Source organism: Cynocephalus volans, chromosome 1 (assembly GCF_027409185.1).
Source record: "Cynocephalus volans isolate mCynVol1 chromosome 1, mCynVol1.pri, whole genome shotgun sequence".
Lineage (NCBI taxonomy): Eukaryota > Metazoa > Chordata > Mammalia > Dermoptera > Cynocephalidae > Cynocephalus > Cynocephalus volans.
Window position 1 is genome coordinate 262,671,175 of NC_084460.1, and position 288,358 is coordinate 262,959,532.

The 288,358-nt window shown below is 39.2% G+C and overlaps 1 protein-coding gene and 1 non-coding gene across 2 annotated transcripts; one reads left to right on the forward strand and one right to left on the reverse strand.

Moving 5' to 3' along the window:
• Positions 1-21,017: 21,017 nt before the first annotated feature.
• ANKRD44 (ankyrin repeat domain 44) lies at positions 21,018-209,140 on the reverse strand. The gene is made up of 28 exons (XM_063086180.1): positions 208,904-209,140; positions 197,730-197,813; positions 160,794-160,872; positions 151,245-151,315; positions 139,217-139,417; positions 138,758-138,845; positions 136,249-136,391; positions 134,996-135,208; positions 126,171-126,249; positions 110,483-110,597; positions 101,995-102,077; positions 100,771-100,888; positions 98,667-98,735; positions 95,854-95,994; positions 94,153-94,233; positions 91,219-91,330; positions 50,771-50,842; positions 39,569-39,770; positions 35,795-35,882; positions 34,675-34,792; positions 33,161-33,377; positions 29,747-29,834; positions 28,681-28,764; positions 27,484-27,629; positions 26,929-27,011; positions 24,818-24,900; positions 23,632-23,723; positions 21,018-21,265 (listed from the first exon to the last, which is right to left on the reverse strand). The coding sequence occupies exons 1-28, from the start codon at positions 209,138-209,140 to the stop codon at positions 21,018-21,020; spliced, it is 3,435 nt and encodes a 1,144-aa protein (XP_062942250.1).
• A 52,469-nt stretch (positions 209,141-261,609) lies between these two features.
• On the forward strand, positions 261,610-261,687 carry LOC134365686 (small nucleolar RNA SNORD55/SNORD39). Its single transcript, XR_010022147.1, has one exon. It is a non-coding gene; the product is annotated as a small nucleolar RNA SNORD55/SNORD39 (small nucleolar RNA).
• The last annotated feature ends 26,671 nt before the right edge of the window (positions 261,688-288,358 follow it).

Genomic DNA, 288,358 nt, shown 5'->3' on the forward strand with positions numbered 1-288,358 from the left:
TTGGCTTTCAATAAACCTTTATAACATTTCTGCCTCTACAGCCTGGATTTCAGTCCACATCTTGCCTCATACTGTCATTTTCTTTTAGTTCCTCTTTACTTTTCATAACTGCCATTTAGTCCTAAGGGAGGAAAAAAGAAATGCTTGTTTGGTTTTCAGGATGTTCCTCAAAGATACAGGTTATGAACACCTATCTTACAAGTACCTAACCTTACAAATAAACTGCTCATTTAGATGTAAATGTTTATCCCTTCCTGTTCCTGGAGACAGGAAGATGCTCTCTTTCAGATCCTAGAGATGGAAAAATACATTTCCCATGTCTCCTTATGACTATTCATTGACCCATCATTCATGTATTATGAATCTGTACATTGGTTTATGCTTGCATTCATGAATTCACCCAATATTTACCCTGTCAGATAAGTTCTGGGTACCATACTAATCATTGTGGCTATAGAGATGAAATACAGTCTTTGACTTCAAGAAGATCACAGTCTAGCTAAGTGGAAAGGATGGAAAAGGAAACCAACAGTTACAATTTGGTGAGAAGGTTCTGCTTTCACTTGGTACATGGTTCTCCAGGAGTGATGGGGTGGGGTGAATACATGCCTAAGAGTGAGTGCTGCAGACAAGACCAAGAATCTGGTTCTGGGAGGGACCAGGATACTATTATCAAACCCAGTCAGAGAGGAATTGAGTAAAAGTCCTCAGGACTGGCTACCCTGAAGGGTAATCTTTGGCTAGAAGTTATGTTAGCAGCAGAAAGTTACATTTTATAAGTATTGTTTTATTTTACTTAGTTTTTAAATGAAAATTCTTAAGTGAAGAAAATCTCAAACATGTCTTTGCTGAACAGAGGGCAAATGGAAGAGATAAGATTTTTACCCACTTATTAAATCTGGCAGAAGACTCAGTGCCTCCATACCTGTGGGTTGGCAGCTGAAGTGTTTCACCTTGTTGATTAGATGAGCCCTATGGAGATGGGGCAATCATAGAAGCTATAAGAAGCCAAGAGGGTAAGAGACAAAGTCACCTCTAGAATTAACAGAAATCCCAATTCTTGGTATTTATCCTAAGCATGAAATTTATCTTCAGTCAGAGGTGTGGACCAATATTTGTCCACAAAGACGTTTACTGATAGTTTACAAGGGTCAAACTTGAAAACAACCTAAATGTCTGCCCAGAGAAGGTAAATTAAATACATCATGGTAAGTCCATGAAATGGAATACTATATAGTCATTAAAATCGTATTTCCAAAAACTATATGGTGAGGTGGCAAATTTTTATAATAAAATATTAAGTCAAAAAAGGATGATATAGCATGAGCCCACCTTCATAGTAATGATGAATTTTATGCATTTGTGTATAGTGTTCTCTCTGTATCACACACACACACACACACACACACACACACACGCACACACATGCACACACACAGACAGATGCATTTACATACACATACTCATGGATATCTATTTATCTTTTCTGTCATTCAGGATGAGTTAACTATGTTGCTGTAATGACCTGAAATTTATACTGTTTACAACAACAGTTTATTCCACACTCATACTGCCCATTCATCTGAGTCACCAGGGTTGCCGTATTCTTCATAGACAATGTGAGGACCCACAAACTCCATCTCAAGACAAGTTTCCATGATTATAGAAACAGAAAAAGGAGAGCATGGGAACCCATAAGCAGGCTCTTAAAGCTTGCAGAAGTAACACACATCAATTCTTCTCGTGATACATTGGCCATAGGAGGTCACATGGCCTCATCTGAGTTCAATAGGACAGGGAAGGCCACCAAGTATTTGTGAACAACATTACAGCCTACCACATCTATATCTCTAAGTATTAAGGGAGAGAGGGAAAGGATAGGAAAGAAATACACTAAAGGAAGTGGCTATCACAGGGTGGTGAGAATATAAATTATTGAAAATTTTTTCCATATGCTTTTCAATATTTCCCAATTTGATAAACAAGCATGTATTACATTTACTTTTTGTTTTCTTTATTTACCTAAGTAATCCATTAACATATTCTGTAAATAATTGAAATATTATAGAAGTATAAAGTGAAGTGAAACGTCCCCTTCATATCACTCTAATCTCAACCCCTCCACTCCCATCCCCAGAAGTAATCACTGAGTACAGTTTTGTGTATATCCTTCCCAATTGTCTTTGTATGTGCATTCACAAATATAAGTGTGAATATACATGAATTTCTCTTATCAGAGAAAAAAATTTAAAATAGCATGCAAATTAATCAATATGCATACTATTTTAATAAACTATTTTCTGACAGAGAATGCATAATTCATCCATACCAGTTCAGTGTTCTCAACTGCTCCCTGCCAACTCATGAACTTATCTGCAGGCAATCCATGCTGTCTACTTCTCTGCATTCCTTTCCTTCTGTGAGTTTTTCCAGTTTTCAGCCTTGTCTTACCTTTCCTCCATTGCTGACTTTTCACTCTGGAGTTTCACTCCACATTTTTACTACCCTGGCTCTCTAACCCAGGCTGGTGGCAAGGGCCTCAATAGCCCCATTTTCTTGTGGCCCTATAGCTTCTACCCAGCACCGCCTGTTCACAATCCTAGAGCCAATGTTATCAGTTCAGCTGCTCACCTACCTGGAAAAGGTGTGCGTAGAGGGATTGTAGGACTTAAGTGATAAGAGAACAAGGTAATTATTTGGGGCCTCAGCTCACAATACTCGGGGAAAGCCTGGAATAATGACTCTCCTGATGGAGTGTTGGAGTGTGTGTGGTTTGAAAAATTATATTCAATATTATTATTTTAATTTGGAAAATAATAAACAAACCTATTGTTTTTATATTAGAAACTTTAAAAGTAGAGCTTGCAGACAAATCATAGCAATGTTAACAATAGGGATAACAGTGTGTGGTAGACAGGAACTCTCCGTGACTCTTACAATTTTTCTATAAGATGAAAACTATTCTAAAACTAAAAGTTTACTTTAAAAAACTGAAGCTTGAAAAATCTTACTGACTGGTGGGGATACTAAGAAGTCACAGAGATTCCCAAACAAAGGTACAGTCTCTGAGACTCTGTATAGGAAACCTAAATATATAAACTGATGGCCAATGTTACATAGACTAAAAATTCAAATATAATCAGAAAAGTAATCTGAGCTGGAATATACATTGATAGAGGGAAATTCCATTTGTGAACTAGCAGAGAAATGAAATTTAGATTTAGATGATAGGTTTCTACAATTTTAAAATAATTTATATCCATTTACTTCCAAAAGAGGTAAAAAAAAAATTGCTTTTTTGTACCTCATATTCAATGGAATAGTTAAAATATTGAGAAAAGGCAGAACAGCATTTTTCAAACTATGTTTCTTAGAGTGAGAATAGGTGTTATGTGAAAAATAAAGTTCTATGTTCAAATAAGCTTGAAAAATGCTTCAACGAAATGGAACATTATTTCCTCCTTTGAGAACTTTGCAGAAACTTCGGCTGCTAATGAACACAGTGAATCAACAAGAGGAGGAGGTGTACGCAAGCCTTACTGACTGCAACATCCTTTCTGCCATGAGGAAAATGTTCTATTATCTGTTAGCCACACTTGGCTATTGAGCACTTGAAATATGGCCAGTGCAACCACATGCAACTAAACTTTTTATTTTATTTAATGTAAATTTAAATAATCATATGTGGCTACTGACTACCTTACTGGACAACACAGAGTTAGACCATCCCAAGGGCCAAATTTCCAAAAAACACATTTTGGGAAACATTTATACAGAACAGCTGTTCTCAAACTTTTAGTTCTCAGGATCCCTTGTCAATCTTCAAAAAATTACTGAAGACCCCAAAGAGCTTTTGTTTACGTGGGTTATATCTACTGATATTTGTGATATTAGGAATTAACACTGAGAGATTTTTAAAATATTTTTTCATTAATTCATTTAAAAATACTGTCAGTTTTCCTTGAAGTAACAGGCTCACATCTTTTATTTTCAAGAAAATGCCTGCTAAATACCCAAGTCTGTGTAACCATAGTTCATCTCACTGGTTGTATTTTCAAGGAAAAATGGTGTCATATGAAAAAGCAGCTACTTCAGCTAGCAGCTCCCATAATCACAGTATGCTCAAACCGTCATATTTCTTAACAAATGCTGGCAGGGATGTGGAAGAAGGAGAACATTTCTACACTGTTGATAGGACTGCGAATTAGTACAGTCATGAAAAATAGTATGGAGCTTTCTCAAACAGCTACAGATAGAACTGCCATATGATCCAGCAATCCCACTACCGGGTATATAACCAATGGAAAGGAAATCATCATGTCAAAGGGATACCTGCACTCCTGTGTTTATTGCAGCTCTATTCACAATAGCTAAGAGTTGGAACCAACCTAAATGTCCATCAATGGATGACTATATATCAAAGGAAGATGTGATATATATACACAATGGAATACTACTCAGCCATAAAAAGGAATGAAGTTCTGCCATTTGCAGCAACATGGATGAGCTTGGAGAAAATTATGTTAAGTGAAATAAGCCAGGCATAGAAAGAGAAACACTGCATGTCCTCATTCATAAGTGGGAGCTAAAAATAATTAAATAAATAAAAGAAACAAACCATCACATTTCAGTATGCAGCACAAGTGCTTTATATGTACTTTCATTTCTTCAAAGTACAAAATTGATAATTTTTACTGCAGGATTTTTACTGCATGATTTTTTATTTTTTTTACTGCAAGTGTGTGACTGTGCAGAATACAGTGACAGCCAATACAGTTCTAGGACACTGACATTTGTACTAAGGCACCAGCTGTTTTATCCACTATAAAACTTGCTTTGGAGTGAACTTGCTTTCACCATCAGTGAAAAAAAGGCAGGTAGTCTTAGAATTATTGTGAAAATAGTTTTTGACTTTGTGAACCCTTTGAAAGGGTCTCTGGGACACAAAGGGTCTGTGGACCGTATTTTGAGAAAAGCTGACATAGAAAGAGTGTAGGGAGTGGGAGGAAGGGAATGGGAGGGGATAAAATCCAGGAACCTGGGCCTTTAACTGAGATTGATAAGAAAACTGGTGAGAGTTCAAACTATTTATTACACACACTCAGGTTGGAGGGACATGGAGAAGTCTAAATAGAATCCATCTTCGGGAGTGAGTAGTTGCAGCAAATAAAATGGGAGTGTCGATCATTGTATCCCTGGAAATTGGCTGTCATTAGTTACTCACGTAAGAACAACTTAATAGTATAAATGAGCTAACATGGGGTTGCCAGAGCTAATTATTTACAGATGAAATAAACTGGAAAATCAAACTAGAGAAAGAACACCATTTTCTATAAGATTGGTCTGCACAGTGTGGTACTTTAATTTTGTACAGCCCACACTCATTCTCAAGTTCTCACTTCCTGACTTCCTTCCTGTCTTCTAACTCAGGACAGGATTTCTTTTTCCTTTCCGCATTACTGGATTTTAATTCTGTCAGGCACATTTCTTTGTCTCCATACCAGACCTGGCTTCTCCCCGCTCTTTCAATGTGAACTTTGAAGCTTATATTTGGAATGATTTCTCCTACCTTTCTATCCACATTTCCCCCTTTCACTTTTGTCCAGCGGCAGTTTATCACAGTAGCTCATGGAAAATGGGGAGGAAAGGTCATTTAATCAGAGACCGGTTTAGCATGCCTTCGACTCCACCCTCATCACATGGCAAAGTTCTCGTTACTTACTGATTTACAGCATCAGAGAGTTTTAATTTTAAAAAAAGCCTTCACTTGGAGAGTTATTGATGATAGGGACACAATTTAACAATAAAAGAAAGCATTTGTGTTCTTATAACACTCTAAAACAATTCCAAAGTGTTCTAGAAATATTACCCAGTTCTTTTTAATTCCCACAGCAAACACCCTCGTCTTCTATTTTCTAAGTTGAAGGGACATTTCCAGTACCTTGCTCCCAGTAGGAAGATAAAGGGTGAGTGCTCCCAAGCACCCACCCGCAAGGAAAATTCTATCACTCCCTCTCCCCTTCCCCAGGGCAGCCCCTGCAGAGTGTAACCATTTGCATTCTGTGGCAGGGATAAAGCACATCTGATTCATAACCAGTCCCTCTGGGATCCTGTTATGCAACTGACCTATGTTCTTGGATCCTGAAGTGTTAACAGCCTGGGTTGCTGTTAAAAAAAAAAAAAAAAAAGAAAAGAAAAGTGTGTGATTATGTTAATTTTCTCAAAATGGAGGGTGGGGACTGCTCAAGTAAGGAAAATATTTGCAGAAACAAATCTCAGTGCCTGATTTAAATCGATACAAACCAGATCTTTAAAAAACTAACTACACAAATAATTGTATGCAATAAACGATATAGGACTCAGTTTCAAACAGTGGTAACAAAAACTGATCCTACATTAGAATTATCTGTATTAGAAAAGAAACTCGATAGATAGAAGTGCTAAAATTAAGAATCTGAAAAATAATTCTTAAAGTTTAATGTTGTTTCACATATCAAATCAATAGCAATTTAAAAGATTCATTCCAAGAGGAGAAGAAACTATTGAAAATCGGAAAAGACCAAATGTGGAAATGGAGTTGTTTGACTGAGAACACTGGATTTCCTTAAGGATCCTACTGAAATTGGCTCCAGGAACTGGTTGCACAAAGGGCAATTGGCAGGCAAAGTCTACCATGGAGTTTATGTATTACTTCAGAGATAACTTTAACTGCATCATCATTTTTCTTTTTTAAACCGCAAGTGTGTGACAGTGTAAAATATAGTGACTTACCAGTATGGTACCAGTATACTAACATGATTTGTGCCAAGGCACCAGCAGTTTTGTCCACTGTGAAACTCGCCTTGGACACTCTGGACTGCCTTGCCCAGTGGGGGAGGAGGGGAATGAAGGAGGATGATATACAGCCCAATCCAGTGTCAGTCCAGAGGTCTGAACATATCTCACTCATTGGCACCTTGGACTTGGACATTGTCCTTGGGACTCTCCTGGCCACTGATCTCACAGCTCGTTCTACTCTGAAGTCTTCGCCTCTGTCATATTAATAGCTATCCTCTTGACTCCTGCCACAATTTCATCACTTTGATGGATGGATTGTACTTCCATCTTCAGCTTCCATTCACACAGGCCTGCCTGGTTATGTTCAACCTGTAGGCCGCCCATTCATCTGCTGCTCTGGCCTCAAGGACCACTAGTACTCGAGCATTCAGCAAAGCACACCATCTGGAAATGTTCATCAATGCTGATTTTGAAACCTGGGGCATTTTCTTAGAAGAGGCCAGATACAACATACTCATAACATGTGTCACTCATACATCCAAGTTATTAAGTCATTCGGGGACTGTGTAAAATATATTTTAATATTTATTTATGCTTCTCAAAGAATATTAAAGGGGTCCCAATTCAATTGGCCATATTTAGAGACTTCGATTACCCAGAAGCTCTCATATGCTAATCCCCTCGAACTCTTTCCAGCCCTGGTGACAACACTCCCTTTCTCTGAGTTCTTCATTTGTTGACAGATTTAGCTGCTTTCACTAGGTCCTTGCATTTTTCTTCTCCCTTTTCATGCCTGTTTTTATACCACTCCTGTTCTTCCAGTCCAGAAAAGTTCCAGAATTTGACCAACCAAAACTTTCCTTTGGCACATAGCAGTGGGGAGATAGGGAGTGAGAAGCATTGACATAGAATATGTCATCTCCATCACACATATAATCAGGTGACTACAACAGGAAGTGACATACCATGCATACCTCTAGTGGCATATACAAGGTGCCTTGGACACACAAAGGAAGGAACAATTATTTCGGTCATTTGATTTTAGGTGAAAGTTTAGGAAACACTTGTGAAGAGGTGAAATTTGACCTGGGTCTGAAACGCTGAGTTCAACAGGCATAAAAGGGGAGCAGGAATATCACAGGTAAAAGGACTAACCCATATAAACAGGAATATATGAATGAGGAAGACTTCAATCCTTCTATAAATGGTGTAGCTGACAGGAAATGAAGATGAAGAGGTGATTGATACTTTTTCAGGCTAAAGAACTTGAACTTTTAAAATATATAGTTTGGGGCAGCAATTTTGAAAAAGGATTGGAGACGAGCAAGATTGCAGACAAGTAGATCAGTTAGGATGCTATTGCAGTAATCTAGATATCCTATGATAAGGGCCCAAAACAGGAGGAGTGGATAAGAAAATGCTGTACTTAGTTCAGAAGACATCTAGGAGGCACAAAAGAAACAGGACTCCATAACCAACTGGATAAGGATGGGAAAGGAGAGGGACATCTGTCTGGTTTGCAGCTTGGGGACACAGGACAAATTCTGGTGCTATTGAGTATAATAGGGACTGTAGGTTGCTTGTGGGAGAGAGGAAATATGTTTGAGTGCCTACGGAACAACACACTGATGAAGATGGTTGTGTATATGGTGCTTAAAAGAGTTCTGAGCTATGGAGCTCATTGGCTGACATCTCTCTAACGCCATCCTGAAGTGATAAGTGAAATCCTTAATTCTAAAAATCTCCAGTGACGGGGACTTTACAATCAGTCTTGTATTAATAACCACCTCTACATTTACTACATATTTTTCAGTTACATTTCACAATTCTTAATTTGTTGTGCTGCAGTTAAAGCCCATTTATTTTCTTGCTCAGAAAAGGAAGGGGACATCTCCTTAATCTCTTCTGTCTGGAAGAAATTCTTCTTATGATAAAAAGACGAAGGATGCCACAGCCTTCAATTGTGGTTATTCGTAGGCATCTGCATATGCCTAGTTCACTGCTTCAGATGCTGTAGGTGGTTGGCAGTTACCCTGTTGACTAACTGATCTAGTCTAAGAGTAAAAAAATGTCAAGGCTGGGAGGATATGAGAAATTACTGACTCAAATCTTCATATTTTGCAGTTGAAGAAACCTTTAAGTTGCTTAAGTTTAGTTCCTTTGACTCTTCCTAAAAGGATGCATTATTCAGTTCCTAACGTTATCTGTGGTTTTACTGGAGTATCTCCAAGTTTTCGCCATTCTTCTTTGGGTATGGAGCATGGAGCAATTCTACTGAACAGTATTAGCTTAGCGGTAAGTAAAATGACTGATTTACCTCTTAATTCCTATTTATGCATTCCAGTCTCTATTCTTTTTAAAAGCTTTATTGCAAAAACAACAAAAATTCAGAGCAAAAAAGCACACAATTCTGTCACGTGATTAAATCAATAATTTGTCCATGTTATATTCTAGTCTTTGTCCACAGACATATTCAATTTTCACCTATGTTTTGTGATATAAACAATTTTAATTCTACATTTTATGTTTTCAGTTAACATTATGCCATGTACATTTTCCCATTTACCTACAACTTTACCAATCCTTATACCTTCCTCCTTTAACATTATAGAATAAGTCCTGCCATATCTTTGCCCATGATCATACAAATATAGACACCTACAAACATATATGAGTATGTGGATTTTTGTTGATGTCATTTGGGATCATAAACATAAACATTTCACTGAAACTTGCTTTTTTACACCATACTTGATATTTCTTAACCACATTAATAATTTTTAAAGGCTGCATATTTTTCCATAGTAGGGATACAATGAATGGCATTCAAATTTTCTCTAGTTTTTTTTCTTACTACCAAAAGTGCAGTAAACATTTTGGCATACATATCTCTACTTTTCTGAAGGAACAATATTTAACTTGTAGGTAACAGAAAAGTGTACTGACTAGCAGTAATACACTTAAGACTGGGCTCCGTACAAGAAGACACTTGCCCTGGCCCTTCTCCAAAACAGGTAAATTCATTGAGACAGAAAGTGATTAGGGGCTGCTAGGGGATGGGTAAGGGAGGGGAGTTGACAGTGACTGCTAATGGATACTGGGGTTCTTTTGCAGGTGGTGAATATATTCTGAAATTAGATAGTGGTGATAGTTACATAACTTTTTAACATCACTGAAAACTATTGAATTTTATACTTTATTTATTTATTAATTTGGGCAGCTGGCCAGTACAGGGATCAAACCCCGGACCTTTGTGTTGTCAGCACCACACTGTAACCAACTGAGCTAACCGGCCAGTCCTATTTGTACACTTTAAAAGCATGAATTTTATGGTATATTAATTATATCTAAATAAAGCTATTGTTTTTAAATGGCTGCTGGTTTTGACCCATGGGCTGTAGTTTGCCAACCCCTGTTGCAGACAAATATTTACTGACCCTGAAGAAAGTCCACGCAATAATGTTTTGAGTTTTTCTAAATCTACAAAAAAGAAAAAAATTAACATCAAGCAGTTTGTTTTCCTTCCAAAATATGTATAGCATAGTAGTAAAAATTATGAATTCTGGAGCCACTCGACTAAGTTTAAATCCCAGATCTGCCATTAATTAGCTGTGCGTTCTTGGGGAAAATAACACAGAAGTGCCCCCTTATCTGCGGGGCATCCACTCCAAGACCCCCAGTGAGCGCCTGAAACTGCAGATAGTACTGAACCCTGTGTATACTGTGTTTTTTCCTATACTTTCTAGAGCTGATGTAAGGATGAATAGTAACTACTTTCTAGGGTTGTCATAAGGATGTAAAGTACTCGTAACAGCGCCTGGCACATCATAAACACTTAGTGTCAGCTATTTTTATTATTCACTCCAATTGGAAAGCAGCCTGAGTAATTTAAGGGATTTTAATTTGGGGTTCAAAAGTTCTGGTCACAACCAACATCTTAACAAGAACATCCTTTGCTCTGCACCATCCAGGTCACTCTCTGATCATGAGGTTGGTGACAAGGAAAGTGAGGATGGATTATTAATATACACTAGAAAATACGTTCTTATCTCTAGGAGCTGTTGTTAGCACCCTGAAAGACTTTTCATTTTCAATATATGAAATACGTGGGAAATTAATTGGTTTTCTCAATATAATTTCTAGTGTCAGCTGTGACATCACAAAGTAAGCTCCCAGATGACATCAAGTGAGCCCTTTATCAGCATTTTTAGCATTGATGCCAAAAGGAAATGAGCCCAGCAGCCAAATCAAAATTTACATGCTAATGGGTAGACCCTTGTGAATGAAATTAAGCAGAAAACCAATAAATTATCAGGTAGCATTCCTCTAACAAAATTTTTACAGATTTTAAGTAATAAAATAGCAAGTAGTAAATCTCAGGCCTGAGGAAGCACATAAAATTAAAACATGATATGGACTTACGAATGGAGAAATCATTTCTGAAAAGAGAAATTCAAAAGGAAATTATAAACCCAAGTTAGATTTCTTTTTTTTTTAAGTTAAAAATTGAGATTTTTTAGGAAAAGTTCATATTTTAAAGCAAGTCTAGTTTTCATTTAAAGAGCAATACAGTGTTCCAACGATTTTAGTCTTTTGTCCTTTGCGGAAGGCCCACTGGGAAGTATTCAATTTTTCATTGTTATTACTAAGATGTTTGTCTGATCCACACTCTCCTTTTGTTCATTCTGCAGCTCTTAGCCATCTGTCATGTTTTCTGGAGAGCCTCATAAACACATTTAGGTTAAACCATATGGTCATAAAACCTGTCATTTTGTCATAGTCAAGGTCCGGTTGTTTTTTTTAAAACAGAAATGAACTTGACTGTTTTTATTTCTTTAAAACCATCATCCTAATCCTGGAACCAGACTTTGGTCTGACGATAAATCAGTTCTGAGTATGCTTTTAATTAAGGTAAAATACCTAAATAACAGATGTTTTGAAGTGGCCAAATTTTCTCATCAATTTTGCTCAAATAGTATGATAAATGGCTTTTAAGCCATTCATATTAGCTTCTTAGCTTTTGACTTCTTTACTTTCAATGCTTTTCCCTTCAGTTGTCCTCAGTCACCCTCTCCTATGGTTATATCCTTGGCTTATCATCATCAAAACTATACCACCTCTGCAGTCTTTCCTTCAAGCACCCCCATGCAGCTCACCAACTCTGGTACTTCAGCTCAACAATTCTCTCTTACCAAGGCCTTCCATCCATTGACTGTATCACTTTTTCACTATCCATCGCCTCCCTCATGTCTTGACTTTCCTCCTTATCCAGTTTAGAATCCATGATCTATATAATCACATCATTGAAAGCACCACAGTTCCATAGCTATATTAGTCGGGGTTCTCCAGAGAGACACAATCAATAGGATTTGTTATAAATATATGAGAGGGGATTTAGGGGAATTACTAGCTCATGTGATTGTGAAGAAAAGTCCCACAATAGGACATCTGCAAACTGGATGCTGGTAGTGTGACTCAGTCCAAGTTTGAAGGCCTCAAGACCAGGGAAGCTGATGGTGTCCTTGCTATAAGTCCTGGAACCCCAAAGCTGAAGAGTCTCGAGCTCTAATGTCCATGAACAGGAGAGAATAGTGTACACCAGCACGAGTGGATAGAGAGAGAGAGATTCACCTTTTTTCTTTGTTTTTTGTTCTCTCCAGGCCCCCAGCAGATTGGATGGTTCCCACCCACAGTGAGGGAGGGTCTTTTCCACCCAGTGCGCTCAGGCTCAGACTGATCTCTCATGGACACACCTAAAAAGATAGCTTTTCCAGGTTTCTTGGCATTCCTTAATCTAATCAAGCTGTCACCTAGACCTTAGAATTAACCTTCACAATAGCCCTTCCTCCCTTTGGACTCACCTGGCAAGGCTCTATCCATGGTTAAACTCCACTATCTACTTACTCCATGCCTGCACCCAAACATCTGATGAAAAAACCTGCCAGGATAACTGGTATCATTTTAAATTCATGGTCATAAGTCTCAAGGGTACTGAACCACACTCAGTGATCCTCCTCTGCTGTTATAAAATGCTCTAACACTGCTCTCCCATTCCTTCTCAAAACTTCTACTGCTTTCTCCAAGACCTCCCCCTCAGCATCAATATGCTGCAATACCTCCTATCTTAAAAAACAATTACCCTCTCTGGTCTGCACATCCTCCTCCAGCTACTGCCTCGTTTTTCTTCTTCCTTTGCCTCTCCTTGCCCTTCCTCCCCTCAACCCGCCGTCTTTGGATTGTTGCCTCCACCCTTCTGATGCAACTGTTCTTGCAAAGGTCACTAATAAACTTTGTGTTGCCAAATCAACTGGTCAGCTTTTTTGTCATACTCTATTTGACCTCCCAGAAGCAACTGAGACAGCAGATACAACTGACCCTCCTTCCATGACACTCTTTCTTTCCCAGGTTTTAGGGACATCTCAGTCTCTTGGATTTTCTCTTGCCCGAGTACTCTGTCTCTGTCTTCTCTGCTAGGTCCTTCTCCTCTTGCTGACTTCTAAATGTCGGATTCTTTCTACATTCACTCCCAAGGCAATGTCCTCTCACCATCTATAATTTCATATGACCCCAGCTCCAGTCTGTCCCCCAAACTCTAGACAGTTTACTTGACATCAAACCACTAGTAAGTTCAGTTGACTCTACCTTCAGAACCTATCCAAAATGTGTCACATTCTCTCCATTTCACTTGTTGCCAGACCCCTCCGAGCCACTATATTTACTCGTCCAGACCATTGCACTGGCCACCTAACTGGTCACTAGGGTTTCTCTCTTGCCCTCAGCAGTAGCCAGAGTGATCTTTTACAAATGAAATAGCACCACAACCATTTTTCTGCTTATATTTCTCCACTGGCTTTTGTCACGTTCAGAATAAAATAGAAACTCCTCTCAGCTCACAAAACTTTACATCTGGCCTTGGATTACTCTCGACCTCATCTCCTACCACCTTCCCTTACCCCTTGAATTCCCAGCTACACTGGCCCTATTTCTGTCCCTGGAACATGCCAAGCTCATCCTGCCTTTGGGTGTGGGGCTCTGCTGTTACCTCACCCTAGAGTGTTCTCTCCTCTGATCTTCATACAGCTGGCAACTTCTTGTGGTTAAGATCTGAGCTTAAATGTTTGTAATTCTTAGGAAACCCAACTATAAGAAATATGAGTAATTATGGTTCTCAAATTTGCTGGGTGTTTTAGCAACTGAATATAAACACAGGTAAGCTTTTTGTGCTCTAAGCACTGCCTCAACATTTACTTTTGAAAATTATAAAATTCTTCCAGAATTTAAATATGTATATATATATATATATATATATATATATACATACACACACACTCCATTAAATTGTCTTAAAGATAGAAAATGGTATCCTAGAAATTATGCCCACCGGTAACCAGACAACCATGAGAGGCCATGGCGCTGTGTTGCCAGACCTTACTATATGACTGTGGGCTAAGTGCCCCCTATCTTCATGAGCAGGAGTTCCCCCACCTGGAAAGTAGATACAATCACCCCTTGCTTAACACAAGGAATATATGTACGTGTGTGTGCATTTGTGTTTCTGATAACACAGGAATGAAATATTTGTCTTGAACCTGTGTAGCACTTTTCTCCCCTGGAAAAATACATAACCAAGGCACATGTGCTCAGCATTGCCTTCTGAACTTCTTAGGCTTGAAAGTTCTCTTTATGAGGGGATGCATATGAGAGCACGTTTATGCAATTTCTTGTGAAAATATATAAAGAAATATGGCTGGCTTCACAAGTAGTAAGTTGATGAAGAGATGATTCAGAAATAAGAGGATAGTGAGATGAGCATGGGTAGGTGAGCAATGGCACCTCCCACCTCTGCTGGGTGGCAGGAGGGAGCTGTTCAATGGGCTGGGTGGCACATTTGGTATCCCTGGCCCTTAGTAGTGACCCCTCCAGCCCCACAATCATTGTGCCAACCACAAATGCCCACACAGTTCCAATCACTCCCTAGAATGCTTCAGAATTAATGAATGGCACAACCATTATCTTTGGCTTTATATTTTACAGCAAATGTATCTTCAGTATGAAATTTGCTAAAGAGACAATTCGTACAGCACTTTTACCCACAATGTTTTTTATGTTATGTTAATAGCCTTTTAACTTAATGCTTTTGTGCCTTTCAAGCTAATTCTGGAACACTTTATGTGTGTTAAGTGTGGGATAGCTGTACAGGATCTAAACCTACAGAATGGAATTTGAGAGAGCGATCCTTTGACAAATGGTTTGAAGACAAAGTGCCACATCAGTGTTCAAAAATATAATTAATAGGGCCGAGCCCGTGGCGCACTTGGTAGAGTGCTGCGCTGGAAGCGCGGCGACGCTCCCGCCACGGGTTCGGATCCTATATAGGACTGACCGGTGCACTCACTGGCTGAGTGCCGATCACGAAAAAACGACAAAAAAAAAAAAATATATATATATATATATATATATATAATTAATACAGTGGAGGCCATTATTCCTTTTCTATTTGCTTATGAGAGCACAAGCAAAATTAGGTGTTTGTTTGTTTTTTGAAAGGGTGAATTTAGGAAGTCAAGTAAATAATTTCCTTAGCAGTTCCTGGTTAGAAGGTATCCTAGTATAATATTAAACCCACAAAGAACACTGTGACAGACCAGTGTGATAAGTGGCTTCCAATTATAGCTCCCAGTGATTCCTGCCTCCAGGTATTCATATCCTTGGAGATCCCCCTTACCCTGGGTGTAGACTGGATCTAGTGATCGCTTCTAATGAATAGATGGAAAAATAATGAAATATCCCTTCTAAGATTCAGTTACAAAGAAACGTGACTTCTATCTTGCTCTTTCTCTCTCTCTGGCTTTTCACAGCTTGCTCCCTCTCATGAGGCAAGCTGCCATATTGCGAGCTTCCCTGTGGAAAGGCCCATTTGGCAAGAAACTGAGGGCATCTGACAGCCATCAAGAAACCGAGCCTTTAATCCAACAGCCCAGGAAGAATCCCGCCAGCAACCATGTGAGTGAGCTCAGAAATGGATCATTGCCTGGCCAGCTCCATGATAATGACCTGTGAGAGACCCTGCAGCCGAGGACCCAGCTAAACCAAGCCCAACTCACAGTAACTGTGAGATAGCAAACCTTTGTTATTTTAGGCAACTAAGTTTTGGGGTAATTTGTTACACAGCAATAGATAACTAATAGATACCAACTGTGGAAAAAGACAAGGACTACTCGCTTACGGTATGACTCATGCTTTACAGTCTTTAAGACTGAAAAGCACCCAGATTTGTATATTTGAATAAGGAGTGAGGCAGGGCTGAGTACAAAACCTTCCTAAACATCTCTGGCAGAAAAAAAAAGAAACCATATGGCAGGATGGCATGGAAGAGAGAACATCTAGAGGCACAAGTTCTGTAGTCAGATCACTAGCTCTGCACATTTGAACAAGTCGTATAACTTCTCTGCAATTCAGTTTCTTTATGAAAAAGTTGTTGATGACATTGGGCTGGACTGTAAGAACTGCTAACATTCTATGCTACTGTAATTTGAGAAACTCAAGCAGACCCCACCCCAAAACTTCTTTCTCATTAGCTGGAAATGCTGTCATTAGGAATTTGTTCCTTACTGCTTCCGGGGACTGTTCCTGAAGTTCCTACTCCAGGGGAGAAATTGTGGACGGTGGGACAGATGGAGAAGGAAATTCTATGGATCCCTTTAAGGATAGTGCAGGGAGGTAAGTTCTGGTGTTGCTGTGAGCAGATGAAGGGTAGTGGTGACACCAAAGATAAGCACGGTAGATTTCACTGTTTTGAGGACCTAGTAGCCTTCCTCCTTTCTGGCATTTGTTAACCATATAACTGATCACATTTACCCCCTTACTTTGGCAAGGAAGCTTAGAGCAAACTCAAGTTCAGTCATAGTCACTGTGTTAAATTTTATGATTCCTATATTTGTTTGTATTCTTTTCCTTGTCTTAATTTTTCTATTTCTAGTTTATCACATGTGTTTTGTTGCAAGCCAGCTCAATTTCTTTATGGTAAAAGTTGGAGGTATAAATACATATAATAAACACAAACATATATGTTTGATTTTTTTCTCTTATTGTGATAATACAAACAGAAATAGCAAATCTGGAGATACACTTCTATCCTGATTATTTATTTTCAAAATTTAAAGTGAATTTATTTTGAGGGAGAGACAAAGATTTAAATTAGTATAATTTGGAAAAAGTATAAATTGGAAAAATTAAAGAAAACACAAATTACGACAATGTTTGTACCGTTTTTATTTGTAAAAATAACCATCTGAATGCATTTCCATAGTATATTACAGTTAAGTACTTCAATACATTATTAGAGCATTCAGTAGTTGCAAAAGTATTAAACTGTGCTTAAGAAGATTCAGATTGGTTCAAAGTCATTCACTGAACTAAAAGTCATTTTCCTCATTTTTACAGTCATGACATTTACCAGAGTCATTCAACTCCAATTTACATAAGAAAACATTACAGACAAAATCTCACTGAAATCATCAAACAATATTTTATGCTGTTACAAATATGTTATGCAAATATAACACTGGCACCAGATTTGAATCATCGTGCTTTGTAAAGATCTATTGCACATGCTAAAGCATAAAATATGTAGACAAAACTACCAAACAAAAGATATTTGCATTGAATTTTTAGATCACTGCATAAGAAACGCATAGAATTACATTTTATACACACACTCAGATTGTCACTGTCTTAAAACGCTTTTCCCCTATAATACTGACCTATGGTTTACAGTTTTGTAAGAAGAAAGCATTTTAGCACTGCAAAATCAATCATAATTCCTATAGAAAACTTTAGCAATTTCATTTTCATTTCAAAGCAGGTAAAAGGGGAAATAGGAAAAAAGACACTTTATACATTCAAAGAAAGGTTGAAATGAAAATTCACTGGTATCATATTGCTCTGATAACACTCAAATGAAAAAAATACGAAACACTTCACAGAACGTTTTCAGAATATACAAATATAAAAAGGCACTCTAACTTCATATTACAAGACAAAAAAGGGAAGAGTTCTTCAACCAACACAACAGATAAGCACACCAAGTTGCTCAACAGTACAAAGAATAACTAGTGCAGCAAATCCATTTGATGTTCTTGTTCTACTTTAATAATAAAATACTAAATCAAGCAGCTGTTTACTGCCTAAAGTACCAAAACATACAATGGTGCCCTTTTAGTAGTGATAAATAGAAATCCCCTGAGCTATTTACTGTAGAATCATAGCAGATTTTAGGCAATTTGAGACAGTAATGTATTTACCAAAAATAGGCAGACACTGGTGAACAGGTAAGTGCAGTGAAACATGATCTCTTTGACTGTGGTTAAACTACAGTCTAAAAATAACACATGTAGGCAAAAGCACTAAGCAACTAAGACTCAATTAAAAACCTAATGTTTTCTGTTATTTTTCCTTAGAAAGCTATGTTGCAAACATAATTTTATTTCTAAGAGATGTAGTCAAAACAGAGAAATTATAGTTATTTCTTAAAGAAAAAAATTGGTCTGGTGGGAGGGAGACACACAAAGAGAGAAAGGGGTGGGGGAGAGAGACTGACTGATTCAACGAACAGTTCATCGGGAGCATGATTTCATTTTTTTCCTTTATCTCCCTTCTATCAGTAAGAGAATGGGGAAAAGTCAAATGGCAGCTCCAGGGAGACTGTGTCTCACGGTTGTTACTGCTTTGTTGAAATGATCCTGTACTCTCTGCTACTCTACAGGAAAAATGTTAATGCTGCTTTACCATTAAAGCAGGAATTTCATTTCCTTCTTTAAATGCCAACTGAGCAAGATTTCCATTCACTTCTAGGAAAAGACACCGCAGTATATTGTGCTTCTTCAACATTGGATCCTCCTTGTTTTCAGTGTTTTGGTAAAGATAAGGTCATTATTGCTCACTGGCAATTTATCTACTTTTTAAAAATTCAACTTCTCTAAGCAAACAAAAAAGGCAGAAGAAGGTGGAGAACACACACCAAGAATTCAAGAAACAATGTTGGTGGTGTTCAAAGATTTCAATACCGGTTCTCTAAGTCCTTTGAACAAGTTCTCATTTGTTAAGAACCCAGCATGAGTTTAAATCCAGGATACTGAAAGAGTAAGATTAGTCTTTTATAGCTAGATGAGAAATATAGTACAGTATCTGTATTTGATCCAGATATGATAGAATACTGGTTTAAAAAATATCTTACATACAACCAAAAAATAGAAATTTTGAGGGTGAAAATTGAACCTATCATAAAATGTCAGAGACCTCTGTCCTAATGCGACATACTTCTTTCCTGTCTCTTCTTCAAGTTTCAATAGCACTTGAGCTGGTGATTTTTATTTCTCTTGCTGGCACATGTACCCACACACAGACATCATTTCCCATTAGGTTATTGGGACCATGTGAGATTTTCAGTGTATTTAGGGTAATTTCTGGATCTCTCTTTGGGTCACCTTTGTGTATATGATCCACTACACACTTCAGTTTTCATCTTGCAGAAGAGGAGTCACAATGCAATGTCCTCTAAGCTCTAAGCTGGCTACAGACTGGGCCTGAGCGACGGACGTTGTAACCTTCTTCGACCAACGTGGAAGAACCTGAGGGTCAGCTGAAAACCTTAGCAGTTGAAATGCTGGGTTTGGCCCCAGAGCTAGCCCAGGGTTGAGTGTGTTTTTACATTTCTTTGTTATTCCAAATAAGATACATAGCAATTAAACAGAGAACAAACAATGGACGTTTCCTCGGCATTTGTTTCATTTCAAATAAATATAAACACATTTACATCAAAGGTATCCAGACATTTTTTTTTTAGTTTGGCAAAAAAATAAACCATGGTCAACACATCATCAGTTACAAATGTTAAGGTGTCAACTAGAAATCTGTGTCATAGAAATATAAAATACAACAAAAACTGGTACGCAAAAAGATTACGTTTTAACTCTATAGAAAAGCTACTTCAGTTCTCACTTGCAGTTTGAAGGAAAAAAAATTAAATCTTCCATTTTAGACTGAAGCCTTTTGGTCCTCATGTTTAGCTGGCTGATGAACTACATACATCTATATACACACCATATACATGGGCATGTGTATGTGCATAATTTTTAAAGAGTCTCATTCTTCTTTTTGTACAGCTGTTCCAGTTGTGGAACGGGGTCCATTTGACCTAGAAGCTTTGGCAGAGGGAGCAGACACAGTATTCACTATGTCGATTTCATCATCAAACAACTGGCAATTGGCTTTAATTTCTACATCACCCATTTCTAATTTCTATGTTCACAATCTTTGTTCCCTTTTGCAGTCACACTTCCACTCACTTGGCATGACCTTGACTGAGAAACTCATTTAACATTTTACTATTGATGAACAATGCTCATGATTCCGATGTTTTTAAAAAGTATTTTGATTTAAGAACGAATTAACAAAGGGTAGTTTCATATTAAATTTGCATATTTGTCTCAAAGTTTTGGTGCAATATAATTTTCACCTGAAATGCTATTAGACAGATTTGGGTTCCATCACTTGGGTGAAAATTAGTCACAGGCTTGTTAGGGGGAGTACTGGGTGCCATATTTGTGTTAAACAAAAAAAGCAAGTTAATTTTTCAATTCATCTGGCAACGTTGAGAAAGATCCTCAGAAAGAAGTTCTGGATATTTAAGTGTTTACTATATGAATAGTTGGGTTCCCTTAAAAAGATTATTACAGGCATTATTTCTGAAGACAAACACCTTTACCTTTGGCTTCTACTGAGGAAGTAAACATCAAAGTGAGAAGTTTGGAGGCATTTTCTATCCACCTCTTCCCTCCCCTCCCAGGGGACATGGATGTCACATTGATATACTTCTGAGAACTCACTGCTGAGTACATGAAAAAAATTCTTTATCGTGAACAGTTGCCTCTGTGTTGCATTATCCCCAAAGAAAAAGAATTAAATACATTTTTTATTCCTTACTTAAAATGAGAGGTAGACTTTCACGGAAGTACCTTAGATCTAAGGAAAACATGAAACGAAACAAAACAGGGGCCCACCCGTGTAAGTGTTTCACCCTACAGCCTCGCTGCCCTCCCTCTGTTTCCTTCCCTCCTTCTCTACCAGCTTCTGGAAGCTTGGGCCCCAAATAATACTTGAACACAACATAAACCTGGAATTCAAACTGCTTTCCCTTCTTCCAACCCAGGTGATCAAGGAAAAGTTTCTACAGTCCAAAGTCAAAACGTTTCCGAATCAGAATCATTTTCATTGTACCCATCCTCCGAGCCTACGTTGTTACTGCACAGGCTAACCATGCTACCCAGGTTGGAGAGGGTCGTCCTGCTCAAATTGTCTTTTTTAAAACAAACGAAGTTGACAGCCGTCATTGTACTGGAAGGAGAAAAAGGCATCATGGTAGCCAAAATGAGGGCCAGGCAGTCAGCCACGTCTTTGTTAGGAGCACAAGCCAGGGCCGGGGTATGACCTGGGCGTAAACGCAGACAAGGCAGTGGTTAGTCCCGGGAGTCCAGAGGAGGCGCCAGCACTCCACAGTACATCTCGTGTGATCTCACAAGCGGAGATGTATGTTGAGTTAGAATCATGCCAGGTAAAAGGAGGAGTGACTTCTCACAAGTCATGCTAGGGGTGAGGCTAGAGGGGAGGGTGAGGGGGAGACACTTTACAGCTGGCTTTTAGCTTTTGTTTTTTTTCAGCTCATGTGACTACAGCAAGCATGATATCATCCAAAGTTAGGCAGAGTTCCAGCTGTCATCCAGTGAACAGAAACACGAGGGGGTGGGAGTGGGACACAATTCCACAGAAAACAGCAACAGGACAACCAGGAAGATGTTTCCACGGGAGACCACACGCACACCATGAGCCTCAGGCCTGGGCCCGAGTAGAACTCTCATTCTGAGAACAATGACTTTCCATTGTAGGTAATCGTGTGTCAGATTAGAAAAGATATTGAAAATTAGATGACTGTAAAATTGAGTAATGCATTTTGTCACTTTATATATACTTTACAGAAAGTATATACCAATTAACTAGTTTTAGGAATATGGAATCATTTGAGTAGATCAGGCACAGGAAGGCACTGGTTGTTTCTGATTAAAAATTTACTGTCACTTCAGAGAAATTTAACGGATTTTTTAAAAATAGCCACTCCACGAACCAAAGTCCCCAATCTGAAATGTAATAGATGTGGGAAAATCTCTACGCTTGCCATAATGAGTCGTGCCATTCTCTACAATTTAGATTTGATGGGTCCAGTCCAGATGAGTAAACTACCTCAATACACAAAATGGGTGCCTTGGGACGGTAGATTAATTCTCTGATTTAATGACCACCATTATCCAACCATTATTCTGCTGGTCTGAAATGGCTGGTCACCCTCTCTGTTGACCACAGTCCTACTGCACAGTGAGTAGTGCACTCACTCAGTCATTCAGAGGAACTTGGTGTGTAACATTTACTTATAGTCACTTGACTGTATGCCCTGTCCCTCCCCCCCGCAAGACATTATTCCTCTTTCTGATGATGAAAACAAACAAGAATGGACAGGCATCTTAATATTCCATTCCACAAAGGTCAATGGTGAGTAAAGGAATTATGATTTTAGTGCTGTACAAAATTGCCCCCAAATGTTCCCAGACTTTGGGATGCAGCTAAGCTCTGAGACACGCCAAAATCCCACTGACCCAGGGCTCTTGTTCCTAGGTTGCTATCAGCCAAACAAACCTCAGCTGCAGCAGATTTTATACAGGAGAAAGGCAAAATTAATTTAGTCTGGTGTCTTTAGTCATTTTGGAGAAAAATTATGGCCCTCTGCATGCCATCCCTAAGATGTATAGCAGTGATAAGGAGGTCAGGAAAGGTGAGGTGGAAAAACCAAGGAAATGGAGTAATGGAGAACTTTCTGCACTTCCTAAATGAGTCAGGTTGGGGACAGAGCAGGGTACATGCCAGGATCAATGGGGCTGCAAAACCAAAACTAAGAGGAGTTAGCTAATGATGTCAATATGGCTGCTTACTTCTGAGAAATAGGCATGAGCTGCTAATTCCAATACCTGTAATAAGCAGTTGAGTTACATTAATACATTATAATACTTTAATTAAATGCCACAATAAATGCCACATTTAAAAAATTACTTAATTCATAAATATCCAGAAGTTCCTCTTTTGCTCCCCAAGGTTAATAGGCATTGTGCTTAAAATGGTAGTTTAGTACAATTTTAGTATTTATTAGCTTTCAAAATTTCTTAGGAAGCAGAGTAGAAAGCTTCTGTTAAGAATTAGTTCATTTTAAAAAGGTACGTTATATAGATCAGGAGAAGCTTTTAAGCCTAGATATTAATTTTAAAAATTTTACTCATGTTCCCCAAATTTCCATATTGGGAATATGAGTTCCGATCTGTACTTTAAAACAAAAAATGGTTTGATCTCAGAATGAACTGAAATACAATCGAGGACTTAAGTTTTTATTTGAGTCCTTGAGCATGCACTAATGACATGTGTAATCCCTAACTCTTCAGCGTAAGCAGAATTTTGAATGCCAAGTTGAAAGAATTTTAGTGTGTCTAAATATCTTAACCACCACGCTGAGGAATTAGAGACCAGCTGCTGACATTACATGCAAAATGGACAGCACCAGTGGGCTACAGGTAGACTATGCATTTTACAAAAAGACAGACAGGACAAATTATCCTTGTTTAGTTTCATTCACATGGAACTTCCAAGGGGAGAGAATCCTTACTGCCTTTTTAACTAGCTCCTATCTTTCTTATTTTCCTCTGGCTTCAACCAGCATATGGAAGGTACCTGCAGTAATTGTTTACATTTTCCACTTACCATTTTCATCTACAGCAAGTACACAGGCTCCTTTGGCCAGCAACTCCTCAACTACCACCTTCAAGCCATTGCGTGCAGCAACGTGGAGGGGTCTAAAAAGAACATCACCGAGCATCAATTGAGGTACGTATTTGTGTGAGAATGTGGCATTTTGGTTAGCCTGTATCACTAAAAGGAAAAAGTGTCTACAAATAGTACATGGATATTTTTTACTTCTTAAAAAAGATATTTGTTGACCAGACCTTTCCCAGGTGCTAATGATCCAACTGTTCTTACATGTTGGGCCCAAATTTATTTGCAGATATTACAAATACTCTACATCTAAACCAATTTCAATGACAGTAAATAGGAAGAAAGAGGAAGAACTCAAGCACTGGTGTGTTTTGTAGAAGGTTCTTTACCATGTGATTTCTACAATGGCATTTCAATCACTATTTCACACAGTTCATTAATATGACTGGCATTGATGCCACCCATATATATATATATATGTACATATATATTATATGTACATATACAATCTCAAATCTCCTTATTACTAAATGCACATGGATGTTTTATTGAATTTATAATACCTTAAATAATAATGTCAAACTCAGTATATTGTGCTTATGAATATTAAATGAAAAAAAATTCATAATATTCTTTTGCCTTTACAACAAATGCCTAAGTAATTTCCTAAAATGGAAAATAAAGTAGCATTTAGATCTTTTACACCAAGGGTTATGCTGAATTATATTAAAATATAATTAAGACAAATAGCTTAGAAACTCTTCAAATGTATTCTGGGAACCTGATTTATAAAACAGTCATTTTCCAGTCAGAATACATAATGCTAATACATAATACAAATAGCTTCCCCAACTATGAGTACATCAGTTCCTAAAGCCCATAAGATTTTTCTAACAGCCCACTAAATTTATACTACCATAGAAATGTCAGCAAAGAAAAACACAGACCTCTATGCAGACATATCAAAATAAGGATTCTAACTATTCTAACTAAAACCGTGTGCTTGGTCAGCAATTGCAGGCACATGACTGTCAGCTTCATGAAGGGGAAACTATCTCTGCGACTCTCATCACTGTGTTCCCCAGCACTAGCCTGGCACACAGCAGCCTCTTATTATTTGTTCTATAAATGACCATGATTTGGGTCCCAGTCAAACTTTAGTAATTACACTTACGTCTGCAGTGAATTATTTTTTGCATTAATAAGGCTCTCGTCTTGTATCTTGTCAAGTATTAACAAGGCACATTTTTCATGACCCTAATAAAGAAAAAAAATGATAAGAAACACAGGACACTGACACACAAAAGTTGCTGAAAAATTACTTCATTACGCTTTAAATTGAAAGTGAATTTTCTTTGCCTAAAACATTCTATAAGGCTATTTTCTGAGTAATTTTTTTTCTTCTAAAAAAGAAAATGGGCCCCAGGTACTCTAAGATTCTGAAGAAGGTCTATTAGGTCTTGGTTAACATAAGTCTGATCTAAAATACTAATATTTCTAAGATAATTTTTAGAATTAATGTCCAGAGAGCTAAAGCAGATGCTAGTTTAGCTAGATGGGCTGGTAAACAGAGAGTAGAATTAGGAGTATCCTTTAAATCCTTCAACATTACTTTTTAATCAGACGTTAAGTCCCACCTCCTTCCTCAAGCCTTCAATGATCACTTCAGTGGGAAGGATAGAAATAGACATGGATCCATTTGTCCTTGGAATTCCCATTATACCTACTGCTGTTATCTGTACCACTCATCAGCATTGTGCAGAGACCCTATTTCAGGAAAGCTCATTCTTTTCTTCCTACCAGGAGAAGATACCTCTGTGTCTTATGATAATTGATAACTTTTAAAAATCAATTGATAAGTCAGAGACCCTTTCACGATTTCAGGCCTGGTGTCCTTTTAAGGGATCATGGCTTCCTAAGCACTTGCTAATCCACATGTGGCCCACAGACCAGCAGCATCAGCATCACCTGGGGGTTAGGAATGTTGATTCTGAGGCCCCACCCCAGACCTAATAAATCAGAATCTGTATTTTAACAAAATCCTCAGGTGATTGGTTTGCACAATAAAATTTGAAAAGCACTGCACTTATATTCACTAAAATACTATACCTTAAAATAAACGTTACGAAATTGAGCATTTTTTATGGTTTCTAGAGGCTTCCCAGAGCATGAAGTAAGAAGGAATGGATGAGTCTGCTGTTACAATATTATAGGTAACACCTTTAATATTGTAACTACGTCGGAATAAATTACCATCACTGGTGTCAACTGGCATCACAGTATAATGCCTTATATGGGAGACCCTTAAATATAATTTTAGAAATGTCCACGGAGGTTGCACTGCTGGTGGAATGCAAACTGTTGTGACCTTATGAGAGAGACTTGGTCTTAAAAATGTTCATATCCTTAGACTCAATTATTCCACATTTGGGAATTTATCTTAAAGGAATGAGTAACGATTCCTAAAAAAGATTTCTGTACAATAAACATTATTTATAGTAGTATACATGTGAAAATAAACTATGTGTCTAATAAGAGGAGTTGTGTTGAATTAAAAGATGTCATGTTCCTCAATGGAATACCACAATATAATACACAAGGTCTAAAAGAAAGAAATCCATAGTATATGCTCCAGTAACAAAAACAGGTTATAAAACAGAATGATCCCACTTCTGTAAAATCATATATTTACATGTATATCATTTATCTTTTATGGAAAGAGGAACCTTGAGCAACATGTGAATAAAATGCTATTTGAGAAAACAAACATATTCTCTGCATTGAGCTCTGCATCAGAAAAAGGGGGGAAGGGTAGAAATGCACATGGATACATTTATTTGCTTCAAAGTAGGTATCTTTTGACTGTTATTACAATGCTTCAAATGGAACAAACTGAAAACAAGTGGAACTGCTTATATTTTAGAAGCCGTATAATTAAGGTCCTAACCTGTAATGTGGTCCCACAATTTGGTACCACAATCAGGGAGACAGATACAGTGGCAGCATCAAGACAGACACACTGTGGCAAGAATGCAAGTGGCATATGGCATGAAAAGCATGTCCTCATCGTGCATGCTGATGAAGCATATCCTCAGCAACCTGGTGGGGCTGCCCTTTCCTTCTCCCACTTCCATTCCACTTATAGTTGACGACGTCCTGGGAAAATGTATATCTTAAATGCCATGCTCACACTTCTGAGATAGACAGCATTTCAGTGGTATTATCACTACTACTATGATTACTATTACAACACTAAGTAACAATGTTTTAAATTCATTTACATACTTTACTACTAGCCAAATGTAAGGGTGTATTCAAGTCTTTGTCCTTTATAGTCAGATCAGCCTGGGCACTGTTCACCAAAATATCTATGGAAAAAGGCAAAAGAAGGTTAATTAGACTAGACGCTGATCACATGTATTTTGAAAAAGTTGCTACAAAAACAATAACATTTAAATTAGCATAGCTCACGTAATCATATTTAATGTTTTTAAAGAAAAAAAGAGCAATTTATTGCCAGTTTTGGTCTATCCAAATCCAAGGTTGACAGGCATTAATCATATCTGTCTTTACAGTCATTATTCTCAGGTATAATGATTCTGTTATTATATTTGGTTTCTAAATGTTGAGAAATTTCAGGTTGACTCCTGTGGATAAGGTTGCCAGTAATGAAGTTACAGAAACTGAAAATAATTGAGCAAATAGAGCTGGGTGGCTCAAGTAAAACTGTTAGTGGCCCTTTTCCACACGTGTATGCTAAGAGAACAGCTGAGTTCTCGATTTTATGTCATTTTGGGTTTCACATGGGTGTAAGTGTTAAGTCCGCACAAGAGCACATACCCACAGCGCCTGCCTGCCCATTCTCAGCAGCCATCATCAGAGCTGTCTTCCCTGAATTGTCTACTGCATTCACTTGAGCGTTGTGTCTCAGGAGCAGCTGTAAGCACTCCACGTGGTCAGCAAATGCTGCCGCATGAAGGGGTGTCCTAAAGATTTAAAACAAATACTATTTTAGTTTCCTTAAACTTACACTCTCTTTAGTAAGTGCCCAAGAAACATGTGCGTGGTGTTGTTGTAAGGATTGAAAACTTCTCAGTTTACAGAGATAATGATCAGTCCCCCTCTAAAGGCCATTCAGGGTAGACACTAAAGTGTCACCTATGTGAATGGCACCTTCTAGATTTGGGGGGGTGTATGCGATGGCCCTGATAATGAAATTAGCATCTTCACTAGACCCGTCAATCTTGAGTTCCAGTGACTTCACTCTCACCTTTGAGATAGATACTTTCAAAATTAAGCCTTAAATTTATAGGTAATTTGCTGATTAAATAAAAATTTTAAAACCCTACATCTCCTAATGTGAACAGGTGATTTCTTTGGGAGGACAATTTGGCATTATTTATGAAAATTAAAAGCTACCTTTTAACCAAGTAATTCTACTTCTAGGACTTTATCTGCCAGATATACATGGTCATGTGCACAGACACATATATCAGAATGTTCACTACACCACTATTTGAAATAGCAAAATATTGGAAATAACCTAAATGTTCTTCAACTGAGGGAAGACTGAGTAAAATATGGTATACCTATTCAATGAAATAATATACAACTTTGAAAAGAATATGGTACATCTGTATTTTCTGGTATGGAAAGACCTCCAAGTTATACTAAAAGCAGAGCATTGTTATAGAATGTTCCCATTTACATAAAAAGATTATATGCATAATACATATGTATACACACATATACATATATATGTTGGTAGATATGTATAGAAAATATTTAGGAGAATATAAAAATTTGGAAAGAACAGTTTACAGTAATCAGTAGCTTTCTCTGTGGAAGAGTCTGGGCACTCTTGGCCAAGACAGACATTTCTTTTACTTATATACCCTTTGTAATATTTAATTCTTAGAAACCATGCTTATATATTATTCTTTCAATTAAAAAAATAGATGTTTGGCTACTCTGCAACCACAAAGCAGAGACTAAGACTCATTAACACAAAAGGCATGCCATGTTAGGATCACTCACCTGCCTTTGTCATCTCTACAACTGACAATACTGGAATCTATGGCCCCAAGTAGCAATGATGCACAATTCTCATGATCATTTATTCTAAAATAAAAACGAATTTTAATGTAAAAATCTCACTCTTTTAAAATTTATATAACCCCTCCAACCCCATCTTCCTAAGCATTATATATTTAACAATGCATTTTAAAAAATCTAAAGCAGAGGGAGGGAAAAAAATAAAAATGTGATGCATATATTTGTGGTATATGTTTCAATGGCATACACTCTGTAACCAGCCCCTGGCATTTCTTCAGAACCTCTATATCCAGGTAGGAGTTTGTCACATATCACTTACACAGGGCATCATGTTAGGTGTTTTAGAGATAACAAAGTAGAAAAGACATGGTTCCTTCAGATTTAAAAATCACTCTGACTCTATCACTTATACTTTCTTTATTGATTTATTTTATGCCTCCAATATCGTTCCAGTCAAATGACCCAACTTCATGTGAAGCCCAGAGACAATGTAACGACAAAGCATCCTCAGGTCCTGGGTCCCCAGACCGACCATGGAAATCTGACTACGTCACTGTATCTGCTGAATAATGGCTCATACTATGAGACTAGAGCAAAAATTACACTTAACAAAAAAAGGCTTACGAAGTATGAAGAATAGGAAATTACAATATATAAAAAGTCTTTATACAAATGTCTTTCCAACCATCCACAGGCATATTGTTGTTAACCCCAACTTATTTTTAGAATTAGGTAGACAAATGTGTTACACCTGAAAATTTCTTCATGTCATGTGTAACATGCCCCTCAACCCACCTCTTCATGCACTTTACCTAAGGTGGTATGTGTGGCATCACCTTGGAACTATGGCACTCCACAAAAAAATCCTGGAAAATCATTAAAATTAGGAGCCACACTTTGCTATCAGAACTATTTGTCTTTTGCAGCAAATGGAATATTTTAGTCTTATCCGTAATCTAAAAGCTTTCTCCTTCCCTAACAGGCAATTTCTCTACATGAAATTAAAGCAACTAAAGCAACTCAATTCACTTCCAGCATTTCTACTTACATTGCACAGTGCAGTGGAGTGAAGGGATTACCGATAAATTTGCGAAAACATTTTTGCTCCAAAAGTACCTCTATACAGTTTTCATTACCTGCAAGGAATTGAAAGAATTTAGGAAGTTTCCAAGAAGGAAACTTTGTTCAACACAAGCTGTTTTTTTTTCATTAAGTATTGAATTCTGGTTTATGAATTTTCCTGAATTGGCTGACTGCTCATTCTCCATGGGATAAAATTAACAAAATGCCAAAATGTTATTAACTATGCTCACAGGTGTTCTAAGACATAATGAACAAATAAAACAATGAAGACCATATGGTCTGGTGAAGAGAGAGAAAAGACACCTCATTTATAAGTAGAATAGATTCCCTGTTACTCTCAGCTCTTGATTGATGCTTAAGATATGAATGCCTCAGTTTGCCCATTTTATAACAGGAAATTTACCTTTCACCTACATGAATAGGCTCACTTACAATTATGCACCCTAGTGAAGGGGAGAAGATGTGAATAGTAGAAAGCAGTATTTGAGATAACACATGTGAAAAGGTTTTGACTGTAAAATACTGCATAAGTGTTTTAAATGGCACCGAAAACAGTTCCTGGCACTGAGTAGACACCCGATAAGTATTTTTTAAGTAAGTATGTGAAAGAATGTGAGAAATTATTTTTTTCAACAAAATAACAGGTAGTTTCCAAATCAACTGATTTTGAGTTAAGTAAGGTTCCAGCTCTGTCCACTTAACTTGTCATGTGATCCAGGGCAATTTACTTGGGATCTCTCAGCCTCAGTTTCCATATATAGAAAATCAGACTAGGAATAGCTGCCCCACCTATGTCACAGAATGATGGGAGCTTTACTCAATAAAGGACCTGAAGGTGATTTGTGAAGCACCGTACACTTGTAGGCAGGAAGGCGTTGCTAGTTGGCTTTGGAATACAGATTGTTGTCCTGGAACTTCTTGGCTGAACTCAGTGCTAAATTAAGTGAAAGTTCTCTTGTGATCTACCTCAGAATGATGTAGGCTGGACAGTTTGAAGTATTAAAGTACAAATCAAACCTTTATTATACCTAAACAGAGAAAAGGTGATACTGCTTTTAGGAGTATTAAAAAGCTTATGAAATAATGAATATAAAAAGTCCCTAGATTTAGGCAAGTTATACTGTTTCGCTTTTCAACCACATCCAACCCACACTCAAATAGTTCCACATACCTCAAGCCCTCTATTAGTATGAATGTCCCAAAGAACCTAGCTTAGGGAAGAATCTACATATACCATTCCTTAGGTGGGGACTGTATGAATCCCAACCTAAGAGTCTGTGTGGGTAGGACTGGAGATTAGATTATTGAACTACTTTCAATATTTCAAAATGCCCAGTGAAGAGGATTCTGGGAAGATGGTGGCTTGAATCTCAGACCTGGAAGAAGGCTGAACTGAAAAGGTAAATGGCTTAGGAGAGGATTGCTCTCCCTTCTCTGCTAGGACCCGGAGAGGCCTGAGAATGGAGAGACCTCCCACACCCACCTCTGGGGAGAGGATGTGGTCTGTGGCAGGTTTGCTGCCTGCCACTGTAATCAATACTCTTACTGCATCTTTCCCGTCCTGTAGGTCCTCCAATGCCAGAGAGATCTCACAGCTTGACCCAAATGCGGGTTAGGGAGCCTTTATCCATTGGTAGATTTTTAAAAATCAAAATCCTCCAATGGCAGGGAAGGAGAAAATCTAGTTGAAAAACTAGAAACTTTGGCTCTTATTGAGGCAGAACCAATTCAAAAAAAGATGACTGTAATGAAACCATAATGAGAGGTCTTAAATCAATATAATTAGAGCCCCCCAAAAAACCTTCCTGAAACTACAGTTTCTAAATTAAAATTTTAATAGAATAATTAAAAATGTAAAAATAAAATTATAGAAGCAAAGTAAGAAATATATTTTCAAAAAATGTGCATATAATGGTTAGGGGTAGAAGACCTTTTTAAGCAAGACTGGAAACCTAGATACCATAAAAGAAAGATCTGATGGATTCAACTACATAAAAGCTCAAAATCTCTGTTGGAAAAACAAGGAACAAAAACATTTGCAACACACATCACACACAGAGGAGTCCTATCACTAAGACAAAGTGCTTCTACAAGTGTATGAGAAAAGATAAATAACTCAATAGAAAAAAAGAGAGCAAAGAATGAAAAAGATATTTTCCAGAAGAAGAAACACAAACAGCCAATAAATATACTATTAGAGAGGGAAATGCAAATAAAAACAATGAGATGCTTTTTTTTGCCCTTCAAATTGACAAAAGTAAAAAAGGTAATATCATCCTGGGCTGACAAGGGTGATTTATACACGTTTGGTTGGAGTAATAAATTACAATACCCTTTTTGTAAAGAAATATGGTATAATTTATAAAAAAATTAAAAAATATACATGCCCCCTTACTCAGTAATTTCACTTCTGGAAACTTATCTGTCAGAATTTATGGTACCATAATATGAACAAAAACACTGCCACATTGTTCGTAACAGGAAGAGTCCTGAAAACAATCTGAATGTCCATCACAGGGATCTGGTTGAATAAATAATAAATTCTGATGTATATATAGCTATGAAATAATATACAACTATTAAAAAGATCAATCTACATTGATACATATTTACTTGTAAAGATATCTGCAATCGAATTTTAAATAAACACCAAAAAAAAGAAAGTTATAGAATGATATTTGTTATATGATTCCAGTTTAAAAAACAGATGCACATTCATTTGAACTTATTTATGTTCTCAAAGGAAAAATGAAAAATACATACCGAATTACATCAAAAAGTGGATTTGGAAATGAAAACTTAATTTCACTTTAGACATTTCAGTATTTTTGAATTGGTACAATTAGCATTCATTTCTTTTCTATTCAAACAAGTAAAATGAAAAATTTTAAATCACTCAAATAATAAGTACAACAAATTAAATGGGGAATATAAAACATAAAAAAGAAATGCCAAAAAATGAGTCACGCAACTACTAGTAATCAATTGTGACGTGTTATTACATCATTAAAAAAAAATGTTTAGCTATGTTATTTTAATTCCTTGTGGAATCCCTGGTTATCTTATATACATCAGAAACCTTGATTAAAACTAGTTATTTAAGTTCTTAGGAAGTGCTGATTAGGAGTTATATGTTACTGATTAACAAAAAGGGGAAAATAGGACTTTACTCAATTAAGGCATGATGACAGCCATGGGCAGGAGGTCTATTAAAAAAAAAAACAAAGAAATAAACAAAAACAACAAAAAAGGTATCTTGGGTGCAGAAATATTGGAAACCATGGTTTACAGCATTATGCTATATTCTCACCTCTGTTAAGATCACAGTGGTGCTGGGGTAGGAAGTCTGGTGGAATCAGTCAAATGACAAGGAACTCACCATTGTAACAAGCCCAGTGCAGCGGTGTGTAGCCTTGGTTGTCTTTGAAGCAACAGTCCTCCTTGGAAAGAGCCATCTGGAGCAGCTCACTCAGCCACGTGGCATGGCCCCGGGCGGCTGCATAGTGCAAGGGCGTCCTCCCTCTGGAATCTTTACAGAGAATCGACACTTCTTGTTCCAGGAGCATTTGCACACATTCCTCGTGTCCTGTCATAATCTGGTGCATTGCAATTAAAAACACAAAACAAACCTCAGAAGAGCAGAAGACTCAGGAAGTAAAGCAGTTGGCTCAGTGAGGCTGGGCTCAGAGTAACTGGACATACACTGGGGGCTTTAAGGAAAGCAGACTCTGCCCTCCTTCAGCAATGAGAGGAAGAACAACCTCAGCAAAATTCATAACAGAAACGTCGGTGAAAACCAGCATTTTGGAAACATCTCTTGACCTTCCAACATAACCATGAAAGGCACCATGATAGAGTGGAAAACTCAGATTTAGAATCAGGAAGATATGAGTTAAATCCTGGCTCCCCTTGTAAAACTTAGGTCAGTTTGCCTCTCTGTGACTTACTTTATTCACCTGTAAATAGGAATAGTAATAACGATCTCACAGGTTGCTGTGAGGACTAATGAGATAATATATGTAAAGGCTCCCGGCCTGTTGAACAGTCCACAGAAGAGCCCAAGAAATAAGAACTATGATTATGACAATGACTAAGTAGAGTTCCTCTTATTTTAATTTAGCAGGAGGTTTGGCACCATTCCCAAATAGCAATTTTATAATTTCTGCTTTTGTTCATTTTGTTTATTTGATATGCTTTAAAAAACAGTTCAGCAGATGTGTACAAAGAATTGTCCACAGGATACATACTCATATTTCAACATAATTTGTAATAAAGAACAATTAGATACAGCACAACAACTGAAAACCAGGCATCATTGAAAAAAATTATGGCACTGCACACATGGGAGCATTAAAGATGGTGGTGCAGAAAAATACTTAGTGACATGGATAATAGGTACTTGATAGAGAAAAAAGCAGACTCTAAATAGTACCTTCAGTATTCCTTCTTTTTAAAACTTAAAACAAATTTATACAGGAAAAAAAAGACTGGAGACACACACACACACACACACACACCCCAAAAAGTGGTTATTTCCAGGAGGTATGATTACTGGTGATTGTGATTTTCTTCTCTGTGTTACATAAAAAAGGATTTTGCAAATTTTCTATGATATACATGTTTTTTATGATCAGAGAGCAGAATCAATTCCACCAACAGTAGGTGTTCATGTAATTATTATCATAATCTTACATGAAATCTTAAGAGTAGGACCTAAGAGTATATTTTATTATTTTGCCTTTGCAAAATATGTTGTAATTTCTTTTTGACTGACTGAGGTTAATTGGTTATATCAGGAAACAACCTTTTTAACTAAAAATTCATATAGGGAAAAAAGAGAAAACAAGCTCATTAAAAAATTGCTTGACTAAAAGCTGAGAAAGATGTACATACCCCTCTGTGTAAAGCTGTGCATCCCATGATGTCAACAGCATCTACGTTTGCTTCCTTTTCAAGTAACAATGAAACAGCATCAATATGTCCATATGCTACAGCAAGCATCAGTGGAGTTCTAGGGAGAGAGATAGATTAGGCTTTTAAAAAGGAGATTAAAAAAATACTTATCACTTCCAGGGGGAGGATATCTCTCTCTCTTTCTCTTTACTGTTAACAATTGTTTATATTTTCTGAGCGTCCCCAATTTGCTACATGCTATGTGGACAAGCTCTCTGCCTCTGCTGTAATGGCCACATGGAATGGTGTCATTGGAAGGATGCACAGGTGTGAGGCAGGGAAAGGTTCTTTCTCAAAATATTCATGTTAATCCCATCATTTTCAGAACTATGTAGCATTTACTAAATATCATTTGGGTAGGGAGTGTGTGTATGTAGAAGACCATCTTGCCCTTATCAGGGTAGCTCTACCTCTACAGTATTCTTTGTTGGACTTCTGGTCAAGATTCCATTTGAATAAAGCTTCATTGCCTTAAAGAAAAGTCTGACAAGTCTAGGGGAAAGAATAGAGTGCTGGGTCCAGAAGATGAGGTTCTAGTTTTGACTATGACACTAACTCATACTCCTGGGGCTAGTCACTAGTGCTTTTTTGCTCTGCGTTTCCTATTTGTAAGAGAAGATTGGGTGGGGAATAGGACAACAGATGGAAAATACTTTGAAAAAGCAAACTGGAGTAAGGATAAAAATCTGAAGGATTTTAATGATGGAGATAACCTCTTGTGGCCTACTGTCATTATTAATTTAAAAATGGGAATGCAGCGGCTTCAGAAAAGGGTAAAACTGAGTAGACAGGGAACAAAGCAGGGAATATAAAAAAGAGCCAGGAAACAGCCACAACTATAAAAAGGTGACCTTTTTCCTCAAGATATGCACACACCCACCCCTGTATGCTTTTCTTGAATATAAACTCTAGCACAAAGCCACCTCATTATTCTAGGGCCCTCACCCATGAATTTCACCCAAGTATATACCCACAACCTGCAATCCAGCTGTTGAACAAACCAACCAACTACCTATTGTGAAAGAAATGTCAACCCAAGGCCAAGTGTGAGAACACTTACTGTCCTTTGGCATCTTTCACGTCAACCACTTCTGGGTTGTCTGCAACTTCTAGTAACAGCCGCAAACACAGTGTGTGACCATTAATTACTGAAAAAGAAAATAATGGACGTGCTTTAAAAAGACCAACACTACACATATCCCTCCAAAGTGAAATTTATTTGGATTTCACATCAGTGCTTTTGAATGGCTACTGACAGATATCCCTGGGTTTCCAGGTCACGATCACTTCCATGCATAGAGTGCTCCAATGTTAACCTGTCTTTTCCTTTCTTTTCTTCCTATCAGGGCACTTTGGTCCTCACCTTCCTTTTCTTTTTCTTTTTTCTTTCTTTTTTTTTCAGGTGGCTGGTCAGTACAGTGATCTGAACCCTTGACCTTGGTGTTGTAACACTGCACTCTAACCAGCTGAGCTCACTAGCCGGCCCCCTCGCCTTCCTTTTCTGATCCTCGAGTTGAGGGAGTTTTTATTAACTGGATGTCCTTTCTTAACTCCTTGCATGGGGTTGATAATCTCTCCCCACTATTCAGTTCCCCTTTTTTGTCCCTCTAAGAGTCACCCGATTCTGTATAATCATCCTGTGTCTACCCTGCCTTCAGCTCTTCCTAAAAGGAAGGAAGAAGGGGGAGGCGAAGGGAGAGGAGGGCGAGAGGGGAGCAGGAGTAGGATGGAGGGGGGAGAGGAGAAGAGAGCAGAGAACAGGGCCTGCCTCTTCTTCTGGGTCACTTTACATTCCCAGGCGGACATTCCAGCAACAGCTCTGATTGAGTAGCGGTGGCCAACAGCGAAACCTCAGGCCGGAGAGGTGTACACAATCCACCCGTTCACTGCTCATTGAGGATCGATCAGCACCCTCCGGAGACTCGCGGGTGGCCCCCATGCGGCTGGGGACACCTCTGTCGCGGATTCCTCAAACCACTGCCTCCCAGTGTCCCAAGCACGCTGCAGCAGCTCTCCTGCCTCCCTTCCCTTCTTCCCCTCCGAGCCCCCTCCTGGGCAGCTGTCGGGCCCTCATCCTTCCCCTCCTCACCCAGCAGACCAAGTGGGGCCGGGCAGAGGGCAGGAGATGCTGTCCCAACGTTGTGCCGGCCTGGAGGAGCAGGGGACGCGCTCTCACACCCTTGGCTTCTTTTAGGAGGGGAGCAAACCTGCTGTGATATAATCCCCTGGGGTGAGGTGCTTCCCTCCAGCTGGCTGAATGGAAACCAAAGCCTTACAATCGACAGAGCTTTCAACTCAGGGAATAAGATGAGAACAAATATGGTTGAAGTTCCCAGTGTGATCTTTTCTCCCCTCTGAACAAGCAGAACACCGTACAGCACATTGCATTTACCACCTTATGGACGTGGAGAGAGAAGGGAATAGGTGCAGCTATGTCAGGTTAATAAAAGCTCTTCTAAGAGCTGAGTTCCTTTTACCGTCCTTTTTATTGCTTGCCAGTGTTGAGAGAATGTTAATTCAACAAGGACACATTTCTCAGGGACAATACACATTAGAATTAGCTCACATTCATCAACACCACTCAAATGAACTAATAATGCCGAAATTTGTAGACCAGTGCATTCAGCTCATTCTCAGTAACATTCCATTTATTTATCTCAGGAGGAAGTTTTGTGGGTTGGAGTACGGGTAATATATTGTTGAGGTTGTCATTTTGATTTTTTGTTTCTAAAATTACACTAAATCTGCTAACACTCATGAAATATGCAAGGAGTTTAATGTATGTCTACAGGAAAATGATTAGCAAGGAATTGACAGGTGATGGACTCATGAAAGTGAAGGAACAGCATATTTTGACTTGTTCCTCTTTTGTATCACTGTGATATTCTATAAATAGTAAATCATAATAGTTCCAAGAATATTTGGTTTTTGGCTAAACATAAGGAGAAAAAAAAATCATCTAAGTTCATATCACTCACCTAGTGTGTTAGACAGCAAAACAAAGACAATTTCTACAGTGTGCTTTTTTTCTTTCTTTCTTTTTTTTTTTTTAGCTGTAGCCTTATGAACTTAGCTAACAGCCCTCAGGTTAATTTAAATCCCCCTTAGAGTAAAAGTGTTGCCAAACCTAAATTCTCATGGGATTCCCACACATGACATTTTTTCTCACTCGCCTTCTAGCAAAAAGATGCAAAATCTTCAGCTGTGCCTGCCAAGTCCAGTTTTGTCTCAGACTAGCTCAGCCTCCCCCTGGCTATGAGTGACAGCCATTTTTCATGCTGCTCCAAGACAACTGTCACTGAAACTACCTGTGCCAAACGCTCTAATACTCATCCTGGCTCCTGGTCCTCAAAGTACTCTGAGGATTTGAAGCAAAAAAAAGAAAAACAAATGGCCTTTCAAGTGAGCCGAAAAAGATTCTGGGTAAGCACATCCTCAAAGCACAGGCTGAAGCTTCTGCACAGCAGACATTTTGTGGAGACCCCTCAAATGACAGCCTGTGTCTTTTTAATGAATGACACGGGGGAAATCCAAACAGAGTGAGTTCTTGACCACTAGGGGGCTCCATTGGCCCATAACCTATATCAATCACAGTGGCAAATGAGTAACAATGATCTCCATTGTTTACCTGTTTACAAAGGCGATTTTCCACAATCAAAATAGGCTCTTTGTAATGGTCAAGAATTACATGATTGCTAAAGTAGGATGCTTGCCTTAATAGTAGGCAACTAATTTTTAAAAAGGAGAACAAAATTTGAAATTTATAATAATACCAAATATGCGTAAAGAGCAAAGGGACTACATGTGACGAGAAATAAAAATTTATCATTCAACCACACCAATCATCACTGACCTCACAGCTAAAGTGTTTTCCAACAACAACCATTTGCAAGTAATTGGGAAAGAACCAAGTTTTTAAAATCTCCGTATCGTTTTTCTCTAGTGGCTTGGAAGTTCAGGGATGTGGATGGAAATATTTCTACACGGTTTATCATTCTGAGAAAAATTTCCCAAGTAACAAGAATCATAAAGTCTCTTGAAAAACTGTCTTCACTTCTTTGCTTCCTCAATACACCCATTATTTAACCATGTAAGACAGTTATTTCTCTTTATAAGACAATATCTACTACCCTGATCAAAGGCTGATATCACTGGATTTGCTGAGCCCAAAGGTATTTATTACTTAGCTGAGCTACAGACTATCTATACTGCCTTTACGTTTGTGTATAAATCTAGAAGAGTCTTGACACAGTTTTTCAGGAGCATTGGAGAAAAATCCCAAAAAAGGAAAATTACTTACTCTTTGATATATACATGTACTTTTTAAGAATCTCTATTTTTACTTCTGATGCATCAAGAATCAAAGCTAAGAAGCATAATTTAGGCTGGCAGAATGATGTACTGATTAGATTGCAGTCTAATGACCCCCATGAAGTAGCCCTGAAATATCATTAATTTTTTAAAAAAGATTTTAAGTAGCTTTTTAAAAGTAGCTTTAAAATGCTGTGTGATTTTGATGTGGTTTGTTCTGCATAACTTATTCTGAAGATTGCATTACACCTTGCCCTTTGTTCAGAAAGTTTGCAGTAGCCTTTGGCCAGAGGTTTTGAACTCTTTTTTGAGTTAAGAAGGCCAGAGGCAGTCTGGCCAGAGAACACCAATCATCTCCAAGGGGACAGCAGGCCAAAAGCATTTTGGAAGCGTGTAGGTATATCTGATGCAGACAGAAAACTGATATTTTAAAAACTGGGATGAAAGAAGACGCTGCCATGCTTTTACTCGAACTTAGGAAAAGGCCACAAAACTAGGGTGAGAGACCCTTGAAAAGACCTACCTGAGGCATGAAGTGGGGTTCTTTTGGTTACATTGTCTTTCACAAAGATGGACGCGCCCTGATTGATCAGTGCTTCCACACATTCTGTGTGTCCCTTAAAGGCAGCCAGATCCAGAGGAGTGCGGCCTTTCTCATCCCTGATGTCCAGGTCCACCAGCGACTGCAAAAGGACTTCCAAGGCTTGATGGTGCCCATTGTAGGCCTAGAAAGAAGAAACCAGTGACTCACATGACTGCTCACCTCAAATCCCACAGCAATCCACACGAGGAGCTGAGATTCCAAGGTCACAGACAGAGACCACTCCAAAGAGCACATCAGAAAGATGCTTGGGATAATAATTGAAACACAGGCAAACTGGAAATTTAGATTGAAAAACTATAGTTACATATGAACTTCTTCATATGTTCTTTCTCTTTTGTCTTATAATTTGCTCCAAACATTAAATGCATTAATGTATTCTTACATTTATATCTATTGATCTAATAATCTAATACAGACTAATAGCTGAATGAATTGATATATTCTTATATCTGTCAGTTGCATCCTAAGCATATAGACAGAATCAGAATTTTTTTTTCAGGATTCTTTTCTGTTAGCAAACCTGGAGAAAAAAAATTACTAAAAACATTGTGGACTTTGGAATTCAACAGGGGCATATAGACTTTTCATTACAGTCCAACACTTCACTAATTTCTAACCACGTGACCTTGTGAATTTCTTAATTTCACTTGGAGTTTGTTTCTCCACTAAATTGCTGTGGAGATTAAAAGAGATAACATTGCGAAGGCTTTATATTTTGTATATAGCTGATGCTTCCTCTTTATTTCTTCCATTGGTTATAATGAGAACATAAAAACAATTATGGAAATATATTCCATGTACCAGCACCAACTTCAGACCTATTTCAAGGCTTTAAGCTGTGTCAAGATTAAGAGGATTCATACTACTAAAATCCAAAACTAAAAGACTGCATGATAATTTTTACTAGGTCTATAAGGTAAAAAAATGTATATATGATATATACACACACAGAGGCAAAGAACATTGAAAATAAAAAAGAAAGGGGGTGAGGTTATCTGGAGGAAAATGGGTGGGGGAGGGAGGTAAAGAAAAGAAAGAAAGAGGAAAACTTGTCCCCAGTCTTCAGCAGCCAAAGTCCCCTCTTATGTCACCCGCACTTTTTATTTTTCTACTGCAGCTGTTACTCAAGGCTCATCTTATTAGAAAAAGGCTTAGCATGCTAATTTCCTTACTATACAAAGAGCTCTTTGAAATCATTTTAAAAACTAGGAAAATAGCAAAAGTCATGAAAAGGTAGTTTATAGAAAAGAGACAGGCCAATAAACATGAAAAAAATATGTAAATTTTTAAAGTACTAATTTTCAACTCCCAGATTGGCAATAATTAAAAAGTTTGGTCATGCCTAGTAATGGTTAAGACACCGTGCAAAAAGAAATCTTATACTGTTGGTGGGAGTATAAATTGGAGTTATGTTTGTGGAGAGTTGTTTAACAAAATCAATCAAAATTATTTTGAAAAGAAACTAAGTTGCAGACAATACCTATAGCATGACCTCACTTATATAAAAAGCAAATATATCCATATATACATACCTATATGTATATACTTCTATATACATAGAAAAATTTTAGAAGGACACAAAAGAAACTATTAATAGCGGTTACCTCTAGTACCAGGAGGTAATGACGGGGCTCAGAAAATGATATACTGAAATATGGCGCTATGACATGCTGAACTAAAGATACAGCTTCAAGGTCTCCTAACCTCTCCCCCACCCCAGCACCTCCAGTCTCTCAGTCTTCTGTAGTTCCCTTATCTACCTAGAAACTAGACCTCCAAAGAGGAACACAATTGCCTTCAATCCTTTCTCTGAAATTTCATTTACCAGAGAAGATTAAAACTGATATCACAGAGGAAGAGACTGGATATTAAACACCACACCTGGAGCCCAGAAGAAGTTTCTCCCAAGTCATTGTTTTTCTCCAGTCCCTTTTGATTTCCAAAGAGAACCATTCACAAGATAATGTCTGCCTCCCAGGTTCATTCATTGCCCCTAAAAATCATTTACTACCCCTCAAAATTGCCACATTTCTCCCATCTCCCCTTCCCCATGAAGAAGGGTATATAAGCATATGAACTGCATTGGGTTACTGGGTAATCATTCTCCTGCGATTCCCCTGTGCTTATGCACATTAAATAAATCTGTATGGCTTTTCTCCGATTAATCTGCCTATTGTCAGTTCATTCTCAGCAAATCTTTAGAGGGCAGAGGGGAAGCATTCCCTTGGCCCCTACAGTAATAGCATATGGATTTATTTTACCTTATCATAAAAATGGTTTGAATGCTTTTTCCTGAGTATATGTTAACAATAATAACACAAACTAGATTTGAAAGGATGCATAGAAACTAACCGTACTGACAGATAAATTTTTAAAACCTTTCTCATTGCATTATTCTTGTGAATAGTTATTATGTTACATATTAAACATATATATTATAAACAACACATAGTATAATAACTCATATGCTGATGAATCCCAACTTCTCTCTTTACTTCTAGATTTGTATATCCAACTGCCTATTGATATTTACACTTGAATGTCTCAAAGTGGCATCTCAAAGTGAATTCTTAATTTCCCTCCTGAAACTTGCCCCATCTGCAGCCTTTCCCATCTCAGTAAATGGCAACTCTATGGTTCTGGTTGCTCAGGCCCCTAACCTTGGAGTTATCTTTGTCTTTGCTCCTCTTAAACCCAAGTCTGTAGCTCTGAACGGGAGCTCTGTGACAATAGGGCAACTGGGTGCTGTGCCCTGGTACAGGAATGTGTCTGCTGAAAGGAAGAGACACCTTTGCTAACACACACAGAGGTGTCATCAGGTTCTCCAGCATCGGGCAGGAAAACAGCTCCCACATCCCTGATCTAATCCTCACAAAGATGCTGCCCTCAATGCCACTTCCAAGGCATCATCATCTCTACTCTTTCCTTAGAATATATCCAGCCTCTATCCACTTCTTACTCTACCACCATCTTGTTTAGCCAGGACCACAGCAAAAGCTTCCCTTCCCACCCTTCTCCACCTGCAATCTATTATTCATATAACCACCAGATGAAATCTTCTCTATCTCAAGTTGGATCATGTCTTGCATGAAACTACCCTATGGCTTCCTCCCTCATTGATAGCAAAATTCAAAACTTCCCATGGCCAATCAGACCCTCGAGATCTGGCCTCCCACTACCCTCATCTTCAGCACAGCCCCTCACTCACTCTCTTCTAGCCACACCAGCCCTCTGTACAGTTAGATACATGCATTTCCTCCTCTGGGCCACTGCACCTGCTCTTACTGTTTCCTCTATCTGGGAAGGTCTCCCCCAGACAGCCACAGGGCCTCCTAGTACTTCTGCTCAAATATCACCTTGTCAGAGAAGGTTCCCAGAGCAGCCTCCTCCCCCACCTCACCCCAAATCCCAGACACCCTCCACCCCGCTTATTCTGCTTTATTGTGTCTTCATAGCACTTGTTACCACCTGATATCTGTGATGCATCTATTGACTTGTTTATTGTCTACTAGTGAAGGGACTGGATGTAGGTTGTTCACTGCTGTATCCTAGAATCATACCTGGCACACAGTGGACACTGAGCAATTGTTTGATGAATACACAAATAGATCTAATGACTTATTATCATTTATTAGCATCAATGGTAGAAGTATATTTTTTAAATAGCAATTATTTATTGAGGGCTTTTTATGTGCTGAGCACTATTCCAGGCACATTACCATCTCATTTAATCTTTGCAAACATCCTTTTTATAGATGAAAAACCAAAATAAGCAATGTTAATTAACTCATCAAAGATCATCTAGTTAGTAAGTGACAAAGTCAGGATTTGGACCCAGAACCTGTGACCATGGGTCCTAAAGCATGGGTTTTATGCTTTTAGGCACCATCTTATAGTTTTTTCCAATAATTCCATGTAATTGATTTTCAAACAAAATATTTTTTTCTCTATGTGGAATAGAGATGAAACAATGGAAGAGAGAGTTGAATAACAAATATTGAGTCAGAAATCTAAATCCCTCCTATAGGAGGCTTAATGCAGAGGTGACATGACTTGGACAGAGCTATGAAGCAAGAAGGTACATTTCTGGGACTAACCTTTAGACTACTGCTCTTTTTACTACACACACTGCCTTTCTTGAGACAGGGAAATAAATTCCTGCATTTCTGACTTTCTGATCTATACTTGCATGCAAACCATAACCACATAGGATAGGAACCCTTTACTCTAACCTAAATTCTGAAGCAATAGCTAACTTTTATTGAGCACTTGCTCAGGCAATAGCAGACATGCATCGCCTCATTTAATTCTCACAACAACCCATGGTTTGGATGCCTCCATTATCCCTATTTTACCAATGAGGACACAGAAGGACAGAGATAGTAGCCAGCTCTCCCACAGTCATGCACGGAGGAGCTGGGTTTCAAAGGTGGACCAGGTGACCCCACAGCCTGAGCTGTGGTCTTTTCATGAGCAAATATGGAAAGGGTGCAATATAGCTGTAAGGTGTATGTTTCCTTAACTTTTTATTATAGGAAATTTCAAACACACACAAAGAAAAGAGGACAGTATAACGAATTCCCAGAACCCTTCACCCAGTTTCATCCATTATCAACTCAGGTTATAGGTGATTTCAAGACAAATAGGGAGGACCTATCCTCATGTAAAAGGCTGTGGTTATGGGAGCAGCTACATCAGGGTGTAAATCAGTCTGTCACACATTACTCTGGGCTTGTGTCTGTCGTTTATTTGAAAATTGACTTTCTATAGCACTTCTTCCCATTTCAAATTGTTATAGTAGTCACCGATTCAGCTTATGCAGAAATTGTGACTTCACACCAAAGGGAAATGAGACTATGTAGAAAACAGCAGGTTCTAGATGCTATCTGCAAGTGCTGGATTCTTCAGTGCCAGTTATATTATGACAAGGATAGCAAACATGTTAATTTCTTCAACTTGGCTGAGCCTAAGAAAATGGAATTGACAACTTAAAATGCACACATATATACAAAGCATGATGGCTGACATGTTTAGATTTAATAAAGAGAAGACACACATGGGAAAGGAGCAAGAAACATAGGCAGGAAGGAAGCTGGTGGGAAGGGGTCAGCACTGTCCAGGACAGCAGAGTGACATCACAGGGCACTTTTGTTAGGTGCTGACTTAAGAACTGTGCCCCTGCAAAAGGTCCCTGCACTTTTTCATTTAACCCTCACAACAAAAAATAAACCCACTAACACATGTTAAAGAGACTTAACATGAAAAGAAAATGGAGTGAACCTGCTGGTCATTAGGAAAGCTTTAGAATTCCAGCCCATACCCTCTTCTACACCAGGTACTTGAAAACTCTCTTAAAGACAGAATAATTGAAAGGATCGATTTACTTATAGGGCTGACTGGTTAGCTCACTTGGTAGAGCATGGGACTGACAACACCAAGGTCAAGGGTTTGGATCCCCTTACTGGCCAGAAGCCACACACACACAAAAAAAGACTCCAGATTTACCTATAGAATTCCTCTTGTTTCTTCCTGTAGTCTAGCTTGTGGCTCTTGGATTTTACTACAAATAAAGTAAAGCCTTCACTGGAGGTTTCAATCAAACATTTAAAAATTATTTTAAGAAATACCTTTTAAAAAATCTCATTGAGTAACTCACATATTTCTTAACTATGATTAATTTCTCTGACCCTTTCTAGATAGGAATGAAAGGCAATGAGGGGAAAGAATTGGGATCCCAACAGAATCCATGAAAACAATGGATCCATCTGGAAATCTTGACAGCTGGAGCCTTTCATTTGCATAACATTGTTTCTTAATTTAATTTTTTCAAGTGGATGAAATGCTTATGAAATTCACTGGGCCGATAACCCTGGAGACTTGATTCATTCAGCCAGGAAACAGTAACTCAAGGCAGGTCAGGTTTCTTGTGGCAGTCAAGATTTGGGAGCATCTGGTTCCATTTCAGTGCTAGAATGCTTCCCCCTAAGATGTTATGTGACTTGAGTTTTATCAAGTTAATTGCTATAGAGATCCCCAGAGAGGGTGATGGGCATACTTGTGGGGTTTTTGAAACAAATAATTTTTTTTTTAAGTGGTAGCATTTAGAGGGAAAGAATAAAATAATTTTGGAACGAATCCATTACAATTACCCTGCTCAAGGTCATCATCATCATCATCCTCTCTTGCCTGGTTGCCTTGCTTCTGCTTCTGCTCCCTTGCAATTTAAACTCAACACAGAAGCTAAAGAGATCCTTTAAAAAAAAAAGTCTTATCATGTCATTTGCCTCTTCAAAACCCTCCAAACGGTTTCCTCTTTTGCTCAGAGTTCTTACAGTGGACCAGGAAGCCCTGTGAGATCTGTGGCAGCCCTCTCCCCAGTGCCCCACTCATTCCACAACATGTCAGACCCCATCCCCACCTCTCTACCCCAGCCCCAGGGTCCCCTTTGCTGTTCTGTGGACATGCCAAGCATGCTCTCAACCCAGAGACTTTGCAATTATGCCCAGAACACTCTCTGTCAGTTATAAACTTGGGTAACTCTTAAGGTCTGTTCAAATGTGCGACTCTATGCTACACTGTCTGCCACCTCAGTACTCTGTATCTCACTGATCCCATTTCATTTTCTCCTTCGCACCTGCAGCACATATTACCATCTGTCATGCTAGATATTTATTATTTTCCTTATGTTAATTGCACATATTCTAAGTCCAATGTTTCTGTTTATTTACTCTATTATGTTCGTAAACATAAATATCTGTATAAAAAGACAAGTACTTTAGCATGCTCTCCTTCCCCCATGCTCATCATGTTGGTATTATCTAGGACTTTAGTTTTGTGTTAATATGAATATGTTTTTCTTTTCTTTGGTTAATAAATTAATAAGCTTATGAAGTTATTTGGTTTCTTTAATTCCCATATCTCTTGCAATATCCTTCTGGATTTTTTTATCTTCCCATTTGAGTATATCTTGCAAGAGTATTTCCAAAATGCATGTTCTGAGGATTTCTCTGCTTGAAAATGTGGTTCTAACATTTAAATGGCAGTGGGCTGCATATAACATTCTCGGTACAAAGTTTTTTCTTCAATATTTTGAAAATATTCCTCTACTTTCCTTTGTGTCCAGTGTTACTTTTAAGAGATCTCATATCAGTCTAATTAATTTTTTATAGGTGGTTGTATTCAATCTTATTTTTACTAGATATTATTGTCTTTAACATAATGTGTCTAGGTAAGGATTTTTCCTCACCAGTCCTTTTTGAGATGACATGATCACTTCATTCACTTATTTTATTTTTAATTTATTTTTTAAAATTCAAACATAATTGTACATATCTGTGGGGTACAGTGTTGAATATCAATACCTGTGTGCAATACATGATCCTCAAATCAGGATAATTACTATGTTTATCATTACACAATGTAATCATTTTTTGTGGCCCTTTACCAATTTCTCGCTAACTTCCCTCTCCTCCTTCCCCACTTCTGGTGGCCTCAATTTCATTCTCACCTTTTGAAAGTTCAACAAATTATTGTGACTGTTGGATTAGCCTTTCTTTCTTTTTTTGTTTATTTGTTTATTTTTTTTTTTAGCTCCCACTAAAGTGAGTGAGGACATGTGGTTTTTCTCTTTCTGTGCCTGGATTATTTCACTTAACATAATGCTAGATATTTACTTGCCTATTGTCTCTCCTAGACTGGAAACTCTACAAGGACGGAGGCTGGGTTTTGTTTCCTGCAACATCTCCAGCTCCTGGAGTAGTGCTTGGCCCTATTCACAGTCAGTGTGTGTCAAATGAAAGAATGATATGGATGGTAATAATGATAAGCTAGCTGATTGCACACACGTGCCAGGCATTGTTCTAATTGCTTCACATGCATTAACTCATGCAACCCTCACAATGGCCCTATGAGGAGGTACTGCTATTCTCCCATAGTATGGGTGGGCAAACTGAGATGTAGGAGGTTAGGTGCATGGGCCAATTGCACAACAAACAATTAAATAAACTAACAAATTGGGAAGGGTCTTTGAGATCACTGACTAACTCACTCCCTTTAATTTAAGGTGGGAAAACCATGTCCAGGAGAGTTGCTCATGAAAAGAGTGGCAGCTGGGACCTCCTCTCTGTGTGTTCTTCCTAGGCCTCTGCCAGCTGCAGAACGACCAAAGCCCAACTCCTTCTAGTAATATCACCACCCTGTCTCCATACAACTGGAAACCCACAGTGCTTAGCAGAACACCTGGCACACAGTAAGCACTCAACAAGTAATTTTGGGGAAAAAATGAATGAGAAAGGGTAGAATTTTTGGAAGCCAAGAATTCTCAGCAGGCTTGGCAGTGCAATCAAGCCCACTTTGAAAGTTCATGGGGATTCCCATCTGAGCTCACTCTCCACAGAGGCCTCTCTCGGGGCAGCGAGTGCTATATTTGTGAACACTCAGCTTTGCGCTAACCTCCCCAGGCACAGCAGATGGTTGGGCAGGGATTCTAGAGAGCAACCTTTAAAGCAACCTGTGCTAAGAGCCAACTGGGATGTGCAGCTTTATGCATATAAATATCCCACTGTCCATCCATCTTTTCTACTCTGACCCATCTCTGGAAACCGAGGTCGATGCACATTTTAGCCTGATTTCACTGGACTCAAAGTGTGTGTGTGTGTGTGTGTGTGTGTGTGTGTGTGTGTGTGTGTGTGTGTGTAGTCGACGTGCTGGTGGGTGTGTCAGAGTGTGTGTGTGTGTGTGTGTGTGTAGTCGACGTGCTGGTGGGTGTGTCAGAGGATGTGTGAGTGGGTGTCAGCAGGTGTGCTGGGGGGCATGAGAGGAGAAGGGCAGTAAGGAAGGGCTCCAGGAGTGTGATCAATTCTGGATACTTCCAACCCTCATGCTATGTCCCCTGTCACCTTGTCTGAATGCCTCTGTATGCCTGTTAATAAAACACTCCTCTCTTCTCTCCAAACTCTCCATCTCCATTTTTCCTCAGAATGACACTGAAGAAGTGCTTTATGCATGCATGGTTTTAAGTGAAATGCCACAACAACAGTTAACCAGAGACCCAGCCCCTTCGCAGTCTTCTCAGCACCGTGCCCCGGGCTTTTACCAAACAAAGAGGCATCCGAACACCATCTCTCCGGACGTGACCCAAGTGCTCACTGTCTAGCACCACTTTGGCCGGGTGAGCTGGCCACTGCTGGGTGTGGCTGCCAGTCTGTGAGTTTCCTAGGAAACAGTGGCTGATGGCCAGCTGTTAGTAGGATACAATCGGAGGCACAGTGGTGGGTGCACTTTCCAGCTGGGTCACCCTCATGAAAAGTTTGGGGATCATCACTCTGAGATGTTGCATTTCCCTTCAACTACTGGGATGTGAAGAGGAAGCTTTGCTGGTGATGAAATACCAGACGTCTTCCCCTCCCAGTATAAGTATCAGAGACAAAGACCTCCTCCAAGACCCTGATTTCGAGTCCAGGCAGAAAGAGCACAGTTGCAGTTCTGCATGTGCTCATCTTGCTCTCACAATTTGTGCTTAAAAACCCTGACAGGTAGAAAATATTTGCAAACCATTTATCTGACAAGGGATTAATATCCAGAATATACAAGGAACTTAAACAACTCAACAGTAAATAACAAATAACTCTCTAATTTAAAAATGGGAAAATGACCTGAATAGACATTTCTCAAAAGAAGACATACAAATGGCCAACAGGTATATAAAAAAATGTTCAGCATCACTAATCATTAAGGAAATACAAGTCAAAACCACAATGAGATATCATGTCACTCTAGTTAGAATGGCTCCTATCATAAAGACAAAAATTAACAAATGCTGACAAGGATATGGAGAAAAGGAAACTCTTATAAACTGTTGGCGGGAATGTAAATTAGTACAGCCATATGGAAAAGAAAACGGAGGTTCCTTAAAAAACTAAAAATAGAACTACCACATGATCAAGCAATTCCACTACTAGGTATTTATCCAAAGGAAAGGAAATTTTTATACTGAAGAGATACCTTTATCCCCCATGTTTATTGCAGCACTACCCACAATAGCCCAAATATGGAATCAATGCAAGTGTCCATCAGCAGATGAATAGATAAGGAAAATATGGTGCATATACACAATGGAATACTACTCAGCCATAAAGAAAATGAAATCCTGTCGTTCATGGCAACATGGATGAGCCTGGAAGACAATATGTTAAGTGAAATGTCAGGCACTAAAATATAAATACTATATGTTCTCTCTCATGTAGGAGCTAAAACAACTGAGCTCATAGAAGCAGACAGTAGAATTAAAGTTACGAGAGAGGGGAAGGAATAGGGAGAAATTGTCTAATGAATACAAAATTACAGCTAGATAGGAAAAGTAAATTCAAGTGTTCTATAGTAGTGCTAGGTGTCTATAATTAGCAATAATTTATCATAGATTTTTGAATGGCTAGAGGAGAGGAGTTCAATATTCTCAACACAAAGAAATGGTAAATGTTTGCAGTGATGGATATGCTAATTACCCTGATTTGATCATAACTCATAGTATACATATATTGAAACATCACTCTGTACCCCATAAATATGTACAATTATTACATGCCAATTTAAAAAAGCACTTTTAAAGTCTAAAAAAAAAATCAATTCCAATGGAGTTAATTGGAATAAATTGGCTGGATAAATAAATATCTTTAGAATTTAAAAAATCTGACAATTTTTAATTGTGGTATTCAAAAGTATGATATTTGATTATCCATGGGTTTAGCACTGTACACTGTTGTCTTATATAATCAAATCTTTTAACCTGAAATGTTTTCTCTGAATTTTAAAGATTGTTAACATTTATAACAATAATTTATTAAGTACACTGTTGTATATTACCTCTTTTTATTTGCTCTCATTTTACCAATGGGGACACCAAGGCTCAAAGCAGCATAAGTAACATGTGTAAGGCCACCAGTGGGTGAAGCCGGGATTGGAAGGCAGGCAGTCTTCCTCTCTGCAGCCTGTGCCTTAACCATGTGCTACCCTCATTATCATTAATCACTGTATTACTGTGCTTACATCTTAAGAAAAGCCCAGCTTTGGGAATGCTTAAGTTCTTTTTGCAACAAGCAAAGCTGCCCATAATATCTCACTTACAGCTAAGTGGAGTGGACTCTTGGTAGCACCAGAATCTGATTCTTCAAAACCACTGTTGGTTCTTTCTAAAAGCTGTGAAGACAAAAAGAAAACAACAGTATATGAGTCTAATTTTGCAAAAGGAATGGTACTTTCTGAATACTAATGTTGGCATAAATGAAAAAGGACACTTCAAAAATTTAAGAAATTATGCAGCTTATCAGCAGTATAAGAAATCTGATATAGCATATCTAAAACAAGTATGCTAACTGAATATTTAAGCTTCTATATCATCTCAGCATTTGCTATCCAAAAGAAGGCTTTCCTATTCGACAAGATGTTCAGCCTCACCAATTCAGAAAAGTAATCATGTTAAATCCATTTTCACCTAGCAAATTGGTAACAATGAAAATATCATATCCAGTGTTTATTCCATTATCAAACACACATTTACTGGAGATGGTATTGAAAAAGACAAACAGGCTCCTGCTGTTATGACGTTTACATTTTAGAAAAAGTATAGACAAACGAATAAATGTACAAACGAGAAAATATCTGAAAATGACAAAAATAAAATAGGGTGCTGTGATACGGAGTGACTGGGAGGTTACTTTATAGCAGATGGTCAGGAAAGGCTTCTCTAAGGAAGTGACATTTGAAGTGAATCCTGAATACTAAGAAGAATTAAATCAGACAAAAGTATGACAGGAGAGTATTCGGGAGGAGAGAGTAGTCAATGAAATGCATTGAGTGGGGATGACCATGGTGAGTTCAAGGAAAAGAAAGGCCACTATGACCAGGGCATGGTGTTGGCAAAGGTGTCAGGAAAATGACATTCTCATGGACTTTTGGTGCAAGAACAAATTGTTAAAACCTTTCTGAGCAATGTGTGCATACCTTTGACCCTAAGAATTAATTCCCAATAGACAATTAGACAAGTGCACAAGGATGCATGTGTAAAGAAATTAATTCATTCCACAAATACTTAATGAACAATTACCATATGCCCAGACAGGGTTCCATGCACTGAGGAATCAATAATAAACAAAGTATTAAAAAAATCTATTTTCTCATTTATGGGGGAACATCCAATAAAAGAAAGAATTTATGTAGTCTATTAGAAAGTGTAAGGTGCTCTGGAGAGAAGTAAAGCAAAGAAGTAGGGTCTGGAGGGCCTGAGGGGAGGTCAGTTTGCAACTGTAAGTAGGGTGATCAGGGACAGCCTGGCTGAGGAGTGATGGCCGAACAGTCTTGAGGGAGATGAGAGAGCTTTGTGATCTGGGGGAAGAGCATTCCAAGCACAGGGCTGGCAATTGCCAAGACCCTCAGGGGTAGGTGTGCTTAAGAGCATCAAGGAGGCTGGAGCAAAGGAAGTGAGGATGAGAACGGCAGGAAAGGGAGCCAGGGAGGTGGTGGCAGTGGTGGTGGGTGTGTCAGAAAGAGCCTTGCAGGTGGTTGTAAGGATTTGGACTTTTATCCCTCGTGAGACAGTAATACACTGGAGCGTTCTGAGCAGAAGAGTAACAGGATCTAACTTTGAGACTCTAGGGAGGTGAACATGGAAGCATGGAGACCACTGAGGAGCTGAGGCAATAGTGTAAGGGAGAAATAACAGTGGTTTAGAGCAGCAGGAAGCAGTGGGAATGGAGCGAAATAGTTGGATTGTGGATATTTGGGGAGGTAGAATCAACAGGATTTGCTGATGGATTAAACATGAACGTAAGAGAAAGGGAGAAGTCAAGGATGACTCCTGGGTTTTTGTCCTAAGCCAGTGGAAGGATGGAGGTGCCATGAACTACAGTGGAGAAGACTGTGAGTGGAGTCTGTGTACTGGGAAAGAGAGGAAGTCCATTTTGGAATTCTTAAGTTTGAGATGTTTATAAGGCATCTAAAAGTACATCTTAACCAGGCAACAGTTGTACGCATGGGTTTGGAGCTCAGGGTGTTTTTAGCCAGAGGATCGGAAGAGATGAGCAAGGGGGTAAAGTAAACAAAGAAGAGATGGGGTCCCAGGACTGAGTGCCGGCGCACCCAGTTTAAGAGTCGGAGGGATGAGGAGGAACCAGTAAGAAGACTTAGACTGAGCGGGTGAGCTAGACGGAACACCAGGAGAGCGTGAGGTTCTGGAAATCAAGTGAAGGAGTTTCAAGGAGAGAATGAGCGGTCGTGTCAAATGTCCTGATAGGTCAAGTAAAACGAGGCCTGAGAACTGACCACTGAGTTTAGCAAAATGGAGGAGGCTATTAGTGGCTCTGATAAGAGCAATCGATCAAAATGCTGTTTATATGAAAAATGGAAAAAAGTAAATAACTAGCAATAGAGAGAGCTTAAATAGATTGTAGTGACATATATTAGCCCTTTAGATAAATTGTCCCTTTTTATCTTGCCTTTATGTTCTTCTTTGTACAGTAATGCATCCAAAAGGAACGCAAACCCAACATCCAAAGCCTTGATGTGTGGTGAACATGGTGGTGGTCAGCGTCCACTCCAGCCTCCTCACTGGTGGGCTTGTGCTGCCCTCTAGTGCAGAGACTGGACACCTAAAAATTGTCTTTCCTAGAATCTGTTGAGTGAGGGTTACAGATGTGATTTAAGTTCTGCCAATCAGATGCACTAACATGAACTTCTGAAGACAGAGTGAGGCAGAGGAAATCTATGTGATGTCTGAGAGTGGGCACAGTCATGGAGACTTTTGTTTGTTTACCTTTTAGCTTCCAGTGCCACTAGCTTAATGAGGGTGGAGAAGCAAGAAGAAGGGTAGGATGCAAGGGTCCATCTTTTGGCAGCATGGATCAAGCAGAAGCTGTGTGGCTCTAGGGGCTATAGCAGTGGTGGTGACAAAACTGTCCCCATATGTCAGCTAGGATGATGTGTCTATGGAGTCAGTCACTCCAGCAGCTGCTTTCTGCAGCTCTCTCTCTCTCTGATCATGGGGAAGGGGCAGCCCCCTGGCAGTCCAGTTCATCAGTTCAGGCTTATTTCTGGAGGACCAGCCTATAGTCCACTTTTCTAGGCCTTCCAATAATCTTGTAAACACCTATTTTTAATAATCAAATCTTTTCCTGCTTAAAATAGCTAGCATGATTTCTGATTCCTACAAATGAGCCCTGAATTATTCAAAGAGTAATATAGGTTTTTATAGAAGTTTACTTAATGGGGGTGGTGAAGGGGAAATTATAGCACCCCAAACACTGGAAATCGAAACTTCTACTTTACCCATTTTTCTCCCTGAAAGCCCTAAACTTTTGAGGTGGAAAACACATTTTAAAGCCATGTGTGGAATGACACTATTTTCATTTTATAAAAAATTTGTATTGACATGACTATATACGTAGATAAAAAGCCTAGAAATACATGCCTTAAACTGTTTAACACAAAAACCTAAAAGTAGGATTATAGATTATTTTTATTTTCTTCTTTATATTTCCTGATTTTTTTGCAGTTAATGTATATTGTTATGGTAATCAGAAAACCAATATTTCTGATTTGGAAAAAAGCTATTAGCTTTCCATTTAATTTAATAGAATGATGTCCACAGATCGTCACATAGATGCAGAACTCCTTTCTAGTCAGTGCATGTGGAACAAATGCTGTGATGTTAGGATTCTTTGGTTAAACCAAATAACAGTATAAAAATTACCATCTGAAAGCACAAAATTTCAAGTTTGCAAATAATGCAATACAAATGGTTCTACTGGATGTATGTGAGACTTTGTGTTTGTTTCTTATTAGTGTGAGAATAGAATTTGGAACTTAAACAATCTAGGATATGTCAGAATTATGAGAGTAAGTTTAATTTTAACTTCAAAGCAAATAATTTTAAAGCCAGTCTCTCTTACATAGTTGAATTAAAAGTAGCCCTAACTGCTTGATAAGTCTGGAAAACAGCTGTTCGTTTTGTTTTGCAACATTATCACCTGCAAGACTTCCTGGAATTGATGGTGTGTACCAACTCGAAATCCTGTCCTAGAATTAACTTTTAATCAAAGGAACACAGAATCATTTCCTTTGCTATCATAAACATGATGAACAGGGACGAGAAGACAATATACTGTTTATAGCTATAAATTAGGCATGTTCCCAGAAGATTTATAATGGAAGAGGATTTTTCCGCATACATACTTTGATCATTCTAACAGCATGTGATGCTTTACTTCACTCATTCACCAAATATTTGCTGAGTGTCATTATGTGCAGGACCCTGGGGTAGACATCAAAATTCGACTGTGCAGTGAGCAGATGTGACCGCTGACCTGATAGAGCTTACAGGCTCTATCAGTAGGGAACCCACAGAAATTAACAGGTAATTCAAACAAGGAGGCCAGAGCTAGAATGGAGAAGTGCAAGATTCTATGAGAACACAAAGAGGTACCTTTGTGTTAAACTTGTGATAAACTTGGTGTTAAAGAAGACTTCCCTGTAAAGCAGCATCTAGCCTGAGACTTGGACAGTAGGAGTTTGCCAGGCAGAGAGAAGGGAAGAAGAGCATGCAAGAACTGTGAGTACAACAAATCTGGAAAATTTTAAGAAGCTCAATGAGACTAGAGTAGAATGTAGGGGCAAGGAAGGAATGAAGACCAAGGAGGATGGAAATGTAAGCAGAAGATAGGTTAGGTATAGGGTGATCATAAAATCATTGTCCAATCCAGGGCATTTTTGAGAATGTCCCAGGACAATGGTTGTAAACCAGGACACAAATCAGAAGAGGCATAAGCATGATCAGATTTTTGGGATTTATGGAAACCATTTTGGCCACAGAATGGAAAATGAACTGCAGTGTTGCTGGTGGCAGGGACTGCAACCCTAGAAGCAGGGAGACCAGGTAGGATATTTCAATTATGGGATTTCTAAATTATAAATTAATACGCCCAGTGAGAAATGATGGTGACCTGAACTACAGAAAAGGCAATGGAAATGTAGGAAATTGAGTGTATTCAAGAGTTTCATTCACTTCCTTAGTCATTCATTCAATAATTATTTATTGAGCACTGTGCTAGGCACTGAGATTACAGCTTAATAGGGTCCCCACCTACATAGAGCTTTAGACTAGAAGGTGTAATGGACACAATTCATTGACTGAACATTAGAGGAAGGGAAAAGAGTAGGGTCGGGGATATCACCCAGTTTCCTAGCTTTGGTAACAGAGTGGATTGTGATCCCTTTTTTCTTCCTTTAAGATAAGAAACAAAGGGAAGAAGCAAGATCAGGGGAGAGAAAGACGTGTTGAGTCTCGGTTTGAAGTGCTGCAGGGACATTCAGGGCAGATGTCTAGTGGACAGCTGGATGTAAGGTGTTGAGGCTCAGAAGAGAGATCTGGGCTAGTCATGGATTTGGGAATCATCAGCAATGGCCGACCCCTGAAGCCCCACCGTGGACGAGGCTGCCCAGGGAGACTGTGTAATGAGAGGAGGGAAAAGGGCCTAGGACAAAACCCTCAGGAACTCCACCATTTCAGGGTTTGGAAGAAGAAAAGAGTCTGCAAAGGGAATTGAGGAGTGGACAGAGAGGCAGAAGGAAAACCAGGAGAGTGAAACGATGATGATAATGATGGTGGTGGTGGCAGTGATTACCATGATGATGCAGTTGGTGGTGGTAAACGATGACAAGGAAGATTCTCACTGACAGCAGCCAAAGGTTATTAAACATTTATTATGAGCCAAGCACTCTCCTAAGGAGAGTGGATCAACTCAATCAATCCCTGAGTAATCCATTAAGAAACTTGCTCAGGTTCACACAGCTCAGGACAGATCAGGGAATTGGATGCAGGATGAACTCAAAACCCATGTTCTTTACCGCACACAACAAACAATGCCTTCCATACGACTGATAAGCTGAAACTTCCTCCTGATATTTCACAAAAATCACGCAGAGATGGGCTCAGGTAACAAAGAGAATTGTGGTTTGTTGTTTTTTCTTTTAAGTATGTGGGGGGTTTTTTGTCTCCAACTTTAACAATTCCCTTTAATCTTTGAGATTTTCCTTTTCATTTCCTAAGAAGCAGTAAGAACTTAGCCACAAAACTATCACTGGAGATGTTAATTGGAATCTAGCTCCTCTAAGTATTCCCTTTCCTTTAGTGATTCTTCTTCATTAATTAAGAAGACAATGTGGAAAATTGGGGGGGAAGCAATTTGCAAGTCATTCACAACTGGCATTTACAATTTGAATGAACTTTTCTTTCTAATTGAAGATTTGGTCCTAAACATATGGAGTCCAAGGGAGGGGGCAGATATTCAGCTCTGCTCAGATACTCTATTCTGCACAAACGTCTCAGGGGAGGCATATGGGGGCCAGAGAGAGTCAGAGAGCTCATACCATGACTTATTATATGAACTCATAATTCAGCTTGTGGTCTGTAATATTACTGGACAATAACATGGCTCTACAGAGATCAACTTCAACCCACCTTGTCAAAATCAGAAATGAAATGACTCTGTTGAAACACAGCTATAGCTAAGAATACATGCCAAAGAGGCAGTGTCATAAAAAGCAATGAGTTCTGCACACACAGCTTGTAATTCTAAATCAGAGAATACAATCTCACGTTGAGTATAAAACACTGGTTACAACTTTCTCTTAAGAATACTTCCAATTCATATATCCTCACACTCATCATCAACATTTACACAACCCATGCATTCACACGCTAGTTTTCACAATGAACTACTCTCATAAATCCCAGGTCCACATCCAGTGTCACTATAAACTTCTTTTACACTCATTCCTAAGATTGACTTGGTCCTCTACTTAAACAATCTATTACAATGGATGCCTTAACAAAACCTTTATCTGAACCACTTAATCTTATTCCTTATCATGTCCAATATCCCCAAATTGCTTATTTTCTCAATCAATCATTTACGAAGCTTCCATCTAAAATCTAGCTTGACCCCACCTTTTCCCCCATAGTCTCCTCCTACCATCATGCATTTGCAAGATTTTCCTTGGGTAAAAAAAAAAAAAAAAAGAGAAGAATTGGGATTAAAGCTACTTCTACCTCCCACCACCAAGTGAAGATGGGTGCCTGAAGTGGGAATGGAAAGAAAGGAGATAACAAGAGAACAAGGTGACTTTTCTTTTTTTTTTTTTTTTGTCTTTTTCGTGACCGGCACTCAGCCAGTGAGCGCACCAGCCATTCCTATATAGGATCCGAACCCGCGGCGGGAGCGTCGCTGCGCTCCCAGCGCCACACTCTCCCGAGTGTGCCACGGGGTCGGCCCAACAAGCTGACTTTTCAACCATCTTATTTGTAAAACATGTACTCTCTTGGTCACCTGGGGGGTTGGCTGGGATGTTCGATAGATTTTTTGGCCTGCGAAAATTATTGTATTTGAGATTACAATAATTCTTATGGCATTTTCTAAACCTGGAGGCATTTCCACAGGACTGAAGGGCTCACACAAAGAGCATCCCAATGTCTTGGATTTAAAAGCAGCAAAGGTAATATAAGGCTAAGTTTAAGCTGCTTCTTCTACAAAGTGAATCTGTGATAAAATCAGGAACAAATATGAACTCTTTGGTGAGCCAACTGACCACTAGGTTAACAAAATAGTAATCTTATCATCCACATTTGTGAGGGAATATGTAAATATTACACTTGAGCTGGAAACCCAAGGTTTATAAATAATGTAGATTATGACTGGCTACTTGAAAACATGGCAGGAAAAAATTCAGGGTTCCCAAGAGACCTTAAGCTCATCTAAACCAGTTTTTAAATGTGTTATTTAAGAAAACAGAACATAAGTATGGCTTGGACTGTAAAAACAGTACAGTGTGGTGGGTGGGTCTGTGAGGTCACCCTCTCTCCTGTTGCTTCTGGTTAGACTGTGACTACACAACGAGGTTCCACAAATTAGGAGAACAGGAGGAGCTAGAAAACCAATCAGAAAATATCCATGGAGACCATGTAAAGGAGATGCTTTGAAGAGAGGTTGAAAATGGGTTTCTTGGGGCTGGCCAGTTAGCTCAGTTGGTTAGAGCATGGAGTTGTAACACTAAGATCAAGGGTTCAGATTCCCATAATGGCCAGCTGCCAAAAAAAAAAGAAAGAAAGAAAAATGGATTTCTTTATCTTTTAGCAGTGAGGACTGAGTGGTGTCTTTTTTTTTTTTTTTTTTTTGTCTTTTTCGTGACCGGCACTTAGCCAGTGAGCGCACCAGCCATTCCTATATAGGATCCGAACCCGCGGCGGGAGCGTCGCTGCGCTCCCAGCGCCGCACTCTCACGAGTGCGCCACGGGCTCGGCCCGTGAGTGGCGTCTTTGAGGGTATGAAAGGCTGGAAGCAGGCCAAGGCCTCTGGAAAGTCAGCACCTCTGTCAGAGATTCTATTTCACATTCCTCTTGTCTGCGCTTACACTGTTCAGGTGACCTCATGGCCGCTCCTAAGTCAGCTGTGCAGCCAGCACTGGTCAGGCTGCCACCCGGCCCTGGCTCAGTCCAAAGTGGGGCTGGGTCTGCAGAAGTTTCAGACCACCCAGCTGTGTCAACACCCTCTGTTCAGGGGGGCCTGGTTAGAGCTCAGAAGACCCCACAGGCCTTTCAGTCTCAGAACTGACAGGATAAACTAGGCCAAGTTGGACCTCAGTGGGCTCCAGGCCTTTCTGCATATCCACAAATACTCCCAGGTCCAGCCCAAAGCAAACCATCTTCCCCACGATGGCACATCAGTAACAGCAGTGATTCTCTCTCATGATTCTGCTCACATCCCTTCACAGCTATTAGAAGAAGCCGAGTTGCCTGCAATTGTTATTAACAACAATTACAAGAAACTCAGTGGTTTCTAGAAATGTATGAATCTAAAGTAATTTAATTTCTGTCTCTTCCCCACCCCAATGCCATGAGTAGGAACCACTACCTTTCTATACTTGTGTAAGTCAAGGTCTGTGCTACTTTAAAAGGGCAATAACACACATGAAGGAGGGTGCTCCTGGAAGCTTAGCTAGATTAAGTTTCCATTTCTTCTTGCGGGCTGATTTTGATGACTCTGCTTATCTCCTCCCTCCAGTGTGTGTTTAGTTCCTGGTGATTTCCTTGCCAATTAAAAGGCAGATGAGCCTGTAGCGTGTATAAGGAAAAGCTAATGAAATCCCCTGTGAAGATAAAGCCAAATGCAAGATGCAAAATGCATCGTGTTTAACTGTCTTGCAAGAGCCTTAAAAATGTGTTTATACTTTCACCCTATAAACCTACTTCAGACACTCTATCCTTAGAAAGTTTTGAGCCCAAAGCCACTCAATAGTGAAACAGTATGAACAACCTAAATTGTAGAAGAACAGCTAAGTTATGATTGATCCAATAATTAAATATTATTTAGCCAATAAAAAATGTTTACCATGAGTTTTTAATAGCATTGGGAAAGGATTATATTGTGATATTTTACAGAAAGAAAACAGTGTGCAAAATTGTATTTTCAACATTACCTCATATATGTAAAAAATAAAATTCATGGATGAGGAGACTTGAAGGAAATGTACCAAAAGGTTAATAAGGATTGTTTGGGGGTGGTGGTGTTTTAATTTTCTGTTTCCACTTTTATACCTATCCCAAACTTCCAACAACAAATACATATTACTTTAATAAAGAATAAGATAAATTTCTATTTAAAACTGAGATAGTTGAACCAGATGGTTTCTAAGGTCTCTTTAGCTAGGTTCTGTACCACATCCAGTCAAAATTTAAGAGGTCAATGTTTTTATGACTAGCATATTTTTATTAAAGCAATAACACGGGCTGGCCTGTGGCTCACTCGGGAGAGTGTGGTGCTGATAAAGCAATAACACATTCCTTCATGGCCATTAAATTGCAAATTCCTTAGGGACGGGGACTACCCATACCACACAGTAGGCTTTCACTAAATGTTTATTGAATTGAGTTTGATAAGTGAATGAGAAAGCATTAGCAGAATTAATTTTAGGGTGATAATATATTTGCTTGCTGACTTTGACATTGCAGATTATCAAAAATATTACTGGTTATCTTATATTTTGGATGGATTTTTCCTTTATAAAAACAATTTAAAATATATAGTCATTTCTACATTTAAAAAACCGGGGGCTGGGGGCTGGCTGGTTAGCTCAGTTGGTTAGAGCACAGTGTTTTAACACCAAGGTCAAGGATTTGGATCCCCTTAAAGGCCAGTTGCCCCTACTCCCCATAAAAGGGGGGGTGCTGGAGGATGAGGAGAGGGGTGAATTGGCAGAGCACAGAGGATTTTTAAGGCAGTAAAAATACTCTGTATGATACTATAATGATGGATACATGTCATTATACTTAGTCCAAACCCATAGAATGTACAATACTGATGGAGTTTGGATGTGTTGCCCCCTCCAAAACTCATGTGGAAATTTGGAGACTGATTGAGTCATGGGGGTGGATCCCTCATGAATGGATTAATGCTCTCCCTGGGGGAAGGGGGAATAATGAGTGAGTTCTCGCTCTATTAGTGCCCACGAGAGCTTGTTGTTTATAGGACTCTGGCACCTTCTCTTGCTTCCTCTCACCATGTGATCTGCTTGTACCCGCCAGCTGCTGCCACTTTCTGCCATGAGTAGAAGCAGCCTGAGGCCTGTGCCAGATGCAGCTGTCCCAGAATCGTAAGCCAAATAAACCTCTGTTCTTTATAAATTACCCAGTCTCAGGTATTTCTGTTATAGCAACACAAAATGGACTAAAACAAATACCAAGAGTGAACCCTCAGGTAAACTATGGACTTTGGGTGATTATGGTGTGTGAATGCAGGTCAATCACTAGTAACTAACATACCCTCTGGTGGGGATATTGATAAGGGGGCAGACTATGCATGTATGGGGCAGGGAGTATATGGGAATTCTGCACCTTCCTCTCAAATTTGTTGTGAGCCTAAAACTGCTCTTAAAAAATAAAGTCTTATCAAAAAACAAAAACAAAAAACCAATCAATCAACCAATCAGCCAAACAAGCAAATAAATGAACAAACCTGACCTTTCACAGAATGTGGTCTTGTAACTGAGAAATGTTCTAGGATGAGCATGCCTTTCTGAACAACCATGTCAGTTGACTGCTACTTGGTGATGGTGTAACATACCTTGAGGTAACCCTCTGGTTTTCTAAATTTCAAGAGTCATAAGAAAGTAAAGAAGACTAGTCCAATTAAATTTTGATATGATTGATGGACCAATACTATGAAGAAGGTGAGATACCAGTAAAAGAATTCCAAATACTTTTTCTGGTGGTAAATATCTACATCAGTCCAGAAAAACTCAGATAACATGTTTTTGAGATAAAAAGACAATGTTATTCTTTTCATGAAGCCATTCGTGTTCTAGATGAGAAAGAGCATTAGGATTAACTCATAAGAAATAAATCACTATCCTTAGGAATAAGGCATCAGGGTTACTAAAAACATGGGAGTGATCCAAAGCTGAAAGAAGCCAAAAGTGATCACGGAAGGGACAAAGGTTTTAACTAAATTGAAGGAGTTGCAAAGAATCACTGCAGAAGCTATCCCAAATGGGAAAAAAAATAATCTAAGTGTCCCCTTATTAATTTGGAGGTCCCACAGCAGCTTGGAGTTTAAGTGGTTTAATTAGTGCAAGAATTCCCAAATTCAATTTTTCCAAGCAATTTAAAAATATGAAATGACTATATCTGGGTTAAACAGAGTCAAAAGGCATAATTGACCTTAATAAAGAAATATTCTCTTTGGTACCATAGTTTCCTATAGCTGAATAGGGTTTCATTCTTCTGTGGGGATGTTGAGCCAGAAGAGGGAATGAATGTTTATGTCTTAGAGGTAGGATAGAAAAGAGCTGAAAAACAGTGCCAGAAAAGATCTCAGAAGGAACACAAATAAGCCCCAGCCACCAGCAAATTCCAGAAGCACTAACCTTAGATACAAAGTGAATGCCTTGTTTGCCTACACCAGCAAAGTATGCCTGGGGATATCCTTAATACATCTGCTTAGGAAATGATTATGAGTGCTCAAGTCCTTGTGGATCTGGCGACAGTAGTTGCAAGGAAATTTCAGTACAACAAAAAACTTTGGCTATTCCTTTGACATTCATAGTAAGGGAACTAGTCTAGACCATACCTACTGACCTCTTGAATTTTGCAGAGTATTTCAAAGATTAAGTTCACCCTTCTACATCAGTAGTAAGTTCAACATATTGTTGTATTCTATCAGTGGAAGAGGCACTTGGTTTTCTTTTACTCTCTTTTTTCTCTTTGGATTGATTCAAGCACTATGTGTGTGTTGGTGATGGTGAGGTGTGTGTGTGTGTGTGTGTGTGTGTGTGTGTGTGTGTGTGTGTAAAGAGGCAGGGGAGAGGCAGACAAAAGCAAAAAAAGTCTATGCTAATCAACCTTAATCATACATGTTTACAGTAAGAGGGGTAAATATCAAGAAGTACTTGATAGATTCCCTGTTGTTAAGAAAAATGATCCCAAACTTGTAAATAAGGCAAAGAAGATAATCTCATGTCCTTTCAAAAGCATTGTTTAAAAGGCCCACCCAATGATTAATTTTTTAGTATAATGTTAATTAAGGGTGATTTCACTGCAAGGTTACATTTTAACCTATAGATTGCTTTCCAGCAGAGATACAAATTATTTCTGTGTGGTAGAAAAGAAAACTTCAGAGGTTATAGCTTATCGCCCTTTAGGACATTAACCAGTTTTGTGTCATGTAACCTAGAAATCTTATTCTACTATTACGTATTAAAGTGCCCATAAATGCTCTGTTCCTCAAATGCTCCTTGAATAAGCTTTAGCATCCATTATATACATAATTTTACATCTAGCTATCTCACATGTTTCTCTTTTTGTATGAGAGTCATGTTTTTAATTTAATTTTTGGGAAAGTATACCTTGATACTACCCATCAGCTCCAATCCTAATACAAGCCCTCAAAAGTGCTAATGTCCTTTGAAAATGCCTACAACAGTCTCTTCCCCTCAATATTTTTCCACAATTAACTTTTTTCATGGGAACATTGAGAGAACTTAAAAAGGTGCCTTTCTCTCCTTCCAAAGGAACTTGTTGGTCAAGAGACAGAACAGACAGAGCTATGCTGTCCCAGAATTAGAAAATCAATCCCACTGGATTTCCAAGAAATTCTCTTTAACTCTGAGACTGAGAAATCATGGGCTCCTCTCACCTCTTCAAGAGTCTACTTTATCCAGAGGATCACGATAATGGCCAAGAATTCCTGGGTCCTACTGGCTTGTTTCTGCTGCAGCCCAGGCTACCTCCTGCTGGGCACACCCTACAGGTCTAGGCTCCAGCATCTACCTCCTGGGTCTTCAAGCCACCTGAAGGCCTTATGGAGAGCATTTGCTCATTTATCTTCCTAGAACTTACAGGAGTTGCTGTATACCAACACTGCCCCTCTTCTCTCCCCGTTCTAAGACAGGAGGTCTGCCTTAGAGAGCTAAGTTCATCCAGCACTTCAGTGGGAACTCACAATGCATCATCCTCTCTCTTTTTCTGGCCTCCTTCCTACTTAGAATCCTGAGCAGAACGGCAGGGAACCGTACCCCTGCCAGATGCCTGCAGTACTTAAATCTTAGATTACTTACAGCCCAGCAGGCAGACCCCTCTCTTCCCCTCCATCTTACCTCTCTTCAAACATAAATCTCACTGCAGAAGAAAATGGAATATGAAAAAAGAAAAAAAAAAACAAAACAGGTCATTTGCAACAGAAAGCAAGAGCACACTATTCTAATCTAAGCTAAACAAAATAATTCAAAAAATTTTTTCTCTCAAAGCTTATAAAATTTCATTTCATTAAATCATGTTTTCATTTGTGTGAGATGACTATTGGGCTATAGCTATTTTATGGGTACAAAGATTAGGAAAATATAAGAACAATATGTTTTTAGATTTTTAAAAGATAAAACATATACAAAAATCATAATATAGTTCCATCTTCTTTTAATGTAATAAAACTATGATGCTCCAAAACCTGGGCTTTTTGTGTGTCACTTTAAAAAATGGTTTCTTCTATGGGTCTGTCCACTGTGGGTCTACCTTAGCTGCACAATTTATCCCTGATAATTATGCCTCTCCTTAATTCGAGGGGTTGCTGGAAACCAGCTTGCAGGCCTGCAATTTGGCAAATCTATCTTTCTGGATTTCCTTTCTATGAGGTGTTAGACCATACCCCAACCCAGTCTGACCCTGTTATGTCGTCTTTCGGCGCTACTGTCGAACAGGAAAGATCTACCCCTCCTTATGGAGTGGCCAGTGTTCTTGGGAGAGAAGGAAGGACACTGCCTTCCAGTTCCTATGCCTTCCAGTTTTTCATCCTCCCATTCCACACCTCCCCACTCCACTACCAAAAAAACAGAACAAACAACCCCCCGAATCCTTTCCAGCTTCCAGGGCACGTATGTAAATAACTACCAGTCTCTTGGGGAAATACACATCCTGCTTCCTACCATCCATGATGCAAAATATAATGTGCTGTCACAAACCCAGGAAGCCCCTGGACAACCTGTGATTTTTAATGAGATTTAAAATCAGGTCCTAAATTATTTAATTTTTTTTAGTTTCACAGACTCAGCTAAGAACTACCTAAAACTTTTCAGGCATCTGAAAGTCAGTCGTGTTCATCTAATGACAAGAATGAAGCATCTCCAGTAACTAGTACCCACCATATGAAACACACCACAGTTTATGAATTTGGGCCACCAGGATGCAAATGGAGCCATTTCACTCACGGTATTCAGAGGCCCCTGCACCAGTTTGGGGTGTCCATGCCTGCTCTCCCATCTGCTGTCTGTCTCTTGTTTCTAGCTGTTAATTAGCTCTTTGAACAGAAGGTACAAGAGGGGGGAATATTTCGCTTAGTGAAGTGTATCACAAAAGTTCCACGATTCTCATACTAACCAATCTCACTGCTTGCTGATGGCTTCAATAAATGGTTTAAGCAGAGAGGTGAAACTATTGACTGAAATGAAGTTTTTGTATTACCCATGGACTTATGCTACTCCCTCATCCCTGTCAATCAAAGAAAACCTAAAATGTAGTGTAACTCTATGGCATTCAGAAGAGCAATTTAACAGAAATCTATAGTCCTATAGTTTTTTCCTTGTTGTTCCCAATTATCTATCAGAATGGCTTTGCTCTGGTCTTTATTTAAAAAGTCTTTATTTAAAGGCTTTATGTAAAAAGTCATGTCAGAATACTTGATACATACCCTGAAAACCATGAAGAAATTGAATTTGGACATAGTTCTGTTGTTTTTAATTTTTTAAAATGCGGAACTTCAAATGTATTAGGGTGCAGCTGAAAGGCAGCTGAAAAAATTCAAATTTTTATTTAAAAAATAGGTAGTGAAGCTGTTAGCTTGCCATGGTGGAAACTAAGCTACCTTCATTTGCTATATGATAGCACAGTAGTCAAAATTGGACCCTGTCATTTTCCTCTGAGGACACACACTGTACCATAGATTCTTTAATTTAGTGTATGAATTAGTTAGGGACACACTTGAAACTAAAAGCACTAATTTCACTTCTGATTACCAAATTCATAAAGTAAATTGCTTAAAAGTTAGATAGTAACGATTTATTTACAAAATCAAGTGCCAAAAAGTAAATTGTAATAGAAGTGTGATTTCAGTTTTTTATTGTTTCAAGATCAAAAGATCAAAATGAAAAAAGCATATCTTAAAAGGACAAAATCACAAATTGTAGGATATTTTCATTTTTGTTTACTCACTATATCCTTTGGAATTTTATTTATTAAGTAATAAATATGGCAAAGAACATATGTGCATAAAAAAGGTTGGGACACTTCTCTATATGTTATCACAGTAGAAAGATGTTTTTCAGAATTTCTTTTATAATACTAAATTATTCTAAAATTGCCTGAATGGTTGATAAACACTGTGCTCAATTGGACACCAACTCCTGTAGCTTGCAATTGTATCTTCCAGTTTTAAAGTCTGGACCATAATGAATGTTTTCCTCAGGGGGGGTCTGTGCATTTATTTATGATGATCAATTTTTAAGTATATGCCTGAACAGTTACATGATCCTGATAAATACCCTTCTACTTCTAACAACATACTAAATCACAAAATGAGATTTCACCTGGTCCTAAAATACTAAAGCAAGCCGTAAATCCTTAAATAGTTTATACACACAAATTCCCAGCTATGCCAGAAAAGAGCTATAAAATGAAGTTTCATGCCTAAGCCAAAACAATTTAAATATAGCTTAATTTCTGCATTTATTTACTGTAACAGCTTTGAAAAAAAGTTTCCAAGTTTGTGCTCAGGGAGGATGCTGGATTTGGAAGACTCACTTAAAATTATTAGAATTAAATATGAATGGTAGATTTTATTAAAATGCCAAAAGAATCAACAAAGGTTCTAATGATTTCATAGTTGCACAGCTTGAACCATAACCTGAATTCCCTCCCTCTCTCCCTTCTTTCTCTCTCTCCCTCTCTCCCACCCCCCACCCCCCTTCTCTCTCCTTTTTGCTTCTCCACTTAGGCAACAGGGAGGCAGTTGGGCTATACGAGCTTGTCCTATAATACTTTCACAGTCATCTTCTCTGTACTCTGCTGTATGGGAGCTCTTCTTTTTATTCTTTCTACGTGAGTTAATAGTTCGGCTTTGTTTTACTTCTCTTCCTCAATTGCAGTAAGTTGTACTGTTGTGCTTTCTCCCCAACAATAATGAGACCATGTTACCACAATCTAAACTGCTCTGAGGGCATTTTATTTTTAATAGGACCAGCAATTAACAACAGAAACTTAAAATCCTCTACCTTAACTCTGAGATATAATCCTACCTGTAGTGTAGCATTTATTTCTACTCCCAGTATTCATTTTCCCTGGTAGGTAGCCTAAAAGCACCTCAGTAGCAGGAAGGGTCTGGAAGCTCAGGTCTCTGCTATTCCTCCTCTGCCTAAGGACAGGCTTGAAAGCTTACTCTTCTAAACAACACCATGTTCATTCTGATAAGCTTAATTTTACTCTAAAATGAGTGTTTGTTTTGACAAATGTTTTCTTGCCCACTGACCTTTTAAATATAACTTTTAAATAAGATAGACTCAAGAATGCATGCATTATTTAACATGGTCCCTGACTAGAACGGTATCTGGCCCAGAGAAGATACTCAATAAGCTTGTTTTAATAAATGAATTTTTTAAGAAATGAAAGAATTATAAACTAATTTTTAAAATACAGACAAGAAAAAAAAAAAAGAAAAAGAAAATACCATGAACCATAACGCATACTGGCAGCAACCAGAGATACCAGTTAACATTTTAGTATGTGCCCTACTAGTTATATAACAGCCCATTAATACCTAATTCATGATGTGTGCATTATTTTATAATTTTCATCTTGTGCTTGATAATGTAGTGAATATTTTTTCAGACATTAAATATTCTTTTGCAATGTAATTTTAATGGCTACATACATTCCAATAAATCAGTGTACTAATGTTATCAATAATTTAACTTTCTCCCTTATTGTTGAACTTTTAGGTTGTAATAATACCCTTTCTTGGTGTTAACAGCTATAAACATTGTGTGGCTGAATCTTTATGAATATTCACGATGATTTCCTGATGATAGACTGCAAGAAGCAGAATATTAAAGCTTTTGATATGTAATTGGCAAAATTATTCTTGTAATTTAAATCAAATTTTAGAGTAGCTTGAGGTATGGGGCCTACAGATATGCTTTGCTAGGTCTTAGTTCATCATTTCCAACATTATTCACCACTATCTCTGAATTTATATTTTCAAGGCTCATCAAAGCAGTCATTCTCCAAGGAGTCCGTTACTGAACCTTCAAAGAGAGCAGGAAACTCTCTCCTTCATTAAAAATAGCTCTATGGTTATTTCCAGCTGTTCTTTCATGCCCAGTTGGAGTAGTGTACATGTCTTTCAATTCTTTTTCTAGTAGCAAACATTTTCTAAAATGAATCTTGTTGTGGTACAACTTTTCAAATCCTTCCCGTGTTCATCCTTAAGTGAAATAAAACATGAGTTGAGTCATGTTTCAACTACAACAAAGTCTCATCTTTCTCACTAGTTCAATAAAACTGGATTTCAACTTGTGAGAAAGAAACAAATAAAAAATTAGCTTAAAAAAGTATCTATAGTTATCTATGAATACTCTAGAAGACTATTAAGATTTTCTTTAAACATTTATCTCCATTTGGTAAATAAAGTAACCAGAATTGTTATTTTAAGATGACCACCAAAAGGCCATCCTCTACAAATGTGAGTGGACACAAAATATGATGGCACTAGTCTACATGGATTTTAAAATTTAGCTTAACTATTCTTAGAAAATACCAAGATTATGTTTAGAACGGTCACTTGAGTAATTAAATGATTTGATCATTTTACTTGAAAACCACCGTAAATTAATGAAGAAGTAGTTTCTCATCTTAAAGGACTAGTGCCACAATATTTTTCCTAATTCTAGAGATCCTCAACATGCTTTAAGGGAACTTAGGGAAGGATTTGCAACCTTTTCCAAGAGTCCCTGACAGTGCAGTAAGAGGGAAATTTTAAGAGTGATTTCAGTGAATTGTTTGAATGCCTATAACATATGTCCTCTGGAACTAAAAGTATCTCATTCTAAGAGGAAAAAAAAAAAAAAACACCACACATCAACAATTTTTGCTGAAATACTTTTTGCTATGCCTTTAAGAACTCATGGAACTGAAAGATTCACTCAACAAAATAAAAAACACAATCAGTAGCTTAAGTAGCAAGTTAGAACAAATAGATGAAAGAATTTCTGATCTTGAAGATAGTCTTTTCAAAATAACCCAGGCAGATCAAAAAAAGGGGGTGGGGAGGGGAAGAATATTAAAAGATGAAGAAAATCTAAGAGAGCTACCAGACAATCTTATGTGCACAAACATTTGAATTATGGGTATTCCAGAAGCAGAGGAGAAAGGAAAAGGCATGGAAAAATGTATTCAACAAAAAAATAATGGAAAAATTCCTAGGTATAGGGAGACACATGGACCTTCAGATCCAGGAGGCTCAAAAATCCCCAAACAGATTCAACCCAAAAAGATTTTCTCCAAGGCACGTTATAGTCAAACCAGCAAAGCTCAGAGACAAAGAGAGAATCTTAAAAGAAGCAAGAGAAAAGTGTCAAGTCACTTATAAAGGAGCCCTTATCAGATTAACAGCAGACTTCTCAACAGAAACTCTACAGGCAAGAAGAAAATGGGATGATATACTCAAAATATTAAAAGAAAAAAACCTGCCAGCCAAGAATACTGTACCCAGCAAGGCTATCCTTCAGAAATGAAGGAAAAATAGTGTATTTACCAGACATTATTTACTACCAGACAAACAAAAACTGTGGGAGTTCACCACTACACAACCAGCCCTCCATGAAATCCTCAAGGAAGTCCTGCATCTAGAATCCAAAGAATAATAATCACTACCACGAATACACAAAAAAAGAACAAAACCCACTGGTAGAACAAAAATGCAAACCAGAAAGAGAAAGAAACTAAATCTTACTAACATGAAAAGCCACAGTGACAATGTAATAATGCCCCTACTTTATTTCTGATTTTAGTAATTTCAGTATTCTCTCTTTTTTCTTAGTCAGTCTAGATAAAGATTGGCAAATTTTGTTGATCTTTTTAAAGGATCAACTTTTGGTTCTATTAATTTTCTCTACTTTTTTTTATCCCCTATTTCATATATATATTTCTGTTGTAATCTTTGTTATTTCCTACTTATTTCTGCTTTTGGTTTAGTTTGATCTACTTTTTCTATTTTCTTAAGGTAGAAGTTTACATTACTGATTTGAGATTTTTCTTATTTTTAACATAGGTGTTAACAAGCATAAATTTTCCTCTAAGCACTGCATGAGCCCTGTATCCTATAAATTTTGATATTTTGCGCTTTGCCCTTTATCTCAAAGTACTCTCTGATTTCCCTATGATTTTTCTTTTCCCCCATTGTTTGTTTATGAGTGTTTAATTTCCACACATTTGTGAGTTTTCTAAATTTCCTTCTGTTATTGTAGTCAAAGAACATATCTTCTATGATCTTAGTTGTCTTTTTTTTTTAAAAAAAAAAAGGAAAAATTTAAACAGACAAATGTTCATGGAAAGATTTCCATTATCTTTCAATTCTAATTTTCCACAAACTGAAGTGCCCTTGTATTTATATTGTCTTATTGACTTTTTATGCAATTTATGTTGCTAAACTTAGATATTTAATTTCTGTTCTTGATCGCTTTTTTATTAAGTAGACTTGTTCATTTGCTTAGAAATTAATTTACCTTTGAAAATGTTATTCATCTTCCTCTGTTGAAATTAATTTGATATTTGTATGCTTTTGAAAGACTTTAGAGAGCCATTTCAGATCATTGTAGAGATTATAAAATGAAATATGTAAATGTTATTAAGTTTTACATTTCCAGTTTTTGTGAAAATTCGAAGCCCTACTTTCTACAGAGTAGTATATTTGTCTGTTATTCAGTTACGTATTTCTTATTTGAACAAATAAATGTGCATATCCTTGTTATAAAAATAGCCCGTGGCGCACTTGGTAGAGTGCGGCACTGGGAGCGCTGCGACGCTCCCGCCGCGGGTTCGGATCCTATATAGGACTGGCCGGTGCACTCACTGGCTGAGTGCCGGTCACGAAAAGGACAAAAAAATAAATAAATAAATAATTAAATTAAATTAAATTAAAAACAGGAAAAAAAAACTAATCCAGTGGTCTCTCTCTTTAATCTTGGCCAGGACACCCCTTGACCACCAATAACAAAACATTTCTACTTCTCCCTCATTCCAAATCCACAATATTCTTTGTTGCAATTAATCCCGCCCCCCATAGTTACACTTACTTTGGGCCAATTAAATTATATCAGAGCTTCCTTCTGTTGGTGAGCCATCAGGTTATCTTTTGAAAGTTCTTAACAGCCTTGGTTATTCTCAGCTGTGCCTGGGCTCTATGAGGGCACAGCACTCTTAGAAGCAGAGCTGGACCCCCTGGGACAAACACTTCCACATGTGAAATTATTCATATGCCTCCCTTTCTTATCTTTAAAGTGCTGATGACTCACAAAAAGTAGAACCATAAGCCTCTACCAAATCCAGTTACTAGGAAGTAGTAGCTTGGTCAAATCAGAATATGTATTCAATCAACTGCTCTCCAATGTGCCTTCTGAATTATTTGATAGTAACTTTGTTGAAGAGATGGATGAACAGTACTACCTTGAAATTCCAGCTACATCTCACCAATAAATGCAGGTCTACTTTATCTGTCACCACTGAGATGTGAATACTATTCTCTAGGGCAGAGATTCCCAGCCAAGGCATTGTGACCACTAGGGGACAGTTGGCAATATCTGGAGGCATTTTCAATCATAAAAACTTGGGGGTGAGGGATCACTTGCTACTGGTACCTAGAGGGTAGAGGCCAGGGATGTTACTAAGCATCCTATAATGCACAGGATAGCCCCCCACCATAAAGAATTGTCCTGTTCAAGGCGTTAATAATGCCAAGGTTGAGAAACAGCTTTAAGAAAATGAAATAAGAGTAGACTTAAACAATTGTTGCCTTTAAATCTTTGGAAAGGGTTACCACCTAGGCAGTACAGAGCTCTGACTCAGAGCTTCATAACAGGAAGACAAGTTACCAAACAGAAGCCCTAGGATGGGTATGTCCCAATATATTCTCATAAGGGAGTTTAGTGAAAATGGACCCATTGGTATATAGACCAGGTTCCAGAGAAAAGTGTAATCATCAACTTGGTAGTGTTCACAGCTAGTGAGAAACCCATCCTTCACATTTAATTTGACTGCATAGAAAATTTATGAGTTGAATGAAGAATAAAATAGACAACAGATGTTAACCAAACCATCTAAATGACTTTAGGTATAGCCTTTTTTTTTGATCCATTTTAAATCTTTTCTTGTTTTGGGAAGTGCTAGGCTCAGGGGATGGGGTGCAATAAATATCTTCAGTGTTGTGACACATGAGAAAACCTCCAGCCATTCTCAGATTTGAATCATCTTACCCACATTACAGTTGCAGGCCGTTTGGCAGATGCTCAGAGGAAAGAGCCTTATCTGTCCTCAGCACCTAATTACTTATCTTAGAGAAAATTAGGCGGGATTCCAAGTCTACAGAAGACTCACGTTCTGTTGGGAGTTATTAATTACAAGCAGTCTTAAGAAGCATTAATTTGTTTTGGTAACCATGCCAGGGTGTATGTAGCTCTGCCAGAGTATGGGAAGTGGAGACTGGGGAGAAGGTGAGCTGCTTGGCTCAGCTGGTAAAGGGAGGAGCAAAACTAGATGGCCCCAATTTGCCTCTTTTAGCCAAGTTCCAAATAAAATATTCCTTTGCTGAAGTTCAAATTGATGCCTGACTGCCCCACCCCAAATTAATAATCTAAACTAGTTCCTTCTTTTTTTAAATGATTTGTTTTGCTGCTGTTGTTTTTTAAGAACTTGAGATAGTTAAAACACAGTCTGACACACAAATACACACCAACACACATTTGCATACACATGAGAAAAAGGACTGGAAGAAAATAAACCAAATGTAAACAGTGGTTATCTCTGGATGGTGGGATTATAGGAAATTTCAGTTTTCTTTTTATATTTCTATGATGTTTCCAAAATTTCTACAATTAAGCACATGTTTTTATAAGCAGAAAACAATCTGAAATAGGGCAATTATTTATACCTCTTCGGTCTTTCTATTTCATTCTCTAAGTATGATCCAGCTCTACCTATACTGCTATTCTTTATATATTGACATGGCTATTTACATTGAAAAAGGGTAATTAACTAGTCATAGATACAAATCAGATCAAAATCTCACCCACTATTACCTACTTATTACAGCTAGCTGTATAACATATAGCTAATGGGTAACATGTTAACATGTTACTCAAGAACTAGTTTATCAAAGGACTTCTCATATTCTCCTTCCACAGATGAGTAAACATATCCTAATATTTGGGCAATGTACAGTTCAAAGGCAAGGACACTGGAGGAGAGTAGCTACTAGGTCACAAGCAGGCCTGTTATAGGACATACTGAAGATATAAAGCTCAACCATAAAGGGATGTGAAATATAATTATGTTTAAGCTCAATGTCTAAATTATACGCAATGTATACATTCAATGAAATTCTTAGACAGATTGATAATATAACATACCAAAGGTTGGCCTAAGTGAAGCAAAAATTATTTCTACAATATGTGAAATAACAAAGGTTTGCTTAAATTTTATGATCAAAGAATGGAGAGAAAGCGTTTGTCTTGCTATGATACTAAGAAAACTCAAACAACTGAACTTATATTAAGGCAAGAGTTGACAAGTCCACCTCAAACAACAACAAAAAAAAGTCAGCAAACCATTTCACATTCAAAGGCAGAACCACACCAAACATTTATAGATATCACCATTGGAAAGGAACATGAATCTTAAAATTAGTGTCTATACAGTTAAGCAAAAGACAATGAAATGACGTATAAGTACATACATAATAAAGAAAATCCCTGTGCCTACCTCTCAGCTAGTGAAGCTGTCCTGACATAAGCCAGTAAGTGAGAAATAAATTATATCTGTAGTAATCCTGGAAGCAGTGATCTTGCTCACTAGCTATTTCCAGTTCCAAGTTGTTAACCACTGGGGAATTCCTGTTTGATTCATGACACTTTCCTGGTGAGCACAGGGCCATATGGATATTCCCAGAGCTCTTTTAAAATAATAATGCTAGTAACTCTTTGGTTAAAGAACCACTTACAGAACAACTTCTATATGGATGCTATGGTGGTGGATGATTAGAGGCTACATGGGAGAGATATGGTCCTAGATAAACTGAGGAAAGAGGCAGTTCTTCGGACTAATAGACCCTTCATCATCCATTCCATGCTCTTATCTGTCCATCAGTTGCTCAAGACTCCCTCACAGCAACACTTACCCATCCTCTTCTCATTCTCTCAAGTCCTTTCTGTCTCTGAGACCTGTGTTAGATTTCTAACCTATGGAACAGTAAGATAATAAGTCTGTGTCCTTCTAATGCACTAAATTTGTGGCAATTTATTACGGCAGCAATAGAACACTAATACACACTCTGTGGTTCTAACTGGTGTTTCCTTGACGACTAGAGTATTAAAGTTGAGTACCTTTTCATTTGCTTATGAATAATACTTGGATATTCTCTTTTGGGAAGTGCCTTTTCAAGTCTTTTGCCCATCTTTCTAATGGGTTGTCTTTCTTTTTCTTACTAATTTTTAAGTTTTCCTTATATATTCTGTTAAGAGTTCGTTATATACTCTGGATACAAGACTTTTTTTCACATGTACTTATTGCACTCTGAAGCTTGCCTTGGCACTAAATGGCATCTTTTAATGAACAAAATTTTTAATGTTAATATAATCCAACATACAAATTTTTCCTTTTTGTTTATTATTTTTGCTTCTTATTTAAAAAATCTTTTCCTCTGAGTCATGAAGATGTTCTTCCATGCTTTCTTCTAAAACTTTATTGTTGTACCTTTAACATGTAGATCTGCAATCCATCTTGAATTGAGTTTTGTGTATGGCAAAAGAAGATTTATTTTTCCCTATTTGCATATTCAATTAACCTAGCACCATTTAGAGAAAAGACCCTCTTGTCCCTCACTGAACTGCTGTGCCACTTCATCATTAATCAGGATACCATATATGTATGAATCTATTTTTCAATCCTCTGCTCTGTTCTTTTGGTTAGTTTATTTATTTTTGCTCTATTCCCACGCTGTTTTTATTACTATAGCTTTATAACAGATTTTTTGTTTCTGGAAGTATAACTCCCCATGTTTTCCTTTTTCAAGATTGCCTTGTATATTCTTTGCCCTTTGCATTTCTGTGTCAATCAGCTTTTCAATGTACACACAAAAAACACTACTGGGATTCTGATGCATCCATAAATGAACATGAGTAGAGTTACTATCTTTACAATGCTCAACCTTTCAATCTATGGAAATAATACGTTTTTCCATTTATTAAAGCACAGTTAATTTTTCTCCAAAATGTATTGTAGTTTTATGGTAAGGGCATTTAATATTTTTCATGCTATTGAAAATTATAATTTTTTTAAGTGGTATCTTTTTAAATTTTCATTTTCTATTTGTTGTTACTGGGATATAGAAAAGCAATTGATTTTTTAAACATTAATCTTGTATATGATGAGAGTAAAAGCATTTATTTAGGTCATCTTTAATTTTTCTCAATAACGTTTTATAGTTTTTATGGAAAAAACATGTTATATAAAACTTTAAATGATAACACAAATAATATGGTTTTGCTAATTGTATCTTTCAAGAATTTTATTCTATTTGTTTTTGTTGCTGATAGGTGGAAATATAGTTGCTTTTTGTAAAACGACCTTATACTCTTATCAATCCATCTTGAATTGAGTTTTGTGTATGGTGTGAGGTAGAAGAAAAGACTCATTTCTCACTATATGCATATTCAATTTATCTACCACCTATCTTAATGTCTGTAACTTCATTACATTTCCAAAGTCTCTTTTGCCATTTAAGATAACATATTCACATGTTCTGGGGGTGGAGGGACATTCTGCCTACCACACTTTTTTTTGTTTTTCTTCCCTTATTACACCAGCTAGGACTTCCAGTCCAATGTGGAAGAGAAGGAGTGATAGCAGGCATATTTGGCTTGTGCACAACCAATATTTTGCCATTAAGTATGATGTTTGTCATCAGTATTTTGCAGATATTCTTTACCAGATTAATGAGTTCCCTTCTATTCCTAGTTTGCTAAAAAAAAAAAAAAAAAAAAAAAAAAATTATCATAAATGGGCATTGAGCTTTACTAAATACTTTTACTGTTGATTGAGATACTTATCTGATGTTTTTCTCCTTTTTCTGCTTTTTTTTTTTTTTTTGTCTTTTTTGTGACCAGCCGCACCGCGCTCAGCCAGTGAGCGCACCGGCCATTCCTATTTAGGATCCGAATCCGAACCCGTGGCAGGGGCACTGCTGCGCTCCCAGCGCCGCACTCTCCCCAGTGCGCTACGGGGTCGGCCCTCCTTTTTCTGTTAATGTGGTATAATTACCTTGATTAATTCTCTAATGCCAAACTATTCTTGCATTCCTGAAATACTCTCACTTGGTTGTGATGTATTATCTTTTTCAATATATTTTTGCATTTAATTTGCCAATATTTTGTTTAGGATTGTCAATATTTTTTGATGGAAAATTTCAGTCTATAAAATACTCTCTTTTGCCTATACCTTGGACAATATAAAAACTATTGGTAATATTTTTTTAAAAAGGAGATCTTTATCCTCAAGCACTTTATAATCTTCTAAAACTTGTCTACATCGATACAACCATGTAACAGTTCCTTTTGCGTCTATCTAAATTTAAAAAATTTATTTTCCATTTAAATAAAATGGAAAGATATCTAGGAGTTGGGATAAGACAGAAGAGTCTTATGGAAACCACACATTTCCAACAAAGTAGTCCACTCATTTATTTCCTGCATTTCTGTCAGTGAGCTTATATGTCACTATAAACATATAATGTATATAATGAGCAAACACCTGGTACCTTATATGTTCTTTTTTTTTTTTTTTTTGGTTTTTTGTTTGTTTGTTTGTTTTTAGTTGCTGGCTATCAGAGATCTGAACCCTTGACTATGGTGTTACTACACCATGTTCTAATCAACTGAGTGAGCTAACTGGCCAGCCCCTACAAATTTTAAGCTCATATTTCTATTTCTGTGAAGAATGCCATTGGTATTTTGATAGGTATTGCAGTGAATCTGTAGATTAGAGTAATACAGACATTTGGATGATATTAATTCTTCTAATCCGTGAACAAGGAATATCTTTCCATTTATTTGTGTCTTCTTCAATTCCTGTCACCACCATTTTATAGTTTTTGTTGCAGATGCCTTTTACCTCCTTGGTTAAACTTATTCCTAGATACTTCATTTTTTGGTTGCTATTGTGAATGGATTGTTTTCTTGATTTTGTATTCAGATATTTAATTATTGGCTTATAGGAATGTTGATTTTTGTATGATGATTTTGTATCCTGCCACTTTCCTGAATTTGTTTATTAGTTCTAACAATTTTTTGGTGGCATCTTTAGGGTTTCCTATGTAAATGATCATGTCATCTGCAAAGAGTGATAGTTTGACTTCCTTCTTTCCAGTTTCGATACACTTTATTTCTTTAACTTGCCTTGTTGCACTGGCTAGAACTTTCAGTAATATGTTGAATAAGAGTGGGGAATGTGGAAACTGGATTTCATATTTTTAAAATGAATTTACTTCCCTGTCCATTATCCACATGTCTATCAACAAAAGTACTCATCTGACAGCTAATTCAGTTGAAGTTCTGCACTGCAAAATATTTGATTGCATTAAGTGACAGACATATTGAAGCAGTGTCAAGTAGTCAACCCTGTAAAATATCCAGGGTCATGGGTATTTGATCAATTCTACTTGCTGAGCATATACAGTTGTGTATTACCAGGAAAAACTATAATACTGGGCTCGTGTTTCTCAGGTGACTTCTGAGAGCAATTCTTAAGTTAAGAACTACCTCTTTTAATCAATAATAGTTTCCATCTAGGTGATATTCCCAGGTCACCCAGAATGATACTATCTTTGTGTAAATTTACTTTTCTGCCTCATGTCAATGTGAAATTTATTTGCCTAGGCCAAAGTAGACTTTATCTGGGGGGTAACAGTGGGTTGGAGAGAGGTGTAAAAGCTCACAGTCATGGTAATATGATAAGAAATGCAGAAAATGAGAACAAAGGAGATAGATTTAAGTTAAAAAAATTATTAATTTTTTAATAATTTAAAAAAATATTCAATGGAAAAACTACCTGCTTCAGCAAGGCATTTTGCTTACCTGCTTAGTCCCTACAAAAGCTGTACAAACCAACATAAACGTCCTTTTAAAAAAAAAAATCATTACATACAAAAGTATAAACATTTTCTGTGGCCCTTTACCAGTTTCTCCCTAGCCCTCACCTCCTTCCCACCTCTGGTGTCCTCAGCTCCATTCTCTCCTTGTGAGATACAACAATTATTGTGATTGTTGTATCTTCCCTTCTTTTTTTTTTTCAGCTCCCACTCATGAGTGAGGACACGTGGTACATAAATGTCCCTTGGACACCATTTTTATTGTTAAATTACAGTACAAATTTTCCACTGAAGGCATCAATTAACATTTTAGTGATTCTAGCCCAGTCAATAAAATATACATGTAGCTTTAAAGAAAATTTCTACTGATCCGATTAAAGCTAATCTTGTTGGGATTCTGAAACACTAGCTAAAGACCACAAAGACTACTCCTGGTAAATGAACATTCAAAAAATCTGCACAGATTCAAGTAAGTGGGTAAAGAAAGCTGTTATTATCTTAAGCAAAATTAAAATAGATGGGTGAGACCAACACCCACGTATTTAGATATCTGCCTGCCTCACGTTCAATCTTTTCTGAATGGCTGATCCCAGACGGGAGCACAATGTTAATACAGCATCCACTCTCTTTTTACTCCAATATACTATGTCAGTTACAACTCTTCCATGTAGTGGGTGAAGCAAACATCATCAAAAGGTAAGAAACCATCATGAAAACAGGTTCTCTGATATTTTGAAAATGAAGTGCTCGTCCACTTATCAAACCAAGTCCAGACATGTCCGCACACTCTCCATCATCCAATTCTTTTCCTGTTTGGTGCTACAGTTCCACATTCACACAAATGGTGAGGTGATGAAACTAGAAGAAATCTAAAGAGACAAATGTAACAAACACATCATGCAGACAAGTGTCAGTGAATCTCTTACCAACCACTGAACCCAGAATGGGACATGCCCTCCCCAAACTCTCACGGCATGTCACCCGTACCTCTTCTTGGTACAGAATATACAGAAATACAGAATTCTAACAGAGCAAATACTGTACTTTATCATAGTGATTTACATGCTGATTCCCATTCCTGGATAGCAAGCTCCCAGATACAGCAGCTTCTTTATTCTTTTAGACCTGGCATACGGCACAGTGTATAGCAAATACAGAGAAGTGATTAAGATGCATGAAATGAATACATTATGATAGCTGCTACTTGTGCCCATCGTATGCCAAGTGCTGCGCTAGACACTTTGCTTACACTCTTTTAACCTCCAGCTTTATAGAGGTATAATTGACAAATAAAAATTGTATATGTGTAAGGTGTACAATGTGGATGTTTTCATATACGTACATAGTGTGAAATGATTACCACAATCAAACTCATTAAAATATCCATCACCTCGCAGAGTTACAATTTGTGTGTGTGGGGGGGTGTGTATGTGGTGAGAACATTTAAGATCTACTCTCTTAGCAAATTTCAAGTATACAACACAGTATTTTTAACTATAGTCACCATACTATACATTAGATCCTCAGAATTATTCATTCTGCATAACCGAAACTTTGTACCTTTTGACCAGCATCTTCCCATTTCCCTCACCCCCTAGTCCCTGGCAACCACCATTCTATTCTTTGTTTTTATGAGTTCAATTTTTTAGATTCCATATATAAGCAAGATCATGCAATATTTGCCTTTCTATGTCTGGCTTATTTCACTTAGCATAATGTTGTCCAGGTTCACCCGTGTTGTTACAAATGGCAGGATTTCCTTCTTTTTTTTAAGCTGAATAATATTCCATCTTATGTACATATATACATATATATATATATATCACATTTTCTTTATTTATTCCTCAGCCAACAGACACTTTGGTTGTTTCTGTAGCTTGGCTGTCGTGAATAATGCTGCAGTGAACATGAGAATGCAGATACATCTTTGAGATATTGATTTCATTTCCTTTGGATATATACCCAGAAGTGGGGTTGTGGACTACACGTAGTTCAATTTTTAATTTTTTGAGGATTTACTTACATTCTTCCATCTAATGCTCAGAACAACTTGACTCCCATTTGACAGATTAGACAAGATAGGGAGGATTACGGAGATGAAATAAAATGCGGCAGACCTTGCAGCTAGGTAATGGCAGGGCTGGTATTCCAGCCCTGGCCTATGTAATGTGGAAGTCCTTGAACTTTCAACCATCCACATGGGCCTCCTCTGGCCAAGCTCCCCTAGACTCAGGCCTGAGTGGTTGGGTGGGAGGTGTAAGGAGCTGGTCAATGGCATGGCAGGGGGTGGTTACATGCAGACTCCACACTGGGCACAGACACTAGCAGCCTCTGCACTGCCGGGGGAGGGGGGCAGTGCTGGGAGCAGCGTCTCTGCTGGACATCTGTGACCAAACAGCCTTTTGGGTGCCAACAGTGATGGGAGATACCACCACAGAAAGCAAGACCAGGAGAGGAGGAAAACAGTAGATATCCTGCACTCACCAGGAGAAGTGCACAGAGCACCTGGGAACATGCCAGAAGCTCTTCAGAAGGAACTGGTGCACAGCCAGAGCTCCTGCAGAACAGGAGAGGCAGGGCCAGATAAATAATCTGGGGATAGTTATTATAATTCTATTATTACCCTATGGAGAACTAGGAAATGTGGGTGATATTTTGAGCCAATATCTATGTAGTACACATTTTACCTCCCATAGTAGATTATAATCTCCTTAAGTAATATCCATGCCTAATATACTTCTGTGTCAGTCATGGTTCCTAGCACACTCCTCTATAACCTACTACATATCTCCAGAGAGTAGCCATCCTAAAGGTAGCTAATGCAAGAGATGTCACAGTTTAGAAGTTGTCCTAATGGTCTACCAGGTCAGTTTCCATGGAGTCTAGGAAAAATAAGTGGTAAGGGTTTCTCTAGCCCTGTCTAGAGGACAGAACTCCCGGACAGGTCATCAACGACATTCTGATTGGTAAGGCACCGGGTCATGAAATGGAGAAGATGTATGAGGCCACCAGAGCTGGAACTCATTGACTTTTACTCGATTCCTTTAATTTTAATTCTATACTCAGGAAGAAAACTTCTGATCTTTATTCAGCTTGTAAAATCGGATCACCTACTTAGAAGGGAACATAGCTGTAGTAGATGACATAAGTCCCCTAGTCCCCTTAGCAGGTGGATTTTTTACTGTAAATTCATGAACGGTATTCTTGCTTACCAGACTTGCAAGACACAAGGAGGACTAATAAAATTTATGAACTTGTAAAAGTTGAAATGTAGACCTTGATCTCCAACTTCACTAACCGAGAGTACCCAGTACTGCCTTGAAAAGATCAGTACACAGAAATACTAATCAAATATCATCCTAAGTGTAATATTCCCTCCATTTAAAAAAAATATATCTTAAAGGAGAAGGACACCAAAAACATACTATTTGTCTAAAATGATTGCTTTGGGTTATTTCTTACTACAGTTTGTCCCATATCAATGTAAGGAATTGGAGACCAGAAGAAGATTGCTATAAACTAAAAAAATGTTTATGGAATTTAAACAATAATTGTTTGTTTGAAAAAAAATCATGTACATGGAAAACTATAAATTGTTTCCTAGAAAAAAAATGCTATGAGTTTGTGACTCTAAAATATACTAAATTGCCTTTCCAATGACCAAGTGAATTTTATCATTTAATATCAGTAAAACTCCTTTACTGATATGGCCCACAAAATTTAAATCCAGTGATGTTACCATTTAGGTTGTAAGGATCGGCTCATATGAGAAAATAAATCTCAGTTATTGCTGAGGGATTTGGTTTTTCCAAATATTCCTTCAGCTGTTCCAGATGGCCAGGCCTCTACCCTCCTTTGGAATCTTAGAAACCCTTTTTGTTCTTTGCAAGCATCATGACCCCATGGCCTGGAAGCACAAGTGTGTGTGTCAGTTCTTATTCTGACCAAAAAGTGCCCAGGCCTCTACATTTTCTGTAACTGAATGAGGATCAAGAAGAGAAGTGATTAGTACAGGGACCAGGTCTAGACGCCACAAGTGAAGAGTCCTCAGCAGCTGCCAAGGTAAGGCATCTTTGGAGAAAAAATCTTGCTGGGGAGTCACTTTCCCCCCCTCTAGCTGGCAGAGGTCACCCCTGGCAGCTGTTACCATAAGGAGAGTGATACCAAGCTGACAGCAGCTGTTACCAAAGATGCTGAACAGAGATTCCAGGAGTGGGGCTGGGCCCAAGTAAGAGTGCTTTTATGAAAATATGTGCAGACGTCCAGGGGTTAGCACCACAGATTTCAAACAGTGGGCTGCACTTGAGAGCTGTAGTTAGGATTGTTCTACCCCTTATTAGGAAGGTAATGCCATAGGGTGGTTCTGCTCTCCTGATAGAAAAAGAAAATGCAGACTGTTAATCATATAAAGCTGTCAAAAGAACGAATGACACAAACACAACCATTGCTGGTATCGTCCGAATTCTTCTGCTTCCCTTTGACAAAACGTAAAGATGACTCGCTTCAGTGATACCTTGGTGGGATCTCACTGTCTTGGTGAATGTGGAATTCAGATGCACAGTTTTGTCTTTCGAAAGTCTGGAGTTTGCCAGTCCTCCAGACAGGACAGCACAATTGTTAAAAGCTTGGAAATTAGAGTCAGAGAGACATGGGTTTGATCCTGGTCTACATCACACCAGCTGTATGATCAAGGGAAGGTTATTTAATTTCTTTGGACCTTAGGATACCCGTCTGTGAAATATGGATAATAACAGGAGCTACATCACAGTGATAATGTGAGAATTAAATGAGATGATGCAGAAACAGGAACCAGCCCAACATGCTTGCAGTAATTGTCCATTATTATGACTTTATTAAAAATAGTAAGCATGGTTGTTAAACTTGTCCCCCATGAGAGAAAGCTTTGAAAGAGAAGTTGAGTTTTGTTTTGAGGGATTGATTCTTTTAAGGAATGAGGGTTTAATGACCTTATTTTGTTGATCAAAATTCCATGAGCTTTGGAACCTACTCTGATTCCAGCAAGTCCTCTGGAGAGGGACATCCATGAGGCAATTTTATAGATGAGCCTGAATCGTGCAGGAGACTGAGGTTAGAGATACAGATTTGGAAGTTTCCTCCCAGAGGAGAGTTAAAGACCACCTGCCAGATTCCATTCTGGAGGAGACACCTGAGTGGGCCATGCTGTGCAGTGGAGCTTCATGCACAGATTTTTGGCTAAGGTGGTTTTTCTAAGAGCTAGAGTAGTTTCAATGTTGAACAATTTGGTATTCAAGGTGGTAGCAGAGGTTAAAGATAACTCTTAGGAGACACACATAAGGCTGGCTATCCTAATGTTTCTTTCCATTGCTACTATATGTTTAGGAATGCAAATCGATTTTGACATCAAAAACATAAAATAAGCAAAAGCTAAATTTTCTGCAGAAAAAAATGTTATATATTCTAAGCTACATAGTTGTGTCTTTATATTAACCCACTTTCAGTAAACACTTAACATAGCACCCACTGAAAGCCAGACACTCTGATTTAGGTGTTAGAGATGCAAAGACATTAAGTAAATGGCTTACTGTGTGCTAGGCGTTGTTCTAGGCACTTTTAATTCATTGACTTACTGAATCCTCACAACACCCTGGTGAGGGAGGTACTGCACATTTTATAGATGGGGCAACTGAAGCATGGAGTGGTCAACCAAGGTCCCAATGTTAGTAAAAGGCAGAATCTGAATTTGACGTGGCTCTAGGTCCTGCATACAGCACCACTCTGCTAGAGTGCAGAGTGAGAGGGAATGTCTCTTTCCTCAAAGAGCACACGGTCTAATGACAGGGGTAAACATTTTGAGCTAACAATTCTGTTTCCCAGCTGGATTTCCATGCCAGATCTTCATTAAAGTAATATAGCTGAGGGCTAATCAACTTCATTTACCAAGATATCCATTTTCTTCTAAAGTGGTTTTCTTTAGATACATATATTTTTTAAATTAAACTTCATTTTGAGATCATTGTAGATACACATGCAATTATAAGAAATTATATAGATATCATTTTATATCTATATCATGATATGAGTATAGAGAGATGTCAGTAATTAATATGTCTATTCCAGTATGATAATCACAAACTCTAAATGCCATTATTAAAGTTTCTCCCCAACTTCCCCCAAAGGCTAAGGTGGGTAAGAGGACAAGGCTGACTTCTCTGTTCCCCAGCCTAGGGCTTCTCCTGTCCCTCGTCAGCTGCCTCTGCCTCCTCCAGGACTGAAGGTGATAGGGAAAGGAGGACAGAGAGTAGAAATGATGGTCTTACTGACTGGCACCCTTCTGGCAGTGATATCCTCTGACCAGATCAGGTGTCTAAAATCGTCTCTCTCTCGGATGCTGAGTTAGGTTCCCCAGCAACCCCCATCACTGGGCCCTCTCGCCTACAGTTCCCTCAATCTGGGTGAATGCATATCTCTGCTGGTAGCTTACATTGCCCCCTCCACTGTAGGAATCCTGCATCTCCCCACTCTTCCAGCAGGATCCAGGAGGACCCCAGGCCAGCTTTGGCCCTGGGCTCACATTTGTGCATTGGGAAACATACGGTGACCCACTGTTGCTGAGGGTGCAGTGATTTCTCCAACATAGCCTTCTTTTTATTTAACTGCCTGGCAAGCATGTTCCAGTCAGAGCCATTCATTCTTTAGATTTATCACATGCCAGTTCACCATATCCCCTAAATTGCATGGGACATAAATCAGATATCCAAGCAATCTCCTCAATGCTTCCATCATCCAATGAAATCTTCTCTCTGATATCCAACTTCTTGTCCTTTTCAACTCTGACTTTAGAGATGGGTAAGGAGGCCATAGGTTGAAACACTAGTATCTCACTTTGAAATGTGGGGGCAATGGTCCAATTGTCCTGGGCCCTCAACTGAAGGTGAAATTGAAATTGTTTATTTTAATACATCCTGTTGAATGATTCTTTCATCAATTGCCAAATTGATTCATGGTAAAGCCATATCACAAAGAAATAAATGGAATGTTTTGTCTTAAACTAATGTCTATTCCACTGTTCTGAATATAGATTCACGCCCAAGTTCTGATCAAAATTTGTGAAATTTTGTTTATATTCACAGCAGTGAAAAGGCCATCAGCAACATCAAAATATCTATCTCCACCTCCCTTAGAGACAGGTCTCATAAGATTTTATGTTTCTCGTCAACTAAATTAAAAACAAGAGCAGCATTGTGGAGGTTTCCAGAGAACACCACCCATTGGAAGGCTGCCTGTGAAGGTTATGTTTACCCCCAAGTCCATCTCCTAGCAGCACCTCTGGGGATGGAAAAAAGTCATCAGAGACCTGTCTAGAGCTGGGGTTCAAGTTTGCTGGTTTTTCATCTTTTTGTCCTCAAATGACCACTTAGTAGCTCTCCTTTTCTTAACTCCTTTTCTTTATCTTGCTTTCTTAGTCTTGAGAAGCTTTTAATTAGACATTGCCAATGTAAAGACATCTTCATACGGACACACATATTTATTCAGAGCCAGGTGGTAATGGTTTCTTAAAGTCCAGTGATAAACACAAGAAACAATCCAAAACAATAAGTAGTTTATTTGAAAACAGCATAATGTTAGTGTTTCGTTGCCCAAGACATGGTTGTTTTCAGTCCGTCTTCAGAGAATCCCAGGGACTCCTAGATTATATAGACAGGAGCATTTCCCCCCCACCCCCCTACTTAACTCTCATAGTTGAAGTTCAAGTTAGGTGAAAAGGGGAGAAGGTCCAGGGGACACAGCCAAATTCCACGTGATTTGGCAGGGCAAAATCCTGGACTGAATTTAATCAGAGGCCTAGAGTTTTCAATCTCTAAATTTCTCTAGGCAATTTATGTGATTAGATTGCCACACACATTTTTCCATTTCAATAACAAAGCCACAAAGATCTTTATATTCACAGACAAATCTTTAATATTGTGAAAGAAAAATAGTATGCCATTTCCAAACAGGGGAATGATTCCCTGATTTTCCTCTTCCGAGTCAGTAAGAATGCATTCCAGATAGAGGAAAGGAGAGAGGTATGGAGCTCTCCTTTGCCAACTCCCTTTCTCCACTCAAACATCCATTTTATTCAGACATAAGATGCTTTATTAGCCAAGTCTCCCCTGCTCTGCTTTGATATTTTGAGCCCAGTGGAGTATGACTGATCACCACTCCCAGCATACATCTGTGGGCAGATTTTCACTTGCACACACAGTACATACATCTTTGATCAAGACCAGCTGAGAACACTGGCTTACGTTGGTAGACTTTGCATAATTCTGAACCTTGGCTATTCTAGCAAGGCTAAGGGGCTTATACTACTTTCTAGATGTTTTTTGCTCATGGAACTAATTCAATATAAATTTGCATAAGGGAAATAGAATTAAAACAACTAAAATAATTTCTGTCCCTTTTTGATTATAGCAAAACAGACTGAACATCAAGTATGGTTTGTAAATTCTAAGCTTATGATCACAGACAGGAGCCATGAACCATGAATGCCAAGCAAACACAGACCAAGTTAAATGTCAGAGTCAAATAAAATATACATCAAATTTAATTATACATATTTAATGATATGCATAATCACAGTAATTGCCCAACTAGATGAGAGGAGGGGCCAAAGACAAATTTCACCAGCTTCACAAATCAGCTGGGCCTGATGGCCACCCATCCTCTTTAATCCTACTCCAACTCCCAAAGGACAAAGCCCCTGGTCTGGTATGGGTCTACCCCCAGGAAGGCCAGACCAGGAGGCCACAAATACTCATTTACTCTCTGTATTCCTTCCACAGGCCAGAAGAAAGGGCTGGACATGTGAAGTCAAGAAAGGTCTCCATGCAAGATTCCTGCTCAGACTCTCAAATAAGCTATTCAGAGCTACCGGAAGCGTGCCTGTTCACCAGCATAACTGCAGCACCAAGCACAGAGTTAGTACCAATGTGTTAAAAGGATGATCCCCAAGAAGATTGGGTGCTTGTGTCATGAGATGAGGAAGAAGATTGGCATGGCAATGTGAAAGAGTCTTGGAAATTCATCCCTCGTGCATATTGGCTAGTTGGTTTGCTTTCCTAACATCTAGTAACCAAGGAAATGGGAGCTTTAAGGAATATGAAGGTATTGGGTTTCTATAGAAAGAGGGAGAGCAAACAAGAAAAGGGGCTGCCCACAAATTCCCAATTCCTCACAATACTTGTGTCAAGGACAGGCCCTATTCCTTCCTCCTCCTTCCAGAACCTTTTCATCCTGTCCCATCGCCTGCCCAAATCCATTCAGTGTTGAGCAAACCAGCAGTGGGAATAAGTAAGATACCTGTAAAGGTCTGGCCTTAGGATTCCAGTCCTAGCGAAGAGCCTGGGATTGTTCTCAGGATTGTGTTTTGTTTTGACTGGGAGGGGGCGGGGTATAAGACTGTTTATAACTTGCTTAGAATCTTTGCTTGCTGTAAACTACACCCAAGAGAAATTTTAGGATGCATTCCAAAATGGGAATACATAAAACTTTCCATCCAACTGTAATCATTCAGGAAAATGAGAGAATTTCTATCCCATCTGTGTTATAAATAACCCACTGAGGTTCTTTTCTAAAAGCAAACAATAGTGTCATTTCTGCCAATTTATATTGAAAATTTGGTCCTGTTCAACTGTCGGTGCAAATTAAGATCAATTAATACTGCTCTCCTATCTGCTTTTGAATGTCTTATAATTGCCACAAATAATCATGTCTTTATATATTACACAGGGCAAGTGTTGATCTAATCAAAGGGGTAATTTCATTATCAGAAATTTGTGAAGTCTTCTTGTGGACAGAAAATCTTTTTGTTGGATAACAGAAATAATGGCCCTGACATGGCTTTCCTGGAAAATGAAAATAATGTATGCAGTATATTACTTACATAGAAAGAAGGTTTTAGGATGATTATTCTCAGAGTTACCCTACTATGAAGGATTAATGATAACTCATAAAAATACTGTAAAACACCACACATTATTAAGACTATAATAAAAAAACTTTGTAATAAAAGTTCGTATCTCCAATTATGACATGGTTTTCATAGAGAAAACCCATTAAAGACAGCTGTGTCTTAAGTACATTTTGAAAGACAGGCTCATAATGGGTAGTTATGGTAGTAAGCCTTTACTCTGCCACTGATTACTACACACACACACACACACACACACACACAGACACTCTCTCTCTCTCTCTCTCTTTGTGAAGAGCCTTCTTATGTGGGATCTAAACACAGTCATACTTGCTAATAGGTCTACATCAACTTCCATGGCAATGCTGCTGTTAGGAGGCAGAAGTGATACAGCCTTAGATCTTAACCAATTCCTACCACACCTTCGCTTGGTGTTTAACAGCCTTGCGGTGGTGGGGCTTTAACATGTAATCGATGGCAGCATGGTGTGGTAGAATAAACACTTCCTTTGAAATCAGGATTCATGAAATCTTGCTTCGTGGTCTCACTTCTTATGCTGTCCAGAGCTATGATTCTGGACAAACCAGTTAATACCTCTGTGGTTTGGTTCACTCATCTATAAGATAAGGGTTGCTCCTTGGCCACTTGAGATTCTACATCAAAATCCATATGATAGAGGAAGCCATGACTTCCTAACTCATCCTATTGAACTGCGTAGTTTAAAAATATGTCCACAAATTCTTTGACACTCCTCCCTTTAAAAGGTGGCATCTACTTTGCCCCTTTGTATTTTGTGACTGCCTCCATGAATTGATGTCTCCTAAGGATAGATCAAGAAAAGCGACATGGTCTCTCTGTCTCTGTCTCTCTCTTTTCCACTCTCTTCCAGGGCAGATGCCTTTGGATACCTGAACCACCATGTAAGATAGCCAGCTACCACACACAAAAAAAACAACACAGAGACAGAGAGAGGCCCAAGGAACGTCAGCTGTTTGTCTTCCAGCCCAGAAGACAGAAGAAGCCCAGAAGAAGTGACTGATGTATGAGTGAAGACTCCTTGACTGCAACCTCATAGGATACCTTTTACTAGAACTACTCAGCTGAATCTCTCCTGAATTCCTATCCACATAACCAGCGAGAGATAATAAATTATTATCGTTATTTTAAGCTACTAACTTTTGGGGTGATTTGTTATGCAACCACAATAACTGAAAGAGGAACTACGATGGAATCAGAACAAAAGGACAAAAAAAAAATGACACCTAACCCCAAAGTCAAACAATGAAATCTTTAGCATTCACAACTACCTCAGGAAAGAAGACAGATGTCTTCAAAAAAGATGATAGGAGGTACAGTTCACCAATAAATGCAATGAAAAACGCTAGAATAATCAACTTGTTATTTCCAAACTGGGTGAACTTCATGAGAATTTTCCACATTCATAGTTAAAAGAAGTATAGTAAGACTGGCCCTAAGAACCATTTAAAACAGCAACAAAGTACAGGAAAGAGCCAGGGCACCCTTCAGTCATTTCTAGGTGGGCGCCAACACCGTTGCTCGTTGCTCGCTACTTTTCTACATCATGTCTTAGTGGACTGTGCAGTTGATACACTGCAAATGTTTCCCCAAACACATTTCTGAATAACTGAAAAGTAGGACTTCTCCTTTTAAAGGGACAAGGAAAAGAGTAGGAGTCCAACCAGGAATGGTGATGTCTATCATTGGACGAGAGACAGTGGGTTTGCGGTACCCATGCACCTGGTGAAGATGAGCAAATGGTGGCCTGCAGGCAGGATGCAGCCACAAACCCATATCCCGTCACCCCATCCCCTGGCCCATCCAGTGTTTTCAAAACAGGAAATTTCAAGTAAATAGTTTAGATCTTTAGCTTCTCTTGAAATCCCAGAGATCTAGCAACCCTGGGTAAGCATTTCCACCTGGTCTCAATCAGCTGGTGCTGACTAGCTGTTTCTCCCTTTGCACAGTACGTGTGCTGTCTATTTGCCACAATCCCCGTCACTCTCTATTGTTTCATACCTAAGCTCACTCACTTGTTAACTTTGGGCAGTTGAGTTTGTGTTATGACCTAGACCAACAGAGGAATTTCAGACTCCAAACCCCCAAGTGTCTCTTGATCACTATAGGTTTGAAATTTTTGGTGGTTTGGAAATTACAATAAATGCTGCAGTTGTGCCCTTGCCAATGTCTTTCCCTAAACTACAAATGTGGGATCATGACAAATCCATATACCTCATGGTTATGATAGTCATCTTACAACACTGATATTGAATACTGGAGTGCTAAATTTGTCTCCAGAAATATATACTGAGATTATTTGACACATCCTAATTATCTTTAAAATACAGACTGTGTCCATACACAGATCTAACATTCCCAGACCAAATAAGTGCAGAAAAGAGACAACTGTCATTCAGCTCTGAGATTAGGATGAACAGAAGTGGAATAAAGAGATCTACATATCATGAAGTATAACAATTTAATCACTTACCACAGAATATCTTCAAAGCTATTTCTAGTGATGACTTAAGTAGGCAATGAAGGCATTTCTTGAGAGTTTAAGACCAGCATTTTCAAGTATGGGGCAGGAGAGGCATTAGAGAAAACAAGACGAGACAACTCACCAATTCCAGACATTGTCTGTGGCCATAGGCAGCAGCATAATGTATGCTGTTGTAACCCTCCTTGTCCCGGATGGATGGATTTGCATCATTCTGAAGCAGAAACTCTAGACATCTGTAAATACAAAGATCAGGTGTTATTTTAGAAAACATCTCTGAACCAAAAGGGATAATTAATGTAAGTTCTCCTACTATGAATGTTCCACAAAGCACTTTATGAATTTAAGTGTTTCTTTAAATATTCTATAGCAATGAACTTTTCATGTGCTGAAAGTTTGTGTTTTGTGTTCTAGAGCTATCTTGATTTCACCTTATACTAGCCATTCTAGAATTCAGGAAAAGCTTTAGAAACAAGAGAATAAGTTTTTTTTTTTTTCTTCTCATCTTAAGGTATAGAACATGTCTGTCATCAAGATTACTGAATTATAAGTTCTAGAGCTCCGTGTTCAAAAGGCAAAGTCTCAAACATAATGAAGTGGTCAGACCATCGCAACAGGGAAAACCCCAATTTTTAACCTTGCTATTGGAGACTCTAAGATCAAAAGGTTAGAAAATTGAAGTGAGAAAGGTTTTTTTTAAAAAAGCTAAGAATAGCCTAAATAATAAGATTAAAAGGATGGATAAACATTAAAAATAAAGAATTAATTCAGTCACTACATACAAAGAAAGAAGCTTAAATTGTACCATTAGGAATACAGACTATAACAAAATAAATTTTAAAAGCCCTTTCGGACAGAGCTGTAATTTTTCTGAAAAGGCCACAGTCTTTGGAATAGGTTAGAGGAAAGAGTGTGGCTCCACCTTTGTTGAAGAGCCCAAAACTCCAGGACACTTGGGAATGTAATGAATTCTGTTCAGTGCCTGTTGCAAATGATCCAATCCTTCTGGTAAAACAGAGAATTACCAGGCAGGTAGCCATGCTCCATAATTTCAGTATTATTTCTGTGACAATGGGACAGGCATGTCTTTTACAAGGCCAAGCTCATTCGATTTCATGCACAAATCAAAATTTTAAGATTCTAAATATAAATCTGCACATTAAATGATACCTTCCAATGGAAAATTTCTATAGTTTACCAAAAAAGTTTTAAACGGCATTTACCTATTTTGGGGGTATAAGGCACAAGGAATAAATAAATCACACATAGAGACAATTAGGACAGATACTTCAATTTCTGGAACAACTGATGAAAAACATAAAATTTTTAAACCGAATACCTATGTGTCACATGATTTATCCATAAAATGCTCCATTATAAATCAAACTATTATTAGAGTCCTACTATCATGTTGTCTCTGGTCATTTACACCTTGTAAGGAAGTCCTTCTTATTTTGGTAATTTAATGTCCATGGACAGAATCCCAGGTGTGACTCATTTTAAACTGAATTTGGTTCTTTAAATAAAATTATTCAATAGGAATAGCATTCCAGTGGACACACAATCCCCAACTTCTGAATGAATTGTATTTTAAAAATCAGTTGATAAATTGAATTTTTAATTGGGAAAACACTTGGAATTGCTCCCAAAGAGTTATTTAACCCAGAATATAGCTGAACTATACCAATAGTACTATTATAACAACAGTGCAGTAGAATTTGGATACTCTCCACATTGTTTCTAAGGAAAACATGAATTTCACATTTTAACTGTGAGTGCTTATCTTTTCTTGTCCCAGGATCCTGACTAGCAATTTGGGCACTTAAGATGCAAAATGAACAAATGCACATTAGGTCAGGGGTGTATTTGGACAAAGGAGCGGCATCCCTTTGCACAAAAGAGTTCTCGGGCAGGCTGGATCCCTGCCCTTCCCCACCTCACATGTTTGCTTCCTCTCTACCAGCTGTAAAGGGGCTGGTCCAGCCCAGTGAAGCTGGCAGTTCACGGGAACAGGTGGCATTTTCCGAGGTGTCTTAAAATTCCAGTCTTTTAATATCAGTATTTAAAATTTTGGAGTATTAGGGCAAAATTTGGTGATTCTGCTTCATAAACAGCTGTTTCCTGCCCCTACAAAGTTATGTCCTACACCCTGCACCAGGGCCACACTCTCTAACTATACTCTTTCATAACAGTCTGGACTGGGGGGGTGTCCAGTGGGAGGTGGGAAGACCCCAGAGTGGACCCCAGCATTCAGATCACAGAGAAACTAGTTCCTGTGGCAACTGGGTATCTGCAGACTTGCAGAGCACTACACTCACTGGCTCCCACGGGATGGCGCACACAGTGTGGGCACCAGTTTGTTCATTTATTAGACAAATAGTTATTGCACACTAACTACATGCCAGGCACTGCCCTGGGCAGGGTAAGCTTCCCACTGACACTCAGGTGCAGAAAGGACTCTCCAAGGACGAGGCATTAGCTCTTCCCATGTGTCAGCACCTTTGGGTGGTGGCAGGACTCCAGCCCCTTTCACAGCACAGCCAAGTCTCTGTCAGAAATCACAGAGAGGCAGGTAGGGGAGGTGGGCCCAGAGCAGCTGTTTGCAGGGAGCAGGGGCTCTTTGTAAGTTGATGGGTGTGTGGCAGGGGATGAGGGGAAGGTACAACTAATGTATTTCACACCAAATCTCAAGACCTTTATCTATAGAATCTGCTAAATAGTTATCCTCAGGCCATAAAGTTAGAACCTAAAGCCTTGAGAGGAGGCTTAATATGCCCCCAAGGTGCATGATACATGGCAGTCAGAAATGATATTTAGAACACCCGGTCCAGTGATGGTCTAAGCAAAACTTAAAATTTTAAAAAGAGTTCCCTGTGTGAAAAGAGGAAGAATGAAGGAGGTATTAAGTGAACAGTTTCTTTTCCATTAAAGGCAAGCCCACATCACTTCCTCAAGATCCCAAGTGAAGTCCCAGATAGTAAGGCAAGCACACGAGGTGACCCAGAGAAGCAGACAGAACAGCAGAATACACCTGCTCCTCTGCCAAGAAGAAACTTACAGAGCCGCTTCCTTTTCTTTCAGCTCCCTGGCTCTGTCGAATTCTTCGGAATTTTCATGGGTATTTCCTAGGATAGTCTTACTTCTCCACATAAGGGACAGAAAAAAAAATTACAATGAATATTTTTGATGACTTTAATTGTTTTGGTGCAATTTATATCTCAACGATCTTACTGCAACTCAAAAGAAACAGGCACCACTGGTCTTCACTGAGGACATACATGGTTCTTTCCAAGGGCATTCTGTAAATCTATTCTCTTCCAAGGAGCCCAAGTGAGAACATGACTTTCCTAGCACATCCACCTAGGTACTGGTGATTAAGGCATCTTAAACTACCATAGTAGGAAGGAGGCAACTTAGCTCAAACTTCTCTGACTCCTCTGACAGTCTGTGTTCCCTCCTTGCCAGTTCAGCATCTCTTTTACCCAGGAAAGGGTCCTAATCACCCATCATCTGCCAGAACAATCCTTCATCATCCAGGATTCCTCTTCTAGCTCTTAACAGATGCAGCATACTTGTCCCCCCACCCCTTCCACCACCTCTATTCTATTCCAGGTGAACAGCATTGAGCCTGGCACATAGTAGATGTTCAATAAATATCTGTTGAATTAATAACCTGCATGGCTATGGAATCCTGAGTGCTCCAACTGATATTATTACTATATAATAAAAATAATATTTACATAATGAAACACATAATAAAATTTTTATACAAATAAATTTAAATATGAAGAGAAAAATAAGAAATGTTTTTCAGGCTATGTATCTTAACCCATTACTAAATAGTGAAATCAATTTAGTGGGTTGTAGTCAGCAATTTCTTTTAATAAAACAGTAGAGAAAATATCAGAATGCATCATACATAGTAAAAGTAAATACGGTTTATGAAATTTTATTTGTTTTACATACATATATATAAAATATATATATGTGAATGTGTTTACTGGGTCATGACATAAGATGTATCTCTTACTGTGGATCTAAAATGTTTGAAAGCCATTGCTCTATGCAAGAAGCAGTTAGCACTGACCCAGAATCAATACCACAGCACGGGGCAGCAAATAACTCAATAGTTCTCCAAACAGTGTCACCAAAAAATATTCCTATGAAGGAGGTCCTGCCTTAAGCCTTTGCAAACAATTTCATAAACTGGCTCACTTATTTCTGCTCTCCATTTGTAGCCAACTAGAATCCAAACACATCCAGGGCAACCAACTTCCTCTCCTCCAGCTCTTGATGTAGCATTCGTGCCCTGGTTTGGAACAATGCTGCCTATTTTACACATGTGGGTGCTGCATTTGAAGGCTGTTGGGATTATGCATAGGTTGCTGTTTTTGACATATGGCATATATATTGGCAAATGTAAGTTTTGCAGCAAATGAAGCATTTAAGTGGTGATGATGAAAATTACAATTTATGTCAAAATAAGTTACAACAGTTGAATAACTGAAAACCTGGGCTTGACAGCTCCACTTGACATTCAACCCAAAGAATAGAGAAGAGGAGTAATTGTGCAGTGACATGTCATAATCAAACATGAGTGGGAAAACCCAGTTAGGGCTGAAGCAATTCTAACTCCTTTGGGTCTGGATGAGAGAGATTCCTCCTTTGCTGTTTCCATGAACCAGCGTAAAACTTAGCAGAACAACCCTCCCCCCACCAGCCCTACCCCCAGAGAAAGCATGAGCAAGGCTGTTTTTACTTTCTATCCATGTCTGATGCCGCAGCATAGTGCAAAGCTGTCCGTCCCCAGTCATCTGTTTCATTAACGTTGGCTCCCGTGGCCACTAATGTCTCAATACAGTGGAAATGACAATTCGCAGCTGCATAGTGCAAAGGGGTCCTGAAAAACAAACAGTGGTTTATTACTATGTATTACTTCATTCAGTCCGGAACACAGATCCGTCATTGGCACTAGCTCTGACGGCAGTATTCCCAGGGGTCTGGAAAGCTCTTTGGCTTTGTGGAAGCCATGGGCTGTGTCTTCCTTTGACCACATGTATTGGAACTGAGGCTACAAAGACAGTGGCTTCAGACAAGGCCACCCATTGCAGAACTATCCTTTCTTTCCATTCCTAGTGCCTGTCCTGGTTTAGGTCTACATTATTGCTTGTTTGGACTATTGCAAGACCCTCCATCCCCATTAAGACCACCCTTAGCTCTACCTTTAAATGGTATGAATGAAGAACTGGGTTTTCCAAGGTACAACAGCTGCATATGATAATTCTGTTCTAAAACCTTCTGTCCTCCCCAATGAACAAATGCTTGATTTTTTAGCCTAGAATTGAAGACCTTCCCAAGCTGGTCCCAATCTCCTTTTACAGAGTATCTCTCTCCCCTGGATGTACCCATTATTGAATGATTTGAAGTTTTTCCAATCATGTCCACACTCCCCTCCACATTTGCCCATTTCTTTCTCTCCAGGAGTACCGTTTCCTGAACCACTTCCACCCATCGAAATCCCACTCATCCTTCATGTTTCAGAAGTTATTTCTTTTTTTTTTTTTTTGCTTTTATTATTATTTTTAATTGACACATAATAATTGTACATATTTATGAGGTACTGTGTGATATTTCAATTCATGTATTCAATGCTTAATGACCAAATTAGGGTAATTAGCATATCCATCACCTCAAACATTTATCATTTCTTTGTATTGGAAACATTCAAATACCTCTCTTCTATTAGAAAATATACAATAAATTGTTGTTATTTATAGGCACCCCGCAGTGCTATAGAACATTAGAACTCATTCCTCCTATGTAGCTGTAATTTTGTAGCCATTAGTCAACTTCACACCACCACCCCCGTCCCCCTACCCTTCTCAGCCTCCAGTAACCACTACTCTACTCTCTACTTCTATGAGATCAACTTTCTTAGCTTCCACACATGAGTGAGAACATGGGATATTTCTCTTTTTGTGCCTGGCTTATGTCACTTGACATAATTACCTTTCTTTTGTCTAAGATTGCTTAGCTACTGTCTGGGTCTCTCTTGAGCTCTTATCACATATTGCCTTGGTTTTAGCTATTGGTGTACTGTCTCATCTTCTCCACTGAACTGGTAAGTTCCTTGAGAGTAAGGATATAGGTTAACAGGAAGAACAACACATACAAAATCAAAAGCCCAGGTTCTTGTCTTGGCAGATCTGCAAGCAGGGCCAAATCACGCCCTCTCTCTGGGCCTGGGCTTCTTCATACTTATTTCAATACAGACCTTTGAGCAACTGTCCCTTAAGGTCCTTTCAAGATCTAAAATTCTGGGTACCTGTGTAAATCATTTAGATTCTCTAGGCTCAGCTTTTCCATTTATTAAAAACAATGGTATGCACCCTCATATGCCTCATAGAGTTACTATGAGAAATCAAGAACCTTGTAAAGGGCAAGATTGCAGAAATGCGAAGCCATTTGTTTTACATTACTTATTTTTAGTTCTCAATTATTTAACAGTTTTTCTGGTGTGACTAGCTAATATTCAGACAATAATAATCAAATAGAATACTAGAAATAAACTAACTTTATTTCAATAATTATTTATCAGTCTTCAAGTACAACTATTTTATATTTTGAAGTCAATTTATGGGCTCTTTTTCTAGTTGATTTTCTCTTTAGTTCAAAAGAAAGAAACTATTTTACATATTGGATTGCTCATGTTTTAACTAATTAGACTGAAAACTATTAGATATCAACCACATGACAGGGCCCAAATATAAAGAGAAAGTGACACCCAGTCCTTGTCCTCAGGAGATCCACAGTCAGGTGGGAGAGAGACAAGGAAACAGAGTCCATGAGAACATTGTGATGCGTGCGGCTGTTGTGGAACGTGTAGGGTGCTAGGGGGGCAGAGAGAGGTGCACTCCCATCAGAGAGCAAGGAGGTGTCACTTGATGGGAACCTGGAAGGATGAATAGGAGTTGTCTTAGGTAGGTCGGTGAGAGAAGAAATTTGTAGCAACCCCAAAAAGCCAGGGTGCACGTGGAGAGGAGGGGTGGAGAGATGCTATAGGGAAAAAAAATATATATATATTTATATACATATACACACATAAAAATATATATACAAAGGATCATTAAGGTAAGAAAAGTTCTACGACCCATGGGTAGGTTGTGTGTGTGCACATGTGTCTGTTTTTGATATTTTAAACATGTATACAAATTTATAACATCATAATAAAATGCTCTAGATCTTATGACCAGATTCTGGGTTAGGAGGGCTAAAGTGTTCTACTCTGCTACAAACAGAATTTTCTAAACTATGCCCATGTAAGAGATTTTTCAAATTTAAAGGAGAAGAGAGACCAGTGGCACTTCTATACAGAAGCTGTGAGAGAAGATACTTTGCTCGTGGCTTGTGCTTGCTTTGTTGGCATTTCCCTCCAAGAAGGGATTTCCTTCTGAAGATGGAATCCACCCCGCTAGCTTCCCTGTTTACCATTTCAGCATAACATGATTACTAGACTATTCCCCACTACTCCTTTTATTTAGGCACTTGAAGCAGAGCTCCCTGATTACATACCTCCCACACTTGTCCTTTTTATGGAAATCCGCTCCACTGCTCTGCAAGAGTTTAATACATTCCACATTACTAGAAAGACAGGGAAAACATCATTAAGATGGTAGAAATCAATTCCTGAGCTACCTTCAGAAAGAGCTGTTTTCTGCAGAGTGCAGGACAAAATGAAATGGTAGCTCCAGGTTTAAATCCTTTTATCAAAAAATAATCTGAACATATTGGAGCAATGCTATATTGTAAGGACCTAAAGTTCCCAAAGTTCCTTTTTTTACAGCAAATAGAGCAATAAATAAAAGAGCTCGGTGGAACATTTTCAATTCCATGACTTAGGAATTTAATGATTATTACGTGATTAAACCTCCAGTGATGGTTTCATCGTTTATCCTAAAGTTCTTCAAAATCATCAAGAGTTTATAAAACCACCACTTCAAACTATTATAATTTCATGTCACCTTTAAACAATGAGCCAGAATGGATGAGCATTACCTTTTATCACAGCAGAATGAATTCACCATGATAACCACTTTCAACCTAGATACTCCTTAATGGAAAATGAAACAGCTGCATTTCCCTGTCTTTGTAATCTAGGTAAATAAATGTGCAGAACCAAGGCCGAAAATGATGTAATGGAGCACAGTGATCTTCCAAAGCTTCTTTGTCATTTGCAGAAGCAATAATTCATGTTTAGTAGAGAGAAAAGGACCCACTGAAGTGAATTTTCCTATTGAAGGGCATATAGCTAAATATTAATTTTAATAGGATTCTCAGACATGAATCCAGAATGGTGTGTTGCCACTTTCTGAACAGGTCTGATATTTTTTAAAACGTGGGCATAAAAAGAGACAATCATTCATTGTTCTAAACTTGGGTTGCTATGAAGTGGCCCAGAATTTATTGTTTTATTATAATTTAAATAAGAAAAATGATCTCATTAATGACCAACCTGAGCAGGGCTCTCCCCACCCCACATTCACCCTTTATAGTCACCTTTCTCAGAGGACTAGCTATTGCAGTCATAAAATATAAGAACTTTTAAAGATAAGTATGTGTTGGTGTAGCATGCCAGTTGATATAAAGCGCCTGTCTCTTAATGAACGTTGCCAAAGGATCAAAGGCAGATCCAAGTTGTGTGGCTTGTGAGGCTCATACAATTTGGGGGCTGGGATGGGGGAAAGGGGATTCTTTTAAAATAATACAAAATTATAAATACGAAATTAGATATAAGACCTCAGGGACCCATGTAAATAGGGGCCTCAAAAGCTTTACATTTAATCCACCTCTGATAAATAGGTAATGCCTTTGGTAATATGCATGTGACAAATGGAGAAGCATTGCTGTTCCTCAAGGACCAGGAAATTGATTAAGAACTAACACCTTACCCAAAGAGGTGCCATATTTAGTCAATGTGTGGTCATATATCAACATTGTATTGATCAGAGCTTTAATCTAATCACTGATATGAAAAAAGAGTAGGTGATGAAAAACTCTCTTTTCAACTAAAAAAAGGCAATGTGATTTAAAAAAATAATCACTTTAATAAAGGTAATACATTAACAAATTTATAAATAAATTTAATAGATTTAATAAAGTGATTTAATAATCACTTCTTGCCTATCCTTAGGGTTTTCTTGAACTTTGTTCACATTTAATCATTATAAAGGCTTAAAAACTAGTTTTGAAATAAGGACAAAATATCTATAAATGAACATGGATTAATTCAATCTTGGATTCTCTTGATCATCACCCATCTACAGCAACAAAAGAGGAAAAACTTAGGAACAAATTTCAAATTGTTTTCTTTTCGTGGAGGGGGTACCAAGTAGAAACACATGCTATAGCCTGAAAATCTACAGTTAAAAAAAAAAAAAAAAAAAAGGAAAGAGAGAGAAGAAAACAAAAGAAAAACTATATGAGAAGAGCTAATAATTTTTCTTTGGAAGGCCAAAATTCAAGTAATCTAGAAATGCAACACAGTGATATTTGATATATAGGAGAAATGACTCTTACCCATTTTACTAAGGAAATTGCCTTTGATTCACAATCAACTTGAGTCAATTAAGATGAATTAGTAATTAAGTCATGATAACTAAAATTGCTAACTACTCACCCTCCTGCAGCAGCAGCATGAAGGCACGTTCTTCCAAATTTATCTGGGGTGTCTATTTCAAAGCCTGCAGACAGCACGTGCTCATTACTAAACAAGGATACTATGCTATACTTTTGTCCTAGTTAAACCACAAGAAACATTGCAGAGACAGAAAAATCAGTTAGTAGAAAAACCAGAACGCAAGCAATTGTAGTCAGAAAGAGGTTGTCATGGAAACGAATGGTAACTGCTCAAGCTTAGCAATTTTATAGGAAGAACCGTGAAGTCGAGAAGGATTTATTTTCACATTCAGCCCTGGGTGAACGACAGACCCATTTTTCAAACCCGGAATAGAAATTTATGAAACCAATTTGAGATAAGTAGGGCAACAGACAGGCAGACAGACACATGGAGAAAACATGGACGGCAAAAGAGTAATCCTAACATGCTGGAATAGGTATTTTCTTAAGTGTATTCCAACCTTTTGGTTGGTTCAAGATTTGGGAAACATACTTTCATGCAGGGATTATTTTTAAATGTTTCAAAAACAGTGGAAGCAGAATCAACCATAGGTAAAGTACTTAAAAAAAATGCCTCTGGGATATCTGATGAATTAATTCATAAACAATCTTTGTCTTGCAGACCTCTACCACTTTTGAAAGCCTGGAACTTCTTAATATATGGAGACTGCCGGAAGCAGTGATAAGATAGATTAGCAAAGCTCCAAACCAGGGAGAATTTCTTGGTTCCAAATAGGCCCACATTAAAAAAATAAAAATTAAACTTAGTTGGAGGGGATCAGCTGTGGTGAGTTTTCAATGCCCAGAGAGTGGGAAGGGAACACGACATTTTCTACTGCTAAAATGTAGAGGATGTGGCCTTTTTCTTTTGTTGAAAAATATGAAAGGCTAAGCCACCACTTTAAGCCTGCAGATGTTTTCTTCTTCTAAGACTTAAACTTTCTATAAGCTCTGGCTATCCCTGCCTCTCCCTCACCCTGGATGACCCAAGCTTTAACTTGAAAAATAGACAAGACATGTTCTGGGGCAGATATTCAGACATTCAAACAGCTTCCACACCAAGCTGGGAACTGTCACATGCAGTTAGCTGTGGGACACACTCCTCCTGTCAAGTCAGGTAATGACATGAAGCCCAGTCAGCCATTCACTCTGCCCAGACACCGGAAGCCACGTGACTCACGTACAGGACACACTAATCCTCATCTCTGGTAGTGGATTTACTTACCCGATGATAACAACTTTCTGCAGCAGTCAGAGTGAGCATTTAGGGCAGCTAAATGTAAGGGGAACATGCTATGGATTCCACACCTAAGGAGGAAAAAACCAGATTAGCTCATGGTAACAGATCTCAAGATAATGCAGAAGGACGATTACCTTCCCAGAAGTTCTCTGACGAAAATTAACACCTCGTGTAGGGATGCTTGGCTGAAATAATTTTGTAATTCTTCCATTCAATAAATAATTATGCAATCATGTTTTACCTTAAAATAATAAAATCTTGGATCTAAACCAGAATTAAAGCCTTTAACCATAGGAATGTATATTTTAAAGAAAATCTGTTTCACATAAACAGTGACTCTTTAAATTTAAAATTAATTTTCTTTCAGCTTAGTGATCCTATGTCTCATGTATGCTTACATCTATCATTTATTTAACACTTTCTAAGCATCAGATACTATGCTAAGTGCCAGAGATAACAACGTTGAACAAGACACTCTCAACTTTGAAAAGCAGTCTGTTTCATTCTTTGATTTAATAAATACTCATTATTGACCTATTATGTGCCAAGCACTTTGCTAAAAGTTAATAGCGGCTGTATTATTGAAAGTAAAATTTTCAATGAGAATAAAAACTAATGTTTACCTTTTAAAGGTGAAACTTCATCTTCCTAATAAACTTTAATGTTGCACAATAACCCACATCACAATACCAGTCACGAAAACACAGTTAGGAATAATAAACATTACCCTGCACCTATTTCAGAGACCTAGCACTATTAAAGAAAGAATCTACAAAAGGATTTATTAGACTGACCCCACCATAACACAATCCCCAGGATGATCCCTTAAGGGACAGGCAGCCTTCTGCTGGTGGCAATTTTTGCCTTCAGAATTAAATCCTCCTCCTCCCACCACCTCTCCTCAAACAAGGACCCACGATAGTGTGGTGAGTTGTAGTTATAACAGCATCATTGGGTGGCACCTGTGTACTAATAAGCATTTACAATGTTAGTGATCATTTCTCAAAACATCTCATTTTAATCAAATAATACATTTCAGATTTTTAAAATCCTCTGCTTAACACAAGGAAGTATGGGACTATATCTATTTACACCTTGCAGCCTTAATTACATTAAGTTTCTTCTCTGGGACAAAGTGGCCCATTTTCAAATTCCACACTTCATAAAGAAACACATGATTCATCAAGTTTTGGACACATGAATCTCATCTGCCATCTCAAAAGTCGTTATTATTATACGTGTCTGAAGTGTGAAAGTATATACTTATTCACAGATATTTCATGGTATTCAGTGTTTTGCAAAATCCTAGTGTGCCAGCAATTAATCACTGTTCTCTCTTTCCATGATAACTCCTTTCTATTTACTGGTGTTTTTGTTCAGTCTTCCCTCTGTTCACTTCTCTTTCCCTATATGGAGATTTCCAACCCGGTGTATATAATAGCTGGCATCCATCAAGAGATGCAATTTGCCCGTCTTCCGGGCAGTTTCATGTGGAGGAGAACTGCTTGTAATTGCCTCCCTCATCATTTACACAAAAAATTCTGAAAAGCAATTCCATCAGTGACGACCTTGGCGCTCATGACAAGGAAGAAGGAGTCGGGGGATGGGAGAGAAGCTTTTCTCTTTATGCTATTATTTATATTCTTCCCTACTGATGCGAGAGAAACACCATTTTTAAAAAATATATAACATTTTTAAAAGCTCCTTACTAAATGGAAATATAAACTAAAGTTATTTTACCTAAGCATTTTATTTGTTTGGGGGAGTTAAGGCAAAAATATATGATTAAATATCTCTGGCCATTTGGAAGAGGAAAATGGATAGAATATTTTCTAGGATGGTTTTAAGTTACTGAAAGAACATGCCTAAAATCAAGGACTAGATTTCTCAAGATTTCTTTGAGTCTTCCTCATCCTTTTATATATGTATAAAAATATATTTATTTTATATATCCTTTTATATCTGTAAATATATGTTTATACTTATATATTTATAATATTTATATATTATAAATAAATATTAAAAATATATTTATTACATAATTTTATATATATATAAAGAAAGAAAGAATGTATACACACATTCATACGTATATTTACACTCACACACATATATATACACACTATCTTTATACAATATAATATAAGCAAATGAATTAGAGAAAATAGCATTAAACTCTGTAAGAAACCAATTTGGAAAGACAAAAAAGTATAATAGATAGTATAACAGCAACAATATTGTAATATTTTCCATAAAATTTACTATCAATACTTCTAATCAACATTGTCTAACCAACCTTCTAATCAACTTCACACCCCTGTCTTTAGAAAATTCATCATACTTTATATTAGGTAATTATTTCATTTTTTCACTGCTACTTATAAACCTGAGAAGAGAAATAGAAGTACTCCAACTTAAAAGGTTTAGTAAAAATCCTGCTTGACATGTATTTTTTATTCCACAGTTAATAAAAAGTCACCACTTGAGTGTATGTTTTGAAAACATATTAGTGTAGACTCAAGAACTATTGGCATTTGAACTTAAATATGATATTATAGTTCAAAGAGTAAAATATCAAGTCAAGATTGGAGAGAAAAAAGTAGAATTCAGAATCTCTGAATCACTTCAGAAATAATTCATGCATTTCAAAATAAAATGATCCTTTACTATTATAAAATAAGACTGCTTATTAAAAAAGAAGGCATATAAAACCTTTAGCAGGAACATTAGGACTTGGCTGTTTTAGCCAGATAAGAAGCATCACTCTTACTTCATCAGGTTTACATCAAGGAAAATCAAGAATAAAGATGTCAAATAACACTGAAGTTAACAATGCATAAGTTACAGGAAAGAGGAGACCAATTCCAGTTAAATTGCTACATTTATTTGACTAGGAATTAAATTAATGGGACACATTTGTATTAGCTTTTTCTAATTTAGGTGTTTGCTGGCATCTCCTACCCAGTTATTTCAGAATGAATGGGAGCTGAAAGACCGTCCATCATAGAGAGCTATCAGAGGTGAAAAAGGGCTTTTGCACCATTAAGAATATCAGTTCTTCTAAGCTTTCCCCTTGGCATCAACGAGACATGGCTGTCCCTCCTACATCCAATCTTTTCTAGAGCCTCTCCTTTAGGCTGTGTGATGAACAACACTGTAATTAAGGTGAGTGGGTCAGACATTTGGGGTTTGAGTCTAAGTTTTGCCACTTGCTATCTATTTGTTCTTCAGCAAGTACATAATGATTTCCTCTTCAGGAAAATAAAGGTAATTAGTGTTCATATCATAGAGCAATTATAAGGACTCATTGAAATAATGCATACAAAGTGCTAAATAGTACATGTAATAGTAATGCACACGGCAAGCCTTTACCATATGTGTTAGTATTATTATTGTTCCGGTAATTATTATTAGCTTAATTGGTAATCAACAGTCTGTAAGTTTTGAAGCTGTAATCGGGTTGTGTTCTTTAAAATCAGGTATGTGATTCCTTAAAAGACAAGAATGAATTGTGATCAGCAAGCTGTTATCTTTCTATGCTTCTAAATCCTTTACAACACTTATCTCACAACTCTCCTAGGGAAGTGGGATTGGTTTCATTTCGCACACTGAGTGTGTGAGACAAAAACATTTCCTAAATTTAGAATGGGATAATTTTATGATTCTTATCTGAATGACCAGTCCAAGTCAAAAAATCAATTTATTATGAATTTTATCTATGCCATCCCAAGTATTTATTATGCACCCCTATGCTACAGGCCTTTGGGTATAAATGACAACCATGAGACTGTCCTTGTTATTTGCAACCTACAGACATTTTCAGTGGTTCCTTTTGGATCAAGTCCAAACACTAACATGGCTTCTGAATTTGGCCATTGCGTAAGCTATGTGTCTTCTAGAAGCTAAATGAATTTCTCTCCATTCCTCCCAAGGGCCAGGCTCTGTCCTGTTCCCAGGCTTTTGCACATGCTGGTCCCTCCAACTGAAACTCTCTAATCTTTCTCCCCTGCCTCTCATACTGCATCCCCAGAGGTCACTGGAAATACCTCTGAGCTTTCAAGAGATCTCTCTGAGAATTTTTAAATTGTCTTTTCCTTTTGATGATAATCTAAAACAACTGGCATAAAAGCATATCTCTGCTCATCTGAATGACCACTTCATTACCCCATCTCTCTGCCAAATTTCCGCGTCTGTGTTTGTATTTAGGATCACAATGGTGCTTCTCTAGTATTAGCATGGACCAATGAGGAAAGAATAACGATGGACTTAATGGGCAAATGATCAAATGATATGCCTGAACTTAGGGAGGGCCAGTGATAATGCAGAACACTGAGCCTTTTGTATGAACAAGATCTGGCAGAATTTGAATAAGGACCTCAGTACTATGTGAAGAGTCCATAGTCCCAATATCTGGTTTAAACCACTGCAAAACCTCCATTCTTACAGTGTATATTGAAGTCTAAAGAGTCCACACCTTAGCCATGAGGACCATAATCCTATGCAAATGATAACTTAACTTTGTCAAAATGTGAACTATCACATCATCTGATATGTGGAGAGGGAGAAAGCCATGTGCTCAGGAACTAAGGATCTAGATCCAGATGGCTGAGGATGGAGTCCCATTTCCACCCCTCACTAGCTCTGTGACCTGGGGCAGGTAACTGAACCCCTCTGTGCCTCATTTACTTTACCTGTAAAATGGGGATAATTGCAGCACTTACCCCATGGGGTTGCTGTTACAATTAAACGTAATCGCTCAGAGCGGTGCCTAGCATAGGAAACTCATGAGTATTTGCTAGTATTGTTAAGCTGAGCAGTTAACCTGAATACTGTTGGTTTCTAGCTGCATGTATTTTGTAATTTCTTTAATTTATCAATATATTAGTGTCAAATGCCTAAGGAGTTTATATCTAGTCTTATGTTTATACATACTGAAGTAATGTTATAATTAAAAAAAAAAAGTCTATACTGAGAATCTAAAAGACTCTCAACATCATGACCAAACTAATCACTACTCATTCTCCAGTTTTAGTTAACCATTGCTTCTCCCTGGAAGCCCTCCTGATCCCAACCTTGCCAGACAGGGTTCGACATCCCAGATATGTGTTCCCATATCCCACCAGCACCTGGCAATTGCTACAGCATCACACTTAGCTTGCATGATTGGAATTGCTTGTTTAACTCTTTCCCCAATGGATTATAAATTCTTTGAGGGCAGGGGCCTCTATAACCCCACAACCTGGCACAGTGGGTGACACTTAACAGGCCCTCAACAAATATTTAATAAATGAATGAACATCAGAGCTAGTTATCTGCATAACCACAATCTCCCTAATTCTGCTGCAATTGAAGCAGAAGAGAACTGAGAGTATAATTGATAAGGTGGAAGGCAAAAGTAAAAGCCTAGAAACAAGTGCCCCAAACCTAAAAAAGGTAAGAAAAACCAAAGGGATTTGACACCACAGAAATTTGCATGAGCACTGAGGCAAGTTGCAGAACATGCTCTGACTTAAAGTTCGGAGAAGCAAAAAGAACAACAAAGAACATTCTCATCAAGGGCTGATAATAAGAGTCAGATAAATTTATTAGAAAGTAATGATGATAAAATTTGTCATATAGAAATCTTTTCAAATACATTTAGCCATACTGTTTATGAATGAAGATGGGTTATTTTCATAAATGCTATTTGTTTTTTACTCATTTATAGAAGGAAAGGATTATTTTCCCCCTCTTTAATAAGTTTATCCTACATAAATCTACAAGGAACCCAGAAAACAGTGATTTTCTAAGGGGCTTTTAGATTTAATCTCCAATTCCTCTCCCCTTCATTGCGCTATTTTCCCCTGAGGTGGTTTCCCTTCCCCCATACACACACACACACACACACACACACACACACACACACACACACACACACACACACTCACTCACTGCCTTAATGAACCACTGTTATTGAGGTACTGTGTTTTATCTCCAGATACCGTGGTGACAAAAGAAAGCAGATGTGGCTCTTTGAGGTTGGGACAACGTTTCCCTCATCTATGTCCCTAGGACACAGCACAGCCAATGGCAGGAGAAGCTACTTGAACAACAATGCCATTTCTAGGGTACTTTTGCCACAAGGTGTGTGTTTGCATAAACTGAAAGCAAAATAATTACAAGGAAACAAACTTCATGCTTATCAAAGTAAATGGGGTTTTTTTGTGGGGGGCATAATTTTAAGTACGTATTGGGCCCATTTTATTTTTATCCCTTAAAACTGACTCAAGTCCAGAAGAAAATCAGAAATTCATGGTCGTTTGGCTAAACTCCCCAATTAACCTAGAGTTCAAAGAAAAATACAACTGAAAATATTAACATATCACAGGTAAAGCTGGTTTGTGCCTAGATACCTTACTTCTGCTTAATTATGATCTCTGGCTTTGGGCAGCCACGATCTGGATGGGAACTCCAACCTGATAAGAGCCTCCTGAATCCCAGCTTTAGCGCTCTTTCCACAAAACTGAGCTGCTTCTTTTAACTTGCAACATTCCAATCAAAAAGTTCCTTTGGCTTGAAGCAAATTCCTTTCTCTTCTGAAAAGAGACACCCTATGGCTAACACTATCTGTCAACGTTCCCCTCCCCCGTCAGCCCTCAGTCTCAGTCCTGTTCTTAGCCTCAGTCCTGTTCTCATTTTTTCTTCCCCGGACGTTTGCAAGAGACTGCCAAGTGCTCTAGTCTGGACTGCTTCCAATACTTCTGGACAGCTATCAGAGCAATCTTTCCTACTCACAAATGGGATCATTGGACACAACCTACTCTACAGCCACTTGTAATTCTTTAACAGTTTCCGAATGCCTCAGAAAGGAATCCAATTCCTTAGCAGGGCATGCAGGGTCTTTGAGATGTGGCTCCTCCTGCCTTCCCCTGGTTTCTTTCCACTCTCCCCACCATCAGATGACTTGGCTTCGGGAACCTGCTTCCAACACGTGCAGATGTCTGCATCTTTACAAATGCTGTTTCCTCCTCATGGAATGGTCTTCCTTGCTTCCCCCTCTCTTTCTACCCTGCACAATTTTGTCCACCTGGCAAACTCCTACCCATCCTGCCTTTTGCTGAACTGTCACCTCTTCCAGAGGACTCGGAGAGTCAGGGTTTCTCACTAGACTGGGAGCCCAAGAAGCCACTGGAACCCATGATGTCGAACTGCTGAAGGTAAACCATAATATACCACAAATCTGCCAGTGTCCCATATAAGTCACTTCAAGCCTAGAACACCTGGCCACTGGGAATCTGATTTAAAACATGATTCCACCACAGCTTCCTCAGACCATTTAAATTTTGGCTCCTTCTCAGGCAAGATTTTCAATTCTGTTGCACAACATTTGACAAATAAAACAGAATTCCTAAGATACACTGCCCTCATATTGTTCTTCTACTAAAAATTCAGTTATTGTTACCCAGTCTCTGTGATCAAGGCTAAACTCTTTATTCAGGCATTTAAAGCCCTCTTTAATTTGATTCTACCATATCTTATTAAAGTAATAAAATAGTAATTAACATTAATTGATACTTCACTAAGTCGGGCACAGTTCAAAGAGCCTATAACAGGTATTATCTTTGTAATAACCTTAGCACATGTATTTATACAACTCACACTCATACGGATCTTTCCATATATCAGAGAGCTTTACTAGCACTCATGTCACTTCATCCTCATAACAAATCCGTAGATAGGTTCTATTATTACTCCCATTCTCCTTGAAGTCTTTCCAGAAAACTTTCACTGCCTTTGAGCTCTCTCCTTCCCGAATACATTCTATGGCATACATTGTCTACACCAAACATTTTGCCACTTAAGTCCTATTTCAGTTAGAACTTCATGATATACTATTTTGCATTGTTCTTTGTCCTAAGTGGGCCTTGGGCCCCCAACAAAATTATGAGCTCCCTGAAGATAACCAGTTACCTCACTTCTTCAAAAATCCCCCAGAGCACCCAGCATTGCAACAGACCCATATAGATCCTCTATATAGTTCTGTTGAATCAAAGTGCAAAAAGGAACTTGGATTCCCCTCTCTCTGATACAGATTTCCTCCATTGTACCCTGTAACCATATCATCAAAACTCAGTAAGCACTCTGAATAAACTCTGTATTTGCCCACTTACGTTTTATGTGTTCTGTTTAACTAACATTGAACATTGAGAAGAACAGCATATTAGAAAGCAGAGTTAGGAATAAAGATCAAGTCTCCTTAATTAAAGCCACCGGAATAGGCCTCATTCTAAAGTAGCTAAAAAATAAAACCAGTTCTTCCTTGCATCTGTCATTAAAAGACCTTTAATTTATTTCAAATTTAATTGGTGTTTAGTATAATCGTACAGATCCACCTTAATCTGGATAAATGGGCACTGTCTACTGCATGGCAAAATCCCTTTGGCAGCATTCCCACACGAGGCAATCATTGTGCCATATTTTTGCAGTAACCTACTTGGCTGTGTCAGCTCCGCTGGTTATTAAGGTGTTAATCAAAAGCTCATGACCGTATCTTGCAGCCACATGGAGAGGAGTGTTGCCATCTTTATCCACACAGTCAATTTCGCCTCCTGAAAGAGATATTTTAATACAGGATAATGCAAGGGTTCGAGTTGATTCAGATACCACATTCCATGCCAGTCATGCATGTTGACAAAATGTTGAATTTTTTTCTACTCCAGTGGGCATCTCTGCTCTGAATTGCAAGAATGTTTCTTAATGGGACAGGTCACCATCTGAAATCATTGTAATAATATATCTGCATCGAGGAAAGTCTATTAGAAATACTTTTGAAAAATCTTTCCATATTGTCTTATTTGAGGATCTAAAATCTTACAACTAGATTCTTGCTCTGAACGAATGATGTAATCAAACTCCACAAAATGTAATTTGGAAGACATATTTAATTTTAATTTTACCGGCTGAATTAAAGACCTATGTAAACCTCATGCTAATGCATATGAACCAAAAAAACGGGATAGTGAGTTCAGGAAAAAATTATATGTAGTTTCATTATCCAGCTTAAAATATGATGAGTAAAATGAGTAAAAGCATAAATTATAAACTGAAAATGCCTACCTATACTTATAAAAATTATCACATTAATCATCTACAATTATTTTAATATTACAGTATTTTCATTTTCTTTATTTTGCCTTCTTTTTTCCCAACTTTTTATTTTACATTTCTTTCTTTCTCTCTCTTTTTCACACGTGTGTGTACATAAATATAATTGGTCTAGTTATTCATTTACTTGAGACATCATTTTTTCTCTGTTTATTTTGGTGGCTGGCCAACACAGGGATATGAACCCTCGGCCTCGGTGTTATAAGTCTGCTCTCTAACCAGCTGAGCTAAGGGGCCAGTCCCCTATCTGAGGAACCATTTAAAAATAAGCATGTTTCTCCTAAGAACAAAGACATTCTCACACATTACCACAATTCCATCATCATACCCAAGAAATTTAACATTGATATAATAATTTTATGTAATATATAGTGCCTTTTCCAATTTCTCCAATTATCCCCAAAATATGTTTTATAGCTCTTTTGCTGCATTTTTTAAAAATCTGGAATCCAAAGATTCTGATAGCATTTGGTTGTCGTGTCTCTTTTTTTTTTTTTTTTTGTCGTGTCTCTTTAGTTTCCATTAATGTAAAACAATTCTCCTGCCTTTTATTTATTTATTTTTTTTAAGTCTTTTTTGTCATTGACATTTTTGGAGGCCAAGCCAGGAGTTGTGTAGGATGTCCTGTATTTTGGAGCTATCTATGATTTCCTCATTATTAGATTCAGGCTAAGCATTTTGGCAAGAATAACCCAGAGCTGATGTGTGCTTGCCACTGCATCTCCTCAGTACCCACATGGGTTGAGTTATTCCACTGCTGGGTGATGCAAAGTATGACAACTTGCAATGGGCACGGAGTTCCAGTTTAGGAAGATGAAAATGTTCTGGAAATGGATGGCAGCGATGGTCGAACAGCAATGTGAATGTACTTAACGCCCCTGAACTGTACACTCAAAAATGGCTAAAATGGTAAATTTTACGTTATTTATATTTTCCCATAATAAAAAAAACTGATTACTTGATGAATGGGATGCCTGCCAGCTTATTCTAGTGCAAATATATCTTCTCCCCTTTGTGATTGACAAGCAGTTTATGCAGTGATGCTTTGAGACTGTGCAAATATCCTATTTCCCAACAAACTTTTCTGCAACAATTTTAGCATGTATGGGGTGTAGTTTGTTCAAAAGTGACCTGAATTATTTATTCTGAGTGCCTATATTATTAATTTGATAAACAGGTTTATTTGATTCTGTTTGTTTTCAAATTTTTTTACTGGGTTTTGATTTAATTTTATTTTATTTACATGTAAAACATTGACATGTTTTGAAAGTCAAAATTATATTTTTTAAAAGCCTCACTCTCATTCCTATTCCTTCCACTTCATCCTCACCCACGTCCTATAGTCATCATTTACATTAGATTTAGTTTGTTTCTTGTGTTTCTCTTTGCAAAAAACATTTTTTTTTCACTTAACAATATATCCTGGAACTCATTCCTAGAGATCGCTTCTTGGATATCATCTCATTTTTGTGCAGCTTTATTGTTTTGCATTGTGTGGATATATTAGTTTAGTAGGTCTGTCTCCTACGGATGAGGATTTAGGCTGTAAATAACATTTTGCTACTACCAGGAATGCTGCACCGAATAACCTCAGGCATATGTTGTTTCATAATTGCCAGATGTATCTTCAGAGTAAATTCCTAAAAGTGAGATTTCTGGGTCAAAGGGCAAATGAATATTTGGTTTTGTTAGATTTTTCCAAGTTTCCCTCTTTAGGCACGGTGCAATTCTGCACTCCACTCAGCATGTATGAGAGTGCCTTTTCCCCACACCCTGGTCAAGCTTTTGAATATCTGCCATCTGATGGGTGAGAACTGTATCTCGGTGTGGTTTTTATCTGCATTTCTGTTATCACAAGGGAAGTTGAGCGTCTTTTCATATATTAAAGAACCATTTGTTTATCTTTCTTTGTGAACAATTTTTCAGGACTTTACCCATTTTTCTAAATTTTGTGCATGTGCGTGTGTGATTTTCATTAGCTCTTAAAATATTTGGGAGATTATTCATTTATCAGTAATACATGTTACAAATATTTTTCTCCCTGGTTTTCATTTGTCTTTTGATTTATGTATGTTATTTTTATCCTACAAAAGATTTTTCTCTATTTTTTGGTAATTTTCAGTCTTTTGTTGTATTTGGGTTTTGAGTTGTAGTTAGAAAGGCTTTCCCTGCATCCTGGTAACAAAGAAGTTAACACATGTTTTCTACCCTGGAAAGGTTTCATTTTTTAGATTTAGACATATGATCCATTTAGAGTTTATTTTAGTAATGGTGTGTTTGTTGGCTGATTAAATATGTGTTCCCTGAATACCTGAAAGAATCAAAATTCAAGAAAAGGGCCTGAACAAATTAATAGAGACACATTAGTGGCTCCCAGGGGGTAGAGAAGGGAGAAATGTTGAGTAACTACTAATGGGTATAAAGTTTCTTCTGGAGATGATGAAAATGTTCTGGAATCACATAGCGGTGATGGTTATACAACCTTGTGAAAATACTAAAATCCACTGAATGTGCTTCAAAATGGTGACTCTTATGGTATGTGAATTATACTTCAATTAAAGAGGAAAGGCCTGAAGGAAGCTATAGGAAAAGATAAGGAAATAAAGGAGAGGAAAGCACACCAAGGAGAAAAAAATACATAGTGTGTACCTATCCAAAAAGCTAATACACACTTTTGCTTTAGTAAAAGAAAACACCTGCGCATCAAAGCACAGACTGTTAGTTATTCTAAGGTTTTATTTTCTATCTACCTGTTTGGAAACAAATCTCTGAATCATTATGGGAAGCTGTAAGTTATTGAGTTATCAAATCACGGTCTTAGATATCAGGTATGTTAGAGTAGATTCTCATTAGAAAATTGCATTTCACAAAACAGTTTATAAATTTCCCTCAAATTTGACCTTATTCTCATTATCAATTATATTGAGCTAAAATAAACTATATTTAAAATAAAATATACCATTATAAGTTGTACTAATACTATAATGTTCAGCATATATATCTAAATTACACACACATCTATATATGCCAGAATAAGAAACACAAAATCTTGAGACATGTAAATCTTATATGAATGGCTTTGATCAATCTAGAAAGATACATTTGTTTTAAATAACTTATTTCTGACTGAGAGAGTAATTTTCTCATCGTAGAAAATGTAGAGGGATCCAGTAAAATACAAAGAAGAAAATGGAATTCATCTATAAATTCATTGATTATCCAAGATAGTCAGTTTTAATATTCTGGAATATATCCTTCAGTGTTGTGTGTGTGTGTACATGTGTGTATATGGACATGTGTGTAGAATTTTCCTGTGGTTGAGATCATAGTGTAGCAAGAGTTTATTATCCTGCTTTCTCCTAATATTACATTACAAACACTTCCCATGCCATTATTTTTTTTCATTAATGTAACTATAAATGACTACATAATATCAGTATCTGGAGAATTTACTTAAGTCCCCAATTAGTAGGCCCTGAAAAAAGAGGAATGAACATATTTACAAATAATCTTTACATTTCAGATTACTTCCTTCAGCAATATCTTTAGAAGTGGAAATACTGAATCAAAAGCATGAACATTTTTAAGGCTCTTGATAGATACTGGCAAATAGCTTTTGAGAAAGGCTGTGCCCATCTGCACTCCTCTTAGCAGTCTACTTGAGCATACACCAAAAAGAAGCCATTGAGAGTCTTCTCAGATCTGGGAAAAGAGCATTAACTTCCAGGCCAGGTTACTGTTTCTTGTAATAAGAGCATTACAAAATTTTCATAATAATAACTGTACAGTCCTTCATTCTGATGACTTTTACTATTGGTCATTATGACCAACACCACCCCAAGATTTGTTTTCAGCAAGCAATTTTTTTTTTCTAGCTGGGTGTATTGGTAAAACTTAGAGTTAGTTAATAAGAATCTTTGCTACAAAGTGAAATAATTACCAAAAATGTGTGAGCTGGTGGAGGGGGCAAATGCTTCAAAAACCGTAATCAGCACAGACAAGATTTAAGATGCTTCATTCTACCAGCGAGACCTCTGTGTGTAGAGTTTAACTTGAAAATCAATTTGCTGCCAGGAAGTTTGCACATTTGGGGCTTACAACTTAACAGCTGATTATAAAAAGTTAAACACCTTTTGGCTTTGTGACAAAGAAATATAAATGGCAATTTGAATACAAAAACCAATCCTTTCCTTAAATCTTTGTATTTGTGGAACAGTGGTTATTTTAAAAATGAATTGTTCAACTACATAGACTATGATCATTCCTGTAAAAGGAAAAGCAACAATTACATATCATTACATATACGTTCTTTTTTTTTTTTTCTTAATTTTATTTTGTCGATATACAATGTGGTTGATTATTGTGGCCCTTTACCGAAACTCCCCTCCCTCCTCCCTCTCCCCCCTCCCACCCAACAATGTCCTTTCTGTTTGCTTGTTGTTTCAACTTCAAGGAATTGTAGTTGTTATGTCTTCTTCCCCCCCCCCCGATTTTTTAGTGTGTGTGTGTGTGAATTTATATATTTAGTTTTAGCTCCCACCAATAAGTGAGAACATGTGGTATTTCTCTTTCTGTGCCTGACTTGTTTCACTTAATATAATTCTCTCAAGGTCCACCCATGTTGTTGCAAATGGCAGTATTTCATTCGTTTTTATAGCTGAGTAGTATTCCATTGTGTAGATATACCACATTTTCCGGATCCACTCATCTGATGATGGACATTTGGGCTGGTTCCAACTCTTGGCTATTGTAAAGAGTGCTGCAATGAACATTGGGGAACAGGTATACCTTTGACTTGATGATTTCCATTCCTCTGGGTATATTCCCAGCAGTGGGATAGCTGGGTCATATGGCAGATCTATCTGCAATTGTTTGAGGAACCTCCATACCATTTTCCATAGAGGCTGCACCATTTTGCAGTCCCACCAACAATGTATGAGAGTTCCTTTTTCTCTGCAACCTCGCCAGCATTTATCGTTCAGAGTCTTTTGGATTTTGGCCATCCTAACTGGGGTGAGATGGTATCTCAGTGTAGTTTTGATTTGCATTTCCCGGATGCTGAGTGATGTTGAGCATTTTTTCATATGTCTGTTGGCCATTTGTATATCTTCCTTAGAGAAATGCCTACTTAGCTCTTTTGCCCATTTTTTAATTGGGTTGCTTGTTTTTTTCTTGTAAAGTTGTTTGAGTTCCTTGTATGTTCTGGATATTAATCCTTTGTCAGATGTATATTTTGCAAATATTTTCTCTCACTCTGTTGGTTGTCTTTTAACTCTGTTAATTGTTTCTTTTGCTGTGCAGAAGCTTTTTAGTTTGATATAATCCCATTTGTTTATTTTTCCTTTGGTTGCCTGTGCTTTTGGGGTCATATTCATGAAGTCTGTGTCCAGTCCTATTTCCTGAAGTGTGTCTCCTATGTTTTCTTGAAGAAGTTTTATTGTTTCAGGGTGTATATTTAATTCTTTAATCCATTTTGAGTTGAGTTTAGTGTATGGTGAAAGGTATGGGTCTAGTTTCATTCTCCTGCATATTGACACCCAGTTCTCCCAGCACCATTTGCTAAAGAGGCAGTCTCTTCCCCAGTGTATAGGCTTGGTGCCTTTGTCAAAGATCAGATGGCTGTAGGTGTGTGGGTTGATTTCTGGATTCTCTATTCTATTCCACTGGTCAGTGTGTCTGTTTTTATGCCAGTACCATATTGTTTTGGTTGTCATAGCTTTGTAGTATAGTTTAAAGTCAGGTAGTGTTATGCCTCCAGCATTATTTTTTTTGCTCATCATTGCTTTGGCTATGCGTGGTCTTTTGTTATTCCATATAAATGTCTGGATAGTTCTTTCCATTTCTGAGAAAAATGTCTTTGGAATTTTGATGGGGATTGCATTGAATTTGTATATCACTTTGGGTAGTATGGACATTTTCACTATGTTGATTCTTCCAATCCAAGAGCATGGGATATCTTTCCATCTTCTTGTATCCTCTCTAATTTCTCTCAGTAGTGGTTTGTAGTTTTCATTATAGAGATTTTTCACATCCTTGGTTAACTCAATTCCTAAGTATTTTATTTTTTTGGTGGCTATTGTAAATGGGCAGGCTTTCTTGATTTCTCGTTCTGCATGTTCACTATTGGAGAATAGAAATGCTACTGATTTTTGTGTGTTGATTTTGTATTCTGCTACTGTGCTGAAATCATTTATCACCTCCAAGAGTTTTTTTGTAGAGGCTTTAGGCTGTTCAATATATAGGATCATGTCATCTGCAAACAGGGACAGTTTGACTTCATCTTTTCCAATCTGGATGCCCTTTATTTCCTTCTCTGATTGCTCTGGCTAGTACTTCCAACACTATGTTGAATAGGAGTGGTGAGAGTGGGCATCCTTGCCTAGTTCCTGTTCTTAAAGGAAAAGCTTTCAGCTTTTCCCCATTCAGGATGATATTGGCAGTGGGTTTATCATATATGGCTTTGATTATGTTCAGATAATTTCTGTCTATACCTAACTTATAGAGAGTCTTTGTCATGAATGAGTGCTGAATTTTATCAAATGCTTTTTCAGCATCTATAGAGATGATCATATGGTCCTTGTGTTTGATTTTATTAATATGGTGTATCACATTTATTGATTTGCATATGTTGAACCAACCTTGCATCCCTGGGATGAATCCCACTTGATCGTGGTGAATAATTTTACGTATGTGTTGCTGTATTCTGTTTGCTAGTATTTTAGTGAGGATTTTTGCATCTATATTCATCAAGGATATCGGCCTGTAGTTTTCTTTTTTGGTTATATCTTTACCTGGTTTTGGTATCAGGATGATGTTTGCTTCACAGAATGAGTTTGGGAGATTTGCGTCCGTTTCAATCTTTTGGAATAGTTTGTAAAGAATTGGTGTCAATTCCTCTTTGAATGTTTGGTAAAATTCTGCTGTGAATCCATCTGGTCCTGGGCTTTTCTTTGTTGGGAGCCGTCTGATAACAGCTTCAATCTCCTTTATTGTTATTGGTCTGTTCAGATTTTCTGCATCTTCAAGGCTCAGTTTTGGGAGCTTGTGTGTGTCCAGAAATTTATCCATTTCCTCCAGATTTTCAAATTTGTTGGCGTATAGTTGTTTATAGTAGTCTCGAATGATTCCTTGTATTTCAGATGAATCAGTTGTAATATCACCTTTTTCATTTCTAATTTTTGTTATTTGAGTCTTCTCTCTTCTTTTTTTTGTTAGCCATGCTAATGGTTTGTCAATTTTATTTATCTTTTCAAAAAACCAACTTTTTGATTCATTGATCTTTTGTATTGTTTTTTGGGTTCCAATTTCATTCAGTTCTGCTCTGATCTTAATGATTTCTTTCCGTCTGCTAACTTTAGGATTGGATTGTTCTTGTTTTTCTAGATCTTTAAGGTGAAGTGTTAGGTTGTTCACTTGCCATCTTTCCATTCCTCTGAGGTGAGCATTTGATGCAATAAATTTCCCCCTCAATACTGCTTTTGCAGTATCCCACAGGTTTTGGTATGATGTATCATTATTTTCATTAGTTTCAATAAATTTTTTGATTTCCTGCTTGATTTCTTCTTGGGCCCATATGTCATTAAGTACAATGCTGTTTAATTTCCATCTGTTTGTATAGTTTCCAGAATTTCGTTTGTTATTGATTTCTAGTTTTAATCCATTGTGGTCTGAGAAAATACATGGGATAATTCCAGTTTTTTTGAATTTATTGAGACTTGATTTGTGACCTAATATGTGATCTATCCTGGAGAATGATCCATGTGCTGATGAGAAGAATGAATATTCTGAGGTTGTTGGATGGAATGTTCTGTAGATATCTGCCAAGTCCAGTTGGTCTAGAGTATTGTTTAGATCTTGTGTTTCTCTGCTGATTCTTTGCCTAGATGATCTGTCCAATATTGACAATGGGGTGTTCAGGTCCCCTGCTATAATGGTATTAGTGTCTATTTCCTTCTTTAGGTCTAATAGAGTTTGTTATATAAATCTGGCTGCTCCAACATTGGGTGCATACATATTTATGATTGTTATGTCTTCTTGATGGATCAGTCCTTTTATCATTATGTAGAGTCCCTCATTGTCTCTTTTTAAGGTTTTTAGTTTAAAGTCTACTTTGTCAGATATAAGAATAGCTACTCCAGCTCGTTTTTCTTTTCTGTTTGCATGGTAAATCTTTTTCCATCCTTTCACTCTTAGTCTATGTGAGTGTTTATGGGTGAGGTGGGTCTCTTGAAGGCAGCATATAGTTGGGTCCTCCTTTTTAATCCAGTCAGCCAGTCTGTGTCTTTTGATTGGAGAATTTAAGCCTTTTACATTAAGAGTTGTTATTGAAAAGTGTTGATTTATTCCTAGCATTTTATTGGTTGTTTGGTGTCTTAGGTGTCTTTTGTTCCTTGCTTTCTGATTTACTGTTTGTTTTCTGTGTTTGTTGGTTCCTTAGGTTGTAGATAGCCTTTTTGTTTGTTTGTTTTCTCTTCATAAATGCAATTTTTATTATACTAGTGGGTTTAGATTTTTCTTGGGTTTTTATGGCAGTGGTAGTTATTTTTCAGGAACCAAACCCAGTACTCCCTTGAGAATCTCTTGTAAGGGTGGTCGTGTGGTGGGGAACTCCCACAGTTTTTGTTTGTTTGAGAAATATACTATTTGCCCTTCATTTCGGAAGGATAGCCTTGCAGGGTAGAGTATTCTTGGCTGACAATCTCTGTCTTTTAGTATTTTGAATATATCATCCCATTCCTTTCCGGCTTTTAGGGTTTGTGATGAAAAGTCTGATGTTAGCCTGATTGGGGATCCCTTATAGGTGATTGGATGCTTCTCTCTTGCAGCTTTTAAGATTCTCTCTTTGTCTTTGAGTTTTGCCAATTTGACTATAACAGGTCTCGGAGAAGACCTTTTTGGGTTGAATACGTTTGGAGATCGTTGAGCTTCCTGGATCTGAAGATCTGTGATTTTTCCTATACCTGGGAAGTTTTCTGCCACTATTTTGCTGAATATGTTTTCAATGCAATCTCCTTTTTCCTCCCCTTCTGGAATACCCATGACTTGGATATTTGAGCGCTTAAGGTTGTCTGATATCTCTCTCAGATTTTCTTCAATGCCTTTGATTCTTTTTTCTTTTTTCTTTTTTTTTTTTTTGTCTGCTTGTGTTATTTCAAACAGCCCATCTTCAAGTTCAGAGGTTCTCTCTTCAACTTCCACAAGCCTGCTGGTTAAACTGTCCGTTGTGTTTTTTATTTCGCTGAATAACTTCTTCAGTTCGGCAAGTTCTGCTACACTTTTTTTCAGGGCATTGATTTCCTTGTACATTTCCTCTTTCTGATCCTTTATAGTTTTCCTCGTTTCATCATGATGTCTAGCTGAGTTTTCTTGTATCTCATTCAGTTTCCTTAGAATTATCACTCGAAATTCCTTGTCAGTCATTTCAAGGGCTTCTTGTTCTATAGGATCTAGAGCTTGAGATTTATTATCTTTGGGTGGTGTACTTTCTTGATTTTTCGTATTTCTGGTATCTTTTCTTTGATGTTTATTCATTGTGGCAGGGGGTTTCACAGTCCACAGGTTTGACACTATTGACTGACTAAGATGTTGCTGTGGTTGCCAATTTGGTATGGCTACCTCAGTGACTACTCAGTTGGCCACTAGTGCATTGCGTGTGTGGTTGCCTCAGGTCTTGGGCCTCTCTGGGGAGCCACCTCTCTGGTCAGCTAGGACTCTGCCAGGCTGCTGGGTGACGGCGCGGTACTGCAGGGTGTCGCTCCTGCCGCTGCCACTTCATCCGCTGCTGCCGCTGACGCCGCTGACGCCACTGCCGCCGACACCACTGCCACCGGCTCCACTGCTGCCGGCTCCACTGCCACCGCTTCCCCTGCTCCTGCCGCTACCGCTGGTGCCGCTTCCCCGCTTCTACCGCTGGCGCTGCTACCGCCGGTACCGCTTACACCACTGCCGCTACCGCCGGCTCCTCCGCTGCTGCCACTGCCGCAGGTTCCTCCGCTGCTACCGCTGCCACTGCTACCACTGCCACCGCTACCACTGGCGCCACTGCTACCGCTGCCACCGCTACCACTGGCACCTCTTCGCCGCTGCCACTGCTGCCACTGCTGTCGAGGGTGCCGCTGCCGCTGCTGCCGCTGCCGCCGGCTCCTCTGCTCACACTCTTGGGCGGCTGCACACTTTGGTCCACTCTACTCGTCCAGAAACTGTTATAGTAGCTTGAAGGTCATGAAATCTCCTTGTTCAAAAGTTTTTTGTAGTGTTTAGTATCTGGTCACCCTTCCCTCCTTTTCTTTCCTTTCTCGTGAAAGATGGACTCCATGTTTATTTGTCCCCACCAAGATATATTCCATATGAATGAAGAGTTCAATGTAAAAATGAAACCATAAAGGGATTCATATGTTGTTTCGATGAGCAAATAGATGGGTTAGGATTAGTTCATGTGAAACACTTCAGGCTTGCCGGAAAGCATAGGATGCACAGACACCCGGAGGGACCTAGGCTGGAGGGAGGAGCCCTTGGAAGCTCACAAGTGTCATTACATATACATTCTTAAATAGAAAAATCCAGAAGTTTCTCCAGACTCAATAAAAATTCTTGATATGAAGTTGAGCTGACACACAGGTGGGCATTTCTTTAATAATTTAATTTTAGTTTACAGTGAGCATGTACTAATTTTAAAATCAGGAAAAATAATAAAATAGTTACTGTGATCTTCTAGAGACTCAAGACATAGTTCACTATGATCTGAATTTAAAAGCATCCAATTTAGATCAATTCATTTTTATGACTTGATGGGGACAGGCAGCCATTTGGTCTCCACAGATACCTCAGAGCAATCCAGGGTGCACATATCTGTCTAAAAACAGCCCACAGTGATCTGCCTGAAAGGTCCAACCATGCCACTGATCCAAGGAGGTGTAGGAGGAAGATCCCCAGAATTCAGAGAAGACTTTTCCCTGGACAAACACTACATCATTCCACATCCTTCCCAGCCAAGAGCCACCAAGCCTTTCTTAAGAAGCATTACGGCCTCCAGGTTTACCAGCCTCAAACATGCCACAAATTGTGTAGAGAAAGAGAAATGTGAAAAATATTGTGAAGAATGGAATAGAGGGTCTGAGCTGATAAAGTTTCTTCTTGTTGTTGTTACTATCATTTAATAAGTCAATTTAAAACTCTAACACTGTAGATAATTATCATCTATATATGCTTTTGTTATCATTTGAAATACATTTTGGGAAAACGTCGTAACTTAGTGAAAAAATAAAAGATAGACTCTGTATTTGTTACTTGGAAATATGTTTTCCACTAAAGTAGGACCTGAAGGTGAGTGAATTTCTATTTTACAATCACTCCACAAACCTTTCCATTTTTGCTTGAAAATCTTTAAGATTTACTTGGAATGCAAATTAAATATATATCTTTACTATTCATTTGAAGCTTGCAAATTAAATGTTGGTAATTGATCATTGATAATTAAAGAAAATAATTGTGAGTTTAGAAGTATGCAGAGTGCTGGGAAAAAAGAATAATTTAATCATGCCCCCTTGCCTGCCTGTCTGGTTGGGGGTGGTGTGGCACATTCTTCGTAAGCAAATTGTGTGTCCGGGGGTAGAGTTAATGTGCATGCGGGGTGCCGCAACTTGGCTGGCGTCTGCCTCAGGCGTCCACCTGCATGGCCATGGTCTCGAACCTATGGCTTCCAAGGACCTTTTTGTGGGTTACCTAGCTCATAGCCCTGCGTGTGAGGGGTCTGGTGACCCGGCCTGAAGTGTGAGGGGTCTGGGGACCCAGCCTGGCATGTGAAGGATTTGTGACCCAGTCTGTGAATGGGCTTGAGGGGTCTGTGAGTACCAGACCCAGCCCTAGCTCAACAATTGGCCCAGTTGGCAGGATTATAGGCAGGTAAAAGAGCTCGACACAGAGCATATCAGAAGGAATAATTAATCAGCATTACCTAAGCATTCATCTGAAATTAGTTTTTCATTGCACAAACAAGAATAGTCATCTTATTAAGTTGGCTTGGAAGGACTGTGAGCCAAAAGGTCAAAAATCTCATGTTGAGTCATCCTAACCTAGCACTTGACTCTTCCTTTTCAAACTATTTATTTTTAAAGCTTCTGTGAAGAAAACACTGTTTCTGAACTTTTGTAACCTGCTGGACAGCCTCTGAGGCAGCTGCCTGAAGCAAATGGTTGGCTCAAAAGCCTCGTGGTGCAGACTGTGTCAGATCCTTTCCTCTCTGGCTGTGACAGCACAGCTTCAGACAACAAACAACGGGAATGCACAGCAGAGGTAGTTTGCTTAGGTACTCAAAAATGGAAGAGCATTTTTTTTTTTTTTATCACTGTCTTACCAAAGCTGAATGATTCTGGAAAAACAAAGTCATCGTGAAGTGCTAATAACCCTGAATGGAGAGCAGTCAGGGAAGCAGAGAAATGCTTTACAAAGTCCAAACACCCCCAGGGGATCGAACTAAACAAACAAACACAAAGAATGCGTTCCTGATAGCACATGCAGGTGGTTCAGGGAGACTAAAGGTGTCCCCACGTGGGGACATCAGCACCCCAGCTCTAGAGGACAGAGGGGCTTCTGTGATGTGACCCCCTCACAACACCAGGCCCTCGGCATGAGCCTCTGGAGAAGGAGGGGCCCGGCAGCAGCCCATGATTTTTCCCAGAAGGAAGCCAACCAAAAGAAGAGAGAAGAGAACTCCTTATTCTTCTCCCCAAAGGCATTTTTTAAAATGTCAGATGGAAGAACTTGCAGTTCTCACATGTGTGATGAAAGCAAAGAACTGTCTGCTGTGAGAAGAGAACGCGGGGTCATCCACACACAGGGACAACTCTATTTCAAATAGAAGCCACTCTTAGAACAGACTTCAAGTTTAAAAGAAATTGTTTGAAACATCCTTGTTCTTGCAGAGATCACGTGCAAGTGGCTGAGGTTTCAGTCTCTGATAGTAGACTGCCTATGTTCTGATCCCTGTTCCTCAGCATACTGCCTGTGTTTCCCAACACAAGTGACAACCTCTCTGCCTCGGTTTCCCCATCTTTGACATAGAGACAATGAGAGTATCTCTTTCTCATAGGGTGGTTGAAAGGATTAATATGGGGTGTTTAGTCAAGTGCCTATGCTAAATACTAAATATTGGTTTAGTGTGAATACTAAACCGATGTTAGCTTTATCATTATATACAACAGGCTATGTGTTGTAGCCACTATATCTCCTATGATTCAGGCCACTGGACCCCACCCAAACCACAAGCAAGATGCCAGGCCAACCAAGAATGAGACAGGCTCTGGAGCAAAGATCCCTTGATCACAGAGGATAAGAGACAGAGTCTCTTTCAGGTCTTCCCCCAACTCAAAATCTAGCAAGAATGTCCAGGGAGGGCGTGGAATTCTTCAAGCCCACAGGGTGATGCCTGGAGAAGTCAAAGCAGCCAGCAGCCTCCTGGGACTGCGGTAAGCATGCTAGCAGGACCAAAGGGAGACGGGTCATTGCCTTGATTCAAAGGAAATGGCCAGTACGGTCAGACACACGGGGATGAATCTATAGGAAGGCAGTGCTTATAAGGAGAGTAACTGTTCTCTCTCCAACCTTGTCTCTAGTGCTTGAGATTGCTCTAAAGAGGAACAAAACTTCTTATGCCACAGAGCTAAGGCCCATTGATCAAATTCATATTAAAATGTTTTTTAAGTTTTGTTTGTTTTTGAGGGGGTGGACATTGTTTCTGGAAAACAGCTGAAAAATACAGTGGGATGAGAGAGGTGTTCAAAAGAGAGAGACTAGTGTCACCAACCCTGCTTATTTATACCCAGCAAAAAAACCAAAAAAAAAAATTAAAGTGCCCCTTCCAATATGAATATTCCAAAATGAATATCAAAAGAGGAAAGGCCCATATTTCAAATTACAAATAATGAGTATTTTGCAGTTAATTTCCTTTTTACCTTCCTTGCTCCCTAAAAACTGGTTAAGATTTCTCTCTCCCTACAGCTTTACTGAAATGCTTATAAATTTCCTTTGCTTTGCCACAGATATTTTGCTTCCGAAGCATAATTTCACTGGCTGGTCTTCCATCCAAATGTCAAATAACTTTTTAGTTTTATGACTTGAGTGCTTAAGACATAACTTAGTGCCACTAACAATCCAAGTGCATGCCATCCAAAATTCTTATAGATGAGAAAAATATAGGTCCAAGAAAATTGATTAATATCAGAATTTTGCAAAGTAGAAATGTGGATCAACTAAAAATAGTTTAGAAACAGCTGAACAGCCCTGAAATGTCAGCTTAAGATCTGGACTAAACTGGTTTCTTTGGAATCATCTCTAAGATTTGATAAAATAACAGAAGTTGTGCTGTCAAAGTCAATCCACTCAGAGATACTGGCCATGACCCACTATTAGTAATGTGAACTGTGATGGGAAGTGATGCACCCCAGTACTTTTGGCTTCAGAGACTACCTGATGCTTCAAGTCTACCTTTGTTGAGCCTAGAAAATTACTGTATTATGTGGCTTTCCAAGGTCTTGTTGAGCCTGTGATTTTATAAGCCTTTATATCACATACCTACTTGCTTTTGCTCTGAGTCACCTCATTTTTCCTACCTTTGCTCAAGTAGCTTAATGAGTTTTAACTTAGGAAACTATAGTGAATTCCAAAAATCTTAACATATTTCAGATTTGCTGCTAGAATATATATGCTACTTACCTTTATTAGTTTCAGAGTGAAAAGTACAGGATCATGGGCCTATATAAGTACATGGTTCCCATTTTCAAAGCTCACATGTTCTTTGCCTGACTGGGATTGTTTGTGGCTTTATGTTCTCACTACTTTGCTGGATGTCAATGATACATCTGATAAAGAACTTTTAGCAAAAATGTCAAAGGATTGTGTAAAATCCATGCTCACTAAAACTCCAAAACAGAGCAGCAACTTTCATTTAGATGACTGACAGCCAAAATCAGTCAAACCAAGAAATTCTTCAAATAGAAACATGACTGAAGCATCTCTCTTACCATTCTGAATGAGGGTTTGTGACCGTGTGAACCTTCCATGAACAGCTGTCATGTGAAGTGGACTTTTGCCATCTTTACTCTAAAAAAAAGAGAAAGAAAGAAACAATGGAGGTGCTCATGAACCAGTGACATCAATCTGAAACATCCCATGGACGTCACTGACAATGCCCTGAAAACACCAATTTAATTTTTTTTAAGTATGATCAACAATTACAAGAGGCAAAGATCATTTTGAAAGAAAGAGACAAAATGGATATGACTTTTCAAGTTACTGCATAACATCACATTTTAAAGAAGCTTAGAGAAACAATCATCCAAAGCATTTTTTCCTCTCCTGAGATATACTGACAAAGGAGGTTTCCTTCAAGGTATGTTTTTTTCAACTTTTATCTATAGTTCACACACACAAAAAACAGATGAGGTGTTAATTTGCATGGTCCTGTTGGACCTAAAGTTGACTAAACTGCTGTAAATCACGGCAACTCTCAAAACTCACCCGGAACCTTCCATCATTCCCTACATTACATTTCCATAGAAAAACAACACTTTTATTTGTTCCAAAAGAGAATCTCTTGCTTCACTTAACTCATTAGAAATCACAGGATTAAGGCATGCAACTGTTTAGCAACTTGTCATTTTAATGATCAGATGGAAATGTGCAGAATTTATACATCTCTTATTATTTGTGATATAAATTATGAAACTTCCTGGCATACATTAAATCAAAACATGGAAAATGTACAGAATCTATATATTGATCATCATTGTGCCAAATACCAAAGTCCTACATATTTAATTTAGAAATAGTCATTTATAGAAGTTCTTCTGAAAATAGTCAGGCCCCCCAAAAATCATTACTATTACTTTAGACCAAAAGTATCCCCAATAGAGAGAATTGTATTTTCATTCAAATACTGTGTTTTTTTAAAAAAAAAAAAACTATGTAACACTGATTTTTCTATGTTCCAGGAGGAACATTTTTCTAAGGTTAAAAATATGAGGTTTCAAAAATGCATGTTCAATTTTATGATGAAACCCAAATATTTGTGCTTCAAAATGACTCTTTGTTTTAGAAATTCCACACTGGAAAACAATCATTTAAATAAGTATTTCTTAGAGTAGACCAAAGATTACCTACATCTGAATCACCCAGGGTTCTTATTGGAAATATGAATTCTGTGCCCTAACTCAGACCTGTTGAATTGGAATTGGGGTAAGAAGGTTCCCATTTATAACTTGCACAACACACAAAATTCAAGAGCCATTGCTTTAGACTGCGAACTAAAATAGTTTATAAAACCACAAAGTTTTAGCAGAAGATTTTTAACTATATCCTGTAAGTCTATTCCTCAGAAAGAAGGAAAAAAGTTATACATAGTCTATGCCATGGGAAAATTTAATCAAAGCAGTAACTGCATCTTGATTGAAAAACATATAGTTAAAGGTTCTCGGGTAGATGGGAAAAAAATAGAAATAGTAGGATCCTCTCACCATCTTATGTGATCATAACATGAATCAGAAAAGACTGAGAAAGGAGGATGAAAGCAAGCTTGAAGGTTTCCTAGAAATAATATTTTTAGAGAAAAAAGATATCTCAATCAAGAGAACGAGGAGATGTCATCATCACTGACCACAGACAGACAGTGGGAGAGAGTTTCTAAAAGTCATCTGACTCTAGAGCTTGGTCTTGGCTGTCAGAACTGCAGACAGTTCAAAGGACTGAAAAGCCTGGGAACCATTCTGGAATAAGGGTTTAAAACATACCTTTCCAATAAAAAAGTGATGACAGTCCCAGACTTAAGGAGAGAGAAGGCAGAAATTACAGAGTTGACATTAACTTGTCCCTAGGTGGTGCTATTTCTTTAAATTTTGCTCGAGTGTTTACTCTTAAATTTAATATAAAAATATAAGTAATTATGATGTCATTAAATATATATAAAGTTATGAATACTCCAGTGTTTAGAAAATATCTTCATAAATATTTAACCAAGCATTTTCCATGCCTAGAAGAGCTTACAGGCTTTACCAAGCAGTAACCACCAACTTGGTGGTTGCTATCTAAGTTGTAGGCAGAGAGCCAAAGCAGAAGTGAATGGGGTTTCTATAGTGTACAGAGTGCAAAGCTGGCCCCATTTCAGGGATAACAAACCACACCCTTCTTCTCTTATGCTTGTGGCTCTGGTAAAGGGACAAATAAATAGAGATGAACGAAGTTAGGTAAAAAGCAAAGGACAGGTATATGGGGTCAGTGGTAATGTTTGCTTCAATTCTGTCCTTGAAGATCTTTGGCTGAGTTCATCTACCACTGAGTCCAGCCTGTAGCTGATTTTGTTTTTGTCATAATGATATAGGTGGCAGGAAAGGTGGGAACAGGAAGCATTAAGAGAATCATGGCAGCAATTTGGGGGCAGTTTTGACTACATGGTGTGGGTGTAAAAGGGAGCTCATTATTTCAAAAAGCCAACACAGCTCAAAAGGATAATACTTTTTATTTAGACTTTAAAAGTTAGAACTCAGAATAAGGATCTTACTGAGGTTCATTATCTGTCAGAGAAATTTTCCACCTGGGAGTCTTGGCTGTTGCTGCCGCTCCTTGAACTTCAGACAAGGATAAAACATTCCTTGCAGTTTCAAAGGAGAGGATATGTTCAATTCTTCCATTTATTCAATGATTTGCTTTTATAAAAACTTTTCTTAATTTCTAAATTCCTTCCAGTTTTCTAGATACATTTTCCCATTAGATTTAGGGGGTTGACATTTTTGTTATTAAAGCTCTTATATTAATTTAGGCACTGCCAAGCCCTAAGTCACTAAGAATATTTTATGACAAACAGGAGGATTAAGAATATTTTATGACACATCTGAGTACTCTTTCAGGGCAGAACTCAACATTGCCCAAGGAAGATTAATCCTTAAACTGAACTGAGTGTTTCCATTTTCTGGACCACCATTCTCCTCAGAAATCCATTCATTCTTTTCTTCCATTCCTAACACCTTCTTTCCTCAACCTCCAACATCCCACAAGCCTTTCCTAAACTTATAGACACTGTTACTCCCTGGGGACTTGAAAGCATTATGTTCCTTGCGGCATGATGCCCCTGGAGTGACATAAATCAGTGGTCCTACTGAAGGCAACAAAGCCTCTGTGGATAACACGAAGGCCAGCCAGGGGTGAGGGGTGTCAAATATAGTCAGAAACCCAATAAGCTTCCTAATTCAGTGGAAGAGCCACCTACAATGCAGCCACGCATCGCTTATCAACAGGCATACATTCTGAGAAAATCGTCATGAGGTGATTTTGTCATTGTGTGAACATCATAGCGTGTACTTACACAAACCTAGAGGGTAGAGCCTACTACACACCGAGACTACAGGGTGTGTAGTGGGAGCCTATGGCTCCTAGGCTACAAACCTGTACAGCATGTTACTGTACTGAACACTGTAGGCAACTGTAGCCCAAGGGCAAGTATTTGTGTGTCTAAACAGACATAAATATAGCAAAGGTACAGTGAAAATACAGTGTAAAAGATTAAAAATGGTACACCTGTAAAGGGCACTTACCATCAATGGTGCTTACAGGACTGGAAGTTGCTCTGGGCAAGTCAGTGAGTGAGTGGTGAGTGAATGTGCAGGCCTAGAGCATTACCGTGTGCTACCGTAGACTTGATAACACTGTACACTTAGGCTACGCTAAATTTAGGTTTTAAAAGTGATTGCACTGCAATGTTACAACATGTTACTAGAGAATAGAAACTAGCTACAATGTTACTAGAGAATAGGAATTTTTCAGCTCTATTACAGTCTTATGGGACCACTATTGTACATGTGGTCTGTCCTTGACCAAAATGTCATTAGGAGGCTCATGATTGTACTGATTTGAAAATGCCACAACAGTTCAATTTGTTTTCTTTTGTTTTGTTTCAAATGGTTCTAAAGGCCAGGGATGGTATGTGGCTAGCTCAGTCATTCATTCTTCTCCTTCCTCACTTTCTCTCCAAAGTTCCAAGTGCCATGTCCTTATCACTGCTTACTCTTGCCTATTCTGGTTTTCACCTTCAACTTCTGCAGTACAACCCATTCTAGAATTTGGTCCTGGTACATGCAAAGAAGGGAACCAGTCCACTTTTTCAGACATGTGATGGGCTTCGGCTCCAGTATCTTAGAGCTAAATGATCTCAGGGCCCATGGACAGAAAAGAATTCAGACCATGGGCAGCTAAATGTTAGTGACAAGGAGGTAGGCATCCTGGCAATGGTAATCTCTGAGTCTACCTGCCTAAGTCATATCCAGCATGACTATGTGTACAGTGCCATTATTGCTTACTTGTAGTGCTTGCAAAAAGAGTCTTGAGATGCTGCAGAAATTACAATGTGGTCTGTGACAGAGATGAAAAATCTTTTTATGCCTTCTTATGCTCTTGCTATTTGCAAATTACAAGTGAACCTTATGGAGATTATTTTATAAAGTATTGTATCTTTATTATTTTATCACAATTAGACTAATTTTACAAAGTCAAAGACAGGGCCATGGTCAATCTAAGCAAAATGAGGGGACTGCAAAATGTGTGCAGAACACATAACCTCCTCCTCTTTCCACCAATCTCGTAATTGCTCATGAAGACATCACTTTTGGTATTTTGTTAGAATAGAGGAAAACAAAGTAAATATGTGGGTATGTGAACTGGCTGCATTTCAATATGCTGTTTCCCTAAAACTTTGGAAAATCTAAACAAATTGTCTTGCAATCTACAAACACAATCAAAATCCAAGGAGCACTATGGTAGGGAGAGATAACAACTTTAATTAGAAAGATACTTCCAGAGTCAGAAAGGGTGGCTTTACAAAAATATTAGATGATCCGTGCATCCAGAGAGCATCTGGAGCAACCAAGGAGGACTCAAAGGGAATCAGAAGTCAGAGGACGTGGTAGGGAAATGGAGGAAGAAGGCTAGATTTGATTCAAAGTACCACTTGCACAGATTAGGTAATACATAAATGCAAGTCTCAGATTTTTTAAATGGCATTTCTTTTGTTCTATTTATGATGAGCAGACCATAGGAAAATATAAATATTAAAATTAAGTAACTATGCTTCCTTTGTGGGAGGGAAGAGAAGACTGCCATAAACCAGTATACCGCAGAGGTGAAGTCCCTTATCCAATCTGAACTGACCACTAGCCAGTAAACTGGAAGAAGCAGGCAGATGTGCCAGACAGTGGCCTTCTGGCCTCGGGCATCAGGTACACTGGGAACATCAGTGGCATGTTTTACAGAGGTAATGGAAAATGTCAGACACCCCTGTGAATTCATTAAGTGGAAGTTGGTGAAGAGACCTACTTTACTTAACTTCAATAATTCTCCTTCCTTTGGAGGATTTACAGGATGTCCCTCAGACACCAGGATGGCAGGACAGATGTCCACAGTCTTGGGGACATTGATGGTTTGGCCACCAGTGGGCTTCCTGCCCCCTTGACACCATCCTCTGCAACTTCAACCCCACAGGAAGACTCTTTCCCCACCATAGGCTACAATTCCTTGGTCTCTTCAATGCCCCTAAAGACCTTCATCTTACCTACTCTAGGGACCTTGGAAGGGTTCCACTTACAAGAGCTGGAACTCGGAAACTCTTCAGTTATCCTACTTTTTCATTTCTGCCTGCTTCCCACCTTCATGAGGACACTACACTCGCTTCATTTCCTTCCTATCTTCTCTACCTCTTCTTTCTTCATCCCTTTCTCTGGCTCTTCCTCCTTATCCTAATGGTAAAGTGCTACTCGAGTCCTCCCTGCCCTTCTCTACTCATGTGGTTATGAACTCTCTCCTTGGGCGATCTCATCCTTTTCTCCTATTTTCAACCATCACCTTTATGTGAATGGGGCAACCTAAACTTTTCCTTCTGTTCTGTACTGCTCTTTCATGCTAGAGTCTCACATTTTCCACTGTTGGGTTTCTCAGACTGGCTGTACCAAAGACTCAAAATCAGCTTCTCAAAAACTAAACTCAGTTTTACCTCCTAGGCCTGCTCTTCCTCCTGACATCCCTCTTAATGAGTATTAATAATAGTTGTAGGGACCCAAATGCCCCAAGAGATCACACCCCATCACATAAGCCCTTCTCGGCCACACCCCACCATGGCGCTGGTTGCCCTTCTCTTCCGTATTCTCCTTCCCGCCGGCGCGAATCACCCACCAATCAGCTCACCCCAAGCCCCATGCGGTATGCTAAGTAGGGATTGTATTTTAAGCCAATCAGCTTTCCCCTTAAAGCCCTATATATGTGTGTGTGTGCTGCCTAATAAACGGGCTCTCTCCGGTGGATCGTCAACTGGTGTCGACTCTTCCTTTCAATAGTATTCATTTATTGAGTGCTTACCATGTGGCCGACACTGTTCTATGAAATTTATGTGCAGTAACTCCATTTAATCCTCACAACAGTTCCATGAAGAAGATCCTATTATTTCCCTAATTTGACAGATAAACAATCTGAGGCGCACACAGCAGTTGTTTGTGATTATTACATAGTTACTGAAAGTCAAGGCTAGGACTGAACTCTAGTCTGGAGCCCCAGAACTGAACCCCTAACCACTATGCTGTACTACTTCCCTTCAGCGGATCTCAGTCCTGATGCTCATTTTCAACTCCACATCTCTTGTCCTGCTCAGTCCTATGGATTTTCTTTCTGCAAAGCCTCCCCCTTTTAGCTGGCTCCTCTCTGTATCCCTGTCCTCATTACCTAGGTCAGTTTGATTGTCCTCCAGTTACCCTCTAGTCATCCCCTCTCTAGGTCCACTACACCAGATTTTCATTTTTCCAAAATGAAAATGGCTTTTTGTTCTTCTTCTGGCTATAAAAATTATTCATGCCCATTGTATCACAATTAGAGATAAAAACAAATATATGATAAAGAAATTAAAAACCCGAATCATAATTTTGTCTCTTTGCAGTGATAATTATGTTAGCATATCAGTACATACTCCAGATATTTCTCTCTCTTTCTATCTATATATACAGACACATAACTTTTTAAGATTAAAAATGGAATCGTGTTATTTATTGCATTTTATTTTTTTCATTGATAACACTGGGTATTATAATTCTTTTTGATATTTTTCAACCTTAAAGGCAAATATGTATTTTTGCATTAGTTTGCATTTTTCTAATTTCTAGTGATAATGATTATTTTTTCACAGACTTAATGGATATTGTATTCTCTCTCTTGTGATTTGCTTTTGTGTATATTTTCTAGTAGGTTATCAGACTTTTTCTTATTGATTTGTATGAGCTCTTTATATATTAAGCATTAAATTTTCATTTATCAGGCACATTGCAAAAAATTTCCCTGAGTTCTTCCTATTTTAATTTTGTTTATGTTAGAGTTTGTGTTGTTTTTTTTTTTTTTTTAATTTTGGTCATAAAAATTTGATCAAATTTTTATGTAGTTATATATACAATTTTTTTCCTTTATTTTTCCTTCCCTTGGTGTTGTTTCAAATGCTCAGGTCTGATCATATGACCTCTATACTAATTACTGGCCCCACAGATTAGAGAAACCCAAACTCCTCAACCAGTAGATGAGCCCTCTTTCTTGGTGGTATTACATCTCAGCTTATTTCTGGTTCTTGTCTTTCATACAATTTATACTCTACTCAATCACAATAAATTGCTGTTCTGAAAATGTGTCCCTCTTTCACCACTTTTAGAAATAATGAGAAAAAACATAAAGATTTTGATAGTGAATAGAGAAGGTCATTAAACTAGATTGATATTCTTGAAATTAAAACTTGGAAATCATAACTTCTCAAAATCAGAGACAGAATACATTAGGACCTTGCTTCAGGATTCCTGTGTGCTTGGAGGAAGGGAATCTGAGGATGAGTGAAAGGCCTCCTGCTGCAGGTCAGTACGTTCGGCTACAGTCTACATGCGGCTAAGTGATCTAAGTAATGTAACCTGGATCATGAACACTGCTTGCATAGCTTCCCCTTGGTTAGCCATTGCAGCAAGCTGCCTAATTACCTAAGGTTTCCCCAGAGCTCTTCCTATCCACAACTCCACACCCTTTGCCCATTCTGTCCTCTGTCTTGAAATGCCCTCTCTCAAGTTATCTCTATCAGTCTCAACTGATATCAAAACCAACCTCCGTTTCTGATCCCCAAGCAAGAAGCAAAGCTTTATTACTCTCTCGGGCCACTCACCACATTCTCTCTTGCCTCATGATTATCTGAGTTCAGGTTATCTCCTTATCCTATTGCAAAATTCCCTGAGGGCAGAGATCATATCTCATCTTGGAGTACTCCTCCAGCGCCAAACAGAGGGCACCAGGTAGTCCTTAGTAAATTTGCTGAATAAGGAATGATCGCTAGGACCAGGTCAATGCTACATTGCTGAAACCAGTACCTGGGGTTTGCATTAGGAAGGTATTTGAGAAACTCCTTGGAGGGCCATGCTGGGAATGGAAACAGGCCTACAGCCATTAATTAGGCCTTCCTTTGAATCGTCAGCAGCTCTGCCCTATCAGTTCAACATTCACCTCAGCATTAGAATCAGCTGAGGCAATGTCTTTGCCACCCAGTATCCGCCCTGGAGCATTCACTAAGCTACCGAGGACACACAGCTGGAGCCTGAGTGCCTTCCAGCTGGCACCACCATGCCTGGAGAAACAACACATCTATTTCCAAGGCACCCCCAGCCAGGATAAGGCTGTGGGGGCCAACGTGCTCAAAGTTACCATTCACTAAAACGTGGTTTAATTAACAGCAGTTGGTTTTGCTTGAACAAGGACTCAATGCAAAAATATTTAACACTGAGAGCAATGAAGAGTGTCATACCTGAATGTTAACATCTGCCCCATTGTTCACTAACAACTCAAGACACAAAGCACCATGAGTGGAGGCAGCAGCGAAATGCAAAGGGGTGAACCCGTTGTTGTTGGGCTGGTTCACGTTAGCACCGTAGTCAATGAGCTCGTTAACCACAGCATCCTGTCCGTTGTAGCAGGCGATGTGAAGCGCTGTATTTCCATACACGTTGATCTCGTCAATCTGCAAAGGAGTCCAACACAGGGCTTTGCAAATCACTGGAGCCAATTTACTCCATTTTCCACCAAACACCTAATGGCTGTGGCTAGAGAAAGGAAGTATCCATTGTCAACTTCATTATTCAGAACTTACTCTCCCCCCAGCACAGTCACCCTGCGAAGGCCTGCCTCCCCGAGGTACGGATCAGCAAAAAGTGAATGTGACAGAAAGTGAGCCAGGGTGGAAGAGTTAGAGGTTTCTAATGTCTAATGTGGGCAGAGGTATTTCGGGGATAGGGAAGGGATACAGGGTGATAGGCAAAGCTGCCTTCAAAACACCAGAAGAGAAGGGAGTCAGGGGACCATGAGAAAAGCCCCAAACTCACAAGTCGGGGCACAGTGAACGTAAAGAGAAGGGTGGGAGGTGGGCAGGGGAGCCTAAACACAGAAGTAGGCTTAGAACCCACTCTGGGCTTTGCTCTGGTGTCTGACACCTCACCAGGCCACATTCGAGTAGCAGAGCAGTGGCGCTGCCCTGAGACATGTGCAGTCCATGGCTCCCTAATGCTTTCCAAGACCTGCCCCGGGTGCTAGGTTTCACCATCAAGGTCTCAGTACTGCATCTTGGTTTTCTTCTCCTCCAGGGATGATGTTGCAGAGCCTCACCGCTCCTGTTCTGCTAGTTGAAGGAGAACGGGGACAGGCCGACCTCTCCAGCTCAACTTTAGACACTTCTGCAGTTTGTCCCCTGCCACCCATTCATTCATTTCTGCTGTCAGCCATAACTTAAAAGGCTAGTTTCTGAAGGTGGGATAGGAACCTGAGCCAGTCTTTAAAGAAAGCCTGGTTAATATATATCACATAGAATATACATATGTCTCTATCTGTGTTGACACAGAAAATTAGACTGTTTCTGGTTTTCCACTACTTAGTCTATGTATGCCCCCCTGCCCTTCATCAGTTGTCTGTGTAAACTAAAAAAGACAGGATGCTAGAAAATAAGTTTTTTCTCCCTTAAATTAAACTGCACACAGGAGTTAGTTTGAGAACAAGAGAAAAGCTCACCTCCACCCCCAGATTCAGGAGATGTTTGACAACATTGATTTGTCCATTGGAGGCCGCGGCGTGCAGAGGGGTGTAACCCTTCTTATCCTTACAGGTCACTTCTGCGCCGTGGTTAATGAGCAATGCCACAACGTCCAGGTGGCCTTTACAAACAAAGCAGCAGAAAACACCATTAACCTTTATCAATTTGGCGATTCATTTTACCTAAATTACCACTATTAGCTTTTACTGCCACCAGTACTTTGCTGAGCTATTTGTAAAAAGCTGGTTCAGGCAATTATTCAACAAATATTTATTGAGTATTTACTTACTGTATGCTATAGGAAGGGAAAAAGATCCATATGCAAGCCTTCTCTTCAAGGCCACCTTGTAGAAGTGATGCCTATCACCAGGTCAATAAATAATGATGAGGTCTGGCCATCATATTAGTACCACAGCCTAAAAAAGTTGTGTGTTAAAATGAAAGCAGTGCTTTTGAACGCAATTGCCATTCCTCTCTGAAAAATCTAACAATGACAATTTGGTTTGGGAAAACTGATGAAAGAAAAAATAAATTAATCAAAATATTCTGGATTACTGTTAAATCATACAAAATTGCTGCTGGTCTTTTGACCCACAAAAATGGCAATTTGATATGGGTCAGCTTAAAAGTATTCTCATGAATTAATGGCTAAACAGAAAACCCTTCTAGTTTCAACTCCTGTTGGCATTTTTTTCTAGAATATTTTACTGTTTCCTAACTCACTATACATAGTATAATAAAACCTATTTGACCATTTTTTCATGACTGAAGATTGTTTGATGCTTCAGGGTTATTGCTATAAACATGGTTGATAATTGAAGAGTAAAAGACAAGTACTGACTCCAGGACCCAAACTGTGTGTGTGTGTGTGTGTGTGTGTGTGTGAGAGAGAGAGAGAGAGAGAGAGAGAGAGATTGGTATTGTCTTCTTTTATTAAAATTTGACTCTTTTCCCCCCAGGACTTGCATATAGAAAAAATGATTTCCAATTACCGGTGGTGCTATCTCAAGCTATTTGTCCTGGTTTTGCCCTATTATTCCCTAAAGATAGTCATCTACATATTTTTTCCTGTTTGTATCCAGATGACACGCAAAATAATGACTTTACTTCTTTAAAGTCGTTTACCCAAATGTCTTAACTATATATCAGCAAAGAACAAACTTGAAACCCCAGATTCTTTGTGTCCTAGCTCACCGAGCTTAGTGTGTGTTCTGCCTAAACATCTGTCTCCTATCACATTCACAGGCTCCAGTCTACAGGTATCGTGCTTCAGCCAACTCGAAAATCCATAACACCTTTTCATAAAAATGCTAATGCTTATAAAATTTGAAGAGTCTAGTTTTCTATGCCCAAGGAGTCATTCAGACCCATCTATAGCCACATACTTATTTCATCCCTGCCCCAGTCCACTCTTTTTTTCCCCCTACGATTAGTGTTAGTTTTTAAATGATAAAAGGCATGTATGCATGTTAAAAAGGATTCTGAAAAGCAAAAAGGTGTTAAAAGAAAAGCAAAATCACCCACAATCACCAGTCCCCAGAGATAACTGTTTCAATGTATAATATTTTCCAGATTTGCTTTTATTGTATAGATTTTTTTTTCACCAAAATAAAGATCATATTATTCATACAGTTTTATGATCTGTTATCATAGAATCTGTTAATAAATACCACGGGCATCATTACTGCAGTTACTGCAGTGTCCCCTTGTGTAGGTCTTCCATAATTTACCAAAAAATCTCCCGTGGATGGGCATTCAGGTTGTTTACAACTTGGTGCTGATAGAGTCTTGTTTTCTAATTGTAGGGTGTTCTCCAACTAGAAACACAGAGGGAGGATCTTAGTCTTTCATTTCCCACAATTCTACACTGAGGTCTATCATTTGTCAGTGGTATTTGTGCCAACAAAAGTGAAAAGGAAAAACACAGAAATATAACCTCTTCCTTCATCTCCCTCATTCAAGCGGGCAGAAGTAAGGACTGCAAGCCCCAGCTTCGTTGGCAGTGGAGTATCAGAACAATCCACAGTGACTCTGCTCACCTCTGCTCACAAAACAGCCAGGGGTTTATCCTCTCCTCCTTCCTTTTGGTTTCTTTCAAAAATATTTATAAATAAAAAGTCAAATGGAATTTGTGTCCTTGCTTTGCTAGCCAGACCTCTTTCGTTTTTAAACACCTTCTTTTGCTGCCATGACATGTTGAAATAAGCACCATGTGTGCAGCTTTCCAATCCAGACTGAAGCACATTCAAAGAGATCCAGGCCATGATTCATGCCTAGTCTTCTTTGTAGGGTAAACAAATCTCTGACAAAGCAACTGCTCAACCAGAGACCTCTATGTGTGCCAGTAAAATGGACCAAATCTTCATTCAGTTGAAACCCAAACTTGAAGTCAGACTTACCCAAGAGAAAACCTACACAGTCCTCGAGAGACCCGAAGCTTATTCAATTAAGCCTCTACACTTTGCTTTCCACACATGGAATCCTTACCCATATACGCTGCCCAGTGCAAAGCACGCCGGTCCTTCTTGTCAAATGCGTTGATGTTAGCCCCTTTGGCCAAGAGTAAATTGACCATCTGAAAGATAACCAACAACGAAATCAAGCCCACACTCTAATGGTGAGGGCTCCTCTGTGCCTTAGGTGATCTCCGCCAAATTAACATCAAATCTAAAGGCAGTTCAAAGATCTGAAGTTCTAACAAAGTAGGAAGATGATATCACAGCCAAAGCTGTGGCATGTGTGTCAAGGGACAAGACTGAAGTGACAGCCTATTTTTCCAATTCACTGTGGCTCTAAATTTAAGGATGGATATAGTTACCAAAGGTTTGATGTACAAATATTATTATCATCTCATTCTCTAAAAGTCTCAGCAATAAGATCTGGTTGCACTTGTGGCTCACAGGGTCTGTAGGGAGCATTCCAGTTCCCAGTGATGAGAACACCCACCTCCACATGGCCATTCAGAGCCGCATGGTGTAAGGCTGTGCGCCCCCCTCGGTCAGAGACGTTGACGCTGCTCAGCAGGGGAATGATCACTTCTGCGCATTTGACAGCCTTATTGGCTGCTGCCACGTGGAGGGGGGTCTGCCAGTTCTTGTCTCTCGCATTGACATCAGCTGAGTGCTTGATCAATACTTGTACTGCTTCCTACAACAAAAGCAGAGTTTGCAGGGGTCACTGACAAATGCTCAGTCAGTACTTATTGGGTGTAAGATGCTTCACCAGACCCTGGAACTATGAGAAGAAAAGGGAAGACACCTGCCCTCACAGGCTGGCTTAAGACAAGCCAGGTAATATGTGATAATGATCAAAAGACTGGCACAGATTAAGATGATTCACTTTACCTTTCTTTGTTAAGCCAAGAGCCCTGGCACATTTCTAAAATCAAATGAACCTTCTATAAGGTATAAGGTATTCTCAGACCAAATGAGAGCACCATGTGTAAGTGGACATCCAAGGATAAAATATCCAGAGGCCAAAGGGCCCCAAAGATCATTGAAGGTTAGAAGTGTTTGCCAGTAAGCCTCCAGACTACCAAAGCCAAAAGGCCTCAAAGACATCGTTGGATCAATTTACAAACCTTTGGTTCTCTCTGTCAACACCTTAACCTGCTGTCTTGTGTGATCAATAAACAGTCAAGGGAAGTAGCATGTCTGTTACTATTTACTTGAAGCTATGAAATTGTTCCATCTTTACCCAACCTTTTCCATGTTATAATGGGTAACTTCTTTTGTCACTATTGAGTTCCTTCACCTTTTCTGAGCCTCCCACTTTTAATTTTCCTTCTATTGACCCAAAAAGCTCACTAGCCTCTTGACCTACAACTCTCAACCCTGTACATGAAATGAAATCACCTAAGGAGTTCTTAAAACTCCAGATGCCTGGGGCTGGCCCATGGCTCACTCGGGAGAGTGCAGTGCTGATAACACCAAGGCCACAGGTTTGGATCCCGTATAGGGATGGCCAGTTGGCTCACTGTGTGAGCATGGTGCGACAACACCAAGTCAAGGGTTAAGATCCCCTTACCAGTCATCTTTAAAAAACAACAACAAAAAAAAAAACTCCAGATGCCTGGTCCCACCCCAGAGATTTTTAAGTGGCCTCAGCACTTCTGAAAAGCTCCCCAGGGACTTTCTTATATCACAGGGGTTCAGGACACTCTTCTGTTCAGTCAAGTGAATGACAGAGCTCCTCTCAAGAAGGAAACAGCTATTGGCTGCTTCCCTCTACTTCTAGAGACTTCCCCCGGACCAGTTAGTGGGGTTCCTTTATTGGACATCTCATCAATGTGGCATCAGTACCACACTCCCACACCCTGCATGGACCAAGAACATACCCTTGTCCACCTCAATCCCCATGGGGTTGGACTATCCAATCTACTCTACCACACAGGTATATAAAAGTGCCCCAAATAGTAGATGATCCAAACTCAGCAAAATTAACACTTATATCAAGGACATACATGACGAAATAAGAATGTTGCATGAATCAGTAGTAATAGCCTTTTGAGATGAATGGCTAACTTGGACAGTAGAATGAGAGCAAAAACAAATTAACTGTCCAAATTAGACAATACAGTTTAAGTAAACAATGTGATCGTTAAAGGACACCTCATGTGGATGATATAAAATAAAAGGCAGTAAACTGTTAGGGCCCAACTAAACAATTTATTAAGATTACCAAAAGAAAAAAAAAAGATATGTGCCACCTATTTTCAGCAATACTGACAATAGGGAGGGGAGAAGGGAAGAAATTGGCAACAGGTACAAAGTTACAGTCAGAGAGGAAGACTGACGTTCTGGTGTTCTAGGGTGACTACAGCAAAATAATAGCATATGGTATATTTCAAAATAGCTAGAAAAGAGAATCTTGGACGTTATCACCACAAAGAAATGATAAATGTTTAGGTGATCTATACGCAAAGCATCCAGAGGAGATCCTTATGTAATACGTGCATGTGTTGAAACAACACAATGTACCCCATAAAGATGCACAATCAAAAACAAATGAATAAATAAAAATAAATCTAAAAAAAAAGACTGACAATAAAGTACTTCTAAATATTCCTTGAGCCCATTTTAGAGTGAAATGTGTACGTGCATTATTAATGCTCTCCTACTGTGTGTGAATCACTGCTAGAACTATGGAAAATCAGAAGAAACATTAGCCAGACTCTAGCCTAAAAACCAGTCGAGTGAAAAAAAGGAAGCAAAAGAAAAGCTGAATCACAATATACAATATAAATCATAATATAAGATTAATGTTAGAATCAGAAAAAAATACTATTTTTATCAACTTTGGTCTCGTAAATAGTGAAGTTCAGGTAGATGCACAATCAATTGCAATGTGGCAAGAAAATATTGGGACCTCCCTTTACATTTATTTTCTTTAAAAAGGAATGCATTTTAGCTGCTAGTTATCTTCTGGATTGGTACTGGGCCCTCAGCCAGTACAGCAGAGGATCCTACCTCACTTAGAGTAATGGAGATGCCCCTGGGGAAGAGGCATGGGGCTTGTTCTGTCCACCCATTCATTCACTCTAAGTGCACTGAAATGTACAGTGACGGGCCTGCTAAGTCAATTTACAGATTCTAACATGGACCTTTAAGCTAAAAGAACCCTAAAACATACAAGATGCATGCAAGGAACCCACAGATTAAAGATAATAACAACGCAAGCATAAACAATGTGGACGTCACAGAGCTGAAGCTTCTTACCCCTCCTACAGAAAGCTTTCTATCACTGACACTACAAGGTAAGAGCAATGACGAATTTAACAAGATCTGACAAGAACTTTACCAAAACAGAGAAAAATCATCAGAAGACTACTATCTACATGGATATGTAAGACTGATAAATGAAAAGCCTCACCCTAAGTATATTGTGATTTGTAGTATCAGCTAGTTCATATACAATATTTATAAATGCATGAGATGAATATTTTGAGGATGTATGCCAAAAATGCTTTAGAGATATATGACCTAAAAGTTTGGAGATAACCATCTCAAAGCAAGACTATAACAAATGGTACAGCATCCTTTTCACAGCAAACTAATACACACTGTCACTTGAATACCTTTGCCTTGTGTTATTTTATTGTACTTGTAGATTCTTGCTTTGTGTTAAAGAGTATGTAAATTCAAGATAGACTAACAAAACAAAATACACAGGTTCATTTCACAAATTTATGCTATCTGGAGATAAAACCAATGAATTCATGAGAAATTTGTATTTTAAAGGTGACAAAACATGGTTACTTTTAGAGTAAGTAACTCAAACTAGGTGAATGAGACATTACCTAGGAGAGGCCCATACTTACAAATGATTTGCAATTCATGAAAAGCTACACGTTAAGCAAAGATAGCATATATCTTACACACTAGTTATGGTTTATGTATAAACAAGTTCTTGTAGAGTTTGGGGGGGTAGAACTAAACCTGTATTCTTAAATAGGCAATACCTAAATACTTTAATCATAGACAAATTTTGTTCTGTTTTCATAAATAAAGTTTATTGGAACACAGCCTGGTTAGTTTGTTTATGGATGGCTGCTTTTGCATTACAACAGCAGAACTGAGTAGTTGTGACAGAGCCACTGTGCAGCCTGCAAAACCTAAATTATTTACTATCTGGCCCTTCTGCAGAAAAACTTTGTGGACCATTTGGTCTAGTCCCTGATCTGAATTACCACAAATTGCAAATGATCAAATCTGATTAAAGTAAAATTTTATTATTTACCAGCATGATGGAAAAAATTGTTTTAAATCAAATGGGGGCTGGCCAGTTAGCTCACTCGGTTAGAGCACCACCTTGTAAAACCAAGGTCAAGGGTTTGGATCCCTACACCATTCAGCCACCAAAACCCAAAACAAACAAAAAATCAAATTGCCTCCTAAGGAGGGCAAATCCTGTTGAAAGAGTCAGTGGCTTCTGTATTGAGCAAGGCCCTTGCTGTGCAGTGGGGGCTCTATAGTGAATTGGGGGGTGGGGGTGGAGATAACCATTTCAAAGCAGTACTATAACAAATGGTATAGCATCTTTTTGAGTGAACAGCGAACAGCTGCATTGTTGTTTTGTAAAACAGAGTGAGAAGCCTTTGGAGAGAGGACAGAAAGAGGAGAGAGAATGTGGGTGCTGCACTCCAGGGTAGAGGTGCACACCTGGGCTGGGACAAGGTCAGCAGGAGGAACAAGAAGAGGAGAAAGCTGCCACATAACCCAAACTACTGCAGGAGGAGCAGGGTGCAGCCAGGTGATCAGCGATTTAAATCTCCAGGAATTCTTTGAAATCATTGGGAGAATACTAGACTTTACACAAGATATGGCATATAGCTGCTAGCCAGTCATATATGTTTAGAAGGCAAGGTAATCCTAACAGATACCCGGGTTACACCTAAACAATTACTAAAGGAAAAGGTTCGAGTTCATTATCAGATGGGGAAGAAATCAAGAGAAGTAGATAGGGTCTCTAATAAATCTCTTTTTGTGTGAACTTCAGGCAAGTCCCATGTGAGTCCGAATTTCACCCCATTTGCCTTTCATACCAACACGCTCTTTTACAGCTCAAGGACACCTAGGCTTTTATTTCTCTACTTTTGTAAAATACTCCCACTTTGCCATTCTCTATTTTTATTTCCATATCTGTTTATGTAATGAGTTGCATAGTTTTCATCCTGCTAACAAGAAGGGACGCTATCAAGACTTATTTAGCAGGGAAAGGAGGACTTCCTACTTAATTTCCAATATTAACATTTTTTAATGAACATACAGTAGTTTAAGATGATTACGGAAATAAATTTGCAGACATATAGGATATTAGAAATGGGGAAGACGTTAGCGGTCATCTGGGTTGATCCCTTAATTTCACAGACAGGATGACTGAAGTGAGGACCCGTCAGTCTGGCCGACTTACAGGCTCATGCATTTTCTCCTTGGCCAGAGCTTCCTCAGTGGATAGTCTCAACCACGCATCCTGACATAAGTATTTTCAAATATTAATTCTCCTCAGCTATTTGCATTTTTATTTTATTTTTGTGGCTGGCCAGTAGAGGGTACAGGGATCCAAACCCTTGACCTTGGTGTTACCAACACCATACCCTAACCAGGTAAGTAATCGGCCAGTGCTATTTGCATTTTTAAACTGTGAAGTTTTAGTTTGCCAGACTGGCTTCATCCATTTAATACAAGTGTAATATAATATTTTGGCAAAAATAAAGCTTTGATTAAAAAAGACAACTTCCTTTTTCAATTTGCATTTCTCTTTCAAAAATTGTACCTTTGGGAGCTCTTTAACTTGGTTACAAGGGAGCAATTTTATGGCTACTTGGGGAATTAATGATTTTTTAAATCAAAGAAGTCTTTCTTCTCCTGTATCACATACTGGCTAAAAATTAATATCCAGGCGTTTGCTCTGACAGAAATTTACAAAAGACAAACTGACATGGGGGAAGGGACGCTGAACACTTTCTGAATCAAGAAAAGTTATTAAACAATGGTTTTACAACTATCTTGGTAAGGGGCCAGTTTTTAAAAAATTATTATTTCAAATCTATCACAAGCCAGTACTAATGTACAATACAATAATAAGTAATTAGTAGAATAATAAAATGAAAAACTACGAGGCACAAATCATGAACTCGATTATTTTATTATTAAACTTAACAGGCAAGAGATTACCAAATTGCCCTAAAAGTTTCCAGGCTCACTCTTACCACGACAGGTAAGACAAAAGCTCACAGACCAGCACCAGCACGCAGGCCACACATGAGTATTGTTCCTTCAAAGCCTTTGCTTCTTTTCTAATAAACAAGCACCAGTGAGGATTCTGGCATTTCTCCTGAATGGAAGTATCTGCTCAGTTAATGTTCAATCCAGGGTCTGTAGAATTTGTTGCATGACACCCCATGGCAGGCTGTCTGACATAAGAGGCAGAAATAATAGACAGAGGGGAGGAACTGTCATAGGAAGGGAATTACAGATGGCATTTGCAGTCACTTGATTGCTACTTTTTATGGCTTTCTCTTTATACAAAAGGCCACTCTAACCTTGTAATAGGAAGTAAAAAACATACATTGTGGCACATGGAAAAGATGAGAAGAAATAGGAAGCACGTGTCTTAAAAACGACTGCCAGCAATATGTGTTTTTTTTACTCTCAAATGTGCATTGCATTTAAGAGGTCATAAATCACTCATGGAAAAGTAAACGTTGATGACTGTATATAGTCCTTGCTTTAGACCAGGGTCTGAGTCTTATATAACTTTCTGTACTCTCCACAAAGCCTGGCACGTGTCTTGCAAATAGTATATATTTGATAAACTTGGGTAGAATAAATATATTGCTAAAATCATCAGCAAACTCTGTAAGTAATAATCTGCAAGTATTAACATGACATTTACTGTGGGCTGATGACCCTAAGGCTCCACTCAAGTAAGTCCTGAAGCCTTTTACTGTATTATTGCAATCATTTGGGGCTTTTATTCTGTATTGATTACAGCAATTTCATATTCTGTAAGAATTGTATAAATTGGTGCCCAATCAATTTGTTCAATTAATGAGATTGTTCCTTTAAAACTATCCATCACCAAACTAAACTCACCCTTTATTATTATATTTATCAGAGCACAGTTATTCTAAGAACTAGTAGTACAAAGGCGGTTCACTAGAGGCTTTGGGATATGAAAGAATTCTAAGGGAACTACTCAAGAAGTACCAGTTTTAAACATGAGGAAGGGCAAACACTAAAGTATTCCCAGTCTTCAGTCTCGGACCTCAAAGTGTGTTATGTAGACCACATGCATCAGAATCTTCTTTTTAAAATGCAGATATCTGGGCCCAACCATAGGTTTCATTGGGAATTACAGGGGTGAGGTTCTAGAACAGGTACTTTTAACAAGCACCCAGAGGATTTAAATGCACATTGTCTGAGTATCATTCATCCAAATTCTAACAGAGTATAAAATGCTTAATTTCTTCTGATCCCAGGTGTGAACTATGTTCTATATGTAAACATCTTTATAATCATAGAGCTGATTTAAACAAAGCAATAACATTCCAGTCTCCCATATAGTTTTTTCTGATTCTCCTGTTTACTAGCATTTGGCCTACAAAAATGACAATGTTTTTTAGAGGAAAAGGGAAAACATAAGTTTTAAAAATGTAAGCTATTAAAAAAATGTTTATCCAGCTCAGCTCTGGGAAAGATCTTTATACCAGTCGGGACTTCTGTCTGCACAGAAGCCAAAAATAGATGCATTTTATTGGTTGGAACAGTAGCCATGAGGTGCTTATGTGATTTGAGAGAAGCAGTAGAGCACGGTGGTGAAGAGGCAGGTCTTCTAGCACACTCTCCTCCACTTACTGGCTGCGACATCTTTGGCTCCTTAACTTCTCTGAGATGATGTTTCCTAAATTAGTATAGTTAACAGTATCAATCACAAAGGGTGGCTCAAAGGTTAAAATGGAATAATGCACAGAAAGTCTTTAGCATACTGCCTAGCACACATTAAGTGCTTAATAAATGGTCAAAATGATGCCACTTACATAGACACAATGTCTGCAATCCTATGCCCCAAAGACAGGATACAACCACTTTTAACGTTCTAACCAGAGGACAGTCTCTAAGTCAGGGAAGTGAAGAGTTCAGCAACTCTCCTCTGGTGCTGCTCTCAGCTCATTGTAGCAGAAAGGGCATGTGTGTAAGGCCAGCTGCATCTGCTCACAGGCCACAGTAGGCTGTCTGCCTGGTTGTCGGCCCCAAATACCGTGTCCTCAGAGGCCACACTTGGTACACCCTCAAGGCCCTGCAGCACACTTAACAGTGCCTTCCGCTGACTGGGCTCCAGTAAACATTGTTAAGCTTCAGTAAACATGTGTTAGACTCTCTGGGTTTGTATACATTGAATTCCTTTTCCCCATAGCTGCTCTTTTCCAAGAAAGAAAAGGAAAGAATCAACAAGAATAAGCTAAATGGGGGAAACAATATGAAATAGTTCACAACAACACTTTGAATTATCCTCTCTGGCAGCCTCAAATTTTGCTCATCTATGTTAGCTAGCATTGCAAAATGTTCCCCTACTAATATAGTAAGAGTCTCTCTTCGTTTCTTCACAGCCTTGGGAGTAGTCAGAGAAGAAAGATGAGACCAGAGAAGCTCCTAGGGAGCCCACAAAGAGACGATGTTGCTTGGCTCCAAGCTGCTTCCAGCCTGGGAATCCCAGATGTGCCAGGCTTGGGGAGGCAGGTGGGGTGGCGGGAGGTTGCGGGATTGGGTCTGGAAGGAGCACATGCACAGCCTGATAGGTACCACGTAAGTCTTCAAGATTTATCTCTAGAACCCAACCCACGTCAGAAGGTCTTCCCGGGGTGTGACTATGTCTTGATCTACTTTCTTGTCTGTGTAGGACATAATATTAAGTATGGACGGATGTTTAATCAATTTTACGATCTGACACTCCTATACTATAACAGGCTCAGGAAATGAATTCAGCAATGAACATTATTTTTCCAGACACAGAAATCTGAACATAAATCTTGCCTGGATGGAAAAAAGGCTCAGAAATTATGACTTATACAGATATCTGTATTACATGCAATTTTGAAGCTAGTCCTGATATCTGGAAGATCTTTTTAGTTAAAAGAGAAGAAGAGTTTGCATGGTAGTTTTGTATTGTGTCAAGTTAGCCAATTCGAACTACATTTCCCAGAATTCCCTTCTCTATAGTGTTCCATTTAGGGTTGGCCACAAGAGAAATCTGCATGAGTTTTGGAAGGCATAAATGAAACCACAGCCTAACAGGTGTGTTGGGAGCCAGGTACTATTGCAACTTGCATACAACATCACTGATTGGCTGACTCACTGCATTGGTATCAGGCAGTACCAGGCTTGATGTTTCTTCAGATTCTGCCATAGCACATTTGATTTCCTCCACTTCTTGGGCCAGGTGCATGTGCAGCTCTTTCTGCACATTAGCACGGCCATGATGTTGGAGGCAGTGTGAGACAGACATGGATTCTAGTTTGCCCTTGTCCTCCCCCAGCCATTTCTCATCCAGCTTTTCTTGAACCTGCAGTGATGTCATGGCCACACAGAATCCGAGGTGATAGCCTTACACATACTTCTTCAGCAGCTCTCACAATTGTATAAGATCTAATTCCTATAATAAAGATCTTATTCTATATCTCTCATGGTGGTTCTGCTTCCCTGATTAAACCTTGAACCCTAAGAGATCAATTATCTGTGTTTTATAAGCAAAGAGGCTTTGAGGAAAGTGTAGAATTTATAAGCTTTTGAATGAAGAAATGGCATTTAATACATTTATATCTAACATCAGTGCTTGCCAATCTAAGCCATAGGCAGGTATGCCAGTTCTCATACTGAAACCATATAAATATATTTCTTTTGACAAGTGCCAACAGCCAAATTCCGAAATAGCAGACCAAACCTTCTCTGTACTTTCCCATCAAGCCTAATTCCCTTTCCCCAACTATTAGTTAGAGGGGGCATGAAATAATGGCAATAGGACCAAATTCAGAAGAAGGAGGAAATCTGAATCTAGGACTTTCACATTACAGCAATGTGCTTAGGGTTGAGGTATCCATTGTACCACCAACTCTAATCATGGTTACAGAGACTCCAGTTTTCACAAGAAACTTTCCAACTTTCTGTGACAGAGATTAATATGGACACATTCTCTTTTGCAAGTTTATATATGACCTTGATTATTTACAATCCAGGGTTTGTTTGCATTTAATTCCTTTCTGGCAACAGACACCTGCAAGAGATTTTTTTTTTTTTTTTTTTTTTTTTTTTTGCCAGCAAACCTGCAGAGGGAGCTGGTTACCTGGAGAAGCAATGAATGCCTTTCTCAGCTATGAAGGTCAATCCATTATTAGGTTCACTAGACTCAAACACAGTAAAAATACATAAAGAAAGTGGACTGATAATTGATGGAAAACAAATGTTTTGAGGATTGAAGCCTTTGCAGCTAGTTGAGCTAATGAAGGTGGAGATTATTTGGGAACGGTCACATAGTACTGAAATAACCTGTTTTTCTGTTTTTCTCTCCCACTAGACTGCACACTTCCTAAGGCTAACTGCCATCTACCAACTATATTTGAAATTTCCTAAGGGCAGAGAACACGGGTCTTATTTTTCTTCATAACTTCATCAGCAAGCAAAGTAGTGCCTAGTAATTGTTTTTAACTAAAAAGACATTGTTCTTATTAAAAAGGAAAAAAAATCCATACATATTTTTTAAAGAGACACAAAAGAAATTTACTAAAGATCAAGTGGTCTTAAAATTCAGACCAGAAAATACTCCTCCATAAAGGAGCTGGACTCATAACACTGGTCATACCAATTCAGGCAGCCCATTTCACCTGTTTTCCCAGGCAAAACAGGGAATTGTGAAACCGTAAGGAGATTCTGAATTCCCGAGGGTCTGAGTCAAGCAATTTAGGATTATTTAGCTCCCTCATCTCATGTGAGCTAACTGGAAAGAGAATACAACCAACCCCTTTAAAAAACTACTCAAATCACACAGAACAGCAAGGAGGATTATGAGTACTAAGCTAACTGCCATCTACCAGGTATATTTGAAATTTCCAGACAGTCCCAAAAAGGAAAAGCTGACCCTGTTGACAGCCATGGACTGCTGCAACTCCAGCATATTCATTCTCAGCAACACCTCTTGCTCCGAGATGCACCTGGAGAACATCACTTTCTCCAGCAGCAGAGGAGAAGCTGCACTTGGTAAACTCAGCTATGAAGGCCAGTCATCCTATGCCAGGTGCATCCGAGGTGACAGCCTTTGGTATCCCTGGGTGGTGGGCGTCTCCTCTGACTAGGCTTCCAGGCTGATATTTACTACCCTGCATTGGTCTTCTCATCTTTTATATTTTCCCCTGAACCAGCTGATCCATTTTCCATGGTTCCCATGACCATACCCCCATCCCTGAGCACTAGACCTGTGTAAATAATAGCAGATTGTCTATTAGCTATCTTCACCTAAATTTCCAGCATTTAACAATGAATTATTTCTTGAGTATTGAGAACGTACCACGCTTGGGATTCATGAAGGAACAAAACACAGACCCCTGCCCTCATGGACCTCACATTCCAGCGACGTGATTGCTCAGACAGAACTGACTAGCCTCCTGGCTCCTGCTCCCCTTCTCTGTGCCTTCTTTTCCACCTCACCCCCACAAAGCACTAGATCCCATCAAGTTTACCTCTAATTATCTGTCAAAAATCTAACTCCTCTCCACTCCCTCATCCCAGCCTTCTCAGGTCTCTTTTGGCCTCTTATTGGAACCCCTGCCTGAAATCCCTCCCCCTCCTGGCCATTTCCATGTTGTCACCACAGTGGTCCTTCTGAAACACTGATGTGAGTATAACATTCCTCTGCTGTGACCATTCTCCACTGCTCAGAGGATCCCAGGCCCTCTGCCATCTGGGCCAGCCTCTACCATCAGACTTGCCTTCCACTACGCCCTGTGTCCCAGTTACATCTAACTGGGCCCACCGTTCATTCACTTCTCTGACTCTGTTTATCCCCCTGCCTCAGCCCTCCCTCCTTGTCCTGGGCGGCTAAGTCCCTACTCATCCTTTAAGGACAGCTCAACTGACATCTCTTCTTGGAAGACTTCCTTTACTCAAACAGAAAGTTAGTTCCTTCCTCATCCAATTCAATTTTGATATTGTATTGATCTGCTTCTGTTTTGCCTCCCCTTCCGGACTGAGAACTCACTGACATCAAGAATCAAGCTATCCATCTTGCACTATCCTAGACATTGCCCCTGACGCCACATCTAACATGCAGGAGGTGCTCAAATAAACAGCTATCCATTTTTGCTAACCCTCTTGCATTAGAGGTAAAAGCCTTTTGCTCACCAGTGAAGATCCCTGATGCAGTGGCAAGAATTTTTCTCTTTCTAGGGACAGTAGGTATTAGATTAAATAAGGTAATCACTCACTTCACTTCTGGAAGCAACAGCCCGGTGCAGTGGGGTCAGCCACATGTTGTCCTTGGCATTTACACGAGCTCCTGGAACCAAACAGCACAAGTTAGAGGAAGGATGGGGTAAAGGGAAGTTCTGCTGATGTTTAGTCAAATGCTGCATCTTGCTCTTAATTGCCTGATACAACCATCAGCTTTTTTTTTCTTTGCGTCAGTCATGTTCTGAAAAGATTTGATCTGTGAATGAGGGGACTAGAAATCTGCTTTATCTAAGAATCCCACTTATTTCTCTGGGACTAACCAGATATTTCAGTAAAAAGACGCCAGCTTCCACACAGCTTTTGGACAGACACAGCAGGAAGCCTATGTAGATTGCTCATGGCTCCCTCAAGCTTTGGGATGGACAGACAGGCTCAACCTCAAGCCAAAACCAGCTCACACTGAGAGATACGCCTCATGCTCAACTCTGTAAAGCCACATCACCATCATGGAGCAGAAGCTCCCTGTGAATGGATTCACAGAATGCAGGTACCCCGTCCTTCCATGACACCTTCACAATCCTCCACAATCCTTCGCAATCGCAGGCCCACCAAGTCTATATCTGAACAGCTAAAATACTCAAAACAAGCTTCCCTTTCGGGGGTCAGGGTTTTGATGAGTCAGAGATGGGATGTTTTATAAGAGGGCTACAAAAGAGGAAGAGAAGAAAATATGTAAATGCAAAATGAGAAACCTATTTTATCAGGACACTGAGGAAGGAAGTTCATGAGGATGACGAGTGGAGGGATGAATGAAAGAAACTAGACAGTAGGGCAGAGGCGGGGAAGTACAGAAGAGGTGCCTCAGTGAGGGCCGAGGGCCAAGAAAGTGAGTCCAGCACAAGCGGGGGCTGACTAATCTCCACAAGGCCAAGGCTGGCCGGCAGCTGAAAAATAGAAACCTTCTAAAACGGCAGCGTGAGACTTCCATGCATAAAAGTCAGCTAGAAGTTTAGTTTGAGGCACTGGCTAAAAGGAAATAACAAATCATAAAACGTACATTATTGTTTTCTTTAACTGAAGAACAAAACCATCAACAGCATTAGTCATAGGAAATAAAAACATAATACCTAAAATAAAGAAAGAATGCCTCCCTTCCAGCAGCCCCCATTCTGATTGCACTGGTTTGAGACAGGGTCAGGCACAAGTACTTTTTAAAAGTTCCCCAGGACATAATCTTATTGTAATATGCTGTCAAGGTTGAAAGCCACTGATGAATTGTTGCTTAGTTTATCAAGGTTAAAATTATTTGAATTGTAATTCCACTAACACCAGCTTGCCTGAAAGGCCTCAAGCCCTTACCTCAATAAGGAGCACAATGTTGTGCATTGAATTTATTTTCTTGAATTTTTAAAAAAGTCTTTTGTAAACTCAAAAAGCTAATGCAAGAAGAAACCCAAATGACAAGACACATATGGAAAGATATTATTCAAAATTCATCAGGGAAAAGCAAATGAAAGCAATATTAACGTAGCATTTCATACCCATCAAATTGGTAAAGATGATAAAGCGTGAGGACGCCAAGAGTTAGCAAGGGTATGGAGAAACAGAAAGACAAAATATTCAGCTGATGAGAGTGTGAATTGATACAGCCCCCTTGGGAAACAATGTGGAATTACCCAGTAAAACTGAGCAAATGCACACCCTACCACCTAGCAATTCCACCCCCAACATATACCCTAGAGAAACTCTCACATGCATAAGAATGTTCACTGCAGCACGTTTATAACAGAAAGAAAATGGAATCCTAAATGTTGATCAAGAGGAAATGGATAAATACACTGTGGTATATTTGAACAATGGATGCTACACTGTCATGGAAATGAACAGATGGAAGTTGTGTACATAAACAGATACATACTTCAAAATCATAATAGTGATTGAACAAATCAAGTTGCAGAATAACACCTATGGCATAGTACCAGTTACATAAACTTTTAAAATTTACAAAAAGAATTCTTTATGTTGTTTGTGGATGCACAGATATGAAATAAAAGTAAAAAATAGGGCTGAAGAGAACAGATGCCAATTCTGGAGAGTGGTTGCCTCTAAGGAGGGAAGAGTGGGAAAAGGGATGAAGTAAGAGTATGCAGGAGGCTCCAATTGTCTTCAACGTTTTATTTCCTTTAAAGAAAATAATGTGAATATGGCAAAATGTTCAGATTTCTTAATGTCTGGTAGGAGGTATATGGATATTCACTTATATTATTCTCCATCCTTTTCTGTGTTTGAAATACATCCTAGCAAAAATATTTTTAAGAAAGCTAGTGCATTGAAGTTTTACATTTCTTAATAAAAATGGGGAGGGAGGACAAAACTAAGTTGTTTTTTCTTATACTATTTTTGTTCAGGGTTAGTGGCCCTTGATAGAAAAACAACACTCTCCATCCTTTCCACGTAAAGTGGCCCAGCCACACAGTCACCTCCTAAGGCTCACTCCAGGTGAGAGTAAGAGAATAGGGCTTAGAACTGCTGTTGGATCTTACATAACCTTGGTTGTACACAGTCTGATTTGAAAAAGAAAGGTCAAGTTAATGGTGTGTTTCTTGCTCATCTTACTGTGATTTTCTTCTCATGCTCCCCTCTCTACACAATTACCACAGCTGATTCCAGCTGTAGAACAGAGGCAAAGTAAGCTCACCCAGAAAAAGGCAGGACCACTGAAGTCTGCGCCTACCCAGAGGTGAGAGAGCTCTGGGATCTTAGGGAATCCTGTGCTTTCTCTCTAAGTGCCATTTTATTATCACCACATTTAGAACCTAAGCCTCTCATCCCAGGAGCTCCCTCAGCAGCCAGACCACCAGGATGCTGAAGAGGGCCGAGTGCACGCAATGTGTGTAGTCCACATGTGTAGTCCACGCCCAGGCCTGCAGCCGTCTGCTTTCGCCACAGCAAGTCTTGATCTTACCTTTGATCTCGCTCTTTCTTCTCCCTCCACCTTTTCTGCTCTCTCCTCCCCACCCCCTTCCTCTCTGTTCTACATATAAGCCATTTCTATCTCTTTTGTGTGTGCATGAGAATGCTCTACAACATGTTTCTAAAGGAAATAACCATCGGTGAATGTTAAGACCAATCTTCAAAGATGTTTTATGGAAGATTGGTCATAAAAGTATTTTATTTAAGAGTTGGTTAAATACTTTACTGTATAGTCATACAATGTATCCATGATGCTTTATAAGTATGCTTAATAGACTGGAGAGCTCTTCACAAACTTTTGTTATATGACAAAAGTAAGTGCTAAAACATTACCTATAGAACGAGCCCAGTATTGTAAAAACCATTGAACAGTCTAGAAGGATATACTACAAAAGCCCTGAGGTCAATGCCTGGCACGTGATAAGCGCGGCTTAACTGTTTGTCAGCTCTTATTGGAGCAGAGTCAAGGACTAAGGAATAGCGACTGGGGAGCATCTGCCATGGGCAGAGTTGGAAGCACAGACAGACCTAAAGTAATAGCTGCTATTTGGAAAATCCTTTCCGGTCACAAGAGAGATACAGTAATGTCTCTTCAACTGAACTGGTGTGGACAGAAGCTATGAAAATTTGCTGATCATAATAAACAGTAACAAATCTATTTCACATTTTGGTCATACAAGTAATACATGAATGCATTCTTCTTTAAAAAATGAATCATTACGAATTTTACAAGTCCCCTTGAGTATCGCCAATGCTAGAGTCTCCCACTCCCTGAAGTTAACCACTGCTCTGAGTTTGATATGTAAGCTTCCAGTTGCTTTTATGTCTTCATATGCAAGAATGTGTCCCTATAGAAAATCTAGAGAATTAAGCCGGGTAGTCCATACACCATTCTTTTTGTATATTTAAAATAGTACACAATAATACTTTTAAACTATATTACAATAAATACATTTCACACAAATTGTATTATATTGTACTAATACTCTGAATTTCCTTGCTCCACTCAACATTTTTTATAAATATCTATGTTGATGCTTACTGAGTGAGATTGTCCTTTTAATTGCTGCATGTATTCCAAAAAAATACACCACATTTTTAAAACATTCTCTCTATTGGTGGGTATTTCAATTGCTTCCAATATTTCACTACTCAAACAATGAACGTACAGAAAATGACTTCTTATACAAATGTACAAGTATTTGTCTATGATAGATCATTAAAAGTAGACTTTATGTATCACAGGTAGTGAATACTTTTGGTTTTAGTAAGTACTCTCAACCCTCCAAAGTGTGCCAATTTACACACTCACAGTGTGTAAGATTGCTTAGTTTCCCCACATCCTCATCAACACTTGATATTATCAGTCATTTTGAATATTGCAAATCTGAGTCAATGAGACCATGCTATGCACTTAATAATTTATTATGAGAGTAGATCTCATATAGAGTGTTCTTATCAACCATAAAAAATCCCTCCCTCCCGCAAAAGAATTGAAGGGACACAAGGAAACTCTTGGAGGTGACAGATATGTCTATTACCTTGATTGTGGTGATGGTTTCGTGGGTGTATGCATGTGTCCAAACTCATCAAATTGTATACACTAAATATGTTCAGTTTATTGTATATCAATCATACCTCAATAAAGCCATTAAAAATAATATAAATATTGCAAATCTGATTGGAAGAAAATGGCATCTCATTTTTGTGTTTTCCTGTTTAATGATGAGGTCGTGCATCTTTTAATATGTTTATTAGCCATTTGTAATTAATTTTCTGAGAACTACTGGTTCATATTCTTTTACTATTTCCCTACTTTTCTATTTTTTTCTTATTTATATGTATATACTTTTACTGTTTTTACTATTAGTAGTAGTAGTAGTATATTCTCAAAATTTTTAGTTTTATGGAGAGCCAAGTGTGGCTTTCAATATTAAAATTCCATCAAAGAGAAAAATGACTGCAAGCATCACAGAGCATCGTAGAGCAACACACGCCTGACATGTAACAACACCAGCGTTGTTTATCTGCAGCTTCAGAGCCACAGGAGAAATTTAAAGATAATTAGAAATCTAGGAAAGGGCTTCCTTCAGTCACTCCATTCCATCTTTCAGTCCACCCAGCCTTCTCAAGGAAGTCAGCTGCCAAGAAAACCTCCTCTCCTGCTACAACAAAAATTATGATGACAAAACCACATTCAACTGACTGGAGACTCAAGAAGCATCTCATCAGTGTCATCTCCTGCGGCTGCTTCCTCATCCTCTTCCTCTAAGTGCTTTCGAGAGTCTTGTTTACATGTCAGAGGGAAGTGTCAGATGGCGTTGGCTCTGAATGGAATATTTATAACTGGTTTTTCTAAAGGAAGCCTCACGTTATTTACCTGCCTGTCAGGCACCATTGTGCACTGAAGGACACAGTCTGTATGTCTAATGATTTAAAGGCAAAGGCTTTTTATACCCAAGGACATTTTAAAGCTTAAACATGAAAATAAGTACTAGGCTATACTGATTCTTTAGAAACAAAGGCCCAACTAAAAATTATCAGGCACAAACCCTAACTGCCAATTACGTACGCTGTTCATCTTATCCCTATTACCTCTTAATTTTATTTTCACTGAGTTCAAACGTAAAGGAAACTCAGCAAGAAGTAGAATGAAGAGAAAAAGGAGGACTGAGGGCTGAAAAATCTTACAGGCCAAAGAGAATAACTGATTCTTAAGGTTGGTTTGTCCCAAGTTTGGCTTTTAATAATTGAAATAAACATAAAAGAAAGGTCATATAAAATATGATTATAATATAACGTGATCAGTTTGCTATTGATTTTTTTAAAACAAGCCAAATCTCATTACAGCACAGGAGCACTGTTCCTCAGAGCAGTTACCTTGGAAGAGTGTATAATAATTCCATGCATGTGACAATCGCTCAAAATATTTTTAAAACTCCCCCTTGGAGTTGCCTTTAGAGCCAGTTTACATACCCACCAGAAAATGGCTCATTACTTTACCACATCTGTGAGCCCAAGTCAACACTGCCTGGTTTAATACCCACCTCTTTCACCAGATAAACAGTATCAAACACATCTTCAAAGGATGAATATTTGTTATGCATAAGGGAATCAAAGGAATGATGTGCCACCAGCTCTGGAGGCAATTTGCACTGAGTGAGGTAAGCAAATTTGAAAAAAATTTTTTCATAGGAAACAATTTTGCATGACTATCACTTATTTGGTGACCTAAGTTCTAATAAAGTAATCCTACTCAGTAGTCACACCTCACAAACACTCCCATGTTAGAGGGTGAGTACTTCCAGTTTTCTTCCTTCAACCCAGAATACGATAACCCTTGCTTATCCTCAATCTTCTCTGCAGAATATTTCTACGGTGGTCATTTTTCTGTGTGCTCTGCTTCCTGTATCTCAACCCTAGTCTCTTAACTCTTAGCCACTGATTGGTTCTCGCTGATCTCATTAACCCTCTCTCTGCATTAATCCTGGCTCAGCCAGTTCCCAAACAGAAGCTAGAGTCAGGGGGGGAATAAAGCCAGAATTTGGACTGGCAGTCATAAGAAGGTACAAATTTGCAAGGCCCGAATTCCTCCCCCAAACCTTGTCCTCCCTGTCTGCTCAGAGGCATTCAGGGTTCCACCTGCCTGACTAACAAGAGATAATGTCAGTAGAAATTTAGCGGGCTTGAATTACATCACGCTCTGAAAGTTAATATGACAATAGAGAATACCGCTGTAATGGGCTGTTCTGGCAAAGACAAATTATTTGTCCAACATGGGAATCATTAGCACGCCATTCATTATTAAATTGGAAAACAGTTTGGTTGGATTCCCTAAAGGGTCAGCTGCCAGATGCAAGCTCAGAGATGAAATCACCATGCTCTTGCAATGATATTTCTTTAGGAACATAATGTATAAAATGAATAAAGGAACATTCAAGAAAAATAAAAGCTACATGAATTCCAAGAGCACTTGCCTCAGCTTCCACAGTTGAATAAAATCGCTAAAGAACATTCCCAATGCTCTCCCAGGCTCTAAGACTTCCAGATTTGATGGGAGGGAGAGGAAAAATTCCATAGCAACTTGAACCAAAATTATACTAAAGAGATGAACAGCCCAGTAATTCCAGGACCAAACAAGTGTACAGATCAAGATATATGTAACAGCTTCTCCCAGCTCTACTGAATCAGTCAGAGTTAAAAAGCGGCCCACATGAAGGTGATGTGAAACCAAGTTTCTCAATCACCTGGCCCAGATGCCTAAAGAAAAAGATGGGTCAACTTCACACAGCAGAATTAAAACCATCCCTTTCAGATGTAGAAACAACAACAACACAAAGTTGGAGTCTAGGAGAAAGTTTTGAATTTGCACATTCATGAAACAAACATTCTTCTGAGACTCTGAGAGATCTCTTAATGCAACATTTGGGTTGTAGGTACAGCTAGTTGGAACCATTAGGTGTCATACCACAAAATTATTTTACACCACCATTGATTCTGCCTGCAATTTTCCGTGGGCCAAATTTCAATTGCAGGGGCAACCGGCCAGGTGTGCACTGGCACTTAGCCACAGTCTGTGCCAACACCAAACAATACATGTTTGTTTGGAACACAGCCCTGGAATGTCTTTAGATTTGTCAAAGGAAGGCCAGTTCTGGAGAGCACAAGGAATGCCACACAAAACCTAACTTAAGCTCCACATGACTGTCAAGAGCACAGGGCACACGTGCTCTGGGGCACAGAAGCCTTGTTTCCTGGGGAAACCCACCTCAAGAATATGAACACAGCAAAACTCAGGGCAATGTGAATCTTCCCGTGTATCATGCACAATTCTTGTTTCTTTTCCACGATGTTCTCAACATCTGCTTAAATAACATGTATCAGGTCCTACCTCTGCATAGCTTACTTTGGAATTCTACAGTTTCCCTTTACTACTGCAGACAAAGGCAAAACCTTTTTATAGGCCTTTTGCCTAGTCCGTGGCCAGAGGCATTTCCTTCAGATTTTAATCTCCCTAAACAAAGAGGAGGAGGAAGAGAGACAACCTGTCTGCACATACAACCTACAATGTGACACGTGCACATGCTCAGATTCACTCCGGAGATTTGTCTAGCAAACACTCAAGGCAGAAAGCACATAATGGTTTTGGAAACCTGTTTGGTGAGATGTACTGAGCATACAGGTTTCCAAAAATGACAATCTTGGCATTTTTAACTCCAATGAAATATTTAAAATACAAAGAAAAATATAGAGAATAGTATCACGAAGACTAGTGTACACACAAACCAAATTTAACATTTTCCATATTTGCTAATTTTTTAAAAATAAAATATTTTACAGAGAGTTGTAGTTGTCTCTTTTACACCTGTCCCTGAAGACACTTCTCACTTAAGCTGCCTACTCAGAAGTAACCACTATCCAGAAATTGATGTTCCTTTACCTTCAATGTTTTTATACTTTTATTACAAAGTCATAGTCATGTGTCCATAAACAAGCACTATGTACTGTGTGTGTATATATATATATGTATAGTGTATAACATATATTCTACACATGTATGTATACACACACATATACACACATATATATATACTATATGTATACTATATATAGTGTGTGTGTTTCGCTTATGGATACATGACTATGACCACGTAATAAAAATATAAAAACATGGAAGATAGGTTTTGTGCTTTGTAGCACAATTTAAATATATGTAAATACGCACACTGAGTATATACACTCAGTGTATATATATATATATACACAGTCAGTCCTCCGTTTCTGTGGGTTCTGCATCCGTAGATTCAACCACCTGTGGATTGAAAATATTTGAAAAAAATTGTGTCTGTACTTAATACATACAGATTTTATTTTCTTTATTATTCTAATTATTGTCATTATTCCCTAAACAATAAGTATAACTGCATACATAGCATTTACATTGTATTAGGTATTATAAGGAATGTAGAAATGACTTAAAGTATACAGGAGAATATGCATAGGTTATATGCAAATACAATGCCATTTTATATCAGGAACTTGAGCATCTGTTGATTTTGGTACCCACAGAGGGGGCCTGGAACCAATCCCCCATGGACACCAAGTGACGACTATACGTGTGTGCATATATATACATATATGTGCTGTATATAACATATATACATGTAGTATATAGTGTATATATAGATAGTATTATGTGTATATGGAGTATATATTATACACTATATATATGCACACTATATGTATATACAAATAGTGTGCATGTGTGTATGTTCATGTAGACTTTAAAGCAGTTTTCTTTCCTTTTCTTTTTTACAATTAAAAAAAAGTCAAAAGTTATCCAAATGTACTAAATTCATCTACAGTGCTGGGCCTGACTAGATAGTCAGGAATCAGACTTTCAAAGAAATATAAGAGTTTCACTAGAGAAGCTGTTTTTCCACAAGAACAACTTATTGCATTGTCTCTCACTCACAGACAAATCACCGATCAAATAAACTTCTATGAGCATAAAAAGGAATTTTGTTTGGGTTCACTATAGTAGTCAATCTAGTAAGTTGGTCATTTAAACTTTCATCTGCAGTTGACTTTTGAGTACAGCCGTTATTTACCTGACAGAATCAGGAGTTCAATGATCTCTGCATCTCCCAGAAATGCGGCCACATGAAGGGGGGTTCGTTTCTCAGAATCCTGAAACAAAAAACATCAAAAATACACAACAGGTCAGTGGTGGCTAGAGGCACGTTTTGTAGACATAGTAAGATGTGCCACTCATTCTGAGGTTAATGCTTGTGGAAGAGCCTGAAGGGCAAACACCTATCAGGTAAGCTCTGGTTATAATTTCCTCCTAGCACACCCCACAGTCACACATACAAAGGACCCATTTCCTGTGTCTGCGAGAGATTCATTTTCTTGGCCTGCCTGCTCCTTTTACTTAAGTCCAGCTCAGGTCAAGGATGGACCATTATGTACTGGATGATGAATTTTAGTTTATTTTCAAACCTTTGGTATGGTTAAAAAAAAATATTCAAACCTCTCTAACCTACCTTCGCAATAGTTCAAAGCTTCCAAAGGTTTATTTTCTTTCTAAGGGAACATAGTGGAACTGTTCACAAGGACATTAAACATAAGTACAGTTATCTTCTTTCTATCCTCACTTGCTGTTGCCTGGACCACTGCTCACTCATATGATACTTACTGAATGCCTACTCTGTGACAGGAACCAAATTCTGGGGACAGAGGGGTGACTGCAACAGGCTTCGTCCCTGCTCTCATGAAACTTACATTCAAGTGGAAAGGCTGACATCAGCCAGTTAAATAAACAACACATGAGACCATTTTGGAAGGTGATAAAGGCTATGACAAAATCAAAACCAAGTAATGGGATTAAGTGACTAGGGAGATAGGAATAAGAGTGGTCAGGTAAGGCCTTTCTGAGGATGTTGACATTTAAGCTGAAAGACTCCAGTCTGTGTCCTTGGCAAGGCATTTAATACACAGTACTGAGAGGCACAATGAGAACATGCAGAGGAAAAACTATTGCTTCCCCATGTGCAAGTTGGAGATAATAATATCTACCTTAAAGGACTGATAAGAGAAATCAAAATAATGTATATAAATAAAGGCCTAGGCAAGCAGGAGGCGCAGGCATGGCCAGTATTCCATACATAGTTGTGATTGTCATCAGCATAGATAGCTGTGACACCTCTCCTCCGAGACTGAAAACTCCCTTGAGGTAAAGATCTGGTCTTAATTCCCCTTTATGCCCACAGTAGCAGCTTACTAGGCACTCAGCATAAATTGGTGGGACTGAACTAGACTACCTGCACGGCCCCTTCCAGACTTCCATCAACTACTCCATAACAATGGTAACTAAAGCCTGTATGCTATGTCTTTAAGGTTTCTCCTAAAACTAGGATGCATTTTCATTTCAGGATGCTTGGATTTGCTGTTGATTTTAATCATCATTCCTGTTACCACTTGATTATGCAATCGACCTAACAACCCTTGATTAGCCCAAGGATATTATTCTATTTTCTGACAGTCTTGGTCCTCTGCTCTTCCTCTGTTGCTCTCAGACGATTGCTTTTAGGCATTTCATAATTCACTCATATCTAAAACAGATGGCAGGCAGAGGACATGACAAGAATTGATCTTCAAACCAGTCTATTTGTTAGAAGGTATGGTGAATAGGTTTTACCAAGAAATGCACTAACATTAAGTGGATTTAAAAAGGTGTTTGAACTAGCTGGAAACTCAATTGTCTTTGTCTGGCTGTAGGCAATTACTACAAAAAAGTGGAAATAGGGCAGTCATGAAACTATAAAATAATGGTATGTGTTGGAAAATTCAGTAAGATATATGACCACGGTCAACCCTATTAGAGCTACATCACCCTATCTTTGAAAATAAAGACTTGTTATTTGAAAACATGTTTGCTTATTTGAGAATCAGTGTATTAATTTGTGCAATGAACTATACAAATAACTGAGGTCAAACTTCCACAAATATTTTATATTTCTATTACTTCTATTGATATTTCTACAAGCATTTTCCATTTTAGCTTCATATTCCCTTTGAATCATCACTATATCATTTAAACATTTCTCTTGGGTCTTTGGATAAAAGTTATGTAATTATATGTTCTTCTGTGAATTGAATTAGTTCCAGGCTTTGGTTCAACAAATTAAACCTTGCCTAAGTGATTTAAACAAGGACCGTCCCAACCCAAATTATGACTTCATTTGACCTGAAGCAAAGTCAATGCTCTGTTTGAGACCTTGGCCTCAAATAAAAAGCCAAGAAAACTCCACCATCCCTCCCTCCCTTGCAAATCTGATTGGCCTGTCATTATGTGACCAGCTTTGCTGATTCTGTGGCTCCTTTTATGACATAGCTTGTTTAAACTCAAGTTTCTGTAAGATTAAAAGGGTACATTCTATGAGATCATATAGTAAAAACTCTTGACTATGAAACCTAGTGTTTCTGTTAATATGTATTTAAAGGTTTCCTGTACCTTTCAAGACAACTATGCCAATTGGTACTCTCCTTCAGTGGCATGGCACAACAGGTAACTGCAGAGAAGACCTGAATTCAGACAGCAGTCCTTTAGTTCTCTGAAGCAGCAGAACCATATAAACAAGCATATGTGCTGTTAAGACCTTAACCAAAATAGCAGTACATTTCCACTATTGACCAAGGACTGCTAACACCTGCTCTCTAGCAAGAAACCTGAGCAATGTGCAAAGATCATGAGTCGAGGGGTGAATGATGGAGCCACAGTAATCATCAGGCTCTATAAGGTAAAATCAGCTGGAAGTCACACGACGTCCTCTGCTTAAGTATAAGGTCACCCCACTTCGCCATAAGCCAAACTAATGGAGTAGGAGATGCAATGATAGAAGAAGGAGGGTAAAGGCTGTGGAGAAAAAAGAATACTAGTTTAATATTAGTATTCAGGGTTCCAGGCCAGTGATATCTCTAGGGTATCTAGAAGAAGAAACAAACCTACTGGTAATTATTAAGTGCTTTTATTTATTTTCAAAATGCCTTCTCATCTATTCTACTACTTGATCTAACAACATCCCAAACAGGGGAGACACACCTTTTACAACTATATTCTTAAGTCTTATTATTACATTTAAAAGATAAGGAATCTGAGCCCTGAGTAGGCTGTATAACTTGCTCAACAGAGCAAATTGATGTCGAAAAATTAGGTGTCCTGGCTCCCAACAAAACTTTCTTCTTTATAAACAAGAAAGCAAGACATCATCTTAGAACTTGCCTTGATAATCTAAAAACCTTTTTACTATAATCCCCAAGATATCCTGGAAAAAAATGTGACAAACATATGGTAAACATCCTTTTAAGAGAGCTTACAAGAAATTAAATGCAAAGGGGCCAGAAATGGACAGTAAACCAAGAACCAAAGCTGGAAGTGCATGAGCTTATACTGTGGGGAGAAGTCAGTGCTCCAGGGGCTTGGGCCTGACCACTTGGTAGGGCATGAGAGATGAGGGGGGACAACTGGAACTGAGGGCATCTCAGAAAGAAAAACCCTTGAAGTGATCTTGAAGAAAGACTCTTGAAGTGAAATAGGAGGGCTTGAAAAAAAGCCAAACACTCACACAGGCAGATGGCAAAGAGGTGCCTTGTCCTCGGCTCTTGGTGGGAAAATAAAAATATCTCCACTGAGCATTTGCATCCCCGGACTCTGCCCTCATGTGTTTGGGGTTTTGAATTCACAATACTTGTAGAGTCCAGGAACTTTTCAAGTTGAAAATAGGCTTTGGATTCCAGGCCAGCAATACCCTAGCTAGGGTGCCTAGAAGAAGAAACAAAACCTAGCTGGAGAGGTACACCCTCCATCCAGGCAACCCGGGACACCCATGTCCACTGAAGATGAACTCCCAAGCCCAAGCCACGAGGCCCATGTGCAAACAACTCCCCATAAGCAAGAGTCAGCAGACTAACAACCAGCAAAATTTGAGATAATAGAAGAATCAGACAGAGATCGGGCATAATGCTTAAAATAACTTCCGACTTGAAGGACAAAGCCCAAGGGAAAAACAAAACACTGTTTTTTAAAAACAAACTGTATTTGGGGGAAGAGGCATGAAGGAAATGTTTTGGGAAGCAGTACCAGCACATGCTACAAATCATTTAAAACTTTGGTATGAGAGGGGTAAAAACTGGAAGAGTAAAAATGAAAGGATAGGAGAAAGGAAAAATAAGTACAATGACTTTGGGGTATGCTTGACAATCATGTATTTAGCCATATTTTCTAGACACAGATGTTTATTGAGAAGCTATTATATGCCAGACATTGTGGTAGATATTAAGGATACAAAATTTAAAACATCCAGTCCTTTCACTTTAAAGAAACTTACCAGTCTAGTTATCAGTTTCCAAATTTAGTACATCAGAACAAAAACAATAACAGGGAATGGCAAATAGTGATATCCATGATGTTAAATGATTGGTGAAAATTACCAAATGCAATGAGACAAATGTCTTAGTGAATACTTTCCCCCAAACCATCCAATTCTGAACTGGCCTGGGCAGGATATCTCAATTTACAGGAAAAACCTCTTCTGAATTTGAGAAATAAACACAGCTTGCCTCTATCTCGCTGGAGGTCCTATTGGCTCCAGTTTATCTGGAAACCTGGGAAGCTCTGGGCCAGACTTCCAGGCCAGTCGCAGAGCCAAGCCTTTATCTTACAGGCTGAGTCAGTGGTAGTTTCTGGATCCAAATTAGAATCCAGGACAAGAGATGCATTCAGGCGTAGTAGCTGAGCTTAGCACTCTGACCATTTGCTTTCCTTTCCATCTTTTTTCCCAGGTGGACTCCCTGTGATACCCAACAGTTGGTGAACGGTTATATAGACCTTTACAACACCCATGAATACAAGAGGGGGGAAAAGCAAGCACAGTAAGATTAGCACACACCAGAAACAGCTTATCAGCATAGTTTTTAAAAATCATCCAAGTATCACAAACAGGCAGATCTTTTTCCATCACCCAGTAGCTCCAATTCCAAACAGCCCTTTGCAAACAGATTCAGATGCATGAAAAGTGAGAAGACCCAGGTTTCTCCAGAAGGAAGGAAGGTAAACCCTCATATGAATAGCCAAAGACACACACAGGTAGCTGGGATCTGAGCTAAATTTGCAGTACGTAAGAGAGAGATCAGGCAGAAGGAATTTCTGAGTCGTCTGTTTACCAAAGAAGCAAGTAAAGAAAATAGGGAACTTTAAGTATGTACACACAAAGTAAATTTGACATGGGCAAGAGAGGCCAGTCTGTCAGCTAAAAATACTATGTAGACAGGCAGACTGAGGGGCACCCCACGCCTCTGTTTTGAAGATTAAGAACTGTTTAGGTCATGCACTTCGAGCTTTGGAAATTCTCAGCCAGAAGTGCATGATCTAATCTGCATTCTAAGCACCTGTCATACCCTAAAACAAACATTCCTCCCTACATGTGGATATCTTACATACCAAGACAGACAGATGGAGTACTGTTAGGAAACAAATCCATGAAATACAGAAGGTACTTTCCAACCGTCAGTTCAAACTCTCACTAAAATCAAAGAAACTGGGATATAACTGACAACTAAGGCACGGTGAGCTTAATGTGATATTGAACAGAGATCACTAGAAGCAAGGAGATGTCTAAAGAAACTCTGAACACAAAATAGTTACCTTGGAGATATTTCAAATTAAGTGAGGAAAAGAGCCAGGAAATAATATAGATTTAAATCAAACAAGATGCAAAATGGGAAGGATGCTTGGTCTTAAGGTGGAGAATTAGGAAGTTGTAAAGTGGAAAGGAACGCAAAAAAGAGAAAACAAGTAAAACATGTTTCTCTTTAAAGTTCTCATGTTTACTTTCAATTTTTAACACCTCATAAAAACTGCAAAGTAGAGAAAGTAACAGTCCTATATGTGCCCACAAACAAAATCAAGCACGTTAACATTTTTCTATGTCTGCTTCAGAACTCTGTTTTTAAAAATACCTTTAGGGGTAAAGTGCCATGGTTTAGAAATGCATATGTTCAGAAATAACTTGAAGTGCGTGCGTGTGTGTGTGTGTGAGAGAGAGAGAGAGAGAGAGAGAGAGAGAGAGAGTAAGAGAGAGAGACTGAGAAAGGGAGTTAGGTCAGGTTGTTTTCAATTCTTCACTTTTACAAATACTGTTGCAATGCACATCTTTATACATGTCTCTCTGCATATTTGTGAGTTTCTCTAGAGCAGATACCAAGAAAAGAAAATCCTAGACCCGAGGATATATGCATATTCAGTTCTATTAGGTACTGCCAACTAGCTTTCAGAAGTTCTACTAATTTACACTCCCACCAGCCACATATTAGTTCCTTTTCTCAAGCTTCTTGCCAATATTTGATGCTAGGCCTTAGTACTCTTCGCCAATATGATGTGCCTGACGTGGTATGTTCTGGTTTCTTCAACTGTGAACTGCCTCTGCATATCTTTACCCACTGTTAAATTTAGTTACTAGTATTTTTCTTGTAATATGTGGAGTTTTTTATATTGTTTAATTTAGCTTTTAATGAAAACTCAAGTTATGCCTTCACTAGACACAACAGAGATGGATCAATGTCTTCCCAAGTCACCATAAAAGAAAAATTTAGATTTACAATCCTTATTCATCCTTTATGCATGCATTATCTCATGGAGCTGGATGTTCCATGGCTGGAGTCTTCAATGCCTCAAAGGTGACAGCAAATCTCTGCCCCCACCATCAAACGATTTTATTCTATCATTCATTTGAATGTAACATGAATATATGAGAAATACTAGTGCACTTTTCTACATCAAAAAATGTTCAAATTATAGGTTCAATCTTCAAAACTATATCTAACTCCTGAAACTAAACAAGAATCACTCAAAAGAATTTTAAATGAGGATAAAATAAGAGAAATGAGAACACCAAGACATTTTGATTTTAATCTGCCTTATATAACTAGATACTAGATATTTTTATTGCAGTAATATTTAAAAATAAAATAATGTATATTAAGTAAAATTTGCATCAGAGATTTTATATATATTTTCAAACTTGACCCTTAAAACAATACTGTGAGGTGAATATAATCATCCCCATATTACTGTTGAGGAGCGTGAGACTTTGAGATGACAAGTAAATTGTCCAGAGTCACAAAGCTAGTAAGTGGTGGAACTAGGATTCAAAACCAGATCTGATTTCATTGGTCATGCTCTTGCTAATTTTCTAAATAGTTCTAAGCCTTGGTAAACAAAACAAAAGTTATTCTTCACTGCAGTTAGCTCTCTTGCCCTAATACTCTAGATCCAAGGGCAAATTTCTTGCACATAAAAAGCATAAGCAGGCAAAAAGAACAAAGTCAAAGAACTTAGATTATCTGATTTGAAGACTTATTATAAAGCCGTGTAACCAAGACAATATGATATTGGTGCTAAGACAATTCACTGGTGAAAGGATAGCCTTGTCAACAAATGTTGCTGGAACAATTAGGTATTCATATGCAAAAATAAATAGATAAATAAAAGAACCTTCATCTATACCTTGCACCCTAGACAAAAATTAAATACAAATGGATCATGGGACTAAATGTAAAACTTAAAATTATAAAATATCTAAAAGAAACATAGGAGAAATCCTTTGACTTTGGCTTAGGCAAAGATTTCTTAGATATGACACCAAAGTACAATCCATAAAAGAAGAAACTAATAAACTGCATTTCATCAAAATTAATAACTTCTGCTCTTTGAAACACACCATTAAGAGAATGAAGACAAGCTATGGACTGGGAGGAAATATTTGTAAAGCATATATTGGATAAAAACTTCTGTCTAGAACATACAAGAAACTCTCAAAACCCAATAACATGAAAGCAAGCAATCCAATTAAAAAGTAGGCAAAGATTTGAACAGATATTTCACCAAAAAAGATATATAGATAGCAAATAAGCACATAAAACATGCTCAACATCATTAATCACTAGAGAAAAACAAATTAAAACCATACTACATACATATTTAAATTGCTAAAATTAAAAGGACTAATGATACCAAATGTTGATGAACATGCAGAGGAACTGAAACATTCATACACTGTTGATGGAAATGGAAAATGATACAACCACTTTGGAAAAGAGTTTGCTATTTCTTGAAAAGTTAAACTCACACCTACCATATGATCTAGGTATTCTACTATTGGGTATTCTACCCAAGAGAAACATAAACGTATAGCCATGCAGAGAATTGCACATGAACATTCATAAAAGCTTTGTTTGTAAAAGCCAAAAACTGGAAGTAATCCAAATTTCCATGAACAGATGAATGGATAAACTGTGGTATTTCCATATAATGAAACACTACTGACCAATTAAAAGGAATGAGCTATTGACATATGTCACAACATGGATGAATCAAAATAATTGTGCGGAGTGAAAGAAGCCAGGCAAAAAAAGAGTATATATGGTATAAATCCATTTCCATAAAATTCTAGGAAATGCAAACTAATACACAGTGACAGAAAGCAGATCAGTGGTTCCTCAGCAGGCTGGGTGAACAATCGGGAGGGGTGGGAGGAAGGGATTACCGAGGGGCACAAAGAAGCTTTGCGGGCAATGGATACTTTCATTATCCTGATTGCGGTGGTGGTTTCATGAATATAAACAGGCCAAAACTTTGCAAATTATACACTTTAAGTATGTGTAGTGTATTTTATGTCAGTTATATGTCAATAAATCTGTTTTTAAAAGACATTATCAGGTAAATAAAACATATTTTCTCTCTTGCCTAATGTAAAGAAGGGAACATTTAAAAGTTAAAAGATATACCTAGGCAACAACATAAATTCAGTTAACAGGAGAAAAGAAATGACAAAATTTAATCAACCAATAAAGGGTTAATTTAGAGGCAACTCGTGTTATGTCCTACTTGTATGTCCACGTAAAAGTTCTTGCAAAAGAATGGCCTTTGGATTCAAGTCTACATGCTTTTATAATAGGCACAAGCCAGACTTCTTTTCAAAATCCCTTAGAAGGTTTTCAGTTCCTAAACAAAATCTTTGATAAATGTGTATTGAGTAAGGATGTAGAAAATAAATCTAAAAAATTAAGTACAAGTGGAAGGTGAACAGTTTATGCCTACCCTGTGGGTACACAGCAATGTCAGCGCTGGATTACCATATGACCCTCGGGATCTTACCACGTGCTGAGATTCCCAAGTGACAGTAGCCATTTTAGAGTGGTCTCTGCCTGGGAAAGCTGCTGGAACACCAACTATATGTGAAGCTCTGATCATTTGGCCAGGAACATTTCTTGAGAGCCAGTGGATACAGAACACGGGAAAGAGTTCTAGTCCCTAAGTCCTACAGAACGGAAAACTGGTCAAGGCACTTGGGCTTTGTCACTAGTGAAACAGTAATATACATCCACCCACTGCAAAGACAATTGTCAGGAGCTTCTGATAAAAACCAAAGCAGGTCTTCAGAGCACCACCTTCCCCCGCAGCCTAAAAGCTAATAAAGTTCACGATTACTCTGTGCAGCACCCCACGCATATTAAGAAGCAGTGTATTTAAATTTAATACATTTTAAAAATAGTTTTTCATGAAGAAACCATAATTCTTGTACACATGATGGGAATGTTTTACTGCCAGGTGTATTTAAGGGAGCCCACAGATTGGAACTGTTCCCGGTGCCAAAGTGCTACCTAGCAAGATGAGACGTCTAGTTTCAGTGAGGGCCCCATCACAGGCCCATGGTCTCTCATAATTGATTCTAAACCAATCTACTCAACAAACATTGAGGTCTAATATGAGAGGCAGACAACTAAAAAAATAACTTAATCAGCTGGAAAAGTATCTCCTATTGATGAAAGAGTAAGGAGAAGGCAGCTGTTAGTTTTCCCACCTATAAGAGGCTAGCAATGGTGAAAATTTATCACCAAATGACCACACAGTGTCAGAATCAAAATCTTAGGAAAGGAGGCCTAGAATTATAAAATAGTTGAACTGGAAGGGTCTTTAGAGACAGCCAGAGAGTTTAATTGATTGGTCCAAGGCCACACAGCTATTTATGGCAGTGGTGGAAACTTCATTCATGCAATCAACAAAACATTTGCTGGAAGCCCACCACGTGCCAGGCACTGTGCTCAGTCCCAACGTGCAGCAGCGATCGAGAGACAGGGTCCCTGCCTTCATGGAGCCTGAAAGATTGGGCTTTCTACCACAGTAGACCAATAGTAGATTAAACACACCTATCAACAAAGAGCAGGCATACACATACACAGTGTTAGAAAATGCAAAACAGAGAAAAATAATGAGACATGAAAGGAGATGACAATGCTCAAAGGTATCTACCCTGGCCACAATAACTCTTAATTATGGGGTTAGCCCTCTCTCTCTTCCTCTGTCTCTTTCCCTCCTGTCTCTCTCTCAGAATTAAAAGAAAAAGCTTATAAAACAGTTTCTGTGGTCCACTGAAAATCATTTTAGCTGAAATGATTAGTATCTCTTTACAAGTGTCTTTCAACCTCCGGATGGATATTTTAGAAACAGAGTTTACATGTAATACTGATCATAAAAATCACTGATGCAGTTATTTGGACCTAAGATATCAGATTGGCACAACTCACTAAGATGTTAACAATGATCACCTCTAGGTAAATAATTTTATGGATGTTCTTCACTTTCTTTGTTTGACTGTTTCAAGACTTGCAGTTAAAAACAAGAAAATAAAATCCCTTTTGTAAATAAGAAAAGTCTTTTCTATTAAAAACAACAACAAAACAGGTCTGCTCTCATAAGAGCTAGTTTTAAATAATTACGTATAAATAGTAAAGCACCGGACATTATTTCCTGTGCAAAGCCTTCATTATCTTGTAATGGATTTTAAATAATTGATATATGAATGTGTTTCTTTGTAAATGATAAGACATTACATTTGTTATTAAACATGGTAAAACTATAATTTGTCTAATGCTCCATAAAGTTGCCAAAATCCCTGTTCTGTACAGTGAATCAACTGATTCTTAAGAAAATCCAGGGAGACTGATCAAGTAGGTACCATTATCCCCATTTAACAGGACAGGAATCAAGGCTGACTCAGAGTTAAGTGACTTGCCCAAGGTCACACACCAATATTTGATGATCCTGGCTTTCCTGACTCTACATTCTGTGTTCTCTCAATGACACCATGTAGAACATTGAGCAACCAGCAAGAATTCCTCTCCAAGGAGGAACTGGCTTCCGTCCTCCTCACAGCATTTTGACAGCCTTTGATTTTACTCTGATCTTTCCTATCAAATAATCTGGAGGACAGGGGCACACACACACACACACACTCTCTCTCTCTCTCTCTCACATTAGAAATAATGTAGACTTTGGAGTCAGAATGACCTGACTTTGAATCCCTCCTCTGCCACTTACGAACTGTGTGACTTTGGGCAAATAAATCAACCTCTGTGATACACATTTTCTTTTTCTGTAAAATGAAAATAGGATCGCATTCCTGGCAGGCACAAACTAGATGTCCAATAAATATTCGTCATCCTATTATTATATTCATTACCTCTCTGTGGCTTATCCCAATTTTTTCATTTCCCCTTGGTGACTATAGAAGAAAATAAGAACAAGATGCATAACAGTTTCTGTGGAAATAATTTTCCTGGTAAGAAAAGACATCTATTTATAAGTAGAAGGGCTGACTCTGTCCAAAGCCAGCCAATATCAGCCCTTTGCCTGCCTTCTTCCCTCCTGAAGATGTCAAACATTGTGTCCTATATCTTGGCCATTGTAACCTGTTCTACACCAACCCAAAGTTAACCGAAGCTTCTCTCAGACTCTAGAGCTGGGCCTTTCATTCTTCATCCTTTATCTCACAGGACCCATAGCAGGATCTCTTCCTCTTATAGAACCTCCTAAAACACTACCCTGGGTTGAATGTCCCCCCAAAATGTGACTCCCACTGTGACAGTGTTAAGAGGGTGGGAAATGCTATTGTGGTAATTGAAAGGCAGGGCCTCAAAGAGGTGATTGAATTGTGAGGACTGTATCCTCATGAATAGATTGACCCATTCTTGGAATAGTGGGCATATTTTTGAGGGCTTTAAAAGGAGAGCACATAAGGAGCTATCTCTCTCTCTGCTTCTACCATCTTGTAATGTGATACCCTGTGTCACTGAAACCACCATCTAGGAAGACCTTTACCAGATGCATTCCCTGGACTTTGGACTTGCCAGCCTCCAAAACTATAAGCAATAAATATTGTTTTCTTATAAGCAACAGAAACAGACTAATACAAACACCTATACATCAACAGCTCTGAATCCCTGCTGTGAATATATCCCTGCCGCCCTGAAGGCCCCCTTTCTCATCCAGTCTCAGTAGCTGAGCAGTTTCAGATGTGGTTAATACCTGCAGATGAGAGCTGCCCTGGGGGTTTGGATGTTGTGCCCTTTCTCTCCTCCCCCAAAGCTGAAGACTTTCAAATAACATATGCCTGTGCCAGAATACCTCCCCTAAAACCTTCTGACACTTGACAAGATAATTTTGCAGCCCAGGGCACCTTTTCTATTAATAAATATCCCTCCTTAGTAACTTATTAGAAGTAAATCTACCACAGGCTTGTTAAAGGTCCTCAGGCAGATAACCAGGGGCCAATTTCTACATTAACAAACAAGGAAGCATTCATCTATGCCCTTTCTAAACTGAGCCAATAGGATAGAAAGCCAGACACACTACATTGATTCCTATACAGAGCATTCTGCTTAGCGAGGACAGACTGCAAAGTGGCAGGCTTCCAAGCCTCTTAATTACAGATTGATATGAGTGATTCCAGAACTGGGAGATGGTGATATAACAGCACTTCTCAGAAACAAGAGATGCATGCACCTTTCCACCTCCAGGGCAATGTCAAATAAACCTACACCTATTTGAGAATACCCGTCAGAGAAAATGGTCAGTAGGGATGTATTTGGCAGTAGTAAACTCAGACTGTAGCGAGTATTTTTCCCTAACCCAACTGTAAATTGCTTTGTATTTCAGGACTAAGTGGTATTTCACATGAGCTAACAGCACCTTAGGATCCTCACTTGACAATCTGGCTTCTGACAGCATAGATAAGGCAAAAATGGGGTCCTCCCCAAGAAAAATCTCAAATACCCACATATTCAACACCAGAGAGGACACAAGGATATAATGTTCCATGGACAGATTAAACACTAATATATATTTGGATGGTTTGCTTGCTTGCAAGTATTATCTTTTCTCTTTTGAGTTTATGTATTCACAAAAAAGAACTTTTTAAACTGTATATTACATTGCATACCATATTTATTTCTGAAAGTTGTCTACATATTAAATTGTCTAAAATTGATTTATCCCCACTGAATTATAAAATAATGACTGCAAAACAAAAGGGGACACAGAGTTTGATCAGATGAGGGTCCTAGAGAATCACCTCTTGTTGCTCTAGATTGAGGTCTTCATGTCCCTGTCTGGGCAATCTGACCTCAAGATGGCACAGACCCAAGCATATCTCTCTAGCACATCAGACTTCCAGCTCCTGTAGATAGGGAAACTTATCAGCTCACACCCTGCATGGTCTTGGGGCTTGAAGGGGCTCTTCCATCACTCACCAGCCCCATTGTCATTGGTGTGCTTCATGCCGTCTTGAAATCCTCAGAATACCCCATCACCATTAGTAATCCATCTGGCTACGTGCCTTAGCCCACAATACTTTCTGGTATGTAGCATTATCCTCCCTATAATTCTTAAGTCAATGCTAATCTTAGAGATTAACTTCATGCCCAAGATGATACACTTAGGTTTTAAGCACAACTGTTCTGACATGATTTCTCTTTCCACCCTAAATGTGACGAGACACATAAGCTTCATTCCCTGAATGCCACTGGACAAAACCAACAGAGCCCTAGGATCTTTGGTCTACCTCTTACGCACCATTTTATTTCCAAGAATCTCTAGTTCCTCCTGCTAGGAACTAGTGTGCTCCTTCTACCTTTTTCCACCAAAGCCAAGACTGCTGGCCGGGGTGCCTCCTGTCTAAAGGTGAGCGTCAGGTGGATGGAAACGTCAAGGTGTCATTCTCTGAGACACTCAGCACAAAGCAACTCCCTCTTGAGAAGAAACGGGGACATTTGATGTAACTTAAGGACAGTTTTTTATTTTAAATCCACAAGACAGGGAACTCCCAGATTGGGGTTTTTGGGTCACTTGGAAGGACATTTTCATACTCAGCTCCAGCGTTCTTTCCTCTGAAACTTCGCTCTCCCACACCCCCTCCTCCACACTACAGGCTTTTGGGGTGGCACCGTCATATCCAACTACCCACCCTTGCTTTTTCTGCCTCCCGCTAACTGGGCCATGGGCACAGGGCAGGGATAGACTTCTTCACCTCTGTATCAACCCAGCACCATGCTGGGCATATAGTTAGTGCTCAACAGTCTCGGGGAAATAAAAAGGAGTAATGTCTTGATTTAATTTAGATCTTTATCAAAGCTACACCCCAATAAGAAAAGGGTCTGCCTACACAAGGGTGGCCCGCAGGTTTTTGTGGTGAGACAGACAACTGGTTGTCTACAACTGTCTGGAAGGAGTGGGTACTATGGTTGATTGTGGTTCGTACCCACCATTAACCTTGACTGAAGATAGCAACCCCTTCAGATAGGGCTTAGCCTGATTTCAGAGCTGTTTGTCCCAGAACCCTCAGCCCTTCAGACCGCCTATCAATTCTGTTGCTGTCAATTGGGTCCCTGGTTTGCACCTTACTTATCAAGTGGGTGAGAAAAACAGGCTTGCTAAGAAGGTGGCAAGAAGCAGCTATGAGGCACAGCTAGCGTTCCTTATCAATAATGCTCACCTGTGCCCCCCTCCAGGAAGGGCTGCCTGTTGTAGAGGTTTCTGTGAGACCTCACCTACAATAAGACCTAGACAGTGTCACTGATGTCCACAGCCAGTCCACAAATGCCAGATCCTAGGAGCCTAGTGGCTTGTTGAACTAGGGAACCAACACTGAATTTTTTTTTTAAACGTGGAATATTTATTTAGTTGTTTCTGTGCATGAAATGATTAGAGGCTCCCATTAAAATGAAACTACTGGTGTGGGATGTTTCCAGGCGTAGGAAACCTAGATGTTGGAACACAGTCATCTACAGTAAGAGGAATGGATTGGTAATCTTTATTAACAGGCCAGCGCAGGCCTGTGCTGGGGAAGGGGTACTGCTTATGGAGGACATTAACACTATTTCTTCAAAGGAGAGGGCTGAAGAGATTACAGTGGGGGCGTGGTTCCATCCAAGTGCTTTATAAAGGCCAAGAAGGAAAGTAAACAGAGTCATGGTGGAGTCTCAACTCTTCTCAGTCCCTCGAGAATTTCCCAGAAGGATAGATTTCCCAAAGAGGCTGAGGTGTGCTGGGGGACCTACGTCTTGGACCAGCCATGTCACTCGGCTGAACGAAAATTCCATTCACAGGCTGAGAAGCTACTTTACTTCCAACCTGGCTGAGTGGGGACTTTTTATGTCATCGGGTCACTGGAGGCCTGGCCTCAGACACTACCAGCTACACCAGGTAGCAGGACCCCAAGGTGACTGTTGTTCATGACCCCACTCCTCAGCACAAGGTCAAGGGTGTGGGGAAGGGCAGAAGCGGCAGGGAGGGAGGTGCAGCTGTTGTGTTCCGGGAGTTCCCAGGTGGCGCCACCCTGGGCCAGACACAGGAAGCCCTCTTCTTCTGAGGCGTCCATCTGTCCTCTGGGGGTGACCACACTGTGGCGTCAGCAGGTCATGCACTTCCCCAGCTGAAGAGCCGCACTTGGAGGAGCCTTCCCCCACGGTCCTGGCTCTTCAGTGAGAACAAACGCAGCCGGGCCACACTGAGCCAGGAGCATGTGGGGACGGCCCTCCTCTCCCCATGGGGAGACCGCACCTCCCGCTGCTCTAGGCCCCCCACAATCCTCCCCACCCACCGCCGCTGCCACAGGACCCCCTTCAGCCCCAGGACACTTGCTTTCCTGCCACCACGCCTCAGCTCGGTTGGAATTGCCTTCCTTCTCCTCATTTTCTCCACCACTGCAATGTCTTACTTATTTCAGAGGCTCAGCCTCAACCTCCTCCAAGCCTTTCCAGCAACGTCTCTCAAAAGGAGTAGGCCCTTCCTTCCTCCGTGTTCCCTGGACTATTTTTGCTCTTAGTCTATTCACTTCTGAGGATAGCTCTGGAGGCTAAAGGTCCAGGTTCTAACACAGGCCCTGCACGTAGAGTTTGTGGACATTCCTCTAAGCCACTGTTTCTTTGTCTGTAAAATGGATAGTAATAGTACCTACCTCTTGGGGATTTGTGAGATGGAATGAAATGATGCTTATAAAGCACCTGGCACAGATCCTACCGTATGGTGAACCCTCAACAAATGTTGCATATCATGATTTAATCCATGGTTTTACTCTTTCCCCAGCATGCCCCTTCTGGCTAGCTGATGGGAAAAGGGAGGGAGGATGGGGTGGGGACAGAGATGAGGAAGGATAAGGAGGCATTCTACCCACTCTCACCTAAATTGCAGGGTAATCAGTGTGGCACCATCCAAACAGGAAGAGGGAGAATATGCCCAAGGGCCAGGTAAACTTCCTCTCTAGCAGGTCCCATGACTAGAGATGCACAAGATCAGAGGAACCAAATGGAAATATGCCAGACACTGTTGGAGGTGTCACCTCACAGAGGAGCTGACCAGAGAAGCCTTTCATCTTTAGCAAACAAAATCTAACCGTTGCTACAGCCACGTTTAATTCCTGGGGTGACAGAAAGGTGGAGTGAGCAGCGACCATAGTGAGTGGTCACAGGTGGCATATCTGCTTTCCTGGGAGCAAGCACCTGTGAGCAGCCAACAATGGAGACTGGCAACCAGCAGGCCCAACGTAAGAGGTGGCACTCCGAATACCAGAGAAGCTCAGAAAATGGTGTTCCCTGTCTAGAAGACAATGGACAAATTAGTCCACTGCTGGAGTTTCCCCAGGAGCAGCCACCCTAGTGTTGGTGTGAGAAGCACAATGACATATAGAGCACGCTGGCATATGTAGCATCAGGAACCATTCACTCTAAGACCTAAGCAATGAAAGAAGCATCTAATAGTAACTATGGGCATGATATATGTGGCAGCTTTTAAACTTGGATTTATTTTAGATAATACATATAAATGTATTTGACTCATTTAATGAAATGAGCAGAAGGATTTCCTAACAATTTTTACAAGTGAAACAAAGAGAAATAACACCATTCTTGCCCTTAAGTTCGTACTTTCATAGAGGCAACAAACATCTATTTGTTAGTTCAAAAATCCTATTTTAATCTATACCAGGGCTCAAAAATTAAAACCCAAATCTGCCCACAGATCTGCTTCACTAGCACTGAGGTTTCTTAAATCTAAGTTGGAATGTCTTTATTGGGGATGAATGCTCCAGTTCAACACAGCCTCCACCACTCCCTAATGCCTTCTGTCCAACCTGGCCCTGCCTCCTGGATTCTGAAAGCTTTGGAGTTGGCAAGTGGGATCTGTACTTTTCTAAGTGTGCTTATGCTTTTGGCCAAAAGCAATGCAATTTGGACCCAATAAACTGCAATCTGAAGACATGTTCAGGGGCACACGTAGTGTCATAAACTGTTATGGGTGGCTTTGGAAAGCCAGTCATTATGATAGATTACAGGGATACTAGATAAATAAGTAAGGATCCTCGTTCTGTAAGGGCTTACGATACTGAAATGTCAAAGGTATCAAATGAAGGGGAGAGATATTGAAAAGAGGATGTTACATGTTAAGAATATGTATAGAGAATAAAGGTTTGCTGATTCTAGACAAAAAGTAAATTCTTTAGAAAGAAACATCCCTAGAATAGAGAAGAAACACTAACATTGATCGAGTTCTTAACATGTGCCAGAGCCTGCTCTAACCATTTTCCATAGATTATGCTCAGAGTGGATAGGAATTATGATATCCCCATTTTACAGATAAAGAAATAGAAACACAGAGAGATTAATGATGTAGCCCAAAGTCACACTACGGCTGGTAGACAGCAGAGCCACAGCTGGAACCCAGGCAGCCTGGCCACTGATGCTCACACTCTTAGTGCTCACACTGTTCTGTGCTACATCCCAAGAATAACCCACCATGAGGCTGCATGGGCTTCTTGCAAATATCCTTTAGAGAACCAAAAGTTTTCTCTTTCTAGTTCAAGGTTCATCAAGCCAATTCTTGTATGATATTTAGCACCCTGAGAGAAATTACTTTGTCCAAGAATAAAAGCCTAACATGCATAAATGACAGGTTTAGTTTTCAAGCTAATGGAAATGAATAAATTTGGCGTTTTGCTTTACAAATCAGTCTCTTGTGAACTTAGATAGTGTAAATCGGTTCCCCAAATTACAATCACTGTTGCACTGTGCTGAGAAAAATCAAGGTTCCCCAGGCACATTAATGTTTGAAAAGCACTAGCTGCAAGGTATAAACAGAAGACATATGCCTTTAAGCAGTGCCCACCCCATCAGCAACAACAACAACAACAAAAAAAAAACTTTTGAGCACATACAAACTTATTTATTTAACTAACCATTCATAAATTTCATACACAAACTACTATATTTAATATTCAATAAGATGTACACCAAAATATACATTTAAAAAAATTTTTAAAGGATGAAGTAGACATTCTATTGTCCCCAGTTGAGCATCTTGCACACTACCTAGGGTGCCTATACTCCCCTTTTTGGAATTTACCATCTTAGATCAGGATCTTATCTTGGACCATCTAACTTAGACTGGTGTTCTCTGATCATTGACGACTACCAAAAAACCACATCAAGAATAATTTCTACTCTTAAAGGAAACACTGTACCTTGCTGCTTCATGGATGAAGCCTACCAGAATGCATCTAAGAGCAGGGGTCTTGGGAAATCTGTATCTAGGTAATGTTTTTAAATAATTCGAGCCTGTTTTTATATGGCCTAGTTTACAAACACCCTCTAATTATCAATAAGTGTAAACTATGCTTGGTTACTTCACCTCATAGGGCTATGCAAGTCAAAGAAACTGGAAAAGTACTTGTTAGCCACATGGCTGGCTCACAGCCAAAGTGAGAAGATGATCTTTGTCATCTGGTTTAAGGCAAAATATCCATCTCTTCCCTGTTTCCAGGCCCTTCTTCCCTAATAGTCAGATTATCCCAGACGCAGCATGCTGAGCACAGCAATCTCTTCTGATCTAGCATCCTATCAAGCAGAACATGAATTCAGCTACCTGTCCCATATAATTCAGAGATTCCAGATCTTTGCAAACATGACTTGGCCTTGCAGCCCTGAGCTGCCATGTCAGAAGTTCAACTGCCTGTGGCTGCCCTGCTGAGAGGAAGCCCTGGCCACATGGAGAGGCCACGTGGAGAGGCCACGTGGAGGTGCTCAGGCTGACAGCCAGCATCAGCCACCAGACACGTGAGTGAAGACACCTCCAGATGATTCTAGCCCCCATCCGTTGAGTCACCCCAGCTGACAGGTCTCTCCAGCTGAGCCCAAACATCATGGAACAGAGAAAAGCCATCCCGCTATGCCCTGTCCAAATTCCTAATCCACAAAATCCATGACATAATAAAATGGCTGTCACTAAATGTGGTGGTTTGTTACACAGCAATAGTCACAGTCTCTGTAAGATTCTGAAGTGCTCTCTGAATTTTTACAGAAAGACAACATTGTGTTTAGTGTTAAATGGACTTATTTATTTTCTCATTCAGAGCAACCAGGCAGTCACGGATATACAACATCTAGAGAACTCTCTAACAACAAGAATATTTATTAAACCCCATCACCATTTCCTTTGTGTATCAGCAAACAGCCAGTTACTATATTCGCAGAATAAGATGGCAGTGGTCACTTCACTGTCCCCCAAAAGGCAACTCTTTAGTTCCATCTCCTCCCTCAGAAATGAATTGGCTCATGATGTTATCAAATTTTTCCTCCTCCTCCTCCAGCTCTTGCCCTTTTCCTCTCTACTGCTGAGGCCAGGAAGCGAGGAGTCATTCTCAGCAGCTCTTTCTTCTTTGCCCCTCACGTTTATTTAATTCATCATCAAATCCTGAGAGATCTACCTCCAGGATACACCTGATATATCTGGAAGCAAACCGCATCTCTCCACCTCTAGGTGGTATAAATAATCCATGTAGCTGGCGCCCCTAGAGCTTGTGACAATGGTTGCCTGGCCACTGCTACCACCCTACTTCAGCACATCATTTCTAGCCTGACCCCAGCTATGGTCTTCCCCCTGATGTCCCAGCTTCTACTTGTCCCCTTACAATCTTTTCTTCACACAGCTCCCAGAGTGACTTTCTAAAATATTCACCAGAACCTTCTGCACTTAAAATAAAACCCAAACTTCTCACTTAGCTTTGATGACCTGGTCCTTCCCTGTCTCCTCTCCAACTTCCTTACTTCCTCCTTCTCTCTTACTCACTCACCTCCAGCCACACTGACCTTATTTCCATTCCTGAAACTTGCCCCTTTCTCCCTCCATCCCTTGGGGCCTCTGTTCATGTCTTTATCCAGCCTGAAACATTCCCCCATCTTCTCATAGCCAGTCTCAGCTTAAATGTCACTGCCACCTAAGAGAGATCTTTCCTGACCACCTTTAGTTCGGTATCATAGCACACTGTTGCCTTCCTTTATAGCAGTCTTCTCAATTTATAAGTCCCTAGTGGCTCATTTCCTTTACCTGTTTACTACCTGTCTCTTCACGACACTGTAAGTTCCTGAATGTAGGGACCAGGCATCTGTCCACCACCACTGCATCCCAGCACCTAACACATTGAATGAATACATTAACTTGCACACTGTACAGCTGTAGGCCTATGGTATCCCCCACTTGCTCCCCACTGGAACAATTGAATTCCTTCCAGTTTGACCACAAATGGGTGGTTCTTAAAGCGTGGTCCCCAACCAGCAGCATCAGCATCACCTGAGAACTTACTAGAAATGCAATTCTCAGGCCCACCCTGGACCTCTCAAATCAGACAATCTGGGGGTGAAGCCCAGAAATCTGTTTTTTAACAAGCCCTCCAGGATTCTGATGCACTCTCAAGTTTGAGAACCACTGTCATAGAGTATTCCAGAGACTCTCATTCTACAGCAGTACATCCCAAAGTGTATTCCACTGGTTCTGAGGGATGGTCTCAGGTGTTAAAGTTAGAAAAAGAAAAAAAGGAGGGAGGCATTCGAAGCCAAATGACGTTGAGAAACACTATGTTCAAGAAAGTTAAACAGATTTCCTTACATCAGGAATTCTTATAGCCTTTAATATGGCAATGTGCATCGTAAATCACTAAAACACAAGGAAATTTGCAGTAGAAGTGCTTCCCAATTTTATTTGGCCATAAACCCCACTTTTTCCCCTTTTAAACACTTGTCAGACTTGTTCTGGACTCTGAGAAACACACTTCAGAAAATGCTGTCGTAATGTATTCTTCCCTAGAGAAAATCTTTCCAACACCATTTCAATTCATTGTGCCTGAGGCGATATTAATAATGTCTGAGTCACTGGCAGCAACTGCTTTAAGCTTTGTGCATCTTTATCTCTTTTGATCTTTTTTAGACTTGAAAACACAGTAAATGCTTAATATTAAGCACATCCTTGTATCTGCATTTTTTAATATCAGTAAAAAGAAATTGGATCTTTGTTAAAGTCTGAAATGTTTATGAAATATGGAAGGGTTGGGGGAGGGTAGAAAATGGTGGCAATTTCAAGTTGAATTAGAAAGAGAAGCAGAGTTTAGAGTCTCTTGTCCTGTACTGGAGTAGGCAGCAGTGAGATTCAGTATTTAAACTGTGAAAGTTCTTCTAATGAGCATCAGAGAATCAGCTTCATGTTAGGGACTCTGGGAGAGCCTTGGTTTTCTTCCAAGGAAAGAAGGAGGTGGAGGTGGGAGGAGATTCCCTGATGGAGTGGCAGACTGTGCAGGTGACTGAGAATTATTGGTTCCAGCTGACAATCAGTAATCTTGAGAAGGCTGAGCCAGCTTGGAAACAGGAAGTTAAAATATTCATGCCAAACATCCAGTGGTTTACTTAATCAGGGCTAATGATTAGCTTCTTAATGAAATTTTACAAGCTCAGTTGAATACAGAAAATATTTGCTTCCCTAAAAGCAAACAGATCTGTTTGTATTGTAACAAGACATCTGGAGCACAGAAGACCCCCAGCCCTCAGGAGTGCAGAGGTGGATTTGTTCAGGGACTTCTGGCCTTTCTGTGAAGATGACGGTGGTCAAAGAGGGAGGGTGGTGACTAACAAGTTTTAAAACTACAGGATTTAATGCCATCGACCCTGACATAAACTTTGGGCAGTTGTGCTGAACACAGCAGCTCTCAAATAGAGGCACAGATGACCAAAGGAGTTAGTACAGTCAACGGTGCTTTCAGAATGTCTGTTTGGGAGGGCTTTAGGTGGTAGTCTATCTGGAGCTACTAATTGGAGCTACTTATTTGTTCAATAAAATAACATTAAAATATTCAATAGAACAGGGGAGGGAAGGATGAATAGGTGGAACACAGGGGATTTTTAAGGCAGTGAATCTATTCTGTATGATATTATAATGCTGAATACATGTCATTATATATTTGTCCAAACACACATACCAAAAGTGAACTCTAATGTAAACTATGGACATTGGGTGTGTATTAGGCTGTTTTTCTGTTGTTTATAACATAATACCTGAAAATGAGTAATTTATAAACAAATGAAATTTATTTCTTACAGTTTCAGAGACTGGGAAGTCCACAGTCCAGAGGTTGCATCTGGGTAGGGCTTTCTTCTGTGTGGGAACTCTCTACAGGGTCCATGGTGACCCAAATATTACATGGTGAGAATTGCAAGAGCAAGAGCAAGAGAGCTAACCTTCTCACTTCTTCTCCCTATAAAGCCATCAGATCCAGGCCCATGACAACCCATTAAACCATCAACCCATTACTCCATGAATGGGTCAATCCATTCACAAGGACACAGTCCTTGCAATCAAATCACCTCTTAAAGGCCCCACCTTCTACCACCATATTGGGGGTTAAGTTCCAATGTGAGCTGGGGGGGACATTCAAACCACAGCATGGTGATAATGATGTGTCTGTGTAGGTTCATCAGTTGTAACAAATGCACCAATCTTGTAAGGCATGTTGACAATAGGGGAGGTTTCACATGTGTAGGGGCACATCTTGCTATGAACCTAAAACTGCTATAAAAAAATTTTTTTTTAATGTTTTTAAAAATTTCAATAAAATAAAATATTTCTAAAGATGTATTTAGTCATACTTAAGATGAGATTGAGAAAATATCAATAGCCCAAATAAAAAATTATTATTATTATTATTATTACCACTACTACTATTCTTATCAGCTTGAAGCCAGCAGTCAAAAAAGATGGTGGGTGGGCTTAAAAGCTCTCTGGCCACCCCCACCTCTAGTCCTCCTCATGCACTTCCTGACACTGTGTGCCCAGTGTAATAATCCATAGTTGTAAGAGTTCTGGACGCACAGGGGATGTGCAATGACAGGACATTTTTCCTTCTGTCATAGCACTGACATTTCCTTTGTTGTCTTGGTTTACATATCTGTCTTACCCACCTGATTAAGTGATCCAGGTGGGCAGGAACCCTGTCCTAGTCATCTTAGAGTCCCAGCCCCAAACACAGTGCCAGGAATACAGTAGATGCACACTAAGTGTCTGCTGATTGAATAGAAGTAAAACAGCCATAGTTAGGTAGATAATTTAGCTGCCATATGTGTCTTAAATACTGTTTTTAAATACTCAAGTTTAACAGGGCTTGAGGAAATACGCTAATCAAATTTATTAACTTGCATTAAAAGGACCTGTTTTGAAATTGTTAAATGGCTAACTAAAGTCTAACTAGATCTTTGGAAAGAAGTTATTCATAGTACAGCCCCAAGATGGATTTCCACAAGCAAAATGCAAAACAGGGTCAATCATGTTATCTTTCTAGAAAAGTTTCACATTTAGCCAAGGACTATCAAGCCATTATTCAAAATTATGGGTGGTAAAATCTTCCTTAACTTTCCCAGTTTTATCTACAAAATATACAAAATCCTTTCCAAACAAAACCTGTCCTCTAGCAGGTATTCTTTTAATAGGAAACTCAGAAAGAGGTTATTTAAATGTGTCCTAAAGAAAACCCAGGCACTGCAGTTATTTGGTACCTATATTTGAGGTCAAATTGTCATATTATAGCAAAAACAGACTTCCCTGATATTTAGAATCTTGTTGAAAGCTAAGTTCTGAATATTACTTTAGGGCACCTCAGGATATTTGCTCCCTAGTTTCCCCTGCTTGAGAAAAAAGCTATCAATGTTTTTCTAAAATGGGAGAACTATGTATTAAAATATTTATTTCTGAGGAAATTCTATTTTTAAGCTACCAAGGACAAAATCACAATTCCTTGAAAAAGATAATTTTATAATTAAATATATTCAATGGGCTGAGTAAAATTTACTCTCTTAAAATGCAATTTACACTGATTTTTACTGTACTCTTTTACAAAGAGTACAGCAGTCCTTAAGAACATCCTTACATGGTCCCCTTTCTAACCCATTTTTTTAAGTGTACAATTTGATCGGTTTTTTAAATTGTGGTAAAATGCCCATAAGACACCCATAAAACTTACCATTTCAATCATGTTTCTAACCCTTTTTAAGATTGGCATAATTTTACCACATGTCAGAGAGCCTCAGACAAAGGAAGGTGATATAGCCATGATTAAAAGGCTCTGACCAAGAATGGACCCATTGTGATAAAATCATGGAAGGAAAGTTGTAGAAATATGGAATGTATGAAATAAATGCTCATGTGTCCACATAGATATATCTCAAATACATTATACAGAGTGACAAAAAGCAAGTTACAGAGGATTCAAACTATCTGCATATGTAATGTTTTTAAAGACACACAAAACCACCAAGGTCAAGAATTCAGATCCCCTTACCGGCCAGCTTCCAAAAAAATAGAATAAATAAAGAGACACAACACCATCTATCGTTTTAGCATACATACAGGTACTTCAAAAAGTTTATGGAAAAATGGAATTAAAAGATAATATGAATCTTTCCATGGACTTTTTTTTCCTTTTAACTTACATATTGTAATTGTATATACTTATGGGGTACAATCTGATATTTTGATACATATATATGTTGTATAATAATCAGGTCATGGTAGTTCACATATCAATCACCACCTGCAATATCATCTCTTTATGGCAAAAATATTCAAACTTCAAGAACTTTTTGAAAACCCCTCCTGTAGTGGATTGAATTATGTCCCCCCAAAACTCACTGAAGCCTGAATTGTGTCCCCCAAGTTTTATGTATTAGAAACTTGTTCCCCACTGTGACTGTTAAGAGGGTGGGAAATCCTATTATGGGAATTAAAAGGTGGGCCCTGAAGAGGTGATTGGATTGTAGGACCATGTCGTAGTGAATAGAATAAAAATGGTGGCCATGGGTGTGGTTTGGAGGACTTTAAAAGGGGAGCATGAAGAATTTCTCTTTCTCTCTGTTCTCTCTGCTTCCACCATCTTGCAATGTGAGACCCCTGGGTCACTGTTGCCACCACTAGATGGACTTTGGACTTCCCAGAAACTGTAAGCAATAAATTTCATTTTCTTTATAAATCACCCAGTTTCAAGTATTTTGTTATAAGCATCAGAAATGGACTAATACACCTCTTCATATATACATACACACATGTGTGCACATAGATTTAAAGTTATAAATAAAATTAGAGTATAAAAAGACAAAGATGGTGCACTAGACTGAATGGTCCCCCCAAAGTCATTAAAGCTTAATCCGACTGTAACTGTGCTGGGTGGGAAATGCTTTTATGATAATTGAAAGGTAGGACCTTAAAGAGATGATTAGATTGTAGGACCATGCCCCAGTTCATAGGTGTGGTTCTCAGGGTTTTTAAAGTAGAGCACATGAGAATCTCTCTCTCTCTCTCTCTCTCCCCTCTGCTATTTGCATTGTGAGACCCCTGCATCACTGTCACCACCAACAAGGCCTTCAACAGATGTGTTCCCTGGACTTTGGACTTAGCCTCTGAAACTGTTAGCAACAAATACTGTTTCTTTACAAATTACTCAATGCCAGGTATTTTGAAATAAGCAACAGAAACAGACTAATACAGAAAATTGGTACCAGAAGTGCGGTATTACCTATGACAAATAATTGAAAATATGAAGCAGCTTTCAAACTGGGTAATGAGGCTGGGAGAGTCTGGAGGAACAATCTAGGAAAAGCCTGGATGCTGGTGAGGAAAGTCTGGAACATCTTAGAAACTGGTTAAATGGTGGTGACCAAAATGCTAATAAACATATGGACAGTAAAGGCCATTCTGAGATCTCAGATATAAATGAGAAGGGACTTATTGGAAACTGGAGCAAAGATCACCTTTGCTATGAACTGACTAGGAACTTGGCTGCCTTCTGTACATGCCCAAAACCTTGTGGAATGTGGAACTTAAAAGTGCTGACCCAGGATATTTGGTGGGAGAAATTTCTAAGCAGCAAAGCATTAAGGAAGCTGTGTGGCTACTTGCAACAGCCTACACTGAGTTATGGCAGAAAAGGCATGATGCAAAGCCAGAATATATAATTAAAAGGGAAGCAGAGTGTAAAGATTTGGAAAATTTGCAGCCTGGCCATGTGGTAGAGAAGCAGAGAGCATTTTCAGGAGAAAAATACAATACAGCAGCCAAGCAACCCTTTACTAAGGGGATTAGTACAGAAGAAAAGGATTATCAAAAGAAGGGGGAAAAGGCCCTGAAGGCATTGAAGAAGTCTCTGGGGCCAATCCTTCCATCACAGGCCTAGAGGCCTAGGGAAACAGAATGTTTTCAGGGAACAGACCCCAGGCGCTTTCCACAGGCTTGCTGCCCAGGGCTACCTTGGTAAGCTGCTTCTAGTACCAGCATCCCAGCTGCTTTGACTGTTCCAGCTGTGGCTAAATTGACCCCACATGTGGCTGGACCTGCAGCTTTGGAAAATACAACCCAGAACCCTTGGCAGCATCTACATGGTATTAAGTCTGCATGCTCACAGAATGCCAGAGCTGTGGAAGAGATCTGTCATGGGGGTGAATTCACCACACAGAGTCTTTGCTAGAGCAATGCCAAGAGGAAATGTGGGATTGTATTTACAGCAGAAAAAACCCACCAAGGACTTGCCTAGTGGAGCCATGAGAGCAGGACTGCCATGGAGACCTCAGAATTGTGGAGCTACCAGCATGCAATGCCAGCCTCCTAGTCTGTGCCAGCACCACTGTAGGTGAAGGTGATTCAACCATGAACAAAGCCACCTCCTGGCTCTCAAGGAGCTGACATGCTAGTGGAAGGAGACAGAATACAAACAAATGCACTGTGTATGTCCGGTGGTGAAAAGTGGTAGGAAGAAGAGGTTAGAGGCTGATGGAGGGTTGCAATTTTACATTGGAAGATCAGGGGAGGTGTCCCAGATAAGGAGGCATTTCTGCAAAGACATGAATGACATAAGGGCATGGGTGTGTGTGCATATGGGGAAAAAACTCTAAATTTAGAAAACGTTATTATGGTTCTTTTTGAGTAAATATGGCAATGTGTTAATACCTATTCAATCTCAGTGGTGGGTTTGTGGTTGTTTTCTGAATGAAAATTTTCATAATGAAAAAGTATTGTTTTGGGTTTTTTTAAAACCTACTGCCATGAATTACTGAAAGATTAGGAAGCAGAATGTCAAACATCTGCAGATCCCTTCCAAATAGAATATCTTGAGTCTGTGACTGCAGATCCTGTTTCTTTAGGAGTTCTGCATATATTGGGGACCCCTGAGAAACAGCCAGTTATGGACAATACTGCTCAACCATTGGGTTATATATACTTGCTTGTTTGTTTGTCTGCTTCTCTGTCTATGTATCTATCTATCCATCTGTCTGTCTATCTATCTATATATCTTTCCTTACCAAATAAAACACATACCTGTTCAAACACTGAGTGCTCCCTATTTGATAGGGATGAGGTCAGAAGATGAAGAGTCAATCCAGCACGTGGGTTTTAAATAGGGAAAAGGGCATATATACAAAGCAAGTGAGGACTCAAGATGTAAATCAGCATGAAAGCACTGATGACAAAAGACAGGACCTCTGTGAGCTGGAGGGGAAAACACAGTGTCCACAGCATTGAGCTCGAGAGCTGCCATTTGTAACGTACCAGTGTCTCTTTCTCCCTCCCCCCACTCAAAAGAAAGGAATACGGTATCTTAGAAATGTTCTTTTCCCAAATGCTCAGCAAAGCAGAAAAAATGTCACAGCAGTATGATTCCCTCAAACTCTTTTTTGAGATAACATAAATTGACTAAGAAAGTATTTAAAGCAGTATATAGGTTGTCAGCTCTAGTGCTGTATCTATAACAGGTATTTAGCAAGTATTTGGTGAATAAATGAGTGTATACGAGGTTGCCTCATGGCAATATTAGGTAAATGATATGTTTTTGTACTCAGAGCATTTCTTAGGTCACAAAAGCCTTTTACATACCATGGCAGAGACTGCTGGTTTGCCCCCATATCTCTTTTTCTTTCACAATAGAAACCCTGACTTTTAGCTGAGTACATGACCACCTGATGCAGCTCTGGACAATATATAAGCAATCATGTCCTTAGTGGAAGTGTCCTTAAAGAGAGGGGACATACCCTTCTTCTGCCTTCCTCCTTCTTGCTAGCTGGATTTTGGTGTGATGGCTGGAGCTCAAGTGGCCACTTGGGCAATGAGGTGGAAGCCATGTCCAAGGATTGCAGCAGGAAAGGAAACAAAGCCTAGGTTCTGACAACATGGAGTATCATGCTAGTCCTGGAAAGCCTATCGCTGGAATTGTCATATGTGAGAAATAAACTTCTATTTTACTTGAAACTACTAAATTTTAGTGAAATAAATTTATCTTTTATCAAAAACAACTATTTTGCTTGTTTTCATTGTTTTTCTGTAGATTGCAGCCAAATCTAATCCTAAGTGATATACAAGGGTATCCAAAAAGTTTATGAATAGATTTGTATTATCTTTTAATTCTATTTTATCACAAACTTTTTGAAGTACCCTCATATGTACACCATTTCCTTTCCCTAACCACAACATTATAAAAAAGTTTATTATCATGCCCATTTTATAAACAAAGAAATGAGGACAGAGGAAGTTAATTGGTTTGCTCAAGGACACATAGAACCCAAGACTCACGTCTCCAAGCCTAGCACAGTGCTCTTTTCCCTACACCTGTAATTGTATTTTGGTGTGACTGGAATGGATTATTTACAAATAAGTAAAATACATCAAGTGGGGACATACAGGCTTGGTTGCAAAGGAGTTACATCAAAAACTCTGAATAGGTGCAGGTTGGCGAAAGCCAGGAAAAGGTTTAGGAAGGGGAACTAAAAGAGAAGGAGAAGGCGGCCTGTGTTATATTCAGAATGACTAGAGCATACAAAGTGAGAATCCCATACATACTGTCCCAAATTGCCAGGAATAGACATTTAGGCAGAAAGTTGGCAAGTGATCTGACTATAACCAGCAATGCAACCTCCTGGTAAAAAGTCTCACCCACCCCCCAGGCTTCTATTCTACTTGAATAACATAGACATTTAAGGTCTTTGCATTTCTTTTTTCTCTTTTAAAGTTAGTGTTTCAAGATTGTAATAATAATTTATCTAGAAAACTGCAGTTGGAAGGGCTTCTGGTTGTCATAATTATACAGCTATTTAACATTTGAAATCTAAAGGGATATATCTTCGGTAAAAGTCAGAGTCAGGCCAGCTAATTGATCTAAAATATACCTCATATCCTTTTAATTTAAGCGTGTCTTTTAAGGATAATCTGGGTATGTGGTTATCTCCACCGAATTCATTTTAAAAATACGTTACTGGTTTTCCACAAAACTTCTTAAAACTTTTCTGATTATAAGTATATTCTCATTGTAAAAAGAATTGGAAAATAAAAGGTATCCAGAAATTTTTACTTGATTTTTACCCTAAACTAATAATTCTTTTCCCATAATTTGTGATATAAAACATGGTTCATATACATTAGAATACGTGTTAATAATAATAATGCATGAAGGAATAAAGAAAAAAGCCAAAATCCCACCACCCAGATTCAACTATAATTAACCTTCTAGAGAATATTCTTCTAGGCCTTTTCTATAATACTTATATATACATATGATATATGCTGTATTAACAAGAGTTTCACTCAAAAATATATCCTGAAGGTCTTATCTTCCAATAAATACACAAGTGTATTTCAAAAAGTTTATGGAAAAATAGAACTAAAAGATAATGCAAATCTTTCCATGAACTTTTTGAAGACCCCTTAACATGTAATATGTAAGAATTGATAAAATCACCCTTTCTAAAAATAGCATAATATAACCTCAAACAGATGTACTATAATATATTTAAGAAATAACCTACTTGTTATTTCCAATTTCTTGTTAGTAGGAACCACACAGCAACATACATTTTCTTGTATATATTTTACCCTTAGGGTAAATTCTGCAGTGCAGTGCTTCTGTGTTAAAGGGTATGCACAGTTAGAACATTGAGGCATACTGCCAAACTGCCCACCAAAGGGGAGGGAATACAAATCACTCTCCCCAAAAATGCATCAGCATGGTTGAGATCTAATTTTCATCTTTGCTGACCTGATGGGTGAAGAATGATACAGTACGGTTGTTTTATTTGAATTCTTAGACCTCAAGCGAGGTTGAGATTGGACACCTTTTCACATACTTTTTGGTTATTTGTATTTTTTCATTGATGAGTGGTTTTTGCATATCCTTTGTCCATTTCTCTATTTGGGTGTTTATCATTTTCTAAATAATTTGCAAGAATTCCTAGTATGTTAAAAATATTAATACTTTTCACATATATTGTACATATTTTTAGTTCATCTTTTAACTTTGTTTATGGCAATTTAATATACAGAAGTCTATAGTTTTTATATATTCAAAGATAACCAGCTTTTCCATTATGGTTTTTATTTTTGCTGTTATGCTTAGAAAGTCCTTTCCCACATCAAGGTTGCAAAAACGTTTCCTCCTTGTTGTATTCCACTGCTTTCATCTTTTTATTTTCTCCATTTAAAATTTATCTTGATATAAAAAATTAGGTAAGGATTCAGATTTATATTTTCACATCTGGTTAGCCAGTTGTCTGAACATCATTTATTAAATAATTCATCTCAACCCTAGTGATTTAAAATGCTTCCTTCATCCTCTATCAAACGTCCATACTCTCTAGTCTGTTCCACTAGTTTGATTGTCTATTCCCATGCCAGTAACATACTGTTTTGATTGCTATAGTTTTATAATATGTTTTAATATATTTTGTGAAACTCTCTCCTCACTGATTTTCTTTTTCAAGAGTTTCCTAGCTAATCTTACATGTTTATTCCTCTAAATAAAGTTTAAAATTACTTTTTCAAATTTCCTCAACCCAACTCCTACTACCCCATTCAACTGCACTGAATTTATAAATTAATTTCAAACAATTGCCATCTTAATTAATGTCTTCTTCCATCTTAAGAATAATGTGCCTCATTTATTCACTTTTACATTCTCCCACCAAATTTAATATCAAATGTGAAGAAAGGACCATATCCTTCACATTCACATTCTCAAACTATTTACAAGGTACATCTTTTAGTTGCTAGATTTTTTGTGTGTGTGCTGTAAAAATGTCTAGCAACTGAACAATAATACTAATGCCATTATACATGGAATGTTTCCATAGCTCCAAAACACCATCTCATTATGTGAAAGGTGTAAATCATATACTATTATACGATTTCTCCCTCTCAGAGGCTGGTTCTCTGGACTTCAAGGCCAGTGCTGGAGAAATAAGGCCTCAAGCTGCTGAGCATACTCCATAGGATAATTAGAAATGATGCTAACCAGACTGCCTTCGCACATTTGAAATGGCCGTAAAGACACATCTCTGCAGCCTGCTCAGAATGGAGCAGGAATTCATGATTTATTCTCTACAAGACACAGGTCATGGCTTCCAAACCACAGCCCCACATCCTGGGAAGGGGTCCAACATAGGGGAAAGGAGGATGGAACAGTATTGCCAGGCATGTGCTGAGACATGGGCACCTACCCTCAGGACAAAAAGCACCATGCCCAGAACTCTGAAGGGACCACCAGCTTCCCTGTCTATGCCACCCCACCCGCCCACACCCATCAGTGAGCCAGAAATGCTGTCAGTGCTTGAAGAACACAGGCCACTGCTCTCCCCACAACACCAGGTCCGTGGCTGTAGGACCACGGAGTTCATTTTCCAGATGCAGGTGGCCAGAGAAAGCTTCATTGCTGAATATTTGCAGTTCTCATCCACAGTTAGCAAAACGGTGGCCTGCCGGCTGGATTTGGCCCACAGACGTGTTTTCTTTGGCCTGCACATTGTTGGATCATTTTTTGGAACCAACATTTAACAATTTAGAGATTTCCTGTACTTTCTCTTAAAAACTTTAAAAAGTCTGGGCCACACCACGCCTGCACTGTGGCATGGCACTTGACAAGCGCTAAGCGATTCATCGGCCCCACGACGGTGCACTTCTGTCATTTATGGGACCCGAGACTGCCACCCTGCCTGCAGCTTCCTTATTCCAGCAGTTTCTAATTTAGGTATAATTTAGAAGGTGCTCAACTCTCTAAGCTGACAAAATCTCTTGGGTCTTTATTCCCATATCAAAATCTTCACTATAAAAGAAAAAAATCAAGTAGGATACATGTAGGTGAGAAAAAAATACACAACAATCTAGAAGCTTAAAGAGCTGGGCTACATAGTTTGTATTTCTAAAACTTTAGGGAATTTGACATGATAGAATCAAGCTGAGAAAAATTTAGAGAAGATATTAAGTTGATCACTCCAAGTTCTTTGGGTAGAGACATACTGAGCCTCCTGGGTGGATTTTAAATATACATTCTATTTTTAAAAGAAACAGTGTAACACCACTACATAAACACACACACATACATACACAAATCACAAGCTTACTATTGCTGATTTGCCTTATTTTCTTTAAAAAGTCCCTTCATCATACAATATCAGTTTCTTTTTTCTCACTTGGATCTTGAGACTAGCAGACAACCATGATCAATTGAATTAATTCCTGTAGTCAAGAAGTGCTGCTTTAATGGTTTTCTCCCTTTTGTTTACTATAAGTTCTCTGCCAACATAAGCTTAGCTTTCACCTCAAGAGTTATTCCATTATATTCTCATATCATCCCTTCCCATCTCAGAATTGGAGAGGGTAAGCAACGTGCACCAATAGACTTGGGTCAAATACCATTAGACCAAAGAATAAACACTAACAGCTTGACAAAATTATCTTGTTGTGTAAAACAGATGGATTAAAATAATCAACTTGGGGACAACCCAACTGTAAAAAGACATTTTTGAAACTATTGAAGCAAAATAAAATTAAACATGCACTGGGTATTACGTGATATTGAGGAATCATTGTTCATTTCATCTGGTATGATAATGGGTGTGCACCTGCACGTATGTGCGTCTGTGTGTGCGCACTTCTCCCCGTTTGCGATACTTTTTTTAAAAAGAAATAAACATGATAGGTTTGCTACCATGTGGGACTCACAAATCTCGGAAATATAGTCTGTCATGGTTGTAAGAGACTCTGAATATCACCTAGTCCACGCACGGGAGTGAGGTTTCAATTCACATGGCAACCACAATTTAATAGTGTTATCCTGAGAAGAAATTTTGATCTCTAAGACTCAAAAAAGTACCACGAACCATGAGTGATGTTAACCAAGAGCACAAGATAGGAGAATGGGACTGTACGTGCTACTAATAGTCACCTTTAGAACCTCCAGTCCAGTGGTCTTTCAGGGAGATTATTACCAACCAAGTCAACTCATGATTACTTTAGAGAGCTCTGTCTATTAAGTGATTTCTTATCTTTTAAGCTGAAATATTATTTTTTGTAGCTTACAATAATGAAAAGTCTAGTTCCATTTTAACTTGGCGTTGTTAATTTGCACTATTTAGGACAGTTCTCCTGTCCTGTCCAAGTCTAAAACATCACCAGTTTCTTCAGCCACCCCTCACATGGCATGGTCCCCTCCCCAACTTCACCACTCACGACTAACAGGTACCAATTATTCTATGTCCCTGTTCCAGCATGGCATAGTAATATTGTCCTCTTGATGAGATGTTGTCACAACATAATCCCCAGAATGCCTTTATTGAGTTCAAATTCTGGTTTTCAGACCTGCATTCTAAAGTTTTGAATTCAGATGCTATTCTCCACCTTGAGCTCAATTTGGTCAGTCAGATGGGGACTTTCTAGTTATTGGCCACATCTGGGTCAACTTAAATGAACTTCTCAGAGCATAAAATGATCATCCCACATTTCCAGCATGCCACTAGCCAGGGACCACAGAAAGACTCAGAGTACTCCTTCTGATCCTTCAGTGACTCCTCAAATCCATCTACAGATTTTTAATCTTACAAAGAGAACTTCCAGTCTTACAACTGAGACCTGAGGGACATTAACTAAGTCAGATGCTTCCTCTGTTCAACAATTTGTTCCTCATTGAAATATAGGCCACCACTGTTTGGCTCAACATAGTTATAAAGGGGGGTTGAGTTGCTCACTCATGTTTGCAAGGACTGGCCTGAGTCATGGAAGAAATGTGAATGAATGAGATAGTGACCATGTCATCAAGCATGTAGCTTCTCAGAAGTAAAAGACAGATATAAATAACTCAAGTAGTAATTGAAAGTGATCAGTGAGATTCAAAGAGCCGTGGGGGTTGAAGAGAAGGCACAGGGCTTTTTTTGGTTGGGTCAGGGAGAAGGTAGAGAAGACAGCATAAAGGAAGTCAGAATTAGAACAACTTAACGAAGGAAGTAACAGGTATGAAAGAGCAGATGGGACTGAAAGAGGAGAGAAATGAGAAAATGGTGAAAGAATAGAATAAATCCCAATGGGTCAAGTAATTTGGTTGGTTGAAGCATAGGTTTCATGAATACTAGTAGTGGGAAATAAAGTTAGAAAGGCCGAGCTGAATGACATTACTTTCTATATCAGGATCAGCTAATCGAAGGGTGATTTACATCAAAGAGCACGTGACCCATCAAAAGACATGGAGAGGTGGAGAAATAAAGGGCACACCAAAGCCAGTACAATCTTTCTTGTGTGTGTGACTGAACCAAAGTCTCATTTGCTCATGACCATCAGGAAAAGATAGTAACCTTGCCTTGGGCTTGCCTGGGCTTGGGCCACAGCCACAAAACAGTCTGGGTGAATTCCAGTGATGTCAGAACACTGGACAATGACCCTGCTGGCCTGGCCTCCTCTCAGAAGTGTGGGTCACACATGGCAGGCCCTGGACAAGTGCCCAGCTGCCTTCTCAAGTAGTCTGTCCTTGGCTTCATCTGTGCTTACCTTGCAAAAATGTCACAAAACATTGCCCTGTTGTGTTCAGTGCCAGCTGGGGAGAAGCTGCCAAAAGCTTTTTCAAAAGCCACCTCCACCTGCACTGCCACAGAACAACGGCTGCGCCAAATGATTCACCTTGTGAATAAAGCATCCAGTGGATAGACAGAGATACAACCTAAAACATAATCCATCTCCCTGTGGCAAACCTCTTATTCACACTGAAGATGTATTTGACTCTTCCTGTTGTTACTACTTAACATTAGGGACTTTCAAGAGAATTCTGTCCCTGGACAAACTTCAGTATTTTGGTAATCGAATTACATTAAGAGAATTAGTAGCATGTACTGCTCATAACTGCTTGTTCAATCCAGGTCTTGGAAACTATCAAAAGCGTAAATCATTGACTAACTTTTTTTATCTTTCTTTACGGCAGTTAGTTGTTTTATTTGTTGAAACACCTTCCAGATCCAGTGGTTCTTAATCTTTTGGGGTCACAGAGCCTTTCAGGAATTTGATGAAATGCCTCAACACTTTTCAGAGAAAAACATATACGTGCTCAAGTGTGCACATCTGTGAGTTACCTGTGATTTCAGAGAGCACACAGGATGCCTAGTTCATCCATCAATTCCAGGGTCATGGACCCTCTGAGGCAGGGGTCAGCAAACTTTCTCTATAAAGGGTCAGATAGTAAGTATTTTGGGCTTTCCAGGCCACATATGGTCTCTGCCACAACTACTCAACTCTGCTGTTGCTGTGCAAAAGCAGCCGCAGATAATATGTGAATGAATGAAAGTGGCCACGTTCCAAGAAAACTTTATTTATGAGCACCAAAATTTGAATTTCATACCATTTTCACATGTCAGAAGATATTATTCTTCTTTTGACTTTTTTTCAACCATTTAAAAAGTAAAAACCATTCTCGGCTGGCAGCCTATGGAAAAAATGTGTGACAGACCATAGGTTGCCAACCCCTGCTGTAGGGCATGGGTTCTAGGGGTTCATCGCTTTGGAAAAGAATATTATTACATCTTTATTTTCACTGGCTTCTCACTGAAGTTTAGCATTTCCTTCAACTATGAATGTAAGCAACAAACCACAGTACTATCAGCAGTATCTGAGTCTCTCACCAGTAGAAACTGCAAGTATGTTCATATCCCATGAGAGTTGTTGCAAAAAAATCAAAATATTGAGTGTGCTCATCGCTATTTTTAAACTATGGTCATTAGATCTTCTGCTGTATCTTGTTATCTGAATGTGTTGCTAAAGAAGCACATATGTTGCTGTATCACAAACTTGATTTTTAATATTTGGATAACTCTTCAATATAATTGATTTCCTTTCTAACCCTATATATTTCATTTCATGGGTTTAAAAACACTATTCTGAGAAGCAGCCCAGAGCTTTCACCAGGCACCAGACATCGTGGTCCATGACACAGAAAAGGTGAACAGCCCTTGCTTGCCCCAGGTCAACAGGGCCTGGGCAGAAAAACCACAGCATCTCTTACCAGAGCATTCACATCTTCAGTTTTGTGGATGAGCATCCGTGTCTCCTCCGGATCACCGCTGAAGATCGCTTGGACCAGTGGTGGCTGTACACACAAGAGAATGGGAATTAGAACCATAATTTAATTCATTTGATTGCATTCAGATGCAGATGGAAAGAAAAGAATTTGTCCCCTAAAAGTTCATTCAACAATTATCAATTGCAAAGATGAATAAGACTCAGACCTATCCTCACTAGAGTCTAGTGGGGGAGACATTTACATCTAACCTGGGTCTATGAACTAAAGTTAGTGTAACATGAAAATCACTCATAGTTGATACCATCTAACCCCAGTTAGGATGGCTAAAATCCAAAAGACTCTGAATGATAAATGCTGGCGAGGCTGCGGAGAAAAAGGAACTCTCATACATTGTTGGTGGGACTGCAAAATGGTGCAGCCTCTATGGAAAATGGTATGGAGGTTCCTCAAACAACTGCAGATAGATCTACCATACGACCCAGCTATCCCACTGTTGGGAATATACTCAGAGGAATGGAAATCATCAAGTCGAAGGTATACCTGTTCCCCAATGTTCATCGCAGCACTCTTTACAATAGCCAAGAGTTCGAACCAGCCCAAATGTCCATCATCAGATGAGTGGATACGGAAAATGTGGTACATCTACACAATGGAATACTACTCAGCTATAAAAACGAATGAAATACTGCCATTTGCAACAACATGGATGGACCTTGAGAGAATTATATTAAGTGAAACAAGTCAGGCACAGAAAGAGAAATACCACATGTTCTCACTTATTGGTGGGAGCTAAAAATTAATATATAAATTCACACACACACACACACACAAAAAAAAAAAAAAAAACGGTGGGGGGGAGAAGATATAACAACCACAATTACTTGAAGTTGATACGACAAGCAAACAGAAAGGACATTGTTGGGGGGGAAGGAGAAGGGAGGGAGGTTTTGGTGATGGGGAGCAATAATCAGCCACAATGTATATCGACAAAATAAAATTTAAAAAAATAAAATAAAATAAATGTCAAAAAAAAAAAAAGAAAATCACTCATAGTTGAAATTGTCCTTGATAGGCCCTTAAATTCTCTGTCAAGGAAACTAGCAAGTATGTGGTTTTGTGTATATAGTCCCCGTTACAGACTGAAATGTGTCTCCCCAAAATTCATATGGTGAAGCCCTAACCCCCAACGTAACTGTGTTTGGAGATAAGGCCTTTGAGGACTAATTAAGGTTAAAGATTTCATAAGGATGGGTCCCTAATCCAATAAGACTGGTGTCCTTATAAAAAGGGGAAGATACACCACAGCTCTCACATTCTCTCGGCCTGCACACAGAGGAAAGGCCATGTGAGGACACAGTGAGAAGTAGCCCCTGCAAGCCAGGAAGAGAGACCTCACTGGAAACCAACTCTGATGACCCCTGATCTTGGACTTCTAGCCTCCAGAACTATGAGAAAATACATTTCTGTTGTTTAAATCATCCAGTCTGTGGTTTTGTTATGGCAGCCTGAGCAGATTAACAGTCCCCTATCCTTCCTCTACTTCTTATGAGACAATGTTCCTTGGTAGTAGCCTCAAACAATTCCATTCCTAGAGGACATTAAAGGCCATGTTTCTGACCACCTGAACACTTCTTTGTCAATGTTTGGAAAACCCTTGAAATCATTCGCAAATGCTTCCTATAGCTTTAGCCAACAGCACTGACTGTTTAAACATGATTACATCCACTGCCTGTTTAAAGTAAGTGGTGTGATGGTGGGTTAGGACGGAAAAGAGTGATTGTTACTGAGCTTTTAGTATGGAACTCACCTACATTAAATAAGACCCAACATACAGCAGAAGGATCTATAAAGTGTGACAGAAACACAGCTGAAAGAGCAATTAGTTCTGCCTGGGGAGGAGGTCGGAGGAGAGGTGTGTATCCAGAAAAGCTTCATGGACAGCACTTTCATTAGTGAGGGTGAGTCTGCAGGCAGGGCCGGGAAGGACATGCCAGGCAGAGGGAGCAGGCTGTGAAAGGTGTAGACACGCAAAGAAACTGATTGTTAGAAACAGTCATCAACGCGATGACTGAAGTGTGGGGAAAAAAAGGAAAAGCGGTGGGCTCTGAGGTTGATGATGGGCTTGCCCCACAGGGCAACAGATCCTGTTCAGGATCCACCCGCCCACCACACGCTGAGCCCGTCTCCCATGTATGATCTGGGTGAGCACAATCATCACTGCCCTCCTAGGATTGTTATTAGGATCAAACGATATACTATATGGGAAAGCCCTCTCTAACTGCACAACCCCACACAAACAGTGGATGTTCTCATTCAGAAATGTTTAACAATGCCAATGTGCAATATTTGACAATGTTTTCTAAACTTTAAAATCCTTGGCAATTACACACACACACACACACACACACACACACACACACACACACACACACCACTTTTGTAATACTGTAGACATCAGCAGTTTCTCAAACTTGTCTGACCATAAGAATCACCCAATGTTATAAGACTGAGGTCAAGGGTTTGAATCCCCATACTGGCCAGCCGCAAAAAAAAAAAAAAAAAAAAAAAAGATGCTTGTTAAAACAATATCCCCTCATCCCTTTCCTGGGGATTCTGATTTAGTTCATCTGGGGTGAGGGGTGGGCACTGCAAATCTAGATTTTCAACAAGTGCCCAATAATTCTTAGGACTGGTGGCAAACACCAGCCTGAGGTGGAATTATTAACATCACCTACCTTGACTTCTCCCTGTCCCATCTACTTGGGAGTTTGAGTCCTCATTTCCCCTATAAGCTTTGTTCTTTTTTAACTCTCCTGTTGCCTTTCTTACAGGTTCCAATCGTGTATATTGTTAGTTTGGGAGACCAATATAAGTATTATCAATAGGATATAGTAAGGTTGCTTGAGGAAACACTATATAAAACATGTCAAATTGCTGATGAATATTTCCATATGCCAGGAGTTTGTCCATGGGTTTCCCCTCTGCTATAAAAGTTTCCAGCAAATAGATGTGTCTCTCTTTTTTTCTCCCAAAATTCTCTCTCAATTCTATTTCTTGCCAATGTGTCTGAACAGTTTCTCAAATTACCAACAATTAAGTAGCAGGAGAGAAATCTTGAAAAGAATACAGGTTTTCTACCAGGTCACTATTAGCTGGTTGCCCTGCCTAAAAACAAGGAGTTCCTCCCACACTCTCGCTAACTACCTGCTAACCAAGTCTCCAGGTTCTTGCCCCATTGCAAGAACCACATTTTATACAAGACACAGAATTAGACACAAATTCAGGATTTCAAGAAAAATATTGAATCTTGCTTATCTGTTTCATAATTCTGTATCTGCTGTGCTCATGGATGCATGCTCATATTGCATTTCTGCCTTTTTAAACCTTAAGAGAAAACAAATGACAAACCCCAATAACCACATGACAATAACAGAGGCAGAGTCTGACAAGATTTTAGTGTTAAATCGACAGTGATCAATCAACAGTTAAGACATTAAGACTCTAAGGAACAAATCCATCCCAACAGTTAAGTCATGACTAGTTAATCACCTTAAGGAAACACAAGGAAGCACGGACTCTCACTCACAAGTGTAAGGAATGCGTACAGTCTGTTACCTTCATTCAGTCCTGACTCTTCTCAAGAAAGACAAGCATTCCAAATTATGGCTGGAATGTTCCCAAGGAAAGGCCCCCTGAAAAGCTGCCAGAGAAGGACACCAGCACAGTCTCTCAGCAGGGAGGGGTGTGTAGACCTTACTAAATACCTCTGGGCTAGCTCTGCGAGAAGCTGCTTTGTAGAGTGTTGTCAATGCTCAGTGCTCCCAGTATCTATTGGGGAGAAGCAGCTGAGCTACTGTTGTAACTCTTCCAATGCTGCAGTCACATATATGCAAGCACGTATACACACGTACATGCCTACATTTGCACATTTGCATACACATCTACTCTCGTGCATCTACTCTCATGCACATATCTACTCTCGTGCACATATGCATAGAGATACATGTTGATTCACATACAAACCCCTCCCACTCCCTGTGGAAGTGCCTGTTCTCCACAGCCCAAAGCCTTGCTAGATGGACTTCTTTAGCCCCAGCCGTGCCATGTGGCCACCATGACTTAAATAGCTGTTGACCATTAATTTGACAACCATTATAACTTCCACAGCTTTCCTCTTAAACTTGATAAAGCTTAAAAGCAAAGCCTTACCTGCACAAGAGCAGAGTCCTAAGCCTTGGCATATGTGAGTATTTCTTTCTGAAGTTTCACACATTTCAGCAGTAGCATATACAATATAGGGATGCTTTTTGTATAATAGGGTACAAAGTTGAATAAGCACAAAATCATAATAAGGGTCAAAATTGTGAAAAATAAGTAGTGGCAGAAAAAAAGAGGTATGCAGTTATTTTGGTTTCAGAATTTTCTTAGCAGGCTTAGCAGCTGTACACTGGAAATAATTGCCATGTGAATATTGGCACAGTCCCTCAAGTAGATTCAGAAGAGAGAATACTTCCTGGGCTTAAATGACCAATGGCACAAGTGGGATTGGTTATTCAGAAGGGACCTGTCCTTATCTTTCATCCTCACCAACTATCTCCCATCATCTTTTCTAGGAATCTTGGCAGTTGCCTTCTAGAGGTGACTGTCTGATAACACTTGACCCCTCTAAGATAGAAGTGCAGAGCAGAGAGGCCTCTTGAATTTGGCAGCCATTATAAATTTTGTAGCCAACTTTGCTAATACTAGGAACTGAAACCTTCTCAGCAGAAAGCGACTTTCCCTACCCACATCCCCTATCAGCCCATCCAAGGCAATATTTTTCATTTATATTCTCACTCTTTGAAAACAAAATGGGAAAATACGTGACTTCCAAAAATAAGACACTAAATCAAAAATGTACTAGCAATAGGTAACAATATTCTCAAACTTTGAAGTAGAGTTGTAATTCCACTAGGGGGAGCAAGATGGTAATTTGTTACCTGGGAAATAAGAGTCAATGTTCAGGTTGAGTAATTAAGAGAAGTAAGGTAGCTGAAGGCTCCATTTTATTCAAAACATAAAAGAATTCAAGCTTCCAAGAGAGTTCTTAGTAATAAGTAACACACACACCATGTACATACCAAAACAAAAAGAAAATAAACAACAAAAAAAACTTTCCTAATGATCCCTGAGGGTCCAGGTTTTCAGGAAATAAGAATAAAGCTATCTAAAACTCAGGTGTTAAAGTAACATTTTCATCATTTACGAAACCCAGTTCAATTTCTCAGTTTCACTAAAAATACGCTCCTAGTGGCATCAGATATGCCACACATTTAATAAAGCCCATCATGGGTTCTATAGAGAGAGCTCACTACTTTTTTACTCCATCCTGCAATGAGGTTGCCAGACCCTCTATGCCTTCCCCAAACTCACCCCCAAATCCCCTAATGAAACCACCAATTCAATTTTGATAAAACCACTGTATATTTCACTTCACTTCTCCTTTGTCAGAGCTGCATGTTCTTCACTAACAAATTGGCCTTGGAAGACGAGCACAGTGACAGAAGCTGTCTCCAAGCATCAGTAACTACAGTCAACGGTAATAAGTCCGAGAAGCATCCAGAAGATGCTCCAGCATTTCGTTCCAAATTCCTGGTGTGTTACTTGTCTTTTTCTGATTAGACTGGGTAATTAAAGATTCCAAGTCTAAAAGAAAACAGCTTGCATTCTAATCAGGAGTGGGTGTTGGGAATCAATCAATAGCCAAGAAAGAAAAAAATGATATTCCTAAACATCTGTCCATACTTGAGCATTCTGAGTACAGTACGCCATTAAAGCAAGATTGGAGCATGTTATTCGTAGCTAATAGCTGATGCAGCAATAATCTGGCCATATGAAACCATCAACTTATATGAACAAGCTGAAACACTTCATTAGGTAACAACCGGTTTTTGAATGAGGCAGCGCTTGTATTTTTGCAAAAGGATAATAAAAATTTGTTCGAGTCACTAGATTTAATGGACAAAACTTGCTAGCTCTATTCATGTGGGTCCTGCTGTGTGATCTGCTGCAAGGATGCTATTAAGTGCTTCCTGAATATAGATCACTCTTTACTTGGAGTGAGGTTCATTCCATCACAGAAAGATAATGATGATCATAAAATCAAAATCTGTTTCCCTTAAGGACCATAAGAACTACACCAAATATACTGAGGCCTCATAAACATTTTTTTAAATAAGGGAATGAGGCAGGACTACATGTTTGAAAATGTCTCCTGCAAAGTATGCTGCAGAATAAGTGTCTATAATATTTCCAATTATTAATAAAAACAGAAAGAGCAGAAAATTCCAAGTAAGAGTAATACCCCCTCTCTAAGTAGCTATTGTTAACCCTATACTTAATCATTATGAAAAAGAACAACATTTAATAATCAGAAAATGGGGAAAATTAATTTATTATCTAATCTTTTTCAGAATGAAAATACACATAGGCACTGAGTATAAAATAATTCTTCAAGGACCAATGACCCAGATTTTGGAACACTCATATTCTTCTCTGCCTTTCTTTCCTGAGAGTTTCCTTGGTTGTTTCTCTGCTTTTTAATAACACTCATCAGCGTCATCACCATCTTCAGCAGCCAACCCGAGATAGAATGAAACCCAGCATGTCAACCTTGCTACTAGTTACTCACAGAAGGTTAGGCAAAAGGAAATGATGAAACAACAGTATCAGTTAAATTGAAGTCAGTTAATTTTTACTGACCTGCGATCTCTCTTTTCTTTCCATAGCACGGAGATCAACACGATGGTATCAGAATGACCTAGGATTAAATCCTAGCCATTTCAGTTTCAGTTTCCTCGTGTATAAAATGGGGTTATGATGGCCGTTTTACAAGACATGTTTAAGAAATGGCATAATAGAAGCAATGCCCCCGGTACAGGGCCAGACACCTTGTGTGCACTCAATGAAAATGATGATTACTGTTGACTTTGAGATAACACCCTCAAAATCCTTTATTGACAAGTACATTTATGTCCTTCTTGCAATAAGGAAAATAAGGAATCTTGGAAGATTTCCTAAAAAATTACAGAGCAAATAAATCGGGTTAGAATTATAATCCACTCAATATCATCTCCAAGCAGAAGGACCCAGCACACTGGGAGAGAAGCTGTACAGGGACGGGAGCAAAATTCACATGAGCCTGACTTGGCCTTTGTCACACTAGAAAATTGCAAAATGTTGCACAGCTTCTCTGTACTCAGAAGTCTAATCTATAAATCCAAATAATGACTCAACAAAATAATACACCATGTCTCTGACTAATCAAAATGTGCCATATATTCACAACTGATTGATGGGATTAGAGATTATAATTTTACCACTTAATGTTATCATAAACATGTATAGTTATATCTTTATTTTATGATCTCTTGATGGCCATAAAAGAAATGAATCACCTGTTTGGAGTTGAGAGGGGGTCAGATGATTTGCCTATCAGTGGCAAAGTTGAGGCTAGAACTTAGTTTTCCTGATTCTCCCAGCTCAATACTTCCTTGCACATGTCACGTTTATAACATAATTATATATATAATTCATGATTAGGAATTCAGCCTCAGTTTAATGTGCTCCCTATGGAGATATATTAGATACCTTCTGACCCACCAAGGACAAAAGCTACCATATGTATTATATATTCTCCATAATACGTGTGTATACTTAAGGTATACAGCCGCTATATATCTGTGTATATATCTAGATATAGTTACTCTCAACAAAATAGCTAACAATGAAGCAATCCTACCAAAAGACAGAAACAAGGGCTACAATCTTTCAAAGTAGAGGGGCTCAGAGAGGGTTCAAGTTACCAGAAAGATTAGATGTTGAGCTGAATTTTGAAGAATGGGACTGTGGAGTAAATCTTTCAAGCTGGAGAATAATAGATGAGGTTAGAAAAGTAAATAGCTGGGTGGAGAAGTGCCCTGCCAGCAACATAAGGGGTTTTAACTCAACGTTGTATTCAAACAGAAACTGGGGTCTTGAGCAAGAGAAAGGAATGGAGTTTTTGCAAACATTCAATCTGGCCACAGTGTGCACAGAGTATTGGAGGAGGAGAGATTGGAGTTACAGACCGTTGTCACTCTCCAAGCCATCAAAGGAAAGAACTTTCCGATCTTCCTTTATCACGGGTTCCCCAAGTGCTATGTGCAGAGATAGAGTAGAAACAACCGATTCTGTTTTCGGTTCTTTGATGTCTGCTCTATTCCTGGATGCAAGTTTGGCTCAGCATCTTGGCCACTTTCCTTCACTCTTTATATATAGCCCAAATCTCCTGCCCCTGAGACACTAATGTTTCCAGGTGAAATTGAGGTTACTTCCTTTAGTTCTGGAACACTTCCATTTTTTTCCCTCACAGAACCTCTGCGGATGTAAGCTCTGTTTTGTCAGACTTGTCACTTGATTACTGGATTTAAATCATAACATTTCAGAAATAGGCCATGTCCATAAAGAGAAAAGCAAAGCAAAACAAGGCAGACGTTCTTTGCCAAGTGCCATATTTTTATTGGGATCTGCTGCCAACTACCCACATCTTTTTTCACTCTGTCTAGTTTCAAATGGCTTGAGATCAAATCTAACCTCTAGCTAAGTTAATTAAACAGTGTTGGGAAGGAAAGCTAATTTAAGCAAGAGCACAACAGATCCAAGAGGTTAGTCCATACAGAATATTTAAATCAATGTAATTTTAATGAAACAAAAAAGAACAGTATATACTCCTACAACAGTTTCCTGTTTTAAAAAATTATTATAGAGGTTTTATCTCCTATATTAGTTTTGGGTATATTCTTTGTATAACTGTATCTTATAGCATATTGAATCCACATAGTTTCAAATATGAGAGGTGATTTAATGTTAATCAATATAAACCATTTTAGTGATCTCTGTGGGAAAAAAAGTATACAGCCAGCAGATGATTTTCAGGGTTATAATGTACTCAGTGTAATTCTTTGCCTGTTCTGATACACAAAGTAGTTCTCAGTTTTAGGATGCATTGTAAAACATGACTTTTTAATTAATACCTAGTAAGTGCATACCTTATCATAAAAAAAGGATTTAAAAAAATAGAAAGTGATTTATAAGTACACTATTATTTTCTTTAGTCTTGAGGAATTATAATTTTTGAGAATCTCAGAAATTTGAAGCTACATAAAACAATTCAAGTGTCCTTTAAAAACAATAACAAAATCAATGTGTAGAAATAAACGGTATTCATCAGAAAGGTGGCAATCTCTTGCAAAATTTGAGGGGGCTAGAACCACTGTATATAAGATATGTGGATTATCTCAGCCACATTAAGTCATTCGTGACTCAGGCAAACTCCAAATCGGGTTTGTCTAAAATTTGTTAGAACCTGAATTCCTTCAAAACACCAGCAAGCCACTTTCTATTCAATCAAGTTTTTCCAAAGCCCATGACAATTTTCCTTTAAACCCTCTCCTTCCTTTCTACAGCTATTTTTTTTCCTTTGAATTCCATGTGCGTTTTTGGAAATGGAGAGAGCAGCTGAACTTTCCTCACCTCTCCACATGTGGGGGATTAGAGGCAGGTGCAAAACCGAGTCACCTTCTTGGCTCTGAATGTTCTCATCACTCTCAAATCTCAGGCAGTGGGTTGACCAGGACCTGGACTAGTGTCTGCCTGAGGTGACTGGAGGGTCCCCTGCTTCCCACAAAACCAGAAAAGTCACAAAGAATGAAAATCTACTAGGGACTCCCCTCCATACAGTCTTCCAGAAAGCTTCTTCTCAGTTTCCCCACCCCACCCAAAATCATGGCAAGGGCACTCAGTGACAGATGTCAAGGGGAAATGATAAGACAGCAGGAAGAGAGAGGAGTCTAAGAGACTGAAAAACATTAGATAGCATAAAATGGGAAATTCTGCAAAACAGGACAGTCATATCATATTTCCTCACAGAGACACCAACCCAGTTCATATTTCCTTTATTTCTCTATGCACTACCCACCCTCCCCAACAAGAGACAAAAGATATGTTTTTGAAAAATTAATCTGGTGCATTTCTGATAACCATATTCAATTCAATTCAACAAAGATATATTAAGTGTAAGAAACTTACTAAGAGATTCAGACACTGAAATGTCCCAGTCAGTCTCTCTCTTGATGGAGTTACCAAGGCATAACAGGAAGTATACAGAGCTTGAGTGTAAGGCAAATGCCACAGAAGTACTCGAAGATACCCTGATATGATCATTGTACACTGCTATGGTTCAAATGTGTCCCCCAAAAGTTCATGTGTTGGAAACTTGATCCCCAACGTAACAGCATTAAGAGTGTGGGAAATCAGATTATGATATTTGAAAGGTGAGACCTTTAAGAGTGATTGGGTCACAAGAACTGTCCCCTTGTGAATGGATTGATCCATTCATTGAGTAATGGGCCGATGGTTTAATGGGTTGTCGTGGGTGTGGTTCTGATGGCTTTATAAGGAGAGGGAGTGAGAAAGTTATCTCTCTTGCTCAGGCCATTTGCCTTGTGATACCCTGGTCACCATGGGACACTGTAGAAAGTTACCACTAGGAAGAAAGCCCTCATCAATTGTGCCCCCTGGACCATGGACTTCCTAGCCTCTAAAACTGTAAGAAATATATTTCATTTCTTTATAAATTACCAAGTTTCAGGTATTCTGTTATAAGCAACAGGAAACTGACTAATACCCACTGTATAAATGTACCCAAATATCATATTTTACTCCTTAAATATATACAATTGTCATGGATTGATTAAAAAAATAAACTAAAAAGAAAAAATAAATTCAGAGACAAAAGTAGCTTAGTGGTTACCAGAAAGAGGTGGGCGGGGGGTGTGGAGGGGAGTAATAATGAGAAGTTATTGTTTATTGAGTACAGAGTATGTTTAGGATGACAAAAAATTTTGGAAATAGATAAAGGTAGTAGTCACACAGCATTGTGAATGTAATTAATTCTACATAATTGTATATTTAAAATGCTTAAAGTGAAAATCCTTATGTTATATAATTTACCACAATAATAATAAATAAATTAATTAATTTTTAAAAAGAAACAGTCTTGGGGGGGGAGAAGTACCCAAAGAAGGGAGAGAAATCGCATCTGGCCTCCTGAAAGATGCAGCCTTTGAAATACATACTGACAGATTTAAGCAGGTAGAGATGGACAGAATGGGAAGGAATGTCCCTTCTTCAAATTCAGAAGAATGCAAGCAGAAGCTGGGGAGACTGGACATGCACGGGGGAGCAGTTTCATGAGGGTGGAGCACGAGGGAAGTGAGGTAAGCTGAGAAGGAGACAGGGAGCATCAGATCATGGGAGGCGTTGAATGCCTGGCTGAGAAATTTGGACTCTCCTCTGTAAAACTGGGGAGCCATGGTTGGGTTTTGAGCAGGGGACTAACCTAAGAGTTGCACTTTAAAATAATCACTCTGGAAATAGACTGTCTGATGAACTGCAGGAAAAGACTGGAGTGGTGCCAAAAGTTAGGAGACTGGAAGCGTCTGGGCGAGAGGTCCTGTGGATGGAGTATCCTTCAATTGCTAAGGGAAACATGCTTCTGCCGGCCAAGGTGCACATCTAAAAGGTAAATGAACTATCCCCACTTTTAATGTAGCAGTAGCTACGCCTGCATTCAGAGAGACTCTCACCAACTTCCTCTGCAGGACGAAGGGCTCTCTGGAGCAGCACCGCCCAGCCATCAGTGGAGGAGCACCGGATGTTCTGCAGCACCAGCTCTCTTTATTTTCCACTTGTGCAAGCCCCTCCAGTTGCTTACCATGCTCTGCTCAGCTCTGGGACAGGAAGTTCCCAGCGCTCTGAAGTCAGTTAGCATCCTGCATCTGTACAAGCTGCTACTGCTCTCCCAGGCCACTACAGAAACCAGAGTCTCCAGGCTTTTGATTTCGGGGCTCCCTTCACAGTTTAGGTATGGGTACGAAGGAAACTTACCATTATTTCCTGAGCCAAAAGAACAAAACAAAACAAGTATCCCTAACCCAAGTATAATGCTATCTTTATATATTTATTTCCTAACTCTAAAATTTAGTCAAAGGATAAAACTCATCTCTTTTTTTTTTTTTTTCAGTCAGGCAGTTTGAAAAATAGAAAGAGCTATTAGGGGAAAGGGACTTTTTAAAAATTTTCTATTGTAACATAGTGGATTGTACATATCTGGGGGATACAGAGTTAAATATCAATATCTGTGTGCAATATGTGATGCTCAAATCAGGATAATTAGTATACTCAACGTCATACAATGTAATTGTCTTTTGCGTCAAAAGGGACTTTCTTTTTTTTTTTTTTTTTTTATTTATTTTTTTTTTTAAATTTTATTTTGTCGATATACATTGTAGCTGATTAATGCTCCCCATCACCAAAACCTCCCTCCCTTCTCCCTCCCCCCCCCTCCCCCCAACAATGTCCTTTCTGTTTGTTTGTTGTATCAACTTCAAATAATTGTGGTTGTTATATCTTCTTCCTCCCCGCCCCCCGGTTTGTGTGTGTATGTGTGTATGTGTGTGTGTGAATTTATATATTAATTTTTAGCTCCCTCCAATAAGTGAGAACATGTGGTATTTCTCTTTCTGTGCCTGACTTGTTTCACTTAATATAATTCTCTCAAGGTCCATCCATGTTGTTGCAAATGGCAGTATTTCATTCGTTTTTATAGCTGAGTAGTATTCCATTGTGTAGATGTACCACATTTTCCGTATCCACTCATCTGATGATGGGCATTTGGGCTGGTTCCAACTCTTGGCTATTGTAAAGAGTGCTGCGATGAACATTGGGGAACAGGTATACCTTCGACTTGATGATTTCCATTCCTCTGGGTATATTCCCAACAGTGGGATGGCTGGGTCGTATGGTAGATCTATTTGCAATTGTTTAAGGAACCTCCATACCATTTTCCATAGAGGCTGCACCATTTTGCAGTCCCACCAACAATGTATGAGAGTTCCTTTTTCTCCGCAGCCTCGCCAGCATTTATCGTTCATAGTCTTTTGGATTTTAGCCATCCTAACTGGGGTTAGATGGTATCTCAATGTGGTTTTGATTTGCATTTCCCGGATGCTGAGTGATGTTGAGCATTTTTTCATATGTCTGTTGGCCATTTGGATATCTTCCTTAGAGAAATGCCTACTTAGCTCTTTTGCCCATTTTTTAATTGGGTTACTTGTTTTCTTCTTGTAAAGTTGTTTGAGTTCCTTATATATTCTGGATATTAATCCTTTGTCAGATGTATATTTTGCAAATATTTTCTCCCACTCTGTTGGTTGTCTTTTAACTCTTTTAATTGTTTCTTTTGCTGTGCAGAAGCTTTTTAGTTTGATATAATCCCATTTGTTTATTTTTCCTTTGGTTGCCCGTGCTTTTGGGGTCGTATTCATGAAGTCTGTGCCCAGTCCTATTTCCTGAAGTGTTTCCCCTATGTTTTCTTTAAGAAGTTTTATTGTCTCAGGGTGTATATTTAAATCCTTAATCCATTTTGAGTTGATTTTAGTATACGGTGAGAGGTATGGATCTAGTGAACAACCTAACACTTCACCTTAAAGAACTAGAAAAACAAGAACAATCCAATCCTAAAGTTAGCAGACGGAAAGAAATCATTAAGATCAGAGCAGAACTGAATGAAATTGAAAACCAAAAAACAATTCAAAAGATCAACGAATCAAAAAGTTGGTTTTTTGAAAAGATAAATAAAATTGACAAACCATTAGCATGGCTAACAAAAAAAAGAAGAGAGAAGACTCAAATAACAAAAATTAGAAATGAAAAAGGCGATATTACAACTGATTCATCTGAAATACAAGGAATCATTCGAGACTACTATAAACAACTGTACGCCAACAAATTTGAAAATCTGGAGGAAATGGATAAATTTCTGGACACACACAAGCTCCCAAAACTGAACCGTGAAGACGTAGAAAATCTGAACAGACCAATAACAATAAAGGAGATTGAAGCTGTTATCAGAAGGCTCCCAACAAAGAAAAGCCCAGGACCAGATGGATTCACAGCAGAATTTTACCAAACATTCAAAGAGGAATTGACACCGATTCTTTACAAACTATTCCAAAAGATTGAAACGGACGCAAATCTCCCAAACTCATTCTATGAAGCAAACATCATCCTGATACCAAAACCAGGTAAAGATATAACCAAAAAAGAAAACTACAGGCCGATATCCTTGATGAATATAGATGCAAAAATCCTCACTAAAATACTAGCAAACAGAATACAGCAACACATACGAAAAATTATTCATCACGATCAAGTGGGATTCATCCCAGGGATGCAAGGTTGGTTCAACATACGCAAATCAATAAATGTGATACACCATATTAATAAACTCAAACACAAGGACCATATGATCATCTCTATAGATGCTGAAAAAGCATTTGATAAAGTTCAGCACTCATTCATGACAAAGACCCTCTATAAGTTAGGTATAGAGGGAAAGTATCTCAACATAATTAAAGCCATATATGCCAAACCCACTGCCAATATCATCCTGAATGGGGAGAAGCTGAAAGCTTTTCCTTTAAGAACAGGAACTAGACAAGGATGCCCACTCTCACCACTCCTATTCAACATAGTGTTGGAAGTACTAGCCAGAGCAATCAGAGAAGAGAAGGAAATAAAGGGCATCCAGATTGGAAAAGATGAAGTCAAACTGTCCCTGTTTGCAGATGACATGATCCTATATATCGAACAGCCTAAAACCTCTACAAAAAAACTGTTGGAATTGATAAATGATTTCAGCACAGTAGCAGGATACAAAATCAACACACAAAAATCAGTAGCATTTCTTTTCTCCAATAGTGAACATGCAGAAGGAGAAATCAAGAAAGCCTGCCCATTTACAATAGCCACCAAAAAAATAAAATACTTAGGAATTGAGTTAACCAAGGAGGTGAAAAATCTCTATAATGAGAACTACAAACCACTGCTGAGAGAAATTAGAGAGGATACAAGAAGATGGAAAGATATTCCATGCTCTTGGATTGGAAGAATCAACATAGTGAAAATGTCCATACTACCCAAAGTGATATACAAATTCAATGCAATCCCCATCAAAATTCCAAAGACATTTTTCTCAGAAATGGAAAAAACTATTCAGACATTTATATGGAACAATAAAAGACCACGAATAGCCAAAGCAATGCTCAGCAAGAAAAATAAAGCTGGAGGCATAACACTACCTGACTTTAAGCTATACTACAAAGCTATAATAACCAAAACAGTATGGTACTGGCATAAAAACAGACACACTGACCAATGGAATAGAATAGAGAATCCAGAAATCAACCCACACACTTACTGCCATCTGATCTTTGACAAAGGCACCAAACCTATTCACTGGGGAAGGGACTGCCTCTTCAGCAAGTGGTGCTGGGATAACTGGATATCGATATGCAGGAGAATGAAAAGGGACTTTCTAATGCAACAAAATCCCTATACATTTTCTCTTTGTCTCATATTTGCTGGGTTTTAATATTAGTAGATTACAACAATACAAAGACAGGTAAAGAAAAAACTTGAAAACTTTCCCACCACCAATGTTAACAGCCTAATGTGTATCTTTTGACATCTTTCCCTAAGTTCCTGTTGATATATAAAGATACAGATAGAAATATACATGATAATCATTGTTTTCACAAAAATGGAATTTTACTATTTTCCTCTCTTGCAGTTTGCAATAATAATAATATTTTGAGAACATCCCCAGATCAATAGTTATAGGATTAACTCATTTCTTTTAATAGCTAGATAATATTCCATAATATGAATATGTGATAACATATTCAATTGTTCCTTCTCCCCTTAGGATGGGCACTCAGGTTGTTTCTAGTTTGTGCCACACCAAACAGGCCTCTCAAGTACCTATCCTGACCAATGCACTGCACAGAGAAGTGCTACCAGAGCTGAAGGCATTTTCTAACTACCTACGATATACTATTTTTATGAAATATACAAAAGAAATGTGTGACATAGTCCCTTCCTCAGTGAGTGCCAAATACAGCTGGGGAAATAGCCTAACCCACACAAAACAATGAAACTGTATAAGATAGTACTAAACCACATTATACAGGTTTTAAGCACATGGGTGCCAAGTTTTCCTTCTACACAATGACAGACTGGAGAGTGCAGAGGTCCTCTTGGCCCTAATATTCTAGGAGCCTTCTCTGATTCTGAAAAGTGGGAAACAAGAAGGGCTAAGAAGACAGAGAGGTGTCTGTGGGGGAGGCAGGACTTGAACAGGGCCTGGGAATGGTTTAGATTGATGCAGAAAAAAATATTTTGGAGTGACAAATGAGCCAGAGCATAGCACTGATGTTGGAAATGTATATGTTCAGAATGACAATAAGCAGTCCCTTCTTCAAGTCACTGCATTTCCAAACACCCTCTTCTCATACTTCCCCCACCCCCACCAAGCCTCTGCTCAAAGAAGTAGAAGAATCCCAAGCTTAGCTGCCACAGAGCATTCCTCTAACACTGATTTAAATTGCGCTACTTCCAGCCAGCATAAGTTTGAAAATATACCCCAAATCTCTTCCCTCCCGATCCTTCTAATGTCCCATCCCACCTTCTGCAAACACACACACACACATGCACACACACACACATGCACACACACACACACACACACACACACACCGTTTTGTACCCTTCAAATAGTCACAGTCATTTAAGTCATTCCTGTCCACCTGGAAAATAACATAAATAAAATGGAAGAAAGCAATAATGAAGTTTAAGTGATTGTATTTTAACCAAAAAAACTGAGTTCTTTTGACAATCAAAAACTTAGTTAAAATGTTGACATTGATAGTCATTCCAGTGTTGGCCTTTCACTCTATGTTGAAATAATATGTTTGCAACTTATCCAAATCCATTTAAATACAAAATATATTTAATAACATGTTTTTAACGTCATCATATTGGTAAATATGATCTGAGAGCCTGTTGTATGTGCCAGGTATATATTAGGCTTTGATACTGAATATAAGTAGATCTATGAGAAAGTTCGGAAAATGAATTAGCATGAGTAAATTAATATGCTTTTTATCTCAAAGACTTGAGATTAAAAAGGTATGTGTAATTTTTAACTGAAGGGTGCCACAGGGAAGTCTATGATTCTCTTTTTTTTTTCACTACCCCTCCCAGTCTAAAATTAGCTTTCAACATATTTTTTAAACATTAGGAAAACAAGATTCACTCCCAGGATGTTAACTTGAATGCCAAGTTTGAAGACATAATCTTGACAGTCACATTGCAGAAACTAAGGCTTTTTACTAAAGAGAATGAGTTATCAAGTTTAAATAAAGCCTAATTTGCAGTTTGTGTCTATTTAGCAGGAGAATTTTTAAAAATACCCTTGACCTGTGTTGCACTAGCCCTACCACAAAGGTGACTGGGGTCTGAACCATGGCATCAGGGAGGTAGGGTCCTGAGGCTTCCTATAGCCCCACTGACTGTACCTGAGGTTGGTTCCCTTCTTGGTGACATCACATCCCCTTCTCCTCACCAACACTCCCCTGACACTGGCTCTAAATGGTGTGGAGACTCCAACAGTGTCTTTGCACTTCAAGTCTAGATTTGGGAATCTACACTACACACCTAACATCAAAACTCTTAGCAATTGTTACCCTGTCAACATATGACATTCCAGTGGTTTAACATGCATAATATGATTACAGTTTTTTGGAGATCATAGTCACATTATCCTGACCAAGGGGGACTTTGGCTTCCCTTCCTCCACCAGGGATAGAACTGGGCTTGGCCAAAGGCAGTAAAACCAAGATCTCCTGTGATGGGAATGGCCTGCCCAGACATGTTGAGGCCTGCTCTTTCTTTTGCAGCATTCTGAGTACACTTGGCATTGTATGAGTACATTTTGCCTCTTAAATCATGACCAATCAAGAATGTTGAAACAAAGCCACTGAAGGAAGCAGAAAGAAATTATCTGAGGAGCCAGGAGACCTTGTCTAGCCTTTATCAGTAGGTGTTATAAAACCAAGGGCAGGTCACAAAGCTAGCAGAAACCTCTGTTTCCTCACCAGAAAAGATGGGTTCAAAGCGATCAGCTCCCTAAGAGCAAGCAGGGGGAAGGTCAGATTTTATAAGGAAAAAAACCAACAACGGTCTAGGTGACAGTAAGCTCACTCTGCCAGAGTAGTGGGACCACTGAGCATGTCACCCCAGCAGGAGAAGGAGCAGGACCAATCTGCCCAGAACTAGTCAGGCTAGTGGAACAATTATGTGCAGATCTAAAGTGCCTTTAAAAAAAAAAAAAAAAAAAACCTGAAAGGGTGCAAAAGAAATTTGGCTAATAGTTCTTAGCTGGATTGCATATTAGAATCTCCTGGGAAATTGGCTCCCACCCCAGTAAGCCTGACATAGTAAATCATAGATGAAAATCCTAGCACAGGCACTTGCAAAGGCCTTCCAGATGACTCATATGTACTCCTGAGGCACAAAGTACCGAATCTAATCCTTCATATCAACACCTTAGAAATGTTACACCTCTGACCCATAATCCCACTTCAGGGAAGCCATCCTACAGAAAAAACAAGATATGCAGACAGTTTTCATATAAGTACGTTCATAGCAACACTATTTATGATGGACAAAATTAAAAATGAACCAATGTCAAAGCTCAGGAAATCATTAAAAAAGCTGTAACACCTAATCCCCCAAAAGCTATACAAATGGCCGAAAAGCACACAAAAAGATGCTTAACATCATTAGCCGTTAGAGAATGAAAATCAAAACCACGATGAGATACCACTTCACACACAGTAGATGGCTAAAACAAAACAAACAGAACAGAAAGTAGGTGTTGGTGAGAGTGTGAAGAAATTGTAACACTGCTGATTAGAATGTAAAATGGTACAGCTGCTGTGGAAATAGTTTGGCAGTTCCTCAATAGGTTAAATGTGGAATTACCATATGAGCCAGCAATTCCACCCCTAGGTGTATACCCCAAATAATTGAAAATAGGTGTTCAAACAAAACCTTGTACACAAATATTTATAGCAGCACTGTTCACAATAACTAAAAGGTAGAAATAACTCAAATGTCCATCAACTGACATCAACTGATGAATGGATAAACAAAATGTGGTACCACTATACAATGGAATATTATTCAACCATGAAAAGGAATAATGTCTGATGACACATGCTACAGCATGGATGAACTTTGAAAACATTATGCTAAGTGAAAGAAGCCAGACACGAAAGGCTACATATTGTATGATTCCATTTATGTGAAATATCCAGAGTAGGCAAATCCATAGAGACAGAAAGCAGATTCGTGGTTGGCAGGAACTGGGAGGAGAAGGGAACGGGAAGTAACAGGTTAATGGATACAGGGTGTAGTAGATTGAATTATGTCCCCCCAAAACTCCCTGAAGCTTGAATTGTGTCCCCCAAGTTTTATGTATTAGAAACTTAGTCCCCACTGTGACTGTTAAGAGGGTGGGAAATCCTATTACGGTAATTGAAAGGTGGAGCCTTTAAGAGGTGATTGGATTGTAGGACCACGCCATAGTGAATGGATTAAAAATGGCGGTCAGGGGCGTGGTTCTGAGGACTTTAAAAGATGAGAGTACACCTTTCGCTCTCTCTGCTTCCACCATCTTGCTGTGTGAGACCCCTGGGTCACTGTCACCACCATCAGATAGATAGACTTTGGACTTCTCAGCCTGAGAAACTGTAAGCAATAAATTTCATTTTCTTTATAAATCACCCAGTTCAGTGTACTTTGTTATAAGCAACAGAAATGGACTAATACACAGGGTTTCCTTTTGGGGTAATGAAAATGCTATGGAATTAGATAATGATGATGGCTGCACATCATTGTAAATGCACAAAATGCCACTGACCTGTACATTTTAAAATGATTAAAATGGTAAATTTCATGTTGTGTGTATTTTGCCACAATAAAAAAAGTTATAAAATATAAAACATTTTAATTATTAAAATTGATCTTTTGAGGGAATTTAATGATATGTGAAAATATGAAAAAGCAGTCAATGAAACTATTCGCAATATTATCCCAGCTCCATAATACATAAATATGCACAGAAAAAAAGAACCAGAAAGAAATTCATAAAAACGCTAAACAGCGCTATTGACATATACATTTTCTGTCATATTTTTCTGTAACTTCCCAAATTTTCTATAAAATTGTTTTTGTTAGAAAAAAAATTTTTAAAGGTGGGGCCACTTGACATTTTGGAGCACAGATAGGAAAAGATAACGAGAATAACAAAAGGGCTAAAAAACACAGGACATAATTATCCAAGTGGCAGGGGCTAGGCAATATTAAGGAATGGCTGAGCCGCAACAATCTGGAGAATTAATGTCCTGTGCAAAGCTGGAATTGTGGCTCCAGATCTTTTGAGTTTTCAAGAATGCCAGAGCTCCAGACTTTTCAGTGAAATGCCCTGAGTTGTAAATGTTGGCAACTTATTCAATGTTTTTCAAACACCACAGGCCAAAGGAAACATATCTGGGGACCGGATGCAGCCCATAGGCACCAACCACTTAGCAAATTCTAGTTTATAGGAACAGGACTGTTTGGCCTGGGAAAGAAAAACCTTTGAAGGGACATAGTAGTAACTTCGAATATCTGAAAAATGACTGTGTGGAAGATGGCATGGGCTTAACTCATGTGTGTCTAGAAGGCAGAACCCGACCTGAAGTCTGGGTGTTATCAGAGAGGCGGGATTGTGTACAGTGTATAAGGGACCAAGCAGAGCAGCTGTCCCACGATTAGCAGGGCACTTCACAGTGCAGTGAGCGGCCCATCCCTGATGTGTTCCAGCAGGGGCTACATAACCAGGATTCCTGCTTCGGGTCAGAAGTTGGACTCGGTCAAAGGCTCCCAAATGTGGCTGAGCATCAGAAACTTGAAAATTACAGATTCCTGGACCCCATCCCAGAACCACGAGGTGAGGTCCAGGAATGCGTATTTTTAAAAATTGTCTCGGCTGCCTGACAGATGGTTTAGAACCACTGCACTTAATCTCTGACTCTGACGCTTGAGTTCTAGTGTTCTAATCCATGGTTTTCCCTATCTGGCAGGTAAGGAAGGAAGGAGAGATGGAGGAAGGGAAGAATGATTTACTGGAGCTCATTCCAGAGCAGGTCCCGTGCTACCTGCTTTCCTTACATCTTCTCACTGTCTTTTTCACAAAAACTGAATGAAGTGTGAGGTGATGCACTCCACTCCATTTACCTGAGAGAGAAATGAAGGCTTGGGGAGTTTGCAGATGGACGAGGTCACTGACAGTCATTGGGAAGATCTTTCCGGCTCCTGATCCCATGCTAGTTCAACTACACCACCTCGCACTCCTCTCACTATTCAACAAACATTTCTCCAGTACCCTTGATGAGCGAGAGGATTCAGTGAGGATTAAGACACAGTCTTCAGCCTCAAGAGGCTTTGGAATCCAGGGAGGAAGCAGCAAACTAAACAATGGCATTGCAGTGGGAGGTAGGGGGTCACACAGGAGAGGCACCCAACCCAGCCTGTCATCATCAAGGAAGGCTTCCAGGAGGCAGTGACATCTAAGCTGGGGCCCTAAGGTGACAAGAAAAAAGGGACTACAGGCTGAAGGTGCAACATCTCCAGAGACCCAAAGGTCAGAGGGATCCTGGGACAGTATATAAAAGAGAGCAGTTCAGGGTTGCAGGAGCACAGGATGCATGGCAAGCAGAGCCTGGAGCACCTCATGTGCCATGCAGAGACTTTGTCATTTAACCTCTGAAGAACAGGAAGCAGGTAAGTCTTCACATAAGGGAGTGATGGACTCAGTTTCACATTCTAGGAAGGCCAGACTGGCTGCGATGTTGAGAATGGATTGACAGGGGAGGACAGGACTGAGGCAAGGAGACAACACGGGAGGCTGTGGCAGTAATTGACTGAAGAAGTGACAAAAATCCACAAAAGTGGTGGCAGAGGAGATGCTGTGCAGCAGAGAGATGATGTGCATTCATTCATTCATTCATTCATTCATTCAGTAAATAATACTGCAAAGCCCGTGCTGTGTGCCGAACACTCTGCTCAGCTAGACATTACAAAGATGGGCAGTTCCTACTGCCATGGACTTCAGACTGCTGGGAAATAGACTTTTGTGGATGTCTTTTCCAAAGTATTAAATAATACACATAGGGCCAGCCCGTGGCTCACTTGGGTGAGCGTGGTGCTGACAACACCAAGTCAAGGGTTAAGGTCCCCTTACCAGTCATCTTTAAAAATAAATAAATAATATACCAAAAACACATTGGCTGACTATGTTATCAATAAAAATATAGTAGGGAAAGGATGGGACAAGGCTGGCTTCTCCATCATCAATCCTCATTCATTAAGCATGTGAGCCACATAAGATAAATCTGAAAAGTCACATCATAATTAGGCCAGTACTATTTAGAACTACATTCCTAATCTTCATATATGAGAATGGAAATCAGACTGTCTACTCTCCGTGTATTTCATTCATGGAAAGGAAGAAGAATTTACGTACATTTTAATTCATCATTTCTCAAATAGAAATGATTGATTTTTTTTAAAAATGGGGGTGGGATATTAAATTAATAAATTAGAAAAATTGTTAAAAACTTACTGAACGTGGCATCTCACTGAATTAAATGAGAATGCTTCTTGCTGTATTTGGAACAGTTGCTAGGGGCTGTGGGAACGAGTTTGTTTTTACCCAACTGATCACAGTACAAGCAACTGGAAAATCATGACGTGGAGGGAAGAGGGCAGGTGTCTGAAAACTGTGCTATGCTATTTCCTGAATAACATCATTCAGGTTTCAGTCCCAGTTCACCGGTGAGGCCAGGGTGTTCTTACCAGAGTCCTGGGTGCTGAAGTCACAGCCACCACATTCTCCCCATGCCTTTACTCCATCCCAGAGTAATAATCACCCTTGATCAAACAGCTGTGCCTGTAGATAGCGCACGAAGCTGCTTCTCTTTTAGAGGTGATTTTTTTTGTGTGTGACTCTTTAGATGACTCCTCTATTATCATTCTGGTGGCCAGCAAGAAAAAAAGTATGTTAAAAAATGAAACCATTCCTGCCCCTTCTCCATTTTTCACTTGAAACCCTACTCTTACACCACGAGGTGGAGAAATCACCACTGCTCTCAAATCACTGAGAAAGACCCTCTTCAAGTTTCTTCCTTCACCATGGTGTCTCATGGGTATGTTACATACCTTTCGCCAGTCCACCAGGAAAAGGGGGCACATACCCCAGGGGGTAGCACTGAGTCAAAATCTGCTTTCCCAAAAATGTTATAGGAAGAAATCACGTCCCGTATGGTTGAATAATCCTAACCTTTACATTTGCTATACCAAAGAAAAACAGAAATGAGGGCGACACATACAAGTTCTTATAAGCCAGCCTGCAGCAGCACCAGCTTAAAAAAAAACTTATCAGATTCCTAAAAGTAAAATCTTAAAGTCCTCCTCCCCCTTTTATGAATTGTGTATCTAGGAAAGAAGAAGAGGAGATGCCAGGTGGTGATGGGGACTTTGGTTGCTATTATTGGGTTAATCGTTTTACAGTAGTCTTGGATAGCACTGGTAAACTTTTTAAAATCTCGTTCCTCAAACTTTCTAAATATATATTTTACTCTGGATGCTCAAAGAGATGTTAAAGATTTGTTAAGCATTTTAAATATCTTCTAAGTAACTCCACAGAAGACCCTCAAAACCAAGATGTGACATCGACCTGTCCACAGGTGCCCTAGTGGAGAATGCTCGCCACTGGGTGATGCCCGCACACACTCCAACAGCACCAAAACCAAGGGGAGGCCAGACAGAGGGCTGGCTGCTTCCTCCCTAGTTCTCAGAAAGATGTACTGATTATCCGCTCCACCTCTCTCCACCTCCACCAGGGGAAGAATGAAGGATAAACAAAACTTCAGAAAGCGCTGCTAGCTCTCCAACTTTTAATACCCAAAGACTCATTCAGTTTCCCAATGGGAGAGGTGAGTGGGCCAAGCTGAGTCATGCCACACACCAGGTGTCTTAGCTTTCAAGAACAGTTTTCATTTTAATGCTTTCATCTGAGTTCTAATGGTAACCTTGGAGAAGAATAACCTGAAACCCCATGTAAGTGACCCATTTTCTCCAGGCTGTTTGTCTGCCTCTCTCAGAACATAGTGTGATTCATCCATTAAGGCTGTCTGGAAAATAGGCATTTGGAATAAAGGCAAAGTGAGTATAACAGCCAATACTATTAGAGGCAGCTCTTTGCTTTGCTTTATGCTGCTCAAGTGATTCAGGAATGCAATTCATTGCTTTGCCTATAGTTCACATGCTCATGGCTCTTCAGAGAAGAAAAGGCAAGAAGTTCTGAGTAGTTTCTCTGCATGGATCAAATCCTGATACTGTTTATGGACCTCGGGATCCAATACCCTGGCTTCATAGCAACTCTTAATTATTCCTGTGAATGGACACCAGGAACAGGATAAATATGAAATCTACAGATAACCAAAGAAAACAAGTTTTAGCTGGCATCATGCTTGAGCCCTGCTGAATCATTTATCAGAGTAAACCTGGCATGAAAATACCTTCTTTGATTCCCCGACTGTTCTCAAGTGGGAGAGCAAATGAACAGAGAAATGATGGAATGAAAAACTGGAGAAAGGCATGACAAATATGTAGCCAGAGCTGCCACTTCCCTTCCTGTGCCTCTAGCAGACATCACTAATCAAGCAGGATACTCTTTTTCATCTTGAATAGACACAACCTCAGAATCTCTCTCAGCACTCCAGGCATCCATTACCAATCAATCACAGTTGGCCTATTTGCCATTCTAGTTTAGTAGGAATCCATCAGTTACACTGTATACAAAAATGAAAAGTTGGTTGATCGGTCTTTTATTAACTATTATATTTTCCTCCAGGAACTGGAATAGTTTATGGAAATAGTTTATAAAAACTGCCAAAGCAGGCTGGCCGGCTAGCTTGGTTAGAGTGCAGTGCTGCTAACCCCAAGGTACGGGGTTCGATCCCTGTACCAGCCAGCCACTAAGAAAAAAAAAAAAATCACCAAAGCTAGACTGGGTTAAGTACCAAAACACATTGCTTCTAATTGCTGTAAGATGGACAGACAAGCATGTTCAGCACACAGCACAAGGCTGCCTTATGAACAGGAGAACAAAGAATCAGGAGAAGGGTTTAGTCCAAGAAGGAGTGAAGACACGACCACAGCTAGAAGATGAGCGCTGCTGGGGACAGAGGGCACTTTGAGGTCTCACTTGAGAGAATGTGGGCAAAGCAAGAAACTGCTCAGAGACCATGGGAATCCGCTCCTGTTACCCAAGAGACTTCTCTTATTACCAGAGACATTCCTTTGAGCTAAAGTTTCCCCTTTGGAAATCACCTCTGAGCAAGTTAGAAAACTGTCTTTCAGTTACACCTTTAAAAGAATTATTTAGGTTGTTTTTCTTGACTCCTAGACAATGATCAGCAGCAAGGGGAGAATGGGTGTTTTCCACAGAGACAAGAAAAAAAAAAGGAAAGAAATATGACTTGGGGCCTCCTAAGAAGGGCTGCCCTGCATCCAACACTGGGCCTGGTGATGTAGAACAACTGTGAGGAGTATTTATTGAGTCACTACTACAAGCCAAACTCTTTTCACACACTATATTACTTCCTCCTCACCACTAACCATGAATTATTACTAACGTCTTCCTCTCACCCATGAGGAAGTTGGGGCTCAGAGATGTACGTAACCCAGCCAATGCTACAAAGCTAGTGAGGGGCTGAGGCTGGATCCAGACTGAGACTTTGCTGGCTCCAGAGCTTGTTCCATTCCCACTACACTACGCAGGCTCCTCTCCAGGGCATCAAAGACACACTTGGTATGGCACGCTCAGAAATATTCCTTCAGGCAGATGCCTGTCTTCCTCCATCACCTCCTTCCAGGATTAGGAGGGAAGTAAACTGTCCACTCGTAAGACAGGCCTTGTGAGAAGGATAGCATCACCTGTTGGGACATCTTGCCTTGGAGAGCTTAGGGGGGCGGGGGCTATGGACTGCAATGGCATGTGTCAGCCTCCTTCAGCTCGGATATCATTCTTCCCTCCTGGAGCACAGCTTCAAAGGAAGAAACAGAAGCTGAGCACAGAGAGTGAGAGGCTGGAGGGGCAAATGGCCTCCTGCAGCCTTTGCTGGAGCAGAATGCACCCAGGGCAGAATCTGCTCTGGTTACTGTTGAAGGGAGGGAGGGCCTACAAGCCAGTCTGTCCTGCTCCATTACTAGGGCTTATCTAGAGATTACAGACTCCCTCTCGGTTGTGCAAACTCCGTTGTGTCCCTGTGTGCCAGGAGGGTTACGGGTGTGTGGACTCCATGCCCCTTCTCTAAGCACATTTCTCTCACTCCCATGCCACGAAGCAGGTGCAGCTGCTCTCCAAGCACTCTTCAGTCCCACATCCTCAGTATTCTGAGGGACCACAAGGTCTGCCCTTTGGGCAGGTACAAGGACACCCAAGGGCAATGTCAGCAGCACTGGTGGAATGAACAGGCACAGTTCCCACCACAGAAGCAGTGCCATGTGGAGCACATCACCTCCCTGTGAGCAATGACCCTGGGGATGACGTGCGGTAGTGGGGAGCAGGGAGAGAAGGCAGCCGATGGGCATCCAAGTGTCTTCTCCACTCTCAGTTACTCCTCCAGTCATCCTCATTTTGAACAAGTGTTTCAATAACCTAACCAAGGACCAGGATTTAACCAATCCTGATTAAACTCTTCCACCAATGTACCTGTAACAGAAGACAAGAGCGAATGTATTGCCAAGGGTGTCAACCTCAAAAATAATTTTTAACTTAAAATTCACATAACTTTTGCGGTCTAGTGCTGCCTTAATATATCCATGCTTGTTTCCATGTAAAAATAATGTTTTTAGTTGACTAACTAAAAAAAATTAACCATCTGAGAAGTAGGTCATGTTAATCCTTTCAGTTATGGGGACCCTGGCCTATGTCGGGTGTGCCATCTAGAGGGGCACAAAGGTTAGGGTTAGTCCAGGTGCCCACCCCACCATGAGATTCTCTTTCTTTCACTAACTTTGGAGGCTCTAGGCATTCACTAAGAAATGTATCAGGTTATAAACCATAGCTCAGATAAGAGGAATAGTGAGAGACAACAAGCAGGAGATGCATAGCACTAGGGTCAACAAGTCAAGACCAAGAGAGCCAAAGGGACACACACAGCTAAGAATCCAGTCACTGCCCTCTTCTCCAGGTTTGTGACCAACATTCCACTGATGAAGGATTAGTAACCAAAAGTGAACTCATGCACAGGAATTTACTTCATTGAGCCTCTCTCTCTCTCTCTCTCTCTCTCTCTCTCTCTCACACACACACACACACACACACACACACCCTACCACCACTACCTCGGGGAAAAGAGAGGAGATACTGCAGAGATGCAGTTCCTGCAAACGATGAACTGAAACAAGGAGGGACTTTGGGTAGATTCAGGAGAGCGTCAGAGATCAGGCAGTACTAAAACCACCAAGGAGATGGTGACCTGCTGAGAGGGTTCTGGCACTGGCAGGAAGGCCAGCTGGCCTCTGAGACTGGCTTTTATAAGCCAGTAGGTGTGTGAGTTTAGATAATGGATAACTCTCAAAGAAACCATTTTTATCATACAGTCCTAATTCAAGAACCCAAAACAAGCATTTCCTGCACCAAATATTTGAGTCTCTATAGATTTAATGACTATCTAGTCAGCTCATTGTTGCCTAGATAAAGGCAAATTTTCAGGGTCCTACCAAGACCATAAGTGCCAGAAGGGATTGGGTCTTCTGTAGTCACAACTCCTAGACACTGTATCCCCAACTCCTAGCACATAATAGGCTCTCCATAAATTGCTGCTCATCATTCATTCATATTCATTCAAAACAGCACATTCATTTACCTGGTCTCTTCCACTCTACTTTTATAGTGAGTGTCAATCAAAACGGTCATTGTAGGATCTCACAGAAGAACTTCTACATGGGTAAAAATCCTGCCTCCTGGCAACAGCATGATGCCATGTTGCACATGCTTTTGCTCAAAAGAATTCAGTAACACCCACTGTGGGGGAGTTAGGTGGAAACACACACACAGACCAACCATCCTACTCAATGACCACATGCCCCAGACTGAGACAGAACAGAAGGAAACATGACTTCATGCTCTGTCCGTCAGTCTCTTTCCAGAGAGCTTCTCACACCGTCAACATCTCACAAAGCTGAGTGTGATTCTAGTGTTTAAAGAAACACATTTTTCATACAAGTTGGCCCCTAAATGCAAGTCAACTACTTATCTAGTGCTCAAAGAAACAGCAACTCTGCAGGCAAAACTGGCTGTGTTGGCCTCTATGAGAGATAGTGTATGGGCCTCCAAGGTGGAGCCTTCCAAAGGGATTTTCAAGGGTAGTTTTGACTCTACAAGACTTCTGGCTCATAAAGAGACTTAAAAATACAGCCACTCAGGAAGCTGCTACCCCTCTAAGACAGTCTGGTGCATCACCCAAAATAATGTTAGATTAAATAAGGAGATTTTCTGAAGAAGAGCATCTTCCTATACTTCTGGTTACACAAGTGGTCTATAAAAGAAGTCTCTAATACAGACAATATTATTTTTGGCATGGATCAAATTTCAGTATGCCTTCTTCCAACCATTTTTCTGGTTTTTCTAAGATGAACCAAAATAATATCTGTGAGGTGATTATCCCAGAGAGCCAGCTTGGAATTTTTCTGCTTTTTTTCTAATTAATTTCAGCACATGTTATTTCAAGATCTCTATTGAATATATTAAACACATTTAACCTTAGCTAAAATAAATCCAGCTAATTAGATGACACAAAGAAGAGCTCATTAGCAGGGCACTGGTAAATATTTTCTCCAGTCCAGTTAAGCATTGCTTGCTAGACACTCAAACACTGTGCGGTCTTATCATGCCACAATTATCAGCCTTATATACTAAGCCTAAGCATAAAACTGTTATTGAGCAAATAATAGAGATTGGTTCATACAATCTGGCCAATTTAAATGGCCAATTTAAACCAACTGCATGTTTTCATAAACAAGGCAGTTCTAACACTTTTATGATCTGGTGTATTAGACTTTTTGAGTAAACAAGCTTAGAACCCTTTTCCTCCCTTTTTAGAAAGGTACATATTCATATCACAGCTGCAGCAACTTAAAGAGATTATATGTGTATGTATCTTCGGGAATATAGAATCTTTTCTAAAATACACTTTAAGATTCTTTAATGCTATGTGCATTTTAGGATCACTTCAAGGCAATGAAGTCACTTCGGCAACAAATAAGAAGGTAGTAGCTGAAGGGTGCCCGCAAGTGAGCTGGCCCTATCTTCATTCTTTACCCCCATGATTCTTATGGGAAATTACCATAAGGAAATGATCAGAAATGAGCACAAAGATTTATGTTCAAGATGTTTCTTGGGGTGTTGGTTATGATAGAAAAAAAAATCAGAAGCTTCTTAATTTTCCAGTCTCAGGGATGTAACGAAATAAAATATGGCATATCCAAATGTTGGAATACTATGCAGCTATTAAAAATGTCATTTCCAAGAATTTTTAAAGACTTGGAGAAATATCTGTTATATAATAATAAGTGGCAAAAGAAAACCAGTAAACAAAACCATACCCAAGGCTTCGCTCGCATAGTGTACGGCACACAGCAGACATTTGAAAAGAACTTTGTTGCACTAAGTAACATATACAATGAGACAGCAAGTCTGTATTTTAAGTACATACACACATACATAAATAAGCATGAAGAGGACAATAGAGGAAAAGTACCAACAAGACAATAGTATTTATCTCTTAGTGATTAGATTACAGGTGAGTTATTTCTCCTTTTTTCTTTTTCTCATCTCTATATTCCACATTTTGTAGTTAATATCCATCACTGATATAGCTGGAACAGAAAAGAAACATAAAAATAAAAACTAAATGTGAACACAGACATCTAAATGAAATTGCATTTTAAATGGGTTTTTTAAAGAGTTATTAGAACATAAAAGTCAAATGATACCAACAGCTACAGCAGAAGCGAACCCTCAGTCCAGGTCACAGGCACCTTTTCCCAGATGGGTGCTCCAGGTGAGGCCAAACTGGAATCCGGGACTAGAAGAACTAACAGCTGTATTTAAAAAGCAAGTTTATGTTTCATCTCTAGTTTTGCATCAGAATTTTCTATGTTGGGATAATGTATTAAATCTAAGCAAAAATGTGCTGCTTTTATTTCACTCTGTATACTGAACAACATTAAGAAGTAAATAGCCAGCTCCAATTTTTCAACTGGAGCTTTTTCTTCCTTTTGGTAGAGAGAAGGCTATTTCGTGTGGCCCTGGCCACGCTTCAGAAACTGAAGGTTTGGGCAGCATGAGGTTCAGGGGGTTAGGTGGTACCAATACCTCGGTCTAACACTCGAAATGAAAGAGTATGAGGTAGTAAATCCTTACATTTACAATTTACGCATCCCTGAAACCACAGATTAGAGAAAATCTCCCCAAATAATTTTTGATGGTCTCAAACGGCTCCAATTAACTGAAATAAACATTTCTGGTCCAATGCTATGTATTGTTAATGAGGAAGAAATGCATTTGTGGTTGACCGAGTACCTGAAAAAAAATAACTGGTACTTTCAAAGATCTATATTTAAGCCCTGTCATTAAGTAGCCATTTAATTAAAGCAAATGTCTCAGAATAAATCCTGCTGGCACAGGGCATGCAGTTTTGGAAATCAACCCGCCATTAAGACTTTGGGCCTAATTATGTGGCAACAAACCAAGAGAGCCTAAGAGCAGTGACATATTGAAGGTCTTTAAAAGCCTTAAAGTTTTGTGTCAGGATTTATGATGCTGTTTCCTCGTTTCCTTCTCAATTTGTATTCAACTTAACAACCTTGATTAACAGCAGCATCTGGCAGTTCTCTCCCAGGCAGCTGTGGTGTAGAGGAAAGAACACAAAATTTAAAGTCAAACAGACTGAGGTCCAAGGATTGGCTTTGCCCATTGCTGGATCTGAAACCTTGGCCTTGGTGCCTGTCTTGGTAAAACCAAGAGGAAATCACCCTACCCCTTCTGGAGGCTGTGAAGAACAAGACGGTAACTCATGTGAAGACACGAGTTACAAAATCATCATTCAAAATAGAGTGTGTCTCCAATAACTTTCAAAAATTATTGTTCTAATCTGGAAGTAATATACTAGAATGGTACTTCCATCCAACAGAGGAAATGAGTTGATCTTTCACCCTAAAGTTCTCTCACTTAAGGAGAACAGCAAGATTTTCTTCATGGTTCATCCTATCTAGTAATCCAAGAAAAATTTTTTGAGTCCCTACTGTCAATGAATTAATGTCTGCCAAAGGATCAATGTCACTGCAGGGAAAATCTGTGACTTTTTAGTCTGTCCTGCCTCCCTCCATTTTAGGAGCTGTCCCTCCCAAATTCTTATGATTCAGATGAAACTATTCATTATGACATTTCCCTCGGTTGTCCTCACCACCAGAGCTGGCACGTGACCCAGGCTGACCAGTTCTTTTTTAGGAATTGACTGGGATCTTGGGAGAAGAGCAAGGGCAGCCTCTCTCCAAGATACTAAGTAAAGGGGCATATCACCATCGTCTCCCCTTCTATAACCGCAAAACAGTAGACTCTCCGTTCTGTACTGACATCATCCCCTACAAAACTACCTTTCTGGCCTTTTTCCAGCAGGAAAACATTTCCATCCTCACAAGGATTAGTTTCTAGGAAGCACTACTTACTGCCCTGAAATGACTGAAGTGACATGAAACCTAAGGCAGCCAGTGCCTGGCTTTGTAAATGAGCACATTACAGGCAAACAAACAACCAAAATCATTCCTTTGGCAAAAAAAAAAAAAAGAAAGAAAGAAAGTAGACTCAATCATTATCAGAAATTAAAAAGGCAGACCTGGTGATAAGCAAAAGCTCCCAGACAAAAATCACCAGCGCTGTAAGAGGAGCATGAAGATGGAGAAGTTTTGACTATTTTTTCATCAGTTTGCCAAGTGAGCCTAGTTTGACTGATGAATAGAGATCATTTCATTTACTTTCCACTTTTTCTATGGCTGAATAATCTTCCACATTACTAGGTTATCTAAATAATCACAATTACCTCACATTTACAGACTGACTCGTGTGTTTTTCACTCAGTCAACACCTGTAAAGAAGCAAAGGGCTAGCCAGTTAGCTCAGTTGGTTACAGTGTGGTGCTGATTACACCAAAATCCAGGGTTTGATCCCTGTACCAGCCAGTCACCCCCACCCCCACCACGCCAAAAATCCATAGTAAGATCCAGAGTGTCCAATGTGGTAAAAATACCATCAGGACATTATTCAAAATAGAGTCACCTTCTGAGGCTTGAAAACCCTACAATGATTCAGATTTTCACTAACATTGGATAGCTCCAAAAATGGTTGATGGGGGAACATATCAGTGTTCTTTAATATAGAAAATGTTGGTGTCATGATAGTCTATGAAAATTCAAGTGATTGAACTAGAGAAAGACCAGTATTTGTTTGGATGACATAATAGACTGTCCTGTAAGGTGGCAGCAAAACTAGTGCTCTCAACTCTGTATCTGAAAAACACTTGAAATTGTTGTGTAGAATGAGTGAGAAATTAAATAACAGGAAAATGGCCTGGTAACAAGTCCAGAAGAGGTTATTTTCCACTTTTGTGCAGAGCAAAAATGATTCTGAATCACTCATCTGCTCTTACTCAAGGAACACCCTTGAGATTTTTATCCTTTGTGGTAATATAAATATGATAGGGTTATTTAACAACCGTGGGGATCCAGTTTTCTCATCTGTTAAATGAATGGGTTGGACAGTATGTATTTTTTAGATTCCGTCTAGATCTAAAAAGTCTACCGCTCAGCTCTGAATATACAACTCCCACAGAGTTTCCAAAAACATTTCAGTAATTGGCCCCAAAAGAAAGGACATTTAGCAACAAAGACCGTCACCCCCGGACTAAAGTGTTTGTTCCCTCTGCTTCCTATCGAAGGATGGAATAAGATGGTGACAGTGTGAGGACTCACGTTATAAATAAGAGTTTATACTAATGAAAAGCATAGTTAAAATGCTGGAAGGAGGTAGAAGGAAAGAATAATGCTTGAGACGAGGACACCAAAACAGAATGGATTTTCATTTGCTCAGGATATTTTGGGAGAGGTCTTGTAAAATGGAAGACTATCCTGTAACTTAAAGGATGAAAAAGACATTCAAATAGAAGGAATGAAAAATGTTTACTGAGATGAATCTTCTCCAACATTCCTCCCTTCAAATTCCACAAAACAGGAGTCTCTGCCTTCTTTATGGGGAGCAACTATCCCCATCCTCACGTACACCTTCCATTCTCCAGAGATGTCCAAAACACCAGTGGGAATTGCTGCTATTCCCAGCTACCTTTTTTGAGCTTAGCGATACAACTGCCTTTCACACGTTGAACAGGGCATTCTACAGCCCACGTGATCGAGTTTCACACCTTGGCTCTGGCTGATGACTTTATTTTGAAAACTCTCCTTTTAATTGCTCCCAAGCCAATAGCCACAGTTGAAGAGCCAGCTTCTCCATGAAGCCACCCATGACCCATCCCACGGTCCACTCCCTGCTTCCCACATATCTCTGTCCCAGACTGAAGGAAACTTGCACTTCTGGAGCTTAAGAACTGAATGGTGTGAAGCTAAATATGAGATGTCCAAGGGATAGAAAAAAAACAGAGTTGCCTGAAGTCCTTTTAGACCTCCTGGAGGGTGGGGGGGGAGGTAAAAGTCACTTTTTAAAAATGATTTTTAAGTGGACAGTTCTGTGGCATTAGGTACACTCATGCTGTTGTGCGACCATCACTACTATCCATCTTCAGAGCATAAAGTCACTTTTGATTAAACTAGTTTGAGTGGAATTTCTGTCACACCCAAAAAAGTCCTGACTAGGGCTGGCTGGTTAGCTCAGTTGATTAGAGCACAGCCTTATAACACCAAAAATATCCTAACAAATGCCTAGGATAGATTAGTAAATATACAAAATTCATAAAGGATATGAAAGTTGTTTTAAAATAATAAGGCAAAATTTACTGGCACAGCGAAAGTAAGTGGGACCTTGATTTTATGGTCTGGGAAGAGCTGGAAAAAGATAATTAACCAAATAGATCATGTGGTGTAAGTCACTGAAAAAGAATTCTTTACTTCTATATTTGTAATAGAAGAAAGCACCATTACGCAAAGGAAGCTTGAATCTCATCTTCCAAGGGAAGAAAACATACTACAGAAGAAATTAGAAGTGTATGGAACAGACAAATCTCCTAAGACAGGAAGAAACTTTAGAGAATATGGAAGGGAGTTTAATAAAAGGGGGGGGGGCGAGTGAACACCTTAGCAGAAAATATGCCCTTTATTCTAACGAGCTTTAGAAAACTGCTCTCCATATTATCCTTACAGATAAAAATAATTTGTTAAAACTTTAACTGAGAAACATACTAGGATCATTTTTTCTCTTGTCAGCAAAAAAGCCTGTACAATATGTTACTTTTAAATCAATCTAGAGAACTTACATAAGAATAAAAGTATACAATATTTTTAAATGTAGAATCAAAGATAGTAGCCACAATGTAATCTTTTTGTGTAGCAGGCCTTCATTCCCTCACAGAATTTATTTCTTCTTGACCATATATTTAAACTTGAATAACATTTTATTCCCATTTTCTCCAGGAATAAAATTTTTGGTCATTGGTATGCCTAAATATTTTATTACAAATCCTACAGTGTTGTAATCCAATAAGGAGTTAGATTAGCCACTATTATCTTCTTGGTATCATGTTTGCTAGCCTAGAAAATGGGCTCACTATAATAGGAAGGTTTTTCTTACTTCTCTTTTTCTCCCCTCATCAAAATATTATCAGTGTATATTTCCAGACCCCCCCCCCAAAAAAATTACACAGATACAGAAATGTGACAGAAAGTTGCCATAGGTACCAATTACACTGGTAATTTGCTTGGTGGCCAGATTCAACCACAAATACCCTTCTCCTTGGCAAGGAGGCTCCACAGCTGAAATTAATTAATTGCTATGTCAGGCTGATTATATTTCTGAAAAAAAAATACAAGACAAACAAACACAGCTCCCAGGTAAAGCCTTTAGTGTGCCCACAGCAATCGGTCTCAGAAGGACCTTGCTTTAGAAATTTACCTGTTATTATAAGTCAGTATTAAAACCCCAGACACATTTAACAGCCTTTATGAAATGGACATTCAGGAACCCACTGTAGGTTGACTCACAGGTAGGCTGAGAACCGATCATCTGCTTTCCCTGTGGGTTTTTTAGATATATTTATGTGATGTGAAAGCCATTATTAAAAAACCATTTGGGAGACTACTCATCCCCTAAGTTAACAGAATTTGGATTACTATAAACATAATAATAAGATAAGAAAACCCCTTTTAAAGCGATATTTTAGTTATTCTTTGACTAGCAGGCCTGGCCTCAAGTTCCTGTCTTAGCCTCTACTAGAGGGGAAAGCCCTCCCCAACCATGAAGGCATAACTTAGATTGCCTAAACCTTCCATCGCTTCCAAGGAAAAATTCCCTAAGGATGGGCATGCATTATCTTCGTCAACCGCAGGGCCATCTTCGGCTCGTTCAGAAAGTGGGGGCAACATTTGTTATAACAGAACAACATATGGTATATCTCTTTTTCGTAGAGATAATCTAGAAAAATCCAGAGTTTGAGGTAGAAAGCAGGGAAAGAAATTACATTAGGCCAGCCAAAGGGGAGGACTAGAAAGCAAGACCCGTCAGAGAGACCACCCGGCACAGCAGAAAGCAGTCGGTGCAAAGGGTGGGAGCGCCGGGGTCCAGCCCCGCTCTGCCACCTCGTGGCTCAGGCTGCTTCACGTATCGGAATCTCGCGTTTGTCATCTGGAGTATGAGAACCCTGCTCTCCATGCCTAGGATCGCTTCCTATACTAAAACCCTGATGTTAAGATGCTTCCATGACGAAATCCTCTATTTTGTGATTCTGCCATAGCTAAGAACAGCACCTCCAGGAAGACAGAGAATAAGTAAAGGTTTCTAGGCCAAGGGACGTGGAAAGGTCTAAGGTAGACCATGTTAGGCTCAGGCGCCTACCGGGATCTGCTTCATACACTTTTATTTCTCTCCATCCCCTTCACAGTACCCAGTGGTGCCCTGATAGCAGGTGCAGGAAGGAGGCGGTAGGGAAGGAGGCTCCTAAACCTCTTGAGCCACAGCTTAAAAAAAAAAAATCCAAAACCTGCCAAAAATGCTGAGTGATGGGAATTAAATATTTTCTTTAAGGAGAAGAAACTTGCAAGAAGATGGTGCCCTTGAGGTGCCCATCACTCGTGGGTCCTGTAGCTTTAAAAAACATTCCACACTCGCATTCTTCTGGAAGACTTAGACCCTCCCCTGGCCCCAGAACACATCCTCTCTCCTTCGTTTCCTCCTCCTTGGTCCTTCCTTGCTTAGGACAGTCACAAAATAAGGGTTCAGGGGATAAGATGAAAGGGCAGCGTCCTCACTGTCTAGTGCTGCCTCATTCTGTCTGTGTGTGCTCTCAGCAGGTTTCCTTAAGCAAACTGGTCATTTCATGCTCGTCCCTTGGACATCCTTCCCTTAGTCCTGATTCTTTTTGCTGTTATTTTAATAAAACTACAACAGAGTTTCAAGACAGTTGTTTTCTTTTCCCTTGTTAAACTGTGAAATGCTTGAAGCAGACAAAACAGTTCAGATAATAATTTTACAGACCCCCACATACCTACTGCCCAGGTCAAGAAATGACACATTGCAGATACAGGTAAATCCCTGGCCCTATTACCCACCCTTCCACTGCACAGTAAACCACTATCCTGATATCGATGGTTACCAAACCCATACAAGTTTTTAAATATTTACTGGATGTTTGTATAACCGTAAACAATGTAGTGTTCTAAAGGTTTATATAAATGGCATCACAGGGGGTATGTCCTTTTCGAACTTGCCTTTTCCATTCAACATTATGGTTGGGAGATTTATTCATGTTGATACACACAATTCTAGGTCAGTCAACTTCACTCCTGTGCAGTATTCCATTGCATGAAAAATATCACAATTTATTGCTCCACTTTAGTTAAGTTCATTTGCAGTTTGTTTGTTGTATTACAAACAAGGCTGCGATGAACACTCTCACACGTGTTTCTTTACAAGCAGAGGCATGGGTTTCCCCAGGATATAAACCCTGGTGTGGAATCACGATCGAGGCCTGTGCAGTGTGCGCAGCTTCCACTTGAGCATCCTCAAATTACTCTCCAAATAATTATGACAATGTACACTCCCAGAAGCTGTGTATGAGAGTTTCTGTTTACCTACACGTTCCTCAATGTTTGTCATTTTCAGATTTTAATTTTTGTAAATCTGACGGTTATTTCTACTTGTTGTATGCTTTCACTTATTACTTATACAAAAAATAAGTTTTTAAATGACAAAAAAAATTTTTTTAAGGAAAAAGCTTGATGAATGATTCCACAGCAGTGGCTGCCCATGGCTTAAAAACCATAGTCTGAAGATACTCAGAAAGAAAAAAACAAAACAAGGGAAAATGGAAGACAGAGGGCAAACAGAGAAATTATTTTATAAATTGTATCCACAACTGGCTTTTTCCTCCATGTAAACACAATGATTTTAATCTGATAAAGCATATAAAATTGTGTAATCTTTTAGACATCATTGTTAAAACCAAATACTGCTTTTCTGAGCTCATCCCAAAGGGTAAGGAGTAGGAGATGGTCTTAAGAGATACTCTTTAAAAGCCTTAGATAGTAGTTTTCTATTTTCATAGCAGTCTAGTTACTTAGCAAGAATAGTTATTACTTTCTACAGTTTAAGTTCCAAATGTTCTGCGATAAGCAGCACAGGGAAGTGATTTATGAGCTGGGCCGTGGCAGCCAGGTTGTCTGGGTTTTAACCATGGGCCGGGCAAATTACTTAACATCTTTTCTCATCTGTAAAGTGATGATAATAATAATATATACCTTATAATAGTTGTTGGAGAATTAGCACTTAGAACAGGAACTGGCACATAATAAGTGATCAATAAATACTCATTGTTATCTCTAGCTTCATTTTTTGAAATAAAAAATTAAGTTCTCTTATTAAAAGTAGATATCTAGGGAGTAGTATTTTGCACCCTTTTTGGATACTTGACTTTCTAATGCTTATAGGATTATCTGGGTGATGAATTCAGGGTCTTTTTTATTTTCCTCCTTATGCTTTTCTACACTTAAAAAACTAATACCCAGTATTTTTTTAAAGCCTCATAGAATTTTTAAGTGCAAACTTGATTTTCTTTCCTTCTCCAGGAAAAAGGGTCAAGAGCTGATAATGGTTATAAATGTTGATTGTTTTAAAAGCACCTGTTACCTAATTATATCTGTTTATAACCAGGGTACCATGAGGTCATTTACTATCCACTTTCTTGTTATAGAATTGTTATGGATCATAGGCTCTAAAATTCTAAACAAATTTGAAGTTCATCATGGATTCAGATGATGACTTCCTGTTTGGAAGAACACAACAGTTCAGAATATTGTCTAGATTCTTCTGACACAAAAGAGGATTACATAGCCAAAGCTTTTAATGTGTGCGGTGGGGAGGGAGAGAAGGGAAGAGAAAGGGAGGTGACCTTGGACTTTGGATTTACTATGACCAGCTTCTGTGTTGGATGACAACCGCTTTTGTGGATCTGAGGGACCAAAGATTTGAAAAGAAAGTACTTATGTGGAAACCTTTGGTGGCAGATTTTATGCCACACTTCTTAATTTTTCTTCTGATATTTAGGTATAAACTATAAAATAATTGAGCCTAATTCCTATATGGTTAATAATTTGAAACTAAGTAAAATAAAAAGAACATTCATTTAATCTTATGTTTTTCCATTGCTTTACTTTTAAAAATAAATCTGGTTCGGGGGAATTGGAGTGCCAAGAAAGAGTAACTTACTTTTGCAAGGACTGGAATTTTGACCCAGAAACAGACCTAATAATTTGGCATTCCTCAAAATATGATTTTCTCCCTTTCAACTTAAAAGGCAATATGGGCTAGAAATGACTGTGCTTACCTTAAAAATAACTTGCAACTCAAACATTCTCTTCTAAGCCTCTGAACAAATTCTCCTAGCATAGACTTCTGAGGGAAAACTCTTTCAATTGTCTCAAAACAAACGATTCCTCCTTTCTGGCTATATTAAACTCTATGCATCTTTCCTCCATCTTCAGCGTCTGATAGAAGAAATCTTTTGTGGCTCTCCCTGGAGAATTATCTTACAGTCAGTGGCATAGCTGCAATAACTCTTTAATAACTTTGTTTTCCAAGACAAAAATGATCGGTGTTCTTCATTACAGTAAACCCATTTACAAGCTGTTATGTCATTTATAAATCCCTTGGTAAAGGACCAATGATATATATCTTAAAATAGAATGTTAGAGCTAGAGGGTGTTTTAGAGTTGACCTAACTCAGGCTGCACATCTGAGTCCCCTGGACTACTTCTAGAAATACTGATGCCAGGTCACACCCCCATACCAATTAAATCAAAACCAATTAATCGCCAATTAAATCAGATAGGGCCCAATCACCCGTATTGCTTAGGAACTCCCCAGGTGATTCTGATGCATAGTGAGTGCCGGGCACCACTGATCTGGTCCAACCACTTCATTCCACAGGTAAGGAAGCTGAGGCCCAGAGCTGTTAAGTGGCATTCCTAAAGTCATAGGCGTAATTAGTCACATAGCTGGGATTAGGACCCACTTCTTCAAATTCTTTCTTCTCTGTTACATTACCTTCCTTCATAACTCTATTTTTCCTTATGAAATTAGATCTTGGAATTTGACTCCAAAAAGGGACCACAGTTTGGACACAACACTCTGAGATCTACCAAAGACCCACTATATAATAGTGAGTCTGACTCCTGCCTTTATGCCCAGCAGTTTGCTGTTGTTATGACAACTAAATCACCCTGTGAGATGGAACACACCCCCTCCTGTCATCCTCACCAGAAAACAGCAGCCCAATTCTCAATCTATATTAATGGTTTTCTTTATTGTTCCCACCGACCCCTGTCCTCTGAAACTTCTCTTTAAAAGAAATAACAACCTGTCCTAAAAAAACTTCATTTAGCGGTAAATTGAATTTCTAGCATCGAGATGAACTAAGAGCCTTCATTGAAAGAAATGGCTTCAGGGCAACTTCTTGAAAAAGGAATCATTTGCCGAAAGTGGGAAGCTTTGCTTTCAGGGAGAGCTGAACACAGGACGGCAGAAATAGTACAGGGACCTGGAAATAAATGCACCAGGCCCCTAAGCCCTGGGTGTCACATTACATCATTGGTCCCTTTCCAGATTCTAGAAAGGCATAAGCACAGTTAACCCACCACGTTGGGTGAGCACCACCTGGTAAGCAGAACTTAAGGTGTGCAAGCTCCTCAGGGGCTTTCCCCCTTGCACGTTCTGCCCAATCACATGTGTGTGTCCTACTAAACTATTAAAAATAACCAAGAAAATGTTTGTCTTTCTAGAAAATAATCCCTTGAATTATTTTTCAGAAAAGGTGGCTGACCTGTGAGAAAGAGGTGTCAGAGGATGGCTAAGTTGAAGAAGAACTGGAACAGGAGTCTGAAGACGTTGGTCCAGCCCTGCTCTTGCCATTTACGGCTGTGTATGTTTGGGCAAGTTGTGTCTCTGGGCTTCATTTTCCTCATAGGAAAGGCTGGGATAATACCTGTCCTGACCTTCCCATGGGTTGGATTACAAAGACCAAATACAGAGATAATTAAATATAGAGATAATTTATATAAAAGCATGCTTATAAAGCCACACATACAGAAAGAACAAAGGAGATGAAAAGAAACCTATTCACCAAATAAAAAGTTAAAATGTTCAGTACTGAATTCCTAGCACAAGACTTGACCATAGAACAATTCAGCAGCATGTCATGATTAACAACCCTAACTGTAGAGTCAGGCAGACTTGGAGTCAAATCTCAGCGGCGTCAGGTGACCTCTCCAAGCCTTAATGTTTTATCTGTACCATGAGGAGGACAATGGGTACCTACCTCTTGGGGCTTGACAAGGTTGACATGAGATAATCATGTAAAGAGTTCTTAGTTCAGTGGCTGGCATACAGGAAGTGCTCAACAAATGTCAGCTGTTGGTTATTACTGTCATAGTAATTATTGTGATTGTCGCTACTTTCCCTACCTCACAGGGTGTCAGATGTGTAAAGTGGTGGCACACAGAAAGCATTGAACAGACAGTCGTCATGACTCTCCTTAGTCCCAGCTCTTCCTCTTGACAGAACCAGAAATGCTGTTAAAGGTCACATTTTCAGACTCTTCCCTCTTTCACCGGGAGATTTCTTCCTGACCTGATCCAACTCTTTACAGGCTTTGAGTAAGATCAGGAAAACCACGAGAGTTCTAGTTAACAAACCTCACATTTCAGTCACAGGCATATCACTCACCTCTAGGGCCCCAGATGTTAAGTGCATTTCTCAAGGTCAAAGCAGGAAGCAGGTCCCCTTAGCATTAGCTCCATGTCCTATAACTATTTGATTCTATAGCTAAATCAGGTTGGCTGGCAGGGATCCTGCTGACTACCCGAATTATCAGATATAATGGGCAAAGAAAGCAAACAAAGGAACAAAAGATATTTGAAGAGAAGTTACATGAAATGTGCAGCTATATTCTAGAAGTCTCTGAACATGGCAAATCGTGTCTCTGATCTTATCGATGCTCTTTCTCAAATGGAGAAAACATGGGTAAAAATCACAAAATATTCACTTAATGTGTAATTTCATACAAATCACATGTAAATATGATACAAAGAACATTCTCTTTGAAAATGCCAAAAATATTAGTTGAGTTCCTTATTCTGTTAAAAAAAATTCTACAAGTAATATATGTAGAGACTTAGAAAATGCAAATGAGAAAAATACAAATGAATAAAAATTATCCATAATCAAATCTCTCAGAGATAATGCTATTAACCTTTTGGTATATATTTTCATACTTTTTCCTGTTTGTGTCCATATAAAAATATAAATTTTTCCCCAAAAGGAATTATAATCACTCAACTGATTAAGTCCTTTAAAAGCACAGAGGAGATTTAAAGACCTAATGAATTAAACAATGATAAGTACTTTCTCCTCTTGACTACCATATAATTAAAATATATGCAAACATAGTGCTTCTCATTTAGTAATACTGACAGATAATATTTATAAAGCTTTTATATTGTGCCAGGCACTCCCTTAAAGTCCATATACAAATTAAGCTCTTTGGTTCTCACAACTATTCTATGAAGTGGGTACTATTATTGTTTCCCAAAACAAGGCACAGAGAGGTTAAGTAACTTGCCCCAAAGTTACACAGTAGGTAAAATGCTAGACTAGGACAAGAGCCCAGGCAGTAGGGCTCTAGAGTCCAAGTGCTTTAACCACCCTGCTATGATGCCTCTCAAGCAGAGGTCCAAAATCATCACTGTAGAATTGGAAAAGAGAAACTCCTCTGTGTTTATCCAGACCTTGGAAGTGAATGATACGTAATACAGCAATTTCTGAGCTAATCATAAAACTGTCTAACATGCTGAAAATTACAACACACTCAAATAATCTAGGAAACAACACTAGTGATTAAAATAAACTAAATGGAATTTGCATTTATTTCACAAGCAAAGACAGAATGATGATCTTGAAAGGTAAGATACCAGTGTCCAATGTAGCCAACACAAGCTTTCTTCAAGGATGCATTGTCTGTGGTTAGGTTTATGACTTAAAGGTTAGGCTGCCAAGAATTTTTAAAAAGGTTGATATATCTGTGGCTGCATTTCCTCAGAGCATCATAGACTGCAGTCTTGCCAAAATTAAATAAAAGGATTGACTGTTCTCCCTCTTCATCTGCCTTAGGAATGTCACCATTTGAACCGGGTAGGGAATAAAGCTACTATGAACTCAACATTCAGGAATAATTTTCTGCTTGGGTTGTAACCAAAATTCCTTATTTCATGACCCTGGTCCTACTAGTCCCAAAGGGCCAGCTGGAGACAGATGCAAACACTCATCAAAACCTTCCAAGGAAGGTTTTGAAAAGGAAAACCATGTGGAACTGGAAAAGTACATAATTCTACCATAGGCACTGTCTATGACAGGGGTATACCTAAGGTTATGCCATGTGTAGGTCACCAGAGCGACCAAAGAGAAGTAATATTAAGAAGTATTTTTATGACCTGTTATAGGTACCCAATGGAAGAAAGGGAGCAGGAGAGAGTATATTAATCAAGAAAGCTAACTACTATACCAAGCATATTCTACATCTCTATAGTACAGTGAGTTTATTTATTTCTCATGTTACAGTTCAATGCGGATTGGCACTGGCAGAGAGCTGGGCTCCACGTAGTCATTCAGTGTCTCAGGTTTCTTGTAGTGGCTGTGCTATCTCCCAGGACCTCAGAGTCTTCTGCTGGATCAAGCCCAACAAACCAGGAGAGACAGAGTAAAGAATCACAAGGGAGGTTTTGTAGGGACAAGGCCAGAGAGTGGCCGCATCACCTGCCCACATTCCCTTGGCCAGAACTCAGTCACCTGGCCATACCCAACTGAAAGGAAGGCTGGAAAATGGGTCCAGAAGAAGGAAAAGAATACAGGGTTTGAGGGAATATAGCATTTTATCTGCCACAAAAGGGGGAAGAAAATCAACCTAAGTCAGTCAGGGGCCGTGCTTCCTAGGGAGCTAACAGCTTAAGCTAAGGCTAAATTATTAATCAATTAAGAAGGCCCTACCTTGCATACCCTTCTCTGGCCCTGCCAAACACAATGTGATGGTCCCATGTTCCTCTAGTCCAGCAATTCTCAACCGGGGGCAATTTTGCCTTACCAAGGGACATTTGGCAATGCCTGAAGATGTTTTTGATTGTCACAGATGGGGGGAGAGGTGCTACAGCTACCTATTAGGTAGAGGTCAGGGATGCTGCTAAACATCCTACAATATATAGGACAGTTCCCCACAACAAAGAATTATCTGGCCCAAAATGTCAACAGTGCCAAGGCTAAGAACCTCTGCTCTAGGCCTTGAATGTAGGGCTTTGTCCATGTATCTATTATAATACTTCCCTTCACAGGCCATTTTTGAGTGCTTACTAAATGCCAGGTGCTTAGCACATTGTAATGGAATAGTTATTTCCATGTTTCCTTTCCCCCTTTCCACCAGTTACAGGGCAAGAACAGGATTGATTTTAGCCCATAACATGTGTTGAGTGAGTGGATGGATGGATGACTCTGCCCCCTGAACCACTGTGTCTCATGCTCCAACCGTTTGAATAAATGACCAGACTGTCCGTTTTGAAAGCCTCACAAAACAACAATGGAGGGATAATCCAGTCTGTTCTTAAGAACCCCAATGCTCAAAGGAGCACACGATCTAAGAGGCTGGTAAGGAAACACAAAGCCTCACCTTAATGTCAGCTGATCACAAAACCTCATGCAACCCCAAAATAGAAGAAATTGTATGTATCTGTGTGGCAGTTGCATGGTAAACTTCATTTGACCTGAGCCCTGTATAAGCTTCTACTATCTCAGCTCCAGTATATGGCACATTGGGACAGGCACAATTCCAAAGTGTTTGTCATTCATAATCTGTCCACACAAAAGAAGAGCCCCTTAATGTCTGGAATAGGAATTCCATATCTACTTGAAAATTTTATAACTTCAGTTTCAACTCAGCAATGTCAGGTAGAAATAGGGGAAGGAGGCACCACTGCTTACAAGGCTGTTGAGAAAAGTCAAAGAAACTATCTCCAAGAAAGACTATGTGTCAGGAATTCGTAACCATAATAAACAAGTTTTTAAAAATCTCCTTCCTCATCGCCTGTAGTTTTGTTTGAGATGCATGACAGCTACTCCCAGCTCTTGGCTACGTGATGCAAATGGACTTCAGTTCAGGAGGTGCCTTTCCTGGCTCTGTTCCCTTCTCGCCTCCTGTCTTCCGCTGCATCAGTTTTCCCACGTAAAAGAGAGCAGAACTCTCACACGCTTCTCATAAGCATGCCAAAAAGAGATGGAATGCTATGCCCATGACAAGCAAAACACTACCTCACATTTGTAAGACGTTTTTCCAGACAGTTCTTTCATTTTTGTTATTTTATTTGATCCTCATCTTCTGCCTTCAAGTTTAAAGTTCTCTCATGACACCTTTCAATGGTTTGAGGCTTTATTGGCATAAAACTGATAAATGTACCAAATACTGTCCCAACACTTTCTGCACCAGGGCAGCTCTGTTATGGTGCACACCCTCATGCTGGGTAGAAAAAACTAAATTTGAAATCAGAGAGCCTAGCTCCATCCAATTCTAACGCTGTCACTTACTAGCTCTGTGACTCGATTTATGTCACTGATTTTCTCTGGGACTGTTTCCTCCTGTGTTGAGCAGGACATAATGCTGTCTGCCTTACTTCACCATTACTCTTAAAAGGATCCAGTGGGTGAGACATGCAAAGAATTTTGTCATGTGGTGCCATAACTTCTTCCTGGAAATGATCAACATGCCTCTCAGATACTGAATGTCTCAAACCAAGTTAGAACTGCTAGAAAATACAAATAAATTTGATTACATAAATGAAATTATTAAATGAATTAAATGCTGCACTTTTTTCTTCAACCAGTATCTCATGACTTCTGAACTGGCTTAACAGAGGGAAATAAGCAGAAACTACTATGTTCGATTTCATATCGTGGCTTATTATTAGTTAGCAATAACCCACCCAGTCACCTTTTGCCAAAGAAAAAAACAATGCAAGTAAACATCTCAAAACCACACACTGTTCAATTGTTCTAGCAGTTTTTTCTCATAAGATACCACAAAGCTGGAATGACAGGTGAATGGCTATGGACCATGAGTTATATTTTTTCTTTTTTTTTATAAGAAAATAATACATAAATATATTCTCAGTTTAACAGGTATAAAGTTTCAGTTATGTAAGATGAATAAGTTCTGAAGATCTGCTGTACAACATTCTGCCTATAGTTAACAATACTGTATTGTTCACTTAAAAACTTAAGATCGTCCTCATGTTAAGAGTTCTTACCACAATAAAAATAAATCAATGGATTTTTTAATGTTTCAAACAATATAAAAATATACAAAGTAAACCAGAAAGCCTCCATAACCACACCCATCTTCCCTTCTCCAAAGTAGCCCACAGTCTACACCCTGCCAGGCTTCTTCCTGCAAATTGACTATATGTGCACGTATACAAATATCTCTTGTTCTGTTTTGTTATATAATTGGGATTATACTTTACAAATTGTTCTACAACTTGCTTTTTTGACTTCTTCTAGACATTTCCATGTTGTGCATGCCCATCTATCCCATTCTTAACAACACATATTCTATTAGGTAGATACCCCAAATTTGGTGGTCCCCAATTTCCACAATCACAAAACGTTATTTTTTTAAAGTTAAATTGCTAATGGACTCCACCTGATTGCCTCTCTCCAAATTCCACCTGAAACCAACTTCCAGCAAAGTTCTTTCTAATATCTCCTTCCTCCCAGTGATAAGTGTGAAAATAACGTAAACTCAATTGAGCATTTTAAGAAGAGGCTAAAGAGAGAGTTAGCAATCTAGACTTAATGCTAAAACTTTTAAACTGCATTTCTTATTCCTTGTTAATAGTAGTTGTTCAATCAGCCCTGTGTTTCAGCAGCAGAGAAAATGGGCCATTACTTACGGGCTTTCCATGTTAAGTTAAGCTCCAGTTACTTTTGGGGGGGGGGAGGGAGAGAGAGAGAGAGAGACAATGCTAAGACCAAAGAAAGGAGGCATGCATGTGAAAATCTCAGCAAGCTACAAGGAACTGTTTACCCTTTTAAGCAAGGTTCTGGGTTCTATAAAAGAGCTAAACAGAATGATATTGATAAAATCTTTTACAAGAGCAAAATTATCTTCACTTGGAATTTCCAAATTCAATTATTTTTTGATTGCCTACTATTTGAAGAGAGGGGCTCAAAGGTAGTATAAAATCCAATCTATATAGATTCTTCCAGAAACTATAAAACAGTTGGGGACATGAGATCTAAATGAATAAACTAACTAACAACGCAAAGTAATCCATGATTAAGTACAAAAATGAATGGTACAGGAATAGGTGCTCTAGAAGAAATTCTCAGCAGCAGTAAATTAAAGGAAGTAACATAGAACAAGCCATTGTGAACAGGACCCTCCGCATTGCAGGGAGGGCTTGAAGTGTGGAATTAATTGATGAGTGCTATTTGTTAACCATAAAACAGGCAGTTCTGACTGCAAGAGATACCTGGACAAATGAATGTAAGCCTAACTGCACAGCTGATGGGAAGAGGACCAGAGGAAATAATGCTCTGAGAAGTGAAACCCAATAGATGCCAGAAAGACGTTCAACACAGGCCCAAAGTATGCTCAGAATCCCCCGCTCCTTACCCTCTGCAGGCCAAATAGGCTGCAAAGAACTTCTCTGCAAAGCTTTCCCAGAGGGATCAGAATTTAAGTTTTACGTACTTTTCCTCTCCTGAAGCCTGACTGTGTGTAGAATACAGTCTTATTCCATCACTTAGCACCTACCGTGCTCCGACTTCCAAGTCAGTATCAGATTAGGAAGGCACACCCTGCCTTGAAAGCATCGCAAGCATCTGAACACCCCACAAACTGAGGCTGCAACTCAAAGTGTCCTAAACCCCAACCAGTATACAGTAGAGCCTGGACTCATAGAAAGAGGAGCAACAGGAGAACATGTGCACATTCTTAATAGTATAAAAGATTTCTTGTTAAATTTATCCCCGTAATGTTGATACTTGGCTTGGTCTACAGGGCCTAGTCGATTCTTTCAAGTCTACGGCTAGAAGTGCTGCATCTCTATCCCTATTAGCAGGTTTTGTAATGTTTCCATTTCCTTTCTCCACTCATCACAAAGAGAGTCTTGATCTAAACCTCAAATTACTCATCTCTCCCCACAACAAACTACTGACAAAAGAAAAAAAAGAATATAGAAAGGAGAGAAGAAAGGAAGAGGAAGACAGACATCTGCCTGTAGCTTACTGAGAAAAAGAGAATCGCTCCACAAACAGCCCTGCGTTTGCAAAGATGAGTACACAGGTCGGGAGGAGGTCTGAACACTGCTGTGTTCCTAACTCACTCCTACAGAAGCAGCAAAGGCGCATCTGCATCCAGAACTCTTGGAGGGAAAGGGGGAAAGCAGGACACTGCTGTTTGTCTCTCACTGGGAGGCCAGAAAGGAGAAGAAACAAAGTGTTCTTTGATGCCTGGCAGCGGGCAGAGATGGCAGCGGTGTAGAGCGGAGGCCGATGAGAGGCAGCATAGACTTGTTTTTACAGCAAACTCCACTCCTTTAAGTCACTTGCCATCAATTGTGGGTCTCATATAATAGCCGACTGTATTATATTTTTCCCTAAGAATAGACCTTTGTTCTCATATAGTACTGCACCCTCGAATGGTTCAGTACTAGTTACTATGCTTAAAAGAATGGCACAGAATACTATATTTGTTCAAAACAAAGAGGAATCAATTATTAAATCATCTTTTCTAAGAACTCACCAATCTATAAATAAAGCATGTTTAGAAAGCAAATATTTTCCTGCCTCTGCTGTTTTTGCTTTCAGTGGCATTATCTTAAAAGGTACCATTTCAGCAATACTTTTCTCAAAAAATGAAATTCCCTAACTCGCTGGCGTTCAAGCTACTCTGCTAAACTCCCTTCTGTAGGAATGGGCTCTACTCGTGGGAACATGCACTCACTAAAAATATTTCACAGCATTAACGTTCTCACCAGAAACTTCGGTTTGTGTGATATCTGTAATGCCAGCTCCATTCGTGTCCACTGGCCATCCATGCAAATGTCTGAATGACAGCTGATATGCAATATGTAAATCACTATGATAGAGAATCACAGAGGAAAACCTGGAGCATAATGACATGTCCAGAGCATCACTCCCAAAGATACAAAAGGTGTGACTGCTTTATTTTCTGATTGATTTGGAACTAAATGATCAACTTCTCAAAAATAATTTCATAATAAAAGATAATGCTTAATTCCTTACAACAGTGACATCTTTGACAAATAAGCTTGGTTTCTTTCCGATGCTTTCCTTTGCTTTCTGTGCACCAGTTGTGATGACTACATTTCCACTCCTAAAAATGGGGCAGCTGCCTCCCTCCTCAAAGCTCTGCACAGACAAAGCCCTCTGTCTCGAACATCCCATACCCTTCCTCACCTCACTAAATCCAACTCGCCTTCCAGATCTCAGCTCGAAAGCCATTTTCCCAGGCCAGCCTTCTCTGACTAGCACTTCTCCTGAGTCTAGATGAGATTCTCCTGTTAGATACATTCTGGAAGCTTCCTGTGCACTTGTCACAGTTCATAGAGTCATTGTATAAGTGTGGTTCTTTGATAAATACCCATTTTCCACACAAGACTGTAAGCCCTGTCAGGACAGAGACTCCAGGCTTGTTTTGCTCACACTGGATTCCCAGAGCCTAACACAATGCCTGGAATATATAGTAGGCACTCAATACATCTGCTGAATGAATAAACAAACCATGCCATGTCCTGACACACCACCATAATAAATGGTCAGACCAAATAAGGACACAGTGAGGAAGATAAAAAGTCTGCTCTGAAAACTCCATAGCCAACTGGCTCAATATACATAGTATCAGCACTAGTAAGTTGATTCTTCTTGGTGGATTTGGTTTTATCTTGATCTGTGCTATGATGATGACCCTGACAAAGAATCTGTTTAGCCCTAAGAATAAGCATAATACCATAGAAAGATTACATTCAGCAGCATGCTACAGAAAATCCAGAATAACATTGGCTAAAACAAGATAGATACCTACTTCTCCTTCATTGCAAACAAGGTCTATAGGAAGTTACCCAGGATCGGTACGGTGCTCTGTGGTGACAGACCCAGGTCTGTCTGTCTTGCTGGCTCAGTGCCCTCGGCATGTGCTTCTACATCATAATCCACAATGGCTGCTCAAGTCCAGCCATCTCATCCAATTCCAGGTATCAGGAAGGAAGAAGGAGGTATAAAAAGGTGATGTTCTCTCCTTTCTGAAAATTTCACATGTAAATCCTTTGGCCAGAATATAGTCACAGAGCCATAACTAGAGGCAAGAGAAGCCAGAGAAAGTAGTCTTTCATCCAGGAAAAGCTTAAATTACTTATAAAAAAGGAAGACTGGATATTGGGGACAGTCAGCCATCCCTGCCACAGATTGCTCAGTGCAAGTAACCAACTGTTGTCATCAGATGAGTTCTGCAAATATGTTTTTAGTTTTACTTCTATTTTATATCCTATCTTGATAAAATTTTTGCAACATTTGCAATGTCCCAAAAGGCAGATTTAACATTTCACATTTTATATACCTGCCAGTTCTATTGCATACTGTTTTAGTAACCAGTCTCTGGGAGTTTCACTATCTCAATGATTTCAGACCCTGAAAAAGAAATGAAAGTGTGACCAGATGAACACTTATGTAAAAACTAAATGCAACCAGTCTCATTATTCTCAAATGGCTTCAATGCAGGTTTTCAGTCAGATGAAAGGTTTTTCATTTTTCTGCAAATCTCTCAAACACACTCCCTTATAATATATGCATTTTGGGTCATATGACTTCTACATTTCCTAAAATACCAATGGTTGAGGTTGAATTGTTGGTTACAAAGGAAAATTTACATTAAAAATTTTTTTATTTAAAAAAAAAATATATGTATATGCAAGAGGCAGGTCAATCCAGATCGATAACTTCTTTTAAAAAAAAAAGTTGTTCAGACTTCAGCCACTAAGCTCCCCACATTTCAGAAATTAAGAGGAAGAGCTCTTTAAAAAGCAAAATGGGAATCCCTAAAACTGTTCTAAAAACAGCAGTCTAGTGACACTACTGACAGTTGCTAGATGCTTGAAGGAAACCTCCACAAAATTACTGGAGATGCTTCCTCACTTCTGTCTAGCAAGTCTTTCCCTGAGAGTAATAATGCTTTGTGCCCAGTTTAGATTTAGTCTGTCTACAGCAGTCTTGAAGCAAGTTTTTTTATTAACCACAATAGCATGTGGTAATATTTTACTGTGGATAAAAGTCATCTCAGAAAGCCATATCTGAGGACATAGTATGGTACATAATAACTAAATCTCACAATTCTATGGCCAGTTCTCTCCTCTCCCTCATTCCAGCACCCTCTCTCTTAAAAGTAATTGTCTGCTCTTTGCAGTCAGGAAATTCTACAACAAGCCAGGCTGTGATCAAAGGCCTCTCCATCAGCTTTCCCCAAATGCATAATCCATAGCTGGAAAAGACTCAGAAGCATCTTACTGACCACGAATAAATTTTATTTTTGGACTGAAGGTATGCAAAATCTTGTTATGCAGCCCACAATGATCATGCATTTGAAGTCTATTCCTCCTTTCCAGGGCAAATTTTCTCTCTTTCTGGATTTTGGTTCTCTTTTTGAGGTATACCAAGAGGTCATGCCTAAAAAATCAAAGGAGAATTTCCCCGAACCAGAGCAGACTCTCAGAAAAGCTAATGTCTTAAACAGAAGAAAAGGAAAATAGAATTAAATTTGTGAAAGTGTGAGAATGCTAATAAGCATTATTTACACACCACACACCACACACACACACACACACACACACACACACACACACACAGGGCTTACTAGCCAAATAAGCTTGGGAAACACTAATTAAACATTGCAAAGGGTTTCTTTCTTGCAGACCTTCTCAGAGCCTTTGACACTGCTGATATGTATGACGGATCTCCATTAGGGACACAGTAAGCAGATTTTCTACTTGAACTCTTGTTCACCAGAGAATCTTATATGGCAAATGCTCTATAGGAAATGCATGGGAAAATGCTGGATTGGTAAGAAAAATAACAAAATTCAACAGCAGCTATCTCTGGGTAGTAAGGTTTATGGGTAATTTTAATTATCAAATAGACATTTCTATTTCCAAATTCTGTGTAATGAATTTGTGTTGCTTTTATAATCTGAAAAAAGTTACATATGGTTAAAAAATAATATTTGTGGGGTTTTAAATTTTTTTATTTTTTAATCAGTTATGAATATTCATGAGATATACAGCTGATTAATCTATATTATTTTAACATTTTTTAAAATTTTTAAATTTTAAAAATCTGAAAGTGAGATTTTTTTTCCATAAGAAGTAGAAGTGTTTATTGTTCTCTAAGATTTATTATCTGCCTCCATTGTGCCAGGTTCCAATATTAATATAAGTAATAAAAAGGAAGAATTTATTTTGATGATTTACTACATAGTGCTGGTGGTCTGAAAGAGAAAAAGAAACTCTAAATATTTTCCCAACTGCTAATAAATAGCTAAAAGCCTGCAAATATGATAAAAATATTTTTACAATATTAATCTTAAAAATATATATTTACACTATTGTGTTTTTTTCCTTAATTATTTAAAAGGTCTCCTTTTAGGTTTAACTTCCTGATTTATCTTTTTTTTAGTACTCTATATATATGAAAACTTTCTGGGGTGCATTATAAATAAAACTTTATCAATAGACCTTTATTTAAACTCTATTATTTATTTTTTCATCAATTTACTGAATGCCTATTATGTGCTAGGAAATGTGCCAATTATTACTGAAGAATTACATGAAAACAGATGCTTCTTCATGACTAGTTATTATAATACCTAATTATCTACACATATTTAATACTGTTTATAAAATAAGGAAAACACTTAGTATAGAAAAACTAAAGGTATAACACATCTATGTAGCAAGTATTTTAAGATAAAATAGTATTGCTTTGTTTTAAGTTCAGTTTGATAATCATATAGTAACTTGGACAATCTAGAAAAGTAAAATCAAATTCTAATTCTGGCCAAAGGGAAAAAACTTTCAATATATTTGATCTTAAGGCTTCCTACATTTCCAGTTATACCAGACTTCTCACAAGAGACGGGAGGAGCCGGACATCAAAGTCCATCTTCAGCAATTCCACAAACCACTATCTTGCTAAAGCATTTCTGTCCCCAGTGACAACCACAGTAACTAGATTAAACTGGCAAGGCTACCTCTCCAGGATCACCATGAACAAAAGGACTCTTCTTACCCTGCCAGGCCATTTTCCCCAGGTGCTAGGAATGTCCCCCCTTCCTTACAGCTGAGAGGAAGCTCAAGAATGGTCTATAGGACACTCCAGTCTAGGCAGAGCTTGGGACTTGATTCACCTATCAAGAGAAGCAAGCGGCATACTTCTACTTAGCTGGGCTTGAACACGTAAGAGGAGACTAGAAAGTCTCAGAGTGGTCTCTCTATAGCTCAGAGTGGAGAAATCCAAGGAAATCATGTCAGCTGAAATCTCCAGTCAGACTTGTCAGTCTCCTAGGTTAACCACAGCCAGACATAACGGCCACAAATAAGTAAAAGTCCCCTTGCTTTCAGACTTGAGTAAAGTAGCCTACATTTTGTGACTAGCCAAACAAGCAGCAAATTTATTTGCTTAGGGAAACTGTATTGCCCTGCTTTAATTACAGGTCTGCTGGAACTGAGTTTCTAGAAAGTGTTGAGATCTCCTCCAATTTCACTGAGCAAGTGTTCTAATGATTGGAGTGGACCCATAAACTATATTAGAAAAGCTCTTTATTTAGAGAGATACATGTTCACAAATCAAACCAAAGCAAAACAAACTCTACCATATTTTAGTATTTACTGTATATATATGTTCACTAAATATGTAATATGCTTCTAGTCTAGTTCACACTGCTGAATCTGTCTTAAGGAGTCACTCTTCCAACCAACAGCAGGAAGGCTTTAAAAAAAAAAACTCTTAGAGGACTTAAGAAACAAGGAATCCAGGGGCACACAAATACAACTTTAGGACACACACACAAAAATTTGTAAGTAGGAGAAACTTGGACCTGAACTCCAAAGTTTGTGTTAATTGAACCAGTATTAATAAGTTCAAGTTAGTTGGGCCTTCCTAAAACTAACATATTAAAACATAAGTGAAGGGGCCAAGAAAACCTACAAAAAAGGACTATCAGTCTATTCAAGCTGCTATAACAAAATACCTTAGACTGCATATAACATTAACTTATAAATGACAGGAGTTTATTGCTCTCAGTTCTAGAGGCTGGGAAGTCCAAGATCAAGGCACCACAGATTCAGTGTCTGGTGAGGGCCCAGTCCTCATACATTGTGCCTTGTCGATGCATCCTCACTTGGTGGAAGGAGCAAACAGGCTCCCTTGGGCCTCTTTCACAAGAGCACTTAGCCCACTCATGAGGGCTGAGCCCTCAAGACCTAGTCACCTCCCAAGGCCCCGCCTCCTCACACTATCACATTGGGGATTGAGTCTCAACATATGAATTTGGGGGGACACAAACATTCAGACCCTGGTGAGGACACAGGAAAGATTTGTGGGCCCAAAACGATGGAGTTAAGAAATCAAATAGCATTACTAATAAACAGAACTATTGCTCTGTCGCCCGTGAACACAAACAAGAGGGCAGACGTGTAAAAGTTAGCAAACATTCATTGCCGTCGTGTTCCAAGACAAAAATATCAAAATAACCAAATACTTCTCACAAATGAGAGCCAAACCTCAAAGCACAAAGAAATTCAAACCAATTTAGGCGGCAATAAATGACAGAGAAAGCAGCTGCTATTAAAGTTTTGACTTTCTTAATAGCTTATGTCAGCAGCAACACAAAAAGTAGAGTGATTTTTTTAAATACTTGGATAAGACTCTCTTCAGCAACTACCCATGGTTTAATGGGAAAATTGAGATAAATTTGTGCATCACCAAATACAATGGCATTAAAAGAAAACCACTTCCAACCCTTCTATTAATTTAGCAAATAAACAGAATGTATCACCAGCCTCGAGACTGGTTGGTATAAAAGCAGCAGGCAGCAATTTTTGTTTACCTCTGTCTTTCTGAAGGATCGTCCATTTACACTGTTCCTAATAGTATTTGCTAATAAGCATTTCTATTCATCATCACCAAGCATATGATGGGATAGAGTTGGAACAGAATACCACGTGTGTCACATGTGTCAGAACTCATGTATCAGTTGAAACTGTTGCTGGGGAGAAAGAAAAATGGAAGAAGGGGTAAATTACAACATTTACTAAGGAATTTACTATTCATCTTCTACCCCAACCAATCTGACGAACGCCAGGCTTCAGTGTGACCATTTTTTAAAGAGCGTTGACTTTGCATCCCAAGCAGGGACACTAATTGTCTCTTTAGCTCTCTAGCTTCTTGCTTTGTCACGATGATCTATCACTTTTCATTCATGGTAAAAGCACGTATGTAAGTGGGTGGCGCTGTGGGTAGCCAATCTTGAAGGTATACTCACACAACTTGTTTTAAGAAAGAATATGAAAATTTTGATTTACAAAGCCGATAACCTTTAAGGTGCTCATTTACCTTACAAAATAAAAAGGCCATTTGCTATCGTTTTTCTCAGGTAAGAAGGCGGAGAGGGAGACTTGAGAGCAAAGCTGTTTGCGGTGCCGTTCTTCCTGCTAAAGTTAAAAACTGATGGTTACATGGGAATCACCATGAGGCCACACCGTTTATCTGTAACTATTTACCCTGGGTTAGGAGGTGGCTGGAGCCATCAGTACTGACTCTGACTCCCTAGGACACAGAAATGTCTACACATGCAGAGAAAATTAAAAGAACAGGAAAGTGAATCGATCAAAGTTGCCCCTAAATTCTTTCAGAAAGATTCTAAACACTGAGAGGGCAAGAGAAATAAAATATATTCGCTAATATACTTCCCAGATATCATATAACCCCTTTTCCCTGACTGAAGTGAGGGTAGAAAACAGAAAAAAGTGGGAAAAGGGAGGGGTGAGTAAGTATTTTGGATTCTCCCTCAGTGCTCCATTTCTATTGTTTTATTCTGTCCCCAAACCAGAAAATGACATCAGGGACATGAGCACAATCTGGCCACATGAGCCCTGATGAAAGCCAGGCTTTGAGGAGATGAAAGGAAGAGATGGGGTGAAAGATGGGAGTCCAGCTATAACCCCACGAGTAACTATGTCCTGCCGTGCATAACTCCTAGATTCTTAAATCACTCTGCCTGGCCATCGCTACAAAGGGGGCTTGAATTCCCAGGCCTCTGGTGCATCTGAGCATCTTGCCACACTGCAACGGTCTTTCCAATTGCCACCCCTTTTCAGCCTTTCCCCACTGTAACCACCTTACCCTCCTGCTACTGCCGGATTCGTCTCCCTGACACACGTTCTCTGTAGCTCAAACACCTACAGTCATTCCCCAGGGTCAGCACTATTCTAGGTGACTCTGGTGCATCCTCTCATTTCCCCCTCACTATAACACTATGAGACATGTACAATATTATCATTCTGTCCGTTTACAGATGAGGAAACTGAAGCATGGAGCGGTTGAGTAAATAACCCATGATTCCAAAGCTAGGAAATAGCAGAGCCAGAATTGGAACCCAGGTGATCCCACCCCAAGCCCAATGCCCACACCCCTTGTTTTAACATCAACAGAATAAAATCTAAACTCTCCAGACTAGCAATCAAGAATCTCTATTGTTCCAGTCTTATTTCCCTCTCTCGCTCTCCATTCTCTCCTTACTACCTGGCACAATGCTGTTCACAATGCAGTCCTTGTGATGAGTATGGGTGGACTGAATGAATGTCCATTCTAATGAATGAACAGTTTTTATTTCATTCAATCATGATCCTTATTTTCAATGCTATAGAAAAAAAAATTGTTTCAGCTTCTGCCCAGGAAAGCTAATCTCTAAACATGACACCAGGCAACAAAGAAATCACACCAGAACTTGTTGGATTAATTATTCATCTCCTCGCTGTCAGCAAGAGCTTCCAAGCAAGGCAGTGCCAAAAGATCTGCATCCCAGACGTGTTACAAGTCACACTGGATGAGGGTAGCTGGGCAGAAGCTGTTGAAATATGACTCCCCAGTCCAGGAAGCAGATTCCTTACAATGCATCCTTTTATTCCTTGAAAGAAAATTCAGCAAATCTGTCATAGGGAAATCACATCAGCAGTAGTTCTGGGTGCCTTGAGCAAAACCAATTGCTTTTTACAAATTAGGCCTTGTCAGGTGGCAAAAGGTGGGATAAAGTAAAAATCCAAACTTAATTCATACAGTGTTTTACAGATACAAATCATTTACACATAACCTCTCTCACAATACTGATCTGGCTGATGAGGAAACTGAGGTGTAAAGATCATGGAAACACCCAAAACCACACAATGGAGCTAAGACAAGAACCCAGGTCTCCTCTCCCCACATCATGCACCAGGGTCCCAGCTCTGAAGAGTGGTTATTTCCAACATACTCTTCCCCATACATATGGCCTCTCCCATGGTAGAGGAAGGTTGTGCCCAACTCAGACCAAGAGCCCACGCTGGGCTAGTGAATAAGGAATGGAGAAGCCCAAGATGAACTGGGAAATGTCTGAGGAAGGGCCATACATTGAGGTTTTTGTGGGCTCAAGACACTCATTCTGTCAACCGTGCACAGTAAGTAATGGTTCTGAATAGGGCCTCTTCCTCATTATACCACTTCCCAACCCCACTCCCCTCCATAAAAATACCCAAGCAACCCAGAACTGGAGAAGAAGAAAGTAGCCACATCTACACTTGTCCCTTCTGGCTTCCTGCCCAGTGCTGCTGCAGGGACACAGAGCAGAGCCCGATTAATTACCTTTAACCTGGAGGGGAAGGTGATGGTTAATTTTATGTGTCGACTTGGAAGAGGTTTTTGGATAAGATTAGATTTAAATGGGTGAACTTTGGGTAAAGCAGATTGCCCTCCATAAGATAGGCAGGCCTCATCCAATCAGTTAAAGGCCTAAATAACAACAGCAACAACAACAACAAAAACAAACTGGCCTTCCCAAGCACGAGGCGATTCTCCAACAGGCTGCCTTGGGACTGGAACGGCACCATCAGCTCTCCTGGGTCTCCAGCCTGCTGGCCCACACTGCAGATTTTGGACTTGACAACTTCCATAATCCTGAAAGCCAATTCCTTAGAGTAAATCTCCAGGTAGGTAGGTAGATAGGTAGGTAGATAGAGATATTCTATCGGTTCTGTTTCTCTGAAGAATCTGCCTAATACAGGGACCAACTTGCAACAGAGGACTACTGTGGGAGCAAATCCTTGCTGCAGACAAGAAAGGCCTCTGGGGAGATGAGAGGGAGGGACGCAAAGCAGGGGTAGCATGTGGTGTCCATATGGACGGAAGTACTGAAGTATGTGTACTTTGGGGAGTGACGATGGGGGTGCTGGAACTGAGAAAAAGTTTTGCTTAGAGAGAACCAACATTTTTAGCTATGCATGGAAAAGTTAATTATTCGTGAAAATTCTACAATATATAAGAAAAATGTGGTATACAGCTCACTTTAGTTATAGAAATCCCACCAGAAAATGCATATGACAATTAATTTTTATCAAGTAACTTAAGTCTTCTTAAAACAGAGCAAGATTCACATTATGGAAGAGGAAGAACTTCCCAATTTTGTTCTATATGCGGGAGAACCTGGTGGCTGTCGCATATTTTTATTCAAACAGTACACTGGGGAGCAAATCAAAAAATACAACTTCCTCTTTATTTAAGATATGTAATTTCAGCAAACACATCCATTGAAACATATAATCTCTTCATCGGCTGCACTAAAGTATATTTTTAAACAGATATTCAAAATATTTAAACCGTAGTCCTATCATAGCTGCAGCTGGATCATTAATTATAGAGTTACGGGTTTATATTCACTCTCACCAAAATGTCTTACAACATTACAGTATTTATTCTGAGAATATTTTTCATGTTGATAATTAAAGTACACAGGTCCATCGACGTTTCCCTTTTATTACTAAAGTAGTTTTCAAAGAAGTTTCTCGGTTTAAAATATACAAGACAGTTATTAATTAAGGTTAAGTTTTAAAAGTATTATTTCTGCAAGAAAAATCTTACATCTAAGGCAAAACAGAAATTCCAGAAATCTTAATCTACTCATGAAAACCTATTTCTTTGTGGTGGTATAATTTTAAAATTACTACATTCGACAATGACAATTAAATTTATCAAGTAGATTGTTTTCAGCTGCAAATAACAGAATAGCCAGCTAAAATTTGCTCCAGCAATTTGGACATTTATTAATCTCTCTTAACAAAATCTCTAGAGATAGATAGTCCTAGGCTGAGTAGTTCAGTGACTGGGTAGTTCAGTAACTCAGTGATGTCATCACTGGTCCAGGCTCTAACCCTCTTTTTGATCTGTCTGTCTTGGTTGTTGGCAACCATCCCCTCATGACTGCAAGATGGCTGCAGCAACACAAGCCATCACAAAAGGATATCAAAACCAAACATCATCACACAAGAATGTCCAAAGCTGGAAAGCTGGGGGCAGGGAGAGGTGACAGTGCCTATTTCCCTGCACCTATCTCTTTTTTATAAGGAAGGAATATCTTTTCCAGAAGACCCCAGTAGACATTCCATTAAGTCTCATGGATCAGAAGGAAATGACATGCCCACTTCAAACAAATTGGTAGCAAATGGGAATAGGATTGTCATAATTTACCTGAGAAGCCTTCATTCATCCTCTGGGGCTGGGCTCATTTTAACCAGATGCCTGAACAAAATCGTGGTCTGTTAGCAAGGAAGAAAGTGAGGTGGGCAATCAAGAGTGCCTCCCAAACATGGATAAAGAATAATAGCTAATAATGTTCAGCACTTGCAGTACCAGGTACCTTAGTATGCACCTTATTTGCATTATCTCATTTAATTCTCACTATCTAGAGGCCATTATTATCTCATTTCCCAGATGAGAAAATTGAGGCAGAGAGTTGGTCATACAGCTTCTCCAAGGTCTCTACCTGATAAGTGGTTGAAATAGAATTTAAACCCAGACAACCTGACTCCAAAGCCAACAAAGACTTGACTTGGGTGACTGCAAAAATTTGAAAGCAGAAAAGACAACTGAAGTGGCTGAAAAGTTCATTTGGTGGCTGGCCAGTTAGCTCAGTTGGTTAGAGCACAACATTGTAACACCAAGGCCAACGGTTCCGTTCCCCGTACCGGCCAGCTGCCAAAAAATAAAAAGTTCATTTTGGGTGGCAAGCTAGTAAAAGGAGAAGAGTTGTAAAGACTTTCAAATTTCAAATAAAAAACATCTTATTTCACCCGTCTTCACTCATTATGATAAGAAGGAAGGAAAGTTATTACAGGTATAGCTGACCCTTGAACAAAACTGGTTTGAATGGCGTGGGTCCACTTACATACAGATTTTTTTTCAATAAATATACAGTGCAGCACTGTAAATATATTTTCTCTTCCTTATGATTTTCTTAGTAACACTTTCTTTTCTCTAGCTTACTTTACAGTAAGAATATAGTATATAATACATAACATACAAAATATGTGTTAATCGACTATTTATGTTATCAGTAAGGCTTCCAGTAAATAGTAGGCTATTATAGTAGTTTAGTTTTGGAGGAGTCAAAAGCTATACTCGGATTTTCAACTGTGCAGGAAGGAGGTCAGCACCCTTAACCCCCACATAGTTCAAGGGTCAACTGTATAACAAACTTTATGATGCTCCTTTTAAAATATTAGTTGGCAAAATGTTTTTAAATGTTTTAAAATTCACATCTAGTGCTAAAACCGTAATAAAGATGTTTATTTCTTGATGGTCTTTTTATGCATTTTACTGTAATATATGTATATACGTTTTGCTATGTTTTCTTCCAAACCTTTTTCTTTGTTTCCACAGTCTTCCTGAATATCATTTTGACTAGCTGAAAAAATTCCATATTTTATTTATTTTATTGTTGCTCTAATTTTCACCACCAGCAATAACAATACAATAAATATCTGTTCTAGTAGCCTTTTTCTTCTTTAGAAGTTTTTCTTTAGAATATATTCCAAGGAGTAGGATTACTAGGGCAAAGGGTTTGGACATTTGTGCGACTTTTTATATCCCCTGCCAATGTGCTTTCCAAAACAACTGAGCTAATTAACATTGCTGCCAGAAATGTAAGAATATACCCATTTTTTTTGAGGTCACATCAGCTTTGTTTTATTTATATTTGTGTTAATTTATAGTCATAAAATGATTTCACTCTTTTTTTTTTAACTTCCATTTCTTTGATTCAGAGTGGAGTGCTTTCTATAGGAATATTTGAAAGCATTTCCTCCCATGAAAAATCTGTTTTTATTCCTTGCCCATTAATCTTTCTGGGTCTTAGTGCTGTTGTGATTCACATATTTCAAAACAAAGTTGGCTTAATTTCATTTCTACAAACTGCACGCAGTCTGAATGACTGGTTCGTCTAGACTTACACTTGGGTGGACCCAAATTCCAGCTTGTTTCCCCAACCTCCTAAATTTCAACAACTGTAGCATAAATGTCGATCTTAGCTATAAAAATATGAACAAGAATGTTTCCACTGCTTAATTTTTTTTCCCAAAAGACATATTAGGATTCCCTATACTCAAAAATTCTAAGAGTAATATTAACATTTATGTATCAGTTCTTGTTTCCATGGTCAACTATTCTGCAAATAAAGAATTATTCTTTCACTATTAGCCATTATAGGATTTCTTTCATATTTTTATCCTGAAATTGCTAGGTAAGTGCAAAATCAGAGGGGGAAAAAGCAATATCTTCAGATTTTGTTTTGCTTAAATGGAAAAAAAAAGTCTCCTCGAAATGACACATACAATAAACTATTTTTTTGGAAAAAGGAAAAGGCATGAGGCACATTGTTCTACACACTTTTTTAAGACTCACGACTGCCTCTTATCTATTTCTGTTACCTAAATATTTATTATAAAACCAGAATCCCTAAGAGAGCCTTTTAAAAATATGAATTCCTGCCCCTCAACCCCAGGCCTAACAAATCAAAATCCTTGGGATTGCAGCCCAATAATCTCTATTTTTAAAATATTCCCTAAGTTTTCAAATATTTTAGCTGAAAACTCTCATTTTAAGCTAGATCTTAACAAAAACCATAAGGCTAATATTTATATTGATTTTTAAATGCTGCTAAGCAAAACATCTGTATTTACTTCTGTAGTGCTTTAAAAAGAGCTCCTGAAAGACAATTTACACTTTTAATTAGTCCCTTACCTAAGAAGGAACAGAGGCCAGAGACTAACATTTTGGACTTTTTACAGTACTTCACCACTTAAAAGCTCCTTGCAAACTGATGATAGGTACGGATCACTGGTGTCCAGGATCAATGCTGGTACGGCTAATTTATCCTCAGAATGCTCCCTGAAGGAAATTGTTTGGGAATTTAGTCCTATTACAAAAAGGTGGTTGTTGTTGTTGTAACTTTGTTTCCAAAAGATAACATTCAAAAATGACCAAAAGCTCCTGTATGAGGGCGATACAATCATGAGTAATTTTATTTTTTCAAACTTTTCTTGAATGTTTTGGGGAAATTATTTTTATGCTTCTGGGAAAATTAAAAGGGAATTCATGAAAAACCTGGTAGCATTCCCAATTTATCCAGTGGTTGCTTTTGAATTCTCTTCACTGTCAGACATTATTAGAATCTTATTCTAAGGTATCAATAAACATGGTGGGTAGTTTATTAATGTATTCAATAATGTCAATATCCACATTATTCTATTATTATATTTTATCTACACACATACACAGATATGCCACACACGTCAATAAAAATAGTAGGTGGTTTAATAATGTCTTCAATAATGCTGATTTCTACCTTATTCTATTCATATGAATTATTCTATATATACTTATTCCACACATTTGTGAAATGTACACATAAAAAGAAGCCTGGAAGAACTTGAAATCCAGAAGGATATTAATGTAGAAGCCTCCATAAATCAATTCTTTGCTAACTGTCCAGGGTATCTCCGTGTAGGTGTTTAAATCACAGAAAAGCACGTCAGCTGGGGCCTCAGCTGGGTGGAGAGAAGGCACTGAGGTTAGAGTTTTATCTTCTTTCTATAGCCCAGAACTTTCTTGTTCTGGAGTCACACTATGTACAGTGGGCTCTGAGGAGATGCAGGCAACTCTAAGTGATCCTACAGCAAACAAGTGAAAGAGTAAACTGTTTACAACTACACTGCAGCCTCCAAAACTGACTAAATCTTATTATTCAGCTTCATGCTAAAAACAACCTTTATAATCTGTCCAGGGTTCTTGAAAGATTGCATTAATGTTTCTCAGCTCAACCATCCCCAGTGGGAGTATTCTGTCCCCGGATCTGTAATACACAGGCAGCAAGTCCTCTGGCCTCTGAACTAAAATAAGCAAAAGAACTCAATATCTTACTACACAGTTCCATGTTAAACTTCCAAGTCCAACCTGTAATTGGTCAGGAATTTCAGTACTTCCCAAACTATCCTACCAAAGTGTCCTAACAGCTTGGGAGTATATCCCAAACACAAAATCAGCTACTTTGTCATGGTTATCTCAAAAATTCTTGCAAATGTTCCATCTTAGTCTATATTTTATATATACTTTATGCATATATGTATGTGCACACATATATACACACACACATATATATTTGCTTTAATATCAAAATAATGTTTCTTCTAAAACCAGGGTGGAAATTGACACTCAGAAGGAGGTACAAGGTGTACCATAGCACTTCCTGTACCCAGTGGGGTGCTCACCTATCGGATGCCCTGCCTTATTCAAAATGCTCCCTCATGTATGATGACACCCCAGTAGCACTGCAAACTCCCAAGCATGCAGTGGGGAAGCCAACGTTGGAGAGCAGAACGATCAAACAAAATGCTCCCCTTCCCATCTGTAAAACACAGCCACAAAGCAGGTTCCTGTGAGCCATTTGTCCAATGTGCTGCCCCAAGCCATGGGCTATAGTTAACTGAACCAGGGAAAGACCCAGCTCAGGGGAGCCCAGGAGATCCCCCACCCAGAGGACATGAGGAGATGAAGAGAGAGTGAGAGTTAACCTCTCTTTGGCTGAAACTGTAGCCATACGTCCCACAACTGTGGTCCATGAAGTCAGGAAAGGCGGTCTTCAGAAAGGGAAGGAAGGAAGAAGAGAGAAACAGAAGCAAGAGGTGGGATGGAAATGCTGCTGGCTCCCAGCAGGTGTCCAGTCTGTGGGGCCATCACTCAGCATGCCACAGCGCACTCACATGAGCTAAGAAAAAGGCAGGCACGACACAGCAACCCTGGGCTTCATTCACCAGGAGGTGACTCACTCGCTGTAGAACACCCTTGCCCCAACAGCTCTGAAGTTAAAAAAAAAAAAGAGAGAGAGAGAGACAGCAAATCCAAATTAACAACCATGCAGGCTCCTATTTGGATATAAGCTGGGTATTTCTTCTTCCTAGCAAGAAGAAACAAATCTAACGTGCCTTACTTTAAACTTTCACAGTTTTGGAATTGAGAATCTGCAAATTATAAGTTATGAGTCCAAAATAAAAAGAACTGCAGGCATGTCTTTAGTACTACTGCAAACTTCCTTTTTCTCCAGGTTGTTACATGCTTTGCTGGTGTCACCGCTGACAGTGGGGACAGTGGCCGACCCCTGGGATTCCCCAGCCAGGCTGCCCCACAAAGGCAACCACATGTCAGCCAGTACCAGTGAGCCAGAGAAGAGGAAACAGCGCTGGCAAGGTAACAACGTCCCTCAAGTCACATAATGAAAACCAGAACAGCACACTGTGCTTAATATAAGGACTTTCACCAAATAAAGAAATGCTTAATCATGCATCTGTGCTGTACATTAGAGACCCTTTAAAAGGGTAATTACTCACCACTGGGATGAAGGAAGGAGATAACTGTAGTATTTTATTATTGCAAGTAATTTTAAGGGTCTGAAGCAGATATGGAAAGATGAGGTTTATTAAAGCTAGATAGTGGGTCATGGCTATTTGTTAAATTAGTTTCCAAACTTAAAGTCAGTTTGAAACTTCACAGTTGGAACAAAGAGTTGCAATAAATAAATAAATAGAAGGGTAATTACTAAGCACAGTTTTAAAATAATAAGGAATCTTGATCTGGTCTAAATCTAAAAAAAAATGTTTGGAGGGGATTCTTAACCTATTTTGAATTTATATTTTCTTAATGGGGGCTGTCTTTTATATATGTGATTTGAGAGAAAATGTTGGGATGAGCTATGATTTGAACTCATTTTCAGAGCTAAGGTATAGTGTCATTGAATTCAGTGCTCTAAATGGCAGAAGACTAAGGCAGTGGGGAAAGAAAGAAAAAAGGGAAAGATTTCAGATGAAGAATGAGTTTCTAGCAACTATCCAACAGTGGAACAGGCTGGTTTCTAAATCAACACTTGTCTGAACTTGATAACAGGACTAGACCCCAAACTGTCAGGAGTGTGAGTAGAAAAGATTCCTGTTTTTCTATTATGGTTCTCTGACTATATATCTTAGAAAGACATTTCAACTTTAAGGCTCCAAAATTTAGATATTCTTCATATAGTGACAGCTTTACAAAAGGTACACATAAGCACAGCGGAGCCAAAGATGACAACTTGAACACAAGTTCACTACATCAAAGTAACAAAAGCAAAGTGCATTATAGTCATTACATTGGCAAAAAAATCAAACTGGAAAAGATGAACAGGAAAACAAAGTATGTCATGAACCTAAAGTTAAACATCTACTTTTCAGGCACAAGTTTAAAAAAAAAAAAAGTTACACGTTTAAGATTCAATCTGAAGAAGCCATCATGTTTATACAAATACATTAATCGTCTGTAGAATCAATTTAAAACAAAAGACTTGATGTTTCAGAAAATGGCACAGGAAAAGAAGGGGATGGAAGGCCCTGTGTATAAACAGAAGTCAAGAAGCTCATATTCTAAGCCAATCACTTACTATGAAATTTGAACCAGCTGTATGACACGAATCCAAGACTTCTGTGTATTCCCAATAAGTAGTTGTATTAGTCTATTTTGTGTTGCTGTAACAGAACACCTGAGACTGGGTGATTTATAAAGAAAAACGAAATTTATTGCTTGCAGTTTCTGAAGCTGGGAAGACCAAAGTCCTCTGGTGGTGGCGACAGTGACCCAGGGGTCTCACATTGCAAAACAGTAGAAGCAGAGAGAACAGAGAGAGAGAGACAGACTCTCTTCTTCTAAAGCCCTCAGAACCATGCCCCTGACCACCACTTTCAATCCATTTACTACTGCATGGTCCTACAATCCAATCACCTCTTCAAGGCTCCACCTTCCAATTACCATAATAGGATTTCCCACCCTCTTAACAGTCACAGTGGGAGCCAAGTTTCTAATACATAAAACTTAGGGGACACAATTCAAGCTTCAGTGAGTTTTGAAGGGACATTATTCAATCCACTACAGTTGTACACTGTCCTGTGAAGGGCTTCAGCTTTCTCATAGATCACAGATTGAGGATAAAGTCTATAGAAAGGGAGGAAGAGGAAAAAACTGGATTCATGCTTTGGGTACCTCAGGAGGTACCGAAAAGAGAGAAGTCAGTAGATGTCTCCAAACTTCTAAAAGCAGCTCATCTTCATAAAAGTGGAGAAATAGGTGAAAATATCAATCTAACCCCTAAGAAGAAAGCACTCTGCTTATACCAGTTTAGGGTTTAACATGCAGGTCCATTAGTTTAAGCAGATTCCAGGACCTGCTTGGAGGTGGCAGCCATCACTGCATGGGATTTCTTTAAATTCTTTAAATTTAAAAAAAACTTAATTTTTTAAAAATAAAAATCAAGGTAATTAGCTCTCTTTTACATTATTTTGCAAAGGAAGCCAGTTGGCCAAATGTAGGTACCTTGCAGACCCACCTGGAGAAGCCATATATTTGCCAATTCAATATGGTTTGAAGAGCATCCAGACAGCTGAACACGCGGAGGTGCTTGGAGGGTGGTGGCCAGGGAGGGCCTGGAAGCCCCGTGCCCCTGGCCCATAACTCACCCCACACATCTCTTCATTTGTATTCGTTGTAATACCCTTTATAATAAACCAGTAAATGTAAGTACGTGCTTCCCTGAGTTCTGTGAGCCGCTCAAGGAAACTAATTGAACCCAAGGAAGGGGTGTGGAAACCCTAGTATACAGGTGGTTGATCAGAAATTCCAGAGGCCTGGACTTGCGACTAGTATCTGAAGTGGGGAGTAGTCTTGGAGAATGAGCCCACCGGGAAGATAGCATCAGAATTGAATTAGAGGGCACCCAGCTGGTGTCCACTGGAGAATTGCTGGGTTGCTTGCCAGTGGGGAGAAATCCCCACACACTGGGACACAGAAGTCGGTCTTCTGTGTTTTTGATCATTGTTGAGTAAGAGCAAAGAGAGAAAAACACCAGTTTGTGTTTTTCCCACACCCATTCAGATTGGTGTCAGAGAAGTGAGGTTTGCTAGAGCAGCCTCGACTCATGGAAACACGTGGTTTGGGAAGAGAAAGGACAAAAAAGTGGGGAATGAAGAACCCTTGATTCCTGGGTGGCCAAATGATCACCCATGGTATGAAAGCTGTGCTCTGCTCAGTTACTAAAGGTAAAACTTACCAGTGGAATTTAGAGGTGGATCTAACTCCCAGGGAGTTGGTTCACTGAATGCATAAGGAAATTGAAACTAATAAGAAAAAAGTGAAATATTCAATCCCTTGGTTATTGTCATTTGAAATAGCTAACACAAAAAGTAAAAGAGAGTGCTGGGTCAGAACTTAATGTCAGACCAAACTCAGATTTCAATCAGTCTTTGCTTCAGCCACTGGTCTCAAAGCCATCCCCCAAGGAAAAAGTTATGCAGGGACAACAGAAAGTATCTGTAAGACCCAAGAAGGTAGTCAATGTGGGGGAATGGCAAAACCAAGAAGCTATTGAAACTAGAGGGTATGATGTAAAGGAGTTGTTTGTTTCATTTTGTAGGTCACTATCACCAGCTTCCTGAGGAGCCTTTACTAAAATGGATTGTGTAAATAACTAATTTAGGGACAGAATCTTTGGTTTTAAATGCTGCAGAGTGGAAATGTATGTTTGGGTTGATATGGAACAACCACAGATGGCTGTATATGATCTAGACACACAGGAGGTTATTCCCGAGGGAACAGCCAGCCTGGCGAGCTGGATAAAAGCCAATGTAAAGTCTGTTTACCCTGAGAAGAGGGACTGCCCAACTCCCCCAATAAATGCTAGGTGGAACACCCCCGACAAAGCATCTGATATGTTTCATATGCAAGCCATGTGGGACTGCCTTTATGATCATTAGAATGCTACCCGCTGAAGATGCCCTTTACCCAGGTCATGGTAAATGCTGTGGTTAAGGGGGACCCCTTTAGCATGAGTACCCCATATAACCTACTGCTGCAAAACAGAGCTACAGTCAGGGAAGCAAGATCAAGTTTGCTGTCTCAGCTTCCCCTCATGGGTCTTACAGATGCTAAGAAAAACAAGAGAAAGGAGAAAGGCAGAGAGGAAAGTCAAAGGACTCATCCCAGGAAGGAGGAAATTTTTTAAAGGTTATTAAGAAATAAGGTAAATAACATTGATAGAAGTGAAACTAAGAGGAAAAAGAAAGGGAAGAATCATTGGACTCATCCTAGCAGGGTGGAAATCTTTAGATGGTTAGTAAGAAACAGGATGAATAAAATGGAAATTGATGGGGTTAAAACAAAGGTCCTTATACAACACTATCAAAGGTTGCATGGACCAAAGGGAGCCCCTGATGGTCCCAAAACATTAAAGGGTTCTAAAGAAGTTTGTTGAATATCCATTAGTTTGGAGAAATTTAAAAAGTCAGTAGGCAAACATTGCAATGAGAAATCTGATCTAAAACTGCCTACAGTGGTAGCCAGGCAGGTTAATCAAGATAAAGATTGACAAAGAAGCAAGGGTCCATTGGATCCACCCCCTATGGGGACCCAAAGCCTTTTGCACAGAGAGGCTAAAATGGACAGGGGATGGAGAAGAAACTTTTCTGGGACTCCTTGACACAGAAGCCCAATGAGCTATGATTCCAAAACCTGTTGATAAAGTCCTAATGGAGGCTGCAGTGAGGAAAGTAAGGGATGATGGAATTAAGAGAAAAGTTCACAGGAGAGTTGGTATATTTAAACAGTCTTTATGTGAAGTGGTTGCATCTCTTTTACCTGACTGTATTATAGGGACAGACACTGTATCTGACTAGAGAATGTTTGGGAACCAGTAAGACGGTCTGAGTCCACAGAGTGTAGACTAGAAGCTGGAGTGCTGGTGTCGACAAATTCTCTCTGTTAGCCCTTTGTGAAGCCTAGGCTGGGGCTTATGGAAAAAGCCTGTGAGCACCTCCCAGCGATGACTACTGGGACTTTGTACTAGAGAATTTAGAGGGTTTACAAGGGATCATGCTATTTGGGGAATGCACAAAGGAGATACTCACAAGCAGGGAGCCTCTTTTCCCCTAGGACTGACTCTGGAACAGTGTGAGGAGCTGCTGAGTTCTACAGTGCCCTATAAACAGTTCTCAATTGACCACCCAAAAGCTGCTGGGTTTATGGGTGGCAGTTCCAAGGTGAACAGACAACATCCTGTTTGGAAGGATGCCATTCTGATCAAAGAAAGTAGAAACAAATCAGCACGGTGGGTGAACTGCATGCTGTTTTCCTAACAGTGATGGAAAAATTGAATGATGGTAAAAGCCTCTGTGTTTGGGCTTTTACTGACTCATGGGCAGTGGCCAATGGCCTGGCTACACAGTCAAGCAGAAGGGTGATGGAAACCTGGCCTATTAAAGGGATGCCCATGGAGGGCACAACTCTATGGACATTTGAGGGAAGCATTAAAGTAGAACATGTCAATGCCCATCAGAAGAGCCCCCTTCCAGGTTTAGAAGGTGACTGGAACCACCTAGTGGACCTTTTGGTGTGCTCCTTTGAGGTGGCCACCTGGGCCCATGAAATGAGTGGACATGAGGGGACTGCAGCAGTGAGAGATGGGCTGGATGTAGACCTGTTTCTTTTGCACTCTCTCAGACACATAGTGCCAATAAGAACTGTTCTGTCTCTTAGCAAGAGAGACAGAGACTGCTGTGGCTATGGGGCAGATTCCCTGGTGGGAAGGCCCTGAACACACCTGGCAAGTGAGACCAATGGTGGCAGATCTGGGGGCTACAAATGGGTCTTGGCATGAATAGACACTGTCTCTGGACTGGGCTTTGCTTACCCAGTGGAAGATGCAAATGTTCAGAGTGCTATAGGAAAACCAGAACAGAAGATATTGTATGGATCTAGACAGGTGACCATCATTTCTCCAGACCAAGGAACACACAGTACAGCCCATAAAGTCCAGCAATGGGCAAAGAGATATCCTCCTCAGAGGAACAGTTTACTAGAGAAGTAAAATGGGCAATTAAAACATTGGTAGTCTAAAACAAGGGGAGATAAAGGCATGAAAGGCTGGCTTACACACCTTCATGAGTGTGTGCTCACATTCAACATGAGCAGTACTAAAGGAGTGTCCCCATGAGGTATTTCTCTGTTCTCCTGGTGGATCCAGGGATCTTGAAGGATGCTGGTATGACTACGCAATTCTTGTCAATGGAGGAGTTCACTGGTATGATGACTGTAATTTTTTCTTTCATCCCATATCACTTCCTTTTTTTTTTTTTCTTCCCCCTACCTGATGCAGTGGTCCTAGGACCAGGTCTTGCAACTACAAGTGCTGGAAACTGGGCTGATTTCTTAGCAAGAAGCTGTAACTATGTTTTTAAACCTTATGTTTAAGTTCCTAAGGGCCTAATAGGGGTGGGTTGTGCCTTCACCCCATCTGGCAAAATTGGGGTTAACTGTGAACGCAGCTATATTGACTGGTGATAAATATAGCCCACTAGTTCTGCACTTACATAATTTTATCCTATATGAATGGGAGTGGACTGAGGGGGAGGCACTTGCTAGGCTAGTAGGACTGCCTGCAGTGTAGACAAGCACAGTGGCCAAACCTAATGTCACTTCCAAAGGTGAAAAGGTTTGGGTATTAATGGAGAGAAGGAGAAATAGTAGCTCAGGGTAAAGAATGAATAAATGGATTATGCAATGAGGGAAACTCAATATTACATTAACACCTCAAAAGAGATCCAGAACAAGAGATAATATTGCCTCTCAGCTCAATTATCCCAGATGCCTGAAAGGGTGAAGCTATGTTTGCTGAGACTATGTTTGCTGAGACTATGCCTGCTTTTGGAACCTGAAAAGACTGAATGGCAGCCTACAGACCTGAGTGACCTCATCCTGAGACATATTCATATGATATGATGATGGACTGGACTAATTATTAATGGTGAAGTGAGATTCTGGTAATGAGTCAGTGTCTTTTGAGTTGTATATTCTTTTGATGCAAGAGATCATGTTGGAAGACAAAAGGCGTCTACTGTGATATTGCGAAAATATATATTTGGTCTTCATCCAGTCTCCTGACACACAACTCCTAAAATCCTTAGAATCTCCGAAGTGACAGTAGTCTTTTCATATGCTGATGATGGTTGGCAACCCCAAGGCAGCTTCAGGACGAAAGACCAAGGTGGGACTTTTAGTCCCACCCCACAACCTCCAGGGAGAGGAGAGGGGCTGCAGGTTAAGTTGATCACCAGTGACCCATGGTTTAATCAATCATGCTTATGTAATGAAGCCTCCTTGAAAACCCAAGAGGCCCGGGTTCAGAGAGCTTCCCGATAGCTGAAGCTTCCTGGAGGAGGGCAGGGCACACCTTCCCCCATTCCTCACTCTATGCATGTCTTCATCTGCATCCTTTGTAATATTCTTTATAATAAACTGGTAAACGTAAAATATATATATGTGTGTGTGTGTGTGTGTATGTGTGCACGTATATATATAGTTTGACAATAGTTTTTAAGAGGTATTCTTTAAAAAACAAATTAAAAGCACTCAGAGAAGTTTTTCTACTTGATAAAATTTAAAGAATCAACAGATAGTAATAGCTGTTTACTGATTATTATAAATCTTTGGCGAAAAAGGTTATGAATTTCTTTAGTTCCATTTTCTTTTCTTATCATAAAACAATTCTTTTTTTGCACAAATATTTTTTATGGTTGCAAAATACACATAACATAAAATTTACCATTTTCACCATCTTTAAGTGTACAGTTCAGAGGCATTAAGTACATTCACGTTGTTGTGTGACCATCACCACTGTCCACCTCTGGAACTTTTTCTTCTTCTCATACTGAAACTCTGTACCCATTAAACAGTAACTGCCCATTGCCTCCTCCCCCAGCCCCCGTTAACCACTATTCTTTCTGTCTCTATGAATCTGACTACACTAGGTACCTTATATAAGTGGAATCATACAATAGTTGTCCTTTTAGGTCTGGCTTATTTCATTAGCATAATGTCTTCAAGGTTCATCCATGTTGTAACATGTGTCAGAATTTCATTTCTTTTTAAGGCTGAATAATATTCCATTGTACATACATGCCACATTTTGTTTATCCACTCATCTGTCACGGAACATTTTAGCTGTTTCTGCCTTTTGGCTGTTGTGATAGCGCTGATATGAACACTGGTGTACAAATATCTGTTCACATCTCTGCTTTCAGTTCTTTCAGATATATACCCAAAAGTGGAATTGCTGGATCACATAGTAATTCTATGTTTAATTTCTTGAGGAACCACCATACTGTTTTGCACAGCAACTGCACCATTTTACATTCCCACCAGCAGTGTACAAGGGCTCCAATTTCTCCACATCCTCACCAACACTTGCTGTTTTCTGTTTTTATTGGTGATAGCCATCTTAATGGGTGTGAAAATGTTTCTCCTTCTGTGGTTTTGACTGGCATTTCCCTAATGATTAGTGATTGTTCCATTTTCTTTTAAATGGTGTTTCAAAATATGACTTCTTGTTTTGTTTCAGTATCCCTCCCTGTATGATAGAAATGTAACCATTGCATTCAGTAGATACTCATGAAATGCTCTTGGAGCTCTCAGAAAGAACTTCCAATACGCTAAAACTAAGAAGCCAAAGTTTCCATTATTTAGGTCTCAACCAGGTACCAAAGCCCTGGGGACTGGATGTAAAGATATTTCCAAAACTTCTCTTCCAGGTTCTTAAAGACTAGGTAAAGCAGTACTCCTACAAAGCCACTAAATTATTGTTGGCCAAGAAGATGAAGAGACTGTGTGAGTGAAAAGCAAGCTGGTCCCAGGGCTCTGGGGATGTGAGTCTGGTCCACCAAGGCCAGCGTGGCAGCACCTCCCCACGCCTCGGCCGAGTGGCTCCTGCTCACACATATGCATCTGTGTCCTGCCGCAGCCCTCACAGAGCTACACACTAACCACAGCACAATAACAGAGTCAACCTCCTCGTTAGAAAAATAACTTCGTAAACCTAAGAAGCAAGAACAAACAGGCACTTAAAAGATCTGAGAGTTAAAAATCCGGTTTTGAGATAGCTCCTTGTTAAATTGCCAGGATCTGAGTTCCTCTTGTCGAGGCCACCATGATTTTCCAAACTTCTGCAAATAATTTCTCTACCCCTTCTCCATCTAAGCTGATCCAACCCTCTTTAGGCTGCCTGAGAATATTTCACTTTCAAATCTTTCCTCTTCTGTTTCCTTTGTTAAACTGTCCTCCAATTCATAGTCATTAATTCAACAGGCAACAACCTATGCTCCAGACCCGTGTGTGCCAGGTGCCCAGCATGGCACTGGAGGTTCTGTGCTGCAAAGACACGGTCCCAGCAGGAAGGACTCACCACAGAGAGAGTCTGCCTCGTCTAGGTTCTTATTGTGTCTAAAATCCTGAAGTATCTCCTGGGGCATAAAACCACTCTTTGCTCATCTATAAACAGAGAGTCACTTGCTATTTGACTCATCTCGGTGGCCTCACCTAAAAAATGGTGATAAGACCTGGTTGGGGGGCGGGTTGTACTTTTCCTGAGAACAGACCTGAACTAAACAAGCTTTTAAAGGGAAATTCATCAAAAGCTTTCTTGCCAACCCCCTGCCAAAAAAGATAGACAATCTTTCCTAAAACTTTCTTTTTCTTTCTAAAGAAAAAAACTCTCTATGCCAAAGATGAAGCTTTGATGACTGTTGACACACGGTCTCTTCTGCAGTAGCGGTATACCTGCCAAGTCTCCTCAAGAGTGTTTAAGGTGGAGTGACAACGAGGAACCCCAGAGAATCTGAGACTCTCCATTGCTAAACAAAAAGCAGAACAATGCTTGCAACACAATATAAACTTCTAAGCCAACAAGAACATTTGCCTCACGTTAAACAAGAGACAGGCCAGCTAAGTCTTCAGAGATGGCCAGATGGGAGAGCCTTATTTGACTTATGAGAAAGATACGATCTGAAAAACTCAGCATCAAAATCACCTTTCCTGTGTGTAATGGGATAAGAGAAAAACCAAAGCAAAATGCAAATACACACACAATTAGAATGCTCCACTAAAAATCTGTAATATATGGTATGCACTAGGCTTTACAACAAGAATCTGAGTATCAGAGACAGCTCATTTCCTCCCAACCAGAACAAAACATTCACACACTTCTACACAAATAAACCTTCCTGGCCATACAGTGGTTCCCTCTGATAGAGCACTCTGGGCAGAGAGCAATAAACAAAATCCAGACAGGAAGTAGCCAGAAAGAATAAATGGCAGAGATTTCTGGCACTATCTCCTTGCAGAGAAACAAGAGGCATCTCTGTATTCTAATAAAATTATTTTAGAACCCAGACCCTAAAATTGCTTATTAATATGGTTACTCACAGGGGGTGGGATAAGTTATAAATGAGGTTGTAATGTTTTGGCTTCATTCCTAGAATGAGCATCATAAAGAGAACTCTAATTACCAACCACTGACAACTCCAGAATCAAATTCCCATCCCAAATGAGACATTTTGACCTACTCCCTAGAGAATGCCCTTTCTGCAGGCTTTTCTCATTCTGATACACATGCACTTGTGCTAACAGAAATTCTATGTGAAAATTTCAACCTGCCAAAATGAGTCTATTCTTCCCACAGAAAAATGTTTAAAGAAAGTACAATTGCTTTTAACTTGATGACAATACATTCAAAATTACTTTCCTAACACAGACATTTGAACAATTAAGCAAGATATAAACATTGCATGATATGGTCTGGTGTTGTCTGTGAATAATAATTATGCCTCTTTAAAAGGTATAGTGTCAAGTTTGAATTTGCCTAGAAGCCATAGCAGTACAGCAACACTGAAGGAAAAATGTTAGTATTCTTGCATGGCAGAGACTCCTAGTTGTCTCCCCAACATCAATTTTTCCTTTCTTCTAAAGTAACAGAAGTCTTAGCTGGGCACATGGCTGCCTACCTAAAGCTGACATTTCCCAGCCTCCTTTGCTGATAAGTAGTTGTGTGACTGGTTCTAGCCAATGGGACATGAGTCACATGATGCTTGCAACTTTTAGGTCATGCTCTTAAAAGAAAAGGAGGCTGCCCACCCCTTTCCTACTCCCTTTTCCCATGGAGATAGAAACTGGAGCAACTACCTTCACTGAAAGGTGGAAGCTGTGTGATAGAGATGGCACAGTAATAAGAGAGAAGGAGGCTTTATCCCCAACATCATGGAGTTATCTTCTCAGCCTTGGTCTGTTTATGCTCAGACCATTATAGACAACAGTAAAATACACATCTGTGTGGCTATTTAGACCAAATCAGTATCCTAGCTAATACATCTCTTAAAGTACTTTGAGTTCAACAACTGCCTTTTGTTTTTATAGCCATTTCTTAAACAGAAAGCACCGTGGACTTTTTGAAGGGAATTTCCCATTATGTTTTTAGCACCCATTTTCAGTGTTTGGTGTTAGTTTGATGTCAGCATCAATTTTTTTGAGTTTTTAGCAGTGATTTTCACAATCCCTGTAATCAGATCTGCAACAAGTAATCCAAGGGGTAGCTCTCCTACCTTTTGCTCAGGGCATCCTTACAGAAGGAGGGAGTCTTCTGCCCTGGCATCCATCCCATCCATCTAGCAAAGGTTTCATGTTACCCTTGTGCTCCCTGTCTATAGTCAGGGATGACAGGCATACCTGGGCCCTGGAATCCTTCATACATCAGTTATAAAATGGAAACCTTATTTTAACCTCTTCAAGACCCCTGAGGGTAATGAGAAAAATAACATTTCTCTAATTCAAGAAATCAAAACCCATGACTCCAGATAACTGGACAAAATACTTAGGTCAAAGTTACCAGGTCAGATTTTATAGGTCCTTTAAAAATTACACAATTTGCTTTAAAAGACACTAAACTTTCCCAATTCTGTAATAGTCATTACCACTTATAGAATGAAAATGATAGTTGGCTCAACGACAAAAATGGTGAAAGAGTCAGCAGCCAAAACATCTCTGAAAAAACCCAGAAAGCTTCCCTCAGAACTCAATCCTCATAGAAATACTCTGTCCAACATCAACCCCTAATCACACTCTAGCCAAGAATCCAAATAAGAACAAACACATCATTTACCCATTCCACATGCCAGGTAGTTTTGTTTTGTAAGTCACAGAAATGCTGATGTACTTCCTTAAGTAAAAGCTTTTTAAAAATGAAAGCTTGGACTACATCTTTTTTTTTTCTTTACTGCCTCTGCCTTGTCTAATAAAAATGACTGAGTGTTTTTTGGGATTTTTTTTTTTTGTGTGATTCTTTAAGTCCTAAATGTAGGATTTCTCATATACACAGAGCATTATAATTAAGACCACTTACGAACAGTAACCATGAAAATACCACAAACTAATGGATGTCACTTTGCTTTAACACTTGAAAGAGCACATAATTCCACAACATTACAAAGAAAGACAAAAGAGAGGTTTTTGATAATATTTCAACCCTTTGGCTTTATTAGTGGTGTAACGTAAATAAGAGTTCTAATCTGAACTACCTATGTTTTCACAAATTGAAATACAGTAGTAAAAGTATTTTATCACATCCTCCAAGGGCTAAAATGTAAAGCATAAGACATATCCCTATATAAAAGTGACCTACAGTAAAAAATAATAAATCAAATGCTCTTTCTCCAAGGAGAAAGTCACAAACTAGATACCAAAGAAGAAAGTTGTATATAAAGGCTTGTGCTTGAACAGCAAGGCGATTGCTCAGGCAAGTGGAACCTATTTGAGGGGTAGTAGCCACCTGGCCAGGCTGAACCCACAGTCTTTCTGGGGACCAAGTGAAGGTAACTATTTAAATAATTCTCCACTGACCACCATCATTTTCAGTCCCTTCTGATAAAGAAGCAAAATAAAAACTGCAGTAGCTATTTTATTTTGGTAATTTTTAGAAAGCCTCAAATAACAGCTAAGAGCTTACTATATGCCTGCCAGAAAGAAAGGGGAAAAAATAGAAAATCACAGTGGAAATTACATCCTTAAGAGAGCCAATTAAGCCACTACTATACAAGCAAGACTCAAGTTTGTTATCTGACCCAAAAAAACATGGATGAGGAATTCATTTTAAGACTGATTACACAAACATTAAATCACTCTATTTTTTGCCTTTTATATTTAAAAGTTGGGCTTTTCCCTCCCTTTTTCTTTACAGAAACTGAATAACAGTTCCAAACCAAGGGACCTGAACTTGCAACTGAGAAGTCTTCCAGTATGGGCATTCAAGAGTGTCACTAACCCTGTACAACCTCAGGCAAGTCATGCATCTTTCCCTTCTGCCATTTCCCCACCTGCAAAAAACAAACCACACTTCCTACTTCCTGTTGTGATGAAAAATAAAATAACCAGAGTAAGTCTAGCTCCTCAGAGACTTTCAACCTGGTATATAACACTCATAGAGCCAGTTTTGAAAGTCTTATAAATAATCTCTTCCTTTTAATCTATTCACAGATAGCAAAACTTCTTACATAGTCTATAAAAAATGATAAAGGAAAAAAGCTTGATCCTCTGAGATTGTGCAGAAAAAAGCCTAGTCTTCCAGATTAATCTCCAAGGCAGCAGGGATTTTGTCTGTTTTGCTCTCTAATGTATCCTCATCACCTAGAACAGTGCCTGACATGTACTAGGCATTTATTAAATTTTAGATGAATGAACAAATAAAGGTTAGCTCTAATTAATGTTGGAATGCTTTTTATTTTAGCTCTCTCAGGTGGAAGTCTTAAAATGTATAGCAGCACTGTTCCTTACCTTCTTGAGAAGATTATAGGGACAATAATGGCACATTTTGCAGATGGCTAAGGGTCACCCTTGTGAACAGCCTTTATTTCAAGGATGCTCTCAGTGTCTTTTAAAATACTAAATCACTCCAGAATTTTTTATGTAATTGTTCAGCTCCTTTATGCATTTATCATTTTCCCACACTTCTCTTTCTGTTAGATTGTCATTTCTCCCTGTTGTAAAAGTACTATCTATAATTGCCTGTTTCTAACTTATTGTGCACTTAGAAGCCAGTTAGCCACAGCTTAGCCTTGTGTCTAAAGTAAGAATAAACAGCTCAAAGTGAGGAGTAAAGAATGTGATTCTCGCACTTTGTAACATTTATGTTTGGCTGATCATAAGCTCTGTTTTTCCAATGCTTCCCGATTCTCTGCCATGTTCTGGAGGGGTAAGAGGCAGACAGTCAAGCTCCATTTAAGTATACCAGATGAACTCACGCTGAAATGACATTTCCTGGGGCTAAGAGGCAATTGTTCCATTAGACAGGGTATGTGAAAATTAGAGCCCCAGACAACTGGTAGTATCTAAGTAAGTAAGTATCTGGTCCAGGGCTAGTGTAGAGGTGTCCAAAACAAAACACCAGGAGTGCACGGAAGTCCGTCTCTAGGGAGTGCAAATCCCATTCTTGGCACTGAGTTTCCAAGAGAGGAAGCCATTCCAGAGATGTTGGGGGTGAAGAAAGGCAACAAAGAAGGAACTGAGAAAGTCATCATAAATCACAACTTGGAACCAAAACTAAAGCTGAGTTTTCCTTCATGCAATCCAAAGACAGAGACAGACTTGATGTGACACTGGGTCCCAAGGTTGGGTTGGAACTCCTTAAATACTCAGAGCCAGAATGGGATCTCCCGGGAGGAGTCAAATGTCACAGATTGTGGCCAGGCTGGGAACCCTGCAAGGTTTTATGACAGGAAAAGAAGGGCAGGGCAGACTACTAACCCCTTTTTCATGGCCGAAGGGCATCCATCACCAATGGGAAGGGCAAAGTGGCCTCTGTGTTTGATATGCCTGAATGGCTGACCAATGAGAGGGCATTGCCACCAAGTGAGTGCAGAGTCAGGAAAACTAATGTGCACCAAAGAGACCACTGGCTAGCCTGCAGGAGGCCATTATGGGTGATAAGCCAGAAGCTGTGCAGCCAGCCTACGAAGTCCAGGCTTTAGCATACATGCCATGAAAAATTATTGATCTTTTTGAGAAGGGAATGGCAAAGGTGGAAGTAGTGGTTCAAGAAGAAAAATCTGGAGGGATAGCATTTGATATGAATTGGGGTGGGGAAGTAGGAGGCAAAGTGATCACACAGGTGGTGGCAAGAGTTATCCAGAAATAATCTAATAAAGGCTCTGACCATTTTCATCTCTGAGTGAGAAAAGAGAGAAAACTAACATTTATTGTGACTGTCTGTGAACCAAGCACAACACTAGTATTTTTCATATTCCTTGTCTCATTTATTCCTTGCTTTAAGCCTGCAAAAGAAGTGCATTACTCCCATTTTATAGGTGAGAAAAATGAGACCCAGAGAGGTCAAAGGAACTGCAGAGAGACACAAAAAGTAGATGACAGGGGGGATTCACTGCAGAATGATCTGATTCCAAAATCTCCACTTGCACCAACTGACTCACAAGGAGCAGTGACTTTTATAAAACATGGGGGACTGGAGTGAGGAGAGGGACCTATATGTTTGCATGCACCTGTTTCTCACAGGCTTGAGGAAGCCACCTGGACTGAAGCCTTCTTCATATGCCCTATTTTCAAACAACAAAGTGGGGATCCATCAGACTGGAGGATCTCATCCATAAGGAGCCTCCCTCACACTGGCGAAATAGCATTTTTAAACAGTGTTTTAAATAGTAATGATCTAAAGCTACCTATCTAATCTGTGTGTTCCTTGCCCAGGGGTTTTAAATCAGGACCTAGCTCACAAATCTTAGATTAAGGCCAGTTTGGGAAAGAAATGTGATTTTAGATAAAATTTAAAATGCTCATTAGAAAAAAATCCAACATTTCCACAAAAAAACCATTAAGCTTTGGGGTGCTGGTAATGTGCTATTTCTTGATCTGTGTGCTACTTATATGGATATGTTCATGGAGATATATACTTATTATATACACTCTCTTCTGTATGTACAGAATGCTTCAATATAGTTTCTAAACTGCCAAAGCAGAGTAGTATTTTATCCCTGCCCTATTCCAGTGTAAGCTGGCCTTTTGTAAGCAATATAGCAGGGCGAGTTTGAATATGGAGAGGCAAGCCATAAAACTTCTCTCTCCTAATAGAGATCCACTAAGAGAAGCACTCTACTCATAACCAGAAGGCTGTTGCCTTGGAAACAGGAGCTGTAACTACTGCAATCACACCTCCGGAGCAAAGATGGCCAAGATCTATTTCAATTCTTAGATGCCTCGAGGAACCGCAGATGATTGTAACTATGGAAGATGGCCAATCCGTAGTAATGAAGAACCGCATGCCAGAGTTAGAAAGACTGCAGTTGAGAAAGGGAGAGTGAGAGGAAAGAGAGGGAAAAAGGAGAAGACAGAATTCAAGCCTAACAAGTAAAGCCTAATCCAAGACTGCACAGCTGAAAAACGATGGTGTAGTTTATTTAAGCTATTCCACCTTCTGTAGCTTACTGCCCACCTACTACCTGCCGCACAAAGCTGAATAAGACCAGTTCTTTTGCAGGGAAAGACACACTCAAAAAAGTGGTCCAGTGGAGATGTAAGTATACTGGGAACCAATTAACCTCAGTGTGAAATGGGCCATGGGAAACTTCAGAAAAAGGTGGCATTTTTAAGCTGGAACTCAAAAAATATGTAGGAGGTCACCAGGCAGAGAAGGTCAAGGAGGGGAACCTCAGGCAAAGGCAATGGCAGGTACAAAGGACAGAGGCATGAAACAGCATGTTTTGTTTCTCAACAGGGTGGCTACCTGCAATTTTGGGTGGGACATTTCCATGTCTGGAAGACGGTCTCATAAACTGTAGGATATTTGCCATCTCTGACCCCACCCACTAACTGCTGGCAGCAACTCCCAATTATTAGGATAACTAAAGCAATGCCCCCACATTCCAAATGCCCTCAAAGATAGAGGCGGGGATGCTATTGCTCCTAGTTGAGAAGCCCAAGAACTTAGGGGAACAGATGTGTGGCTGGAGCAGGGGCTGGATGGGGATGGGTGGGAGCTGAGGAGAGGATGAGAGCGAAGGCCTGGCATGCCCCGCGAAGGAGTCAGCCTCTGTGCTGGCCTTGAAAAGAGAGAACAGACTCTAAAGCATTTATGTAGGAGGCCAAACTGACAAGACTTGGCAACGCATGGGCTCTGAGGAGGTGGAGAAGAAGGAAGAATGGAAGAATAGCCCCCACAGTTTTAAACCTGGACAACTGAGTAAACATTAGTGGTACTAATCAAAGGGGTACATATAGGAATAAGAGCAGGTTTGGAGAGGGATGGAAAGGTGAGGCAGAAAATGAGTCTGAAGCACTTAAGGGACATCCAGGTGGAATTTCTAAGAAGTGATAAAGAGCAGACTAAATTCTGAGGAGAGACATCTGGGTTGGAGGTAAAAGAAACCTCAGCATTTAATTGTAGGTAGTGTCCAAGCCATTGCACAAAGGGCCCCCAGGAGGGGTGTTCCCCAGGTTTGCTGAACAAGCCAGGGAAAGAGGGAACTGGAGATGAGAAAGCTGAAAAACTGCAGCCAGGCACAACCAATTAGGCACCAACACAGCAGAAAGTGGGCACAGGCAGGCAAGCCGAAGTGGAGCCGCTGGCCAGGTGCAGGAGCAGACCAGGGAGGAGAGGCTGAAAGCACATAGGTCAGAACCAGCTGTACCACAATGCTGTCCACAGCCATCCTTTATTGTGGGTGTTGCACACATCAGAACAGTGACTTTAGAAAACAATCTTATGTCTCAACCCAGATCATACACATACATAACATGCCAGGGCTGGCTTCACAGCCATTGCACAGGGCCCTGCACACAGAAGGGTCCCACTCCTGGTTAAATGCTCTGCTGTTGCTGTCTTGAAATTCTCAATAATTTGGTGGGGGTCAGCTGGCCATTACAAGAATCAAACCCTGGACCTTGGTGTTATCAGCATCTGAATAATTTTTTAACAAAAGATTCAGCATTTGCATTTGGTACTAGATCCTGCAAATTATGAGGCCTGTCTTGATGCACACAAATACTCAGCTTTAGCACAAGTTTCATGAAATAATATCTACCTGCAATGGTCTGAATATTTGTGTCCCCCCAAGATTCATATGTTGAAACCTAATCCCCAATAGTTCTAAGCAGTGGGGCCTTTAGGAGGTGACTATAAGGGCATAGTGCCCTTATAAAAGAGGCCTGAGGGGGCTTGTTCACACCTTCCACCATGTTAGGACACAGCAAGAAGGCACCGTCCATGAAACAGAGAGCCCTCATCAGATACTGAACCTACAGCACCTTCATCTTGGATTTTGCAGCCTTCAGAACTGTGAGCAATAAATTTCTGTTGTTTATAAATTATCCAACCTAGAGTATTTGTTATAGCAGCCCAAACCAAGACATTTCCTTACTAAATGTGATATAAAGTTATATTTTCTACTCTTATTTTCTTTTAATGTAGTCACAGCCCATTAAATTCACAACCTGCTAATGGGGTTGCAAATCATAGTTTTAAAATAGTCTCTTAGCGGGTACTATGGTCTGAATGTTTATGTCCCATCCCCCCAAAATTCACATGTTGAACTCGTAATCACCAATGTAATTGTATTGGAAGGTAGGGTCTTTGGGAGGTGATTAGGTCATGAGGGTGGAGCTCTTATGAATGGCATTAGTGCCCTTATAAAAGAGACCTAAGAAGGCTAGCTGGTCCCTTCCATCATGTGGGGACACAGCAAAGAAGTCGGCAGCATGCAACCAGAACAGGGCCCTCTCCAGACACTGAATCTGTTGGTACCTTGACAGCAGCCTCCAGAACTGTGAGAAATAAACTCCTGTTGTTTATCAGCCACACAGTCTATGGTATTCTGTTATATCAGTCCAAACAGACTAAGATACCCACCTCCCACACTAAATACAAATTATCTTTATTTGAGTTGTAAATAACTATGTATTGAATTGAGTTATACATGAATAGTTGACATTAAGTTATATCTTATAGGTATTTGATTTAATATGTATTAACTTAGATTTTGCAGTTTTCTTTTAGTCTTCAAGAAGCCATTAAAAACACTTTTTTTTTTCTGTTTTCAGACATGTTTTTAGTCATTTGAAAAGGTCATTGGCTAGGGCCGGCTCCGTGGCGCACTCGAAAGAGTGCAGCGCTTGGGTGCGCACCGGCGCTCCCGCAGCAGGTTCGGATCCTATATAGGAATGGCCCGTGAGCTCACTGGCTGAGCGCGGTGCGGGCGACACCAAGCCAAGGGTTGCCATCCCCTGACCGGTCACAAAAAGACAAAAAAAAAAAAAAAAAGAAAAGAAAAGGTCATGGCTCAAGGTCCAAGGTCTGTAATTCCTTAGACTTAACCTGGCCTGCATCTCTCTGTGGAAAAAGGAAAAAAAGTCTCATAGTAGAAGAAACTAAAGAAAGACACAGAGAAATAAGTCAGGACATATGAGAGGCAACATACTCATAGACAAAGAGCTCCTACAAACTGGATAGGTAATCCAATTTTTTAATGGCAATATAAATGAATAAGCAATTCAAGGAAGAGAATTGTGCAAAAGGTCAATGAACATACAAAAAGGTGTCCAACCTCATTAGCACTCTGGGAAATATTCATTTTTTACATATCAGATTGGCAAAATTTTCTTAAATTAATAACACCTAAAGCTGAGGAGGGCATGGAGGAACAGGGCCTCTGAGACACTACTGGGCAGAGAGGGAGTTGCTACAACTTTTGCAAAAGGCTTGCTGGCAGACTCCATTAATGAATGACCCCACAAACAGAATCAAATCTCCCTCACCAGCAACCCTCTCACTGCAGGTGTCCAAAGAGGTTTCCAAAGAGCTGTCTGCCCAGTCATGTGGTCTCAGCTTAAATGTGTCTCCTTAAAGAGGGCTTTCCTCTAACACAGCATGTTTGGCTTTATTATTCTTGTAGCCCTTCTCTCTGTTATTTCCTATTTTACCTATCATCTTACCTGTTTAAAGATGGCCTCCCACCACTACAATGTAAACTTCTGAAAAGCTGGGAGCATCTGTCTCTTGTCCTTTTCCCTATCCTCACCTCCACGGTGCCTGTAGGAGCAGCATTGTTTTAATGACAAAAACTGGAAACAAGCTGAATGTCCATACAGAGGGAAACTGGTTGAGTAAATCATGATAAGGCTACACTATTGAATATCATGAAGCTATGTATTGACCTGGGAAAGAAAATATCCATAGTATATTGTTTTGTGGGTAAAGCAATTTATAACATATTTAGTATCATGTTTTTATTGAAAAGGAAGAAAAAAACATGGGCAAATACATTTATGTATGTTTGAATAAGCACAAAGAAAGGTAGGGAAGAAACACATACAACTATTAATACTGATGATCTCAGCAGTGTGAAGGCATTGGAGGGGACAGGCAATTTCACTGTTACAGTGAACATACATTTCGTGATTTTTTTAAATTAGGTTATTTTAAAAGAATTCTGGCCTCAAAAATATTAAATATTTTACTAAGAACTATGTTTATGTTGTGTTTATTTCATCTGCCAGAGTTAGTAAGACTCAACTCTAAGAGTTCCAGTGGACTTGCCCATGGCCAGCCCCATAGCCTAACAGCCATTTCCCATTTGATTTGTTAAAAAGCCAAAATTACTCTAACGTACAGTAGCAGAAATGCCTTGCCTTTGATTAAAGACAGTAGTTCTCTCTGGGGGACCTGGAAATGGTTTGAAAGGCTTTTCAATGGGACACTGAGAGCTGACACTGAAGCTGCCCAGTAGAGAGAGGAGGAGGGCACAGGGCCAAGGAAGCAGGCCGGTGTGCCCGCAGCACATGCTTCCTGGCACGCAGGTCAGATTCCCGAGGTCGCTGCCAGCCAGCCGCTTCACCCACAAGCGCCAGTTGGCTGGAGCTTGGGAAGTGATATCTTGAAGGCTCAAGGCTCTCTTTCCAAGGGGCCCTAAATCAAATGTCCTTGTCTATGCCAGAAACAATCTATAAGGGAAATCTTATCACAAACGAGTAGCTCTCAGGCATGTCAAGGATTTTTTAAAATTAATACCTTAAGCTGATCAAGTGATAAAAGCTGTGAATAAAGGACTCATTTCCACATCACCATGCTAATCTACCTATAAGCTACTCAACCAACCACAAAAGAAACAGTATGAATGAGACAGGCTTTAGCAGTCCAGTTGTCCCCTGCAGCATGGAGCATAGCACCGCACACCAATCAAATGAGTGTGCATGAATGAATGAATGAATGAATGAGAATCATCAAGCCCATGTAAACATCACTGAGGGGACCTGGCGTTTGGAAAGCCTGGGTTCCTGTCCTCACTGAGAAACTAGTTAGGTACTTAAACCAAGGAAGTTAGTGAAAATTCTCTAAGCCTCAGTTTCCTCATCTATAACATGGGAATGATAATTGTGCCACTCTCCTAGGGTTGCTGTGAGGCACAAGTGAGGATATATATGAAAGAGATCCCCCTTCAAGGAAGGACGTGTACCCAGCTGTGGGGAGGGTGGTCAGCACATGCCCTCCAGCTGCCAGCTCCTTCAGGCCTGCTTCAGCTGCAGGGTCACCTCACCTGAGATCACGCCCTTCCTGCCCTTCCTGTGACAACCTGCATCTGGTAACTGACAGGCAGAGATGTAAAGGCTTAGCAATTCTGGCCCAAAGCAGGACACCATGACTGCAATACTCCAGGGCTTCCTGCCAGGTTGGCTGAGGCCTTTTGAGCTTCTTCCTCTGCCCAGTCCTGCCTCCTTCCCTTCTTAGGTGATGGTCCCTAATGAGCATCTTGTACCCCGAGCGTCTGCTTCTAGAGAACCCAACCTGCAAACAAATCCCTTTTTCAGTTTTAAGTATCCCAGAGTTTGTACAATGTGACAAAGAGCAGAGTCCAACTCTGGTTTAGGAGAAAAATCACCCTCATAAACATTTTGGGGGCGGCATATGTGCCATTTACTTCAAGTATTCAAAGTCTGGTAGTTCATTCATTAATTCATTCACCAAATATGTACAGAGTACCATGTGCCAAGGGCAACCTGCTGGGGGCAACATAGAGCTCAGGGACCTTTGTCTTTCTGTCTCCGGGGCAATGGTTCTCAGTGGGGTAGCACTGCTGCTAGAGGCTAGGGGGCTTTTGGTTGTCACAATGATTGCAAGTCTCTACTGGCATTAGGGGTGGGGGTGGGCGGGCAGGAATGCTAGAATCCTACAATGCTCCCAAAAGACAGATTAATGATGGATTGTCCCACATGACTTTCATAAAAGAGGAAAAAAAGTTTATCTAATTATCTGGGTCTAATTCTTAACTCTGCATTTTATAAAAATATTTTGTTCAGTTTTAGATACACTGATTTTTCTAGGAATTTGATTACCCTAAAATAAAGGGAAGGATGTACTTTATTTTCAGAACTTTACCAAGAGTTTTTTACCGCCTCCAAAAATCATGACACTAAAAGGAATGTCACTCATGATTAATGAGTCACTTCTATATCACACTTGTATCAGTCTACATTTATAGTCAGCCTATTCTTAGTGATATACAAGAAAAGACTTGTTTATCCCTTATTTCAAGGTTATATATAATAAGAGTATTAATAATACTATTCGGTTGAATGTTTCTTAAATCCAAAGTATTATAAGAGCAAAAATCTGACTATCTATTATGTCTTCAATGTAACTATACACATGTTGAAATTTTATTAAGTATTATTATTTTATTAAATATTATTTTATTAAATATTATATTATTCATGGTATTTCTCATTTATATTACAGTTAGAGTCTTAACATTGATCTTTTAAAATATTGTGTGTGAGTTCTATTATCTATGAGTTTCATTTCAGGAACAGGATGTTACAAAATACATAAAAGGGGATGTTAGGTTTGATAGGGTTGGAAACACTGCCTTAGAGAATGTAAAACTGGGGTCTGAGGCCACAGCAGAAACATGTGCAGCACACATGAAAAATCCAGGTTCCTAGGTTCCAACCCCAACTCATAAGGATGCTCTCTGGGTCTAGAGTCTGGGAATATGTATTTTTTTCAAACTTCCTGGGTGATTCTGATGCTCACCCATGCTTAGCACCCACAGGTATGGAGAAGACAGGTGCACCAAGCCATTCCCTAGCCTAGAGGTGTTCACAGTCTAAAGTAAGAGGGTAACATTTAATTCTAATGTTAGGCACCTAACATTATTTTTAGGTAATTTAACATAATTTAACATAATTTATTAGCTTTATATTTATATTATATTAATTTAACATAATTAATTAACATAATTTAACAACTTTAACATAATTGTTAAACACCAGAAAGAGACTCCAACAAAGTGCTATGGGAATTCCGGAAAGGGAGAAGCTGGCCAGGGGGAGATTTCTTGCAGAGGGTGCGTTCAGTGGAGATCTGGAAACAATGAAGACCCTCCCCTCTGGACAGCATTACTGCAGAAGCCCTCTACATACATTATCTCCCTCAAAATCAGGCTACCCTCTGGGGTAAATACCATTCCTGTCCAGGTCTTTCAGAAGATACTGAAGCCTAGAGAAGTCAAGTAACTTAAGTCAAAGTTTCAAACTCAGCTCCTCCAGTCCGAGAGGACAGGGTTTAACCCTCCAGCCAATACTCAGGTCTTGGACCAGAGGAAAGGGGTGGGTTTGGAGAGGTCCCAGGAAGCTTCGAGAAGTATGATTTCTATCCAAAAGCTCCAATTCACTGGGGTATGGAGAAGGGGACCAGACCCCCCCTCCCACAACCAGACACCCTGCACCAGCGCCTCGGGACCCACTCGGGGACCTGGGGTATGGAGCTGGGGATCAGACACTCTCCACAACCAGGCACACCACCAGCACCAAGGAGCATGCCAAAAATATCTCTTCCACATGGGTGGCCCACCACAGCCACCATGATAACCATGGCTGCCACGAAGGCAGCTAGATACCACAACCACCATGCACACGGTCTGCCAGCCACTGGAGTGCATTGACACAAGGAGAGTCACCAGCAGAGATAAAGAAAGGAGGAGGATGTCTCTCTCCACAGAGCCCATTTCAGAGTGATGGAAGAGGCATCTGCTCTATGATAGTATTGGGAGACCTGACCACACCTCTTAGCATTGGACAGATCATTTGGGCAGCAAATCAACAGGGTAACTGTTACTCTTTCAGAGGGAGAGAAGAAATCTAGGGTGATTAGAGGCAGGAGTGGGGAGAGAAAAGGGGATGGGGAGAGAAAAGGGGATGGGGAGGGATTGGACAAGGGGCATAAATAATCATTACGATTTGTAACAATATATATACTAGTAATATTGATTTGATCAACATATCTCAATGTTGAACCCCCAAAATTTGTATAATCAATTTTGATTCAATAAAAATTTTTAAAAGAACAGAACAAAAGCTTCAATTCATCTCACTATATTCAGTATAACAGCAGGAAATCACCAGAGTTACGAGGGATTCTGAGCATATATCATTCACATATGGCCAGAAAGACTCTAGGATGAGAACAGACATTCAGCAGTCACTGATTCAATGAGCCACAAATCACAAAAAAGTAACTTCATTGGGACAACAGCAAAATGGAAGGAGGCTCAGAATTAGGGGCTGTCTCATTGCTTCCACCGACCTAATGACAGCATAAAGCAGCTTCCGCTTCATAGATTCCCACCAAATCAGAGCCATCCTAACCGTGTATCCCAGGCAGCAAATTAGCCTAATAGCGAGTGACTGTAGCAATCAGGACAGTATTGGTGAGGAGGGCGGGAAGGGAGGGGATGGAAATGTGCTTGGAGGAAAAGCAATTGGCTAGTGCTAAAGGGTTAAGTGGTGTTTAACTAGCTGTTAAATTGCAACGTGCTAAGCTTCCGTGTTCTGATACAGAAATACTGAACAATGAATAGAAATGAAGATGAAATGCATCAGATTCTGTTTTTTATTCTGCATCCTGAATGTTCATCCAAGTGATACAAAACTTATTTTATCCTTAGAAAGAGAAAGAGTGAGGCTCTTCACATCCACGTCGTAGGCCATGTCACCCCAGCTTTTGTTAGCCAAAAAGACCAAAAGACTCTTCTGTCCACCTTCTCCTCCTTTTTTTTTTCTTCCTTCCCTAGATGCAACATGAAGGTCACCAGCAAGCAAGATCCTCATATCTTCAAGGCAGAGACCTTTGGCCTTAGGAACATTTGGAGCAGAAACAGGTGGTGTGGTCTGGAGCAAACATCCAAGAGAAGAAAATACCAAAAGCTCTGAGAGAAGAATCCCTCCACATGGAATTCTCATTTGCATTTTGTGCAGTCAGCAATTCTCCAGTTTTCCACATCCCTTCAAAGGTTAGGTTCTCATAGTGTGTGTTGTGAGTAGGCCAGACTAAGGGGTATTTTTCTTACGGTTTCAGGCTGGATAATATTTCATAACCACATGATTGCAGGGCTGAGCTTGGCAGTGCTGTATTTAAGAGTCAATCACATATCCATTATTTGGCCCACATTTGAAAGACTGATAAAATATTGCCCCTGAGGATTTCAGAGAAAGTGATGACAGAACATCTCCCTCTCCTAACAAACAGTACTAGGAGGGTCAGTTCCTGATACAATGCTAGGGGCCACCCAGGCACAATAAAAAGTCATTTCTAATTGGAAGATAGCCTGAGAAACAGTATCAACAACAGTTCAGGCAGTAAATAAGCCATTGATTCTCTATATCATGGTTAGATTATCCATCCTAAAACATTACTTTGACACATCTCCACCCCTGATCAAAAGTCTTCCCTGGCTCTCCACAGTCACAAGATAAACCGCAAACTCCTGCATATTAGCTGGATGAATTTTCAGGGGTCTCTACAAACTGGCACTGCCCATTCTCTCCAATCCAATCTCCCACTGTTTGCCTGTACAAACCCTCTGCTCCAAACTGCTCGCGCCACCACTCTTGGAAACCCTCCACAGGGCTTCCTTTTTCTCTCTTCCTTTGCTGACCTCCATCCCCAAATGCCTTCTTTCTCCCTCTTCCCAGTCTGTCCCACCATGAGGCATTTAAAAAACAGCTCAAATCCCATATCCTCCACGAAGCTGCTTTTCAGGGAACTTCCTGCCTGAATACCCTCTGTCCCTGGATTCCCATGATAGTCATCAGCAGGCACCACACATTGACT

Bases quoted from the DNA above. Each gene is read 5' to 3' on its own strand.
- ANKRD44 (XM_063086180.1), bottom strand. From the start codon at position 209,140: ATGGCTCCCCAGTTTTACAGAGGAGAGTCCAAATTTCTCAGCCAGGCA. The intron at 102,078-110,482 runs GTAGGTTACTGC...TTTCCTCCTTAG, and splicing joins AGCGGAGCTGACACAGCCAA to GTGTGGAATCCATAGCATGT. The intron at 39,771-50,770 runs GTAAGTGAGATA...TCTTCTTTCTAG, and splicing joins AGAGTCCACTCCACTTAGCT to GCCTACAATGGGCACCATCA.